General features: G+C 43.6%; 11 protein-coding genes, 3 long non-coding RNA genes and 1 pseudogene across 21 annotated transcripts; 9 read left to right on the top strand and 6 right to left on the bottom strand.

The window, feature by feature from the left end:
* The first annotated feature begins 97,950 nt into the window (after positions 1-97,950).
* Positions 97,951-168,895, top strand: LOC1279983 (zinc finger protein 236). The gene is made up of 8 exons (XM_061658471.1): positions 97,951-98,079; positions 130,666-133,033; positions 133,292-133,761; positions 135,782-136,148; positions 137,069-137,467; positions 155,964-156,167; positions 168,339-168,498; positions 168,578-168,895. Exons 2-8 carry the CDS (start codon positions 130,800-130,802, stop codon positions 168,785-168,787), a joined length of 4,044 nt encoding a protein of 1,347 aa, XP_061514455.1. The 5' UTR covers positions 97,951-98,079; positions 130,666-130,799; the 3' UTR covers positions 168,788-168,895.
* An 831-nt stretch (positions 168,896-169,726) lies between these two features.
* On the bottom strand, positions 169,727-172,791 carry LOC1279981 (RNA polymerase I-specific transcription initiation factor RRN3). The gene is made up of 3 exons (XM_061660664.1): positions 172,184-172,791; positions 171,140-172,092; positions 169,727-170,532 (listed from the first exon to the last, which is right to left on the bottom strand). Exons 1-3 carry the CDS (start codon positions 172,385-172,387, stop codon positions 169,875-169,877), a joined length of 1,815 nt encoding a protein of 604 aa, XP_061516648.1. The 5' UTR covers positions 172,388-172,791; the 3' UTR covers positions 169,727-169,874.
* A 1,347-nt stretch (positions 172,792-174,138) lies between these two features.
* LOC1279980 (probable cytosolic Fe-S cluster assembly factor AGAP009023) lies at positions 174,139-176,224 on the top strand. The gene is made up of 5 exons (XM_319772.4): positions 174,139-174,329; positions 174,386-174,481; positions 174,553-174,820; positions 174,946-175,338; positions 175,410-176,224. The coding sequence occupies exons 1-5, from the start codon at positions 174,267-174,269 to the stop codon at positions 176,024-176,026; spliced, it is 1,437 nt and encodes a 478-aa protein (XP_319772.4). The 5' UTR covers positions 174,139-174,266; the 3' UTR covers positions 176,027-176,224.
* Positions 176,225-178,775: 2,551 nt separating this feature from the next.
* LOC4578142 (probable chitinase 10) lies at positions 178,776-190,261 on the top strand. Its single transcript, XM_001238191.3, has 10 exons — positions 178,776-178,885; positions 181,676-181,735; positions 181,828-182,036; positions 182,116-182,627; positions 183,342-186,286; positions 186,349-186,534; positions 186,596-186,875; positions 186,946-187,946; positions 188,016-188,626; positions 188,702-190,261. Exons 2-10 carry the CDS (start codon positions 181,712-181,714, stop codon positions 190,137-190,139), a joined length of 7,206 nt encoding a protein of 2,401 aa, XP_001238192.3. The 5' UTR covers positions 178,776-178,885; positions 181,676-181,711; the 3' UTR covers positions 190,140-190,261.
* A 1,244-nt stretch (positions 190,262-191,505) lies between these two features.
* On the top strand, positions 191,506-206,740 carry LOC1279978 (transmembrane protein 65). Of its 4 annotated transcripts, XM_061660666.1 has the most exons (7): positions 191,506-191,707; positions 191,852-192,335; positions 194,481-194,609; positions 199,286-199,327; positions 202,921-202,988; positions 203,836-204,039; positions 204,425-206,740. In XM_061660666.1, the coding sequence occupies exons 2-7, from the start codon at positions 191,918-191,920 to the stop codon at positions 204,599-204,601; spliced, it is 1,038 nt and encodes a 345-aa protein (XP_061516650.1). In that variant the 5' UTR covers positions 191,506-191,707; positions 191,852-191,917; the 3' UTR covers positions 204,602-206,740. The 4 variants fall into 4 exon arrangements, with proteins under 4 accessions (XP_061516650.1, XP_061516652.1, XP_319767.5 ...); XM_061660668.1 differs by lacking the exon at positions 194,481-194,609; XM_319767.5 differs by having other exon boundaries at positions 191,506-192,335.
* Positions 198,892-199,665, bottom strand: LOC133393852 (uncharacterized). The gene is made up of 2 exons (XR_009766438.1): positions 199,533-199,665; positions 198,892-199,451 (listed from the first exon to the last, which is right to left on the bottom strand). It is a non-coding gene; the product is annotated as an uncharacterized LOC133393852 (long non-coding RNA).
* A 2,762-nt stretch (positions 206,741-209,502) lies between the features above and the next one.
* Positions 209,503-211,985, bottom strand: LOC1279977 (protein CNPPD1). The gene is made up of 4 exons (XM_319766.5): positions 211,705-211,985; positions 211,275-211,565; positions 210,859-210,981; positions 209,503-210,777 (listed from the first exon to the last, which is right to left on the bottom strand). The coding sequence occupies exons 1-4, from the start codon at positions 211,741-211,743 to the stop codon at positions 209,851-209,853; spliced, it is 1,380 nt and encodes a 459-aa protein (XP_319766.4). The 5' UTR covers positions 211,744-211,985; the 3' UTR covers positions 209,503-209,850.
* A 2,174-nt stretch (positions 211,986-214,159) lies between these two features.
* LOC1279976 (ATP-dependent Clp protease proteolytic subunit, mitochondrial) lies at positions 214,160-215,109 on the top strand. The gene is made up of 2 exons (XM_319765.4): positions 214,160-214,318; positions 214,389-215,109. Exons 1-2 carry the CDS (start codon positions 214,277-214,279, stop codon positions 215,022-215,024), a joined length of 678 nt encoding a protein of 225 aa, XP_319765.3. The 5' UTR covers positions 214,160-214,276; the 3' UTR covers positions 215,025-215,109.
* Positions 215,110-215,252: 143 nt separating this feature from the next.
* On the top strand, positions 215,253-216,314 carry LOC5668196 (uncharacterized). Its single transcript, XM_001689156.2, has 4 exons — positions 215,253-215,523; positions 215,591-215,755; positions 215,844-216,005; positions 216,110-216,314. Exons 1-4 carry the CDS (start codon positions 215,446-215,448, stop codon positions 216,281-216,283), a joined length of 579 nt encoding a protein of 192 aa, XP_001689208.2. The 5' UTR covers positions 215,253-215,445; the 3' UTR covers positions 216,284-216,314.
* Positions 216,315-219,859: 3,545 nt separating this feature from the next.
* On the bottom strand, positions 219,860-221,511 carry LOC133393336 (uncharacterized). Its single transcript, XR_009766106.1, has 3 exons — positions 221,054-221,511; positions 220,819-220,989; positions 219,860-220,732 (listed from the first exon to the last, which is right to left on the bottom strand). It is a non-coding gene; the product is annotated as an uncharacterized LOC133393336 (long non-coding RNA).
* Positions 221,512-222,053: 542 nt separating this feature from the next.
* Positions 222,054-225,728, top strand: LOC133393335 (uncharacterized). The gene is made up of 2 exons (XR_009766105.1): positions 222,054-222,177; positions 225,369-225,728. It is a non-coding gene; the product is annotated as an uncharacterized LOC133393335 (long non-coding RNA).
* Positions 225,729-230,535: 4,807 nt separating this feature from the next.
* On the bottom strand, positions 230,536-234,006 carry LOC133393961 (keratin-associated protein 5-1-like). 2 transcript variants are annotated; one of them, XM_061661496.1, is made up of 2 exons: positions 230,815-234,006; positions 230,536-230,744 (listed from the first exon to the last, which is right to left on the bottom strand). In XM_061661496.1, exon 1 carries the CDS (start codon positions 232,704-232,706, stop codon positions 231,555-231,557), a length of 1,152 nt encoding a protein of 383 aa, XP_061517480.1. In that variant the 5' UTR covers positions 232,707-234,006; the 3' UTR covers positions 230,536-230,744; positions 230,815-231,554. Both variants share the same exon structure in this region, with proteins under 2 accessions (XP_061517480.1, XP_061517481.1).
* A 4,178-nt stretch (positions 234,007-238,184) lies between these two features.
* On the top strand, positions 238,185-240,800 carry LOC133393355 (uncharacterized). 4 transcript variants are annotated; one of them, XM_061658024.1, is made up of 3 exons: positions 238,185-238,342; positions 239,267-239,346; positions 239,435-240,800. In XM_061658024.1, the coding sequence occupies exon 3, from the start codon at positions 239,440-239,442 to the stop codon at positions 240,742-240,744; it is 1,305 nt and encodes a 434-aa protein (XP_061514008.1). In that variant the 5' UTR covers positions 238,185-238,342; positions 239,267-239,346; positions 239,435-239,439; the 3' UTR covers positions 240,745-240,800. The 4 variants fall into 4 exon arrangements, with proteins under 4 accessions (XP_061514008.1, XP_061514007.1, XP_061514005.1 ...); XM_061658023.1 differs by having other exon boundaries at positions 239,267-239,369; XM_061658021.1 differs by having other exon boundaries at positions 238,187-238,342; positions 239,267-239,373.
* A 706-nt stretch (positions 240,801-241,506) lies between these two features.
* On the bottom strand, positions 241,507-245,606 carry LOC133394125 (uncharacterized). The gene is made up of 5 exons (XM_061663151.1): positions 243,061-245,606; positions 242,595-242,989; positions 242,228-242,541; positions 241,833-242,166; positions 241,507-241,513 (listed from the first exon to the last, which is right to left on the bottom strand). The coding sequence occupies exons 1-5, from the start codon at positions 243,193-243,195 to the stop codon at positions 241,507-241,509; spliced, it is 1,185 nt and encodes a 394-aa protein (XP_061519135.1). The 5' UTR covers positions 243,196-245,606.
* Positions 245,607-249,072: 3,466 nt separating this feature from the next.
* LOC133394123 (uncharacterized) lies at positions 249,073-254,558 on the top strand (annotated as a pseudogene).
* The last annotated feature ends 33,800 nt before the right edge of the window (positions 254,559-288,358 follow it).

The raw sequence follows: 288,358 nt of genomic DNA, 5'->3' as shown, positions 1-288,358 counted from the left end.
CTGTAAAAGTCAGCTCGTCAGTGTCAGTGCGTCGACGAATGCAGCCGCACCACTGCAGCTAGCTCATGCAAATGTCATCCCGTCGCATTCGGTGATGTAGCGGATCGCTGCAAATATGCATCAGCGCGTCAACTATCCAACGGGGAGCACAAAAAACCGCTCAGGGGAATCTGGTTGAACTAGTCGGTCAGACAAATTCGTCACTGTCATCGAGATGCTTTGAAGTAAAGGTGTTGAAGATTCGGTAGTGCATCACGCTCAGATAACCTGTTTGTACAAGCGATCTGAAGAAAAGATCAATCCATCAGATTTAAACATTTCGACGGCAGGTTGTATCCAACAGGTCTTCTCACTCACACTTGTTAGGATTTGTTAAAAAAGAGCGATTAGAAGGCGTTGGATTTTGAATGAAGATGCTCAAGCTGGTTCATTGCGGTTGTAAACAACATAATCAACTCTAATGTTGATTACAATTGTAGGTTTGACTGTTGAAGTTAAACATAACAAAGAAAACAAAAACAAAGAAAATAAAGAAAAGTTAGTCTTCAGAATAGATGAAAAATGCGTTAATTACTAAAGCATGGAGATAAATTATATTGTGTCTTTTATTTAAACATTAAGATCAAAGAGTGTTACAATAGTTAGTTTTCTAATTTTGGGAATGAAAAAAGATCATATATAAGATGTATTAAAATTAGTCACTAAATCACAATACAAAACGATTAAAACTTGTTCTATATTCAGAAACGATGGATGGGCATAAAAGGATGTTCCGATAAAGGATATGAGCTCAAGCCGAGAAGGAATGAGTAGAAGCAATGCCATCTACATTCTTCATGCGAAAGACGTAACAGCCGATGAAACACCATGCAGAGGGGTTCCGTTGAACGATGCACTAGAAAGAGATGGAGACTAGATGGAAAATCAATAACGGTGATTTTTATGCTTCAGAACACACCAGATAGGTGGACGATTTTCATCTCACTGCTCGAGGAAAATCGTCCACCACGTGTTGCCCCTGCCTTCCCATCAGTCCATCTTCTTCGCCACTTGCAAGCCAACGTCCAACACGAGATGACGGTTTCGTCCACTCGCACGACATTTGACCGGCATTTGGGGGTAGCGGACGAGCGGTCACCCAAAGAGTGTGAGAGATAATGGGTGAGTGGGCTATGCTTTATTTGTAGCTGGTTTATGTTGGACATCAATTGTTGTCGACATTACCCGCTTGTCAGACTGTCCCGAGAGCAGAGGGAGCCATCCAAATGGTGCTCGCATCCTTTCGTAAACATGCATCGCTCGAAAGTGTCTCCAGATGATCGAGGCCGTTGCAGGATGGACGACAGTCTATACATAACCTTTGCATGGAGTCTACTCACACACACACATGACGGAATGGAACGCAAAGGTGGAAAACAAAATAGCAAAGGATATGAAAATTAACGGTAACGACGATAGCTTAGCCAAAATAAGATGCGACACGTTAGAGAAGGGTCTTGAGAGTAAAGCTGCGACCAAAATGGAAATAAACTAGTTTTTTTTTTTGCTTCACTCTGTATTCGAATTGATGTAGTAGATCAGAATTGATTACATATCTATTCAGAGTATTGTTTGCGGATTATAAATGGTTCATCAAAACCATAAATTTTTGAACCATGAATGAACATGAATTCATCAAAAATATAAAAATATCTCGTGCTACAATCACGCTCTTTAAAACTGATTCCTAATTCTAAAGAAACCATGTTTATGTACTGAAAATTTGTAACGAACAGCTAAAGAATTTCAAACAATTTTGTAATGTGTACATTCAGGCATCATGACCACGGTGTGCTTGAATGCCAGACGCTTCGTGTTTTATCGTGAACAGCGCGATAACGATTAAATATTTGTAATTAAATTATCTTCTCCAAACAAGCCGTGATGAGAAACAGGCGTACCAGTGTTGATGTGTTCGCATTGCCATCAAAGACCGTGATAGGAACGGTGCAGATTTCGTTTGGACCGTGCAAATGGACGCCACGGACACTGTCGCTGTCGATGAGACACGATAACAGTTGATAGCACTTTGTCATCAGATTCGCCGGAGTTTTTAGCTAGCCCTGGACATGGAACGCACTCTGCTTGTCTTCTTATCCATCTGCAGGTGTTGTGAGGCTCATGCTTTCATCTAACATCAGCAGTTTTACGCGTTGTCGCTAACAGGCCAACAGCCATCATGCGACAAATTATCATTCAAAATGACAACGATCGAAGCATGGATTCGCATAAAAAAGCACGATGGACTTGTTCAATTAAATTATCATTAAAAACTGCTTCCGGTCTGTTCCGTCGGTCGTGGGCTGCTTGTCACGTAAGCTTGAGGGTGCAAAATTGACATTACCAAAAATTAATTCTCATTAACGATGTCAAACAATCTGCAGCAAAGTGATGATCTGTTTCCCTTCAACAGGTCAGCGATGGTAAATGGCATGTTATAATCAAGATGAATTCTTTTTTTTCTTTTGCAGACCTCTCAGAACTTCAATCCGGACGCGTGTGGAATCTACTATCAATAGAAAATCTTTATTTTAAGGAAATAAATGCGTTTCTTGTTTGATATTTGAAGTAAATCAGTTTTAACAATATGTTACATGTGTAATTTGCATTTCAATCACTGATTTGTCATAGCTTAACGTCAGGAATTACATAAAATAGTAAAAGGATAAAAATGCGATCCAAACAACAGCCACGACCTTCATACCGGTGAATCAGCAACGATCAAGGTAAGTAAAAACTCGCCTTACCTATTGATCTGAGGTTTTTGTTGTCTTTTTGGGTCACTTGGACCAAAAACATAGAGTTTTTCGTTTCATTCAATATTTAAGTAAGTCACATGTAATCCCGTATCGCTCAAAACACCTCTCGGCTCACAAGTAACACCGTTGACGTTATTATTAATTGATTCGTTAGCATTAATAATTATGGTGTGGCCCCGAGTATGTAGGCGCTATATTTGCTCTACAAGGGTATGATGTTCATAAATAAAATTGCTCCTTAAGCGGCTCATGGAATTACAATGGAACCGATCAACAAAACACTCTCCCGAGCACGTGCGTCCGTCCCGCTCGGTTCGAACATAAGCCGGTCTACCGAACCGAGCTGCACAGGCACGTAAGTTCTACACCGGAAAATATTTAGCGGCTCATAAATGGACATCATTTTGCATCGCGATGGTTTGTGTTGTGTGCTCTAACCGATGCAAATTTACTCGTTCATGAGGCGGCAACTTACAAACGCCTCCAAAGGTCAATGCATACGCGGCGTCCATTGCATCATTGTCACTGGCACAGTATGTGTGTGATATTTCCAGGTAGTCTTACAACGTCTCGCGGTGTCTGGCCGGGGTGTTGGCCAGGTCTGGGTCTGGTGGGATATTAAATTGAAGCACATTTTTCTGCAATCCAACAGCGGCATTTATCAATCGATTATCAGATCCTGAACATGGCATGAACAAACATATTCTGCTGATGCTTTTCGTAATTGTTTCAGCATGAGCCATGATATTGCATTACCTCCGATTTTATCGTAAGCATAATTAGTTATCACCAGAAGACGTATGAATTGCAGGTTTTAAAGTTTTGAATTTTATATGAATTAATTATTTTGCCATGATATAGTAGAAGAAGAGTGTTCAAACAATTATATTACTTTAATGCCATCTATTTATTTTAAATTATGAGTATAAAATAATTAGAACATCTCTCACATTTTGCTTCAAACCTAAAATGTGTTACATGAAAAACGCACCATCGGTTGAATGAAAATATCAGCGTCACCGGGTCGTTCTAATGTAGCGAAACACATCGTCACAACCGTGGGGTGCATCAGCCAGGGTACACATTTTTACGATTTATGTGTTTAATAAAATTAATAAACGCCACGCCGCTCACTGCATCTGCACACGAAACCCGTTGTGATGAGTGAAAAGCCGAAGCAAAGGATGCTCAACGTGGCTTGGCTGCACGGTCTTTATGAACATGTACTTTAACTTTATAACCTTTCTAGGTCGGTTTCTCATTGATCAATCGGTAACACGTCCTGTTGTTTTACCGTACAGACGGTTGGCAAGAGAGAGATGGTGAGAGAGTGAACGAGAATTTCGGTATTTGAAAAGGACTCCTGTCGACTAGCATAGAAAAGGTACGCTGTACTTGAAGTGGAATGAAGTGTCATAATTTTAATTTATAAATTATTGCTTGTGTCTCGAAGTGGTTCATAAATCATTATCCAATGAGTTGTTTCTTTTCAGCTCTCCCCTTTGGAATTGTACGAAAACATGTGAGATAAAATTATGTTTTACTGAGCATTAAATATGATACAAATTTAAAAGTAGCATAGAAGAGATTGTAAACAACGAAGTTTCTATCATTGTTATTCTGCATTTTTATGAGTTTGAGTCAATAGTTCTTCATACTAGCTCCAAATACCAATGATTTTAGAATAAAGGATAAGATTCGGTCAAAATCAAAACCTGTTTATAGTTCCACTTGTCGTTACCATCAGCTTTGAATGAATCTCTCAACATCCGCGTTTGGTATTAAAATTTCAACGGCCAATCTTGAAATTTATTGTTTGCGATAAGATACCAGTTGTTTAGTGTAAAATGGACTCGTGAAACATGCAGCAAGATGCCAACTGGTCTAAGTTGTAGAAGTATGACAACACTTGGCGGATGCGTAACATCCAACATGAAAGATAACCATCCATCCTGCAGCAGAGATGTGCAGATGTTAAAAATAAGCAAATAGTTGGTCTGATGGAATATGTGTACGAGTGTTGAATATATTTATGACACTTTAATTGGCTCAAGACAGAGTGTATTAAGCAATTGAAATAATTATATTCGTTATATACTTGTTATAAAACAAAAAACACGATAACCATACAACATGTTCAAAACATTGCACCACTCATCATCCATTGAATTATTCTGCATGTACATAGATCAGAAACATCACCCAAAAATACCTAAACCTACAGAATGCATTTCTTTTAATTGAATGAAACTTGAGAAATACGTCCAGCGATCGTCCACTTACGATTATCACTGAAGAAACAAAAAAAAGGAAACTTATCAAGCACAGCGAACACATGTCAAACGAACGTGATATGTTTATGATGATCACCATCGACGGGCCGTGTGACACTGCCAACGCGGAATGTGCTTTTTCTGTTATCCCTTTTCTGGCTTGATTTGTCTTGTTCGGTTGGCCGGGGCTGGACGTAATTTATTACTTTCAGATAAAACTTTATTGAAACTCAAGCTGGATCCCTCGTTTGGCGGACAGCGTTCTATCAGAGATACCATTTTCGGACCGAAGCCGTGGTGCAATCGATTTTCGGGACGCCAGAGACATCATGAATCCTTCAAGCACGGTTTGGAGTTGTCATTTGAACAGACTGATCGACAAATTAGGTAAGAACTGAAAAGAGCCATGACAACCGATTTCTGTCCCAAATATGTTTATAAGCTCGAAAGTTACTTATTATTTCAGTTGATTTTTACTATTATTTTAAACATAATACAACCGACTGTGTCAGTTGCACAAGAAAGACGAAACAGTATCAAGTTTTACAGTCACATCGTCCCGTGACGGGCGATCATTGCCAGTGCAACCCTTAACCGGGCGTAATATTCCCTGCACTACACGATACACCGATGATGTTGATTTATGAAGATTCATTTTCCGGAAATCGGCTCGCGCTGCGCTGACCATCAGTTATCCACAGCTACTCACGGCTCACGGTTTCGCCGTTTCTTCACAAGAAGCAGAAGAAGTGAGTCGTTGGAGTGTGGACTGGGGAGAGTCCCTTCCGATCACTCGTCCCTCGCACAGCAAACTCGTTCCAGCCAGCTTTATGTGGGGTTTATGTAAAAGTGTTGAAGAAATGGAACCATCAACGTGAACCGGCGGAGAAAAAAAGAGTTATTAAATGTGCAAAAGGTTGGGCCCATAAATTACTCTTCTTCCGTCTACCATAACGCTTGTGGGGCTCGATCCGGAGACCCGATCCAGACATCCCGTCGCGCATCACTCACCTACGAGGTATACGAGCGGTACAAGGCACGTACACGATTGGCCAAAAAGCGTCTCCCGCAGTTAAGTACGAGGTGCTCCCGCTTCATCTCTCTCCCTCTCCGGCACTCGTCGCTTTCCTCAAGCAGCTCCACGGAAGCTCCTGAGATGGACAGGGTGGCCGGCAATGGTTCGTTTTCACTTGCACCAACAGGAACGACTCCAACGGTTGGTGTGCAGCAGCGGGGTGCGGTGTAATTTTTTAAACGATTTGAACATTTCTTGATTATTCTTCAGTTATTGATTAATTGGAGCTTGCCAGCGCGTTGAAATATGGTGCATCGTTTCGTTGGTTCTCACCCTGTTTCGCTTTGGTGCATGTGCCGGTCAAACGGGCGAGCGATTTTCAAAGAGTGCATTCGGTGCTATCGGTTCATCGTTGCATGCACGGCCCTCGGCACGATGGAATAACGCCTCCATCTCGGTTTTCCATGGCTGCCCACAGCAGCCGTTCCTTCCGTTGACTTCCACCTGGCAGGCGTTCGGAACAACGTTCAAAAAGACCGGTTTCATAAGCCCGATCGGTTTGTCGCCATCACTGACGCCTTGGGTGCATAGACGACTGGACCGTCCGTCCACCACTGGACGGGCGCTCTGTTGGAAATTTTGCGACATTTGTTGAAGTCATGCGAGAGATGGCCTTGTCAGGCATGGTATGGAAAGAAAGGTCACTTTCTTGTAGCTAGGACTGGCAGGAAAATTTCATGGCTGCTTTCTCTCGATACAAATTATACGATCAATCAATGTTCACAGAGTGTGTGACATATTTGTTAAGGACGATATACTTTAGAAAACTGATAACAGAATGAAAATATCATCGAAAAGAAACTTCCACCAAATTTCCATTATTTTTGAGTATGTCTTTTGAAAACTTCTTCAAACAGCCAACGAAACAAATAATCACAAATGGTTGTTTTTAAGTTAACATAGTAACAGTCAATCGTTTTCTTTAGTTGTCGATGTTTTTGTGAGCCAGCTACCCGTCTGATCTTTGTGTAAGGCATATGCCAACGAAACGAACTAAAATGAAGAACAGAAAACACCGATATGAGTTATGTGAATTTAAACAATATAAAGGTACTGATTATTTGATTTATAGCCATACACCACCCTTCGTCTTGTTTCGGAAATGCGCCTGGGGTCAGTTCGGTTGTGGACGGAAGAGAGAAACAAGGAATCGGGAGATGAAGTTCTTAACATCGAGCAACCGCATCAAACCAGGATCCCATATCAACGCACTTAGGGCCACTGTTGGCGGGATATTCAATCGTGCTGTGTGTGGGAATGGCGCAGTACAAGGAGAAAGTGAAGAGACAACATGCATCGAGAGAGGAGCCGTTTCAATGAAGATGGTGAAAAGAGACAACAACGAATTAACAGCGTTGCTTCACTAAAGCCTTTCATATGTTGTTTTTTTTTTCAAATGTTTTCCATCCGCTTTGATACTGTTGCAGATTAAAAACAGTTGATTTGTAGTTTGAATTCTCATCTTGTGTCATCTTACGTTGATTCATGCAATTCTCTGACATTCTCAAGATGGTCTCAATATTGTGTGCGAAAAGTGACCAGTGTGAGATGAGAATAGAAGTATAAGACTTTGCTCATCTTTCTCTGTCGGCCGTACTTCTCTAAGGACTCACCAACATACTGGCTTGTATGAGCAGTACCATCAACAGCACAAAAAGCAGCTCCAGGATGGCTGAATGTGTGCGTATTATTAACTCATATCGCTGGAAATAGACTTTAATTAATAGCGGTAATTTATCTTCTCACCCGTCCAAAGCGGGCCAAAGAGGACAGGAGGAAGATATTGTAAAGGTGTGCTTCATTGTGTATGTTGTTCGTTGCAGTGCGTGTGTACCGAGAAACTCCTACGGATTGAGCCAAGAGCAGAAAATAGGAAAGACACAACCCTCAAGAAGCGTCCCAAGAATCGACAGAAAATCGATTTTTCGTGAACACACACGTAGAAGGAACAGAGGAGATCTTAAAACTGTTTTAAAATCCATCTTGGACTCTTCCTCCGATATGAGTTACGTCCATCTTGTGGCACACAACCACTCCCATACGTTGAAATAGTTTCATACCAGCCGTCAGTCATTATTCAAACCATTGACACGATCATTCGTTACATTCGATGGCCGCCATGATTCGTTCTCTCAATGTGACCTACCCTGAACTGAAGATTCCGAGCTTGTGGCGAGCTGAGGGCGCAGACAGCTTGTGGAAGTAAACCCGTTGATCATGGATGCATTCAAGGCGCACTCTTTTCGCATTTGCACTGGTTGAGGATCGTGTGCGATCGATGGCCGGACTACAAGCGATCGGTCGAAGGCTTTACGATAACACGAGCTATACATTGACAGCAACAAATGGACCGTTTTGTCGGAGAGCATTATTGAAAAATGAATCATTGACTTCGTTAGCCCTTAGGGAATGGTTATACTCTGAAAGGATTGTTGCTTTTAAAATGGAACGGAAAACGGTTGATCATAAAAAAATACGTTGTCTTTTGCCATCTTCAAGCATTGAGCAAGTACGTCAACTGATAAATATTGACTTGTTTTAACAACTTTCAAACATTTGAAATACACAAAAATAATACATCCCGTAATTTGTTTGATGAATAGAAATGTATAAAATCTTACCAAACGGAACGGGCAGTATGAGCAATGCTTACCATTCCACCTGTCATCAGACATTTTTCACTTTTCACTCACATCAATCTCGCAGACAACCATAACCTATCAAATGGGATGCAATCAGTAGGAATCGATTTTTGCCCCTGGACATCTCACCAGCCATGCAGAAAAATAGTACTTCTGAATAGTCCCTTCCCAACGAGCATCCCTTCACTTTCGGTCACTCTTAAAAATCACCTTGTCATCCTTGTGATTTTTCATGTGTTGCTTTTGATTCCTTTCTGTTGAGTTGAGTGTGAGTTGGGGCAGGAGTAAAGTGGACAATGAAAAGGATTGATGAGAGTTCCATCAACTATGGCTGTGTAGGATGTAGCAGAGTTTTAACAAAAAAATATATACAATTTCTTAAATGATAGCACCGAATTTTCACAAATGTCCATTTTACGAAAACTGAGTTTAACCTTGCACAAACCTTAATATCTTGTTGATCCGAGAATAGTTGATCCAAAACATATCATTCTACAAACGTTGTCAACTTGCTTGTGTAATTGGTACCATCCCTCACAGGTAAAATTAAACATCAAGAAAATTAGAGGAACCAGTTTGATTGATTTGCTCGTAGTGTCATATCGAAGAAACGTCCGACGAGATTCCCCTTTTCGCTCCGGTTTGTCTGTGCAATCTTCAATGTGCCCATTCTTCAGAGATCCCCAAAGACTTGCAACCAGAAGTACGAGAACCTTCGATGTTTGATTCCCAAACAACCATCGGGGAGGAAGAGAAAAGGAATCAGCAAATGGGAAAGAGACGTAACGACCTAAACTCCAGCATTCACAGTCAATGATGGACGAACAAAGTTCGCCAGCAAGGGATGGGAATGTCGCATGGGGAGGTGTAACTGGCCCGGGCAGGGGAGCAAAGCAAACGGACAAGCGACGGTGACGAATGGAGAAACCATTCGTATGATGAATGCCACGGTTCGTCTCGTCATCAGCGAGCCAGAGTGTAAACGACGGGAAAATAACTAGACCATAATATTTAATATGACGAAAACATCGCTACCGTGCGTGACTGGAAGATGATGCTGGCGCTGAAGCTGGACGGTGATGGATGCCGGCTGAATGAGTGATTTCGGGGACGAAACGTCGCCTTTGCCTGCTACTACTACCACTACTACTACTAATACCACCTCTACCGCTGTTGCGCTTGCGGGGATTGATGGATGAAAGGGACCAAAAATCCAGGATCCACACATTTTTTTACGCTTTGTCACATTTTATCAATGGAAGCTACTGTCCGTTTGAAACGTTTAAAATTAATTTTACGATTGCTGTCTGTGCTGCAAATGCATTGAATTGGTGTATGTTTACTATTAATAATGAATCGTGAATATTAATAAAATATTTCAATTTACTTATTCCCCGTATTGGTATAAAATGCACGTTTTTCACGTAATGGCCCTTGCTAGAGGCCTTATGTATATGAATGTGGTATTGTTTTGTGAAAAATTTATGAGTTTAATGGTAAAACATACGTTTAATACACATGAAATGCTCTGATATTCATTTTTAAAATTCTTATGCTTTTAGTAGATCATGAGTTCTTGAGAAAGAATGCAGCTCTTCGTTTAGTTCTCGATTCATTTCAATGTTGAGGAGGAAATCGTTTCAAAGCTCTTTTCCCATCTCGAGCAAACAATCACATTCCTACAATATAGTTAATTTGGTGCAACAGACGTTTGAATTGGCTTACCAAAGCATGAACGATTCGATCCAGTATGGATTGAACAACTACATTGATTATTGTCGTGTTCTAATAGGAAAAAACTCATCATGATACAATCGCCAGACGCAAAGTCTGTTATGAAAGTCATTGATGAGCTGCCTGTAGCTATGGTATTAGTAATATTTATTACTAAGGTAGGTATGTTGAACAGATTGTATTCAAAATAAATATTGTACAGTTTTGTTTTATTTTTAGCCTATAAACTTATTCGCAAACTGGCTACAGGACATAGTTAACCGTTATATTCGAATGAAAATAATATTCGTGGCAGAATCGGAAACACGAAACACTTTCAGTGGATTCATGAAGCTCGTAGTCCATGTGGAATTTTACTACGTGCTCTACTTCGCGTACTGCCAAAAACGTAACGAAATAGACCCAATAACAATCAATCCGTTTCTGGAAACTTTTACATTTCATTCGCCAGGCGACTACCATCAGTGATTTCCCAGCTATCAAAAATAACTATTACGGTAGGCAAATGAACGTATCCTGTGTCCATGCTCCACCGTTTGTGGAATCCAGTATAACAACCAAGCAAGTTTCAGGAATTGATATCGATCTTCTAGACACCTTCAGTCGTGTACACGGTATACAATTTAATATGTTAGTTTCATAATTCCCAATGAAAGCATACAATGAATTTGTTAAGAAAGCGTTACAAAGTCGATCGGTGATCTAGTTGAGTCGCTTGGTAATGGTCAAATATTCAAAACCTTTATTTCATGTGCCCCACTTGGTTGCAGTTGTTATTATTGCACCACGAGGAAGTCCTTTGACCATTCCAGAAATATTGTTAAATTATAAGACCACTTTCCTTTCCTTTTGCTGCCAATCTCTGGCATCGAGCGTTACAATCTGAAGGAAACCAGAGCATTGGAAAAGATGTTGTTGGCTTGATGGTGTTTTACTTTCTGATATAAAGTGGATAACAATTAATCATCATTTCGTTAATTTCGGAAGTACTTTTTCACTCGGACCTAGAAACGTTGGACAATCTTAAAGAGAATAATTTACCGGTGACATTTTTCGAGCGCAACATCATTACAAAACGCATTTTAAACAAAAAATGTAACCATAATCCAATATGCTGCATTGATATTTGAATTCCTATCCAGCACGACTGCTGTTGTACAAAACCGACGAGCAGCTGTGGAAGTAAGACATGCGCCAAAATATTATGATTTTACTCACAATCGCAAAAAGTTTGTCGTCCTCAAGGAAACATTATCCTCGCTACCATTCCATTTCACCATTTTACGCAGAACAATATTAAAAACAGAACAGAAGAAATATTTTAAAAGCATATTAAAATTACTTTCGAATCAGGTTTGTTTTTCAACTGGTCCATGCAGCGTCCATTTTGGGCTGTCGATGGCATAGGTTTGACGCTTAGTGTTGGTGTGTTTCTGTTAGAAAGATTTACAAACCTCAATATGCAGCTTAAACTGGTGACTACACACCGAAATAATAATAGCAATGACGGTTGGTGAAAATAAAATATAAACAAAAAAGTAAACCAAACAATACAATAATTTTAACTTCTTCTAAGAATAAAGGTGTTCTTTTAATCAGATCCAGCTATCAAAATTGGATTTGAGTTCTTTTCATAACATTTTGGTCAGTGAATGTTTAAACGTTCAGTAAACTTTTGACAACAATTGATTTCATTTTCGTGTATCCTTCGAGCAATACCATAGCTTATTAATTATTTATTTGTGACCCGAACGTAAATAGTTACTTTTTGCATGCACGATAATGAGCTTACACATAACCCGATTAAGACCAGTTGGGAGCAAACATCTGGCTAATTAGTTGAACATCACAAATTAAATATCCGAAACAACTACAAGCGCTATTTTTTCCAATCACTACAGCTACATTGGTGTAAACCAGGGTAATTAAATAGACGCTGTATATAAACAACATCAATGCTTTGGTTTGATTGCATTGCGTTGGAAGCACAGAGGAGAAGGATCATCGTAAAGCTTTCCACTGGGGAACTGAAACATGGTCCCAATAGCCACAAACGTATCAATGGGAAAAATATTAATAACAATCATCATAAAGTTGGTGGTATTAGGGTGCGTGTGCTAGGAGGATTATATGATTCAGCTAAATATGCTACACTTTCCAGACAAATATTCGCTCGGTCTGATGAATGAGTCAGTTTTGTCTTACTATTAGAATACTTGAAATATTACAAAATCATACTCACGTCGTAATGGTTTATAAGGCCTTAAGCTTTTTGAACATTTGAAAGTACATTTGAAAGTATTCGCGTGCAATATTATTTTTATCATTATGAGTATAGAAATGTTCTGTTAAACATAAAAATGTATAAGTTTTATGAAATAAAGTTACGCTTATCTCGATTATTAGAAATATAACCGTTCAAACCTTATATTTTTATGTCTTTTATATTGTAAAATTATGAATAAAAAAGATTTACTTTTTCGACAACAAAACTCAATGTAGAATTATTAAATTAAACAAAATTAAAGAAAAATATAAAAGTTAAGATCAATTAAATTAGACCATAAATGGTTGAGACCAAACCCGAAATCGAAACGACGATATATAAAGAACCATTTTTGTATTATTGAGTAACCGAGGTGAAACAAGAAAGCAAGAAAAATGGCTGACTGATGAAACGAACGGAACGCGTCCAAACAGTGTGACGCAGTCCAGCGAGGATGGTGACCAGAAACAGCGGAGGCTGAGGAAGGTGGACCTGGAGCCAAAGATTATGAATATACACCGACGACCGACATTTTAATTTACGAGCATCAGCGATCGGACTCCTTCAATTTCCGTCCGTGTGCGTCAGGGCTGCGATCGTGCTGCCTCACTGGTCCTCATGGTCCGATCGGCAACTACGTGGAGCTTTCGGGGTTTGTCATAAATCGACGTCGCGAGAGATATTTCCCGAGCCCGCCGCTCTCCCTTCCATCGATCCCGATGCGAAGGATGGAGCTCTGTCATGTTTGGAGCTTTCGTGATATCCTCCGTCCACCGTCGTGATGATGGTAGCGTTGAACGTCGCCGCCATTAGCAAGCGTCACCACCGTTCGCAGTTGTGTGGTGGCAGTGTGGCCCGAAGCGCTGCTTCCCTCGCACTGTGCGCCTTGGCAGCGATAAGCTGATCGCCATTTGATCATTCACTGCAGGAGAAGAGTGAAGAAGCTGGTCCCCAAGACCAAGCCAGTCCGGGTGTAGTGCAGATGCGACGAAACGAAACACCCTGCTTCCCGCTGGGCGATGAATGGGCATTTGGAAAGCTGATATGGTTATAATTATCTCGCTCGGGTTCAGTGGGCATCCAAACAGAGGATCTGAGGGTAGTGGATTGGCAGAAGGGTTGAGAAATGAGATCGAAAGATCGGCGGTTCGGAGGACGTTGTTTTAAGACGTTGTTCATGCGTTAATAGTTGGCGGTTCAGTGTTGCTTGATTGAGATTTCAACGAGGTGGATCAACTAATGGTTGCGTGCACTCGTTTCATGCCTCCGGAACCAACACTTCATTCGGTTACTTCATTTGACTTGAATGGTATTCAACCAAGTTAATGGTTTAATTTTGAAAGATTTTGTTGCAAAAATGCAAATTCAAGTGAAGGAAGATTGACACAAAATTTGATGTTTTATTTTTTTCTTGCAGAAGTAAAGTTTTTAAAATATCGTTTTTATTATTTGTATTAAATCCCTTAAACTTCAAATTCATTTTACATGCTAAGCAAATTCAAAAGCTATTCGATGCTCCACTCAACACTTGGCGACCATTCTTTGAAGTTCGCATGCATATGAAACGTGTCAAGTGGAATAACATTTTCCACAAAAGACTTACTTCCTGGACGTATGACCAAAGGTGTATGACACCAACAACGAATGAAAACCAGCGTTTTCCAGTAAAATAACGTTGCCTGTATTTTGTATGTCAAAGTATGTGAGTGTAAGTATATTTAAAAAGCGACTTGCCATTAAAGTTACCGTCTGCATCACACCGACAATGTGTCGTTTCATGATCACCTTCACTCAATCATACAACTCCCATCAGAGTTTCCTTGTGTTCGGTGTTGCTTGTGGGACTGGTGAAATGTGGATGTATGTGTGAGTGTGCAACGGAAGCTCAATATTCTTACCATCCCGTCGATGCGATGGTATTAAACATTGACTGACCAACGAGCCAATCTCTGAGGATCTGGCCAGTGAGCTGTCAAGTAACAGTGTGACAACCTGTAACGCTTGAACGTGTTAACGTAGTTATACGAAAGAAAAGATTAAAGCTCTGCTGTTTCAAACGCATTTGACATTTTATACATTGAATGCAAACATATTTAAGGGCCACATTGCAATGAATGTATACAAGTCAAATAAACAAAGTTTATTTGTTTTTGAAAGTCCAAAAACAAATAAGATATTACGATGATGTCAAACCGATAATCAAATAAAACATTGAATTGAAACCATAGTCACCGTATTGCAAATGGTTTCCTCGTAAAAGCACAATCTTGAAATTCAGTTATTAAATTATGTTTGTGTAATTCTTATTGCACTCTTCAAAATCACTCAAAATTGACGGCTCGATCAATTGAGCGCAAATTGAAAACCTTCCCACACTGCCTTTGAAAGCCGAACAGAAGCTTCCAATCATTAGTTATCGCTTCGGAGGGTAAAACATATTTCCTCTCATGAAGAAATGCTCATGACACCGAAACCATCAACCTGTTTGGGCTTTTCTCTCTCGCTCTACCTTCACGTCAATTCTTCCCACCAGTCAATCAAACACGCTGCACCTTGCCCACGGCACACTGCAACTTTGAGCCATGTTACTCGGAGCATATGAACTTTTTCCTTTGCGGTAAGAAAGAAATGCTTGACATCGAAAAAAGTAGAACCATATGTGCGATGGAGCTCCCGTAAACCACAGTGGGCGAGAATGGATGAGAAGTGAGTAAAAGTGTTTGGCTTTCATGATGCAAGCAGTATTATCGGAACGCTCCCAACGCAGTGCGATAGTTGGGATTGAGCGATGGAAAGGTCTCCTGTTCGCTTGCACAATTCCGGGAAAGGATGCCATGGCGCTGTAAGACGAACTTTCGCATTGCCAGTCTCGTGGCAGTGTTGTAATGCCGTGACAGCTAAGTAAGAAAACTTTGACGCGACGGATCTGCCACTGACGTATGGAACTGTCCCAAACAGGGGAGTAGTCGGCCGTCACGTTTGTCAGTCAAATAGGAAGGTGCAGGTTTTTACCATCATGCGCCCAACAGAAGCGAAATGCCACAACGAACATATCATCATCATTCAGAGCTCGTCAGTGCGGCAGGGTTTCGTCCTTTTCGTGGTTGAAACAGTGACAAATAAGTTGAATGCGCGTGCAAGTATCTCGTGAATTCGTCATATGCTCTGCGTGGTGGTTGCAGCTACAGATGCTGTTTGTGCAATTTGGTTTCATTCATGTATGTATTGCTTTGGTATAAGGAAAAAGAATGGAACGATATCATGATGAGCAACGTATCGAATGCAATTTTATCACGAATAAACGAGGTAATCGTGTTTTCTAATTGCTGAGAACCATAACAACAACTATTGACAACGAAACGTTTTGTTTTGAAATTCAACTCAGACTTCGGACTTTTTACAACATCTTTTTTATTAAAACTCCATGAAAAATAATTGTTTTTAAGCATTAAATAATGTTGGACCTATGAAGTAACCCTTACGTTATTGTACAATGTCAACAACTAATTCGGCTTTTACTGTGCTATGAGTGAGATGCTCATTTTTACTGTTTCGCTTGATATTGACCCAAGAACCAAGAGCCACTGCTACTGACCCAAGTGAAAATTGTACCTCTTCTTCCCCTTTCACCACTTCTTCTTGACATACTCTTCGCCACAATTACCGACACCAAACCCACGACCGCTTCAACACTACCCCAAACAAGCGACGGTTGTAGCAGTGCCAGCGAACTTTGACAGAATCATAAAATATCGGGATATACATTTCATGAATTATCATAATTATATTTTAATAACATAATTTATGTCATACACTGTACTGTTGTTCTGTTTTGTTCCAAATTTATTATTTTCCACTTTTTGCTGTTCTCCTGCATAACATGTTCACGTGCTTCCCTCCTCGGCGTCCTCGTGCTCGTCCAGCAACCATCACGTTTAAACGGTACACACAACCAGGGGCTCGCATCAACCCGGTCGTCGGTGTGGTCGACGGAAGGAGTGGCGGTCTGGGATGGGCTGGGCTGTTGGGTTTTATAAGCTCGTGGAAATGATGGTACGTTTTGATACCTTGTCGACTTGTCGGCCTGGGGTGTACCCTGGCAGGTCAGTCGGGCTTGTCGGGCGGTTCATCAACAGCGCCCAGGCTACCTTCCCGCTGTATCCCACGTAAATCCCATCCAGCAACATCAGCTCTGGTGTTGCAAATGTTGAATTGCAGCTGAGCGATATGGACTGGGGCAAATATGTTGATGCAGTAGCTGTGGAGCGGAGGGGCTTCGCTCAATCGTTTTGCACTTCATACTTATTTTTGTTTCATGTCTCGCAACGGAGCATTCATTTGCTTCAAGATTTGTCTTTACACTTTCAACATTATCTGAGCCTTTTTTCTTGTTTCAATTGATAAATTTATTCCTCCTTCTCATGCGAATCATTACGTGTGTGGATGGCTATGTGATGGGATCAGCTACCGTGGTCAACTTTCACGCCAAGTACATTGCAAGCCATGTTTTGTATTGAACCCTTCTGAAGCACGAGCTGTTTGTCGAGTGGCGTGAAGAACCATGAGAGGACAGCGGGACTATCGATTACGATGAGACCGAATGATAAGGAGACAGATGACAACGTCTGGGTGATATCTGGGCTACTTGCCGGAAATCTTGTTTCATCGATTGCCATTTGGGCAGAAGGGGTATGTGTGATGTGAAATTCCAGAAAGAAATAATTTGATATGGGAAACTCTTTTGCAAACGTTTACAGAGAGTAGCAGAAACCAGCATAATGTATTCTGTTTTGGAGGTGATGTGGAATTTAATCTCTTGGACAAGTGTTTTCAGAGTTCTACCCAAATTTGACAGTTAGATTGTCATCCTTTCGAATTGTTGCAATGATTTGTTGTGAGCTTCTACTTCTCTTTGATTGACTGAAAGGATTTCTTAAAGACTTGCTTTCAATGTTTCTTTGCAGATTTCTTGTGGTATTTTTAATAAACTAGTTTCTTTTCTTCTGGATAGCAAAAAAAAAATAAATCTAAGATTAAAACTTATTGTAATGTGATCTTATGTTATAAGAGCTTTATTTCCGTTAACACTTTCCAACCCTTCGTCAGCTACTCTTTTTTATAAACACTTTTTAGTAAGACTGCTACCATTTTGCAGACGAGTTCATCGCACTACACTTAAATCAGGATCTGCTGTTAAAGCTTCACCATTCACGTCCTCACTCAGTCATGGCAGGACAAAGCACAAGAAAGCAATCCAACAAGACTGCTCCACTCAAGGGCACACGACACGATGATTTGCAAGTGGGTAACGGATTCCCGAGGTGAAAATAAACTACAGTCGAGCACGCGACGTGGTGTACAATTTCAATGGGAACGGTACAAATCTGTACCATTGGAAACCGGTTGCAAGATAACAGAGGAAGAGAGAGAGAGAAAGAGAGAAAATATGAGTAACATGGAAACTGTGTGTCGCTTCCTATGGTACGAAAGCTTCTAGACCTTCTAGTTATGCAAGAATCATAACTCTGTCTGTATTTTGTCAAGTATTTTCCAAACATGGTTCAAAATCACTACCACATTGCTGGAGAATCATGTAGTTAAACAATAAATAATAATTTGTGTAAAGGATGAATTTTCCTATTGTGACATTCTTGATGGAATCCCGTCGACACCAACCTGATGGAGAAGGTAATAAAGTGTGGATAATTGCACGCCTGTCTCGTTGAAGAACATATAATTACAAATCTTTTAATTATTTAATATATTATTTTTCTTTAACACACTCCCATCTAACGTTGTATAAAATTATATCATACACAAAAAGACAAAACTTTTCAAATGGATGGAGCCGCATGGTGCTCAAACGAGCGTCGGGAAAACATACAAATAAAACATCTGTACCGACATACAGGAGCCCATACAGGTGTATTTTATTCCAACGAAAATATTAACCTGAAATCAAACTCATTTTGATGCCAATTGCAGGCTAGCTACAAAATGAACGAAACTGGTTTGTCGAACTGACAATGGTTCTGATTTGTACGTTGTAGCATTTCGTTGCTACAAGCAATGATGGAAAAATGTTTGACTGACAAACGTGACGGCCGACTACTCCCCTGTTTGGGACAGTTCCATACGTCAGTGGCAGATCCGTCGCGTCAAAGTTTTCTTACTTAGCTGTCACGGCATTACAACGTTGCCACGAGACTGGCAATGCGAAAGTTCGTCTTACAGCGCTATGGCATCCTTTCCCGGAATTGTGCAAGCGAACAGGAGACCTTTCCATCGCTCAATCCCAACTATTGCACTGTGTTGGGAGCGTTCCGATAATACTGCTAGCATCATGAAAGCCAAACACTTTTACTCACTTCTCACCCATACTCGTCCACTGTGGTTTACGGGAGCTCCATCGCACATATGGTTCTACTTTTTTCGATGTTATGTGAAGCATTTCTTTCTTACCGCAAAGGAAAAAAGTTCATATGATCCGAGTAACATGGCTCAAAGTTGCAGTGTGCCGTGGGCAAGGTGCAGCGTGTTTGATTGACTGGTGGGAAGAATTGACGTGAAGGTAGAGCGAGAGAGAAAAGCCCAAACAGGTTGATGGTTTCGGTGTCATGAGCATTTCTTCATGAGAGGAAATATGTTTTACCCTCCGAAGGGATAACTAATGATTGGAAGCTTCTGTTCGGCTTTCAAAGGCAGTGTGGGAAGATTTTCAATTTGCTCGCTGATTTATGAGACGTTAAATGTTCGAGTTTTTGTGAACATCTCATTTAAATTAAAATAATCAGTTTATCAGAATCATAATAAGATCAGTAATCGCAACTTTGTAGCACTTAGGTTAAGGTAATCGATTTAACCATAATTTAATAACGCGCTGTAGAGCATTCGAGTGAGTTCATTTCAGTTTTATCAGATTTACTTTCAGCTGCATTTACTCGATTGGTATCATTGGTCAACATCTGGTCAACAAATGAAGGCGCTTTATTTGATCGTCGGTTCGCCAGGATATTAGAGAAATAATTGAAAAATGTTTATGTTTTTCAACATTTATTAAAACATTTATATGGACTGTTCATTGCATTTGATATAAACATAAATTATTGTGAATCATGGATTCACTTTCCTCTAAGGTGGTAAGTGTTGCTTAATCATACTGCAGACTGCATGCAGTTATAAACCAATACATTCCCAAAGAACGTCCAAGAAAACTGGTTCGATGTTATGATCAGTAACAGTGCAAAACAGGAATCGAGCAATGAATCAACGAAACGATGCGCTATAATTCACCGCTCTGGCAAACTCCAATTAATCAATGAAGCAAGAATAATCAAGAAATGTTTAGTTCGCTTAAAAATAACCTCACCTCATGGTGCAACCACATGCATCCAGTGCCGTTCGAGATACTCCAAACAATCTAGACCTTCACTGTTGAGGTGGGAAGGACCAACTGGTAATGAAAAATTTAACTCAGCTTCTCGCATTGCACTCCAGCAGCTGCGAGACGATCATTCGTCTTGAATCTTGTCTTGCATGTGCAACTCGTAAATGAGTGATGCTCAACGGGATGTCTACTGCAGTACCGCGTTATGAGAAATTGGAAAATTAAGGTAAGGAAATTGATTCTGCTGATTTATTGGTAAAGCCACATGTAGTTTTTTTTTTTAATCTGTAATCCATTTTTCATTCCTCTTCAAGGTGCCCGATTGTTAAGTATTGGTCATATAATCACAAGGAACCTCGTCATAAATATTCAATAGTACAGGAAAAAATAATTGATTCCAATCGATTGGTTACAAATAATATGTGAAAAATTCAGTTCTTAATATGTTTTAAGTTTATAATTGTTTTCTTATTGTTTAAAAAATTCTAATTTACTAGACTTATGTTAAAATAAAGCATAAATAAAATTCTCAGCATTTTGCATTTGTCATTGAAAGTTTTATATCTCGATCTAAGTTTTGTACAACGCTGGAAATTAAATAAATATTTAAATCATTTACCACCATCGGATGGACGATACTACCAAGAATCTAATCTGTAAATATTATTGTCCTTCTCTTCAACGCCTGTTTTAAGGACGCATTTGATTGGTTCTATCAAAATCAGGCACATTTTCATCACAGTATTAGAAACTCTGCTTTTCATCAAAGTTGCTATGCTTGTGCATTACCGTTATCTCGAAAACATAATTTGATTAGAAACATTAATCGTTAAAGTGCGGCTCACGATATAACAAAAAGCAAGAACAGGAAGCTTTTAAGAGATGTGGCTATTGGAATAAATGAAGAAATTGATATTGACGGCTGCGAACAGAACAAAGCAGATTAATAATAGAATGGAAAGCAATATATAAATTCGTAAACATATTTCTCTACGCATACAAGTAGAGCATAAGGACAAAGTAAAATAGACTGAGATTATTAAAACGTAAATAAGAAAATTACAAATGCAATACCATGGACAGTACAGTATTGTACATTAATCATCTTACAAAGAGGCAATACAATACAGTTCAATGTAACAAAAACCATACAATAATATAACACTCTTAAAACATCACCAAATACATACATCCAAAATATTCACGATTAAATTAATAATTTTTTCAAAACTACTGTAGTTTGCTATCTGAATAGCAATGAAATATCATGTGACTCAAAGCAGAAGCCACAAAAAATGCATCACGAGATAGATCAAGTGATAGATAAAAAAAATAAAGCACTTTTTGCCGTTTCTTGTTTTTGTTTTTGTTTTTTTTTTCTTCTTGAACCCACTCTGGTGTGTCACATCTTATTTGGGCTAAGCCACCATCGTTACCGTTAATTTTCATACCTTCTCCTATTGTCTATCCCACCATTTGCTGTGTCCATGCATGTGTGGATCTTGCACTAGCTCTGGATCATCTGGAGCCACTTTCGAGCGATGCATGTTTACGAAAGGATGCGAGCACCATTTGGATGGCCCCCTCTGCTCCCGGGACAGTCTGACAAGCGGGTAATGTCGACAACAATTGATGTCCAACATAAACCAGCTACAAATAAAGCATAGCCCACTCACCCATTATCTCTCACACTCTTTGGGTGACCGCTCGTCCGCTACCCCCAAATGCCGGTCAAATGTCGTGCGAGTGGACGAAACCGTCATCTCGTGTTGGACGTTGGCTTGCAAGTGGTGAAGAAGATGGACTGATGGGAAGACAGGGGCAACACGTGGTGGACGATTTTCCTCGAGCAGTGAGATGAAAATCGTCCACCTATCTGGTGTGTTCTGAAGCATAAAAATCACCGTTATTGATTTTCCATCTAGTCTCCATCTCTTTCTGGTACATCGTTCAACGGAACCCTTCTGCATGGTGTTTCATCGGCTGTTACGTCTTTCGCATGAAGAATGTAGATGGGATTGCTTCTACTCATTCCTTACTCCTTTTAGATCGCTCCACTTAGATCGCATCCTTTTAACGGCACGTTATTTTATGCGTAAAAAAGTGCCAGCAAGTGTAAGTGTTTCCCAGTGTTTGTTAAAATATCATGCAATGATTCATTTAATGAGTTGATAAAAAATTATAATATTTAATGGACAAACAAAAGCTATCTATAAAAACAGATTATGAACAAAATCATAATGGGTTCAAATATATTAGTTTTCGCTTAATATAATAACTGGCCACATATAACCAAACATTTTAATTAACAAAACAGACAAGAACTGTTGAACCCCCAATTTAGAATAGGGAATAAATCTGAATTCCAACAAACAAACGAACTGCACGAAACATATATAAAAAAAATCCTTTTCCACGATACAAAGCAAAGTATACTCCAGACCTTTCTTCGATCTGATGGATTATGTGCTCCATGTGTTTGCAATAAATCAAATCAAACATTTCATCATCCGTAGCAAACACACATCAAATGGCTTTCCCATTTTTATGCTGTTCTGATGTTTGTTTCTCATTGAGATATTTTTCACGCGCCATCCATCAGCCACATCCCTCGTGTGGTGCGGTGGAATTCCTGTATGTATTGGTTAAAAAAGACATCTAATATTTTGTTACTAAACTCTGTTACACCGAAAATGTTCTCTTGCACGAGTCTTTGTTTGCTTTTTAGTGTTAATCTGTTGCTTGTTCTCGAGGTAAGATAACTTTTTATATGTATTTCCTATCTTAATTCAGTGATGCATTTACGTAAAATCCGCTATGCTGGATAGACAATCTAAAAATACACTGAATGTGAAAGGAAACTCTATTATTTGTTTTTTTTTTCGTATACCATCACACATAAAGCAACCGCTTTTCTTCAAACAAACATCTTTCAACATCATCACATTCACACTCTATAAGACATAATGCCCTGTGAAACAATTCTCAACCTCAATTCAAACCCTTCAAACCTGTCAATCACGAACTCACGTTCGATGCTTACTCCCAAACAATGCACACTCCATCCAAAGCAACATAAATAAATCATCCATGTATTGACAGTCCAATTAATAAAACATTCATTCTTTTGTCTGCCAGTTTGGCAGAAATCGGATGAAGTTGTCTTACCCGACGTTCGTCTTTCACCCGAATCCGCCAACCCATTCTCTAACGGTCGTACTTTCCTTACGAAGAAAGGTACCGAGCGGATGATGTTGAAGTAAGCAATGAGATTAGCATTGATGAATACAATTTAAAAAAAAAACGCTGAAAATTCAACGTGTGGCCGATTTCCAACGTGACTTAGTCATGTTTTTTTTCCATCTCTTTTCTATCACTCAATCCGATCACACAGCTGTCCAGTTCGGTTGATCTTTACCGATTGATGAAAACAATAACAGCATTCGTACTGCTCACGACATCGCTACAGATGACGATGATGATAGTGGTTGAAACGATGATGGATACCACCCACCACTCGGAGCACAACAGACACGCGCCGAAGTCTAAGGCCTTAGGTTAAAATTAAACCGCCTTTGAAACCCCTTCATTCAACCAATTTGATGTTTTGTTGGGGAAGTTTCTTCACCCACCGCTTACCAAAGTCAGATAACTTTCATTCGATGAATAACGGACGGTCTTTTGTAGCGAGCTCCTTATTGTTTTCCCTTCAAACGGATCATCTGGATGGCAGTGCCAAATCCTTATCACTTCGGTCGCAGAACACTTCGTCACGTTTGAAATCGTAGGTCCAGCGCAGCTCGGAGATCAAACATCACTCGCACGACTGTGAGGAAATTTGATGAGCCACGCTAGAAACTATCAAACTTGACAAAACGAATCAATCAATACTGTGGAGCGAATGGACAGACCGTACCGAAACGCGTGTATTGGGCAAACACAAACACGAACGAGAACGAAAAATTGTCTGCCCGTTGTAGCACCGGATGAACCGTTCGGCGATAGATTGATTTGTCAGATGAATGGAGATAGACAGTTCGTATAGCACAATCTCCCTCCGTTTAGCAGGGTATTGGCCGGTGTGATGTTGAAATAACCAATGATGACAAGGCATCTTTGCTGGATTCTTCTGTCTAGGATGGAACTATTTTCTGGTGATATTTGTGCGATATATGAACAACAAAAACATGTGAAAGGTATCAACTTCAAGTTGTTGGTTACGCTTAATCAATATTATCGTAAAAAATAATAGAAAATGAATCTCTTCAATGCCTTGTTATTAAAAACACTCTTTATTAATATTTTATTTTACATTCTCATTATTTACAAAAAATCATAGCAACAAAATAGCATTGCAACAACACAATACGTTGATTTCATCCCAAAGCTTAGCTCTTTGGGAATAAAACTCAGTAATAGAGTACGGCGATTACGGCGTTGGTAAACAAAACGCATCGACAAAATGCAATCAATGAAGTGCAGTAATTTGATTATGTGGTAAAACCCGCCCCCAGACTGATGTTGCAAGCTGCTCCGGCTGCCCAGCACACTGATCGCCATGATTTGCTATTATTTATACGTACATATAATAATGTTCCGTTGCTTGATTGCACTCGCATGCAAAACCATGCAGCAGCACCACGGTGCCCCACCCAGCCCCATGGAGCCTGCTGCTTCAAACCCTTTACTGGCTGCAATCCATTTTACTGGAGCACAGCAATAGAACACTTTACCGCACGCATTTAGATGCATCCTTTCGTCTGTCAATAAATATTGCTTCCCAGGCTACCACGTGAACCCGGTGTGGCTGCCGAGTGTACTGGCTAACGATACATGCACACACACGCGCTGTGACTACGATTGTCCTGGCACCGGCTGATGTGAGTGATTAGGAAAATCTGCATCGACCGGACAATTTCTGGACATAAATTATAATTACTATCATTGTGCCGTTGCACCTGCAGGATGAGCACAGGAGTTAGAGTGAGCTAGTGGTTCAGCTCATTCTGCTGTAGTAGAGCCTACGAAGCGGCAAGAGGGTTTAGTTTGTATCGCTGGGCTCTCTAATTTCACTTTTATTCCAATATTGCTGTTAAAACTGATTTCAACATTTTGTATCTTTAATCGCAACGATATCCTCTCTATCTGCATAACTATTTTAACATTATGCAATGAATAGTTCAATCCATCTGATGTTCCATATTCAATGAGCTTCTCTAGTTGATACTATGCAAACTCATTCCAACTTACCGCAGCACAGCACGACAGTACACACTGTGCTAATGAATGTGCTGTGTACCTTAAGTATCGCGAATCGGTGTGACAGCGATCAAGTCAAGCGCATGCAACAGGCTGAAGGGCAACAGCGAGGGAAAAGCGAGAGAGCAAAAACTAAATCAAGCAAAGATCAACGACGACGAATCAGCTGTCAAGTGTGGTTTAGCGTTTAAGTTGATGAGAGTGGATCGCGTTTCCTGCCTGACCTACCTACCTACTGACCACCGCACAGTCCACACTGATTGATCGAAACCGACAGCTTGTGTGACGCATGCCAATGCAAACGAGGCCATCTAATTGTACGATGCTTCCATTGGGTTCTAAGAACTTCTGTGGCATATTTTAGACGATATTATAAATAGTTTCGATACAATAGATGCAATAAGAATTACAACATTTAATAAATCTCAATCTCAAATCTCAATCTCAATAATATAACATTAAAGGTCCAAAAAATACGTAGAAACTCCATGCATTGCGAAACGCTTTTAAAAATACTGAAGTAACGACTTCACATTGCTAAAAAACTTTAACTCTTTGAGAATGCACCTTGTAAGGAAAAAAACCCAACAACCTAAGCTGCATAATCAAATCATATTTTAAAGCTCAGCAGGGCTAAACAAATCACATTCATCGATAACATCGTTCTTCCACCATGCCAACATGCCGTGATGACAAAAGTATTACTCTTGCACCCCTTCAACACGATTCTTCCAAGCCTGCCCCACACTACCCCCACAACAACTAGACGCACAAATCACCCTCGCGCGGGGTGAACCACCCGGTTCTGGTTAGCGGGGGAGAAGAAAAAAAGAGGCAATTTTTGATACTTATCGAAAGTGAAAACATTCCCACTTGACAAATGATCCGGCGCTAAGTGATTTATTCCCCGGCAACAGCTTACCTACCACCGATTTTGGTAGGTGTTAGCGCGGAAGAAAGCATCAAACACAACCAACCAACCTACCAACCAAACACAACACAAGCAACACGAGCAACACGACCCTTTTTTCTACTTGGATTTGCACAGAAACACACTGAGAGACAGAGGAGGTTGAAGTTTAAAGAGAAAAAATACTAATCGGATATTGCGTACCAACCGTCGAGTCAAATCGAATCTTCTTGCATCAACTTGTACTTCAAACAGAATGGGACAAGAGAAGAACGGCAGGAGGACACAGAGAGGGCGGGATGTGCCGTCGATGTCCCATTTCCGTTCCGCTTTTTGAGGCTATAATCCTCCCTCCCTGGTGATTGGATGTCAGCGTGATTGACGCGTCAGTCCAAAGCAAGCCCGTCACGGAATATGATTGAGATCGATAGCGAGACGCACAGCCGAGACGCGTTCCAGTTTTCTTGCCTCCAGACCGGAACACCGCTATGAAACGTTGGAGCTTTTGCAGCAAGCAGGCAACAAAGATCATTGGACTGAGCAGGGAATGTGTATGGTGGGACGGTTGCAACGGGGGCCGTTTGGCAAGAAGACTGCAATAGTTAACTGCATCGGATGCAAGCGTACCAAAACCGATGGGCCAGCCAGCCAGCCAGCCCAGGGTGCAGCCAGCCGGAAACGTTCGACGAAAGGACGACACAAACACATGGGCTGCACACACTTGGCAAAACAAGATGTCAATCATGATTAAGGTGCTTGTCAATGTCAACATCAATTTTTATCCCCAGCGAGAGCTGCCAGCGCTACGGCAAGCTGATGTGTGTATGTGTGTGTGTGTTCTGATGTGACCGCTGCACGACGAAAACAAGTGGAATCGGGTCAGAAGGAGATTCATTGTCAGGTTGCATTATGTCACGTTGAGATTAATTGTACATTATATAAATTTACAGCAAAAGGCTTCCTCCGGCATCCCCTCTTTAGGCCACGCGTTGATCGATTTTATTGACCCACGAATGCAGCTCGCTCTCGCATCGTCCACAAATAGCCTTTGACACACCGGTTCATTATCTCTTGCAGAATCACTAGAAAATGCCCGCTGATCGCCCGCTCGCTTCATTAGCCATCAAATTTCATACCAATTAGCTCGCATTGGGAAGCGACCGTGTATTGATCCTGTACACGTATGAAACGGGTTGACACGTGTGTCAACTGCAGCAGCAGCAGCATCAGCAAGGCAGCCACACAAAAGGATTCTCGTTATTGACTGTGCTTGTTTGTTTTTTTTTTTTCGTTTACTCTTTACACCCGCACAGGTGCATCAAACTATTGCATCGTGATGAGCTATATTTATTAGCAGATGAGCACGGTTTCTCGACCGTGATGAACGCTCTAATGTTATTGGGGTGAGGTTCATGTCGAAAAAGGGGGCTATTATTCATCTTAATGCGTCGTTGGTGAAAGTTGAATGGAGACTATCTAAAATTACTGGTGTGTACAATTTAGTTAGATGAGTGCACTATCCACTAGAGTGACGTAAGGCATATGTAAAGTGATCTTTACGTAGATCTGGATTTAGCTAGAATAAAGTATTTTATGTACTTTCTCATTCTTCTTTACTTCTGTCGTCAAAATTAGTCCATTACACGATGTCCATAAATTAATATTGAATTCATTCTAAATATAGTAACAGCTTTATCAGCTAGCTAGACACCGAAACACACTCCATTGCAGTGCTTTCTTCCATCAATTGGAAACTCGATACAACTATGAGCTGCTTCGCTGACACGGATTAGAAGGGAGAATAAGAGAATGCGCGAAAATCAACCTGTTGCACCATGAAAACAATCGTCTTCAAGGCTCATCATTCCGTTAGCACCATGTAACTGTGACGTAATAAAACGCAAATTTCGAGCAACAAATCGATTGATTCTCCTTCCATTGCGATGCTGCATCTTTAGATCATTGATTTTGTTCCAGAAGAAAGCCCTTGCTATGTGACATCCACACACTATTTACAAAAGATGAACAAGGTGCTCTACAAGGTTATCTGTGTAACTGTTGTTTGTATGAGTGCGTTAAATCTAACTTTTTGTTAGCCGAAAATGGCCCTTAACCAGTGACAAAAGGTAATGTTGTTCTGGAAATAAATGCAAAAAAAAAGTAATTTCAAGATCAAAGAGTCATTCTCTCAAGAATACAGTAAATCTGTTAGCAATAAAATGAAACTAAAACATATAACATCACACATCATTTCGACCATTAATAAACGCATACTTAGCTATTTAGATCCCAGAACCTAACACTCATTTTCTGATTCGATATGTAACGTAGTCGCGCAAAAAAGCTTAAAAAACTCAAAAAAGGTAAATAATTTATCATAAATTTCGTTTCAATACAATCGTAGCTTTCGTAGCTTTCGTTCGATGGAATTATTCCGATGATACATCAGCTTAAAACCTATCTTTAAAATCAAACGCACTTTAAACACGCTCGCTCGTTTATCGGGCAATCGCGTATGTAGGGCATAAAGTAAAAGAAATTGCTGTATGATTCTCTCTGGCCAGAATTCGCATAAATTAAAATGTATATGGCAGAGAGTGTATATTGTCCCAGGCTCAACATCACATGAATGCATAAGTAGGAATCAAATTATCTGAAATACATTTTAATTGTACAGCTCAATTAAATAATACACTACGGGCGGTGAATAATAATGAAATTTGCTTTATGCCGAAAACCATTAAAAAATTGTGGCCCAGAATATTGAAAATAGTTTTTTTAGTCTAAAGCCCAGTAAACCTTATTAAACATTGTGGCTCAAATTGTAGCAGTTTTGATAAGGAAGTTGAAATAATTACAAAATTGTATTAATTTTTGCGTTTTCAATTAAAAAGTAGGTAAAACTGTACTGGAGTCACACAACCTTTGCAAACACTTTATATGAATCCCAGTTGCCAACGCTGCGTAATGCAATTACAATTACAACAATCTGATCCAGACTCAAAATTGGTCCCGCAAGAATTGAAACCAGTGGCCACTTGTTCGGCTGCACATAATCAATCCACATGCACAAACCCCGGGCCCTTCGTTCCACTGTTACCCGCACCCGCGTTCCGACTCCGCGACACTCCGACACGTCTGCTGGGGACGGATAACCTCTTGAAATAATTCCTGCGAACTGATTAACTCAGACACTTTTACTTCATTATGCAGCCATCATAATTACTGGTCCCCCTTCCGTCCGGGTCGGGGTAGTTAACCTGGTTGCATTACCGGTAAAGAGTGTGAATATGAAATGAGATGTGGAGGACACCAAACAGCCCAGTTGCGCGTAGAAGAAGTAACGGGGGTACAGTAGCAAGGGGCAGAAACAGCGCTACATTCCCTGTCCTTCGTAACACGTGCGACACACACACACACACACAAGGCTGAACAAACTCACGGCCGGACATTTATTTGCGAGGAGCTCTTCTATCTGTCCTCATCAGAATATTCTGGTGGTCATATTTTTCAACACTTTACAGTCCTTCATGGTAAATATGGGAGTGAAAAAACCAACAATCGCTTACTGGCCTCCTCCCCCCCCCCCCCTTCCCCCCCAGGCTAGGTAGGTTGTTCCGCATCCTGATGCAGAAACCCCCGAAAATGGGAAATGTTCGTGATCGGTGCGCATAAAGTGTGTTGATAAATTAATTTTGTTTCTTTCGTTCGGACTATCAGACTATCAGGGAGCATGTGACGTGCGGGGGGGGAGCTGTGAAAGTGGGGAGGGAGCAAAGGACAGCGGGATATAATTACGGGCTCGATGGCCGACCGAGGCAACTGTAAAGATTCACGGAATGTAGCATATACGGAGGGGTGTCCTTTTATAGACAGAAAAATAAACAAATAACAAGTTTCTGGCTTCATTTTATTGAATTAATACACCGTTTTCATTGAAATACGCATCAACACAATGAAAATACCTGTTTGTTGCTGTTGAATATTACACCTTTTTTCATTTACTTACATCTACAAGAATGTCCGCTCCATCATTTCTAGAGTTTGGCAACATAATCCTCAACAGAAAAATAATAATAATTTGACAAATTCTTACCCAAATAAAACAGCAACAAAAAAGCGGGGAAAGAAACAGTATTAGAGCTAATTTACTAACGATCTATGAAGGCCACCCCGGTCACAGGCCGATCCACACAAACCATAAACTCGCCCGCCAGTCACTCACACGGCAGCACGGGCGACACAAATGGAAAAGCATAATTCCTACACCCCCACGTGCATACAGCAGGAACTTCCACATCCCCAAAGGACCGAGATGCAAACGGGACATAAATTTGGAAAATCGGTGTAATAACTTCCCCTTTCCGTTAATCTGCGCTCTCCAGCTGGTACAGCTTGATTTCATTTCCATTCTCGCCTCGTTTGCTGCCGTTTCGCTGTTCGTCAAGTATGTGTGTGTGTAAGTCGTTGTTCAAGGAGGAATTTATGCATTCCACCGACTTACAAGCGACTACTCACGAGCGCTGCTTTACGAGTCCTGTGCACACACACACGGTTGGCGCCTTCCCAACACTTTCACGATTGCCCTTTTAACACGCGCGGGGCTGCGGTTTTCTGGTAGCGGTTTGCGCCAGAACATTCTGCCCATAGGTCGCCCGGAGCCACGAAAGCCTCCCCCATCCCCTCTTCCGCCTCATCATGTCGTCAAGTTTGACCGCAAGAAATATTCATAAATTCATAACCCGGGCTGACGAAACGCTGCTACAAACTGATGGAAATGAGGCACGGATAAATTCGTTAAATCAACGGTACGCTAAATATGGCTTTGCGGAAGGCAAGACATAAACTAGCAACACCACCACCATCACCACCCTGCACCCTGCACCCCAGCTTAAGTTATTTGGTTGTGGCTCAACGGTCGTAAAGTAACATCAAGTAATGTGACCCGTCAATAAGGAACTTTTCGGGAGCGAATGGCACGTTTGACCGATGGACCGATGAATTGTGTTACCCGTTCCGAGCACCTTTCTTTCGTGCTTTCGAGCCTCATTTTCGGGGGGTCACGAAGACACATAGAAGGAAAGAATTTCAACGCTTGACTTTTGTGCTATATTCAAATTAAATGGTGGAAAGAATTTTACATATTTTCTAACTGCCAACATTGCTCATTCGTCAAAGCGTTCGTTCCGTTGCGTTTGTCTCTAGCCAGCACACGTGCTGCCATCTGGCGCTGGAGCGACGAAGCATTTACGCAAACAGTGGTTATCCGTTTTTACCACCAACTGCGATTGTTGCTTCCCATTCTGCAATAGAGTGTTCTTTTAAGCACACATAAAACAACACAAAATAAAACATAAAATGGAAAATTATTTTTTCCCTTTTTCCTATTCATTGAACAATCGACACACTCATACCACGTGGGGGAAACAGGCTAGAATTGTGGACGATAAAAATACACCGTGCGGCGGGAAACCCATACTGAACGACACACACACACAAACACACGGACGAACGACCTCGAAAAACCGTTCAGCTACACCGAAACCTGCGGTACGGTTTTGCAAAGATGAGGAAAAACGACGTAAACATAAATTTACGCGCGTTCGTTTTCCGCTCGTTTTCCCGAGGTGGGGTGGGTTTTCCTTCGAGCAGGGCAGGCCCGCGGTGGAAGGACGAAGGAATGGAGTTTTACGCTACGCACTCTCTCGCCAATAATCCCCATCACAAGGTAGAGTGGGAGTGGGTGGAGGTTGTTGGCCGGTTTACGCACACCAGCTACGTTTAACGGCGTAGAGGTGGAGACGAGGTGAACTGCAACGACCCCTGTCCGCCCTTCACCCTTCATGTCCCTTGTATCTAATCCACTTTTTTGTAGCATTTTACCGGCTCAAATTTCACTCTCTTTCTCTCTCTCTCTCTCGGGTTTCTCTCTTTCTAAACATAGTTGCACTTGTTGGCTGTTGGGTTTGAATTAGAGCGTTTTATGTTTTTATTTCCTTTTATTACGTGTTATTTTTTTTCAAGGTTCTTTTACAATTTACTTTTGCTCAACAAAACGTTTGAAAACAATTATAAAACCAATTAAACATAGAAGAGTAAACTCATGACAAAAGCTAGCAGTAAAAGCGAACGGTCATAAAGTTGTTACGTTTTGTGCCTTTTGCTACTCTCCCTCTCTCTCTCCTTCTATTTTTGTTTTCTCTATTCCAACCCCACACACACACACATACACATACACCCACAAACAAACACATTGTTGCATGATTCTTTGCGCACACCATATGGACGCAGCGGGAAGGGGTTTTTGCCTGGGACAATAAAGTGGCACCATCGACGGCAAAGGGATGGCGGGAACATGTGATTTTATGGGTTCATTTCAGCATGCAAAAAGAAAAAAGAAGTTAGCCGGCAAAGTGCGTCAGCCAAAGCCGGCAAAACGTGATGTTGGTCGCGTGCTATTTTTCTGCTGTTCTGGTGACCTTTTTTGGGATGGTTTGAAAACTGATTAAATCATTCATCGAGCAATGTGTAGCTTACAATGTACCCACAATCGCTTTACTCTCCTCTTTCATTACTTTCTGTTCGCACTTGAGTGTTTTGTGGGGAATGATGAAGTGAAGCGATAAAATAGCTATTAACGATTCCCAAATAAAACCACACACACACAATGCGTCGTGTGGTTTGATGGACTATCGAACTTTCTATCGGATATCCATCAAAACTTCGTGCTGCTGCGGCTGCTGCAAAAAAACCGTAATGTCGTGATGGATCCTTTTCATTTTACTACGCTTCGAAACGGATCGATGAAAACAGACCCCCAGTAACGTTTACACACACACACGCACACACACGGGCAGGCAACACACATGAGCAACACAATCATCACCTCCATTTCCACCCTCGATGGTCGTCGTGCTTGATCAGACGTATGATACGACATAAATCATGTGTTTCGTTTTATGACTCCAACCATCCCCAAACGGCGTGCAACGTTTGTAATCCCCGCATCCCGACCCTTCTGCTGCTTCATTAGCCGGTGTATCGCGCACGGAACAGCTTTCTTCTGTTGCGCTTGGGATGCAGGGTGACCACCCTTCCGCACTCTCTCTCCCCTTTGGCAGTGCAAACCAACCACATCTTCAAGATGGTCAGTTTAATCGGATTGGCAGTATGGACGGAATTTGCTGGTCGTTGGCAAAGAAAGTCCGTGTGGAAGCGTGTGAAGTATGTCTCCTTCCTCCGCACTTGAGTTGCCTGCGAGGAAGGTATATGGAGCAGCAGCAGGGTGTTTGGTGCCGATGAGTTACTGAAGGGTAGCTCACCCCTATTTTGCCGAATGCATCGCACTAACACTAGCTTGAGGAGTATGGCGTTTCCCCTGCAAAACGAACGATCGCATCGTGTTAGGGGAAGTTCGTGTTATTCACCTGACACACAAATACACACCCTTAAAATCCTACCTATACATATAAAAGCCACTTTTCTCCTCCATCACGTGAAGGGGAAAAACGTGTCCAAAAACACATGCCACACAAACCAAAACCGTAAGCTACACCAACACACCACCTACACAGGCCAGGGCAGGCATTCGTGGAGAAGTTCAACATACTGCTGGCATCTCGTTTTCACCACCACCCCCGAAAAAAAATCCCCCACCGAACCGTAAAGGTCGTCAGCGTTGTGACGTGCCCAAAAACTACACTATCAGTCGAACACGAAGCACCATAAAGCTACCGGAATACAGCGCTACTTCCTCTCTTTCGTCTTTTTGGTGAATTGATATGTGACTACTCAAAACAAGCCATTTTACCACAGAGACCTCAGGCGAACATCGCAGCACGCAGGATGAGTGCTCTTGTCACGGTAGTGAAACGTGACACCCCGAAAGCGTACGTCAAAACGGCGCTCGAACGCCGAACGACGCCGAATGTGTGACTCGCCCAGAGACCCCATCGGCGTGTGCCTAAACACCGACGGCAAGCGCGCGCTGCTCTTTCTAGCGTTTATATTATGTATTTATGCACACACTAGCGTTCGCTGGTGCTGCTGCTTCGGTTGTGTACAAAAGGGCAGTGAATGTGGTATTGGTAGGACTGCTTTTGCTCATCACCCAAACAACTAGCCCGTGGGTGTTGTTGTTGTCGTTGGGCTAGTAAGCTTTCGGTAAAAAAGTGGAGCGTGCGCTCTAAGTGATGGTTGTAAAAATGAATGAATTATGGTTCTGCTCCAGCCCCGTACCTGGTGACGCTTCCGGTTTGTGCGTGCCCTTTCTCTCCCTTGTGAAGACGTTAAGCGTCTAGTGGTAGGAATTTTACAACATTTTTGTGTGGGGAAAAGCAGACACGTATCACAAGGCTTGTCTTCAATCAAGAATGAAAAAACCCTAGAATAAAAGCATCAAACGGACGCATTGGTCAAGCATTTGAACATGAATGTTGTTTTAAACATTATCAACATCAACAAAATTGTTTAATTCATGTACAAATGTTCTATTACAATGGAAATACTCAGCAAACAGTGACTTGAAGGCTTAAAAGTGAGCGATAGAAGCAAACACAGCAGTCTCGTTTTGCCGACGGCATTTTGTTTCATCACGTTGCATATAGATATGAAGGAGGTTGTTTTCAAATTTGGATTGCGGTGTGAAAGAAAATTGTGAAAATAATGAATTTTATATTTTTGATTAAGTTCTGATCAGATTAGATAGATTCTAATTATTCTAAAAAGAAGTCCCTGGAATGCTAAGCAATATCATATTTGTTATACAGAAATGATATTTTCTATTGAATAATGTTGGTATTTCCTGAAGGATACAAAAACTATAATGAAAAAGTATGAAACAAAAGTTGAAATGAAATATCTTAAATTATTATTTAATAAAAAAAATCCTTATTTAATTCCAAACTCTTTATCAAATCAATCCAATGTTACAACTTGTTTATCAAACAAAGTTCCTTCGCTTGCCTACATGTCCAACACATGTCTTAGCTGTCTTATTCAATGGGCGTTGCTAGATACATTCATCTACATTCCATCCACCTCGATTGCATCATTAGTCATACCAAAAAGATGCCTTCTACCTGCCTTACACGTATGCTTTGCCACGCTACTTCTTTTTTTATCGTACACACGCTACATTAATCCATCCAAAAACAGTCAACAATTAGGTGTCTTCGCTGCGGTACACTTCACTCCATTTATATTCCGACCGGTCTGTATGCACCAGTCAGCACCAGGCAGCTAAAACCCACCCGAAAGCGTTAATAAATGAGCGGATGAGATGGAGCAAACTAACAGCTACATTATCACAAAGCATTTGTCTTATAAGAATCGGTTAATTAAGCTACAACTCTGATGGGTGAAGATGATTATGATAACCTTTTTTCACTACGCCCAGCAAAACGTGGATGTATGCAAGATGTCAGTTGCAGCTTTACGGAGAAAAAGTCGATTTACACCTGAATGTCTATATTTCATGCATCACTGAAAGCAAATCATTAACGCAAAAAGGGAGATTATTATTAATCTAATTTATTTTAACCTTTTAAAGCAACTTACAACCAAGAAACACCGATCACGTAATTCAAATTTGGTACGCAACAACGCGAAGGAAATTCGTTATGTTGATTGTATATGTAACTATTTCATATCGTTTAAGATGTATTCAACACATACAAATATGGGAAACCGTAAAGAAAATACGCTAAGAAACTGTAGCATGCAGACAAACAAACAGAAGAACATCGAAAGCGAAAACAAACAAAACTGACGGCACCGGGAAATTTTCAGCAATTCCGTTCCAACCAATTATGTTGTTATTTTTATGAGCAATTTGAAGCCATTAGCCGTTTCTATGCTTCCTAGCTCGCGTTTTTCGACCTTCCGGGTTTTTTTGTTTTCAAGCTACCAATCCATCTCAGACCGCAGACTTGCCATGCTCTGGCCACCGGTTTGACGATTGCGCGCCGCGCGCGGTGCAGATTTCATTCGTTTAACAAAGTTGCGCCCATTTTCGCACCACTCATCGAGTCGTCGAGAATTTTGCTACCGTGCCGCGCGTTTGCGGCACACCTTAGCGCCCTTAATCATCGCCTTAAGGTAGGCAGTTGGAGGTCCAGAAACTTCCATAAAATCGTCACACAAAACATACGGATGGCCGCTGGATGAGCGCAGACATCAGCGCTGTGACGGCTGCCGGTTGCAACATTGCCGGTCGGGGAAAATTGGACGTTCGGAACGGGTCCATACATTTTGGGCAGATTTTGGCTAAAAGAGACACACCCTGAATGTGTAAGGTTGTGGCGTTTGTTTTTGTTTTAGTTTTTTTTCGTCCGCAACGTTAACATCATCGGAGGTGCCAGGGCGTTAATAGATGAGCAGACTAGTCGTTTCAAAATTATTAAAAATTATTACACTTCGCTTTAGTCCAATTTTTGCTATCCCCTGGCTTTCGTAGCACGATGGAATTTTGTGCGATTGGAAGTGTGACGATTCGGAATGAGAAAATTCAGCGAATGGCATCAATTGCTAACGTCATAATTAAGTAAGAAAAACGCAAAAAACATTATTTACGCAATTTTGCTATGATTTCCAATCGATCGTTCATTTGATTTACATATATCTTCATAAAATACCCTTCAAAATAAAATAACAGAAATGATTAAATGATGTTTCTATTTCAGTTCAAGTTTTGTTTAAAAAAGCATTTAAATTAGCGTGTAGCATCGATTAAACTGCGCATTTTATACATTTTTGGTGTAAATTGTTATTGATTGAACGATTGTATTTGTCAAATTGTAATCAGTTGAGTAATGACAATCCACTTCAACGTCTTTGAATACAAAATGTTCTACAATCCATCCCCAATTTCGCACCACAATCAATAAATACCAATGACTGAGAGAGAAACTCAATGTTCTATCTTGTACAACAAAGTCTCCTGGCTAGCTCGTTCTCTACATTGATTCTTAACGAAAACAAATCCATTCCGTTCACAATTTATCTCTTCCGCAGAAACTGATTCTGGGCACAACATGCTACCCTACACTCAGACACACACACACACACACACACACACATATATATATACTATTCATTCTCAAAGGTGCACAATTTCACCTGCCCTACCTTGAAACCGTTCACATCCGTCTCCGCAGCGAAATTGGTCCGCGCGTGAAATTTACACCCTCCGCGATTGCCACGACTGTCAATATAGTAAAAATAACACGCGCATTGTACCGAACGGCGTACCGGCCCAGCACTGCATCGGTGCAAGGGGTTTCCAGCCCCCTCCCCATGGGTACAAGTTTGCGTTTGTTTGCCCACTGTCGAATCGATGTATAAATATTTAACCCATCAACTAATTCAATTTTCACTCGTGCGAGCGGACGGGCGTGCTGCATAGCCGACGCCATCGCCACGGACGGTTTGTATGCGTCTGACCTGTGTACGGAGATGCGCCGGGACGCCGGGAGTCGACCACTGTGCCAAACCGTGCACGGTGAGGCGGTGTATGTATACATAAAGATCGTTCTGCAGCCGATTAAGACACCTCGAAATGATACTTATTTCTAACCCATAAATCAAACTCATTCTCACACAGCGTTCAGTGTTCACACACACACACACACACACACACACATTGCCGCCACCACCCACCAACATGGATTGAGATTAGCGCAAGGCACCATCGGGGTGGTTCTCTTCACTTGGCACCTTTCGGCCAGCGTCATCATCATCCCTGCACGGGTGAAATAGAAATGTTCTACCACTCTTGCTTGATTAAACACACTTTGTGAATTGCACTCATTAACACATGCCGGCACTCGCCGTTTCTCCCGCTCGACCGATGCGATACCTTCTCTCATAAACTTTGACGGCGTATCGTTCACACATGGACAGGGCGGCGTGCGCAGCGTTCAATGCGTTCGTCAGGCTTCAGGCTTGGGGGACACGGGGCAAATGCAGGTGAGCACAAGCGTGACTATGGCCAGCAGCTTCACGGCGTGAAACTTCGGTTTGGGGCAAGAAATTGGCACAAGTTTTTCGTACCAGGTTGCCGACATTGAACACAACCAGGAACGTGTAAATAATATTTTAATCAATTGCCATTTGCCATCTGCTTTTTGGTGAAGTTGATGATGCTTCCTCTGGCGTTCTCTGTTGATGGTTTGGGGATGATCTTCATACCACGGATAGTCACAAACAAGCTGCAATGTCCATCATACTCTTCAGTTGAATCGTCAATTTACACAATATTGATCCTAAAGAAATAAAGAAATAAATGCTTAATTCAACGCAAAAAGTACTCATCTATTCCCAAAACATTGTATGATCTGTTGTACGGCTTGTAATTGAAGTCAATTAATTACCTTCGAGCAAAACCATACCAACCGAATGGAATTCGACGGATCGAAAGATAAACTAGTCTTTAAACCGTACAGCCAAACGTCTAAACAACAGTTTAAATCGCTAGAGAACGAAAAAACAACGCTCCAACACAACACAAATTCATCAACTGTTCACCGGGTGGTACCGGGTTGATACATCGTCCACCCAGGGGTATCCACCGGGACATCCATCTTGACAAACCGCCGATTGTTGAACCTACGTGCGTGCCTCCACTCGCTCTCTCTCGGTCATTTTTCACTGTCCAGCTTCCACCGGAAATCACCTTTCAACGGCCCAACCATGTACCAGCACGCGTACCCTGCTCAGCCCCAGCTCTACCGGCGCCACCTCGTTCGTAGCGTCTAATTTGAATTTTATGCATAAACATCTAATTCCGTGCGGCCACACGGCCCGGCGTTTCGAGCTTCAGTGACGTCTTCAGCCCTCTAATTGTTGGCCCCTTGTTCGGACTGTTTTGGACTTCTGAAGGAGCCTGTTTTGTGCTGGCGAATAACGGCTACCCGTAATTCATCGCTCAGGTCGAACCAGCCCGGAACTACCCCATTTCGGAACCGTGCGTGCGTACTGGAACAACCGCCCCAATCGATTGTGAAGGAATTCACAATATGCAACCCGTCACCCGATTTACGACTGCGGGCGTAATAAATTGATTGAATTAGTCTCACTCAACGTGCATATTCTTAATCATTAAAGTTATTAATGCACGATAAAGATGACAAACAGGCGTCCGACCTACGACGGGACATTACCGGCACATTACCGCGTCCCACACTGTGCTGGCAGTGCTGCGTAGCGTTGAAGGGTAAAACGGTTCCTTTGTGATACGCCTCGAGCACATAGGGGAATGGTGTCACAGTGTCGACCAGTGCACACCGAGTCAAGATGAATGAGCGCTGCCAGTTGGTCGTCAGCAGAATGCATCGGTTGCCAATGTGACTAGAGAATGCAATGTGGCTTGGGTGCGACATCCGCATCGTTATCCAATCTTGGAAGAGCAGAATGAATTCCAATAAATCAATCAAACTAATGCGTGTACGATTATTAATCATCTGCAATCGGTGGGGCAAGAGTAAGCATTGATTTAACTGGGTACTGGTTGCAGCGCAGCGATTGAAAGTCTCAATGCCACCCGTTGACGACAATCCATCTTGACAACACGATGGGCTGTAAACAGGTTGGCTGTTCTGAACAAAACGTCAAACTTGGCTTGTGGTATAAGATATAGGTTCTGTCTAAAAACGCAGGAGCAATGCAATGGTCTCTTACAGGTATTAGACAGTTTTTGAGACAAATGTACGTTAAGTAATGCAAAAATTAATTTCAATTGAATTTCAACAATATTTTGCAGTATTGTTACATGAAACAAACAACTTTTCCAGCGGTAAAATTAATGTTTTGGATAAAAACAACCCCGAATAGACGAATGACAATTCCTCCACCCTCTTGTTGCGACAATCAAATGGAAATCTTCTTAAACACTGACAGCCACCGGCAATGTCCATTGCTAGCAAGTGTATTAAGAGGATTTTGACAGAACATTGCCCTGCAGCGTTCTTATCCTCGTCGTAAAAATCCTACAGCAATCATACCTGCTCTCTACCACAGTGGCAGGTACACTCGCATTCCCTCGCAACAAACATGAAGGCCAAAGCCACACATACACACCGCCGACTGATGCTTTCTTTTTGGGGGGTTTTTATTCTGTCACTTTTTGTCCCTCCCACCTTCCCAAGCACAGAGATACCGTCCGTGTGATCTTAAAAGGTTATTTCGCAGACAGAAGCGCTGAACGTCTTGAAAGGCGCTGGCGGGAAAGTTTTTGGTTTTGCCCAAAATGGTTTCCATTTTGCGTTTGATCATCCACAACATCTCTAGAAACATTCCAGCTCACCTGGAGTCGTAAAACGCAAAACCAACTTTTAACTGTGAGTGCGATGACGCAGTGAGAAAATGTTAAACATTCCAATGAAATCATAACTTCTTTCCAGCTTGTGGTACCGTCAGCGGCAGCAGCGATTGTTTTGTGGAGAAAAATCTTTCCAGCGCTCCAGCGTTTGATGTTACAGCACCGGGATAGGTGGAACTTGTGGTTGCGTACGACAGACGCAACACGGTACACGTGCGAGATAAACTAATTAGGCAGAAAGATAAAAGAAGCGAATGTGTTTGACATTGTATAGCTTGCATATTGACGTTCTCGGCGGTAAAAGTAGATTGGAAAAAATATAAATCTATTTCAAGATATTAAAACATTGCTCATTGGTTGCCCTAATAACAACAGACAAATTCAAGCACATACTTTTGTGTTATCAAATTCAAAAACCTCACACTTAGTGAAACTAACAACAGGAATTCATCTTGAGAAGAAATAAAAAATGTTCAAATTCTAATAAAATCATAAAACTGTCAAAATGTTCATATTAGAGTCTATTTCTTCCGGATAAAGCAGACAAGAAAGACTTCAATGTATCTATAAATATTCTTCATCACATAATTGATAAGCAAGCTCACAACTTCCACCCAACCTTTTTGTCGTGAACTAGCAACATTTCTCAATGCTTTTACTCTTCCCGTCTATTGTTTTCCTTCCCTAATGATTGATGTTACCAGATGGCCACTAAATAGTAAGCTGTATGCATAAATATATTACCACCACACAAACACAAATCCATTCGCCCAAAAGCACCGTCACCCGTTGCTCACGGTGGCTCGGTGGACAAGCGGTGGCAAGCGAAGGGAACAGAAATATTGCCACCGAGCACGCTGGCCAGGAAAACTGGTGTGACCATTGTGACACACCAGGCAAAAGCTGATCATGCTTTTTCTTAAATAAACAACATCCCCTCCCACTTTGCGGAATGGCATTCTTCAACGACCAATGGCCAAGGCCATCCTTCAAGCGCATCATTCCTGCACTCCCGTGCAAGAAACAGCAGCTCCTCTGACCCGTGTTGCTAGCTGCAATGGTGGCGTTCTTCCGCCCTATTCCGAGCTTCCATCCGAAAAGAAGAAAGTCCACACCAACACTATTTCGCCCGTAAAATCCATTTGCTACAATTGCGCTGACTAACAGCAGCTCGAAACTGAGGAGCGGGACCAATGTCATAGAGTGGCGAGCGGCGACAGACAGCACACACACACAAAAAATGCACCACACCACTTTCAGCAATGTCAATAAATCGTGGACCGCCGCATCCAATCCTTCTCTTTCTAGTTTTAATCATTGTCTTTCTCTCCGAGTCCGTCCAATGTGCTGTGTGTTTCGCGGCTGGGTAAATTTTCTATTCACAGCTCCCATTCGGCTGGGTTTTGTTTTGTTACCAACACTTACACACACACACACAGGCACACTTCTTCGCTACGAGTGATACCAGTAACTGTCAGAAAATCCAAATATATTGTGTATATAAGAATTTTCCTTTCCCAGCATGTCCGGAAAATGTCCTGACCCGTCGATCCTGCTCTGCTCACTTCGGTGCGCGCTGTTCGTTGGTTCCAGGGGGTTTTTTTTATTCGGTTTCGCGTTGCATCTGCATTGGCCACCGGGCGTCCGGCGCGGGGATGTGGAACGGTATAAGATAGTTTTGCTGAAATTGTACACGTTTCTACCAGTTTGCTACCAGTCGTTTGTGTGTCAGGGAGGGAGAAAGGAAATGCACGAAACCCCCTCCCGCGTTTCGTGCTCCCCGGTGTGGAGCAGCCTCGCGTTTGATGTACATTTTCTCATGCCTTGCTGAGCATTTCCAGTCGTTGGCGGAAAGAAAAACGATCATCAATACAATCTGCCGGCCGGGATGGATGGACAGGATGGTGTTTGAGTGTGTTCGTGACTCCACCCAACTTTGCGAAATTGTATTTCAGAAAGTGATTTCTTTTCTTGGATGGATGATTTTGTTTTATGCACTTTAGACATTGGTATTTTTACTTTAGACATTGGTATTTTTGTAATTGTTTCACTTAAAAATAATATACAATAAAAAAGTGTTCAACTTCTTCCGTTAAACCCCGCAATAATGTTGAAAAAATGCATAACAAGTTCAAAATACGATCAAACTGTATTTCTATTCATTATTTTATTATAAATTCATTGTCATGAAAGTTTCAAATTTTTCTTCATTTTTTAAAACATATCAAGCCTTACAAATATTTAGTTTTTTTTTTAATTCTAATGCATTTTTTAAATGTTTTCATTCTTCTACGATAGAATCGTCCAAAATAACTTACCACTACGATGCGCTGATTACATTGTTCAATTGCTAGAACCAATTGCTTCCGCGAGCATTATGGGCATGCACACCCATTCCCCGAATCGTGTCGGAAAGTTTATTTATGCATCCCAGCACCTCCTCAGCCCCCTATTTCCCATACGCTACTCACCATACTCACCTGTTCGCTGCGTTTGTAATCGTTGCGAATTAAGTATCCCCCGCGGAATACGGAAGAAAACATAAAATATGGTAAAGAACAGCGAACAAACGAAAAAAAAAAAACACATACTTTAAGATTTTATACTTCTTTCCATCTTTCCAACCGGGCGGTGCAGCGACTACAGGCTGGAAAAGTGGGGGAAAAGGGAAGGTCTATAAAATTAGCCCCTTTACAGTGATTAGTTTAAAATGCCAAACGGCAAGCGCTGGTGCACGAGATGCGTTCTACGCTGGTATGTGACAGCCCTTTTTTCTCTCGCCAAAAGAATCTCGGACAGATGGAATGTGTGGCGCTCGGGTGAATGGAAGGTGAGGTGAACTTTTTCCAAGGTCTCCAGTCGACCATTGGAATGAAGATATAAATCTTCAAAGCCAAATTTGCTCCCGCTAGACAACCGGAACTGAGGCGCCATACTTACGCCAGCGAAGCCGGTAAGTAATGCGCGATGTACACACACACATACACACCCCGACGACTAATTAGTGTAAGTAATTTATTCGTCAATTTATGGTTCGCTTTTGAGGTAAATTGCTCGTTTAATTGAGCTTGTTTTTTGAGGGATAATTTTACAAGATGGTGTGAAGAAAGTGTTCGCGGGAAACAACCATCGTTTATCCAAGCAAATGCCCAATAAAGTGGATGCTTAGTAAACGCTCATAAAAACTAAAAATATGAAACAAATATCTGCATCACTGGTGCATCCTGACACACAGCTCGTTTCCTTACGTTTCTCCCAAAGATCGTTCAGCTTCATGCAACCCGCCACCAGCCGCCAGCCCATCAAAACCCGCCCCGCTTTGATTGAGTGATTGCAGTTGAGGGCAGCTATAAAACCCACCATCAAACCGTCGTCTTTCGACATCAACGGGGTACGCTGAGGCGGAAAAACACATGCAAATTTGCATCCGCTACCCCCGCCGCCCCCACACATGCTTCCAGTGCATGCATTTTTAATTAGATTCCTTCCACACCGCCGGACGCAAACCGGGTGGGAATAGGGGCGGAAACGCGCGCCACATGAAACAAGGTCAGCAAATATCTGTCCGTTGCAGAATCGTTGATGGAACCGTTTGCGGTGGCAAAACATTAAAAAAAAAACCTGATGTTTCTTCATCCGAAAGGGAATGTGTGTGTGTGTGTTCAACGCTTGCAAATCACATCCACGTCACGGATCACTTTTAAAACCGTCAACGGGACGGGATTGCAGTTCTCCCTCGTACCCGCTCTCCGATTACCGCACGGCTGGATTGGAGTCCCTTTGGCAGTGCCAGCGCGGCCAGCTTAACTTGTCTATCAAGCCACACGCCGTTCCAGCACACATTCAGCTCATCTTCGCTCTGCAACAGCGCCCAAGATGCACAAGAGGGCCAAGGCAATAAGCCGGTTTCTGTTTCAGTTTTTGACGGAACTGAAAACTGTGCGCCTTCAGGACGGGTGAGTGACAAGAGTTAAAGCTGTTTGAAAATATTTATTAAGAAATCGGGCGCTCGTTTGATATGTTTTCTTGCACCCTGCCTGATGCGCGCCCGTACAGTTGCGTTCATTATTGCTTTTCTCTTCTACTGCGCTGTATTTTTTCAACCAAAACATTCCTTCCTGTTCCTATGTTTTTTTTTACTTCTGCTGCACATTAGAATTGTTGTGCAAAATCACACGAAACTGGACAGGCTCGAACCCTTCGCCGTGACGGGAGATGGGTTGATGATGCCTGCCCATGAGGCCCGCATCCGCAACAACACTTTATGGGCGGTTATGTTTCTATGCGAAAACCCTTGCTCCTCACACACGGTCACGGTCAAGTTATGTTTCCTGTTTCGCAGTGTGTGAAATAGAACACGTTGCTAGAAACCGTACACCCGAACATCCGTCCCAAGACCCAGCGCAGGAATACAAAAATAAAATAAAAGAATCTGATCCACACACAAACACGCTCACCGTACACGCCTCTGCACCTCTGTGGACGTAGTAAATGAAAACGAAACAAAAACTGGATAACTAGTTCACGGTGCCATCACGGTGTGGTTTGCCGTTCCCGGGCTGCTCACCGGGGGAAGGTATCCCTTGGAGGGTGCATCTTATCAGCTTCCCTTTTCTTGGACAGACCAGAGAAGTGACCGAGGTGAGTCGATGTAATTCTTCCTCCTTTGCTTGAACTTAAAAATAGCTGCAGAGAAATATGTTCCACTGGAAGAAACAGCGCATAACTGGATTAGCTCGACTGTTTTGCCATCATATCAAAATCAAATCTGACTTACATCACTTTGCGCCGTACGATGCAACGTGATCGTCAAACATGATCTTGTTTTTTTTCACGTTCCTTTCTTTCGCAGCATGTTTTGTTCTTTCCGTTCTGGTGGCAGGCTTCAGAAAACATGCAAAAACTAAAGGATAATCCTACCCCAACACGTGATGGATTGAGTGACAGCGGTTGTGACGTGATGGCATTCAGCGTAATGGAATGAAGCCGAGGTACTCGGAGGGGGAGCAAAAAAAGCGTAACAAGAGCGTCCCTTTTTGCTCTCTTCTCCCTGTACGATCGTATGCTTCGTTTGCAGTCCGAAGCTCTTTGCTCTCGCTGTTTGCAACGGGTTGACATGCAGATTACTTCATTCAAGGGGGGGGGGGGGGGGGGGAAGAAATCATCAGTTGCATTAAGTGGTTAATTTTCTGTAGAATTTTTTAATTAAAATATTTGAAGCTTTATGGCCGACTGCTCGTTGGCGGTGGATCGGAGCGCGTCGAATGGGTTTTGTTTTCATCCAACAGATCCAACAGAACTACTCATGGCTCAGTCCGTGCTGTATTGAGAGAGAAACGGGCTGCTAGGAAGTTTTGTATTTGACGTGTTACAGTACATGTGTGTGTGTATGTGATTGCAAATGCAGATTGCTACTTGCAGTTGCAGAGCCCCTTCATGGCTCCACCGGGGTCGTCTGGTAATTGTGACCTTATGCTAAGGCAGCACCCAGTACCAGGACATGGATTGCATAAATTTATGCAATACACACTTGCAATTATCCTCGAACGCTCCTCGCCCTCGGAAGGATGTCTGACATTGCTCGGGAGAGTGTGTGTTGGGCACAAGAATGGTAATGGGTCGTACCATGTCGTGTGAATGGGTGAGAAAAAGTAAAGCAAAAAAACAACACAACGATGCACACTCAAACTCTCTTTCTCTCTCTCACACACAAACACTGCCGGTATTGTTCGGAATTTATCGAGCGGAAGTAACAATCGGAAAATGTTGCCTGTAGATTAAAATATAGCGATAAACTTTGGGGGAGCTGTAAATTTTCACCAACGCCAAGTTTGCATCTTAATGATCATTAATGCAGTAGCCAACTTTGTGCCGAGATGTATTGCATGTTTGGCCATTGTTTTTGATGTTTCGTTTGCTTTCGGGGGCTGTGTTGTTGGTGCGGCTTGCCAGGCCGGCTCTCGGGAGGAAAGGAAACCAGCTGTAATTTAAGTTGTGAGAAATGGTAAAAAAAGAAACTCAATTAAAACGTAGTCAAAGCAATAAAACTATACGTACAACAGATGTAGTAAGGTTATAAATAAGTAAAAAACCATTGCAGCATTAGCTTTTTGATAGAGCTCACATAATACAGTGAAACTATCATAACTCTACTACACATTTTAATTCCTCCGTATATTTCTCCCATCACATTCCGTTCAAAGCGATGACATACCTCATCACAACCTATTAACAATCATTAACATCTTTCCCTCCGATCATGCCACCTCAATGTTGCTCAGGATCGGCTCATTTCCTTTGGGGCCAGAGTGGACCATCTTAATACCGAAATTATCTTCACCTCACCAACCTCGAAGAATCTGTTCTCATCAGCGTATATCATGAGATTAAATTTATCATTCACATTTCGTCGATCGTCGTTCGTCGTTTGTCCATTTGTCAGGCTTACAGCAGCAGCACTTGGAACGATCGTCAAAGAAACGGGTTGATCGTTTGATCAGCAACAGCAGCAGCAGCAGCATCACATGAAGCCAAACGGGAAGCTATGCTGCCGTCCATCGCGCTGCCCATCATTAGGCGGACAATAATAATTAAAACTAACGATCAATATTTTTCAACAAATCCCGCTCATGCATGCGGTTTGAGCGTATTCCAATCGCTAACGCTTTTAAAAAAAATGCGTCGAAAAACCATCGTCGTTTTGTGTCATTGCTTTTTTCCATTCGGTTCCGTGAAACAGTGATAGCAATTCATTTCCGTACAGAAAAAAAAGAAATAATGAAACCGGCACCTGTCAGTGGGCTAAATCTATCTTGCATTTGCCTTCCCGGTGGTGTATGCGTGTGAACCTGTGTGTGTGTGTGCATCTCCCACGCTAGGTTCTCGCACTTTGTTCTAAAAAACAAGCAGCAATTATCGTGTCTGCGAAGCGTCGGATCGGAGCGAAGCGCGCTAACGATCCCTGTACGCGCCCTCGTAAATCAATCGCGATCGAAAATTAATTTCTTTATTAAATGCATCGTTTGGCCCAGTGCAACTGCACGGGAACGTCACGGGATGCAGCATGCAAAACCATGCTCGGCGGAAATGTGTGAAAGTGTATGCGCGCGCGTTTGCTGCAACTAGAGCCCCGGACACATGAGTCACTACCGATGTGGCGAGCTTGTGCCACCAAGATGAAGTGTTTATGGGCACGCAATCCAAAAAACGTCATCATTTAACTCGACCGGGAGGGATGATGGCGATGCCGTTTGCAGACTGCAAGTGACTTACAAGCGATGAGTTATTCGAGTTAATAAAACTAAACTTCAAGCGCACTGTACAGGATGAATGTTTACCCAGTCAACCGGTTTAAAAAAACTACAAAGTTGAGCGCACAATGCCTGAACCACTGAGGCCGGCATTGAAGCACATCTTGTTCATCCCATATCGAGTGCATCGTGCATCGTTTTTCGCAGAATTTGAAGCCTCCCTTTTTTCGTGCCGGCAAAAGCAGTTTGGCAAGATTTAATTCTTTCAAAGTGACTTAAACTACCCGGCTGGGATAGCGGGAGGGCGGGAAAAATACGATACATCCTCACCCGTACGGAGGCGAACCCATCACTCGATCGCACAATGCACCACCGGCTGATAAGCATTCGCGATTCATCCGTATTTTGCAGTAACAAGAAAAGCAAACCCTCCCGAAGCCCTTTTTAACTTTACCGATACTTGGCTTTTTTCGGTATTGTTTCATTTTCAATAAATTATCGATTGTTCCAGTCCGGGCCGGAGCCACTCCTGATCGCACATAATGGTAAATCTATGTCCCAAAATGCTGAGAAAGACGTTCGCCGCCGCCTCCGCCGCCGGCTTCGTGTGCACGGTGCATTGCCGCCTTCTCCCATTATGCCTTCGATTCGTTTGATGCTGAAGAAATGCTGCTGCTGCTGCTGGCGTGTCCACCGGCTTCGTTCTTGCATACGGCTGCTTGTCGCGCAAGCTCACCTGTCGTGGCTCTTCACCATAAATCCTGCCCCGGCTTCGGCCTTCGCTTTAAGCAGATCATGCATCCCGGTAGATCGCGCGCGCCCTCGCGGGATCGCCTTCATCCTTTTGTTTCTGCTGCTGCTGCTGGACGAGTTTTGTTTATCGTGAGCGTTGGCAGCGTTGTGCCAACCGTTCGCGATTAATACTATTTACCGATACCGTCACGAACTGAATTTGCTTGGACGTTTTTGCCCGAAATGCCAAGGAATGCCGAAAAACGGGCACCACGGGTCTTCTCGGAGTGTGGGTATGTGTGCCTGTGAGAAAAGTCACATGCAATCGGGTGAGCCGTGAGCCCGGACCGAGAATCCAATCAGGTTGGATTTCGCCTGCCCCCCGACACCCGGCTGCGTACTGCCTCGGTAATCGGCAAGCACGGCTAAGGGACGGCAGAAGGACGATCGAAAATGCACCACCGGTTTAAAACAATAAAGGCAGCGCATAAATCTTGCCGAATTCGTGGACCCGCGATAGCATCAAGAATTTCTGACGTCACGCGTGTGAAACTTTCAATCGGTCTGTTAGTTTGGATCGTTTTTGAGTATTTGAAGCATTTTTGGGAGTGAATTGTATTGTTTCCTATACTCATTTTTATCTTTATTTAACAAACAAAATGTAAACAAACACGTATTCCAACAAAACATCCCTTTTTTTTAACGTTTTCCAGAACTTTTGTGAAATAACATTGAAATCAAAGCCATTTGAATGCTAAACAAAAACATAGTTCGATAAGAGATTTGAAGGATCTGAGATCACATTGTAACATTTACTAACTTCTACCCAAGATGTCCGCTTTACAAGCAAGCAATTGATGTTCCCTCTTGTACTTCAAGCAAAACATACTGTTTAATTTAATAAACATACACTAACAACGTTATAAATACCAGTCCACCCGTTTAATGGACTGCTTGAAAGCTTGCTCTGGCTTCCCCTTGTTCAATGTTGCAGCTTTTTCCTTCCCAAAAATGCTACCGTTTGGCCATGCAGGCTCCATGGAATGTAAAACACCATGCAACATTCATTTACGACAAACATGGCCAAACCTCCAACAGTGAGGTTGCACTGTGAGGTTTTTGCTTCCCGGGGAACGAAGCCAAGAGAGACAGAGAGATATTGTAGAAATAGAAAACGAATGCAATGAATTGTACCGATCGCATCGGGGAGGGTTTCGGAGGTTACACTCGGTACACGCGCAACAAGTGTCTTTCATTTTAAATGCCTTCCTTTCCCAAATGGCATACGGTACAATTTTTCCCTTTCAACGTTAAATCCAAACCGTCCCCCCCAACCGATGTGCCGATGTAGCTTGTTCACATATAGTCCCAACCCAACCATCGACTGGCTGGGGTTTGGTTTGTTTGTCTTCTTTTTTTATATCCCAAAATCACATAAAAAACTGCAAGCGCAACTAACCTTCCAAAGGGCTGGGACAAGAGGCTCTTCTTCAACACCACCCACCAAAAAAACGCTCCTGCTGAAGTGCGTCGGTCCAGAGAGTCATCACATTTGTGGCAAAACAAGTAAACATCCTGCTCTGGTGTCTCCTACGGCTTTTCCTGATGCTTCCTTCAGTACTAGTCTTCTACTTCCTGTCACACGTTCACCATCACAAAAGGGCATCGGAACTGCAAGAACTACATCCAACACTCCAGCACACACACACACACTCTGCATGCTCGGGAGAATAAACGACTTCACTTTCAATAATAGAAACCAATAACAGGCCGGCCAGTAATAGACGTCCTATTAAGGTTTATTATTTTATACCATCCTCTTGTTCCCGTTGCGCAACCGACTCGACTGCTGCATGCTAAACAAACTGTAGTACATCTCGGCCCTCCTCCGGCGAGGCGCTCGTCTGTGTCCAATTCGTCTGTTAAACAACAAAAAACCACATGCAGACGACCGTCCGTTGTCCCTTTGGTACATCGTTTCGGAAGCGATTCATTTCGGGCCCCAGTATGCCCATGAATCTATTACAGTTTGATCCACGCACACCGGGCAACTGCGTTCAAACGCTCAATTGCATCAACGTCCAGTGACGATGGTCAGGCATTCGGTCCCAACACGTCCTAATGCATCCTGCACTACGAACGGTGAGAAACGAATCATTCTTGCGATTTATTTCCCAACAACCGTCCCCACTGGATGGATGAAATCCCACCCGGAGGGGTTTTGCTCCGACAAAAGTGAAGCCGCCGGCTGCATCTTTCTCCCACCCACGTGTTCTCAATTTTCGGCAGTGTCCGAGTGCACTCCGTCACTTGACGGCTCATTCTTTCAGGCGCTCGATGACTTCAAATCTCTGCCAATTTGCAGCCAAACGTTTGCCTTCCCGCACGCTCTACAGGAGGCATGAGGCACGCGCGACAAACCAAAACTACTGACTGACAGCTGGCCTCGGAAAGCATTATTGCATCCTACGAAACTACGTCCTCACCGTTAGGCGGGTAAATCTTCAGCATCATCGTTATCGTTCCGCAAGGCGTCCAATACGCTCGCAGCGAGAGACACTCCACCGAAAAAGGGAGCACTAGCGAGCAACACTGTACGGCTGTAGCCGCGTACTAGGAGTTCTTTCGGGTGCATCGTGAAGGATACGTTGACCACACGTTGGCTGGCTAAAGATAGATGACCGCACCGACAACGGCCGGTCCGGCGTACCGCGATGCATCTGGTCGTACACGCTTCCAATTGAATGACTGTGTTGTTCCCCTGTGTGCACGTGCGGCAAGCAAAGCGAACAGGACAGGGCGTATTGTGCGTTTATGCAAATACATATTTCCCGTTGATGCAGTTTAAATGCCATCCATCGTGTCTCGATGGATGCCAAACCCCGTGCCAGTAGGGAGTAAGGCATCCTGGGCCTGGGAAACGGTTGAGCCTGAACGGTCCGAACGCTTTGCTTTTCTCCAAGGGTTTGTCTTCATTCCGAATGGGAGGAAAGGGTGGTCCCCGGTATACGACGAAGATGTCAACTCGTACATTTGAATGCCTTCCTTTTGCCTAGCTCAGTGCTTGTTTTGATACCGTACTAACCTGCTGGTTAGATGGATCGCATACATGACAACGATTGGGGACCACTTGGAGTGCAGCACAACTGCAGCAAACGCAAACGCAATGTACGACATGATTCGGAAATGTGTTTCCGAAACAGCAGGAACAAGATCGAAAGAAGAAGGATAGGAACGGTAGCAGCAGCAGCAGCCGAAAAAAAACGCACGCATAGAGGAACCGACCGTATCCTAACGGTGGCAACCATATCAAGAGTGTCCGAGGCCGCCTTCGCACTGCAAGCCAATCGTAAAACAATCATACTGAAACAGAAACAATGAAATAATCATTGTGGTTTTAAGGTCCGAAAGATTGAATTGTTTTAGGTTCGGGGGATGGAGACGGACGAGACCGAACCCGTGCCGGGAATGCCCGGAGACGGACGAGCCACTAAACAAGACTGATGAATTTTAGGGCAGATTAGGTACCGGCGTTGCTTACCGGTTTGGACTGTTGGAGACGTGTTGGTAAGGTAAGATTTTATGACTCCGAATCTCCCCCCCCCCCTCTTCCATCCAGAGGCTCCATGTCCTAGCACATGAAGTGGAGAGACGTGCGTTTTACGTTTGGCATGCTGTGAATGTGAAACGAACGCATCATGCCGGCTCTCGGTTGGAAAACGCACGACGACGACGACGATGGTGATGATGATGCGTCTGCATGTCTGCATGCTCAAGTGTCGGGCAAAGAGTGGACACCGGGCACTAATGGAACTAAATAGTTAAAGGGATCAATATTTATGATGCCATTTGATAGAGCTGGTAATAATTTACGGTGATTTATTGGACGAACATAATTGTTTTAAGTATTCGGGGTTTTTTTTTCCTGTTGTTGCTGTTGTGTGTAGTAAAAAGTAAATCATGAGTGCGATAAGGTTAATGGGGATCGTTGGTAATGTTTACCGTAATTTTAAACTGAAAGAGACATGTAAGGAGATGGTTGTGTATTTAAAGCGCTTTGTACACTATTGTAAACTAGAAAACTGTTACTGGGCCCTTTACCCTTTTAAGATCAGAGGCTGAAATTTATGTCTATCAGCTGCTTGCATTGTAAAGCAGTTTTCGAGCAGCTATTAAAGTGGGTATAATATACAGGTGGGTTTATCCCATGGTGTATGTATTTAGAAGGTTAATTTTTATCGAAGTAGAAGCAGAGCTAAATGAAGATTTTAAGAGTGTTTTGTGTATTCGTTAAGTTACCAGAAAGCCTATTGGAACAAAAGTTGAAGCCCGTCCTGTCAAAAAGTGACGTTCAATTTTGGTTATTATTATTATTATTATTATTATTATTGTTATTATTATTATTATTATTATTATTATTATTATTATTATTATTATTATTATTATTATTATTATTATTATTATTATTATTATTATTTACTAATTCTCTGGATAATGTAAATCCCGGTGAGTGATCCTAATACATATTAAAAAATAGGCTATAAGATCACCTGGTCTACATACACTTTGATGCTAGATTCCACCACCTGATTACTTTAAGACACCTTGGGAAGAATAAAAACACGACCTTGTTTGGACATTTTTTCGAGCAGATACTCGAATCTAATTCCAGCTTTGATGCTGAAATAATCTAGGCAAAAAATTGGAAGCTTGTTTTGTGTGTGGTTCTGTATGGCACTTTGACATGATTTCAGCCGGAAACTGTCAAACTCCATATAAAAAAACTGGCAAGTATCGTAAAAGGCCCCACTATTTGTATTTTTTATTTCATTTATTCAACTTATCTAAGTAATTTGACAGAAAAATGAGGACTGAGAAAATTAAAACATAGGGGAAGGTAGGTAAAGACGGACACGTTAAGGGAAATGGTAAAAATCTAGGGATATATAAGTGCAACGACCATGAAAATGTGCATACATTATCTTACAATCATGTTTTATCAGAAAATGTGTTGAAATTTTTAAGTTTCCATCGATTTTTGCGTTTTTTTCATGAATGAAAAACATGTTGTTTTTTTTTTGTGCAGTTTTGAAATGTTCGGGTAAGACGGACACCTGATATGGGAAAGATGGACACCACGAAGGGTAAGATGGACACCTTTAGAAAACGTTGGAAATTGAAAAGTTTTACATTATTTTAACAAATTCTATCGCTTTCCACGTCCTGGTACGTTTATAAACCAATTCTAGGCCAATTGCAACGACGATTCATTCAGTCGTGAATTTAGGAATTGTAAGCATCGCTACTAATAGAACGTAGAATGCAGAATCTAAGACATCTTTTTTAATATCGGGCACTAACGGTGGAGGTTGCACCAGTTTACAGAACAACAATTTAAAACTTCGCTATAGGCAATTATTTCGCGGAAAGTCCGCGACCACAGCATATTTCAGGGACTTGTTAATAGGTCCAGCCATTTCTTACATTGAAGATTGAACTTTTTGATATCTGTAAACCCATAGAATCTCTCATCTATTCCTGAACGTTTTGATATCTGCACTTTAATTTTTTTTTATTAAAGTTTTCCAAGTCGTGAAAAAATATTGGATTTCGTGAAGAACCTTATCAGCGTCGAGCGAGTAATATCATAACGCATGACTGCTATTTTGACCGGTGATTCATTTCTCGCTTGTTTATTACTTTTTCTAGTTGCGTAATGGTTTATATCTTCAAAATACCCTTATTTAAGGTGTTTGAAGAAATATATTTATCACCAATTGATATAAGAAGTAAAATAACTTAACAAATTCGGTGTCCATCTTTCCCTATGACAAAGTGTCCGTCTTTCCCGCTATGGTGTCAGGATTTTTAAACCATCAGAAAACAAGATTTTGTATTGCTTTCATTCTCGTTCTTTCGCCAGTTTTTTGCTTTACCATCATGACAAATCGTTCACCTAATAAAACTTCCGAAAATATAAACAATGCCAGATACAGAGCTTAAGACCCGCAATAATCAAATTAGATCCACAAAGGTGCGCACGATTGAAAATTTGTTTTGTTCGTGAATTTAACCAATTTCGCTTATATTACACGAAAAATGTTCTCAAAAGTGTTGTTTTACCTTCAGTTTGGATTCTACATTGTTGAATTACACGAAAATTACCTTTTTCATGCATTTATGAGAAGTGTTCATCTTACCCGCAGTGTCCGTCTTTACCTATTTTCCCCTAATTCGGATTTTCAAAATCAAATGCTGTAAATGTCTCAAGCAACACATCAAAAACAGAGCACTAAACAAAATATGATACTAAACATAGATGTTAAAGCTCAAGCTTTCATTTCGCATAAGAAAACAATATTTTTAAGGCTTTTTACGTTTTGGTGGTCATTTTGGTCCGAAGAGGTACTAATTAAACACTTTTTCCCCCTTTTTGTGACAACTTCAACATACGGCCATGTCTGTTTTTTTACACATTTTTTTACACACTCCGAATCCACAAGTGCAAATTCCTCGTGGTCTGATTATTTTTATTTCCCGCGCCAAATCGCAACTCCCGCCGCCCGTCGAATCGGTTGCTGTTGCCCGAACCCAATTTTCCCTTCATTCCCGGCAAAAACCTTCACGGAATGAAGCAATGCGAAACGTGAGTACAAAGGTACCATTGCTCCCTTTTATTTTTTGTTTTTGTTTCACTTGTTTTGCTTTTCACTTCCTTGTGTCCGTTGCGTTGCACCATATATTGCACCTTTCCACCGGCCACCGTGCGAAACATGGGACCGTGGGTTCGTGTACGTTGTCCCGGGCGGAAGACAATCGTGTACTTTTAAATTAATTAAATATGTTAAACACAAATCTTGTTAAACGCTATCAATTTGTAGTATCACCCACCCGACTGGGGAATCGTTTGTGTATGTGTATGAGTGTGTGTCTGTGTAACCGCAAGCGCTTTTCCGATACCACTCCCGGGGGCTACCGCACCGAAAACTGGCACGCCGCAACAACACCGCAACGACCGCTCGGTCGCTCTTCGAACGCACGCCCGGTTCGTCGCTTGCTGGTGCCGTTTGGGAAGGACCCACCGAGGTAACGTACATGCAATGCGTACATGCTTTCTTGATTTGAGAGTATTAGAACCGAATGGATTTCACTGGAAGAAAGAAAAAACAGAAGCGAAGCCTAAATGCAGCGTAACTCGACGGCAGACAACACACACACACACACACTTACCCAATGGTTTAAATTGATTCGAGTGAAGGTTTGTCGATACGTTTTCGAACTCCCCCAGACAAGGGTGGTAAAGAATGGAATGAAGCGACAAAAAACTCAACATGTGTGTGTTGTTACAATTTTAACTCCTCGAGCTGACTTTACTTGAATTGTATCAATTCCTACGCATCGCATTCAGTACCCCAAAACCACTGGTTAGCCTTCTGGACACACGGACACCGATACCGAAGATACTGCTCTGCCGGGTTCCCTGAATCGTCCCCGGGACCACACCGAGCCCAAGTGTGGTAACAAAACGGGTGCACCATAAATTTAAATTCTTTTCCTGGCCCACCAAACCGACACTGCTACAAGGGTTGTGCAAAAACGGAGTTAATACTTTGGCTGCGGTGCGTAGTTGCCACCGGATAGCAGCACGTCACACCGTTGTCCCCGAAACGAAATGCATATCGAATCCATGTTTTGCCATTTGTGATTATTTACCCAGAGCAAAACAAGCTCATTTGACTGTCCTTTTTTCATGTGGCAATGCCTACACTACCGAAAACGGAATGTCCCGCCGAGCACGAAACACACACTCGCACGCAAGAGGCAGCCTGTCGTGCCGTTTTTGGGCATCAGTCAAAGCGATCACGGTAGAAAGTTTTGTCAACGTATGTTGTCTTAGACCTGTCAGTTCTGCCGTTTGTGCACGATTTACTGCTCCTCAAGGCACACAGCCTGCTTCCGAAGTGAATCATCCCGCCGCGGTGGGTATGGATTGGACTAGTTTTGCACACTGATTTATGAGCAGGTCGGAAAGCGATGTGTGCAGAAAGCGATTGGGTGATCCTGAGAAGCGTAAAGGAAATTGAAAGAGAAAGTTGTAAAGGTGCCACCATGTTGAGTGATGTTAGGGGACTGTTTTATGGTGGGTCTGTGCTGTGAATGTCGAGCAACAAAAGCAACAAACAACGACAGGCAAAAAAAAAGGCTGCCAATGAACCCAAATCAGGTTTATGGCAAATCTATCAACTCATTTGCATTCTTTTCGCAGCAGGAAATAGGGGCAAAAATAAAGGTCAAATTTTGGGAGTTTTGCTTAGATAACCATATGCGGATTGCATCGGCACAACATTTCATCATAGAATAGCAACGGTCTATTGCAATAATGTCAAGAAAAATGGCACATCACAAACATTTATTCATGACTTCAAGACTCGCTTAACCTCAGTTTCAACAAATGCCGACAAATTGCATTCTGTCAACTCAAAACCAATCGTTCAATCGTTGACCATCGATAAGCAAAAAGCAGCCAGCCTGCCAGCGAGTGATTGAATCATTATGCTGCTCACTTGCGTCACCGTCAAAGTGGAACAAAATAACTCTTCCTGCAGGACTTTCGGCACACGTCGTTTAACCCAGATCGTCCAGCGCTGTCCAGCGCTACACACAACGACGACGACGACGACGACGAGCAAGTAAAACATCACATCAACCTCATCGATTCGAACGGACGAGACAGAAACGATGCAAAGCTAACCAAAAAACAATTGATCTCATCCGTACAACAGTGCAACAAAAAACGACCTGTGAGTTGTTCCGGGACGGTCGGGAACTAGCGACAGAAAAAAACAGCAAACCCTGCTCACTGGATTGCTGCAGTTTTGAGGACATTGAAATGGGGAAGCGTAACAAATTGAGACCCCATCAATGGCAACGACCACAGCACACGGCCGGGGTGGATCTGCCGGACGTCACAGTCAGCACACGCCTTTGTGTCAGCGCAGTGAAAACTGCATCGAAGAAGATGTGCAACGTGTCAGCAAGTGTGGATGGACACTTTGGCACGGTTGTTGTCCCCCCTACCCTGATCCGGGGGTGCGATCGAAGTGATTGACGGGCTGGTACAACCGCAGTCATTATCTGTAGCACTATTTTTCCCTGGCCCTGTGCGTGTCCGCTGCGTGTTTATCGTTCTCCGCCAGTGTTCTCCCCGATGCATTTGCAGCGCGAAAGGTGCGAACGCTGATTGATGAATTACCGTCACCGAAACGGGGGGTTAAAGAAGGAAGAAGAAGAAAAAAATATGTCAAAACCAACATTCGCCAGCATTTCTTGCTTCCTTCCGCAGGCACGGTTTGTTTGTCCCACAGTTTCCTGTTTCTTTGTTCACGCTATCCGTACAATCCTTTCAATCATTCACCACCATCACCCAGATGGAAGGCGAACCGGACAGGCGAGCGAATGTGTCAACCGTTGCTAGTGATGCGATTTATTGCTGCATTAAGATTCATGATAAATTAATGTAATTTTATTTTTTTATCAAATAATGAGGCAAACATTTCGCCGGTGATGCAGAACGGTGTGTTCCAGCCAACGGGTTCGAGGCTCGAGAAAGTAAACAGAAACTGCATTCGGATGGCACACGGTGCAGGCACGGTATACGTCCCGGGGTTCGGTTGGCTGGGGTGCGGTTTTGATTGATTTATGATGGACAGTATAAATCATTGTGAACGGTGTTAGCGCTCGCCCGCTTGCAATCGGACGGATCGCGAAAATGCCGAATGATTGAACGTTGTCACATCGCGAATGGGTCAGCTGTGTCACGCCAGAGATAGCGAAAGACATTCTCATGCGGAAGAGTTTTTTTTGTAGTTGTTTACTGCAACGGTGAATCATTTGTTTGCCATGATGCCTTTCTGTCGGTGTTTGATTCTGAGGAAGGAAAGAAAAAATCTCGTTTTACGGGATTATTCATGATTGAGCCACCCGTTGGAATTTAACGATGAGAGTGCAAAATTCGAAGAATTCAGACATTGCATCATGTCGTAATTTGTACCACTTCAATAGGTTTGGAAGTTGAAACAATTCATTTGAGTACTTTTGGTTTAAAGTTGGCTCATAAAATACACTTTACAGAAAACAACATGCAATTTGAAAGTTAAACAGTATAGTTTACTTACTTATCAGGCATTGAAATCGATTCGTGCGAGTAGTTGCTCCATGTATCCTTCATTGTTCAATCTTCAAACAACACATTTACGCATTGCTCATACTTGTATGGAAACAAACGATTACAGTAGAACGACTTTGAAATCCTTTTTGCTAGACAGACAAAGAGATACACGTATGTACTCCTTTTCTAAAGACATGGTAAGTCCTTAGGGTAATAGTGTAGACCACACAAATACATTTTTAAAGGTCCACCAATTTTGCTGTTAAAGTTTATTTTTCCAGTTGCCATTAAATTACTACATGACTCGAAATTAAGCGGGTTTGGAGTCTAAACTACTTCCACACGAAACTAGTGTACCCTGCCGGATCCTTTCTTTCAGATGTGGGTGCGTTTTCCGTAGCTTCAGAATTTATAATGAAGACTTTGCTTTATCAAAATACCTTTTTTATTTCATTATGTATTCTCTAACCATAATAAGATAGAACACTGTTTTGTCAGGTGTTTATGATCTCTCTTAGCAAATTGCTCATAGCAGTCCTTTCTCCCATATCGTATTTTTTTTTTTCTTTTAAATATTTGTCAAAAATTATCCTGCACAATTGAATGGCGTTTTAAATTTCTTCTTCTTCTTCTTCTTCTTCATCTTCTTCTTCTTCTTCTTCTTCTTCTTCTCTTTCTTCTTCTTTTTCTTCTTCTTCTACTTCTTTAGCACAACAACCGGGTTGTTCATTCGGGTATTGAACCCATGATGGGCATGTTGTTAAGTCGTTCTAGTTGACGACTGTAGCACTTAAATTTCTTAGTTATACTTAAATCCTCAACCATGGCATAAAGCTGACATGCATATTAAACTTTCTACTAACGGCTCGCACGTAATTTGGATATCGTGTTTAACCAGAGGAAGTAAATCAGTCGATCATTTCCTTTGACGATAGCTGTGCCCTAAAGAATGCCGTAGCACTCTTCGCCTACGGTTCAGCATAACGAAAGATCACAGAACACATTATATGCTGAGCTTGCATAAAATGTGTCAACTCTGATGGAGCATCATTCACCAAAATCGACGCGTTAGATTCCAACTAGGGGCAATAAGGGGATTTTCAGCGTTTTAGATCCTAAATTCAGATTTACACTGTATACTATACCCTCAGAGCAATGATGCACAAGATCAACGATTAGACAATCAACAATCAATAATCGAATTCAAACGTAATACACAAGTTTCAAAATAAAACCAACTTCGGTGACTAGTTTTGTCTCGCTTCGCTCCTAAATTACTAAACAATAAAACGTGACATTCGCATGACATATAAACTACGGCAGTTCCACAACACAACGCAGTCACAACAACAATCCCAACCCCCAAATTCGCACCGACAGGCTACAGTCGGCGGAAGCACACTTGACGCCGTAATAATATATTAATAGCGCTTGCAGTTCGGTGCAGTTAGTTACATCGCCCCGGCACTGATGTAAATCAACTCCCTCAGGAGATTATAATCGCTTTTCCTGAACTACTTGCAGGTGCAGGACGGTGTATAACGCGGAGGCTGGGGAAATTTTATTAGCACAAACTCGCCGAACATAAAAATCCTGGATCCTATCCTGATCGCATTGGCCCCCCCAAAACAAACGCATATCATCATATCCGCTGTACAGGTGTGTATGTGTAGACCTATGACTGTGTGTGCGCGGATACCTGCAAAACTGTTCGAGCTGAAATCAAAAACTAAACGAATTATCAAAACATTTCGATGACGATTGTTCTGGTTACGGTTGAGTTACAATCGTTGGAAAATTGCAAATCGTAAGCACCTGCGCCCTTCGCCTGGCACTGACCCTCACCGGCACTAAAATTTCAATACTCTGTGTGTGTTTTTTTTTTGCGTGTGCTTGCGATGCCAACCAGCGCTAGTTTTGGAATTGATTGCACTTTTACGCAATCCCTCCCAGGTTCCGCGCCACAATCGCTGTTTTCCCGCAGCACAACAACCTCTCGAACACATCCGTTTTCACCGCTATTGATATTTATGAGCGGCAGCGGTTTAGTCACACAAAAACCCAAACCCAACCCAAACCCTCCCCAACCGTGGGGGTTAAAAATCGTGTCCTCCGTGTCGCCGGACATCGATGGAGGATTTACTTCCAAATGCACATCGACAGCGCTATCTGCTCCGGCTCTGCATTCCACCTTCCCTTCGTGTCGCATGCGGCATTAGCACACGGGAATGATTAGTGCAGTGCCCGCGTGCGTCGTATTTCAAATGTTGCAGTACAAATGTGGCCCACCTTTCCCATCCACCTGCCACCCAACCGAACCGCGGACGGGCCTGGAAAATCACGGACACCGGCACTAGCCGGTCGAAATCGCGAAGCACACCATAAATCATCAAAATTTCATTTCTATTCACGCAATTTCGGTATTTATTGCAAACTAAATAATATTATTATAATATTGATAAATTATTGAATGTACGATTTTAATCATCATTTATGTGGACAGTTTTCTATTGTAACATCGAAAGCGGTGCTGCTGCTGCTGGGTCGGTTCCGAAATCGTCACGGTTCGTTGCATTCGCAATTGCAACCCGAGAGCTCGGGGGTAGTCTTGCGATTAGTCGAGAAATAATTTATGTCCAGTTGCGCCAAGCGCCAAGGCCTCACTTTCCTCCCCAATAGCCCTTACCCCCACTTAGCTATGTTGACACATACGCGACCTCGGCAGGATCTGGATGCGGCCATTGCTTTATTTGCCGTGCGAAGACAATTGCTGCAACCTTGTGTTTGGTGAGGTGTTAAATAGCGCAGCGCTGTGGTTTTTGCACAATTTAAATCAGCAGCAAAAATTGTGAACCCAAGTTTCATATTTTCAAGTGCGCAAGGACTACGTCTCCACCGCTAAAGACTGTGGCACTGTGTGTTGCCCATAATAATATTCCTGTTTGCGGCATTACCGCAGCCATAGAATAACAGTACACGATGGCAGCCCATTATCTGTCAGAGTTATTTTTCAACTCATTTACCTTTGATTCACGGCACGGTCGCCAGCCCACGGTCCGTGGGGCCTGGAATGGAATGCGTGCACCAGAAACGATCACTGCGCCGCAACCATCGCAGAGACCCGCTTTTCGGGGGTCGTCTCTTGTTTGAAATAAAGCCTTTCAGCCCGTATGCAAAAAGGATCCCCGTTGACACATTGATTAAAGTTATTGATGCAATTTTTCAGCTAATTTTATGACACCCGGCGTGCCCTGGTCGGGCGCAAAACGCGAATGCACCAATAAACGTCAACAAAATACGGCCAGATACAATACGGCAAGAGAAAAAAAACAGCATAAAGATATACATACAGCTGCATTTCGGGCGTTGGACTTGAGTGAGAGTGCCCGACTTTGTCTTAATTTTGACACCGACAAAAGCTGATTGCAGCACAGCGGTTGTTATGGTTTTATTTTATACAGGTCCTGGAATACCATTGCACTGTGCTGAATGGTGTGCCTTTTTTTTGGAAAGTAGTTCTCCCTTAATGCACAGAATTCTGGTTCCGATTCTGGTACATAATTAAGAATTTATATGATGAAAGGTGATTATGATTTTTCATCATTGAAATCAAATTCTTGAAATTAAATTTCAGATTAAATTGTATTTTTTTTTTTTGTTGTATCAAAGCAGTAAGTAACAACTGCGCACGAGATACACGGCAACACAAGGAAAGAGTGAGCAATCATTGGCAGTTTTTGTAATTCCGCATTTTATCATTCGCACCACTTTTGCACTAAACATTGCCATTTATCAACACGCACAATATTAACAGATAAAATTGTAAATTTTACCATGAGTCAAGATAATTACTTCATTAGCTAAAATACCCCTTGAATGTCATCGAACTACTTTATATTTTAAAAAAATATCCATTTCTTCAAAGACGCAGAATGCATCCCGGGATAACTTCTTAATAACCGCCGCCTAAGCGAGTGCGAAACCCAATGCGACCAGATCGCGGAACAGCACCCAAAGGGTGCATCTCCAGAACCTGAAAGCGGTCATCATTTGTCGTACTTTACGACCCGCACGATTCGATAAAAGCAAAGCCGTCAAGTCTTCAACTTTCGACGTCGATGCAATCCAATGGTATCCGCATCCCATCCCGTTTTGGCGACCGAATTGCATTTGCGGGGACAAAGTGACAAACCGATAGTTTGTGCCGCGTGAAAAGCCGCGTGTTTTGATCGTACTATAGCCCCCCGCCTTGTTCCAGCTTGTGCCAATTGTGAGGTCTTTGAACTTGTGGGGCGAGTGCCGGTGTGCTTGGTGCCGAGCAACGTCTCTTAAGGCTCTCTACGGCTAAAGCTCACTCGCATCGGCGGCCAGCCTTGACAGAGTGCCGTGTGGTGCGGTGCGACACCTTGCGCCTGACCGTGATTAAAGCCACACCGCAATCGGCCTGTTGCTATAAATCAATACCTTTATGTGTGTTAATCGAAAATGATCTAAGCACCGGCACCGTGAGGGAGCCGTAGGAAAAGCTTGGCAACTCCAGCTCCAACCGGCAGCCGTTGCATACATGAAAAGCCTTATATTTATGCTCAATCAAGCTTGAAGGCTTTATGGTGCAACCATCAATCGGGCTTCGCAGGCGCGCGCGCTCGCGTTTGTGGCTGTGTCCAGTGAACTTTGTTGGCCATTTAGCTAATGCAACCTCCGCATTAAGCTGGTTGACCCAAGAAGTGGGGATGTTTACAATGTTTGAGCTGAAATAATATCCAACATGATCGAACAGGCCGATGATTTTAATATTACTGATGTTTACTGAAAGTTGATAGTGTTATTTATTTGTTTGTGCATTTAGTTATGCATTTTTATTAATAATTGCAAGCCTTAGACACAATTTTCCCTTCACTATGTCATTTTTTGTAGATTAACGTTTTATATTTTTAATTTTGCTACCTGATCATACCCGTATTGTATTCAAAGTATTAAATTACAGCTTTAATTAAATATTCTTAACTATTTTACCTGTAACTTAATGAAATAATTTACTAAAATTATCTCTCTGTAGGAGATGAATCAACCCAAAACATCCCCAATTTGCTATCATTCACATTCTCTCTTAATTGTGCCACACGGACACACACTCAGGCTCACGTTTTCCCCCCTAAAAAACAGGTCCATCACTAAATCATCACCAGTGGGATCGTAATGGGTGAATTATGGGTTATTTGTCAAACCACGGGACAATTTTTCGATGCCCGTTTCATTCCGCACTGCTAATTGACATCGGCCAATGTCTGAAAGTTTGCTGAAACCGCTTTGGCTTCGCTGCCACGCTGCTCTCGCTGTAGATCAACCGGTCACCATTTCCGATATGGCGTCTAATTTATTGTAAAATATTATTGTTGTTTTCGTGCGAGCACATCAAATATTTCATTGTCTGCCTGCCTTCCTCGACCAAATAATACCATGCTGCGGTGGTGTTTTTGTTTTTACATTCGGTGAGGGAAAAAATTTAAGGAAAAGGACCGGTAGGTGAGGCAGACTAAGACGGCCTGACAACGACGTCAGAAAATTAACACTAATGAGCAGAGTGCAGATTGATGACTGCAGAGTACTAAATTATTTAATGCTTTGTGTCATTGCTTGCCTTATTTGGGAAGTGAATAAAAGAAGTTGCCTAGTAAATAAGAGCATACCTGAGAGAAGATGATGTGTAAAATGAACAAAAACTGTATTGCTCAGTAAATAATTAAATTGTTCAACAGTCAATGTATGCAAAACATGTAAATTGTGCCCAGAACACTTGTGTTTCTTCAAAACCATTGTTCGTTAATTTAATAGCAATACTACGTAATAATTTCCTATATTTTCCCCCATCAGATCTCCATCAGATACCAGATGGAACAACTGGCAAGAGGTTTGTCCAATGCACAGCTGCATAGCCGTACTTGCACTCCACGCAATAGCTGTCCACCGCCACGCGAAAGTGTCAAGATATCCCGCCAAAAACAACGACGTGTCAGTCCCGCGCAAGGCCCGTACATTCATTTATTTAACAGTTGATGGTGACAGCCCGAAAGCTCATTTGCCCCACCGGGGGAACGCTCTGGGAAGGGCCAAATTGTGCCAAAAATATAAGCGCCACTTCAACGCATCCCCGACCCCATCGTTCTCCTCCTCCTAAACACGGACATGCAGAATGCAATCCCACTCATCATCGTGGTTATGCCACTGACATACGGACCAACTCCTCGCTCGCGCTTAACCGTGTCCAGCTTGAACGCAGTCTCCACACGTGCCACCACGGAATGGGTAGCAAACTCACTCACACACACACTCGCACACACCACAACTGATCTTTTAAATCACAATTCGGACAGCTGAAGCAGCTTTTGATATGAAATATAATGCGGCGCTCTCGAGCAGCAGCAGCAGCAGCGAAAGCCATTGTATCCGTGGGCTGCACCACCATCAAAATAATGCTGCCAACGAGCAATTTTATAATGTCCTGTCTTCCTTACCCTTAGCTTCACGCGCCCCCGGGACATCACACACCCACAACCATTGATTCATTCATTCATTCATTCGGTCGTCCATTATAAAATAACACCGCGGTTGGTCGACCGAAAAACATTATAATAGCATATCACCCCGCCCCGGCCACCGGTCAGGCGCCCTTGATCCCCTAGGCGCCTGTTTAGCTGACCCGGGTGCCTTCCGAAATGTGAACATTTAGCCCCACACAACTCGCCTCCCCTCACAACGACCTCACCCCGGATTGTGATGCCCAAGCGGATGCAACTAGCCTCCTTTACCACACTGCAATCGCGATGTGTTAGTGTGCTTGTGTACGTGTGTTTGCCAAATCAGCATAAACAGATAGCTGTTTCGGTAGCGATGAAAGATGGCAGCAGGATGGCCGGCATCCAGCCAGGAGGAAATGTATCTCGGCCCCGGAGGGTAGCGCCGGGCTGGGCTGCAGGGTTTTAGCGGGACGCGAATTATCCCTTTTTCGGGTATTATTCGGTGGATTTCCTACCCACCCGCACCTAGTTAGTGCAGGAGGAGGATGTGAGGGATGGGTAAAGAACTGTGGGATATGTTCCGAAACCCCCGCTGTACGGGGTGTGAAAATCTAGGCGTATCTAATTTTATTCCCACTGTCTCGCTGAAAAGGATAGCCGTTTTTCCGTGACCCAAACTGACCCATCCGGTCCCCATATCTCCCGCACGTAGCCTCTATAGCCCCCTGCCCCTGCTCCTACCACGATTGAATCGCGTCCTGATTGTATGTCATGTCCATATAGATGTCGTTTTAATAATAATTAACTGTCATTGTCACATATAAACGCATATAAATAAAACTTATCGGGTTCTCCGGAGCTGTGAGCAAGCCGGACTTTGGCACTACTACGACCAAGAGGGCCAAGTAGGCGGGTGGTTTTTGTGCTGCGGTAGCATCGGTTACGGGTAAACATCTCTCATCCACACAGACACATCCACACACACACACACATGAGTACGCCCGCATTTGCTCGGAAAGGATGTGAAACATGCGGCACACAATCGCGGTGGACGAGAGCCTGGAAAAAGGCTCTCTCGAGCTGTTGGCCCCGGCTGGCTCGTTGGTGTACTCATGCCACACACGGGCAAGCCCCACGAAACGGTCGAACAAGCCGTCGGAAGGATATGATGCATTTCATTTCGTCGCAAATGGGAACCTGCACTCGAAGGCGTGCACGTGTACCGTGGTGGGTGGTGTTGTTGATGTTCATTCGCTTGCATTTGCATTCGATTGACACGTAGCCGCGGTCTCCGGTTTCCGGCCCACCGGTTCCCACGACCTGTCCCCCTCCCAACCACTCGAAATGGAATCGGGTTGGTGGAACGGTCGCTTCAGCAACGGACAAGCTATCGGAAGCCGTAAATTATTTATGCAAAACACACGCGGACGCAAGCAAAAACCTAATGGACCAATCTAATTGCAGGTGATTATGGGGTGCAAATGTATTCTTTATTGTAGTGTAATAGTAATAAGTTTTCGTTTGCAGCGCAGCAATGTGCCGGTATTTACCACCGGGGTCTAAACTAACGGCCGGTGGGGCAGTTTTCGGGTGGAGGTGGGCGATGTGTGGGGATAATTAGTAGGGGAAGCATTTTTTACATTGATTTTCCAGTGGCCAATGCGTTTATGGGAGTTACATTGTTGTTTAGATTTTAATGATTCTGACAATCATTTTTACAATTAGCTGGATTATTGGACTAAGGGAAACAATTCCTATGCACCTTTAAAGTCAGAGAATCATTACATAAAGAGCGCTTAAACCCATGGTGATTCTGGAAAAATTCCTATGACTATTTCGGTCCAGGAATTGAGTCTGAACCCATACCAGTACAGGAATACTTGATACTGATCTTAAGTCCACATCAGTCTTAGAACTGATCCTGAACCTACACCGGTCTTGGAGCTGATACAGCAGTCATGCCAATTCTGGAATAGAACATCAACTTACACCAACCCATGAATTATCACTGATTCCATAACGATATTGCATGCAGTCCCGAGCCCATACCGATCATGTAACTGCTGATTAACTCATACAACTAATGGAATTGATCATGAACCACTTTCTGGATTCAGAATTGTAGCGACATCTAAACTGATTCGGAAACAGAAACTGAAGGAATACCGACTCTGGAATTGATCACGATCTTATACCAATATTTAAAACAATCTAGAACCCCTCTCTGGTATTGGAATTATTTGTCTAACATCTACACCAAGTCTGGAACCTAAACTGATCTTGGAATTGATCCTGAACCCATATGAAACTTGAATTGAACCAGCCTTCTTAACTATCGAGGAATTGAATTTGGATACATACAGGACTGATCTTGGATCTGATTCTGAATCCATTGCGCTCTCAATTGATCGTGGAACTTATTCTCAAACTTTTTCAAAAATGGAACAGATCCTAAGCCCGTATCGACCCTTCAACTAATCGCAAATCAATACAGATTCTGGAACCAATCCTGAACCCATATCTGTCCTCAAAATGGGATAGAATCCTTGTGTGTACTACTCTTTCAACTTTTATACATGCCGCATACTATCGACTATCGATCTACGAGGCCCCTATATCGACGAGGCTCCAGGCGACCGCTTAGTTCACCTACCGTTAGATCCGCCGCTGGCCATATGAAATGATTCTTAACCCTTACAAGTTACAATCTCATACTAGTCCTGAGATTTATTGCAGATCAATTGGTAATGTAACTGATCCTGAAATCAGTCTCAGAAGCTTTCTTTGACTCACGACAATTATGGAACGAATTACAAAGTAGTTGGTTGATCATCAATGGTTTCAGAATGTTTTCAAATAGGTGAAAGAAATTCTACTTAAACTTAACTCTACTTCTACTTAATAAATTGTTTACACTTTAATAAATTGAGGATAAATAAATTTCAGGTGCCATGAAAAATTCAAAAAACTTGAATTCATATTTTAGCTAAAAGAACAGACCGACATTAAAATATGAGCTCCATTGTGTCAGCATTAGGCTGAGCTCATTAAGCAACAATCAGCTCGAAAACCTTTCCGCCACCCTTATATATCAAACAAAAAATCATTAACACCGACACAACTTCCTTTTCAAACATGGAGATTTATTATTTGTTCGTTTTATCGACGTTTGAGCACCTCTCCCACCACCCCTTCCAGGCACTGTAAATGGCACCGTTCAACAATCATTCTATTATTAATAGCCCCGCTCGGGGCCGTACACGGTGCACGCAAATGCAAAACCATACCACACCTCACCAAGTGGAGATGGGTGGTTGTTCTCCCTACGATGGACATACCCCGGGTGGACCAGCAGCCCCAGCAGCAGCACGAGCAGCCTGGTGGAAAAGGCTAAATAATACCTTTCATCGAAACGATCAATTTGTGTCAAATTTGCACCAACGCAGTCAGCCAACACTGCACAGCGGCCAAACGCCTAGCATCGAACTGCATCGAATTGCAGCAATCTTTCATTGCTCAGGTTCGTAACACATTGCTTAGGGAATGCACTACAACTACCCGACCCTCTCTTGCCCTTCACTCAAGACACCGGATCGAAAAGAGGGTCATTTGATGGCATTGAAATTTATGACCATTGATACATCACAAGCCAAACGATTTATACCACAACCGTTTTCTTACACCGTCGCACCGTCAAGCCCTGGACGAGAAAGATTTTCTCGAAATGAGAAAGCCCAAACCAAGCTGCGGAAGTCCCTCCCCTCTTCCGCTCCCTAACACCCTGTGAGTGCTTTCTGATGCGAAAATCATTCGGAAAGTAACGCCTTTTCCGAAGCGTATGGCGGCCGTCCCCCGTCTCCCTTGGAACAATGTGGTGCAACATTTCTGCGGCAGAAGGTTTGAAGAATGCGTTCACGGCATCGTTTCAAGAAGCCATAACAGCAGCAGCACCGTGTACCGTGTGTATACGTAGCGGTGCACACATGCATCATAATAATTTACTGGATGCCTTTGCCTTTGGATGCTTATAATATAGTCATGCATGTGCCGTGATAATGTACACCGCTCACGGCAATTTGTTCGAGTCGGCGTGCTTGTGGGTGCCCGCGCGTGCTTTTCGGCCTCGGTCAGGCTCCTTGTGGGGATCGTTATGGGTACCGGAGTGTGGCAGAAGCTCTTCTGGCGATGGGTGGTTTTGCAGTTTTGGAAAATCGTTTGCCGAAGCTACCATTAGCCGGGGAGGGCTCGTAACGATGGTAACGATACTGCCTGTGTTCCCTTTGTCGAATCGGTGTGCCATACTAGCATTGCACTAATTGAACCCATTTGAGGCAGAATGGAAGGTCCGGGCTGGGGGGCAAGTGGACAGTAACCCATCATCATAAATATTAGCCTAATGGAATGGTCTTTATTGTGCCGTGGTAAGAGTATCGTGTTTGTTTTGTTTGCGTTTGCTCTGCTTACTGTTAACTCAATATTACAACCCGGAATTGAAGATGGCGTGGTGTGATCTAGTTTTTCCATAGAAATAACTACATTTTATCCATATTCTCGAGAGAAATTATGATTAACCTACCACAGTTTTCCAACTCCTTTTCCCTATAATTACCTACCCTGTTCCATAAATCACAACTCCAGGCAACATCGCCAATCAAGCTACTTTTAATCGCCCACATAAATCCTTCATAACCATTTCGTCCTTGATGGATTAAAAATAATCCTTCGCACCACGCGCCTCGGTGGCTCAAAAACTGCCCTCCATCGGTGCATGCCATCAATCATGGCCAAGCAGCAGCCAGGGGCCCTAACGGCCTCGCATCGCTCGCTACAGAAGGGCCCCACGGTTGCATCCTTGTAACGCGGTGGCCACACCAGGTCCACTGCGAATGAATCACACCCCGTGGCCCCGTTGATTTATCGACACTAGCAGGGTGCTAAAAGCTTGTCACTTCCGTAGAAGGCAAAGGCCGTGAGCGTTTGCTTGACTTTGGTGCGTTCACCTCATACAATGTGTGTGTGTGTGCTTGTGTGCTGCAACCGCGTTATTTATTGTGCCGATGGATAGAATAATTCACATTCGCTTGCACAAAAACTATGAAGCCCGGGCGTTCGGTGTAGTAGCATCAGGCGTAATGCACCCCTCTTCCCCATTGAGGCACCATTAGTGCACCCGGGTGGTCAGCAATTTAAGCGAACCGAGGGGGTGCAATCGCGTACTAAGAATAGTTCACACATACACACTGCCACGAGCTGGCCATACGGTGGCAAGTAAATTTTTAATCGCCAATACTTTGAAACTTGTCCTGCAAGGCGTCGTTCTACCGCAGCGCGCTCGCGGGAGCTTTCCCTATGCGTCTGGGGTGACTTTCTTTGCTTTCTTTGTGCCGGCGCCGGCAAGCGTGAAAAGGCGCTACACCTTGCCTTCCCATTGGGCCCGGGCGAAGCCCCGGGAGAGCCCGGGAGTGATTAGAAGGGTTAAATTTACGGTCAGTATAAATCATCGATTGTCAGTAATTAGTTTGTGGCTGTGACGTTTATGTTTTGCAACCCTCGCAGCCCGGGCACACGGGTGCGGGGATAGGATAGGGGTGGCTTTTAATTTACGAGCCCACTCGCCGGGGATCGCCGTACTCCGTGCCCATCGCATTTTCGACGGCATGGTCAAACCGTGCCGGCCGTAGCGCCCCAGGAAACCGGAACTGAAATGAGTCACGTGGCGGACAAGATGGCCCAGCAGCAGCACCCGAACGGATCTTATAAAATTGTCAATTAAAATGATTGATAGACTGACACGTACTTACGGTACTTAAGCAGCTTGCCCATCTGCGCGTGGTCGCGTGGTGATCCTGGATCTCGACGAGCGCCACAAAAATCTAGCGCACGGTGTGGAAGCGCACCCAGAAGTGGGTGAAAACAAACGGTAAAATATGACGATTCGAACCCGGCACTCGACGCAGGAACATGCAAAAGCGGGCGCGCAGTGAGCGAATCTGTGCGGTCCCCAGAAGTGGCAGAACTCGTTTGGCAACACGCGCGAGTAGGACGCCAGCGCACCAGCGCCATCGAAACCATTGCGAGACCGGCCACGAGTGTGACCCAATAATATATCGCTTTCCCAAGCGCTCCCCCGGACACCGGAAGGTCAGCGTTACGCGCGCGGACACCGTTTGGCAAGCGAAAAGGCAAGTTGTCTCTGCTGCTCCGGTGATTACGCTCCGGTGATAATTAAGAGCAGCCGTAGCAGGCGTATCTTGCAGCCAGTGCCCGAAGCTCAATAATGCTCGATATCATCACCTAATAGGGTACTAATTGGTGCCCATTAGGCATCGGGCGCAGTGACCGTACGGTCGTTTGCATATCACGTACACGACATTTGGGATGAAATGCATTCTTATATCCGGTTGTTTTTTTGGATTTGTTTTGGCAAAGCTGACCTAATAAGGAAGTGTCACTGCTGTATTGATCGTGTCTTGTCGTTTGCGCTTGATCGTACGAATGACAGCTCATTTCTTTATGGCATTTTATTATTAAACCAATAATTTGTAGGATAAATCATCAGCTTCACAAGGTCAAATTTCAAAACATTAGCAAATGATTTACAACTCCCCAGAAATCGGAAGGTTTTTTTGAAACAGTTTCTTTAATTGATGACACAGAGCGTCAACAAACGCGCGTTTCTACCCAATCCCAGACTTGGTCCCTATGCCCCCTCGGCAAGAGCACATTCAGTGTTGCGGACATGTCTGTTGCCTAATTTATGCCACCAGCAAGCGTCCGAAAAAATGCGTAGGACGCACACACACACACACCAGCACCACCGGACAAAAACAACTGTCCAAGTGCTGTCCGTATATCCGCAAATGTCGCCCCAATCTTCTGCGTAATGCGGCGGTGTGCGGTAAAGAAGACACAAATCACTCTTTATTCGTCGTAATCGATTCGTTCTTCGTCAGCTCAGCCGCCTTCCCACTCACCAGCACCAACCTGACACACACACGCACACACACACGTTCGGGAACGGCGGCACAAAAGGGGAGCGGGCTGTCGAACTCGCTGGAAAATGCCAAGGGCAATCTACTTGACGGAGTTTAATATTAGCCGGCCCCGTTGATTTATGATCGAGCGCCATAAATCTGTCCGATATATCCCCTCTTTCCCCCCCTCTCTCGATGAGCTCACTCTCGCTTCAATATCTACGAAAATCAAGTCAATCTTTCGCACCACCCCTGTTACCGGCCCGTTGCCGTGCGCTTGAGCTGTCACGGAATGATCACAGGGCGCATTTCGGTACCGCCGGCCTGCTACGGCAAATCATTTCCCTCACACTAAACAAACTAATTATGTGATAATAAAACTTCGCCCCGCACACACACACGCGGGGTGACACGCGCGTAGAATTTGATCGATAACGAATAGTGCGCGCATCTGTACCGGTGCCGTAAATCATTGCCCTCCCGCAGGGGTACATTCCACCCTGCGGGACACTCCACCCGGAAAACCCGTTCCTTGGGAAGGACGACGAAGGCGCAAGGCGCATGGCGCAATCGATGCATTCCAGAACCATTTTAGCAAGCAGTGCTCAAGGAAAGTGATAGCTGTTTGACCTATCCACGGCATAAGCGAGGGGAAAGTGCATGATAGCGAAACCTGGGCGGGGGGGGAGACGATGGAATGTATGTCAAGAGGCATCGAAGGCACATAAAAAAATCGGATCATAAAATGATCCGTTTTTAGCCGTTGGAAGGAGGCGCATTTTGTGTCTTTTTCGTTTTTTTTTTCGCTCTCCGTCCGATCTTGCGAATGACGAATTGGCCTATTCGAATGTGTTCATCTCCTGCCGGTTCGATCCGAGCCGAGGCTTTGGTGCTATTTGATGGTGCGATTTTTTCATTCTATTTTGACTGCGCTTCAAAAAGCGAAATGGGCATTAACGGGTGAAAGATTTATAGAGTGGCACGGCTCGTAACGGCCTGTGTTGCCGCGCGGCTGCGACTGGACTGCGTTTTATGGACACTCGACACGATAAGCTTGTTTTTATTCGATAACGTTTTCCCTACCCCTCTTTTTTCATGCAGAAAATCGACATGAAGGTAGTGTGCATGGGAAAAGAGTTGTAAATCAAAATTTATTCAGTCGTCCACTTGGGGAAAAGATGCTTTCACATGGTTTTGAGGAGAACATAATGATTTTTAAACGACATTACAGGCTTCTCTTTCAACTAAATGCTGCGATAATTTTGTAAAATGGCTTTATTTTATTTTTGCGATTAAAAAGAACCTTCAATAGTCGCTTACAAAAAAATAAATTAAATCACAACTGGACAACTGTTGATTTAGATACCGCTACGAACCGCGTAACTTACAACTCCGATCTTACCAATACTTTTTAACAGCGTGCCATTTTGCACTGCGCTAATGTCATCCGGCCAAGATGTAAATCATGTGCAACGAGGCCTATTGCCATGCCTCACAACAACAACAGCAGCAGCAGCACAGACATAAATCGTTAACAGCAACCACGTGGACGTAGGAGAACGCGTGGTTCCCACCGATCGCGCCGGCAAAGGTAAAGCACCGGGGAGGTTAAGAGGAAGGTAAGCTACCTGTCACAGCATAAGCCACGAACCGCGCGCAAAAAGCGTCCTGTTTATGACCGCAGCGAGCCACCGGCAGCCCCATTACTTCCAACTCCATGCCGTAGTCGCCGCTGTCTGACGCCATAAACAAACAGATCGTTCAGGAGGCCCGCGAGGGCTCAACAAACGACACCAACGTGTCACTCGGAGGCGTAGACGCGAAGCGTAATCAAAAATGAAAAACACACAGAACACAGAGACGACGACGACGACGACGACAAAAAAAGCGCTCAACCGCGCGCGGCTTTCATTATTTACTCGATTCGGTAGGGCGGAATGGGGGCCTGGGAATCGAGCAAATGAAACTAACAGCTGACACGGTGTGAAACATTACGTGCCGTCGAGAACGTGCAAGGGAAAAGGGAACCAGTATCGCCACCTCTTACGTCACTCCTCCACCGAACCTGAGGCGTGCATTGTAAAGATTGTGTCGCGGCAGTGTGAGGAAAGCACAAGTGAACTGCTGTGAACGCCACACACGCACACACACACACGCGCGAATGACACACATAGATCCTTGACGGGGCCTATAACTGTCGCTTGGCAGGTTGTCCATGTCACAACTCAACGCCACACGCCGCCCAGTACCGTACGACGGGGCCCTCCTTCAGCCTGGGACATTGTTACTCGAGTGTGTTTGGTCTTTGTGTTTTCCCTTTGCTTCCCTGCTAGCACCTTTTGCTCTGTTCCTGTTGCTTTTCCCACCACGCAGCTCACCATATCAAAAACGCCACTTCCTGTGGCTTCCGTGCAGTGGCCGGAAGCCTCCGATCTGTGCCAATACGCTGCGCTACTAGCGAAATGTGCGCTTAACTGATGGCAGCGCCTACCATGCTTGTCCACCTAAAAGGCATGACTGTATCGGAATGTATGAAGAAGCGACAAAAAAACACAATCATCCCTTCCAACCTGCACCGCAAAAGCGGCGCAAAAACGGTCCGAAACGCGCTTTACATTTCCACTCTTTTCTCGTGCACTTGTTTCTTCGACGGGAGACGCGTGCCCAGTGATGACCAAAAAAAAACAAGACCAACCACTTGCCATGCTGCTAAACGCCATCAAGTGCAGCGGCAGGCAAAAAAGAACAGGCGTTGCCCCACATGACAACGTTGACGAAATGTGAGGAAACAGCACCCTTCACTCGGAACTGGGATCCTCGTGGGATCCCCATGTACCATTGTAACCGACGGGGGGAAAGAAAAGGTGAAACAAAACTGCAACCACATTTTGAATGCTGCCCGGTGTCGGTTGATCATTGGCGAGGCGAACGCGCACCGGCATAACAGGAACAGATGGACATCCGAAAATGTCTAAGCAATTCATCTTTCTAAATGGATTGTAAACAACTGCTGGAATCCGTTGGTGAGTCTTTTTTGGGGATGCTTTTTGTGCCTTTTTTTTTCTCCACCACATAAAGTGTGGACTGTAAATCTTTCCTGTAAGCGTAAACCATAAACCAGCCGACGCATTAGTTCATCAAACCGACGATCCGGACCGGACGGACCCGTCTTGATGGATGCGGGCCTGGCGTCAGTGCAGGCAAATGACAAACAATGGTGGCTTCTGTTCACGCAGTACTTTATTTACATTCAATTTAGGGCGCAGGTTTTGCCGTTTTTTTTTGTTTTGTTTTCGTTTGGCTTAAGGAGAATATGTGATAATTCCTGGACAGCTGTTAACGGGATTGCCGTTTGGCGTGCTCGAAATGTACGAAAAAGGAAAACAACCAAAATTGATTCCTCCTTTAATTGTTTTATTTTTTCTTCTTAGTTTTATGTGTTTATTTTTTCGTTTACTTCTTTACATTTAACAAATAATTTCGTTGACATGTTATGTATCTTTAGTTCTATTTAATATTCTTCTGTTACATACTCTAATTTAATCGTTTTTCTTATCCTGGTTGTGTGTGTTTTCACCGTTTATTTGTTAATTATAGATCTTTACAGTTGCCTATTCTTTGTTATTTATTTATTATCTTAACTTTTCCAGAGTTCTCTTTTTTACCTAACTTGAAATATCATCTCGTTTAAGCTAGAAGTATCATATCCTTCAATATTAAAATTTATTTATTCAATTATTTATTTTTTTATTCATTTTTGAGAATTTAAGGGACTGGTATTATTTAGACTATGGTATTACCCTTGCCACTAAATTCTATGGGTTAAAACTAATCTTGCCTATTTTTGAGTGCGTATGAATCTAAAATCCTAGTTTTGAAGCTCTGGGTAGTCACATGAATGTCCAATGATTCAAAAAGAGGATTGATTTGTCTAAACATTGTCAATAGAGGGTCATTGTATGAGGCTGAAGTTCTTCTATACTCATTGTGCTCTAATGTACATTGTTTATAAGTTCTAGCTGGTGATTATGATGGCAATAAATTATATTTATTGTTGTTAGGTCAAAATCATACAGTTTTCTAGTATATTTTAGTTATTTTAAAATTAGATATACAATTTAACATGTGCAAGCATCTACAGTCTACACCTCAAAAATAAAGAACACATTTTCATTAATTTAAAAAATTTGAAATGATGGAAATAATGAAAAATATTTACAATTGTAGATGAACTGAAAGTACCGTATTTAAATACGTGAAACTTAAGCGTGTATTACGACACTCCGTGTATAACAATCCTCCTGATGGATTATCCAATATTGTATTTAAAAAACTGTTTCACCTTTAAACATTCAAAACCCAATTTTGTCCACGTTACTCAGACCATGTTAATTTAGAATAAATTTCTTTTTTTTTTCTTCTTTGAGTGCTTCTTGTATCAGCGAATGGAAGGCCTCAGTTTACCATTGGATTAATTTGATATTTTTGGAGCTTTATTTTTGGAGCTTATGCTTGAGTGGCTCCTTTTTATGAACTTGAATAATCATTTAAAGAACCAGTGAGATCAGTTACCCTTATTATACAATCCTCACTTTTTTTCTTTTTCTAGAACTATCTTTTATCATACGCATGCACCAGACTATCTTCCTTAGTAGTCAAATGTAATCTCAAGTGTCAAAATTCTAGGAATTGGTGCTTAACTTCTCTTCTATTGTGTGATTTGCTTAAGATAGAGATACAAAACAAAGGAAAAAGGATAACTTTCTAAGCGAAAAGCATGAGTATCATTATTAATATATACATTGATTCAATGTTTTGAATTTAAATGAAAAAAAAACATTAACTTTGGTCACCATATGCAATGGACAGCTTACTTTCCCAAGAATATTATACAAATACAAAAAAAAATCAGCTACATCTGCCATTTTTATTACTCCTCATCTTCACCACAGCTCTATCACGCTTCCGACAGCTTGATACCGGCTTACCGGATTATTCTTTGGCACTCGCTCACGACACGAAACAAGACACACACACATCCGCTGCACTCGTAAACAAATATTGCTTTCTTCGTTTGCCACAAATCATAACCGTCCCGTAGTAGGAATTATGGACGCCAGAGCATAAAATTCGTTCCAAATATCATTGTGTCACACAGCCGTTCCGGTTGCAATGTTTCTTCTAATATAAATCATAAACCCATCGTCCAGCAGCACACACACACACACAAGGACACGGGCAAGGTCCCGAACCGGAGCATAGTTGGAAGCCGGGGAATGAAATAGGATAATCGAACGCAACATAAAAATATACGACAACATCCCATACCGCATACACATACTTTCTGAAACGAATCCCAGCGCAGCATAAATCCATCATCCCGGGAAAAATGAAATAGAGCGAACTACAGCTGGCCGGGATGTGCACACACATAAAATCCCTCCGCACACACACACACACAACGACCACCGCAATCGATCAATGGGTGTAGAGACACTCTTGGGAAGAAATAAAATGGGGGTTTCATAACATCAACACAAACACACACACACACACACACACACACACACACACACACAATCAAACACAACCGTGAGCAAGTCATCCTAAGTTTGGGTAAACTAAAAAAAAAGAAATAATAATAATAATAAAACTAACCGAATCCCACAAATTTTGCATCGAAATAGAGGCTATAAATTAAGATTTCTGTCGGATTTTCCCGGCCACTTTCCAAAAAAGCAATCGTTGACGAGCGAGAGAGAGAGAGAGAGAGACCCGGCTACGAATCTGAATCACGAGGCGCACGAACGCTCCTTTTGTCGGAAGTGGCCCAACAGCAGCACACACACACACACACATTCCAGACGGCCGGTCTGATGGCTCGCCTGTTCGGTCATGCTTCTCACGGAGGATGTGTCATCTCGTCCTGGTTTCCGGTGCCGGTGCAATGCAGAATGCATTCCATCTTTCTGCCATCGTGCCGGGTGCACCACCGACAAGCAAGAGAAGGGCAGACGCGGCTGTGCCGGCTTTCTCCAAACGTTTCCGATCGGTTCTTTATGATCGGTGTGTCACTTTTTGCACATTATTTCTATTCTCTCTTCAATCAGCGTTTCAGATGCTCCGTTCTGCAGTGTCGGTAGAAATGAAAGAAGAAAAAAAACAACATGCCGGCTAAACCCACTCTGTCTGAGCGTTCTGTGTGCACCAGCCCGATTCTGTTCTGTACCACTGCGAGACAGTGAGGTGCCATTAAAGTACATAAATAACCGATCTTCTGAAGGCAATATTTTATGGAATGGTATAATTTTAAAGGCCAGACCCGGCTAGACGTCTCGTCGTTGCAATGTTTAAATGTGAACCGTTGCACACTGTTTTATGGAAATTATATTTTTTACTATTTCAAGAAATTATAAAAGATATGTCATACTTACGAATAATAAATGCAAAATACATGTTTCACTCATTTGATATGATAAATTAACAAAACTAAAAAAAAACTATATTTAAATGAAAATTGCATAATAAATATTGATTGAGTAAAGTGATTGACAAACGACTGAAAACGCTTACAATTTTCACGTTTTCGTCATAAATCCTATCATTTTTTCCCCCTTTTAACGATGCAGTCCACTGCTAGCGAACTGCATTCGCAACAAACATCCTATCGTGAGACTCATCCCCCTCTCACTGCCAAGAACTGCAAACAACAACAAGCCAAACAACACCAAACTGCCATCGATTCTGCGATGCGACCGACCGGGCTTACGCACTTGTCACACGTGGAAACGTTTCTGTATGACATGACCCCCCCTCTGCACACAGCACAACTGGAACGCGTGTCCCATTAAAAACGACGAGCAAGGGCATGATTTAAGCGCGAGTCGTAAAAATAATTGTTAAAACAATACTATGAAAGCGCATAAAAATGCATTCACTGTCGCCATATATCATATCTTCGATGCATTGTCATCTGGATGTCGTTCGATGCCGAGGCTGGACGTGCATTTCATCTCCGTGCACGCGCAACCGGATGTCTGGATCGAAGTGGGCCTGCATCGAGGCCGCAAGGCACACCGTCGGCCAGAGCTGCTGCTGGGAACAATTTTCTATGCCAATTGTCACTCTCCACTACTGCTGCTGCCGCTGCTCCTCTACCGGGGGAATGGTTGTCTTTCCGGTGCATCAATAAATCGAATGCAACGCGTGGGCAAGCCGGGTACCGCAAGCCTCCCCCCACCGCACGGTAGTATGCAATTTCACAATGTGGGGCTCCATCTCGGTACTCGTTTACATTTGAAGTATGTGTTCATATCACACAAATCATTCGACTTCACTTCTCTGTTTTCTATTTTTTGCAACCCCCGCCCAGGGTTGCCTGCCGAAAAGTTCCATCCTGTTTTTTTTTTTTTTATTTGGGTTACGCTTCATACTCTCGCTCGAACACTCGTCTGTGGTCACAGGTTCGGGCACAGGAGTAAGGGCGCGCGCGCGCGCGCGCATGAATCAAACCAATCCATCGCGAAATGGTGCATCCGCGCGGCCCAGCCCAACGGTACCACGATGCAAAATGCTGCTCAGGATATTTGAATTGCCACGTGAGTAATAAATAATTTACAATTATCATGTCAAGGTTGGGTACGGTTCTTTTTTTGTGTGCCGGGCGGTTCACTTCCCGCAGTCATCTCGCGGTTGTCCCGAACGGCGCGAGCAATCGAAAGATGGCCAGTGCTGGCAGGACGCGATGCAATTGTGTTTTTTGTGTGTGAGTGTGTCCCTCTTGCTGCCTCGCTCTTTGCCTCCATCCATCCAGCACGGTGTGCCCGAGCTGAGGGTTATGAATGACCGAATTTGGCGCGTTCGCCTGCAAGCCAACCGCCAAACTAGCCATTTCGCACGAGGATGGATGGATGTAACTGGCCATTTGTGGAGTGTTTTTGTTTCATTTTTCATTTCTTTTTTTGCCCGTGAGAGGCCAATTCTTTGCTGCTCTGTTACTCTCGGTCACTCGGTACATCGAAGACATGCTCTCGATGGCATGCTCCCGACGCAACGCAAAAAAGACATACACACCTTCCCGCAGCTCGCCGCCCCCCTCCCAACTGGTCCACTGAACGAACACAGATGAGATGAGGGATCGTTAGTTTTGGCCTGCTTCTCGTTCCTGGTGGTCGGCCGAAAGCCGAACCTCGGGAAGCTATATTTTTGCGGTTGTTTGCCTGCGGATCCATATTTCACCGTGACGAATGATCACTGCTCAAAAAAGTATCCAGAAGCGTGCGATGATTTATTGCGGGCATGCCGGATCTGGCAAACGATGCGCGCCAAACTAAGGCCTTTTGTTTTGGAGAGGAGAGCGGGGGGGACACGGGGAGGCAAGGACGGGGAAAGTTATGGTTTCTGGCCGTGGAGTTCGGTGTCGGCCCGTAACAGCGACAGCTTACGGCGAAGGACGAAGCAGATGAATATTAAAACTATTTCTACTAGTGCTGTGGCGCGAGAAAAGGTTCCATTCTTTCGGGACCCGGAGCACCGGCAGATCCGGAGATTGATTTAGCTGCATGGAAGGGTTTTTTTGTCTGTTGTTGTTATGGTTGAGAAGAATAAAAGTGATAGTTTTAAGTCCCTGGGACACCACAACGGAATGCACCGTGTGACCCAGAGAGATGTGGAAAAGTGTCTCCTGCAGGTACTAAAGTGGCCAATGAAACCAGAAACTCGTTTGAAGGCACATAAAATGTTCACTTTAGTTGCACTAAAACGCACATCGCACACATTGCCTAACGAGCACACGCTTACAGTCAACCAATCCACCAACCGTTACAATGTTGACAAATTGTTTATAAAGTGATCCTCAAAACATTACCCTCCTTTCGCTCGGTGTGGGGTTTGATCCAAACAAAAGCCCCATTTCCCAGCGTCGCCTACTCTACATTGGCAACAAGACCGTTGCGGAAAGGTCCGGCACCGATTGCACCCTTCTTCCCTTCCATTCGATTTCCTCCTGCTTCTCTCCCAACCGTGTCACCCTGTGTTCACACAATTGTGCCTGACGAGGTGGGGCATCACGAAAATGACGTGGTCTTTAATTTACGACGTCTCACATGCTGCAGCAGAGCAGCAGCAGCAGCAGCAGCGTTCACTTCATCACCAGTCGTCAAGTGAAGGGCGAACGCCGAACGCGCCACTGTGAACAAATCACGAGCTCGAACCCTGAAGGGGACCCTCTGGAGGGTTTTGCATGCCAGTCCCACACACACAACCAGACACAGAGACACATGTGATCGAGCGATCGAGTGGACGGGAGAGGGCGACGCGCGCGTCGAGACATCGTATGTCATTCATCTCGCACCATGCTTTATAGGCAAATTACATAAACACATAAATACAATTCGCATCTTCAACCGCCTTGTCCTGCCCACTGTCCGCTGTCCGCTCCACTTCGCTCCCTAACAGAGACATCCGAGCGAGCCCCAAGAGCCAAGAGAGAGGGAAACACGGGGAGAGGGGAAAAAAGATACACAAGCGCCACAACGCACATGAACCCGAGCCGGAGGAGCCAAGCCACATATCCCCCATTCGGTGCCTGACAGCTGTAAATCATTCAATCTTATATCAGAACGTTAATGTCACCTCGGGGTCCGCTGCGGGAATGCACCCGGCCGGCCAGTCCAGGGCCGTTTTTGCCCTGGGAATGTGACTGACTGCGTGTGTGTGTGTTTGTGAGAGTGGTTCGTTGCTGATGGGACACTGACAGTGCGACAGTGTCTCGGAGATTGGGTGAAATCCACATCCAGCACGACCTGATTCTTAACACAACCACCAGTCGGCTAGTAAGCGAGAGAAAGAGAGAGAGTGCGAGCCGTTGAGTGTGGGCAGAAATGAATGTCTCTTCTTGTCTTGTCCATTTTCGTTTATCACCACCCCCGGGCGCCCTGCTTCACTGCTCCACTCAAGATCTTGAGCACCCAGACACTCTTCGGAAAGCTGTAAACGAGTGAATCGCTGCAAATATCATTATTAGCAAAGCATCTTTTCCCCCAAAACGCGTCGGCTGAAGGTGCTGTCGTACGCTCTCGTACATCAGTGCCATCGTTTCGAGAATTTTCCAATGACTGACACTCGCGGTGGTTGCCTGCGTCCCGCGCCCGTTCCTTTTGATGGCGATTGCTTGAAGAAGTGGGTATGGCGTGTATGGCGGCCGTCGCATCAGCGCACGGTCATAAATTTTTCTTGCAGGCAATAAATAAGAGAAAAAATCATAACATGAGTTCCCCCCCCCCCACTCCCCCCTTCCGCCCCTTGCACGAAGCAAGTCGGCTTGTCGGGGGGGAACTGCATCGCTTGAGAGTGAACCTGACGCGATCGAAGAAACTGGTGTGCCGATTGCTGGTTTGCTCCGTTTTTTTTTTTTCACTCTGAATGATGTCATTTCATGCACGGAAAACATTTCATATATTGGGAGAGACTCGCTTAGTCTGATGATCGACTACCTTCGTCTTCGAGACGAAAAACCAATAAACGCGCTGCTTTTGAAATGTATATTATCGCGAGGGCGAGGTTGTCTAATTGTCTCAGTTCCTTTTGCGGACATGCTAACAATCTTTTGGAGGGGGGAAAACCCTCTTCCATAATCCTTCCCACACTCCGCTAACCTCAATCAGTGACTGTACGATCACCCCAAGCGCAAGCAGTACATTCATTTCCACCCGGTTCCACCGGGGCTCGTCCCGGTCCGATTGAAGGAATGTAAATAAAATAAATTAACACGTCAAACGCGTTTATTATTGATTTATTGTCTTGTTTTTGAGTTTTATGTGCGCACATTAAATTATATGCATGTATCTTCTACCATCTACCGTACCGTCACTCCCCGCCGGTGGGGGCACCGCTCGTGTCGCTCATGGTATGATGGAGCGTTGATTAACATCGCGACAGGTCCGCTGTATGCGTCCGCTTTCTTGTGACGGTGGTTTATTCCGCTCCTTCCTACATTCAACTTGATCGCTGTACACGCACGCGTTGACACCGGTTGCTGATCGTCACCGGTTGCTTACCCCAGCGAAATGGGAGGAAGGCCTTTTTTGAGCGCCTCTGATCGTCCACTGATGGACAAGCGGCCGGCGCGAAACTGGCCCATTTAAAGCAATCGAGATGTTTGCGACCGAGAGAGGAAGATGCGGGATGCGTTTTGCCGCGGGGAGCTACGCAAGAAAAGATTTATGTGTTTTTTATTATTTTTTGCCCTTTCCTGTCTTTCCAGCGGACTGGCCCCGAGAGTGGAGAGCATTTTTATGTGTTTTCCTGTTGAAATATTCTTTATTTCGTCGATATTTTGTTCATTGATTTATTGATATGAACGGGCAGGGGGGTTTTACATTTCCTGAAGTGGTGCTTTTTATTGACTTGCGTTATCGGCATAATTAACTGAGTGGTTTGATTCTTCACAAGAAGCCACAGTATCCGTTTCCTTTTGTTCACAGTATCCGTGTGTTTTTCACATTCGAGAGGAATTTTCGCTTATTTCTGAGGGTTTTTTCTTCTCAACCCAACATGAAGATTCGTTTAGGGATATTACGATATTAAACACTTATTCGTTAAAAGATACATTTGTTCTCATCTTTCCATTCATTCATCAGTCCCTCATTCAATATTCAACCGTTAATAAACAAAAACAAATTCTTCAATTGATACTTGCAGCGCCATCTAGTGTTCGGTGGCAAAAAGACACTGCCAACACTGCAGCAAACGCGAAACTAGCCCTGTCTCGCGCTGTGCCCCCGTTTTTGGGATTTGCCCTTTGCGTGATGAAGCGCACCGCTCTCCCCAACGGCACCCCATCACCGGACCGGTAGCCGGCAGCAGTCCGAAGCAGTCGCTTCACACACACACACACACGCCCGCCCAACACTCCCCTGTGGTTCGCCAAAATCCTGTTTTAATCTCGGCCAATCGTCAGCGCTGCCCGCTCGCCACAGCACGCGATGCACGAACGCCATCCATCTGCACACTGTCCCCGCGAAAAGGGAACGCCACGATGGAATGCACCCGCCCCGCGAGGTGACGAGCGAAACCCGGGCACAAACATTTTCTCAGCGCGCTCGAAAATGCTCCGTGTGTCAAAAGGCACAAGGCATCGCGCGAGAGAGATGCATCCTGCAAAACAATTAATAACAATCAAGCAGCTGCCACCATCATCATCTCGGCACTGCACTGCGACGCCTCAGATCGGGCAGCTGTACTTTGGGCGTGCATGGCGTGGATCTAGCGCGCACACACGGCGAGTAAACAGTGAGCGCCCGCGCGCCACCAATCAACGGACATCATCAGCTTCATCTCTACACCACCGTATTGTAGTCGCTGTTGCACGCTTTGCGGGGCGATAGGCAAATCTCGTCGTTTCCATCCCAGCACGGAAACCGGACCCAGCCACGCAGCCCTGCTCCAAGTGGGGAAGGAAGAGGGAACCTGTTTCCCGCTGTCCCGCAGGAACACTGTCGCATGATCCCTTCGTTCGTGCGGGCAAGGCATCGCCCCGGGGGGGGGGGGACGGATGCAGAAAATGGCAAAGCCGAAGCATAAATTAACAGGCTACCAGTTTTAAAATTAACGACATCCACCCAACCTGCCCAAACGGGAAGCAAATAGGATTCTTTTTGCTTGCCGGAGAGGATTGGCATCGAACTGGCACACCGAAGAAGATTTATGTTGACGTTAGACGCGTAGCTTATTGGTATTGCTAGATTGCAGGTCATTAGGGTTTTTCTTTCTTTAGATACCCTTTAAAATCATTAATTAAATAATTTAATCGTCATTTTTTCTCTCAAAAAAGTATTACTTTAATAAAAACATGCTCCAACCACCGCTGGAGCGCTACATTTGATCGATGTAGATGTTAGAACACATTCATTTATCCTTTCCCACAACACAACAGGTGTCAGCTGATGGATGCCGGCTCACCGCACACAAAAAACTCCAAAAACGCTTCGGCTGTACCAAAAAAGCAGTGTGCACACCCACCCCGGAAAAACAAAACAAAAACACAATTCCCGTTCACACGTTGCCGTTAACGATTTGCGGGCTGGAAAAAAACAACATACGCTGCAGTCCATGCGGCACATCACGGAAGGGGAGGGTCAGGAACGGCCGCCGAGCCTCCCATGAGGATGGCAAACGTTTAGTGCTGTTGTGCTTTATGCCGGCCGCTCTTCGATGAGCGGATAAAAAAGGATTTGAAGAGGCTTCCGTTTTAACCGCTGCTAACCACACACACACACATACACTCTCACGCCATCACACCCCCCCCCTCCCCTCTCTCCAGCTCTTATAGCGGTTGGCAACATAATATGTACGTGTGAGAGAGCCCTTTTTTGATTTTGTTATTGCTGTCAACCCTCGGAAGTGGTTCGCACTTTCGCTTCAAACGGAACAACACCAAACAAACAAAAAGAAAAGGCAAAACAAAAATGAGTGCAACCTTTGCTAGATAAATGGGAAGCATAGAGCACAAAGCGGAAGCTTTGCCGAACGACAAAAAATGCCCCTTTTGCTGCAAGCAGGCAACGGCAGCATGAAACGATTTTGTCAAATTGCCGATTTCAATTTAATATAACACATACACGAGATACACCCGGCGCATCGCCCACAACCACACACACACACACACAACACCCTAAACGATATCAATCTGGCCCACATACAGATGCACACACACACACACATACGCTGACAAACACTTGAGTCGCGAAAACTAGCGCCACACTGTTGCTGATGGAAGTAAAAAACGGGGATTCGCACCAACAAACCAAAATAACGAAAGCAAAAAAAGAATAGAGCTCAATACAATAAAACAAAACCAACCACAACAATGCAGGGCGGCGGGAGGAGGTGGTAGGTTGTTTTTTGCCTTCCCACTTTCTGCGTGAGTGTAAACTATGCTGCTTCTCTGATAGTCAATTTTAACCACCAGCAGCGCCACGGTACAGTTCCTTCCCTATGCTTTTGTTGCGTGCCTTGCTCCTTGCTTTGCTTGTTTTGCGCGTTTGCCTCGTCGCGCAAAGCCACGCGGGCACCCCCGAGCCAGCCTACTCCGTTTGCTAATTGAGGAAATCATTGCCGACACGGGGGCGGCGGAGTGTGCACACACAAGGGCGCGCAAGAGAAAATGGAGAAACACCAGCAACACTTTCATATTCAGTAGCTCAAAATGTGCAACAATTCGAAGGTTTTTTTTTGGTTTTTGTACTATTTTTTGCCAGTTTTTTTATATTAATTATTTAAGCTACTTTTTTGCCACTCTTGCCCGGCGCTGCGTCAGCGGGTGTTTTACTGAGTAGCCAACCTCCCAAAAAATCAGGCTCCCTTTTCCCGCAGCAGTAGGCTGCCAGATGAACTGAGGCAGAAAATTGGTAAGCTACTGGTTGGTGAATATTTTATGCGGCCTTGCCTTGTTTTGGGGGTGTAAGGTGAGCAACGCAAGGATTGATTTTTTCTGCTTTAACACAACTTATGGTTTGTTTAAGCAGTGTTTAAATGTTGTTTTAAAGTATGCTTCATAGTATTTTAGTTTTTTACATTTGTTAGTGTTTTTTTTTTAGATTTTTAATACAGCACAAGGTTTCGCTGAACATATATTTAACTTTGTCGATGATTTATTGACAGTTTTCAAACCAATTGTCCCCACAAAATAGTAAGAAAATAGTCAACTATCTGAGAAAGGCGAAATAAATCCTCCAAAAATGATTATGAAGTAACTTTTAAGTATCTTGCATTTATTAATTTAACCTTTCAAACCCGTAATTTCTCAAGTAGAAGTTTAATTCTCAAACAATTAATTTTTTTTTTCGTCCATTCCGGAATACGAGATGAATACACTACTTGCAAACTGCTCAATATCATCCGCAAAAAAATCGCCATACATAAAGGAATATATTAATACGGACAGTTTAATAAACAAAAGCATCAAACCAGCGTACTCCTCGCTGCTCCGGCGTTGCTTTCATTTCACTTCGGAAGCGGAAAATCGCGAACCTTCTCGCGGAAAACTACCCACCCAAAAAGGTGAGTAATTTGCACCGAAAGCAGCGCGGCCTCATCATCATCGGCGGCGACGGCGGATGGGCGAGTTAAAATTACTGTAGAATTTCAATTCATTTTCACGCATCAATAATTGATTAATGTTATAATTATTGAAATAAAGATAATTGAATGAAAAACAGCCCTCCCCCGCACAGTTGCTCGCTTGAAACCCCCGCCTGCATACAGTGAACGACGAAATTTCGGTGCATCATGATGACTTCTTTGATCTTTTTCCACGCACCAAACCACGCGGGGCTGAGGCACGTGTTCGTGTTTTCCCCCCTTCTACTCGCGGCGTGTTAAATCGACTATATTTTAGCTCAACAAAACAAGCCACTACAAAAAAATTGGCTGTTTTTGAAGCATTTCAAGGTGAAAGGGGCAAACATTGTACAGCGAGCATATTAATCGCTATCCGTTTGAGCGTCAGCCGAGATCGTGATTTGATCGATCAGTTGCAACCAGAAGCCTGGAAGGTTCAAAGGGGATTTTTGCATGATGTTTCACGATAAACATGCTTAATTGACGGGCCCACATTCCATGCTGTTGTTAAAGCGTGCAATGGATTGTGAAAAATGATTTTAATTTAAAACGCAAAAGTCGCGTTGTGAGGGGAAAGGACGCTCTTTCAATTAACTGCTCCATCATTCCACATCAAAGTTAATGCAAAATTGTTTTAAATACTTTAAACATTCCCAATTCAATGCTGCATTACTCTTCCTTTGTTCAAGCAATGGCGCCCGTAACAAAAATCCGCCCCCATCCAAAAGGATAAGCGCTAGCTCACGGAATGTATCATTCCTGAAAGCCATCACAAGCGTCTTCGCCCGCTACTACTGCTCAGCCATCGATAATGGCGCTGCTGATGGTCACATCACGATGGCCGACCAAACCATCCCTACCACCGCCCTCCCTCCCCAGAAACATCGCACAATTACGCCCAGTCGACTGGCACAAGAACCATTTACAAACACCAGCAAAGCTCGGGCCCAGCACACACAAACACTGCCACAAAACTCCGGGAAAGCAGGGAGTGAATAATCAAACCGAAGCTGAACGCCGCTGGTAATCAATCATTGTCATCTCTCATTACAAATAGAGTTTGTTCGGGGTGCGCCTCTCTGCGCAGCGTCGCTTCAGCTCGTGGACCGGTTCAGGCGGTACACCGGATTCGTCGTATTAGGAGACTGTTTCCCTGGCCAAATTCGTTCTTTCGCTCGCACCCGTGGACATGGTGGATGATTGCGCTGCCCCGCTAAACGGGGAAAGGGATAACCGGGTTTTGTCCAGCCCCGGCGTTTCCATTGCCCTTTTGCCGTTGGTCTTGGTCTAGCGGGGACGGGAGTCGTTCGCAACGTCAAACCATGCTCGATGAAAGATGGGTCTAGCAGTTGAGTGAGTACACGAGGTTGGTTTTTTCTCTTGCCGTTCCCGTCCACTCGCTCCTTTCAAACCCGGTTCAACCAGCCAGCAGAAAGCAGGCAAGCACATTATATACAAATCAAGCAGAAGGCATCGAATTGACCCATCGGAACAGTTGATGAAAGCGACCAGCGAGGAAGAGAGAGAGAGAGAGGAAGATAGCTCGGTAGAAAACGGAGGGAAACATTAGGGAATCTTCTCTTCTGATTGGGCCACGCTAAGGAAACCAATCAATTTTTATGCTTTACATACGGCTCGTTCCTCAATGTCAATTTATCAACGTCAGCGGCGTACTGCGCGCCATGCAATGGGGTTGATTCAATTGTTTTTTATGGCTCGACAAACTGCCACAACGACGAGTGACTCATGGCAAGCTGGCGGCAACTGTTGTGCTAATAGAACGATAATATTACGTTTTATTTTTCGTTATTAGAATTAGGATTCAATTATTTTTAATTATTTAAAACTGTTTCTATTATTCACACTTCTGTGTGCCGTTCTCTCCGAGAAGTACAGCCCAGTTGGCAATAATCTCTGCTTTTCTCGTGCAAAACCACCCTCCCTCGCCAAATTCAAATCATTGCATCATTTTGTTTTGCACCGCCAATCGTATATTCTCGCGCTTTTACGCATCGAACAGCCATGGTACGGCGGAGCGAAAGCAACGAACTGAACAAAAAAACCGGCAATTATTTATCATCCATTGCTGTTCGACTGTTCGACCCTCCTCTGTTTTCCGTTTGCCTCTCTGCCCGTCGTCCGGACTTGGGGTTTGATTAATTACCTATTATGGGCAGAGGAATCGAGTGTTCGCCATTTGCTTTGCGCTTCGCTTAAATTATCTGCCCAGACATCCATCCCGCCAGACGCACAGATTCACACCGCTCTACAGCCACGATGGCTGTACAGCGTGCAACACAAAGGAGCTACAATCAAGGATCTGACATATTTCAAATGCACGAGCAGGATGGGAGGGTGACCACTGTAGCAAAAAAAAGTGGTTGATTGGTCGGAGAGGAATTGATTACATTTTAGACTCATTCCTCATCGGCCCAAAGAAACCCCGTGTTTGGGATTTTTTCGCTTCTTTTGCTCGCTGTGTTTTTAATGTTTTATCGGCAACACCCATTCGTACAGAAGTATCGTTCACGTGGAGCGAGCAAAAAAAAAACGTTCCCGTTTTAAGCCACCGCGCCCCCCATGTATTTGCGCTGCGCTGTCAAGCGCTGTGTTACTTTCGTGCGAGAGCCGCGGTTCAGGTTCGACAGTCGATCGAGAAACACTCTGCCAGCGTCTAATTGCGGAAACGAAGCGATGATGAACTTTGTGTGTGTGATATCGCCATGTAAGGTTGCCGCGAAACCGCGAACGACGCGTTGCGTGCAGATACGTCACTCGGCCCGCGGTGCCGTTGAACTCGTACAGCCTTTGCGCGGGTTCAGGCTTCGCGTCTTAAATCGCGTTCGACTGCAAATGATGCAGTGCGTATTGGTTGGTTGGGGGTATGGAATGTAACAGCAATTTATCAAGCATAAGTCTCAGAAATCTGCCATGATTCTAGCAGGGGAGGAAACGAGTAGGGTGCGAGAAAATGGAATCCATCGGTGGTGACGTTGACAAAGGAGCGATTTAATCAGATCCTCTCCATCCTTTGCGCACCGAGCAGTTCAGTGTACATGGCATTGTACTCATGGACATGAAGCAGTACAATAAATACGCAATATTTTTTATTAGTTTAATGCGTACATACATTCGACGCTTTGGTAAAGGATTTCTTATTTCTTTTTACACAATTATGTATGATAGATGACTGATGATAGACTGTATGATATATATTTCTATTCAAATGTTAAACGGGAAGGAAGCAATTATTTCCGAGGATATTCCATGTACTTTTGTGCGCTCTAACATTCAAAGAAGGATTACTCAATATTTTGGAAATATTTAAATCATATTATAGTTCCTAAAATGCATTTTTAACCCTTAATATTATGAATTCCTTATCTTTACATGTAGTAATTAACTCCGGATACGATGACAGGCTCTAAGGCATGAAGTTTTAACAGTGTGCATCAATTTTCAACTCTATCGTGTCTATTTTGTCTGTAGGTCATCAATTCATGACTTTTGAAGGAATCATGATATATTTATAAGATATTTGAGAAAATTTATGACAAATGTAATTTTACTTTACAAAAACACTCCAAAAACAGTGAAATTTGACTGTAAACAATGGATTTTTTCGGCTGACCATAAGAAAACAACCTAAGAGAGATATTTTCTTATATCCTTACTAGCTGGCCCGAGAAACTGAGTTATTACGAAAAAAACTAAAATATTCCATTATTGCTTTTTTACTTGGGATATTTATATCGTGCCCGTATCCCCTCAGGATCCGATCATCGAGTGTAAACCGCCAGGCACTATATACCAAGTGTCAAAGTGCTGTAACAACAACAATCCTGCTCTTAGTATGGGAGTTAGAAAATCATTATTAAATTAAGTTTAGTGTAACATCTGAACGATTTTTAAGTCTTAAAACCTATTCTCATACCACCATAAGGTGTGTGCAAAGTTTCGTTGAAAATGATCCAGCCGTTTCGGAGTTTGCTCGCAACAAACACCGTGACACGAGATTTATATATATATATAGATATATGCTTATTTATATCATATATATAGATATATCCTTTGAAAGGTAAAAAATTAAGTTCGCAAAAATAAATCTACGATCTTGCAAGCTGCCTTTCGTCAGTTATCCGGAATTTTTGCCATGACGGACGAAGACATGCGTGCAGGCGTGTTTTTAAGACCTACCTCGATTTTTTCCACAGTTTTCGAGTCAAAAATTGTTGGATTAGAGTTTTTCATCATATTCATCTTCTTCTTCTTCTTCTTCTTTGACACAACAACCGTTGTCGGTCAAGGCCTATCTTTATCATTAAGTGCGCTTGGCTTTCAATGACTTACTGATTACATATAGTAGGATATCAGGAATGTAGCCAAGTGTCGGAAATCATTTTCGGAAATCTTCTCGGAAATCATCTTCAGCTTTCTTTGGAATCACAAGTCGCTCTGAATCGTCGGCTGTTTGAAACCGGACATTCTTTCGATGCTCTGATTGTTGCCTAACTGTACCAAGATGCTATAGATGCCGGAACAGGCTTATACGACACGCTTCTTCAAGAAGTTGCTTTAGTTTTTTGGCCATCACGGTTATAGTTCGACTAATAGAAGTATCAGATTTTGTCGCATGACTCATGGAATTCTGTTATTGGAAATGCAATTAGACGTTAGTGTGGGTTAAGATAACATCATAAAAATCGACAATTCTTGTCCATTTGTTACGTAAACGTTGGATGAAAAGTTAGGTGAGATTGAGTTAAAACTTAGCGGCAACGACTGTAAATCAAAACTGGCGTCAGGTTGTTTGCATTTTAAAGGACATCATGCCCTATACCTGGGTCTATATTGGAACTATATTGGGTCTATATTGGGCCAGTGGAACGCAGGAACAACTATTCTGATCCGTGTGAATCTACTAGTCACAGATAATACGACTTCGTCTATATGTTTTGCTCCAGCTAAGAAACAGAGCTAGTTGAAAAATGAGTTTACTCGATCAGAGTAGTTTTAAAGCATGCTGTAGTTTGTTGGACTTCACCACAATACCTAATACGATGCTTAAAACATTTACAAAATCAAACCATTCACCCAAGAACCAGTTGTCGTTCCAAAGATTTATGTTTTCAAAATCGCCTGTCAATAAAACGAAACAAGGAAACGTCCGGACCGAAACACCGGTGGCAGCAACATTTCGAAAAACCACATCTGATAAGTCCCAAAAAAACAGTCGTTGAGCTGCGTGTGTCGTTTCTCGTTTGTGCAGCCCACTGTTGGAGTGTTAATCAATCCCCACGTTTCGCTCAAATGAATATTCAGCCTGACAGTGGTCAACTTTGCACAAACACCACCACCGATCTCCTTGTCTGTCTGTCTGTCTCGGGCTGGTACAGCGACCGGGTTAAATTAACTCATTTCACCACACCGAAATCGATCACCGAACGAGGCCTGAACCGATTGCATACCATTATTTGCGCGACTGCAGATCGAGCGCTTCAGATATTGGGCGATATTTGGCGACCGCATACACCGCGCTGTTCTGCCACCGTAACAGCAAACAAACGGGCGAAGGCTAATGGGTTCGATGGGCGAGCGATCGTGAGCCGGAAAATTTATCATCAGCAGCAAAACAATAATTTATTCGCATTCCTTCATCGCTTCGCGCAAAAGCGGGGAAGCGCAAAACCGGATCGCTTCGTCGCATCTTAAATTGCATTTCAACACGGGCGGACACTATCGACGAGTGTCGGTTGCGCATCGACCCCCGGGACGTCTGCGAGCTGAGTGCGCCGAGCGGTTCGATCAAATTGATCGTGTCCGATCAGCCGTCAAGCACTCTTATCCGGTGATGCCGACGACGACGACGACATTTAAAGAGACTTCGACGAAGTCTCTTGCCAACTGACACGTCCGCCCGCGGTTTCAACCTTTCCGGCTATCAATTACCAGTCCCACTGCGCGCGGCCATGTTGCCGGGCCGATCGTCATGCTGCACATCGCCGTGCTCATGGGCTCAGTGTTCAGGCCCATTGCACGACTTAAGCTCACTCTGTTCGGCTAGCTGACACTGTTCGGTAAAGATGGAGTAGTAGGACGGGGGAGAAAATCACACATAAGAACTCCCTTTTATTGACTGCTCCCATTTTAAACCTGTTCACTACTACTACTACTACTACCACTACTTCGCCTCCACACGCGCGGTCAGTCACTATCCAAAACCTGCCCATGATTACGCTTGCGCTCGATAGCCGCGGGCTATTGCTCATGTCCGCCGGGCGCTCGCTGCGCTTCGAAGATAAATCTGCGGCAGTTTTGACATTTTTCATTGCTAGCGCACATCGAAAGTGACTTAAATGTGCCGTTCGCCGGTGAGGAACGGCGAGGTTCGAACGGGGTTGTCTGATAGTACAAATACAGCGGGGAGAAAACTCGGCACAAATGGCTGCAGCAAACCTGTATATGGATGATTGTTGGCTTGGTTGCCCAGGCTCGATGTATCACAATCTCCACCTGCGGTGTGGATAATTGGGTTCTATTTTTGCACCACATCCACCAGATTAGCCCTCTTCACACAAATAGGGTCCGCGTAGCTTTCGCTCGATCACGAGGTATCAGCCGATAGGCAAATAAGCGTTATCTATGAGTTCGAAGTACGGTAGCTGCTGTTGGAAAAGAAACTACGTGAAATCGCTTTATGTGTATCGTATCAGTTTGCTAATGCATTTTCGTGATATTTCACTCTATTGTTTGGTTTGGTTGAATTTTTACAGGCGGTCAAACACATTTTTTTAAATAATTGATCACTTTTAAACCGCCTCTATCTCGAACAGTATAGGGCCTAACATTCAGCCCCGTGAATCAATTTTCATCCGAAATCCATTTATTATCATTTTCAACCCCTTCCGGCAATGACGTATCGCGCAAAGGGGATAGCTGCAAATGCAAGCAAAAATGTGATTCGAACCACAAATCAAACGAATCTACTCCTCAATCGCTGAAACAGCAAACACCTGTCACACTCGTAAACTGTCCCTCCGCTCCCACCGGTCCCCAGCGGGGCGAACGATCATCAACAATGGCACGGAACGAAATTGCACTTCAACGCTCCCTTCAAGAAATGTGGCTCGCCTCGGCCGATGTTCGATGAGGACCAGGTCGACGTGACCACAAATCACCTACGGCTACGGAAAAGCTTGCAAGAGCACCTCCACCCCCCCCCCCCCCCTTGTTCGGCCCAACACATGCATGCCATGGCACTAGCCATAGCCTCCGGGGGCCTCGAACCCGGGCTCGGAACACATTTTTTCGCAGGTGTTGCAAAAGGTGTAGCCCCCAGTAGCCCCCGTTGTGCTGGCACTTTGTGCTGGGAGCACTACCACAAAGGCAGCAATGGGAGAACCCCCCCGAGTTGGAATGGGTAACTTTTCCTAACATATGTTTCGATCGATCGACATTCAGGCGTACGGTGCCTCTCATGTTGCAAGTCAGGCGTTCTGCACTCTGGAGCTGGAGGTGGAAATGGATAGGCAAAGGAATTTCACTACACGATACACAACCGATACACGCACACACACTCACGAGATCCCAGGCATATACGACAGACAGACAATCCGTGTCCACATATATACACAAACGCGGATGCTCGGTGCATCCACACCACTAGAGCGCGTCCACTAGTGTGTCGGTTGAATACGGTTACATACGCCCTCGTTCGTCTGCTGCTGCTGCACCAAAAAAGGGGTGCATCAAGGTGCGATGAAAGAAAGGAAATTCTTTTCCCCTCCAGGGACGTCATGCGAGCGGGTCGGTATGTTCCTGGCGTTCTTTTTTTTTCTTCCACCCCTTGTCTTCGTGCACTCGTTTCTTGAAAGGCAAATCGACGGGCCAAATTCCTCACCCTGCGGGTGTATGTGCATGGCGGGTGGTGGGTGAGCAACTGTTCGATTGCGACAACCGGTCATGCGATAAGCAGCAGCAGGCAAGGGTAAATCGTAACCAGCCGCTCAGCGCCCAAAGACAACGGGCCCAAAATGCGGCACCACGAATCTGGTGAAAACTGAACATAAAACAAACAAAAAAGATGTATGCCAAAAGCTCGTCCGGCCTGGAATGTGTAGCGCTGTCCACGCTGGATTGCTACGAGAATGTACCTAAAATGATTCAAATACCTGTACAAACTGTGACATGTAGCTTTTTTGTTGTTGTTGTTGTTAAAGGTAGAAAGATTTACGCTACGATGTCATGTAATTGGAGGAAACGTTTCGAAAGAATTCTTCTGTTTGGAGTAACAGACTCCGCGGTCGTATGAATCCTTAAACAGGCTTTATCCATCAAACAGAACAAACTAAACCGACCTTGCTAAGACAGAGATAGTAAAGATGCACTTAAAATGAACAAGCCACTCTTAACATTCTTCATCACCTCAAAATAATGCTCAAAATATGTTCACTAGTCTATGGACTAATTTTGAGAAATTTCCATTCAATTGATAGTAAATGAATGATGTAATTTTGCAATATAACTTTGATTAACACCCAACTTCATATTTGAAAACGTTAAATATTTAACCGTCATACATCAATTGCAGCAAATAAATTCAATTATCACTCGTTTATGCCCAAAACGCAAACTCAAAATGGTGCAGCGCTGCTTGCTGTAAATGGTGCAAATCGATCACAAAACTGACGCTGGCTAATTATCATACACCCTTTTTCCTCCCCTCTTTATGTGCTCCTTCAAAAGCCACGCTGTAGCCCTAAACGCACCGAAATGCTTATGCCCATAAACACCTTTGTCGGGGTGCGTTGTCGGCAAGCAACAATCAGCGATCGGTTTAATCGCTTACTAAAGACCAGATAGTGCACATAAATAATGCCCCGAGCGAGCAGGCAACTTGCACCGACGCCGGCCGCGCACTCGATACCGCAAACGTGTTTCGGAGCCATTTTTCGCTGTTGCTTTCTTTATGTTTGGTTTATGTTCTTGTTGTTGTGCTTTAATGCAGCTGGTGCGTTACTTTTGAAGTGTTTCGTACTTAATGTGTCTGCTGCCGTCTGTGCTTCCATAGCGAATTTGTTGCACAATTATAAGTAATGAAACCTACCTTGTTTTTTGTGGATAATTTATTGTTGAAATAATAGCATCAATGATGAAATTTAATGATAATAACTGATGATAACTGATAATCAATTATTGTACTAATTTTCATATCGAAAATGCTATTGATATTTATATGTCGCTACATTTTTACAAATTTCCTTCCACTACAATCTTTCGTGCTGTCTTATGGAACGAAAATGGAATAAAGTGGTTTTGAAAAATCAATGTTTTTATCTGTAATGTTGCTCTTATATCCGCCGCCTTTACCGAAGCTTTCGTCATCGCTGAAGACATCTTGGACGAAAATGTGAAGAAAATTGAAAAATTGAAAACGATAAACGCTGTGCCAAGCATGCGCAATGCCACCAAATTCAATCTTCCGAGACAACATTGACGAGATGTTCGGCTGTGGGTTGACTTGAAATGATTTTCATTCGTCACTCTTGGGTTTCGAAATGGTAGATGGTAGATTGATCCCATATCGTGCTTTATGATGAATTAAAATGTACGATTTAGTTTAGATAAAATTCGTATAATCTCTATTCATATTTTATATTATTTTTTATTGTTATTATTGTATTTTATCTCATAGATTGACTTCAAACATTAGAATTATATTAGCTGTTGATCCTATCTGTAGGTCCGAATTAAAACTCCATCTAACAGAGAATTAAGGCAGTACAAAACCACTACTAGAATCTATCCATAGACTGCCGAGCGCAAGATTGCGATGCATTGCTTCAGTTGTGTGATTCACTACCAGCAGAGCGGCCAGTACAGCTATGTGCTTGACAACCTTATTCACACCACAGAAAAAAAGAGTAGAAACTGCCCTTATGTATGTGTGGCAGAGCTCGTGTAAAGCAACAAAAAAATACAAACTTGTACCAGATTCGTCTCAGAACGTCGACCGAAAGTGCTGTCACCCGAAGACGTTCCAACGGCCAACGATTATTTTTTGCATTTCTTGATTGACGCGTTCAATTGTAGTTGTACAGTTTCTAGCTCTTATTTTCTCCCTTCTCCAAAAAACTAAAAACCATATTTATGCTGTAGACAGATTTGATTTTAGCGTACCATACAACAGCCTCTTGCAGCGATGATTCAAATAAAACAACCTAATCGCATCGAATGGAGGCATATTAAGTTAATACTTTTCTCCATGTTATTCCCCTTGAAAATATACAAAAACAACAAATAAAAGATGATATAAAATAAAGCAAAATTTCTTCTAATGGTTAATATACTTCCGCTAACCACTGCCGTCAAACAAATACTGCACCATTTTTAGGGCAATCAGCTGAGATGCTTCCCCTCGCCATCGTGCAACTCACGATGGCACTCACACCGTACGCAAGCTCGCACAACCACACACACACACGGACACGCGCTGCTCAGCCAGTGCGCACTCATTTTTGACAGTTCCTATTCCGGCGTCGTGTTTGTGCGGTGCAAGCTCCGTACGTTACGGGTGAAAAAGTGAAGTGTAGCATGGTTACAGTGCTTTTCGTTTGTTAAATTGTGCATCTACTCGTTGAAGAACAACAGCGTAAGGTAAGGAAACCATTCGACAAACAATAGAACACAGCGAAACCGCGCTCCGGGTGGTTTGTTTTGGCCCCAGTGTGGCAACTGTATGGGCAATGTTTTTGCATACATTTTACACACAAAACGAGGTTCTTTGTGTTGTACTCCATTTCTCCCGTGCGTAGTACTGTTTGGTGAACACATTGAAATGTGAGAAACATTGTAAATCAATTGAATTTGTTTAGGAAAAGCATATTCCTGCTGGCTGGCGGTAGCTGCACCAGAATCAAAACAATGGGAGCCGTCGGTCGGAAGACGGGTGTGTGTGTGTGTTTGTGCTGTCATGCAACGTACGCGCCGGCTAGATTGATGTAGTTGTGAGTGATACGTGCACAGCAGTGACACTCACGCTTGATTGTACCGCCCTTTTTAAAGGTGTGGCCTGGGCCAATCGCACCTCTGCGCTCGCTCTGTCCTGCCAAAACCGGCATGTTTGTGGCGGGGGAAATGATTGATGACGGACGTCTTTGACGTGTGTTTTCTTAGCAGCGCTTTTACCGGCCTTTTACTACCGTCTCTTTGCCTATATTTGGTTTATTACTTTAATTTGTATCTTCTCCAAGCGTCGTTCCACCTGCAATGCGATACCTATTAGCAGCAAATTAAACCCACAGTGCATGGTTCAAATATGGCCATATGTGTGCCTCCAAAGTGGCTCGTTTGCTTCTCTCTCTCTCCCCCCTCGAAACTTTATTACCCTGACCTTCAAGCGCGCACACTCTTAAAGCGAAGTAGCATCGTTAGCACAAGGGGCGAAGGCATAAAACTTTAAGCTTGCCGCCGCCGTTTTCACGCAACCCGGGCACGAACCGGACGAAAAGGCCAGACAGCGAGTCAAAACCTGCCGCACGAACTTGCACGCACCGCCGTAATGGCCATAAAATCTCCGCTCCCGCTTAACGCAAAGCAAGCGCTGGAAAATCCTCTGCCCGCACCGCGTCACCGAAGGCAACATGGGTTGGCGGGATACCGCAAGGGCAAAGGGGACGGCATCCCAGGGCTTTGTGGGCATGGGGAATGAAAAAATCATTACGCGTGCAATAAAACATTCTAATGTTGTTCGGCCGACAAACGGTGGAGGCCAAAAGGCTACGCCCGGTGTGTGTGTATCCGTGCGTGTGTGTATGGATTTTCCTTCCTTTCATTTTCTTCCCCCCCCCCCCCCTCCCACCACGAAACAAGGCTCGTCTGGGGAGGCGGCGTGGAAAATAGCGTCGACGGTTGTGGTGTCGGCCTGTTGCCGAAAATTTCCAATCTTCCCCGGGGCGGGAAGGGGAGGATGTGTGGATAGGATGTTTGGTTGCATGCCACGGGGAAGGTCAACCACTCTTTTTGCGTGTATGTGTGTGTGTGTGTGAGTTTCAGTTGTTGCGTCTTTGGGAAGGAAACCGAGGAAGTAGATACAAAGGAAAGAAATAAGCCCATAAAAACATAACTGCGCCGTTGGCCTTGAAATATCGATTGACACCAGGACCGGCCGGCCCGTCGTTCTTCTTTTTTACGACCCTACCCAAGCCCCGGGTTACGTCACAATAACGTGTGTTTGGCTCAAGCGTCGCACACAAGCGTCTAATGCTCGGGAGAGAGAGAGAGAGAGAGGGCGCGCGCCTTGCACACAAACAATCGTTTCTTGTTTCCCAAACGCTGAGCGCTGCTTTAAAGATGCTTTAAAGACCTTAAGAATGGCCTTGGAAGAGAAAGCGACCGAATGTAGGTGAGGCAAACGGCATTGCGGAATAGCAAAAAAGTGTGTGTGTGTGCACAAGATGCAACAATGCACAAATAGGCACATAAAAGAATTGAACCGTTTATTTACAGTTTACAGTGTCTAGTTTTGTTAAGGTGAAACTGTTTCGTTTAAATCATTTTATGATTGTTTTTGAATAATGAGGTACGCATAAAGCAACATTTTATGGTTTCATGTCGTGACATGTATCCTTTTTCATGACTTTTCCATTAAATTTTACTTATATTTGTTTTTATCTATGAGACAGATCGTTTAAGAGCAGTAAACGGAAAACGAGTGACAAAGAACATGACGAGAATGTTTACCCATGCTCAAACTGATTCACAAGCACTTCGTATTCTTGGACGTGTCTGGCGATTGCAGCCAGAGCGATCACATCTCATAAATCATTCAAATGTAGAGTAGACTTCGGTTGCCTCGGTGAAGATGCTTCCGTTCCGCATGCATTTACATGATGGAAAATCCATTAAGCATTAAGGGAACAAATCGATTGGTATCAAATCGATTGCCAGATACCCGTTTGAATGTGCAAGACTGAAGTGGAGACTTGTGGAAGATTTGTGTGTGTGTTTTAAAGGCGAAACTATGATTTGGATTTATTGCGGTGGTTGAATTATTAGGTGGCTTGTGATTTAAAGCCTTGTTGACACATTGAAGCGATGGTTAAGAGTAATTTTAATGGCTAATATAATAAACAGCAGAATGTAACGATAAAAAGGCTAAATTCTCTAATAAGTCTGGTGGTTAAAAAGGCATTAAATTGTACGTTCAATTCATGTTCGTTGTTTGATTCTTTTTCAAAGTTTTAATTCATTGATTTGGCTTTGAATTTTACAATCAAAAAACCAACTAAAACTATATTTAGAATACTTGATTGTACCCCCGATCATGCTAGCAGTCAGTGGAAATTTTCTCATTTATAATTAAGATTAATGTTTGGTCCATCATCACAACATTTCCTTCGGTTCGAACGAACTCCAATGCGAATCCGGTCGGCGAATTCGCTAATGGGAGAGTGAAATCATTTTAATTCATTGACGAACAACTTCTACATTCTCCCTGGGAGATATCGGCCTGGCCAAGACTACAGCTCCACCTCAACTCGAGTAGCTTGTTTTTCAAACCGTTCGGGGGTTTCGCATAGACACATACACAATTAATCACCATAGCATCAGCAGGAAATCGAATATTTGCATAATGACACAAAAGTGAGACGTGTTTGTATCGAATTGGGAGGCATAAATATTGACCATAATTTACGATCGCTATCGCTAAATAGCAAAATAGCGGTCATGCTCGAAAGGGGAACGTTTTTGAGGAGTCTACTACTACTTTAATTAATGGGACGACTGCTAAAAATGTATTTAAAAAGTCTAAAATCATAAAAAAGAAAAGTCGCCGTTTAACGAGCAAAGAAGTCTATCATTTTATATGAAATAAAAGACAATTTTAATATTAAAGACTACCAATGACCCGCTTAAAATAGTCGTGCAGGTAAAATATACACATTCAAGCGAACGGAACCTCCAACACCTGCCATCCAACCACACTGATTTGAAACACGCATCAATACCGTCGTAAAACATGTGCCACTCTGTCAGCATAATTTTGCACCGTTGCCAACACAAAAAAACTAACTCCAATCCTCCCGGTAGCCCGACCGACCGACCGACCGCTTCCTTCCTAAACTTGATTGCTTTTTGAATCTTTTCCTTTTCGCACCCTCCCCCTTCCGGACACCCCCAAACACGCACCAAATTACGATTGCCTTCCGTCAACCCCACGGTCACGGCTATGAACAGCGTGTGTCGTGGATGTGGATTTTAGGTTTGTATCTACTCTTTCCCCGATATCTCTCCCCGCCCAGCGTGTCTGTTCCCGTTTTTATTCCTCATCTCTTTTCCTTGACACGACTTTGAGTGTTTTTCTGGCATCTTTTAAACCGAAATCGAAGCGCAAAATTCAAAAACTAACGCTCCCGGGCCGCTTGCAGGATGGAGGGGGACAAAATATCAATAACACAATGAAAGAAAAACCATAAATTATGAAGATTTATACTTAACTCAATCTATTCATTCCATTTCATTTTCTTAATGAATGATTTATATGCAACGAAACAAAACAGGCACACACTCACGGTGGTAGGAGCAAAGGGAAACTGAGAAGGGAAAGGCAGAGAGAGAAAGGAGAGAGAGAGAGAGAAAGAAGCATAGCAAACAGCACCCTCCAGTACCAAAGACACCGACCGGCATCCGCATGAAAGGGCGACGCAGCCGGCCGATTTTGCTTTATGTGGCCATGCCCAGCATCCAAGACGGGCATTGCTGGAAACGATCAACAGCTATGACGGCCATCGATGACGGCTTCGAAGATGGGTTTGTCGATGAGGGCCTTATGTCCCTTAACGATCAAAAAAACCGGATCGTGGGAGGCTTTGGTCGGTCGTGAAATGCACCAACGGAATAGAGCAAATGCGGGTTCACAGCTTCCACAAAGAAGCGGCGGCTTCCGCCATTGAGCGTGCATTAGATTGGTGCAAGATTTATACGCTTCGCTTTGGACGATCTCACCCACTCAACTCGGAGGGAAGGGAAAGAAGCTCTGATTGAAAGGCACTGCACAAGTGGTTCACTTGAGCGGGGAAGCCATTCATCAAATCGCAGACATATTTGGTAAACTCCTCCTCAACTATTAAGCTGGTATCTGGCATTTTGTTTCGACCGGATTGAAGGGATTTGTTAATGTTTTTTTATAGAGAAAGTTGTAAATTTCTTAAGCATGTTTCATTTTTTATACTTTTGAATGGGGTATAATTAATTTGAATAACAAATGTCTCGAGTAGTGCTTTGTTTAGTTGTAATATAGCCACTATAAGTCTTCGAATTGCTCTCTTTCATTGTTTGATGTCATTTAATGAAGAATAATGTTACTTTTAAATTTACAGATTTTTGCAGATATTTCTTGTGTGAAATTTAATTAAAAAACAACATCTAATTCTCAAAAAGCTATTAATATTGGCTTTCTTATTAACATCACCACATTTGCCAGCAATCACAGCGCTCACAGGGTGATAATTTATTAACCTCCTCCGAATGGTGTAATCTGTCTTGGGAAATAGCGTCCGATACCTTACCAGTAACCAGTATCCAACATATGTGTGGAATGTTGAATAATTACATTCTCCCCTCACCAAAAAGCGCCCGCGATCGACCGATTGAAGCCTCGCGGATCGTGATGATCGCTGTGTGGAACACATTCGCTGCAATCGCACAATCGCGCACCACAAACGAGCTGTCGGCCGGTGTATGATTTGTGTCTGTCGACCACAAACAACAACCAAAAACCCAAACCCAAAACATACCAAACATCCAAATCAAAAACCATATTTTTGTCGATCGGGGGCCCTCGGCGAGTGAGAAGCATTTTTTTTTTTACTCCACAAAAATCCACTTCTCCAAAATAAATGAGATTCAAAGCAAAATGTAACACACACGCACACAGAAAGAGAGGTAGAGATGTGATGCGGGATGCGATAAACAAATGCTCTCGAAGGCTTCATAAACCATAAAATTGGGGAGTTTGCTTATAATGAAAATGCGTAACCTGATCGGAAATTAGTCAAACAACGCTGCCACGATTTTTATCGAACGAGCGCGAAGAAGGCAGGCCGGAAAAGACACATTCCGCGTCCGCATCTTTGCGCTCGTTTGGGCCTGTTCAATCTAAAGGCCCGGGCGCCAATACCTGTTCCCCGTTGGTGGATCGATCATTGAACGCTTCGTATCATTCTTACCCTGTGATCGAACCTTTAGGAGGTTTTATATTTATCGGCAGTTCTTTTAATTCGTTTCTCCCCCCCCCCCCCCCCCGCTTCGCCTTCTTTTTCCCCCCGTTCCAAAGATCAACTCTCGGCGGCAGCGCATGAATATGGGATTCTTCATTCCAATTTGATGGTTTTTAATCCAATAACACTAAAATATCAAGCTCAGGAATCCCGATGCCATAACTCACTGTCATAAATTGTTATGAATGTGGCACACCTTCGCCCTCCCCCCTGCGCACCTGTCCACGCCGGTTTGTCGTTAGCGTCTTTCCACGCCACAGGACCAGTTCACCTAAAATGGATCAATCCCGCCATCGCCACCGAGGGACACATACAGTTTGCCGCGGTAATGCAGTGTGTCTCTGTGTGTTTGTGGGTCTGTGTGTGTGTGCTAGCACTGGTGTTTGAGAATATTATCGTCGGAAATTAAAAGCTCGTAAAACTTTTACGATGCTTAATTTTCCCTCCGCGTATCGCCTGTCGCTTCCTTTTGGTGCCTTTCGGTGCGTTCGGAATGGTCCGGGCGGTTCTGCGGTTCTGGCCACGGTGCTGTACCAAACGGTTCTTCCACGGTTCGGTCGCTTCCGCTTTTTCATCAACGATCGTCCCGTCATCGAAAGGGACGGGGACGGGGGGGGGACGTCCAATCGCGCACTCATAAAGGTTTCCATTCCATTCCGACGGTCGTTATCTGGCGGTCGTCCGGTAATGTGACAATCCCATTTTCAGCGACAGGACAGGTTAGCGCATCCTGACGTCGATGGGAGCCACCTGAAGGCCTGGTGGCCTGGACGCTTAACGAACCGCACCGAAAGCTGGGTAGCACGTTTGATGAAGAAACAATTTTAAAAAACGCAAAGGTGGTACGCATACAGCAGCAAATACTGATGCAGGTATCGGACAGGGCGGGCTTATTACAATGTCGGGAAAAATGATGCTTTAAAAGTGCAAAGGAATAGCTAGGTGACATCTGCATTACAAGCGTTACAATCATTTCTGATAAATAATATGTAAGTGAAAGCTTAAAGAAGTAATAGAAGTTAAATAAGGAACCTCTCAAAAAGTATTTCGTAAAAAGTACTCCTACTGAATAACTTGACTTGTTGGACGATTTTCATTAAATGTATCGTTAACAGAGAAACTATATGGTGACTGGTGCCGATGAATGGACTAGCGCCGAATACTTTATTATTCATAGCAAGGTGAGGATAACGAAATGCTATAGACATAGAAACACTTCTCAAAGATTGTGAATTGACATGGAATGGATTGATTGAGAACCAATTCAATATTTCTTTTGCTATCAACTATTGTGAAGGTTATTGCTAATATTTGTTAATGATCATTTCACAAGCTCGGTACACTGGATGTTCCACTGTGTACTGTAGAATTACATAATCCCTTCAATTTACAGGATTCCTTTGTAATAGAATGTCGAATAGTAACAATTTCCTGTCAGAAAAATTAAAGACCTCGTATGGTTAAGCTCGAGAAACTGCTTCGTAATATGAAGAGTAGAATCACATAAATATATACAGTGTAGTGCCGTTTGTCCGGGTACCTTTTATCCGGCCATCCGTTTATTCGTGCTGTTACGAAATGACACTTTAATACAAAGGTGACATTGCGTTCTGAGGAGGATATTTAAAAAATCGGTTATCAAAGCACATGGACATAAAAAAAAACAATATAATTCATAGCAATTTTCAAATATTCTCATTGGAAAAACATGTAGTTAATAAAAACTGGGTATTTTTTGTCAAAACCGGGCGAGGTCAAGTCCCGATGAACCCGGATAATCGGCGCTCCACTGTATATGTACATATAAATTCATTTTAGCATGAGCTACTATAAGTCTGTCCTTAAAACATGCAATCCTTTTAATTTGACGTTTCATTGAGCGATATTGTGAAATAATTGGAAAAACATGGAAAACTCATGGAAATTAAGATCTGAAAAAAATATTTCATACACCTTTTTAAAAGCTGGAAGCAAAAATAGGGAGAAGTAGATTTTTAAAAGCTATTTATTCAAACATTTTTAGTGGCTTTTTTCATCTTTGTTCATTGGACATTGCACTTCTACCTTCTTAAAAACTACGATATAACACATAAAACCAAAATCTTCATAAATGGTAAATTGATTCATATAGAGCAATTAGTTCTAGCAGCCTTTTACACAATCTTGCTCCTTGTACCTTAAATCGAGTGTCCATTTTTCACCTCTTACAAATGCTTCCCCACACCTCCTGCTGTTTCACCTCAAACACTAAGCGGTACAGATTCTTTTCCCTTTTACTGCAAGATGTAAATGCAGCTCGTTTTGCTCCACTTTGCAACCGGCCATTGTGTGCACCAACGTGTGCACCCTGTCCAAGACGCACATAAAAACGGTCCGCCCCAGTAAACAATTTACCCAACAACCCAACCCCGAACTGGCCCGAAGATGTCGAATTAAGATAGGACCTAATGTTGGTATTTATTAAAACGTTTATTAACAATTTATTTCGCTAAATTATGATATCATTTAAGTGTTAAATCATTTTATTGCATCCAATTATGCATCCGCACCGGTAGCGTACCCAATACGGCGTCTCCCGATCCCACCCCCCTTATTCACCTTTCATCCAGAGCAAAACACTGTCGTCCAGGCAGGCGTGCTATTGAGAATTGGCAAACGGCATTACCACGGTGGTGCCAGAAAACCGAATAGGTGGTGAATGCTTCAGGGCACCACCACGGCCCGAGCTGGCAAACAGTGTGTGTGTGTGTGTGTGTGAGTGTGCTGCAAACTGCTTTCGTTCTGTGGGATTGGGATTTGCGGCACGGATTAATTCTCCTTCCGAAGGTGCAACACCAACAACGGATTGCTTAAGCATTATTTTTACCGTCGATTCAGCCGCGACACCCGCGTGTCTCCTGATAATGTTACCGGGCACGTTCCGGCAGGCACTCTTCACCGTGCCGCACAAAAGGCACCAACAAACCCCGAAAACATAATGGTTCCTCGCTGCTTCTGTGTACCTCGGCCCGGCAAGGTAGAGAAAGAGCAGTTAAGCTTGCGCTTTTTCCAACAACAAAAAAGCATACAAAGCCAACCGAAAAGGAGCGCCGAGACTTGGGGCCGCTAATGTTTGCGGCCAGTGCCGGTGCTGAGGTCGTGGATGCAAAAGGAGCGAATATTTTTGCGAATTATTGATAACACGGACCATAACGGAACCAGAAACCTGATACACTTGAATTAAAAACGAGCTCATAACCCCACAAGCACGCTGTGAGGTGTAAGAGATTCGGTGCAATGATAAAATTTCATTCTCCGCTCAGTTGTTGCGTTGGTTGGCCGATTCCCGAGGTGTAATTAGTTGCGAACGGGCCGGGGCAAGGGATGTATGCATTCCAGGGCAGCGGACGGTATAAGACGGTTTTGTCTAATATGTTTTCGATTCGGTCACGTTGACCGGAACGCTCGAGGGAAGGCGATCGAGAGTAGTTTTTCGATAGCGAAACAGTTTACATGCCGTTTTAGTGCAGGCAATCTAATACAATCGATCTCTCGCTCGAAATGGTCAAGCAGGAAATGCAATACGCTTTCTCCCTTTCTGTCCCTCCGTTTGGGGGGAGGGTCTTGCGTAGGGTGAGAGTTATAAAAAATACAACAAAGTTAAGCCGTATGAACATTGACCACGATCCAGCACCGAACAGCTTAGGGCCAGGGACACGGTAAAAGTATTTAACATGTTTTAGAAGATAGGTATCTATAGAATGAGAATAAAATATTACCATCAAATACCCGTGCACCGTGCCGTTCGTTCGTGCTGACCCATGGCAAACGTTCGCGCAGGATTAAAAACCCACCGAAACATGGGAGAAAGGTAAAAATTCTCCCTAAAAAAAAAGGTGGAAAGAAAGTTCCAGCACACACCTAAAGCCTGTACATCTCAATAGACAAAAAAACGGGCGACCTCTGTGATGATTTATACCATTTTAAACGTAATCATCCATTCCAGCTTTCGACGTCAGGCTCGATTGGCTTGAGCGCAGTAATAATTACATGACTTCGGGCTTTGAGCTGGGCAATGGGAATGGGAAACACAGGATGTAGCGCTTCGTGTGTAAGAAGAAAGAACGAGCGATGATGTCCCGCATGCCACGCACTAAACAGCATCACAGTCTTTCATCATGCATCATGACGCCACACCGCGCTGGTACACGATGATTTACAACCAGCAGAAAGGCAGACCAAAAGTAGGAAAGAAAGAAACTTTCTAGCTTAGAATGAAGATGTTGCATGTTCTGTAGGGAAAAAATGAGGATATATGTGTGTTAAGGATGTTGGAATTTGAAGAATGATTGCTTTCTTGATAGTGCCTCCCTCCGCAACAGGACGCACGAAAGGTGTTTTTTATCCAGTTTCCTGTTCCTTTTTATGTTGTTAAGCTGAAAGAAACACACATGCTAGTAGGTACGTCAAAAAGAGAGCTGAACTATTTCGTGTATTTTGTGCCATGAAATGCATTCGATTGGTTCACATATTTGTAAAACACTCTTCTTCCGCGTTTTGGTAAAGTTGCCCTCCTGTCATTCTTCACAATATGATCCGATCTTTCGTTCAACGTCATCGCCGACCGATGCAGGCCATAAACATGGCCGGTGCGATAGATATACCATTTCTTCATTTTCAATCTTAATGGTCTCGGGGCTTGATTTACGTTCCAATTATTGCCGATGTCATTCATTCCCGTCCAGTTTCTGGTGTGATTTGTTTTGCTCCATCGGCTCAAAGCTGATAGCATTCCATCTGCTTCGCCTCTTTCGACCTTCAAAGATGAGAAGAATGTGTCTGTATGTTTTTTGTTGTTTAAGTTTGATGGTCTCCACTCGCGACAAAACAAAATCATTCACCCATACGTGGCCAAGTTATGAAAGCAGCATCGCGCGTCACCCGATCAGGGTGTCTATAAATCAATCCTGGGGGTAGGCAGATTTTGATTGGTTTTATGGGACCGCACCGGGCCCCGCGGGAAGTGACCTTTCGGATCGATCAAATCCATAGTTTATAGCTTCATATTTGGACCTGTTTATTATCGAGCACGGCTTGTATCGTTCCGGCATGGAGACGGACGAAGATATGTGTGTGTGTGTCTTTGTTGTATTTCCTTGACACAAAGTATTAAAATTATAGTGACAAGTGTGTGTGCTTGCAAAAGATTACACTTATTGGGCCAACATGTGAGAAAGCGATCATTAAAGTTGGTTCTGATGACGATAACACAAAAAAACCCTCTTTGTTTTAAAACTTTCATAACTTTAATACTTTCAACTAAAAGACATTTTTTGTCTCTCTTTCATTTCTCCTTTTGCGTTACAATTCAAGCAGTGTTAAACACAAGTCACACGCGCCAGCTCATGAATGGTGAAAGATAAACATCATAAAACATTTTATTGCTTGTACTGTTTTATGGCTATGGTTTGATGCATTTTTTGCTCTTTGTTTCTCATACCTTTTCTCCCCCTGAGGGGCGAGAGAGAGAGAGAGAGAGAGACAGAGAGAGAGAGAGTTCCAATAATGCTCCTTATACGACGCACCAAAATACGGCCTCCCTCCTCGTGCAACCATTAAAACTGTATCCTCGAAAAAGAAACACACACTTGTATGATGATTTTACGGTAAGCGTTCCGTAAGCAGAACCTCCCGAAGCAGGAATAAAATTCTCTCCCCCTCCTCCCCCCCCCCCCCCCTCCACCCAAAGACGGGAAAGAGCAAGAAGGGATTCCCAGTTTTATGACTTTCGATCAAAAACACCTTTCCTGGTCGGCTGGTCGCCTAATTTATTCATCCTTGGCTCTTTGTGTGATTTCAAAAGTGCCAACTTTTGTTTTCCCACTTCCACCGGCCGCCCTCACCATCGTGACAACTGTTCCATAAATTTTCTTTATCGATCCGATACGTCTTTAAGTAGCATTTTTTCGTAGGTCATCAATCGATCGATGGACCTTTTTATCAAGTGTGAAGCAGTTTTTAAGCGCTTGCCACGGTCGCGTCGTAAAACGGCTAAAAGGACGCCATACTACCAAACAACAAACGATATAAAAACACACACCTGCTAGCGTTGTATACACGATACAGGAGCAACGCTTAGTATGGCTTCAAATATTAACAAGAAAAATATGGTTTATACACTGAATTTGCTAGCGAAGAAATGTACACCGAATTCGTGCGCCTTGTACGAGCAGGCAAACAACAAAGGATCGTAAAATTTAATTGCTAAAATAAATGCTTCTAATTTTATTATCGTCACGTACGTCTCGTTAACCGTATCGCAGAGTAAAAGGCAGAGCAGGAACTGCGCTTCATGTGTGATTCGTGTGTGTATTTTACAAAATTCATTAAATTTTATTATTATTAAGAGTTTGAATGAATTTCCATTTAAATCACAACCTTTGTCTGTAATTCGGTCTGTTTGATTGATAAGTTCAGTGCGCTCGCCTTGAACTCACCAGCCGTTTTGGTACGCTAATCTCAAGCAAGGATATTACTATGCATGTGCCCATCTATCAACCGATTCAAGCGAGACGACAACAATCGCTAAGACATCTACTGTGCTTCGCCCTCGGCGCCGATCTCATCATGCCGCCGGGTTAACTTGCGAGCCATTAATACATTATAGCTAATTTTCTTACAAAAACAAAGACACCGCCAAGATTAAGTTCCCGGCGCAATTTCCCGCCCATGACGCCCCATTGAAATGATGCCAATGAAGTGAAGGGTCCTTGCACCCCCAATGCTACTTGTGTGACATGACCTGGTTTGGGTGTAGCAATGATGCTGAAACCGTATCACAGCAAAATGGGTAGATGCGAGAGCGAGAGAGAGAGAGTAGTAGTAGTAGATCACTTCCATCGAGACTACAGATATGATACTTTTATGTAAATACGAAGCACAGTCCCTACTTTACCCCTTCTGCGAACGTTCGATGACATTGCTTTATTTAACGCTGGCGAGTAACGCCGAAACGACTGACTCGTAGCGCTCGGAAATGTGCTCGGAATGATAATGGTGGAATCAGGAAAATTTAATTTACTGAATGAAAATCAATACCTCTCTGCTACGATTCCCCCGGACGTCTGTTGACGTGGGACTGTGGGTGTTGGGGTAGAAATTATGTACCTTTGTATTCTTGTTGGAGCAAGAATACAAAACAAAAAAACAACAGCTCGCTAGCAACTAAATTTGACCAAAGAGACACAAAGAAAAGGGTGATTTAACTTAAACTCGATGGAAATCGCTTTTCTTTACGGTCTATTAAGCTCTTCGGTTCCTTTTTTTATTTGCGCTGCGATGGCATTTTCATTACTTACGTTATGTTTTAATATATAAAATGGGATAATAATGCTTAGTGTTGATTTCTTCATGGAGTTTTTGTTAAATTCTCAACAATGTTTGATAGTATTATAGTAATTCAAATCTAAAGCTACTGTAAACATAGTGGAAAACCTTCTATTTCCTTCGAAATTTGGTTGTTATTGCTTAAATTTCATACAATGTTTCCGTAATTAAACTCTCACTGCCACTCAATCATTGATAAACATCATATTAATACGCACATATCTTGACTTATCAATCGTTTTTCGCTACATTCCTCTCTCTCTCTCTTTCTCTTTCACAAAAAACACCCAAACCGTACAGCGTCATTTAATTTTTCATCTTTCATGCCCCTATCATTCCCCGGAAGCAATTCCCTAAACCGCCCGGGTTGTTCAGTTTCGTCAGCCATCCCCCGTCGTCAGGCCAGCATTTCGTCATTTCCATCGCAGACACACACACCAATACCACGGCAAAAGGACGGTCACGGCTTGGGACGGCTTGCAAGGACCAAACCACCATGGCCGTAACAACACATCTACCATCGCAGTGCTGTGTGTCGTGCGCCAAACAAGGACGGGTTGCTGGGACTTCCTTTTCACGGGGAAAACACGCATCACACAAACAGTCTCAATCGCAATCGTCATCCTTCGCTCATCATGTACAAGGCGTTTTTTTGCTCTCCTCCTCCTTCTCTTCTTATTTTGTGTGCTGTGTATATTGTACAAATCCCTCTTTTTTTTTTATTTGCCTTTGCTTGCACGCTTTCTTCTCGTGTGGTGCGCGGCTTCATCTTGCTTTCCCGCTTCATAGATAGCAGCTCTCTGTAGCTATCTTGTTTCGTCCTTCGCTGCGAACGATCTCTTTTCAAATTTAAAGAAGAAAAACACACACACAGTCACAGAGAGACAAACGAAGCTGTCTAGAATTGATGCTGTTTCGCTAGGCCAGTGCCATTTCGTCCTTGCTGGCAGATCCCTTCCATCATTCTTGCTCCCGGGGAAAGTTCTTGCGCTCGCAACTGCGACGGTTCGGTCCGTCACTCCACAACAGCTCACCGCCATCGTGGTGAGTGGTGTACAGCATCATCATCCCTTTCTCTAATCTCTCTGTCTCTCGCTCTCTCTCTCTCTCTCTCTCTCTCTCTCGAGCTTGTTCTCTTTCATTTACCCCGATAAAACGACGCGTCCCGGGCGCATATCAACATATCAACGTGACGAATGCCAGAAACGCTTCCATCTGGCGCTGCTGCTAGCCATTTTCCTTTTCTTTTTTTTTGCTTCCCTGTTTTTCTCACCCGCTCTCATCCTCTTTCATCCCCTATTTCGTTCACTCACTCGCGCTCGCCTCCCCTAAATCTTGCCAAAGGAATCTCTTCATCCCTCGGTGGGAATAAACGGTAAAGGTGATTTCAGTACAGCCTTCCCCGTTTGTCAACTTGGCAATGCGCGCTCATGTGTTTGTGCGAAAAGGCAACAAAAAAACAAGGCGGTACGAAGAAAGAAGACAGCAAAAGCCCCACACGGACGTGAAAAACGATGCCCTGTCACGATGGGTGGGCGAGAAAAGAGGGGGGGGGGGGGGGGGGGGGGGGGGGTTAGAAAAGTTTGGAGCGTAAACTAAAGCCCTGAACTGTTCCGTTTCCCCAGTGTTTTTTTCTTCTTCTTCTGTCACGTGCCTTCGGTCTCGAGTGGCACTTTCGAGCACAGTTTCGCCACAGTAGAGCGAATGGCGACAAATCCTGTCGGAACTTTGGAAACGCCGGAAGGCAGGCAGGCAGGGAACGTTTTATCCTTCTCGCTCTGATTTGTGCTTCCGGTGCGTTGAGCCACGGGACGGGCGAGTCGAGTTGGTGGATACCCGCATCAGCTTGCACTTGCCAAGATGGATTTGATGAGTAGCGCGTTTCGGTAACTTCTTTTGTCACACAAGAAAACCGACCGCTTTTTTTGGGATTTTGTGGGAACGAAGGGATGTGTGTGAAGAGCATCTCGCACGAACGGTTCGAACGGAGCAACTGCGCCATCCAGGACATTGCACTGCGGAGTGATGAACCAAACGCTTGGTGATGCCAAACCGACGAGGACGATGTCCTGACAATCTCTCGAAGGAGGTTTTTGTTGTGTGTCTGTCTGTGTGTGTGTGTATGTGTGTCGAAATTGGGATGGGTTTCGCAACGTCGTGCCACAAAAGCGAAACGTATTTGGGAAATAGGGAGGAAAAACTTTGCACTCACACATTCACCAGCAGCACACAGACACTCATACTTATGTCGTGGAGGCAAACATCGACCCATCAGATGAAATCTTTGCATTGCTGACGATGATAATGGTGATCATCGGGGTGTCTGCAGAGTGTAGCAAGGAAAAACTGCCATTAAGCTAGCTGTATACTACACGATGCCGGGTTTTTGGGTGGCAAAAAATGGGGACGGTTCATCCCAAAGCAGCACCGTCCAATCAGGTTTTTGCTGAGAAATGTTTGTGCAGAATGTCTGCAAAATTTTGGAGACATTTGCTCTCACAAATATCACAGAAACATTGTTTCGCTTTCAATATCTGATGTATCGCATTCTATTGAAGAGCCTGTTTTTGTTGGTTTGATTGAAATTCCGGAGCTCAATTGATAAACTCCATGACATTTTGTGAGCTGTCTATATCCCGAATACAGAAAGTTCATCCCAAAACAGTAAATCCTCTCCCAACAAAAAAAAAAGAAAGGACAAACAAATCTCGATTTAAAACAGTACACGGGAACATTATCATTTGCAAAATGTGATGCCCTAACCTTACCGAATGAAAATCGATCCACTCCTTCAAATCCCAGCGACCCGGGTGGATGGGAAGGTTGGGCCGGAGATTGAGACGCGAGCAGAGCAAATCCCAAAAACGTTGCAGAAGAAACAGCAGTCTTACCGACGGCAAATGGCAAACGAAAAACGGGAAGGACAGTGCCGGAGAGTGACGACAGGCAGGCAGGCAAGTAAGTTCCTCAAATGCGGAGTTTAAGCGGAGCTAGGAACGTGGCAAAGAAACCCGACCCGACACTTTGAGGGGTAAATAGTACATTTCGTCTATTTTCCGACATAATTCAAACTCCGAGACAGGCCGAACGTAATAAATCTGTCAGAAAATGGTCCCTTTCCGCACTCCGGCACCCCACCCCCCCCCCCCCCCCCCCCCCGTCCGAGTGGGTTCCGAGTGGTTCTTTCACATCGACCATCATTCACAGGGCTTCCTGTGGCCTTTGCTGTCAGGAAGAGAGAGAAAGAGAGAAAGAGTCCTCTCCGCCGACTCCTGCCGAGGACCTGCCCGGCTGGAACGATTTCCAGCATGGAGCCAAATGGCTGCCTACGTCAATACCATTCCATTTTTTTCCCGCCCAGCACTCGTTTTCCTCTCTTATCAACCGGAGGAACCCGTCAGTCCTGGGTACTTTCCTTCCCGTCCTCTCCTCCACCATCCACCGTGTGCATCCATCAGACCTAGCAATCCAGCATTGGCCAGGAGAGTTCTTTTCTCCCTGCTTCCTTTCCTGCTGCTTCTTTGCCGTCCTCCCCGTGGAGCACTTTTAAAGACGCTGTGTCTTTCAAAGTCGCGGAAAAGCTCACTTTCCGGCAGCCGTCCTCGCAGCAGCAGCAGCAGCCGGAATTGCATCACAGTTCACTGAACGCTTTTGTTATTAGACACATCAGTAAATTCTGTGCCACGCCGTGCCGCACTTGGCCACCGTGCGGTTTGATGCGAAATGTGTTTCAAATGTGTGTGTGTGTGTACGGTAACTTTGGTAAAAGGGAGTTGAAATGTACCACCATTCCAGGTTTTTCTTTCGGCTAAGACGCATAACCGATAGACGAGAAGAAGGTGGAGTGGGAAATAAAATTCTACCGTCCATCGGGATCTGCGGGGAGTTGCCCTTGCAATCGGGAGTTGAAATGGCATTGATAATGGCCCCCTCCTGGTCTGGAGGTTTAAGCAGCGAACGGAGCACCGTTGTTCGATTCTGGATTGGTTTGGTCGCATTCGTCCGCTCGAGGTTTCAAGGAGTGTGCTGATCCGGTTGATCGATTTATGCCGCTGCACTGGAGGAGGAAAACTTTCCATTCTTTTTCTCCGTCGAATGTCCCGAAAGATTGAACCCGTGCGAGAGTAATTAAGGGGAGAAAGAGCGATGCGCAAGGAGAGCACAAAGCGGTGACATAAATTTTAAAACCGACGGGCTACCTATCGGTTGGTGCACTGGAAAGAGGTCTCTTTGTAGTATTTTCTCAAGGTGAAATGGTGCTGCAAATTTCCAAGACTTTGAATGCATTCATTGATCGAATTTGCACTCGAATTTCGAAGAATTAATGCTGTGAAACTAAGATTTGTTTTAGCTATATTTACAAATTAATTCATATATGTCCCATATATGAATTAATTTGTAAATATTATACAATTATTGTAAATATTCATACAAATTAAGTCATATATACATATTTTTGCTTTCCATGAAGTGTCACGCACTGGCTTGCAAGACATCCTCTTGACATGCAAAATAAACCAATGTCCCCAAGACACATTTGCGTTTCGCCCAAAATGTTGCACAAATTTGTGACAACAATGACCAAACATATTGTGTCTAAATTATCTTCGTAAGGCTGCCGGCCCCAACGTTCCCGTGACACTGCAGAAAGTTTACAGACAAAAATTATTTGAATTGTTGCTGTCCTCGTCCTTTGCTGTCGCCTCCCAGGGTCTCAGCTCCAGCGTTTGGGTGTGGAAATTTATTTGTACCATATTTTGTTCGTCCTTTCATAGTTTTTGCCAAACGACCCGGACCCAGCTTCCTCGCCCCAAAATGCACGGTTCCCATTCCTCATAGCACACCCATGAAAATAATCGGGCACAATCTCACACAACCGAACACGCACAACTTATTCAAAAACACTCACGGTGCCTGAAATCTTCATCGAGCGCAAACCCGTATCAACCCGTGTTCCGGGCTGGCGGTCCGGGCTGCTTCCTGGCCAAAATGGCAACCCATCGCACTGTAACGGCATCCAATCAAACGGAACTCGTTATCGTAGATAACATAGTCGTAACATAAATATGAAAGGAAAGGATACCGCCCCAAAGAACCCGTTGCCGCTGCGCGCCCCCCACGAATGGCACACATTTTCCATCTATTTTCCATCACTCTCTCTGGGGCTGCTATCTCGCCGGTGCCGGGTACACACACACACTCGACTCGACAGTTGAAGGAAAAACGTTTTCTCCATCAGTGTCGACTCCGGTTCTTCATTTCAGGGCTGTTACGGTTTCTTCTTCCTCTTTTTTTGTGCTGGGCTGGTTCGACTGTTCCAATCCTTTCCAGCGCTTCCAACCCCTCCCGGTTGGTCCACCAAAAACAGGTCCTGTTTTTCTGTCCCGTCACATTTCAAACAGTGGTGGAATATTTCCCATCCAATCGACCCCGGCAACAATCATTCCGGCCGGGGCAGCAATGCAGCTGTGTATGTGTGAATGTATATGTGTGTGCATACATACAGTCACATACAAACACACACACACTCATACACACAAATGGGACGCAAACACTGTGCGATGTACAGTCGTGCATATGGACAGTCATAGTCGTAACATAGCTCGATCGTGATCGGAAGACGCTCCGACGGGCGCTCTCGCTTTGTTTTGCAGCATCTCCGAGGCGGCAATAACACGTACAAGACTTATGAGGGTTATCTTAAGTTATTGTTTATATTTACTAGCATCTCATTTCTTCTCCGACGACCGATATTGGACGGCGCGCAAATGTGCTGCTTGTTAAAGGCGTTCTCCTTTGCCGGAGCCGGGCGCCCCATGCCGAAATGAAACGCCACGCGGTGGAGCCATTTTGCAGAACGGGTGTATAGAGAGCAGTGTCTGTAGACGGGCGAGGGGCTTTTGTGTCGATGAATGTTTTTGTGGCAAGTGTGATGTGAGAGATTTTAACATAACAAGCATGAAATCAAGACAGTTTATTCATTCATTTACACAATCTGTATTTATTTCATTTGCTCTATCAATACTTTATTATCTTACTTCATGTTACTTTATCTTATTGAGATGAACTCTGAAACTGCTTTTTTGCATCATTTTCTTTCTTATTACATTAGCAATAATCAATAAAAAGTATTTGAAAAGAGAGTTTTTTCTTATCTTTGTTAGTTTCAGATTTTCTTATTTACTTCACTTTACTTCATTAGAATCAAACATTTATTCTTCTTCTACGACATTGCAGTCCTTACAGGCATTTTTATTTTATTATATTCATCGTTTCAATGATTGTTTTTGAAATTATAATATAAATGAACTATTGATTCAAATTTATTTATTTATATCTTTTTTTAGCTTTTTATACCATAAGCATCTCTAGGCTTTTGTTATTTCGTGATATTTTTATTAAAATCTCACCTACGTTGCTTCCTGTATGAAACTAGCGTACCTAATACTTATTTTCTTTTGCACAATTCTGTATGATTTCATTTGTTTATTTATATTATCTTTTCTTTCTACTTCTTATACCGTCTTTCTGTCTAAATATTACATGACTTCATCATATTAAGCCCCAAGAGCTTCATTTACGACTCAAAAGTCCTTCAACTTTTGTAGCACTCATCATATCACATCAAATCTCACCTTCATACATTTACCCTTCCTGCTACGAATCGAAAGGTGAATCGAATCATTCTCGCTATATTTTCACCCAACCACAGACACACATCACATTCCCTGTTCTTCGTATGATCGGAACCTTTTAGCAGGTTAGATCCATATCCCCACACTCTTCACATCATTCTGACATGTTTTCGCTCCAATATTTTCTTCACGCCCTGATAGGCAGTGCGAATGCCCGAGCTGCGTCCAATTTGTCGTTACGCGATCCTGGCAAACAGGGACCCTGGTAAAGGTGTTGAGGGGAAACATCCTATCCAACCACAATCATTCCATTTTCCCGTGCTCCATCGACGAAAAATCAAAAGCATAGACACATCAGGGTCGACAAAATACGGTTACGATTATGGAAATAGATGAATCGAAGACAGACACCGTGTCACGCCGCGCGCAAAATGGCAAAATCGTGTCGGCAAAGACATTGAGCGCCACAGAAACGGGGGCCGTGGGAGAGCATCGTTCGTGCCGATATTGCGGAGCCTTGAAGCATTGAACAACGTTTTCCTATATTTTTGATCAGCTTTTCCATCAAAACCAAATCGAACGGCAATTCGACGCTGGCTCTGAGGAAGCGGTGGGCTTTTTTTCATTTATTTTTACGTTCATACTTACGCGCGCGAAGAGGAATCGATAGCGAGGGAAGGAAGATTTCCACCGTCGAGCATGTTCGTTCGAACTGCGGTGGACCGATTTATAGTGACGACTCTTCGGAGGAGGACGTAACAAAGAGATGTCAGGCTTTTCGTGGTGCTAATTTTGTTTGCCTTGATTTGATGGCGATTGCGGATATTTCAATGAATTTAGCACGAACGCTCCGCCGAACACACGGGAGAGTTGGTTTGTTGTGGCTGTAATTTGTTTTCGGGGCGACACATTTTTTGCTCATTACGGGTTAGTGGCGGATGGAATTCGATTTCGGCCTAGCTCATCATCATTTTCTGAGCCTAATAAATATAGGCATCTACCAATCGGACAGAAGACGAGAGAAAGGTAGGTGCCTGTCTTCATCATCAGTGCTGGACATGCTTCATCACCATTTGCGCCCTAGTGTTGGAAGAACAATCCAAACAAACTGCTCAGTACCCTGGGAAAACTTCGTTTTCAATCAAGCAAATGGTCCCAATTCCACGTGCCACAAATCCATCCCGATTGGTACGACTGAGGGTAATCATCGCACAATCGTATCATCGTCCCATCGTCCTGTCGCAATATTCATCACGCTGTACGTACGTGTGTGGGATGCCCATTTTTCGCGAGTGCAATTTTTCTTCATTATCGCACACACAGTTGCTGCTGCTGCTGCTTCTTCTTCTCCTCGGAGGGCTTGTCCTTCATCTTTCGTCCTCAATTTGAAAGATTCCAGCATCCAACCACCCCCGATTATGGCGTCGTGGTGTCATCTTTGCAGCACCAACGACACTAATATGTGTTCCAGAACGGTTATTTGCGTTCCATCCAATCAACACAATGTGTACGATGTGTGTAACGTTTCTGTTTACCGTGGTCGTCCGCCATGCCGGTGTACCCGCACGTGCATCCGTCAGGCGTCAGATGGCGGACAATGCTTGGGTATGACAAGGTAATGTGCCATGTGTTGTATGTGTGTTAGTTGCAGCATGGCGAAGATGTGAGAAACACGATACGAGCACTGCTTGAAGTTATGTTTTTATATAAAATATGAAACATTACTTTCAATTATGCTGGAATTTGCGCTGTTTTTTGGTGAAAACGAAACTGAAATATGTGATAACATAAGTAATGTAAACGTTCTGGAAGATGATATTTTGGAATTTCAGTAACATTATACTTAAAAAAAGAAGCATTTAATCTTTTTTTTTGTACATACCATTTTAAATCTCTTTTCCTGTACTTCAAATCTTCTCAAGCCACGATGTTACGATTTCCTGCCCTTTCCAAGCAAACTCTAAATAGACTGTTCGCAACACTGGCGTCATCTAGCGGTGGGTGTCAAAAGCTGAGCCACCATCTTCAAGCTCATAAATCTTTCCCAAACACCGAAACCCGTACAGGCGTACTATCCCTTCATCCCTTCATAATCCTCCACCAATGGAAAGTATTCGTTTTCCTCTTCTGTTTCTGTTTTTTTTGTGTTGCCTTTCATTTGCTTCACATTACTCACGCTCATGTCCTCGCGCCGGAGCTGGCTCAGCTCGACGAACCTGTTACGACCCCGTCAAAACCCGTACCGTGCTTGATCAATCCGAGCATCATCCTACGAGAGAGAGAAGAGAAAAAAAAACACGACACCGCACCATGCGAAAATCCTGGCGAAGCTACATGTTACACGTATCAAAAAGTCAAAGCATCCCTATCGAAGCGCTTGGGAGGGGATTTTCATTCGCTTGCCGCGCATCTGAGTTATGCGTTTTATGTGCGTTTCATTTGCCGGGGACGCCGGGGTGTGTGGGTTCGCCCCGTGTCCCCGGGAACTTCAAGATAGTGGTAAAGTGAAACGAAAACACGCAGCCAGCAGCCGCAGCCGAAATAATGGTCTCGGATGGAAAGTAACACGGACCATTAAAAATATGACATACGGTGAATGGCGTCATAAAAACGCCCAAACGATGGGTCGTGCGGTGTTGGCGGCGGCAGCGGTGGCGGTGCTGCTGCTGCTGCTGATGTACGCTGGCGAGAGATAACAAAAATCTAATGAGGATCATTTCTTATTTATTTCGTCCTGCCAAAGTTTGAATTTTACAGCGCTGTAGGGTGTAGGAGGGTGTGCCTTCAAATTGTAGGATTTATTGCCATTTTGTTGGCTAGCACGTTGTGTTGTGTATTTGGGGAGGCGGAATGAAGCGCCCGAATCGACAAGTTGACAGTGGAAATGGTTTGAGTGATGCCATTTTTCTGTCATGAAATCGAAATGAAACATTCCTGTTTTACTCACGCGTAATTTAATATTGTAAAGAAAAACCTGTGCTGCTAAAAGACAAACGTGTACACACCGTTGAAATTGTATGCGTGCAGGAGGTTTGCTCCGTCCTTCGCACGCGAGGCAAACATGGGAAATTCCCCGGAGGAAAATCATTTACACAAATCCCGTGATGGCAGGGCGCAGGGCAGGGAGGGCAAAGCATCACACAAATGAAAGCAAATCGCAACCAAACGTACGGTTTGTGCTTCGTGCGGAATGAAATGGAAAAATCCCCTCCGCGCAACCGGCGAGAAAGAGCCGGCCTCTGAGCCGGGACCCGATGATGCTGGTGTTGGTGTCCTACGGTATGCCCGAGCCCGATCGGCTGGACAGGCAGGCAGGCGATGGTGGCGATGGCTGGAGGCTTTGTTGCTTCTGCCGGCGCATGCCATCGCTTTGACGAGCAACGGACAGAATCGAAGACGGAGCCGAACGAAACCGGCCCAAAAAAAAGCGGTATGTACGTTTCCTGCGCACCAGGCGGCACACCATCCAAAACCACCGTGGAGCCACGTGGAGAAATCGTTCGAATCACACGAAGGGTTGTGTAGATAGGAAAATTTTCGTGCAAGCGAGAGCGAAAATGAGCAGCCACACGCCAGCCTGACGGAGCGAAACGGAGAGAGATCCGCTGCCGTAAAGGTGCGTAATGACGTTCGCCGTCAGCTCGACGGAGCGCATCCCTGACATCGATTAGACATAAACGTGTCACTGCTGAAGGCTGGCACGGACGCCTTTTTTGACGTGCCGCAGGGCTTCCGGCGCACCCGCATGCTTCGCGCGGCGCGGGGAGGTTCGAAATTAACCCCCGCGCACACGGACACACTGAAACTGCTTGGAATACACCACTACAGAGATGTAGCGAACGTGTAGCAGCAGCAGGACCAACCGTGTAGCGATTCGTCCCATCGATACAAGACGGTGACGACGACGACGACAAGGGATGGCGATACACACTGACGCTTATGTACTGCGCGTCTCGCGTGGAGGGGTGTTTTTTGATAAGATGCCAAACAGTGAAGTGAGCTGGGCGGGTGTGTTTGCAGAGGAAGGACGAAGAGGAGGGAAAAGTTTGGAACACTGCCTTGGACGCACACACACACACAAACACAGCTACACAGTCACACATTGTACCTTTTCTCGAGCACGAAATGAATTTTCCTTAATTTTCCTATTTTTTTAGAGTTTTATCAAAATTCTTGACTGGTTTTTGTCGCTGCTGTTGTTTTTTTATGATGTAGATTTTTGGCATTCATTTCCCTTCCCTTCTGCCTGTTCATACCTATGTGTATATATATATATATTATTCAACAAACTCCATTAGTTGAAGAACGGTAAAAAGTAACATAACGGGATGCCAAACTGAAGTGATGTCGAATTTTCACGCAAGACGCTAAAATGGATTGTTTCGATGGTTTTTGGTTTGATTGAAAGTTTTGTGCGCTGGATGAAAGGCTGCCATGCGAAAGGCGGTTACCGTTACTGAAGGCAAATCTCTACCAATTTTCGTTCGAGCTCGCAAGTCATTCGCTTTTCGCGCGGAGGTTTTTATTCACTTTTCATAGCAGTTGGAATTTTGTTACTGCACGTCATCATCATTTAGCATAAATTCGGCAAATGGTTTCGGGTACAGTTCAAGCGCCATTTCGTTGTTTTGTATTTGTTGTTAGTTTAATGTTTGAAGAGTGGGTGAAGCGTTGGTTGAGACTTTATATTTACATTGCTTTTGATGCTTTGAAGGTAAAAGATGAAGCATTATGGGATTTGGTGCTGTAAATGTCGTTTTGCATCGTCTTGATTGCTTTAAGGAGACCTAATCCTCTTACCTAGCCGTAAAAGAATGGCAACCTTGTTCCAAACTTTATGATACAATGAGATAGTTTTATAGCTTGTTTTGTATCATTTCTGTTTATAAGATAATGAGATAGTTTTATGGCTTGTTTTGTAACAATTTTAGACATCAGGTTAGGACTATTCAAACAAACATTCTCGTTGAAGAAGGCCATAGTCAAATCTATACAAATCAAAGAGATACAGTATAACAAGTTATTCAAAAAAAGTGACTGACCGCGTTGAGCTATTTCATGCTTGATTATTGTTCTTACATTGTTGGTAAAAGAAACTCAAGAACTGATGTATATCTCTGTACACTATATCTCTATTATTAGATGCCCTTATAAAATTCAATACTTTTGGACGCTTAAATTCTTCAACTATATGCTAAGATTCTATAGTCGGATGATGAGAGTTATTTTTGTGTTTTTCTATACTGAATTGGTTGTCATCAGATCTATTGGCGAAAGTATTTTCATTTTATTGGACTTCCTTAATTTATCAAGGTCCTCTAACATAACTTTGATTCATGTAATTTTATCAGTTAATGATTCAGAAATGCAAATATGACATAAACGACTCACTGTTACTGAAATACAGTAACAAAAACGTTGATTAAATAGACCAAAGGATGTACTTTAAAACATATTTTTAACTCTTTTTAGTATAAGAATTATATAATTATTTTATAAGAATAAGCATATTCTTCAACCTCTCTAGTAGGCCGCTAATGAGTTAAAAAGGAAAAGAAATTAAATCAATTTTTTCCCTAATTTCTTTCGCATAAAAACATTTATCATATTATTTTTTTCCCTAATTATTTTCCCCCAAACCAACAACCATTGCCAAAGCTGACGTAAAGCTAACGCTCTTACTTCATATTAGGCACGTGGAAACATTTCGCACGATTGATGTATCCCACGGGAGTCGAAATTATTCATTACTCCCGATATTATATCGTCAATTTGTCAGTGCCGGAGCGTTCCCGGTACAGCAAACGCACTTGTGCGTGTGTGTGTGTGTGTTTGTGTGAATTCATCGTACAGTACACTCAGCACGAAACCCGAAATCTCTTCTCCGTACGGAGCCCATCTCTTTAGCAAAACGCATCCGACGAAAGTGTACGCAACGCCGCAAGTACCAAGTACGACAGAAGCAACTCTTAATGCAAAACGCAGGATCCCCCTGCTGTTGGGCAGGATGCAAACACAGCTACACAGGAAATAGGCAGTTCTCCGGTGTTTTGATTTAAATCTACCGTTAAATGGCGTAAATTGGACTGGTTCATACCAGTGCGCGCGGGGGAAGGTGCAACTACTTTGTGCCCATGGGTCTGCGCCTTGCGCAAAGTGTTGAAGGGAAGTGAAGTGAGCTCTGCTTCCAAGGGGAGAACCGTACGTTTGAACGACGATGACGATGAGTGTTCTGCTGCTTCTGAGATTTGGTTACTCTTCCTGGACAAATTTAAGCATGCTGTATGCACAGTGTGTACTTGAAAATGGACAAAATTGAGCTTTTTATTAAGAAGTATTGTGAGAGTATTTTGTTATTTTGAAGGCTTTTAAATTCTCTTAAGAACCAGATACACTTCAAACTAAAAGAATATTATGAAATTTCTGTACAAAATTCAGCACATTTTATTCGTATTTTAGCGAACCTATTCAAAAAGTATTTAACATTCATTGGAATTTATATTTTTATGAAACTTTAGAGGGCTCTGGCCTACATGTTTCTACGTGCCAAACGATCACTTCCTTCGCCTCCTTCATTTCATAACATTCTGGGCTGTCTAAAACCAACCTGAACCATAGTCCCAAACCCCCCGGCGGTTGTGTGTTAAATGTTCGCTTGTAGTTCATATTTTGTCCAACGCATCTTGTTGCTTAAAAGCCCGTACAGCCTTCCAGTAATGTTCTACTTAACACTTGCCCACGTGCTTCGCGCACCGTTTCGGCACTGTCCCGCTGCCCGCAAAATAATGCACCAAGTGTAGCCGGACGCATAAACAATCAGCTCGCCGCTCCGTACGCAAATATCTTTCAAACTAACACGGCAGGGGCCTTACTTTACGTACGCCGGACCGGCCACTATCATCCATAGCAAAAGTGAAGCCTTCTCGCAGCTCGCAGAAGTCAATCTAAAACATACGTGTGTGTGCGTTTATACGAACCGGTAACCGGAGCTAGGAGCAATATGCAATTGCCACTACCGCCTACCGTTATGCGGCGATGCCACCGATAGATCGTAGTCTACTTTCTACTTTGACCACGTCCGTCGTGCCTCGGGTCCAAAGCTCCAGTGAGACCACGCTCCGCAACGAGCATGCGAGGAAGCATTTATCTTCAGCTAAACACGCTAATACGACGACAAAACATACATGTCCTTCCGGCCTTCGGGAAACCCGTAGACCGGAGCCGGCAGACGCGATGGTAGTATCCTTGCTTCATCGTCGTCATCGTCGTCGTCGAGTGGCACATTCTACTCCGCACGGTGTGCGAACGCTACCTGACGTGTTGGATTTCGGTGGAGAAGCATAACCCAACCCAACACGTGTGTGCCTCCACGTGCAAAGCCTCCACCGACCTCGGCCGTTTGGCTTCGGTCAGTAATTTTTGGGGTAAAACGAGCGTAGTCATTTTTGGCGCTCCGTAAGCAGAACCGTTCACCATGTACTGTACAGGGATCGCGCATTCCGTCGCGCCACGGGCATTACGGGCGCGCGGCTCGCACACGTTACGGCTTGCGGTATTTGTGGCTAATAACCGCAGGAATTTGAAGCGCGAAACATTAAATCAGAGCGAGTTATGAGAGTGCTTTAAATAGCAATTGTTAGATCCGGTGTTTATTGGTGGCTTTAACGGGCTCCCGAGGGCTTGCAAGGGTACGTGTTTCTTGGTGTGAGTTTTTACTGGAGTGGTTTTTTTATTCGTACGCTAATCAATTCAGCAGATGATGTGTTAGGTACGTTAAATAAGTATATTGGACACAAGTTTTAACATGCAGTTTTAGGAAGGATTCTTTTTATTAATTGACATTGAAGAAACAAATGTGAAAAAGGGAACAGTTATTGGTAACAAAAACTAATTTCGATGCTGTAGGGCCACCTGCGAACTAGTCACTCTCAATTTTCCTCTCCTTTAGCACACTATCAAGGCATTGGACCTTTACTATCGGCAAGAAACACTCCATGGTTGGGACAGACCTCGGTGTACTGACGACTTTGTCCCTTGGGTCAATTAGGTCGCTCCTGCGCACGGCACAAGTCCGCAACCGATTCTGCATCCACAACTGACCGGGTTTCGTGGTTATCAAGACAAGCCCTTGGTCGTAAGTAGCGTGTTCGGACTGTAACTGTATCACTGTTGACCGTTTGCGCTATCCTTGACGCAAGGTCCGGTGTCGTCAAGTTAGTTCCGACCGACTACGATATCAGTGCCATCCTAACCTCACACGGTACCGTTCTCTCCCACACGCGTCCCACTGTTGCAAAATCGGACAGTGGAACGTGGAACCGATTGTCAACCGTGTGGCCGGACACTGGATGGAAAATATGCGAAGAACAGCGTCCGGACAGCGTTCGCCCGAGCGCATGTTGGCGCAAAGTTTTACTACCGCTGTCCCGGTCGGAAAGACGTCCCCGGGACGAAATTTAAGAGACCTCAGGGACAATTTTATTGTTTTCAATATCCTGCAAATCAGAACCCGCATCCGGTATGTGTGTACTCTTGTGTCTAACGGTTCAGTTCCGTACCAATTTGTGAGCAGAGATGCGTTTAGAGTTAGGAGGTTAGAGTTAATAGATAGCAACATTTTTTTACTTGTATAGTTAATTATTTGCCTTGAAATATGAAATGGACCAATGCATTCCTTTTAACTGTTATAATTGTATAGTTTTGATAAGATCTTATATTTAAATGTATTTTTGATTTAATTTAAGGATCACTTATAGGTGATCGTTAGGACTAACAAGTATATTACAGGCTTTTTTCTATAATCTTACAACAGACTCAGAAAATAAAGAAAAAGTTCATACAGTTACTAACACTTTTCATAAAATACTACGACGAGTTTTTCATGTTGAATAGTAATATTTTTAGTAATAACATACTTCAGCCCATGTGCCAAATGCGATTTGCAAGGACCTATCTAACGACCATCACAGGCCGTTTAAAATTACTCAATATTGAACAAATACTGCGATCTTATCAATGGATATTGATCCAATGATTTTGATATTAATATTGAAAAATCATTGGAGGTTTGAAACAATGCAATCCATACTCTGCTATGATTGAGTACTTCAAGCCTAGAGGCCTAACGAACTAAGACTATAATTCTTCATGTATATACTTTATAAGACTGAATTGAATAAAATTCCATCTAAATCGTCTCTCTATAACATCGACTGACACAGGCCAGTATGATTGCGTCGTGAAAAAGGAACACTTTTTACATTTCTCGATCGTTGCAGGAAAGCTTCAAATTTCCCGGATTATCAAACTACATATCGTAAATAATAATACCATACTTCATACCATACAGTCGACTGGAATCTTCCTAGCCCCTTTTCGTGGAGTTTGACACTCTGTTGTATTTGCCCTAATATGTAATTGGATTTCACCCATTGCAAGTTCCTCCTCTAGGAACAATAGTAACCAATTTTACCATAAAGCACATGACCAAACAAATGGCTCTCTTCATTCACTTTACAAGTTGTTCCCAAAAACCAAGAAATACAGTCATTTTGGTAGCTTCCAGCCAGTGATACAATGCTCATTCAAAATGACTGATTCTCCTCGCTAATCCATACAAAGTACCTGATTATCAAAATTTGTCTAATGTTTAAGCGACATTAAGAGTCGTCATTTTTCTGCGCACATCTTGAACGGAATATTCACTCGTACATGTGTGTAAACAAGCGTCCCAGGCCGCTTGCACTAGAAACCACAATCGTAAAACATAGAGCATAATCTTTTTCGGCTCAAACTTTGCCTGCTACTGTTCGGGTGTAAAATTGCACTCGTACTTCCGCTCCTACACGACTTAATCATGAGTTATTAACAGCTTAGAAAATTTACGATCTTTTACAATCTTTTACTCCCCCCTTTCTCTGGGACCATTAACACACACCCACATCCTTGTGCTGGTGCTCTATGTTCTTCCATTTTGCAACTAACCCGTACCACCATTCCGACACACTCAGTCGCTACTATTTGCATGATGAATTTTCACTCACAAAAACCATTCGCCACTCGGTACGGGTGCTGCGTTTCTGTATCATCCGTTGTTTTGTGATACAATGCAGCCACAGCAACGGAGAGGGAGCTGTTGGATTAAGCACCATCATGTTACTAGAAGCACCAAGCTTCACCACTGCAAACGCAAAAGATCATCAACGAGCCGGCCGAACCTGCCGATCGCACGTGCTCGTTCATTTTCGCAGGGCCTCCAAATGGACTCTCCAAACAGTTGTTTGATCGAGTGCGCACACACCACGCAACCGATGTGTCTGCCGGGTACCATCACCCGAAACCTTTGCAAACGTAATTAGATATATTTATTAATGTTTCTACAGGACCGTACCATTCATGGCTGCCCCAGGGGCCCCGGGAACCGGTAAATGAAAGTTACACGCCCCGATTGGAGCTATCCTTGCCCCTCCGAACCTCAATGACGCTAAACTCTGGACCACTGGTGCTGCTGCTGGACCTCGGAGACTTCGACCGGTCCGAGTGTTGCGCCCGCGTGCAAGAAAACTTCCCTTTTTGCATGATGTCGTTCACTGATGAGGGATGGCCTGTTTCTCTCGCCGGGCCGGCCTTTCCCGGCCCGTGGCCGTGGAGGACGATGGGCGATGCTGACCTTATTCAAAGACAGCCCGAACGAAATGAAAACGTGCAAAAGTAGCAAAAGGTTTCTGGTTGCTGGCTGGTCCCGAAAAGAGTTACTACCGATGTTTCAATATAACCTGTTTGATAACGGCGTACAGTGGTGGGCTTGATAATAGTAATGATTTTAATTTTGTTACGATTTGAACTGTAAGAAATTTGAAACCAAGCTGTTAGCTGGTGATAAGAATGTTATGTCATTTATGTTCGACGTATTTTTTCAATTAAACAGTTCAATCTTATGGAAATAAACTTTTTAGTCCAAAAGAATAAATATTCTAAAAACAGTTCAATCTTATGGAAATAAACCTTTGAGTCCAAAAGAATAATTATTCTGAAGGATTTCCCCCTTAGATCAATTTGGATTATTATTTTGACAAATATTTGAAGAATTATCTTCAAATGCTAATTGTTCTAATGAGCTGATTGTTGGGACAATTTCAATCGCTAACTCCTTAACAGTTATTTTTCTTCTCAAATCAGTTTCCCTACATTTCTCGTCTCCTAATTAACTGATTGGACACGCTCTGCTAAAAGGATGCCCATCACTGTTCACACGTTCACGGCACCAGGGGTAGTAAGTTTTCCATCCGGTAGCTTCGGGTTTTGGGAGTGGGGTGGGGCTAGAGAACCATGTCTATGTGTACATAAATTTGTGTAATAACCATGTGATATATCAAACAGAATTTATTCCAACAATTAGACAACAACTTTGCCCATTCATCAAAATAAGGATTTCAGTTTTATGACCGTAACAAGCTCTAGATGGCAGTATAATCATCCTCCTCAGGGATCATAACATTCAGCAATGCTGCCCGAGCGCCACGGTAACCGCTCGACGGCCACGGACAATGCGGGAGTTGCTGGTCAGTCCCTGTAGGTGGAGTGCTCTTCCCCTACCCTACCAAACCCACGAGGAATGTGTTACAGAGAGAGGTGGGTTGCAGCCGATATGGCAGTATGTTAAAAGATATCGCTTGTACAGGGCACTGTCCCTTCCAGCGGGTGTGTGTGTGTGTCGGATGGAAGTCACACGCCACACCGTGTATGCTTCGGCCGGTGCTAAGTGAACAATGTTTCAACCGTGTAACCGGTGGCTTCTTTGTGTCAGGTTCGGGCTGTACTTTGTGTGCCCCGTACCTCCGCCAGGTCGCCTTTCTCCCCCGGCTGCAATGCCAGTAATGTATGTTAGCCCTTTTGTTGCTGCACAACTAGCAACCGAGCTTTATCATCATCGTCAGAGGGCTGGCCCGCTTGCCGCGTACCGGCAAAAGTGTCGGAATTTGTGTGCTCCGGAGCCTCCGAGAGACTGAAGCGTTCCTTGTCTTGCCGTGTCTAAATTTTCCTCCCGGAACACGGGTCAACTCCCGGGGCCCAGTTAATGGAGACTCGTGTTCTCCTTCTCCTCCTCCTCCGTACGTTTTGGCAGCCTCGGGGAAGTTCCCCAGCAGTCCCCTTAATTCTTCTCGCTTGAAAGTTGTCCTGCCCTCTCCTGTGCTCCATGCTTCCGGGAAGTCTCCAAAACCCTACGAAGCCATCCGGTTTACCATCGCTTCCAAACTTCCTTTCCTCATCATCTTCTAACCATCGTCATCGTCGTCATGATGTTTTCTCAAACCACTGGGAGAGACTGATATTTTATCTCCGTAAAACAACGAACCGAACTTGTCCCGAAAAGCAGGTGACGTTGGACCGAGGTGGGACACGGCCAACGGCAAGAGCATCAGCATTGTGTAGCACCGAACGCCTGGTTCAATGTTGCTCCCTCAAGAAAACCTCCACCAGGGTGAGGAAAGGCGTAAAGGGAGACAATAAATGTTTTCACATGATATATTTATCAGAAAGTTCTTTATCACCTTCTCGAACATATCCACACACACACACAGCTCATGTGCACACACGTTAGACACGATGCAGAACTGATTCGGCCCTCACGAGGGATCCCCCGGGTTTGTGCACTCTTACACACAAGCCCACGGATGCACCTCGTTCGTTTCCTCATCATAATGAAGCTTCCTACCTTCATGCCCATTAGCTATGCAAAACGAGCGCTCTCAAGGCACCACGGTTCGATCCGCTGGCCGTCGCCGTCGTCGTAGCCGTTGTTGTCATCGTTCGGCTGTCACCGTACTCTAGCTCCAAACCGGATCCACACGAGAGGCTCTCTCGGGGGCTTCTCTTCATGGTGGGAAGGGGGGGGAGGAGGGATCCGCTTCTTAAATGCTTCGCTTATGTCTAAAGTTTGATTTACTTCCTGTTTTCGCCAGACCGTTCGACCGTTGCGCTCAACGGTGCCGCTCGTGTGTCAAAGGCGCGACCGCAAACTTCATCCACACGGCCCACGGTCCCGTTCGATTGCGGCACGCATCCACACTCGCAGCGCTAATCTACTGCGGCAGAAATGCTCGCCGAAGAGGAGGACACCGAGCTGGACGACACCCATCTCTGCATCAAGTGTGGCAGCACCGTGGAGGGAATTGAAAATTACATCAAGCACCGTAAGGCGAACTGCACGCAGCAGCAGCAGCAGCAGCAACCGGCCGGCAAATCTTCAGGTGATGGTACCGGTGGTCTTCCGCCCAGTTCGGCTGCGGCTGATGGGGACGGCGATGATCAGCCGACCGTAGCCACACCGGCGGAACCGGCGCCCTATGGGACGTTTGACTTTGGCAAAACAATCAAGGAGCAGGAGCAGCATAAGAAAGTGCCGAGCTATGACTACCATAACTACGAGCTGGAGCCTCATCATCATCATCATCACCATGAGCATCATGAGCACCACGCTGACCCGGTGCATCACCGGTCGGACGGGTCGAAAGCCGCCGGTGCCGACTACAAGAACGAGGTGAACTTTGAGTACGAGCTGGGAGCGGATCTGTTCTTTTACTCGCTTGAGCTGCAGAGCAGCAGCAAGCAGAAGCAGCAAGCAGCCACCCAGCCGGGTCCGAGTGCCGGCGGTGTTACTGGAGCCGGTTGCATCCCGGTTGCGGCAAAGCTAGCCATGGCGCAGTCTAGACCGAAAACCCGCACCCGTAACGTCATTCTCGCCAGCCTACAGCTCGAAGCAGATCAGCAGCAGCAGCAACAGCAACAGCAACAACAGCAGCAGCAACATCATCAACTGCCGGACGACTGGCTGGCGACACCGAACGAGTCCGATAAGCTTATGAAAGCTGTCAGCGCTATCAGTGGCCACAAAAAGGTGGAGCTGTACCCGATATTCCACCAGGAGTCGCCGGAACCGTCGGACGACGACAGCGAGGACGAGGAGTGCGACTACAATGCGCCGCCCCGCACGCACACCGGCGGCAAGTGGAAGCCGGAAAACCGTCCATCACCGAACGCACTGCGCAGCACGTCGCAGTGGCGCCACTGGCCGCCCGGCTCGCCGCTGGACAAGTGCGCCACCGGCGAGCCGGACGAGGAGGACACTGATTGCTTCAAGAGTTTCCCACCGCCGCCCGGGCACACGCGCGGCAAGTGGGTGCCCGGGTCGAAGATTACGCGGCTGGAGTACAAGCGGAGCGAGGCGCCGGTCAGAGGCTACGAGGACAATTACTGGTGCAGCATTTGCAACCGGCGGCTCGCCTCGCGCCACGTGTACGAGCGACATCTTCAATCAAATCTGCACCTGAAGCGGGCCCAGGAGGAATGCGAGCTGGAGCGTGCGATTAAGCCGACGCTGTACGCGAACGAGCTGTCGAAGCGGCTAGTGGAGCCGGCCACGACGAGTGGTGTTAGTAGTAGCACCGTCGTAAAGCCGTTGGAAGAAACGGACACCACCGCCGCCCGGGACGAGGGAAAGCGAAAGCGCAAATGCTACTACACCAAGTGCGCCGTCTGTAAGACGCGGCTGCCGACACACCTGCTCGGCAAGCATCTGATCTCGCGCTACCACTACCGGCGGATGCTGAACCACCCGCGGCACAGCTTTGACGTGGTGCTGAAAAACATGCACCGCATCGTGCTGCAGGCTCCGTTCCAGTGTCAGCCGTGCCGGTTCTACGCGAACAGCGAGCACTACTTCATGGAGCATTGGCGGTCGGGCGAGCATGAGGCGCGTGTGGCCGGCAGTGGGGGCAAGTTTTGGTGCAGCTTCTGTAAGTTTGAGTGTGAGGGTAACTTCCAGATGACGGCACACTTGATGGGTGCGAACCATCGGGAGGTGATTGCCGTTATCAATCGGTCGGTGCCGATCATTATAAGGAAGATTACGCGCATCCGGTGCAGCTGCTGCGAGCAGGAGTTTCGCTACAATGCTGAGCTGCGGCAGCATCAACGGCACTGTGGCGCGGTTAGTGAGCAGGTGATTGACGAGGTGCGGGTGCAGGTGCAGAACACGTTCGCGTGTGAGCTGTGTCCGGCTAGCTTTCCCGATCGGACGCGGTTGCTGCAGCACGGGCAGAAGCTGCACCGGCTGGGGAACTATTACTGTTCCATTTGTGAGTGTTTGTTCGAGACGGCTCGGGAGTCGGTGCAGCATCGGAGGACTTCGAAACATAAAATTATGTCGGCGAGAAAGCGTCGGAAGGGAAGCCTGGTGCCTAAGACGTGCTCGGTGTGTAAGGAAACGCTGGGCGACGTTTTGGAGCTGAAGGAGCATATTGCGAGCCGTCATCCGGAGGTGAAATACAGGTAAGTGTTGATTGATTAGTTTCTGCATTGGTTGAGGTTAGTTCCGTCTCTCTTCAAAGTTCAAGGATTTTTAAAAAATTGTCTTATTGGAATTGCATCGAAATGATTCACTTCAACTTCAATGATGACCAATTTCTCGGCTCATTTCCTAAACTCTCGGTCCCAAGCCCTGGGCACAGTTTTTCATCCTTCTGTCCCTTCTTCATAGCACTCACTCATCTATTAATTTTCTGTTCTCTCGCACGGCCCGCGCTCCAGCTGTCCTCAGTGTGGCGAATGTTTCGTCCTGGCGCAAGAACTCGGCAGACACGTACGTGACAAAAATTGTACATTTTTCAATTCCTCCACCGAGACATCGTCCGCGGGCCCGGCACCGTACGCCCCGACGGAAGTGCTTTCGATTCCGGCACCATCCACGCCGACGACGACGACACATCAGCTCACCGGCGGTGCAGTGCCGGCGATAGTCCCACAGGCGGAAACTTCACCGTCATCATCAGCAACCCGGCCGCATCTTTCGGGCACAAATTCAATTATCTCAAATGATTCAATTAAAGTAAATATGAATGATCGTAAACTAGGCAGCAAGGAGACACATCTGTATTCCTCCACGGTAGCGGTGGCGGTAGTGCCTCCGTTCCTAGAATCGCCCGATGCCGAACCAGAACCAGCCACGACGACCGTCGACGAGCAGGCCGGGCAGGGCTCAGCTGATGAGCGCTCGAAAGGTTAGTGTACATATTTCACCGGTTTTTATTTTCCCAAACCCACCTCTCATCCGCCCCGTTTGTGGACGATTTTGCAGGCGCCCTTGGAATGGAAATCAGTTTTCCAGACCAGAGGGGGGAGACATGGGTAAAGAATAACTTTTACTGGTTAAATTCTACGCGCCAGGCTGCGCTCCGTCCTGCGATGCGCTAACCCGTTTTCGTGCTTTTGGGATACACGATTTTGGGCCAGATGACTAATCCGTTGCATCTGGCCACCAGTAAAGAACGGTGATGGGCAGCTAAATAATTGTACTGTCAGAAAGTTTTTGGAGCACGCCTGGACGTGCCGGGATTGGGTTTGTGTTGTGGGTCAAGGGTGTATATGCTGTAGCTAAGAGTGTAGCACAAATTTTTCAGATACAAATGAAAGTAAATTAGATCATCTTGAACAATGTTATTATTATTTGACATAATAAAATATTCTGAAGGACTCGTACAGCTTAAGGCATGTAGTATTGCGTATTAAAACATGGGGCAAAATGCCGTCCATAAGGTTAAAACAATTCATTTAATGTGATTTTAATAAGTGTCAAGATTTACCTTTAATATCGTTTCATTGATGGTTTTCAGTGTCGTTCAATAAACATTTGGAATCTTTTTGGAACTATGTAGGTATCACATACGACTACTTTTGAGAGGTAGATTTTAAAGCATGAGAACAATTTTCGTTCTCCAGTCTAATGGAACAGTCATCTAGTCGTAAGCCTCATCAACAGGTCCGGCAGTGGTTCAAGCTGCGTATAGATCAAAACTTCATATTCGTCGTATCTCGTCCAATATGCACTGTAACTGATGTACAAGCCCATTAGGAGGCCTAGGCAGGACTAGACGAATTACGACTGTTTGTAAAGATTTTGCAAAAATGTATGTGTTTTAAACATTTCATCACAAAAAATGCACCATACACAAAAATGTATACAGGTGAGCTTATTCCAAGGCGTATGACTTTTGGAGACTGATTTTTATCGCTTCTGAAGATTTTGAAGACTTTATGAAGATTTTATGAGTGTTTTGTGTATTCGTCAAGCCTCCCGAAAGTTTGTTTGAGCAAAAACTTTCACCCGTCCTGTCAAAAAGTGATGTTTAAAATTGGTTGTAAAAAAATGCTATGAGACCATCTGGATATATTTCACCTTGATTCTAGATTTCACCATCTGATCTCTTTAATGCATCTTGGGATAAATAAATAAATAAATTGATAAATAAATAAATAAATAAATAAATACATAAATAAATAAATATTATTGTAGCTTTGAGGCTAGAATAATCTAGACTAAAAATTGCAGGCTAGTTTTATGTGTAGTTTTGTATGGAGTGTTTACATGATTTCAGCATCCAACTGTCAAACTCCACACAAAAAGCTGACTAGAATCGTGAAGAGCCCTAATAATAGCTATTTATGACAATCTACTCCTCTCCGAACAATAACGTCCTTTATTTAGACTTTATATTTTAAAACTATTATAATAAATCTAGATTACTTTGATGCACAAATTTAATCAAAAAGAGAAGGATTTTGTAATTATGATAATTTTGTCAGGTTATGATTTCAAACCAAACATTGGATTTTATACAAGCCTATTTTGAGCTCAAAATCATCGAGGCATTAAAAACAATGCCAACACGGTAGTGATAAGAATTTCATTATTAATCAGATAAAAATTGTTCACCCAAAATATTAATTTTCTCTACACAACATGTCCTGTACTTCGTAGTGCTTTCGGAAAAACAAATTTCCACCTTATGTTAACTCCCCGTCAATGCCAACCCACTTACCGATACAAATCACGTCCTTTGATAGGCTTCGCATACCATCAGCGCAGCAAAAACACGCACCAAGCCACTAATACCTGTCCACCGTTTCCTCCCCTCTCTCCACCGATTTCTTTTCATGCCCGGATGCCTTCGCGGACGGGGGAGTCAAAAATCTCATCAAATCACGTCACAAAACCGCTACGGCCGCGCGCTGTACAAACAGTTGATATGATGGAAAATTATTCACCCACCACCGGGCCACCGGGCCAACGCTCCTCCGCATCGACGCCGCTCGGGATTAAATTGGAATCGCTCCGGCCGACCGTCCGACAGCCTTCGCCCACTGTCCAACGCCCGGCAGCCACCACCAGCGCCGCCGCCGCCGCCACCTCAGCCCCATCGACAGTGGTATCAAATTCGGATTGCGATAATATTGTTGCCGGCCGGAGCCCGCAAGCGTCAGCAGAAATCTTTTTCACCATGGCTAATAATGCGTCCGAAAATAATACTGTTTACGTTGATGAAATTGTTGGCACCATCGGCGAGGACGGTTCGGCCGTTTGCTGGCAGTGTAAAATATGCCCATTCAGGTATTTGTTAGCCCCAAATTGGGAGCGTGGGGAGCACTGGAGGGCTGTGAAAAACCTTCCCCCCTCCCCCCTAAACCGTCCCTCATCGAACCTTCCGACGTACCTTCCCGGACCCGCTGGATCGTTAAGGGCCCTCCCCCCTCTCGAAACCGGTCGGACATACGATCGGTGCCTCGGAAAATGTGTATTCCGAGGCACGCTGCCTTCTGGCAAAAGCACCGTCTCCTCCACCACCGTTCCATAGCTTAGGGCTCTGCGCTCTCACTCTCTCTTTTTGCTTCTTTTTTCTTTGCTGTTGTTGTTCACTTACCTTCCCTCTGGTGAGCCATCGAACCACCACGGCGATTGTCCTTTCGGGCCTGGCTGCTGTACCAAATGAGCCAGGATGAGTATCCGGAGTGTGTTTACCTGTTTGCTTATTTGTTGCTGTCCTTGCTAATTTTCCATTTTCCCGCTCCCTCTCTCCCCCCTGTGCGAGTGTGCCGTCTGTGCGTGTTTTAGTGTGCGAACATTTCCATTTCCAGTACCCTTGCCAGTGCCGGGTATGCGTATCGGTCTGGTAGGTTTCGTAGGAAACTTAAAATACATTCGCACGCCCGTCACTGACCAGCTCCGCTCGGGGATAATTCAATGGGGATACAAAGAGAGAGAGAGAGAGAGATAGAGAGAGAAAGAGAGAAAGAAAGAGAAAAAGAGAGCAGCACTCAAAACATGGCCCCTCGGGCAGTAAGCGACGAACGGAGGGCTCGGAATGGTTCGGAATATAGGGACGAGTAAATGACGCTTTTTCAACCTTCATTAAAATTTTCTCATTTCATTTATTTTATCCCCTCCACTCTCCCACCCACCGTCGTGTTCTTTTGTGTCCTCCCCAACACCAAACAACAATGAAAAAAAAACACACCCTCCACACCCCACAGAACCTCATCGCAGGCCGAATTTCTGTTTCACGAAATTTTGCACTCATCAAAGTTGGATGACAAAGCAAAGCCGTCCCATCCCCCGTCGGGACCGAATCGGGCCGGGGGAAAAAGGCCCGCCCCGCCCGCCAAAATCACCTGCCCGCTGTGCGGGAAAGCATTCTCCAAGGCGTCCCTGCGCTGCCACCTGCGCCAGCACACGGACGAGCGGCTGTACCGCTGCCCGCACTGTCCGATGGCGTTCACGCGCAAGGCCAATCGCAAAAATCACATTGATAACATACACCACGAGCAGAGGCCGGTGGGGACTGCCGGTGCACCGGGCGACGAACCGAACGAGGACGCCGGCCCATCCCGCCGGGCGATCTGTACTAGCTGCGGCAAATCGTTCGCCAATCGGTGAGTATAATAGTTTCGGTTTGTTCTCTTGCTGCCCCTTTTTTCCCCGATGTAATTGTTGTATCTACCTGCACCCGCTGTTGGGCTATTGTCCCACAGTTCTACATTCTCCTGCCAACCCACCCTATCTGGTCCACACAAAACCGGACGCATTTGCAGCTAATTTATGACCCGCTGGGAAATATCGGAATAGTTAAATATTTAGCAATCGCTTTCTTCGCGCAATGTTACGTTAGCCATCGGTGGGCTCTTGGGTCCGTTGGAATGTTGGGTTTGTGTGGGAAAGCGCAACCCAACCGGCTCGTGTTTGTGCTAATGTGTTTCCGCTGCGGGTTGCGCTGTCTTGAGAGATAGTGGAATTTATAGAAAACCATCGCTTCCCGTTTCAACCGGGCGCTCGCCTTCTGTAAGGACATGTATGAAATTAATACACCATCCATTAGAGCCGGCGTTACTGGCCTTTAAAAATGTTTTGCCACAATTGCCCAACAACAAATGCAATGTGCTCTCCGTTGTTAACCCCAGCCCCCAAAAAGGAGACGCAAAAAAGGGAAAATCTTTCCCCAAACTTAATGACCCTCGGCCTTGCCCGCTTTACGGGGTATTATTTTGGAGAAATATGATAACACCTCCCGTTGTAAATTGCATAAACATATATTTCGTCCGGAAAATGATGCTTGCGACGGAAAGGATGAATAACCAGCTGGAGAGAGCGAGAGAGACACTAACACAAACCAGGAATGGGCTGCAATTAAGCGCTGGTGAACGGGCGAAATGCGAAAATGACACTCTGGGTGTAAGGAAAAACCCTCACCAGGTCCACCACCGGCGACATGAGTTTTCAGTTTGACAAATGTTTACATAAGCGTGTGTGTGTGTGTGCGCGCGATGGTGGCACCTTCTTGCCGCAGTAATTAGGGCTAGGGAGAGCGAGGCATGGAAGTGTCAGGACGATAAAACTGATAACTTTATGTGACCCAGCTCAGCTCCAGCTGAAGATGCAGGACCTGCTGACATGAGCAGGGCAGCCTCATCACCCAGACACACAGGGCTCAAGATAACGAGTTTCGCATACGGGTGTGCGCCTTCCGTGTCAGTCAACCGAACCGGCCAGGCCCAGCACATGCGACTGTGACTGGTGGTCACAAATTTCCACGCCCGCCGGTAGATGCGGAGCCCGGAAGCCCCGAACAAGTTTGGGTCATGTAAATTCTTCGGCCCAAACAGTGAAGGGAATCCACTCAGCATGTAAACACATCACACGCCTTCGACGTAAATAATTAAATATTTTTACCTCCTTTACACTCGCCGTACTTTATGAGTGTTTAGATAAGGCGCCGTTTGAGCCTGGAGCTGTTTTATGTTGCTTGCTTCGGCCCTCTCCACAACCCTCACTAGGAAAGACAATACACGACACACACACACACACACACACACACACACACACACACACACACACACACACACACACACACATGTCATGTCAGTGATTGTCCCACACAGGCCGGCAGAAAATGGCCATCAGAGTGCTAATGCCTATGCCTTTGAAAGACACCGGTGTCGTCTGTCGGTCTTGCGAGCTTGCCAGTTGTGGTCGCCGGTCCTGTACCGTACCGGGGAGCTGGTAGAAGGAAGAACGTCCAGCAGCGCCCGGAGCAAAGATTCCGATGGTCACCGCTTATGGGGTTTGTGTGCTGCTTTTCCTCACGTGAATGTCAACGAGATAATTCAGCAATTATCCTTGCGCCCTACCGAAAGTGGAAAAGCGAGAAGGAGAGAAATAAAGCACATGAGATGGTGACCTTTTTCCCGCCTTCCTTTTAGGTGCTACGATTACCAAGGTAGGTCTAGATGGAACCGGGTGAACTAATTCATGGATCCGCACATCAAGATCACTTAACCGTGTGGGTTTTTTTGTGTTCTCTCTATTCTTCACCTGCCACATCTCACACACGCCCAATACGGGTGCCCGTGCTCCAGGATTGGCCGTAACGGTCTGCTGCCTCCCGGCAGGAACAAAATCGGTAAAAGATTCATTGTAAATGGTTTTTGTACGTTCGGGTCGGCCACTGTCCACTGTGCTCGGGCTTTGTCCCAAAGATACCCAGGCAGCATAAAGATTCGCCCCGGGGGCTAATCCGTTGTGTCGCATTGCACTGGAAAGACAAAACGCGCAAGAACGATTCGCAACAACAAGACGGCACCGCGATGCTGTATGCCGTCTGTATCGGCGCAATGAGGCACAAATGGAGCACAAAAACACGCCATGGGTGGCTCCAGCTGCCTGGCTAGAAGCGCATCCTCATCGCCGCGGCCCCATTATTGCACAGCCGCCACATTAGCGTAGTGGTGGGGGTCGCGATTAGTGTGACCGGTCGTGATTGGTAACTCGGGCCCGCGCAAATGGGCATATCGGACATGCGGATGGGGGTGAAGCTAGTCAAATGAACCAGAAAAGTCCTTCACATCCCTTTAGTGTGCAGCCACCCTTACACACATACCCACACGTGGGTAGAGTGTAGCGATAAAATGCAAAGTTAATTACAGAAATCCTAACGTAATTTGTGAAAATAGCTACTTGAGTTGATAGATTTATAGAAAGAAACACACAAAAAAACAACCACCGCTACACACACACACACACACATACTGTTTACTTTTGTTGCTTTCGGGGCTGCCTTTGGTTCCATCTTTGCTATTAACAATTGTATGGGATTGTGGCCGTTCCCGTTCCGCACGGGGCAAGTGCTTCACGGCGGCAGCGTTTACGAATATAGTACCAATTAATGTCACGTGTAATCTAAAGACGAAACAAACAAATAAGGTACACTCCCGTAACCTGCCGATCGCGTAATTGGTGGTGTACATTTCGGTATCGTTTTGTTTGCCGGAACAGTTTAGCACGAATCGAGGTTTTGTAATGGCATTGGGTGGGGTGTAAGGGTTGTTTTTTTTTACTCGTACATGACTCTTTGATGTATTTAAGCAAATTAGTGATTTCATTATCTTTGTACCACGATTTGTTCCATCGTTTGACCTTTTTTTGTTAATCATTGTAATAATGCTTGTATTTTTCCTTTGTTATTCTTATCTTACAAAAGTTACACTTTGCCACTTACTGTTTACATTTCTCAAATATAATTAAGTTTTGACTTATAAAAGTTCGCCTAACCTATCCGAACATAACCCAATCCCTACCTCCAAACTATAAAAAAGAAAAAACCAATCTCGTCAAAGACGTATTTTCTACGCGGCATATAACGGATAAAAAGGATAGTCAGATCGTCTCTCGATCCAATGTTAACGTCACAAAGCTGCCACTACAATTAGGCGTATTATTATTATACCAGCACAAAGGTTGGTAATGGTTATTTCTCATAATTATATATCTTATCTAATTGGCTAGAGAGCCTTATTCAATGCTTGAGAGATGTTTTTCACCAGTTGTCAAACATTTTTAACAGCAGTATTGTTAATAATTCACTTCAATAATGCTTTCAAAGTGAAAAATGAACAGTACTTACTCAAAAGAAACGTTTAAATTCTAATATATTTGAATATTTCTTTTTGTTTAGAAGCAAGATACAGCGTTTCCAAGTCATTTTCGAATTGAAACATTGCTTTTCATCGCGTGCAAGAATTAATGACTCTGTTAATTCATGTTCATCATAATAATTTTTAATTTCTTCAGCATGATGTTCAACACTTGACCTGTCAACGGGTGATGAGATTCGGCTTCAAACCCCGGTGAAAAAAACGATGGCGATTTCAAGAGATGTCAAATGTTGTATTTGCTTAACTATATTTTTTTAGTTCTTTAACATGATTTTCAATTTAAGCAATACGGCCGAAGCCGTTCTTTCTGAATAAAAAAAAAAACATGATTTTCAACACGCCTTAAACTGGATTGAATTTGACTGTGATTTGTGATGTGTAAGAACTAAAAATGTATTCTGATGCCTATACAATGTGTGACAGCTGTTCAACCACATCTTGAAGGCGGTAAGGTCGTGACTTGGAAACCCCTGTAAAATATTTGTTCTTACTCTTGAATTTCAACACACCACAACGAACTTTAAAACTCAATCCAGCTTCACGCTCGTTGAAAATCATCTGGAATAACTGATACATTATTGTGAAACAAATATTATTATTGTGGGCACTGTTAACGGAAACGATTTTCATTTGTTCAAGCTTTTAATTAAATGAGCCTTAGTTTCCTTATTTCAGTACAACAGAAATTTTCATTCATTGTTGCTTAGTTTTATGAGTTTTCTTTATCTTCATTTACTTAATATAACTAATTCATTTAAATCACATATAAGCATACTCTACGTAGCCTAAACGCTATAAACCACTGCTAAAAACACATCACCGCTTAACGAGCCCGTGTGCGTAACTGGTACCGGCTTAGCTGTAGATAAATTTCCAACAACTACCACCATCACCCGACTACCCAACTGGCACTCACAGCTTCCATTGGGTCGTTCGAGGTCGTCCGCTTGGAAGTTGAACACCGCCCAACACTCACACCTACCGTACAGCGAGCGGTTGGGCAAGGGCAAATGGGTAGCACAACTATGCGCGAATGTCCTGTCATTTTGTGACACTGGCTCCGCAAACGCTGACGACCGTACGCCAAGCCGTATAGCACGAAGTTCATCACACGGTCCTCTTCTTAATTGGTGCGATGTTACGGAGCTGGGACAAATAACTCCCTCTCCGTGCTACGGACACAATGGTGGCCCAGTTGGCGCATAAACATAGCCACCACCATGCCGTTAAACTGGCCACCATCACCGGTCTGGCATTTGCCCGCGACGCGCTCCAGGACGAAACTTCGTGGACGGATCATTTTTGTGCAGAGCAGCACAGTCGGGGTACGCACCTCGACGACATAAACTTGCCACCCGCCCGTTTCTGTGTGTGTGTGGATGGGGGGATTGGAACGAGCGCACCGTAACCATAACATCGTAACAGATGCGATACTCCGGGTCGTCCCCGTGCTGTGTCGGTCACGTTGCCCACAGTCGGCAGTGGATGTGGTACGGTATTAATATGACAAGCCCCCGGTAATATACACGGTCCCAACACATATATTTAGAAGTCCTTGTACCGTTGTCAATATGGTTAGTTTTAAGATTTACTGGGCCCTTCGCCCATCGCGCCCAGCGGGCTAATCCTGCCTGTTCGTTAATTCAGTCGGCGGCTAGGCGTCGGCCCAGCGTTGGAAGCCCGGGGTCCATCAAAATGTGCCATAATTGTATTTTAGCCAGCCCCCAGCGTACGTGCGGGTGGGCGGCGGACTCGTCGTGCCGAGCGATCGTGGGAAATGCATTGCATCTTCCCATACACGTTGTGCTAATATGCTATTAGTTTAAGAGAGAAAATGGCACCAATACATTGTTAAGGTGGCTTTATGTTTTAGTCCTTCAATTGGCATGTAATGTACGTGAAATTACTTTTAGAAAGTTTAACCTTAATCTAAAAAAATATTGTATGTAGATTATGTTTTCTCTGAGGACATATTTATTAACTTTTCTAATATGCTGAATGTTTCTTGTTCGATTTTCAACCTTTTAAAAACATGGTGTATTGTTATGGTACAAGGTTTTGACAGCTTTTACAGGCAAAATTGAATAAGGCAATGATGTCCAGTATTGAATTTTGGCGTTAAGCCTCGAAGAATAATTAGAAATTTTCATTTATTAATTTAAAAAAGCAACTAAAGAACGCCGTTTTTTCACAAAATATGCTAATAATTAGAAAACATGTTAATTTATACCTATAAAAGGGACTGAAAGAAATGCTTGACAAGATATTGAAAACCACAAAAAAGAATACAACTGAATGATTTAAATAATATGTAAAAAAAATAAAAAATTTAATACTTTAATGTTGCACTGTGCTCTCTTCATTTGTGCTTCTGAGTACATTTTGCTATAAAAAGATAGTAATTGGAACTACTATTTTCCTCATTTTCACAACTTAAATTGAACTTTAAGATTTTTGTGTACAACCGATAGAGCCTGACAGTTTTGTCACATCTTTTTAGTATTTAAAGCAGTTAACTTATGACCACTTCTCCCCAAATCCTACCACACTGACAACGCAAACCTGGTATGCATAAATTTCTGGCAACATATGGAACGCTAGATGATATTCACCCTTCACGCAACCCTCGCAGTAACCCCGCAAGCCAATTTACAACCTCGGCACCGGTGCCGGCTCAATAACGATCGGAAGATTTAATTACATATTCATACACCACACGCTTTTGCCCGGGGTCCAAAAAAGAAATATATAACACCGTTTGTTTCCTCCTGTGCTGGGCTACATTGTCGAAGTGTAATCTCGCCACGGCCTAGGCCACGTTACCGAAAAGGGATAATTCGATTGAGTTTTGATGATTTCTGCTCTGCTAACCTGCGCCCAAACTTTGGAAACCCCGTTTGGCCTTCCGTTACAGGGCAGCCAACAACGACAACAAAAAACGGGACAACACCAAATAATGGTAGGAAATGAGCTTAAGTCCCTGGAAACATTTCGTGTAATTTATGAGTAAAACACCACCGTCCGGAAGCGTCGCCGGGTAATGCAGGCGCACTACCCGAAAACATTCACCTATGCGATCCGAAACGCGTGGACACCGTGGCCTAGCCGTGTGAGGAAAATGCCCCCGGCTGCTCCTCTGTACCGGCAGCGCGAAGACATGGCAAAGGAGCCCGGTCGGGGTTTTTGCAAACGGAACAACCAAACCCAACCGAAGGGACAGATCCGCAGAAACCGCTACAATGCCAATTCATCTAAATACCGATGCTCGTTTACATTACGACCGGGCGAAATACTACAAATATACTTTTGTCCCGTAATGGGCACTTCACACACACACACACACCTGCCCACGTACCAGGTTGCACTGTCCGGCATCTCGGATTCCGGTCGCAACATCCGGGAGCACATGTAGGGAAAGATTAAAATTATTTCCACAGCACAGCCCCGGAATAATGGAGAGTTCTTAGCTCTCGACCAAACGGTAGCCCCTTTGGCCCGGCCGTCCGTGCTCAGTTGACCACGGGCATCAGCAGCACTTCCCCGATGCTTTCTTTCTGCAAAGGTCTTTACCGCGAGTGCATGTGTACGTGTGTGTGTGCTAACAGCTTTCCGTTTGTATTTCCGTATGTATCAGACCTTCCGGTCCGGTGCCGAAACAATCCACGGCCGTTCGGTGTTGACCCGCGCCGACTACCCCATTAAGCATAAGTATAAATCTAAATAGCAAATAAATTATGAAGATTTTCATTTTATTTGTTTGCGGGAAAATTGTAGACTCTCGTTTGGGCAGGGGCAGAAAAGAAACAACGACCAGGAACAAAGCAACAACAACAAAAAATACAAACCCGGGAAGTGCAACGACAATAGGAGCTTTTCGTAATGAGAGGAGCAAATGTGTGGAAAACGGTTTTGTATGTCGTTCGCGGGCGCATTACCTTTCCGAGTTACGGGTACTCGAAAACACGAGTAGAACGTTCGAACACGGGTGGCAAATCATGCAGAAAATAGTGGCATAAAAATGGTAGATAATAATGGTACTATTCATTATTGTTTTTTTTTTCGATTTGAATTGAATGTTCAGTACAGTGATAACTGTTTTATTCGATCGATTATTATTTGTTGCTCGATCTGTTTTGAATTGTGTTTTGTATCTTTTGATGTTTAAAGTTCTTTTCATCTTTTCGTTGTTATTCTTAACAGTAGTTAAGTATATTCTGAGTGTTTACTATTTATAGTTACTATTCATCTCCTTTTAAACATATTTTATACTTCTTTTAAATATTCATTCGTATGTACCTATTTTGTATGTTATTTTTACTACATATATTATTACTTTTATGCAGTATTATACATTTTCGCGTTTACATTCAGTTATTTAATCAGTCAAAAGCAATTTGTAGCTATTAGAAGAAAAAAATATTATAATATTTGATTTGATTGTAAGATTTCAATTGAATTATTTAGTTTGAATGAATCTATTTGAAATGCACGTTGCTAACGTTTATATTTGTTTTTATTTTATGGGTTATTGCTCGATTTTTTGTTTTTTTTTAATGTTTATGTCTTTTTGCAGTTTTTATTGTAATATTGACAGTTTAGATTATTTTTGTTAAATATATTATTACTGTTTATTTTTTATATATTATATTCTTTTTTGGAAACCACGTTTCTGGCTTATTTTTAAAAATATATCTGTTTAGCTATTTTTTTCTGTTTTTTACTACTTATATAATTATTTATTCTAGTATTTGATATTTTATGGTTTTTTTTATTGTATTTAGTCAGTTAAGCGATGAAAATATAAATTTATTGTTTTTGTTATTTGTAAAATGTAATATTTTCTAACTCTATTTTAGTTATCGCATAAAAAAAGAGATGTAGTACACAACATCTAAAAATCGTAAATAAATTGAAAGTGTTGTAATACATGATGCTACAACGATTATCTACCACTAGCAACAGGAAATGAAACTACAGGACTTCCTAGCCTTTGTTTGCTTTTTTACTTTTTTTCCACCCCGACGTGTAATGTTTGTCGTCTCATTGTTTTTACATACACTTTTTTCAACACGCCATACTGTTCTCTCTAGTTTCAGGAAATTCTTTTCTATATAATTACAGGCCGTGGCAATAAACAAGTTGTAGGCATGCTATTTGCTTCCGGGCTCGCAATGGACATCTATGCGGAAAATAAAACACTTTACTATCGCTCTAGTACCGCTGTGTCTCCTAACCTCAGACAAACCAACGACCTCTACAGTCAGAAATTTTCCCGCCATGTACCGAGATTCAGTAACATCTTTCCGCCAGCAACCGGGCCCAACAAATGATCATCCCATCCACAAAAATGACCAGGAAAAACTTTTTTCCCACCATTCAGGGGGAAAATGTGCCTTTGCAACGCATTTGCAAACTGTTGTTTCGTAGCACGGAGGTTTTGGTCAAACCCTTTGGCCGCTTTCTATTGTCAAATGTGTCCTACCGCCGTCGTAGTCGTAACCGAAACTCGGTACTTTGTTTTATTTTCCCGACTACAGGGGGGTCCATTTGCCATATAATCCCATTGACGCCGAACATCTCCTGTCACCTTTTTATCCCGGCACGGTAAACCGCCAGAAACGGACCAAAAATGATTCCAAGACCCATTATCCAGGTGAACGGGCTTACCGGGGTTTGGTCAGCCATACGTGGCCGTCGGTTTCGTAAATCGTTTCCGTGCGTCTTTCTGTTGCCTTCCGTCCTGCCAGGAGCCGGAGTCGGAGCTGGCGAGAAAAGTCATCCACGGAATGCAAGAATCCATCCGTGATCGGACACATCGGATTCAACTGCATACTTTTTGGGGTATTTTTGCCCGTTTGGTCGTGGTTTTTTTATATTATTATCCTTACGCTTTCCGCTGCACGGCGCTAAGGTGTTTCGGTAAGTGGGGTTGGCAAACGTTTCGGTCAACCGAGCACCCAGGCAGCTTCCCTTCAATCCAAATGGATTAAATAGCAAAATGACCGCGTCTGCCAAGGATTCGCCGACCACATTCTCGGCTATAAACTCTCATTTGCCGTGTGCAAGTGGGAATCCGTGCCGATTTTTGGCTCCTTTCGCATCACCATGTTTATTTTTTCATTTTGAACTTTTCATCCAGAAATGGTTAGAAAACGGATCTGAATGGTATGCAACCTGCGCACTTCTTTCTAGCCGTGGAATATGTTTGTCGTGTAAATAAAAATCTATCTAGAAAATGGTTATGGTAGCAACATTCCTTCCAACACATCACACCGCTTGATTGGTCATTTGATGACTACCCGAGTTCCGAGTGCAACCTGATAATGGGTAAAATTCGGACAAAAATAAAGTACCAAGCTTACCAAATACAGTCGAATCATTGCCATAACCATTACTTTTAATTTCTTCCATCCCGACGCACGCATTCCAGTATTGCCGTGTTTATTTTTTGCCCCGGTTTTCTAATTTCTTTTTTTTTTGGATCATGCATTCAAAACTCATGAAAAAATAAAACTTCACAACTTGTGTCTTTGGAGATGCACGAGACTCTTTCCGAATTGCCTTTTGCATCGAACACTTACGGTCGGCTTGTTTTATAGCGCACTCTAACTTCATTTGAGCTCTCAAGTTACTTTATCTACCTTTTGGAGCCACGTTGAATTCTTGTAGACAACGGGATGGTTTTGCGAAAGTACTTCAGCACTAGCTATAAGGCCGCAATGGCATGAAAACGGCACTCCAGCTGGTACGGTTTGCTGTCGTACCGTTTTGATAGGCGAAAAAATATTCCTTATTTCGGTTGACCAGCACATAAATGTCTATAAATATTTCGCCCTCCAAATCCACCTCTTTTTGGGGCGCGAGAGGTCATCAGGAGGGTTGTCTTGGCCGTTTGCCTGGTCCTTTCTTCCGCAGGTGATAATAATATATTTTCTTTCCTGAACATGAGCATTCGCTTTTTAGTCGTATCTTTTGCTCTTGCAAACAAACAAACAGCGTACACACACACACACAAAAAAAACTACACTAAACCGGACACTTTTACGCTTCTACAAGCTGTAAAGTCAAAAGGATCGCACACTAAGACTCGTACGAATTTCCTACGAAAAATGCGAACGAGAAATCCAAACCTAGCTTTGGTATTCTAGCTTCACCCCAGACTTCCCCCCATTGCACCTGGTGCACTGCTTGCGTACAGGGGACAATCGCTATTTTATTAACCGCCCGGTGCCCGGTGGCCAAGACTGCATTTTGTAGTTTATGGCGCACTTTGTCGGCGGCCTCGGGAACGATTGAATACTTTTATCTGCCCGTGCAACGTCCAACCGTTTACATGATTTACGGTCCTGGGCGCGTCGAAACATCCTGCCAGTTCGGTGCGGTGGTCAAGGATTCAGTCCGGCTTTAGGCCTGGCTTTCCGGGCGGAATGGATTTCTTCACTCCGCGCCCCGGCAGAAGGGTGTGAAAAATGTGACCGCAGTCAGGTCGAAACTCCCGCCCTGCAGAAAAAAAACGTCATCCAGGGGGGGATCGGAAGTGCACAAGTATTTTAACGTGCATTCCATGACCATGTCCGAAATCGTTTGACGTTTCCTTGGACGCTTGAAGCGGTGAGATGTGGTGTTCCTTCGGTGTAAAGTCCCAGCCGAACAGAGTAAGGGGGGAAAAAACGGACCGGCTCGTTTCCACCTTTTCTGACGATATGTGCTGGCTGAAGGTCTGATGTGCGATGAGACCATAAATTCCACTTCACATATCATCCCGCACCGCTTTCCCACACAGGAGAGTTTGAGCTTTATCGAAAAACGATTTATAAACGACAATCCACTGTGGATCGTTGTTGGGACCAGCGGTGGAAGGTGTAGGGGCGACTTGCTGAATGACGATCCCATCTCAAACCGTGCCGATCACACTGTAAAAGGCGAAGTGTTTCGCTCCCATCATCGCACACAAACTGCCTTTATAAATCTTCCCGATATGCTGGCAACCGTAGCGAGAGCCCCCAAACTACCACCGAAAACGCATCGCATCCCAAAACATTGCTGCACCGTCTGTCAGACCCGTGCACACACATATCCTTGACTTTGTCTCCACGCTCAAACTGCTGTCGACGGCTACGGTAAAACGGCAACGATCCGGAAACACACCATCCAGCCCAGGCCTCACTTGATGGTCCCGAGTCCCCCATTTCCCACGCCGGATGTGGTAATGAAGTGTGCACGGAAGTATTTACCACGCTCGGAAGGTGAGTGAGTTGAGTGGTGAGCGGGCTCGATATCTTGCGGCTGTGGTGCGCATTTCCGAGTGATTGGCGCTTGGTTAGATGATCCATGGAAAAGTGTGTGTGTGTGTGTGTGTGTGTGTGTGTGTGTGTGTGTTCCATTCAGTGGGAAACAAATCATTCTTATCGATACCTTGCCAAAGAAATGGCATCACATTGTGAGCGCAACACCTCACTGTTCTTGGTCGTACGGCTGTGGATGGTTGTGGGTTTTATGTTGGTGGATTTTATGGTGAAACGATCGCTATTGATGTCTGAGTTTGACAACGTGAGGTTGATTTAAGACACACCCCCAGCATGATGGTTTGCTCCACTGTTGTTTCCTAGTGCTGAGATAACGTTTGATTAAGCGCACAGTAAGTGTTGTGAAACGTTTCATTGTTGCTGGCGTTGCTTTTGCTTCTACTGATTGTATACAATGACAACGGCTGCAGACATCAGTAAATGCGGTGTTCAGTTTGAATGTTATCTTTGCCTATGGTTAGGTTTGTTTTTAACAGTGCAAGTGATTTTGACATGAAGATGTCTCATTTTTTGTTGTTAGTCAATGACTTCCTATCAAAGGAAATCTTCTGTTCTGTTCTGAATCTGTTCTTTGTGAATGATTTTTGTAAGAACTCAAAATATATGTTCGTGTTTTATTACAAATGATTCATATTATCGTAAATTAAATTTGCTTTTCATTGCCAATTCGAATTCTTAATCAAGGAATCTTAAGGAATAAAATAATTTCCTAATCTTCTTGATGAATAAATGTAACAATTTGTTTGCAATTCAGATTAAACTTTTCAAATGAAAGGAGCCATAGCAAATGGAATCGAAATCTAACCAATTTTATTATTTTAGTCATTATTTTGCTACAAAATAATCTACATCAAAGTCGTAAATCTACATCAGAGTTTCTTCTCTAAATGCTAAATACTAAAGTGTTGTTTACGTTTAATGATACAAAATGATTGTTTAAGTGCTGTGCTGTTGTCAGTATAACTTTATTTATCATTTTTATTGTAATTACTGAAGCCTTTCAAAGTGTTTAGTTTATAGCTTAGTTATGTCATAAGATGAGATAATTTTTCTTTGTTTGTATTATCTCCTCTTATGTTCTGGACAAGTAGTAAAATAAATGTTCGATTGATTCGGACAGGCCTAATAGAAATACCTCAAATTCGAACATCAACGTCTCTCCTAACGTTTCTAACAAATCATCTGATAATGTCTACAACATTTTTGAAAGATTTTGAATTAATAATATAAACAATAAATTTGGTTTTTTATCAATATTTATGGTTGAGATTCATCTATCAGTTGTTTTAACACAAAATTTTATATTTTTAGAGATATTGTGAAAATGTCTTCTTAACAAATGAAAACAGAATCTTCAATGAAGTATGCAGTCTTAGATTCAAACGATTTACTTTTCTTTTATTCCATCAGAGCATATGAAATAAAGGCGTTCATGTTATCCGCTTGGCGAGTCATGTGTCTTCGGAGTACCATGGCTCATAACATTTTCATATTTTTAACCAAACCCCCCGCTGCCACACAAGCCTACCATATATGCTACCGGGAATAATGAAACACCTTGCCGGTACATGGATTTATAATGCGCTTGTTACCCGTATTTGCCCCGTTTCGTGAGAATGTTGGCGAACATTCGGTGCTTTCTCGGGAGCATGGGCATCCTCTTTCCCGCCCGTTTTGACTGGGAAGAAATGTTATATTTGCATACTACACCTTTTGTTTGGTGGAGGTGTAAAATATTTGTCCCAAAATCGTTCTATCATAATTTTTACAGATAAAGGTTAATTTCATAAGACACAAACTTACGCCGTCTCTTAGTCATTCACGCCGCCAGCCAGTTTACTCAGCGGATTCATTTCGTATTTCAAGCGTGCCTCTCCGTTTCTCTGCCTCTCTCTTCCCTTCTTGTTTTGTAAGAGCTAAGGTAAGGAAAAATTAAGTTTCATAAGCATCGCAGCTCCGAGACGTTTAGCTGCGTGTGGATGTGGATATCCTGCAAGGATGTGGAAGATGCGCAAACCACACGAAGTGCCATAAATATGAAAAACAAACACACGTGGAAGCGGCAGCTCGCAAGGATTAATGGAAATGAAAATCGTAAAATGCCACCGCCACACCGCCTTCGCCAGCACAAGTTGAGATGAGTTAATGGGCGCCCCGCCCCGTGCTCCTAGCCGGTAGAAGAAGTGTTACTTTTGTTTGTTGTGTGCTCAGCCACACTACAAATGTGCTCAGGTTACGGGAGTTCATATCGGCGGTACTTCTTCACGTACGATTTTCTTACGACTTTTCATCCTTCTTAGTGGCACAGCGGCAGTTTCCCCTTTTGCCGGGCCCCGGTTAATTACGGGTGTCTTCTATTGTCTTTTGAATTTTAAAACGTTCCATTTCCGCTGTGCACCATCTTTCACGCCAACTTTTGCCTCCCGTGCGCATATGAAGACACATTTTGGTTGGTGCTGCCGGGAGGAGCGACAAGGCGGCAAAAACTCACACCTTTCCGTGGGCGCTGAATTTCACATTCAGCGCGAAGATACGAACCATATCTTATGGTTTTTTGGCCCTGCGAGTCTTTACACCGTTGGCGGGCATCGCTTTCGCAAAACCTCACGATGAATACCTAATGCAAGCTGCTCGCTTGTGAGCTTGGCAATTTGCTAAGTGTTTTGCTCAAGACGGCCGGTACCGTACGGTCAAACTAAGCTAGCCGGCACACACACACACACACACACACACACACACACACACACACACACACACACACACACACACACACACACACACACACACACACACACACAAATAGCCCAGCAAATTAGCGTAGCAGCGCCACACACACACACACTTGCGCGTAATTGATTGTGGACAAACTCTTCGTTTGTGTGGTGCATGGTGCATGGGAAGTGTTGCATTTTGTGCCTTAAATGGAATGAGCAGCCATTTGCTGCTACGAAGTGAAAATTATGCATTTTGATCGCGCCCGATGCATCTCGAATTACAATTTGTGCACGCTTTTTTTTGCGTTACAACGGCAGCTACTTGCTATTGGTAAAATGTTTCCTCCATTCAAAGTAATCGCTTGCCATTAACCGTCACTCGATGGACACCGAGTGCCAAATAGTCCATCGTCGTAAAGTATTGTGAGCGTGTGAGTGGCAAAAAAAGGAACCTTCCATGCAAAAAGGCGATATCGTCACTAGTAGAGGACACTATCCACTAGCTTCCTACTTCAACGGCAATGCATGCACACGGCAGTGCAGCACAGTTAGTAGCAGAGAAGGAAGCAAAGAAAGGAAAAAAACACACTCTCCACTCCGAATCCGTTTTCCGCTGAGACGAAAACACTTCTGCTCAAAGTTCTACTGCAGTTGATGAGTTTTGCCATCGAAATAACACCACGCAAGAAGAAAACGAAAACAAAAGCGCAAAGAAAAACCTCCCTCAAAGCTCTCTGCTTCAGGGAGAAGCCGTTCCGAAACTTTTGCCCTAAAATTGCATCCGCATTCTTTTGCGCAAGTTTCGATATCTGCTCCTTCTTTGCTGATGCAGCAGCTGATGCCCCCCGATGTGGATGTGGAGATTGGTGAGGGGAAGTAAAAAACTGTGCAAGGATCATTTCACGCGAGAGATCCTGCACCCGAAGACGCAGACCACGGTGACGAAACGCTTCCTCTGCTGAAGCGGGTCCGAGCTCCGATTCCGATGCATCAGCCAATCAGCAGTCCAAGGGAATGGCTGGCTCGTTCCGCACCACAAGGACAGATCCCGGCAAAAGCTCATCAAGCATGGACGGAGCAGCCCGGATGACAGCAAGGGTTGAGGGAGATGACCAAAAAAAACGTTCACTTCACCACAGCACTCTTCACAGCGCGTCAAGATGTGCCCGTACAGGGGGAAACGGAATGCAAATTGGCCATCGAACACTTGACACACAGGCGCTCGAGCTCACACACACACACACACACACACACACACTGCACATTCAGTGCGGGTCCCAGCGACGGCGGAAATGCACCGCACGGCGCCATAAGAAAAACTACACTTGATTATAATAATAAACATAAAAATTTATCGCATCATCCATTTTGAGTAAGAGCAAAAAAAAAGCGGCTGCAGGGAGAAAAGCAACGACAACAAAGGAAATGAAACCTAACAGAGATGTGCCGTCCCTGGGGGAGGGAGGGCGACGGACATTCTGCATGTCCTTGAGGAGGAGTCCGAAGGAAGTGCTCTCGAAGTGGAGCGGTTGGATGGGTACAAAAAAATATGTATATATATCTATCTCGCAAACGCAACTCAAACGAACGAAGCCGAACGGATCTCCGAGATGTCATTTGCATTTCGAACGTAAAATGTCACATCATGCAAAGCAAGGAAGCGATCGTCTACTGCTACTACTACTGCTGCTGCTGCGATAGTCTATTTGATGATTCGCGATGGGAAGGGCGAAGGGCTCCCGCTGAGGCAACGGGGGGTAGGGTTCCGTCCGTACGTCCGTTTCGTGTGCCTTTAGCTGCCAGCCAATGCCGGCTTATAGATATATATGATAATTGCATTCCGCTTTTGGGATGAATGGTTTTTAGTGCACGATAGTCGTAAGTTTGAGTTTTGCATGCGAGAGGAAATCAGCTCGACGCTGACCGCTTTCTTTGTTCGGGGTAGTATTACCGGAGAGAGCGAGAGTGAGAGGGACAGAGAGAAAGGGGACGCAAATCTGCACTGCAAAATATTGCAGTCGATGGTGGAAACGGAAGCAACTTGCTTCTTGTGAAATATAAAAATCACTTGCAGCAGGGTAAAATAAAGTTCCTTTCCACATTCGTAGTTAGGATTTGGCTTTGAAGTGAATGAAGGACGTTGAAGGGAAGTGGGAGTATGGATTTACTTTCTAGATTTTTGTCTAGATTTAATAGTATTGTACTACAATCTAATGCACTTTGGGAGATGCAGTACAGTACAAACATTACTAAACGACGAAAAGACTAACCAACCGATATGATTACAAACTTGTCGGAAATATTGAGATGCTTATGGTCTTATTTAATTCATGTAGTTCAATTTAAGCAATTAACTACCCTAAATTTTTCCATATTTTTTCCTCATAGAATTGCGTTTAACTTTGAACTGCGGTTCGAGAAATTAGGGTAGCTTCTAAACGTTAAATTTGTATTTTCGATTGGTAGAGACATTAGCTCGGAATCGTTCCTAACAAAGGAATTGCTTATTTATTATAATGTTAGTTAGGACAATCACGATATATTCCGCCAAAACCAACAAAAGAACGTTAAATTTTAGATTTTTGCAGCAAATTTGACAGCTTGGAAGGCTTCAGTATAACAGCTTTTTGAAAGTCCGCTCCGATGCCCTCTGATCGATTGAAATGGCGTTCGTGAAGTTTAATTAGGATATTATAGAAAAGCAGGAATTGCAGAAAAGTAATCGACAAACTTCTTTCCATTAAATCAACATATTACTGAACTCATTTTTATATGCATTTGTCTGTTTAGGAGGTAATTGAAAGATTATTCTGCTAAAAGATTGAATTCTAAAAGAACCTCAATGGCAACTGCTTCGTTCTTGCGTACAATCTTTCAAGAGCTCCACAATATTCGTATCCACTCGACCTCACATTATAATTTATATGCATTTTTCGCAAAACCTGGCTAATAAGTCCAATTGTTCAGTTCGGTCCTTTGTTTATTCGCTTTAACAGACAATTTTCACTACTTTTTGATGAACTATACTATACGAAACTGTTGTACAAGGGTCAATCATTCATATGTATTAGCTAAACGAACTGACTAGTTCTCGTTCATTCGTCCCACCTCTAGTTCAAAGGTCCTTAAAATCTTACCTGAAACTAGAAAACAGCTTTATCCCTTGCTTTATGCGACAGTCGCTATACTTCTGGCGACAGGACAATCAAGATTAAAAGTAACTGCAACATCTGGTCACTTATACGACACTGTCAACTAAATCATTTGTAACTGCTTGTAATTGGCCATTCATTTCTAGTCCTGAAAAGAGCAATATTTCGTTTTATAAAGAGATGTTTTTGTATTGATGTAAAAGTGAAGGGGAGCGAGAGAGATGTATAACCACAGGTGGACGGCGAATAATATTGGACTACACAACCGTATGACGACGACCAAAACTGACTGAGGGGGTAGGGAAGATGGACCGAATGAGAGAGACCGTTGACACCAGATTTCTTCTGTTCCAAAACGTTGTTCCTTTATTGCGATCTGATCAACGACTGGCGATCAATCCATGTCCTTCCCTTTTATAACAATTCACTTGCCTTCATCAGGCAGTACTATCCTGCCACAATTCTTAAATGAATATCTGAAGAAGCTAATTAATAAAATTGCTATCAATTGAGCGTTTTTATGTGACGTATTGTGGGCACAATCCTGCTTGATGTTCCTGTCACATGTAATCGCGACACATAAAAATCATCCACAGCCTTTTCGTTTCTTAAATTAATCCCACACACTTGTACTGGCAGCGGATTTGCTTGCAAACGGTTCAACTCCCGCCAAAATCCATCATGATTGATTGAACCCAGCTAACTAATCATCAAACTAATCTAATGTAATATGTTCCTTCGTTTTCCCCTCATCACATCTCCTTTCCAGCCACATAATGCTGCAGCACAGCCGGGTCCATCACGACCAGCGATCCGTCAGGGAGTTTGCCTGCCAGCACGAAGGCTGCCACTATCTCGCCCGTTCCGCGACCGATGCCCGCCGCCATCTGGTGTCCCACACGAGCGAGCGGAACTTTGCCTGCAGCGAGCCCGGCTGCGACTACCGGGGGAAATCACTCGCCCAGTTGCGTAGGTAAGTTTTGCGGCCGAATTTTTGTCCATCTTTCTTTCGATAATTAAACGCTAATTTAGCCCAAAACATCCAGCGGTACCGGCACATACACGCCGGACGATGACGGATGGTTGTTGTTTATGATTGTGAGGTGTTTTTCTATTTCTTATACTTTTTGATTAATAAATTACCACATTCGCAAGGGAATTTTGCCCACAGTACCAGTAGGCATCAATTAATTTGTGTGCAGCACACTTCTGGATCGAACCGGTACGAGAACTATCCCACAGAGCAGCGGGTTGGATTATCTCATCAATATCTTCAAACAAGGCTACCTTGGCGGATGGACGGGCAGATGGGATTTAAATACATTAGCATTATCAGCTGGTACATTCTTTGCTGTTTTTCCCCCAGTTTTCCTTTTCCCGCGCTATGAATCATGTGTATTAGCATTGAATTCAATGTATTGTGTGCTAACGCGTGCCACTAACTGTTTGCCACAAGTTGGGGAAGCTGTTGGGGAGAGCTGCCTTCACTCGCTGGCTGCCATATAAGGCAAATCACGCCTAGGCACCTTAAGGCCTCCAAACAGGATAGATTACACTGTACCATTTGCTATTGTGTATCGCTGTGCGCTCTTACGCTTCTTGCGTTCTAAGGAAGAATTTCACGTGTACCTGTCGGTACAGCTCAAGCAACCGGGACGCACTCCACACCAAGCGACGGATGCGCAGCACATAACATAATGCGACAACAAAGAAAACATTTCAACATAAATGCAAACCATGTTTTCCGTCCCTTCCATCCCTACTGCTGTCTGTGCTCTATCGCGAATGGGCAGATAATTTATCATTGAGCGCGGGGTATTGGGTGAGCTGTTTTTAGTATGTACGCTGCTCACCAGAGCACTTCACGTCATCGTCCGGGGACGGCGCGCGTAACGAGCGTTCGATAACCGATCTGGCGTGAATCTTTTACGCATGAAGGATTTCAACCCAACCTTCTGCGTTTGGGGCTTTGTCCTCGGTGCAGGAGCGATCGATCGGTCCTGCGATGTTTTGCACATTTTCTGCACTTCTGCAAAGACTGCTGCAACACGAGGAACAGCGAGTTCCAGAAATAACTACAGCGCGCTAGCATACACACTAGCGCGCACAAAAAAACAGAGGCTCTCCTTGCTATCAAACAGACAGATACACACACACAAGCACACACGAGTATACCCAAAACAACTACAAGGCAATGGAGAATAATTAAATTAAATTAATACCGCATTCCTTTGATATCGAAGCACTTTTTTATTGTTTTTAATTTTCAATCTTACACACATATTCACTACCGTTCGCTGCGATTACTGCTGCTGTTGCTGCTGTTGCTGCTTTTGCTACACATTGACTTGCCACTCGCCACTCGGAACCACCTTTTCGTCATATTAAGATCGGTGGTTTACGCAACGAGTTTTTCTCCCTTACCTTCAATGCCCGCTGCTATCAGCTGCCCTGTTTGTGGGGTTTAGTGCATGCACATAAATAAGCAAAGGAAGCGAAGGTAGCTGAGTGAGAATGACGTTCCTGCCACGGTTTACGCGAGCAGCCGCCAAGGATACGCGAAATAATTGGACACGAGCATGCCCGCGTGAAAGGCTTCAAGAGAAAGAGAGATAGAGAGTGGCAAAGATTGTGGGATATTGGGACTGCGAAATTGATGGGCTCCTGGAACGGAACGGGTTACCATGGGAAATACGCAAAATTCTATAGCCACATCCCTGATCGGTTCGGGGATCGGGTTTTTTTTTTTCAATTTTATTTCAATGCTTTTTTAGGTCGGTGTTTGTTGTTTAGTTTTCTGGCTTCTGTTTCTCCTCAACCGTTTGAATCATTGTTTACTTGTTTAATGTAAGATGTTGCTCAAGAAATTAGTTGCTTGTTTCAGTTTATTGCTTATAATTGCTTCGAGGTTTTAACTTGATGTTGAACATTTCAATGATTTATTTTGAATTTTGCAGCTAAAATCCTTTCAAAAATCGCATCAAAACGTACACTCCCTAAAAACGCCATTTTTCTTGCAGTCTCCTCGATCAAGAACCTGTTAACCAAGGGAAAAAAAGGCTGCGAAAGCGATCGAGAATGCATATTTTGGGCAGTGCTGCAATCGGTACTGCAAGGTTCTTCAATCGGTAGAGCAAGCCACCAACCACAGGGTGGCATTGGAAGCAAAGAAACAAACAACAAAGAGCATATTTCAAATGGAAACACATTTTACGGGAATCCACAAAGCGGACCAAAGTTTCGTTTGTATCAGAAAAAAGGAGGCAAGATCAAATCAAGCAGCACTCCATGGTTTTGTGATAGCGATGAGCAAAAAGACACAGAGGAAAAGTTGTTAAAAAAGTGATCCCATTTAAGGTCCCCAAACAATCGAACCGAGAATGACGGAGGGGCGCTACAATGCCAACGAAGCGTTTGATGGTACGAAATGAATGTGGCAAACAACAGCAATAACAACAATTCAAGTCTTTCTGTGCTCTGCTTTTAACTCCTTCAAGAATGCACGAGGATCGTGGTTTTCGTTGATCGACGAATAACAAAAACTAGTGGTGCCCTGTCAGGGGCGTAATATTGTCAAAATGTAGATCAAAGTGAGATATCAACTACGGGACGGAGTTGGAGGATTTTTGGGGATTTTGGGAATTTTTGGGGATTTTTGGAGGATCATAGTTTTTGGTTTCTGTACAAGCGAAAAAAATCATTTAATACTCGTTTTTAAGAGCGATTGAAAGCAGTTCAACAACACGCAGCTGTGTTTCGAAGAATGTACTTCTTGTATCATGAAACATCAAGAATTTCGGTTTGTTTTGGACACTCAACGGAATCGGTCACATCGTCTCAAGTACAGTTGAAGACTGTCTGTAGTAAATTAGAAAAATAAAATTCAATTTTGGCAATATTTGCACTCCAATTGGATTGTTCGTGTGTATTCTGGAGCTCTCTATTGCCTATTCAAATTGGTCAGCTTATTGCGATACACGTCAAGCCTACTTGGTACGCCTTATGTCTACTTCCTTGGCAGTACCATGACACTATCGATCTTCCTTCGTAAGCTGCGCCGTGTCTTCTTCTAGGCCTTTATTCTCTTTCTGTCAGAAGACGTAAAACACAGCATTTTCATAGCCCGCTTGCTTAATGCTACTGTATCGCATCGACATTTACAACCCTATCTCGACCACTTAAGGTCTAGGATGACTCTGTCCATAGTTTAGCCCAGCACCATTGCTCCGTAATGTAGGTTAAATTTAACACTTCTTCTTCTTCTTTGGCACAACAACCGCTGTCGATCAAGGCCTGTCTGTACCCACTAGTGAAGTGAGCTTGGCTTTCAGTGACTTATTGTTACCATAGCAAGATAGTCAGTCCTACGTATGGGAGCACGGTCTATTTGGGACTTGAACACCCATGACGGGCATGTTGTTACGTCGTACGAGTTGACAACTGTACCATCAGACCGGCCATTACTACATATTGAAAAACGCCCTAAAGTCTCTTGAATAGCTTTTCTCCGTAAGAGTATGTTGCTGAGCGAGCCGAGCATTCACATTGTTAGCTGTTGCAAAATGGTTTAATAATGCGATACTTACTATCTCTCGATGTATCTGTAGGTCTAAAGTCATACATACTGAAATTTAACACTATCTCGGTTTATTTCAACTTTGGTATTTCAACTCAGTGCCTCAAAGAAAGACCTTCTGTCGTAGTCGTAGGGAATTGAGGGATTAAGGTTAGATTTGGTCCGAACATTATCTAACACTCACTGTATCTTGTCTCAAATAGGTTGATCATGGCCGGTAGAAGAACATTAAAATATTTAATTTCATTTTACAGTGAAATTTGTATTAATTTTGGCGCAATAATTGTAGATGATCCTGATCCTCCTTTTAATGTTTCAAATGATGAGCTGAGCAATCTTTAGAGTAAGACTTCTTCAGTTAACAAAGATTCAAATTTTAACCCAATTGAATTGAAAAACCAATTGAATTTTTCAAATTATTAAAGCTTTTGTGTAGAAATCTTTTAGAATCCATTTTTACACATCTTATTTGTCTTATAAAATGCTGTAATCATCTTTAAAGCATCTGCAGAACTATTAATTTCAGCATAACCTTCAACTCTTTTTCTCACAGTCCAACAATTACATCGAACAATCCTTAGCCTGTGTCACATTACCGCTTGCCCGGGTAGACACGATCATCAAACTGCGGACACATTGTATGAAAACATGGATCGCTTTCTACACCTTCCAAGCTGCATCATTTCCTACATCTTTCTCTCCTGTTGTTGCATGCATAATGCATAAAATTATTGCACCGTCCACGAGATAGCGTCATCATAAATTAAGGCAAAAACCCCCAACCCGTCCAACAATGGGATGTGGGAAGGGCGGCTAGCTTTCCCTCGAACGCCATCGCCCCATAAAGCAACGATCCTACTAGACCATCCCTTTCGCATGCGCCTCATCAAGATCAACTGGCCGAATCGGTCACGAACTTATCACCCAGTTCGATACAAAATTCCTGCTTACTTTTCACCCCCTGTTAAGCTGCACACTGTACGGTTAATATTCCACCCCGAGCGCGCTCCATTTTCCATTGTTTGCACCAGTTTGTGTGTGTGTTTGGTGTTTAGCAAACCGACCGACCCCGGGACGGCTCACGTCTGTTAATCGGTTGCATATGCATATTTTCCTCCTCTATCTGCCGGTACATCATCATCTTTTGCGTATGGCTGCTACTGTGCCGCTCCGTTCCTCTGCTGCGGCCCTCCAAAAAGCTCCCAGTTAGTTACTTTTATTAAAAGTAAATGGTCAAACACACCAACCAGGCTGCCGACTGGTACGTACTGTTAGCACTGTTCTTTGCACAATCTGCACACTCCACAAACAGGCAATGCCATTTTTCCAAATGCACTCCTTTTTTCCACGGACGGTTTTATTTCTTGTGCTTTTTCCCTCCTTCCGTCCAAAGAAGAACGCCCAAGCAGCAAAGAAAGGGAGAAAAAAATACTCCACCAGTCCATGGACAAAACTGAGACGGCAAAAAACACGGCCACTTTTCCCTACGCTCAGATAATTCTTTATGTTATTATTTCATTTTATTATCATTTGCATTATTATGCATTCCTCAGGCAACGCGAATGGGGGGGGGGGGGCAAATGCATAATAGCTGCATAAATAGGGGCAGGGCCGGGGTGGACACAGCCGCTTGCGCCTACATTACCGTGGATGACGATGTTAATGACGCTTGTGTTGTGGATGTGTCATCAATATCTTGGACGAGGAGGCACAACCGCAGCACTGCCGGCCGGTGTAGAGCATGGGGTAAACAGATTTTACAGCTTAAGACACACCGTCCAAGGCCCCTGCAAGGCTTCGGCGTATGGCCAATACCAGCAGCGGCAGTAGTAACGCCGCCCGCAATGCAGACGCTCAACGGCACCCGAGCCCCGTGCGGAGTGCAGTCTTAATCAAAACAGACAATCCTCACGATACGCACATTAAGAAGCTGATGCTGCTCCTTTTGTGAGTGGGGAGAACGCCATGGTCCGTGGCCATTTTTATGAAGCGCGCGGGTTGGGATGTATTGTGGGGAATGAAATTCCGCACCCTGATCTGGCAAGCGATGGCCCCCGCCACAAGCAATGGCTGAAAATGGGTGCAAACGAACAAAGACAATAGTTGCGAATGGGGGAAACAAAATGAAGAACCATCCTCTGTCCTCTCCAGCATAGCACCATCCTCCCGTAAACGATGTGTTTACTTCCGCAACCGTCCCGGTACAGACACACTGCAATGGATTAGCTGTGCGCTAACCGTACCGGGAAAAGCGCTCTGTGATGCTCCTCCTTGCCATGCATTGCCATGATGCCATGTTATGGTTATGACGAACGCGCGTCGGAACGCTCCCAGCTGCACAAATGGGTTTATTAGACCACCATCGCACACACAACACCGGAGCATCCGAATCCGATCCAATCCTATTGCAGTGTGTGTGTGTGTGTCTCGGACTGTAAATAGGGAAGCAATACACTGGGACGGCATTGGCGGCATGATCTGTCCGCGCCTGTCGATGAGGCGAACCTTTCTCTGACCTTTCTTCGCACACAGCTTTCGCGCGTGAGATTGTGTTAGCGCTCTCGCTCTCAATGGAAGCTCGCATCGCTTATTGCGCATAAAAATGTCTTCATATTTTTCGTGGTTATGCCTGACTTTACACTACACACTGCTGGCTAGCTAGCATTCTTCAGCACAGCATTAGCGCAGTGCAAACATTGAGCAAAACGGTGGTTCATTTCAAACAGCTCAATTGACGGGGCTAGCCGAAAGCTGTTTATGTAAAAGAAGCTCGAGCAAAAGCTTGCAAACAGGGAAAATTGGCTGAATGCAACGGTTAGTCGTTAAGAATTTATTTTATTGTACGATGAGTTTCTGCACCTCGAGTTTTGATTGTATTTTTTTCTGATAATTAATACATTATCATTAATAACGTTAATAATTTTAACACAAGTTTTCAAAATAAAGAGCAGTTTTTTTGCAAGGATGCTACTTTCTCTTGGAAAAACATGAAGGATATCCTTAAAAATCCAAACTTGTTAAATGAAAAGGACTTATTGGATGCTCCTAGAGCTTTGTAGGAAGTGGATTGTAAGCTACATTCAATCATATTCTTCATTTCTCCCTGTCAAGACATCGGACTGGACAGGATCTGGTATGGACGAACAGTGATTTGATCGGTTCACAGAAATACATACGTTTGAATGTTGTTAAGAGATTATAAAAGTGTTTTTATTCTTGATAATGCATACGTTAGTAAAATTAAAATATTGGTTAATTGATTGATTGAGGCTGTTAAGGACTAAAATGCTTGTTGAAATCGTCTCCGATAGACTGCGAGACGCACCCTGATCACTCAATATTACCAAGTGAGTGATTATGGTCACCTACTAAATCCTTCCACGTCTTGCTCTAGATCAAGGGCCTCCAAACTTTTCAGCTCGCGGGCCGCATTGCTTCAAAAATATCTATGTTGAGGGCCATTTGACGCTACCTTTAACTGATGAGTGAACGTTTAAATCTCGTTTTTATAATAAAATACCAACGATACTTGTACAGTTTCGTGTTACTAAAGCTTGATTTTTGTCTAAGAAAAGTAAAAAATACATTTTAATTTAAAAAATTCCTAATAACGTAATATTTATATTAACCCTGGCAAAGTCATCGTGAGCCGCATTATAAGCTCTTGAGGGCCGCATGCGGCCCGCGGGCCGTAGTTTGGAGACCCCTGCTCTAGAACCTTGGTCATTAAGAGAAATTCCACGGTCAAATTTCACTCTAACTCTCTCTTATTGTTCGTATCTCTTGAAGTCCAAAAGACTGGAATAAGTCATGGACTTGTTGTACATTGATATTCATCAGTGTACCTTCTTCTTCTTCTTTGGCTCAATAACCGATGTTAGTCAAGGCCTGCCTGTACCCACTTGTGGGCTTGGCTTTCAGTGACTAATTGATTCCCTCCCATAGCAGGATAGTCAGTCCTACGTATGGCGGCGCGGTCTATTTGGGGATTGAACCCATGACGGGCATGTTGTTAAGTCGTACGAGTTGACGACTGTACTACGAGACCGGCTAATCAGTGTACCATAATCTTTAATAAAACGGTTGATCCATTCACTGGAAAACCTCAGCTCGAATTCTGTTATGCTAGATTTCAGAACAGCGTGAACGTCGTTCTTACTGTTCCGAACACTCAGTGCAGTAGAACGGAGTTGCAAATACTCGTCAAAGCCGTGGACGAACTACAACCACGAGAAACACAAATGTGGTCAGTGTTTATGTTGAAAACTTGGGGTATAAATTTGAAAAAATAGGCTTAATTCAGATAATTTCTGCGAAAGCCCTTAAATATGTAAGATTTAAGTAACGTTCCTACTATTAAAGTAAAAGCCAAACACTACTGACCAAAGACGAATATTGATACATTGTCATCTTCATCAGCAAGGCGCTTCCATGATTAAGAAGTATGCTAGAAGATACTGAATGCAGTAGAGGATGCTAGAGTGATCTTGAACATCTCAGACTGATGATGAAAAAAGTTGTATCAAGAAGGATTGTGGTTTGAAAGCCTCCTTAGCGTGTCTGTAACAATCTTCTGATGAATTAAGTTAACGTAACTAACTGGTATATCCATAAGATTTTCATCTTCATTTATACATTAACAACTTAGATTGGCTTGTTTTGTTGTGATTCTGCTATAGAAAAGTCCTGCAATGTAAGCATTACTCAATATTAATAACTAGAGTTCTCCAGAACATCAAAATACATTATTATACAATTACCTCAACTTCCACGCATCGGCGTGGTCTCTCCACATTGGATATCAGTATTCTGCGATTTATCTTCAGCCTGATGCGATACCATTCCCATCCCCAGCCGACGACACGACAGTAAAAAGGCTGCTGACAGTTGAGAACCCAGCAACCCGAATCGCACAACTACGCGTTAAGTAAACTGCGGTAACATACAAATATTCCACAAAATGTCCGCCACCATTCCCTCCATTGCCTTCAATTTCTGCCGATTGGCTTTCCCGATCGCACCGATCGCACCGAATCGGGTGGCTCCACATTCTGAAACATAATACATAAAATGCGAGCAAAATCCAAACCCCCCTCCTGCCCTTTCCCTAGCCAAGTGGGGACGGTCAAATTCAACAAGAAAGGAGATGGGGAAAACACCACCATTTCAACAGCACGGCTTCCGAGTCCGAATGTCGCCTTCACTCGCCGAATGCCGATTGTCGCATAGTGATCGCAATTTACATAAAACGCGCGGTGGAAGCGCTGCAAAAAATGCAGACGAGAGACGGTGAGAAACAGAAATGTAACCTCGTCCACACAAACTTCAGGACGAAGAACGCGATCGATACACGCCATCGTCGTAACCCGCCACCGCGATCACTGCAAACATGCGCTTCTTCTCACCTTAGGTTGCTTCTCACTGTCGCTAAAAGAAGACGACGCAATGAGCCCTTTGCCGTTTGGGTTGCATATTTATGCCCTCGATCGTCTCCCCGTCTCGATGCTCCATCGGACCTTACCTCAAAAGCGATACACTTTCTTCCCCCCCCCCCCCCCCCCCTTACTTCAGGCAAATATTTCACCGCAGAACGCAGCGCTGAGGACTGTGGTGATATTCGATCAAGATGTGTCTGCGGTCCACCCCTTACACCAGGGACAGGCACTGGCAACACGACTCCAAGCTCCGCAACGAACGAATGAAGGAAGCGATGCAAAACAAAATTCGATCGCGGTGCTTTGTTTCCTTGCGCGGATCCTTGTACACCGCGCGACTGTCCGCGATTCCGCTTGGCGGGCTCGGGTGTTCCAGCGCGGGTTGCTATTGTAATATGATCGTGGCAGGCGTGTATACCGGCTTGGTGTGTAAGTGGAGTGAAATTGTTACAGTTTAAATCTCTTGTTTGTCGCCAGGCCGTACTTTGGCCGTATAAGGGCCCCGCTGATCGGGGCTGGCTGATCGAGCAAGCAGTAGCACCCCCGTTTTGCAGGGGCAGCGTAATGAAACGTAACATTAATCGCAAGATGTCCATCGTGTTCGGGAGTCGAAACGTTGCGCGTGGGGGAAAGGATGGTGTGGAGGAAGGAATGTGACCAATGAATAAGTCACATGGGGACACTTAGAGGACGTGTATGGTTTGAGAAAGAGGCGAAGCCTGAAAGTAACTACAATTATTAAATTTCTCCCATCCGAATTTATAGTATTGCTATCAAATCAAGTGTACATGGTACATCAAATCCAGTCTTAATTGTTCCCCCGACTGTATTGTTCAGAATCCGCTAACGCATTCTGTGTGTCAAAACAAACTAGAGTAATAAAAATGATAGATCGTGTGCCACGCTTGAACCTCTTTGTGACCTCTTCAATTCAAGCTTATGTTCTCGTGGAAACAGGCTTTACGTTACAAGTTGTCTTGGTGTCAATGACGAATGACATGATCAGTGGAGCCTAGCGGGCTTGATCGTCGTACATATCATACAGATTGTAGCGGCTCCTTCATCAGACTGTCCATGCAACCATGAGAAGCTCGACATCCCTCGAAGCATCATTCTCCAAAAATGACTGTCGTCAGATCAGGACTATTTAGTGAGTCCTCAGGCTATGGCAAGACTCAGACTTGTTCCTTCATGCTGGTATCTACTCAGAAGATACCTAATCATTATTGGCTAATCAAGATATAATTGTTAAGGTCGTATCCAAGTTGACCAAATCCAAACACCTTCAAATCCGTCAGAATAGCAGATAATGACAAGATTATTACACTTCCTCTATGTGATTTAGTCCTAATATTTAGTTTTTCTATGTTAAAAAAATGACCTACGTTTCAAAATAGATATTCCACCCAGACATTGAAAAGAATGTCCAAGATATAGGTCACTGTAAATAACTTAAAGATCAATTTTATGTTAAAAAGCCTTCAAAATTAACGTAAAATTTATATAAAAACCAACGAGATTGGATCGAAATTGAGATTTTAAGACTGTTTTGAGATCAAATTCCAGAGGTACAGGATGGATATAGATTTAAGAGCTTTGGAATTGTTATTTTTTTACTAACTTTATCTTAAATGCTATTCGACTCTTTACGCCATTTGACTGTTCATTTGTCTCTGGTAATACTGTTAATTGTTATTATCTAATGCATTCTTCTTTAAAAAGTGTTTCCTCGCTTTAATGAGACCTGCAATTGGCACAAAAATTGCATATAGCCTAGAGTTCATAGACACCATAACTGAGTTTCGTAACTGGGAACTATTTGAGTAATAAGCGATCCTTAAGCAGTTTTGTGGCTAGTATCCTTTTCTTCACCTTTAAACATATTCATAAACTGTCTAGACTGTTGAGGTTAATTTCATGACGTATGAAATGTCCATTTTCCTTCAGTCCATTGGTAATGAATCTTAAACTACACTAAAGCACCAAGAGCTTCATGGCTTCTTCCTTATTCCCTACGCGTGCACTCCGCCACAGCAGCTCCATTTAGCTTGACGTGATGAACGAGGAAGATCATGTTCCCATGGTAACCCCCGGGGGAAAGCCAGCTCAGCCAATATCCATCCGAGCAGCCTACTAAGAACCTCGTGGTACGGTACCTCTTTCGCCCGGCCGCACCCCGTACAGTAATCGTAGCCATTTTGGCGAAGTGAAAAACCTTAATACATATTATTATCGACACGATAGCATCAACGTGTAGTATAATTTATATGATCACAACCGCAACCGTCTCTTTATTGTTGTTTCTGCAATGCTTCTGCTGCTGCTGCTGCTGCTGCTCGCAATGGTTAAACTGCTCTTGTTCCTTTTTTCTGTTGCTGTTGCTCCACCGATGACCTCCTCTCTCCGAAGACGCGTGCGCCCTCGATCATACTGTGCCTCGGGACTTCCTCCCCGCAGGGAATCCGCACTCCCATTGCTTTTATCGCTATAGCAGCAACAGCAGCAGCAGCAGGCCTTTAATAAGTCACGATTTCTTCATTTTACGGCAGTCCAATTTGGTGCGCGACCGATCACATCGAACGATTCTGGACAGTGCTGTGTCCACCCCACCCGGGAACCTCGGCCTGGACCGTCCTCACCCGTGTACACGGTCGATCATTATGCTTATGCTGCGTGCCGAATCGATGCGGAAAAAGAATGTGCAATGAAGGAAGAAAAAAAATGCATTCCCCGCAAGCCGATGCCCGATCGATGGACAATTAAAGTGCACCAGATTTTACCTTCCGTTGTACGTGCACACATACACGCGCACGCGCGTCTTGGGTCGGGACTTATCAAGTGAATTTATTGTTCAACTCGTACTGCGGCTGCCCAGGCAACACATGACATGCAGGGGACAAGGGACAGCGCATTACCATTTAATGTGTCAACTCTACCCATATTTGAAGTGGTAGACGACGAACCTCATTCCCCTAAATTGATCTTCGATCTTGACTCGATCCTCTCTTGGTGTGATAAATAAATGTTTTTTTTTATTCTCTCTCTCTCTCTCTCTCTCTCTCTCTCTCTCTCTCTCTCTCTCTCTCTCTCTCTCTCTCTCTCTCTCTCTCTCTCTCTCTCTCCACACTAACAGACATGCACTTTTTCGGCACGAGGAGCTGGAGAAAAAGTACAAATGTGATCAGTGTGACTTTGCGACGCACATTCCCGGACACCTGCGCCGGCATCTGCTGGTGCACTCCGGCTGCAAACCATTCTCCTGTCCACACTGCGACTATTCCTGCAACAACATTGTAAGTGTGGGCTATAATAGCTGACGAATGATTTTACCTTCAACTCTTTATCTCATTCTTTGTTTCCTCTTGTTTGTAGGAAAATTTACGCAAGCACGTTATTTCTACCGCGAAGCATAAGGGGAAATTTTTGTACGAGTGTAAATTTTGCCCCAGTGGCGCGGCGAATGAAGCAAGCAGCACGCCACCGTACGGTACCAACTTTCAGAAAGAGTTTAAGGACCATCTACAGCACAGCCACAAGCTTACGCCGGAGGAAGTGAAAATGTTTACTGCCACTTTACTGTAACGGAATTTTGAGAAGAATGTACGGATTATTACGACGTGGAAATAAATCTGAAAACAACATAAAAGACAGCTGAGTATCATGGCTAATAAAATTGCGCAATTTAGAAAACTAATTAGGTCTCAAAAATAGCAAACGAATGAAATGTGCATCAAAAAAACAAAACAAAAGGTGTGGAAAATTCAAAATATATTTGAAAAAGCGCCACTCTGCATACGGTGGTGAGTTGTTGAACTAATAGAGGTTACATTTTTCCTATAAATGTAATGGTTTGTATCTTTACTAAACTCGTTTGCATGCGATGTAACTGTCATAGGATACATGTAACGCTTCGTAACGCTGGTGTGTCCTTTTTTGCATTTGAGCTTTGAACGGTTCCGACGATTCCAATGGACTTCGACAGTCGACTAGTGACTTTGAACGTCTGAGGATAGTTCTTTCTGGATGGTTCCGATCTTGAAGTGTTGTACTCATCTACCAGAATCTAAATACGAATGCAATATCTATCTGTGATTTAGAGAAATATCCACCTTGGACCAAGTGTTCTGCATGGCTTAAATGGTAATTGACCATAAGTGATTCTTTCGTTTAACTTTCATAGCTTCAAATAACCGCCTCTCATTCGATGAATGGGAATAATTTGACCAGTTTGACTTGATAACTCAAAACATTATATTTATTTCCGCAACTTTTCGCAAAAATTAATAGAACGAAAATTCAAATAATAACCGATAGAATTCCGTTTATAAAGTTTGAAGTATGTTTCGTAATGATAATGAGTAAAACGTGCAAAGAGAAGATAAGACAAGAGTACATTTTAGCGAATCTAATTCAAAACACACAAATCAAGTTACCAAGAAAACTGATAACGAAAATGACTCATCTAATGTTTCTTTCCTAACACACGCGCCAACCTGTTAACGCAAATGCTCCGCATTAGTGTACTGTGTATATTAAATGTTGGATAGATAGTGTATTTTTCATCAGTTGTGTAGTGTAAAAGCATTACAGAGACACGGGAAGATTGCACGCCCACCACTCAAGACCATACCACTGGGACCATAGCGTGGTACGCGGTCTCCCACCCACCTCAGCTATGAAATCCCGGCGACACACCGTACGAGAACGTAAACTCGCCGCTTACATCCACCCCGTGGTGCTTGTGGCGCTTGCTCTCCGGGATGAAATCGTCCACATCTTCCGACACCGATTCGTACCGCTTGCGACCCCTACCCCTACCACTCGTCTCGCCACCGCCGCTCTCCTCGTCCAGCTCGTGCGCCTGATATTGCAGGTAGAACGGTTCGATGCGCTTGCCCGACTTCTTCAGCATGTACGGATCGAACGGGAAGAACGTGTCGAGACAGTCCTCCGGCAGCTGCGTGTTGTTCTTGTACACGGTGGCCAACTTGCGGCGTGCATTCCGCTCCAGAATGGTGTGACAGTAGGCCAGCTGGTAGGCTCGCGTAATCCCCGCGAAAGCCGTCGCCACCGTCGGCAGGCAGACGCGCAGCGGGTTCAGCTGACAGGTGACGATCGACGACAGCTGCAGCGACTGCAGGAACGTGAGGTTCTTCGCGCTCGAGGTGAGATGGTTGGCGCGGAACGCGACCACGTAGAAGATCGCCTGACACACCGAGTAAAACACGAGATGCGCCTTCAGCGATTGATTGTAGTGCATCGAGTCGCACCGCTGTATGTAGTTGTGCACCCAGTGCGACATTTCCAGCAGCATGGACTTTAGATAGCTGCAAGTAGAAGAGAGTAACACAAAGTTTAGCAAAACGGGAGCGGACTAGTGGGTTTACAAGTAAATTTAAATTCTTTGCGGTTATTAATACGTAGCATCATTGGACCCAAACGCCTATTCTTTTAAAGATTGCTGAAACTGACTTCGATTTTGATTCCGGAGCCAATTCCAATTCCGGAGCCGATTTCGATTCCGGACCCGCTTCCGATTTCAAAACTGGTTCTGATTTCGGAGCCGATTCCGGAACGAATTCCGAACTTGAAGCCGATTCCGATTCCGAAATCGATTCTAAAATCAGTTCCGGATCCGATTCCGTAACCAGTTCCGGATCCGATTCCAAAACCAGTTCCAGATCCGATTCCAAAACCAGTTCCGGAACCGGTTCCGAAACCAGTTCTGGAGACGATTCCCAAGTTGATTCCCAAGTTGATTCCCAAGCCGATTCTGGAATCGATTCTGGAATCTGATTCCGGACTTTCTATTATTCGGAATCGATTCCAGAAAACTTCGGAGCTAGCCGGAATCGATTCCAGCACGAAAACTTCATTTTTCCCATTACTAGAACGGACAACGAATCCGTTTTCCTCCTGCTGCCCCATACTTACTTTAACGGGACATATTTGGCCCGGGCCAGCATGCTGGCGATGTAGCCGACCGACGTCTGCCGCACGTTCGGCGATTTGTTCAGATTGTTCACGTTCTTCCACAGCGAGCTGATGAAGTGCTCCGCGTACGACAGCTTGAAGCTGCAGATGTAAAACATAATAAACTGCGCGTGGTCGGTGTTGTGTGCCGGCAGGATGTGAGCGTCGAACTGGTTCAGCACGATCTTGAACAACCGATCGCCCTGCCCGTCCACCTTCACCGTCTGCTCGATGTAGTTGAAAATGATTTCCATAAACCAATCGAGCGTTTCCGCGACGGGATGCTTCATCGTGTCGCTTTCCTCGCCGCTTTCCCCGTCCTCACCCTCACCGGTGTCCGTCATCTCGAACATCATTTCCTCGTCCGGATACTCCGTCTCCTCGATGACGCTCCTGGGCATGTTGACGTCGAGCTGCAGCAGATGGTAGAACACAATATCCAGCAGCTCGTCGCAGTAGATCGACGCGTACTCCGTCATGCGCAGCACGTTGTAGAGGTAGCCGGCCACCTCGCCGGACGGCCGCTTGTAGTACGGGAAGTTCTTCCGCAGCTGCGTCAGCACCACGTCGAAGATCATCGGTATCACATTTTTCAGTCTTATTATCAGATCGTGCAACGATCCCATCTGCTGCTGCTGCTCCTCGCTCGGGATGCAGCCAACCGTGGACGACGACGGCGACTGTAGCGCCCGGTCCGGGATGAACTGTTTCACCAGCTTGGCCACGGTCATGGTGCAGTAGTTTTTCTGCACAATCGACAGCTCCACCACGAACTGTTTGTACGCTTCCTGCGCCTCCTCGGAGCGGTTCAGCCAGCGGGAGGACAGCAGAAACTCGACCAGCTTGCCGAAGTAGGGCTTCATCAAAGGAACGGCTTGCTTAGCTTCGGCGAATATTTCTACGAATTTCATGTCCTGTGCATAAAGAAGAAGAAGAAAAACACAAACAAGCACCGGATTAATATGGAGCACCAGTCAACCGGTAGTACTACGCCCTTTCACTTACCTGCGGATCTTCATCTTTCAGCTTTTCTAAAAGTTCATCGTACCCCGTTAACCGGTTGTTATCCAACACGTCCCGCAGGGCCAACTCGATCGACAGCTCGGCGAAGCGCACCTTGTTCCGGGTCGGTGTACCGCTACCGTCCGGCACAGACTGTGATGGCTTGAGGATGGACGAGACGCGACGTTTCTCGGTGAGTGTGGACATTTTGGCATTCTGGTTCTCACTGGGGGTGGAATGGTTTTTGCTTGCAAAGGCTGGCACACACAGGAAACGCCACGATTCCACGCTCTTTCAAGGTTGCCTATTACGCAGTACCGCACCGACGGTGTCGCTCCCGGCGAACCAAAACACTGCAGCCGGATGATTCCTGCACCCGGGACTAGCCGAAGGACACTGCGCAACAACACTACGGAGGGGAATTAATTCACAATTTCACCGAATTCGTGGCACTATTTCACAATTCACCCCACGAGCACCTTTTTGCAGCCGGGTGGCGAGCACGTTTTAACACGATTCGATGACGTACGGATAATCGGAGCGGAGGTTTTTTCCCCGCTGGGCAAAGCGACGGAAGAAATCATTACCTTTCGCTCATTTTCTCAGGCCCTTTCCCTCCGCCCTACGGCGAATTTGTAAAGCAACTAGTCAGCTGAGTGCGCTGTCGAAAGTTTAGTTGTGTAAGTGCGCCAGACGGCCAACCGCTGTTAGAAGTCGTCTGTGGGTTTCCTTTCATAGCGCTATCTCTTTCTCGCGTGTGGCAAATGTGGTAACAAACTCGGATTAACAGGTTCATTTCGGCTCTAATTACCGTTCCGCCGGGTTCTAGAACGCAGGCAGTTGATTGTGACACCGGCATACTGGAAAGTTAACTGGTAGGCCCTGTTAAGCATCAAGGCCGTGTCTGTGCTTCGTCGCATGCGATTTTATTGCACGTACTGTCAAACGCTTTTTCGATATTGCGATTATTTGGATGATTTGAATAGTTTAACGGTCATGAAAAATTAAGTTTAGGTTGTTCCTACAAAACACCACAAAATTAATTTGACTGATAAACTCGGATGCGGGGTCTGACGAAATTTAAAAAAAAAATTGATTCCGTCGTACAAGAAAATCAAACCTCCGACCTTATCTGTCAAATCCTATATTAAATTTTGACAGGCTTTCCGATTAAATCGCATCTGATGTAGCACAGACACGGCAGTAAAGCACAACTTTCTTACGCTAAGCTTTTGCATTCGTATGGTGTATTTGGTCTCGTGGTACAGTCATCAACTCGTACGACTCAACAACATGCCCATCATGGGTTCAAGCCCCAAATCTACCATGCCGCCATACGTAGGACTGACTATCTTGCTATGGGTAATCCATAAGTCACTGACAGCCAATCCCAAAAATGATACAGGCAGGCCTTGACCGACAACGGTTATTGAGCCAATATAAAAAAAAATGTCAGTGAATTTTCCAGTATGCCGGTTTCACTCAACTGCCTGCGTTCTAGATGCCGGTGGAACGGAAAGTTGATGAAAATAAGCGCCGGGTTGAACGTGTTAATGCGAATTAGGGTTTTGCGCGTTGCACAGCAAACCCGCCAGCGTGAGCTAGCGATTCCGTGGTCATTTTTACACTGCAACGTTTGAACTCATTGCGCTTTTTTGGTTTGATTTGTGAAAATTCAACTCCATCGCCGCAATGTTTGTTACCACCTTTACCACACGCGAGAAAGAGATAGCGCTATGGGGGAAAAAGCACAGACGACTTCTGACAGCGATTGGCCGTCTGGCGCACTAACACATCTAAACCTGTGACAGCGCGCTCAGGCGAAAGGGAAGGAAGAAGAAGAACAAGGGACAGGTAGCTCGACGAGCTGCTTAACAAATTCACTGTAGGACGAAAGGAGAAGGCATAAAAAAATGAGCGAAAGGCAATGATTTCATTCGTCGCTTTGCCCAGCGGGACGCGCGCTCCAACGTTCGAGCAGTGCAGTTGCTCGATTTTCAGCGCAGCTGTCAAAATCAGATGTGTTTTATTTACCAAAAATTGTTGCGTTTCCAAAACATCGTAATCCATTTTTCTGGTTGTTGCAATGTCGCGTTTTAGCAGCGCTCTTCAGCTTACCGATTTGGATGATTTCATTACACCGTCGCAGGTAAGCATAAGTGCAATCATAAAAGTCCAACAATGCAATAAAACTCTCCCACACAGGAATGTATCAAACCTGTAAAAATCGAGACGAGCAAGAGCAAAACGGGAGCAAAGATAACAATCCAGGAGGATGGGTCCTACGTGCAAGAATCCTCGGTAAAATCAACCACCATACCCAACAAATAGTGGAGCAAATGTTTATAAGTTTACACGTCTTTTCCCCACAGAGCGGAATCCAGAAGCTGGAAAAGGTGGAAATAACGCTCGCTGACTGTTTGGTCTGTTCGGGCTGCATTACCTCGGCCGAGGGCGTGCTGATCTCGCAACAAAGCCAAGAGGAGCTGCTGCGTGTCATGAACGTGAACAATCTGGCCAAGCTGAACAATCAACGCGACGAGATCAAGTTTGTTGTGTTCACTGTCTCGCAGCAACCGATTCTGTCGCTGGCACGAAAGTACAATCTCACACCGGAAGACACGTTCGAGCATATCGCTGGTAAGATAAGATTCCCTGTTGTCGATTAAATCGCATACAAGCTACTAACAAATGCAAAAACTCACACACACACACACACACACACACACACACACACACACACACACACACACACACACTTCCAGGTTACTTTAAGAAGCTTGGTGCGGATATGGTCGTCGACACAAAGATAGCCGACGATCTAGCGCTGATCGAGTGCCGCAACGAGTTCATCGAACGGTACAACACCAACCGCAAACTTCTACCGATGCTTGCCTCCTCCTGTCCGGGATGGGTGTGCTATGCTGAGAAAACGCACGGCAACTTTATCCTCCCGTACATTGCGACCACCCGCTCGCCGCAGCAGATAATGGGCGTACTGGTAAAGCAATATTTGGCCAAGCAGCTGCAAACGACCGGCGACCGGATCTATCACGTCACGGTAATGCCCTGCTACGACAAAAAGCTGGAAGCATCGCGGGAAGACTTCTTCAGCGAGGTGGAAAACAGCCGCGATGTGGATTGTGTGATCACGTCCAGTAAGTATCTCTGCAACTGTATTACGGATTTCATAGCAATTACCAAAACCCTTTCCGTCGCCCTTCTGCAGTCGAAATCGAACAGATGCTCAACAGCCTCGACCTCCCATCGCTCCAGCTGGTAGAAAGGTGCGCCATCGATTGGCCCTGGCCAACGGTGCGGCCGCCCGCTTTCGTCTGGGGCCACGAATCGTCCGGCTCGGGCGGATACGCCGAGTACATCTTCAAGTACGCAGCCCGCAAACTGTTCAACGTCCAGCTGGACACGGTCGCGTTCAAACCACTGCGCAACAACGATATGCGCGAAGCGGTGCTGGAGCAGAACGGTCAGGTGCTGATGCGCTTTGCCATCGCGAACGGATTCCGTAACATCCAGAACATGGTGCAGAAGCTAAAGCGGGGCAAAAGTACGTACGATTACGTGGAGATCATGGCCTGCCCGTCCGGCTGTCTGAACGGCGGTGCCCAGATACGGCCCGAGGAAGGTAGGGCCGCACGCGAGCTAACGGCCGAGCTGGAGTGTATGTACCGTTCGCTGCCCCAGTCGACCCCGGAGAACGATTGCGTCCAAACCATGTACGCCACGTTCTTCGACAGCGAAGGGGATCTGAACAAGCGGCAGAGCTTGCTGCACACCAGCTATCATCAGATCGAAAAAATTAACTCAGCCCTCAACATTAAGTGGTAAAGCGGGGGAAGCAAGGCTGGAAGTTTGCCGGGTATAAGGGACAGGGAAGGATGCATTAGTAAACATTCACAGGGCTGCAGAAAGCAAGCAGCATCGCGCAAAGAAAGAGTGGGGAGATAAAACGGACCGATTGTACGAGATAAATAAACAAAACGGGCTATCAGTGCTCGGGTAGCTAGGCTACGAAGAAAGTCAAAACAAGCATTAACCGGTTTCACTCTGGCAAGCGCAATGGCTGCACGCACGCGATCCGAACACACACACCCCGCCAACGATGCGTGTTGCGAAACGGGTTTCCACCTGGAGGGGGTGGCGACATCCCATCCTAACCCAGCCATGGGCTGCAATAGCGCTCGATCTTGACATTCAATCTTGACGCGGTAAAACTAAAACACACACCCATCACCACCAGCACTTTGTACGCGAGCGGAGGTGTCTGTGCGTCCCATATCTTCGGTGTCGTTTAATGTACACGCACCAAGATGGGACACAGCCTCATTGACAAACCAGTGCGAAGTACCATCCTCGGTACACTCGGTACAATGGATAAGCATTATAAATATTAATTGCCACCCTCTTCCCTCCGGCGGCCAGTGTGCCAACACCAAAAGGTAGCGAGTCAATGTGAGAATGTAACGATAAAATAGCAAACGCACCGCGGCTGAAAGGTCTATGACATTTGCTGTCTGCAACGTACAAGCCACCGGATTGTTTTGTACTTCCCATCGATTTCGCTGCCCGAAATGATCGAATTTTGGTGGCATTTATTATTAGTGCGGTCTTATTTGTCCGGATTCTGCTGTGTTATTGATTTTTGCTGCTGGCCGGCCGTTGCCGTCGCCGTCCGTTCAAAACGGGTTTCATGGGTTTACCGAACCGGGGCCCGGGCAAATAAGCGGAGCGTTTGACATTTTGAGGTTTGCGTTCTGTAACCAGTTGTTCGAGTTGAGGTTTTAAAGAACACACAAAAAAAGCATTAATAAATACATTAATCTTATTTTTTTTCTTTGCATATTGCAGACCAATTGAAACAAAAACGTTCATCGGGACCGTTTTGCGTTTGAATATTTACTGGGCGTCTCCATAAGCGACCGATTGCGACGCACCGTGTGAGAGTGGGCCCAGTCAATGACCCCCCAATGGCAAAACATGGCTGCTATGTAACATGATCGTGCTTGTTAATTTTTACGGGTTTAAATTTCCATCTCTCTTCAAAAGATAAAAAAGAGGAAAGAATCCACTCTCCCAAAGCCAAAGGGGACAGATGACGATGTCACCCAACAACGTTTGTTTGTACCGCCTCACTGCATTCGCACATCCTCCCAAAGCTCCTCCTCACAACCCCCAAAAAAGGGGATGAAATAATCGAAACGAAATTCTAATTTGCATAAGACAGATTAAGCAGCTTTTCGAACCGCGGCAAGGCTGGGTACGGCACAGGCTTAAGTTTTCGCGTGCGAGACACCAACCATCCCGTTGGAAAAGCAACGGTACATCCCGAAGAATGTATTTTACCCCAATTTGCGTAACGTTATTCAGAATTTTGGTCGATTCTGTTTATTTTTTTCGGAACGAATGGGGATGCTGCGTATGCGTGTACCGGTCGGGAATTCGGGAAGCTGCGAAGCCGCGCACCTACGCGCATACCGTACGCGAAACCAGTTTGAAACAGTCGCAGTCGGGGGATCGCGCGGTAGGTCTGGCCTGGGATGATCTTTGCGGTTTACTAAGGAGATATGTATGTATCGTGACAAGTGGTAGGCAGCATCTGGCAGCCGCGAAATCGTGCCCAAAGGATTCGCCAATCAACACACCGCCTCGACGCCTCCCTTGCGCGCGCGCTCCTGTGGCGTAATATGTTGTGGTGCGTGCTGCGCTGAAGATCAAGGGCGACCAACAGCCTTTTCCGGTGTTTCGTGGGCAAGGCGTAGGGAATGGGAATACCGGTTCGATCGGTTCGATGACAATTGCATGCCCCGACCAAACGACCAAGCCGGCCGGCTGGACACAGCGCCTGGAAGCGCATGGGATGAACTGGAGCACTTGAGTGCTGCGATTTGTTGCGCGATACGCGCCCAGTACGCACACGCACTGCAGTTAGAGGTGCCTCTGTCCCTGTCGATCGGTTTTATCTTTCGCACGTGTTGCTTTGGTCGAGAAGAGCTACCGCAATCTTCCGGGGTGCCTCAAGGGCTTGAGCTGACAGCGCGATGCGCAAAGACTTCCAATCGTGGGGTTGCAGCCGGTCCGAGATGCTTGCTCACTGCTTCCTAGAGCACGCGGGTATCTAATGTGTATCGTAGCGCGCTGCCGTTAATATTCTACACGACGCCACGCCACGAATACTAGATGGCACTAGATAGCGTGCAAGGGGTTCCTTCATAGATTAGTATCTGAAGCTTCCGTTGCAAATTAACCCGTTTGCAATGCAAGGATGCCGCTCTGCGGTTAATGCCCCGTAAAGAAAGCCATCGTTATTGCATCCTCTTTTTTCTGATAAACAATATTAACAAGTAATAAAAATAAATAAAAATGGAATAAACTGTCTACCGCCCTCCATGGTGGATTTATTTTCACCTGAAACGCAGGAACGGAAGAATCACCGACCAAGAACGAAATGTCGCAGAACAAGTTTTTGGCGTCTTCGGCGTGTCGTCTTGAGCTTCCCTGCGGAGCCCGTGTCCAGCACCGGAAAGGTATAAAAGCGGGAGTCGCGGATGAATAAGAATTAGTCGGATCGGTGGTGTCTTTGACGGCGGTACGGTGTACTATCGACTGTGATCGAGTGTGATCGTGTTCAAGTGCTTGTGAAACCGAGTGCCGAGAAGAAGTGCAGAATTTGTGCCAATTAAACAAAGTGTAAGTGAAGAAGGAGTGGATCAGAGGGAGAAGGAGAGAGAGAGAGCGTTTAAAAAGTGAATTAATAAGAAACCTCAAAAAAGGTGGTTAAAGCCTGGTCAAAAGGCTTTAGAAGGCTACAATTGTTTCCAATTACTGTGCGAGTGCAACGATGAAGCATGTGCAGGTGTAATGGTGCACTGTCTGAGGCCGGTATGGGTCGGTGGGAAATTAAAATGCATACAACATAATGCAAATCGGTTGCTTCTGCTGAAGATCAATGGGAAGGAAAAAAAGCAGACAACAGACAACAAAGAATAGTAATACAAGACCCAGTCGGTTAGGTAGTTGTGTGTGGATCAACAGCATTATCAACTGTTCGATTTTGCCGACCCCCAACGGAAGAAGCCGAGTGTGATTTTGTTTTAAATAAAAATTGTAATCGCAAAAACATCATACCGAGGGACTGTTTACGTACCCTGGAGATTCTGGCTGTGAAGCTCGGACCCAGTGTGAAAGCATGAACGTGTCCCGGGGCCCGTGAGCTGTGCAACAAAATTGCGCGGACCGATGGACGGGGCGTGGAACGAAACCGTTACACCGCTGTCCAAGTGACCCCGATTGCTGGTGAAGAATAGAAATTGAATTGATTTCTTGGCGTGGCGTGTTGAGGATCATGTGTGCGATTGTATTTGTGAACGGTGTGCTAGAAAGGCACGTTTGTTTGTGGGGAAAACGTCTGATAAGTGGCTGCAGTACTGGCCAAATTAAAAAAAGAGACTTTTTCAGCGTTGCAGTGTGTTATTTCTACATTAGTACTTATATTTCATCAAATATCCGATCGATCAGGATCGCTAAAAGTTGCAGATCTTTAATCAGCGCATAATTAGTTTTGATTTAGATAATCGTTCATAAAGGACAGCTATTTCTGGGACTCAGCTATTAGACAATCGTGCCTTTGATTCGAACCCAGCAAAGCATTCCAAAAGGATCTTCTCTCAGGCAAGAACACACTGGGGCCTGAGTGACAAATAAGGCCCGTGAACCTGTTGCAAGAGCTCCGTAGAGTGTATTCTCCTTGGAGAACAAATTCAGCAAAGCTTTTGCTCATTTTTTCTGGCAATCGTTTCCACTAACATCAGGCAAATCCACCAAATGACCTAAAAATTAGTAAAGAACATGATGAACATAATCAATTGATTTGATGCAATATATCTATTGAATCAATCAGAATACAACATGAGTTTGCGTAGAGTATTCAATCCCAAAGCATCATAAAATGACAACATCTTTCCGCCTTTATTAATTAAGAATACAACAAGAAAGTAGCACATGAGGCAAGATATCCACATTGAAGCTTAGGCAGACGTCAGATTAAACCGTAGTTTTGCAGGCGCGCAACACCAGGGAATATAAATACACAAGTTTGTCGATCTGTCCTATATCTATTTGTATCTATCTTGTCTATAGATGAAAAATACTAACCCTATGATAGAATAATAATGACTTCTAATTCATCCGCCTTCGTAGTGCAATCGTCAATTGTACGTCCTAACAACGTGCCCGTCTTAAGTTCATATCCCGTGTAGACTCGAGAACTTTCCAGTATATCGGAGAGTGTACATAAAGCTTGTCGGGGTGTGAACCAATGAGCCACTAATACCAAATGATCTTTTAAGGCTTAAACAGACCTGGATACAAGTCATTGAACCAACAAAAATAAAAATAACAAGGAAATCGTGATGTTTGTCTTTACGTGGTAGATTACGGTGATGTCTTCTCGGAAACGCATTAATCGCCTAACTTAGTTGAACACGACTGTCAAATACCTGATCGTGATGTCATACCCCCGATCCCAATGCCAGAGTTTGGGCATACTGCTAAAAATCGAGTTGCTCTCATATTCCTGGCACTACACTCACTCACCCAGAATATATTGTTTTGAATTTTGCCAGCACACACGCCCATTTGTTTTAAACTCGAAGGCCTTAATACACTGGAACCATAATTTTTCGCATCAACCCTGACCATTTGCCCAAAATATCAACTACCGCCATGGTCAGTATGAGCAACAAGCGAACGATACGAGCACAGAATCACTAATTATCGCACTGGCCGACCTATTACCTGCGTGGCATTGCACCTGCACCAGTTGCCTTGAAGATTCTCATGGCTCTCATAAGCTTATCGATCGTGTTCCACCCGTAAGCTCAAAGCTCGCTCAACACCTAGCAGATATGTTTATGCAAACCGATGAATGATCATAGTAAGCGGATGGATCGAGCTCTACTGATCATTCTTTCTGCTCTCTGCTCTCTACCGCTCATTCGTTTCATCTCCTTCATCTTTCTGCCACTGCTTCGGTATGTCGCACTGTCGGAGGTCGAGACACTCACCGCCGCCACCGCCGCCTCGACCGTATGCTAGCGGTACCGTGCGTAGCCGTGGACTTGAATCATAGCTTTCGTAGTATTTTCTTATGCTCGTCAGTTCTTTGCTCTCGCGAGATGTCTTGAATGGGCACGTGTGCACGGGAACAGGTTTCTGCCGCTGACGCTCTGAACCTGGGCACTGGTGACATAGACCTTGAAATAATTTTGCTGTTTCGCTGCAATAAACAATGTAGTTCGTTGGAGGGGGAGGTCGGGCCAGGAAAGGGTGACCCATTTTCGGGGGCTTGGGCTTTCGTTGTTTGACTGAATGAGGATAGCACTAATTGCTTTGTTTTAAGTACGATTGCCATGGTAATTTTAACAGTCCGGGATTTCCCTCCTTCTTTTGTTGTCGCCGTTTTTTTCTTCCTCCTCACAGTCAGCTCCAATGCTTCGTTGAGGTGAAAGCATCAGAATGAGTCTTCTGCCATATAAGCGGGTTAGTATGCGCTACGTGCAGCGAAAGTACAATCACCGCTGTGCATTGTTGCAGTTTTGATTCACGACAACCATGCATCTCATTCTTTCCAGCTGACCATTGTCGGTGTCTGGCTGGTGCTGGCAGCGACCGCTGCGATCCGAATCGAACGTCAGCCCGAACCGGTCAGCTTTGTGCGTAGCAGCGTGGAACGGATACCGCCGCACGGGTTCGAAAAGCAGGTGGCGGACGCAGCAAGCCATGACTTTGGCAGTGAATCATTACCGCTGCGCAGTGCCGTCGAGAGTGTTCCAGCGAACCTGTAAGTACGCGTATGGCTTGGTGGGAAATGCAATGGAAATGCAATAACCCCAGCGCACCACCTACTGCATTGTTTCCAGCGTCGATGAGCGGCTCCCGCTACGTGATGCCGTCGAGTTTCGCATCCTGGACATGGATCAGGAAATTGAAGACACCGTCAGCAGGGTGAAAGGGGTAGTGAACAAGCAGAAGATCAAGCTGGTCCCCGTTGACACGTCGGAGGTGGAGAGCTTCCGTGTGTTTCCGTTCCAGGATCGGTATGCGGCGTACGTAATTCCTTCCAAGCCCGCCAATCAACCCATGCCATATCGGGCTGGGTCACCGTATCAGCAGCTGCTAAGCAGCAAGGATGTGGCAATGGTTCAAAGTGCACAGAATAGTAAGCTGTTGGCTGCACAGAAAGCGGCACCGAGCGAGTACAAGGTGCTGTGCCACATGACCAACTGGGGCTTCTATCGGAAGGGTGAGGCACAGTTTGTGCCGGAAAATCTGGACCCGGGGCTGTGTACGCACATAGTCTATTCGTTCGCCACGCTAGATCCGGCAACGCTGACGATGAAAGAGTTTGACAGTTGGGCGGACATTGATAACAGTGAGTATATTGGTGTATAAGAGGTGGATCATTCAGAAATGGGGCATCCGGTACATCTTGTATCTTTTAATAATTTCGGGGACATATGTACTATAAATCCTTTGTACAGGCAGTGTTTTTTTTTTCTATTAAACCAAATTCTCTCCTGCTCCTGCACATCAAGATAGAAGGATTCTGAAGCATTACTAGAAATCAAACTGAACTTTATCATTCCTCGAACTGATCCTGAACTCATACTTGCCTTAGAACTGATCTTGAACGAATTGAACAGTTAGTTTCAGTATTGGTTCTGAATCCATACAAGTCTTAGAACTCTCTCATACTCAACATGTGCACAGTTTCTTCAGTCACCGTTTTGATGAATAAATTCCACCAATTCTACATTTGTGCAATATCCTTGGCTGCTCCGTATCCCTTTTCTTTATTTCGTTTTTTTTTATTTCAATATCTGTTTATTGGACGGAACTGATGGTTATTTGGCAATTTCTGAGAATTTTGGATCAACTTGACTCCATGATGGTACACTTGTACAATAGCACGTTTTTTCCTATAGTGGCAGCTAATTAAATCAGGCAATAACATGACTGGGTTCCTTTTAGGCCACTGGGAGCACTACTAGGACTCCTACTTTCACAAAGAGCCCCATTTCTAAACGAACCATGTCCTATTTGTTATTCCACTCTGATTTAATTTAATTAACGTAATCTTCCACAGATATGTACCAACGTACCGTGACAGCCGCTGGTGATGTCCCAGTGCTGCTTGGCCTAGGCGGCTGGACCGATTCAGTGGGCAACAAGTACTCCGAGATGGTTGGATCCGCCGCCAATCGGCAGAACTTTATCACCAATGCGATAGTGTTCCTCAAAAGGCATCACTTCGCTGGTCTGCACATGGACTGGAACTATCCCGTCTGCTGGCAGAGTGATTGTTCCAAGGGCTCGGATAGCGACAAGACTAACTTCAGCAAGCTGATCCAAGAGCTGCGAAAGGCTTTTGCTGCAGAAGGACTTTTGATAAGTACGAGCATCTCCGGCTACAAGGAAGTGCTGATGGTGGCGTACGATGTGGCCGAGCTTACGAAGTACGTCGATTTTATGGCCGTCATGACGTACGACTATCATGGCTCTTGGGAGGAACAGACTGGGCATGTAAGCCCGCTTTATGGTAATTCTTACGACAAGTATCCACAGTACAACACCGACTACACGATGCAGCTGCTAGTTAAGATGGGTGCAGATCGAAGCAAGTTAATCGTTGGCGTTCCTTTCTATGGGCAAACGTTCACGCTGGCACAAACTACGCGAGCTACACCGGGCGAGGGTAGTCCAAGTATTGGCCCGGGAACAGCCGGCGATGACACGAGACAGCCAGGTATGTTGGCGTATTATGAAATTTGTCAACGCGTTCGCAAGCAGAAATGGAAAGTTGGGAGAGATAATTCAATGAAGTCGGGTCCGTACGCAACGAATGGTGATCAGTGGGTCGGTTACGATGATCCCGTGTCGGTCACGGCAAAGGCACGCTATGTGATGAAGTCTGGCTTTGGTGGAATTGCCGCGTGGACGATCGATTTGGATGATTATCAAAATCGATGCTGTGAGGAACGGTTCCCTGTGCTGCGTGCGATCAATAGAGCACTTGGGCGGCTTGATACACCCGCTCCGGCCGGGATGGATTGTTCGCGTCCTACGCAACCGGCTACTCCGAAACCGGCCGAAATGACATTTAGCCCGGATAGTGGAATTCCGAGTACAACGTCAACACCGGCACACTCACACACCACGTGGCCATCGTGGACGCCGGAAACAACGTCTACAACTAGGAGAACTACGACTGCACAGCCCTCAACTACTACTTCTAGAGCAACGACTACCACCACAACAACTACAACTACCACAACCACTCCAAGAACGACCAGAAGAACGACTCCTTCGACAACGACCTACAGCCCAACGACAACTACCGGTACGACCATCCCCGTACCCGGACTGGTAATGCCCGAGCTCAGCAATGCGGAAAGCTGCGAAGGCAATCAGTACAAGGCCCATCCGACCAACTGTAACTCGTACTACCGTTGCGTGCTGTCCGAGTTCAAGCAGCAGTTCTGTGCCGGTGGACTTCACTGGAATGATGCGGCAAAGCTATGCGATTGGCCTGCATCAGCCAGGTGTGAAATGGACGAGGGAACACAGGGACCAGATACCACAACCACCACCACAACAACTCCAAAACCAACGAGAACCTCTTCCAGACGTACAACTACGTCCAGAACGACCACTCCGACCACCACTACCACCATCACCACCCCAGAACCGATGACATCCCGTCCCACTCGCAGGAAGACGACGCTCGCTTCGAACACTCCCACCCAGAGACCCACCAAAAAGCCAGCCACAACGACGAAAAAACCTGTCAGTCGTCCCGCAGAACCCTGCACCAATGGCGAGTACTATCCGCACAAGTCCTGTGACAGTTTCTACATCTGCGTGAACGAAAAGAAGGTAGCGCAACAGTGTGGTCCGGGCTTGTACTGGAGCCAAACGGACAAGAGCTGCGATTGGGAGGAAAACGTGAATTGTGTAAGCAATGAGCAGTACTTCCGCCTTCTCACGACAACATTCGGCGCGCTGAAGGCACTGTCGGAGGATGATCCGTGTGATGGGAACTCGCACGTCCCTTATCCGGGCGATTGCAGCCAGTACCTGGTGTGCAACTGGGGCCGTCTGGAGGCGGCCAGCTGTGCCGATGGGTTGCACTGGAATCAGCAGCTGAAGATCTGCGACTGGCCAGCAAGTGCCAAGTGCTCGCAGGGTGGCATCCCCGAGAGTACGGAAAACATTTCCGACGAGAACAACGCCTGGCAGGGTTCGGACATTGATGGACCGCAGCACGTGATGTCTACGACGGAGAGGAGGACTACAACCACTACAATGCGCACTACGGTCGCACCGTCGACACCACCACCTGTGCTAGAACCCCTGTCGGGGCACTACAAAATGGTGTGCTACTTCACCAACTGGGCCTGGTACAGGAAGGGTTACGGCAAGTACACCCCGGACCACATACGGACCGATCTTTGCACGCACATCGTGTACGGGTTTGCGGTGCTGGACTACTCAACGCTCACGATCAAAACGCACGACTCGTGGGCGGACATTGATAACAAATTCTACGCACGTGTGGTGGCCGCCAAAGAGAAGGGCGTGAAGGTAACGCTTGCGATCGGTGGGTGGAACGATTCGGCGGGCGATAAGTACAGTCGGTTGGTGAGGAGTGCGGCGGCACGATCGAAGTTTGTCCAGCATGTGGTGGGCTTTTTGGAGAAGTATGGATTCGAGGGGCTGGATTTGGACTGGGAGTATCCCGTGTGCTGGCAGGTTGATTGTAAGAAGGGATATGCGGATGAGAAGGAAGGATTTACCGAGCTTGTGCGGGAACTTTCGGAAGCGTTCCGTCCTCGGGACTGGTTGCTTTCGGCGGCTGTATCTCCGAGCAAAACGGTCATCGATGCTGGCTACGATGTTGCTGCCTTGGCGCAGTATTTCGACTGGATCGCAGTCATGACGTACGATTTCCATGGCCAGTGGGACAAGCAGACGGGACACGTTGCACCGCTGTACTACCATCCGGACGATGAGATTGATTTCTTCAATGCGGTATGTGGTGATGTGACGATCGGGGGCGTGTTTTTGTTTGCTAATTCAGCTTTATTTCTCAGAACTACTCGATCAATTACTGGATCGAGAAGGGAGCACCACCACGCAAGCTGGTCATGGGTATGCCACTGTATGGGCAGTCGTTCCAGCTGGCTGACACGAAGAAGAATGGACTCAACGCGAAGGCTCCCGGGCCGGGTCAGGCTGGGGAATTTACCCGAGCGGCAGGATTTTTAGCTTACTACGAGGTAAGGATCGCGATCGTGGAAAGAGATTTCATTCAATAATACAAATTGAATTTCCAATTAGATCTGCGATCGCATACAAAACAAAGGATGGACGGTGGTACAGGACGATCTCCAGAGAATGGGCCCGTACGCTTACAAGGGCAATCAATGGGTGTCGTTCGATGATAAGGAATCGTTGCTGCGAAAGGTACAGTTCATCCGTGCGATGGACCTTGGTGGAGGTATGATTTGGGCCCTCGATCTGGACGACTTCAAGGATCGATGTGGACAGGGCAGTCACCCGTTGTTGACTGCCATCCGAGAAGGACTGCGAGAGCCGTACAATTCGAATGATGTTCTTCGTAAGTATTATAGGACATCTTTGTCAATGAATCAAGGTAATAGATAATTTTATTGATCATTTCTTCGCAGCTACGATCGTAAAAGAACCAATGGCAAATGAAAATCTCGCCTTGAGTACGGAGTCCCCCAGCACCAACAGTAATTCTTCTCCAGAAAAGCAGCAACCTGCATCCAACGAAAGCACCGAAGTGGATGAAAACTCTGTCGATTCCGATGAGTACAAAGTGGTCTGTTATTTCACCAACTGGGCCTGGTACAGGCAGGGTAATGGCAAATATCTCCCAGAAGATATCGATCCCGATCTGTGTACGCACATCGTGTACGGGTTTGCGGTGCTCGATCGCGAAGGGCTAACGATCAAACCGCACGACTCGTGGGCTGACATCGACAATCGCTTCTACGAGCGTGTGGTGGAGCTAAAGAAGAAGGGCAAGAAAGTGACGGTCGCGATTGGCGGATGGAATGATTCGGCGGGCGACAAGTACAGCCGGCTGGTGAGGAGCGCTCAGGCAAGGAAGCGTTTCATCGACAATGTGATGCAGTTTATCGAAAAGTATGGTTTCGATGGGCTCGATCTGGATTGGGAGTATCCGGTGTGCTGGCAGGTGGACTGTAAGAAGGGTTATGCGGATGAAAAGGAAGGCTTTGCAAGCTTGGTGGTGGAGTTGGCGACGGCTTTTAAACCGTACGGGTATCTGCTATCGTCGGCGGTGTCCCCGAGTAAGAAGGTTATCGATGCCGGGTATGATGTGCGGACGTTGTCTGACTACATGGACTGGATCGCGGTGATGACGTACGATTATCATGGCCAGTGGGATAAGCAAACGGGGCATGTTGCACCAATGTACGAACATCCGGACGATGTTGATACAACGTTCAATGCGAACTTTACCATTCACTACTGGATCGAGCAAGGGGCGGACCCAAGAAAACTGGTCATGGGTATGCCAATGTACGGGCAGTCGTTCTCACTGGCGAACGTGAATGCGAATGGGTTGAACGAGAAAACGTATGGAGGTGGAGAGGCGGGCGATCAGACGCGTGCCAGAGGGTTCTTGTCGTACTATGAGGTGAGTAAGGATTTTAGGTATTTAACTGAAATATGATCAGATTAAATCATAAGGATGTTATATTTACAGATCTGTTCTAACATCAACAAGAAGAACTGGAACGTGGTACGTGATCGCAAGGGACGTATGGGCCCGTACGCCTACAAAGGTGATCAGTGGGTTTCGTTTGACGATCAGTACATGATACGCCACAAGAGTGAGTACGTGAAGGCAATGGGTCTGGGTGGAGCTATGATTTGGGCACTGGATTTGGATGACTTCCGAAACATCTGTGGATGTGAAGAGTACCCGCTATTGCGTACAATCAACCGAGTGTTGCGAAACTATCCTGGACCTGGACCAAAGTGTATACTAGGCTCAACTAAACCGTCGCCAGATCGTCCCACTACAGCTATGACTACTACTACCACCAGAAGTACTACAAGAAGACCTACAACAACGGTTAGAACTACAACTACTGCCACCACTTCTACCACACCCAGAGCAGTATCGACAACAAGGCAAACGACGCGTCGAACTACTACTAGATTTAGTACTACTAGCAGACCGACAACGCCATCAATTGATGATCTTGACTCTAATCAATCGAGCAGCAAATGCGATGGACGGTTGTTCATTCCGCATGAGTCTGATTGTTCAAAGTACTACATCTGTCAGCATGGCAAACGCTACGAGCAAAGGTAAGTCGGAGGGAGTCTTTGTTAGTACATGGATCATTGTACTAAAAAGATATGTTTTTTCTTTCTTGTTTGTAGATGCCCCACCAACACAGCCTGGAACAATGGATATTGCGATTGGGAGGAGAATACTAATTGTAAAAATAAACAAGGTCCTGTAACATCGGCCCCTTCAACTACAGAGGACGGCAGCTGGATGACTTCCACTAGTCGACCCACTACTACAACAACGCCGCGACGAACCACTACTTCAACCACTCAGCGTACTACAACGTCTACTACGAGGCGTCCAACCGCTAGACCTTCGACGACCAGTCCCACAACGATGAAACCGTTACCACCGCCCGCTGAAATCCCCCCAGGTGGCAGCAGTGACTACAAGGTGGTGTGCTACTTCACCAACTGGGCCTGGTACCGGCAGGGTGATGGCAAGTACACGCCCGACGATATCGATAGCACGCTGTGCACCCACATTGTGTACGGATTTGCGGTGCTCGATCGTGAAACACTTACGATCAAGACGCACGATTCGTGGGCTGATATAGACAACAGGTTCTACGAGCGGGTGGTCGAGCAAAAGCGCAATGGTGCGAAGGTAACGCTTGCGCTGGGCGGTTGGAACGATTCCCTCGGCGATAAGTACAGCAAGCTGGTGCGTGATGCTGCCGCTCGTGCTAGGTTTGTGAAGCATGCGGTTGAGTTTATCGAGAAGTACGACTTTGATGGGCTGGATTTGGACTGGGAGTATCCGGTGTGCTGGCAGGTCGACTGTCAGAAGGGATACCCGGACGAGAAGGAAGGCTTTGCGAAGCTGGTCCAGGAGCTTGCGGTCGCGTTCCGGCCCAGAAGTTGGTTGCTTTCGGCGGCCGTCTCACCAAGCAAGATGGTGATCGATGCCGGGTACGATGTGCCAGTATTGGCGGAATATTTCGACTGGATTGCGGTCATGACGTACGATTTCCACGGTAACTGGAACAAACAAACGGGTCACGTTGCACCGCTGTACTACTACCCAGGCGATACGTACGACTACTTTAACGCGAACTTCTCCATCAACTATTGGATCGAAAAGGGAGCACCGTCGCGAAAGTTGGTCATGGGCATGCCACTGTACGGGCAATCGTTTTCGCTGGCCGATACGAAGCGAAATGGGTTGAACGAGAAGTCGTACGGACCGGGTGAGGCGGGTGAGTTTACCCGGGCAGGTGGCTTCCTGTCGTTCTACGAGATATGCGACAAGGTGAACCGTCAGGGCTGGACTGTACGGCGGGATCCGGAGGGAAGGATTGGCCCTTACGCGTACAGCGGAAGCCAGTGGGTGTCGTACGACGATGTTGATGAGATTCGGCGAAAGTCACAGTTTGTCAAGCGGATGAATCTGGGCGGTGGTATGGTTTGGGCGTTGGATTTGGACGACTTTAGGGGCCGATGTGGCTGCGGTACTCATCCACTGTTGCGCACCATGAACTTGGAGCTGGGACGGATCAGCACACAGGCGCCGGAGAATTGTACGTAGAGTGTAGGAGGGGAGTGTAGAGTTTAATAATAATGAGTGTAACGATGTGAAACTAAGTTTTGTGTACTAAAATTGATTAATTGAATAAAATTCAGTAGAATCAATTCTGCTTAATCCAAGTACTTGAGTGTATCGTTGTGCCGCAATGTAGCGTCCTTACGTTTCACAAAACAAATGTACAAATAAGTATGTAATATATCGGGGTAATTATGTAATGTCCACCTGGTTGCTTAATTACACAACATAATTTCTACATATCTTTTAACTCTGAGGTGTGTGCCATAAGAAATGAGTCATAAAATTATCCCATATCGGTCTTTTAATTAATCCTGAATCCATACTGGAACTGTTCCTGAACTCATACCAGCCCTTCAGCGGATCTTCAATCCCATTAGGTCATGGAGTTGACTCTGATGCTATATCGATCTCGGAAATAATCAGAACCCCATTCCTTCCTAGAACTGATCCCAAACCCATATTACTGAATGAATTGAACGAAAAAGGTACAATCCAACCTTAATAATTAATAACGAACTTAGATTTTAAATTTGAAATCGTTCCAACTGCTATTCGAATATTTCGAACTCGAAACTGGAAGTAGCCTTTCTCTTTCTAAAATCGGTTTGTCTCTCTCTATATTTGCTAACACACTATGGGAAAATGTTGTCTTTGGTATAGTCATAGTTCACATTGCAACTTAAAAACGGTCAAAATATGCTTATTTATTCTCAAATTGAAGTCCATCGAGGTTGGTGCATGCCATTTTGTGTGACACGCACTCTCACGAAAGGTCTTGATAGTTTTGAGCAAAATGGATTACGCCAATGGTTACAATATATATGTTTTTAGTGCTATACGAATTTTCATAGAATGTTAACAATTCATTTAGCAACACACGTCGCCTTTGGCAACTGCCATTAAACCTGGTTTTGAGCTTTTTTCAAAAGCCTTTATAAAAAAATGTTCTTCATGACGTAACCTTCTTCATACCCATTTTGGTTTTGAGCAACTTTAGAGTTTAGCATCTATTTATGAACATCCAATAAAATTTACCTTTTTCAATTTTATTTGTTGTTAATTCATAATGAGAAACACTCATTTAGTTTATTGTAGCTCACTGAAAAGTACTTATCAAGAAGATTATCATTATGAATTAGTCATACATTTTGTGGTTTATACGTTTTGGTAAAGTGAACAAAAAAAACATTAAAAAGTTGACCAATCTCTCAAAGCTCAATTCTGCAATGATCTCAAATGTCAGTTCTTGCACTGTAGTCGCCCAACTGTCACTTGTCTTCTGACAACGAAAATGTACCAACCGTCGCGATCGGCCCACTTGGCTTTATTTATTTTTTTCTTCTCCCCATTGTGTCATTTGTTGTTGTTCTAGAGCGCACGCACGCCAGTTCCGCTGCAGTTTTCGGGGGGTGATAAGCGTGATTACGGGAGTCAGAAGTGCGAATCAATCGTTTCCCCACGCGAAACAGTGCCACTGCTGCAGGGATATCGAAATACCTGGCTCGTGCTAGAGTGAAGCGAAAAAGAAGCGAAAGTGATACGAAACCGAAGTGAGTGTGAATTTATTCACGAAAAAAGCGAAACGTCGAAATCAAAAGCAGCGCACACACGCACTCGGGCCCGCACTGATAAGCGTGTGCGGTGAATCTTTGGCAGAGTGTAACAAATTTACCTTCCCCCGCGGTGCGCACCAGCTTCCGTGTCTGATTGTTTCCGCCAGGTGAAGAAGCAAAAAAGCAGCAGCAGCAACCGCAAACGCAATGTGTGCGAACGTGTCGTGTGTTGTGCGCGCTGCCAGCATGATGTCACAGTGTGCTACGCTGTGCAGTGCCCCACGGATGCCACCGCGGCTTAGTCACCGGATAGGTGGGATGGCTGGTGCTTCCATATCCTTCCACAGCACGGCCCAGCAGCAGCAGCACCGGGTCACCCAACACCAGCCAGCGCGAGTCGCCGCCCGAACTGGATACAACCACCACCTCCAACGGCAGCCCGTGATGGCGCGGGTGTACTTCTTTCCGGGAGGTGGCCCGGTGCGGTCCTACACCCAGGCCGCCTCGACCCTCACCCGGGAGCAGCTGCACGATCTGGTGTACAGGTTAAACGAAGATGAAAGAGAATTGCTCATGAACACGCTCAAGCAATTCGAATCCAACAAAGTGAAGGCAAAGTTTGAAGGTGAAATTTAACACTCGGAGCCACTCAAGAGGGGGCGCGCTCCCGTAGATGTACTTGATCCTTTTGATTTTCCCGAATTCTCGATGTTTCATCCCTCTCTGTCTCACTCGCTCTATCTCTCTCTCTATCTTTCATTTCCCCATCCCTTTCCCCGGAAGCGGAGCAGAAACGTGCGCGGCGCCAAATGGGAAGCGTGCAAATTGAGAATTGAGCTCTGGCAGTGGCGCTCGGTGGGGCACGACACAGGCAGCAAAAATAGAAAATGCCACAAATTTTACGCCTCACCGCTGGGTGTTTGCACGCGAAATGTAAACAAAGACTCGCTCGCAGTTCAAAATGTGCGTTCTGTGCGCGTCCCACAAACGGCGCGCGCGAATGCCATCATCATCGTCCCACAATGCCAAGCAACAAGTTCTCAATTTTCTTCCCATCCGGGCACGTTTTGCTACTTTTCTCCCTCCCTTTCCCCTCATACTTACCGATTACCGACCCTGCGTACCCTGCGTAGGACAGTGAAGAATGGATGATGATGAACTGAAGATGCCGAGTAGAGCGAAGAAAGGCTCTAAATCGATGCGAATTCGATATAGCTTGCGTGGATTGAAAAGGAAAAGCAAAATTGAGAAGAAAATACTAAATCAACCAAAACGACCATTCTTCATCTGTGTACGTACCGTGGGTACCGGTGGCTCCGGTAATGATGTAATCAATCTTGAACAAGATAGTACCCATGTTTCCCACAGCCCACTCGAACACACTTCACCCTGCACAAGCTACAATGCGATACCAAATGGAATCCCGAACCAACAAAAAAAAAAACAAACAGAACAGAACACCTCATCCAAGTAGCCCGAGTACTTCTTCTCCTTCTTCACACGTTTTTATACTCCCCGCACACTCCTTCACTCTACTGTCTTATCAAACAGCATTCAGTACCTGCTATCCGGGTAACCTACGAGTAATTGTCTTACTGCGGCAGGTTTGTTGCACGTTGCCGCCGCCGCCGCAGTTGTCGGCTGTAATCAGGGCTTCTCTCTGTATGTTATCTTCTGCTCCTAGTAGGATCTGTCTACATAATGTCTCTATATCAGCACACCTACACACACTCTATCGCCTCTTCTTTCAAACTCTAGCTGCTCTTCTCACCTCTTCTACTGTACCACTACAACTGTATTTATCTATCTGCGCGATTGATGTGATTTTAATTTAGATGTATTTTTTCTTGTGATAAGTGGTAATCGTGCGTACTTCTTTTTTTTAATTTCTTTTTTAGTTTTCGTGTGCTTTCGATTAGCTCTGTACAGTTTACGTGACACTGCAAAGGGGTTTGCTTTATTTGCACTGTTACAGCAAGATTATTACAGCAATAAGGATGGTTTATGATAAGAAACATACTCCCACGGGTTGGTTGCGTAAGATTTGGGAAGAAAAACTGCAACTGCGAAAGCTTATTTAAGTTCAACATAAATATTTGAGACTTTTTTAAATCATTTTCTGCTTCCCTAGTGATCGTATTATTCGAGTAAAGGTAAAGTTTACCGTAGATAGCATTACGTATTCCTTTTGTAAATGTATTATAAGACCCCTCGAAGAAGGGTAACGTTGGCAAAACATGACCCAATGCTTATGCTGCTTTTGTTAGTTTGACCCCCGTTGAACGTGCGCTTGGAAAAGCGATCCTTCGAGTGGGAAGGTGCCTACAAATGGCAAACTTTCCCTCTCTCTCTCCAACTATACCCCAGTCTAATGATTGTTCATTCATAGCTTTATAATACCCTTGACAATTGAGTGGTCTAGGCGGTCCAATCCCGGGAACGAGCCCTGACCGTTTGCAATAGCAGGTGTAATGGCGTGATCTCACACGCTCGGCCGTGTAGCTCTCCTTTTGGCCAGGTGCCCTTTTAGCAGGATGGGTTGTGGGTGTATGTGTGTCTGTGTAGACCGTCCCCCGACCGTCATTAGTTGCGCCGTCCCCCTCCGTCCGTCCCCCGTCCAACCCTCGTGTCCAATCCCCGAGAACTAATAAAGCAATGCCTTCCCTTGATCCCCCACGGTAGTAAACGACGATAGTCGAGGAAATGTCGCGCTGCTTACTATATTATTATATATTCAAAACCCTCCTCCCTCCTCCTGCATCACACATAGGGCAGTTGGCAGCAACCGTTTGGCGAAGTAGATTCGGCCGTCCAGCAAAGCTAAAGCCGGTCCTGGGTGATGTAGATCCGACCGGTTCCTACTGCGCGGTGCCGGAAGATTGGCTGCAAAAGAAGTTCGGTATGCTTTGTGTATGTTTACGTTTACTTTTATTGGTTCTGTGGTTTGGCCTGTGTTTTTTTTTGTTTTGTTTGTTTAGTTTTTGTTTACATTATATTTAGATTGCTCTGCCATAAGTGCATAAGGTTTACATTTTACGTTTTTCCCCCGCTTCATTTATTCATTGCGTTACTGGAGATGACCGGCGCGTAGCAGGGAGATTAGTCGAGTGCTTCATTTGTATAACGTTTTGGGTTGCCCCCCTTTTCGTTCGCTTACTACTAACCCCTTTTGTAATCCATCATTTTAGCGTATGGTTAACCTGGGCGGGATGGAGGGAATAGGTTGACAAAATAACCTTTAGAATAAGTAGTGTAAGGCGGGGTAATTGTATTATATTAATTTTATCTTAGTTTATTATAGCAACTAACTTGGGCAATTTGCTTTCCTTTTGCTCAGTATCGTATGAATCGAACCGAACGACTTTAAGCGAGTTTTTAAAGTATATTTTTTAATTACTATTTAATATTTCCTAAAAAGTTTTTTCAATTTTTCAAGCTTTGCTGAGCTATTTTTTTTAAATGAAAATCGTACACTATTACAGGGTTTTCCAAGTCAGTTTCGAACCATTGTAACCATTGTTATTCACCGCGTGCAAAATTTTATTCCACATCACTCTGATATTTCACTTCTGTCATAATATTTTTTTAATTTCTTCAGTATGATTTTCAACAGTTCTTTGGGTTGCTGCCATTGTTTTTTCACCGGGGTTTGAAGCTGGATCTCATCACTCGATGACATCTGAAGTGTTGAAAATCATGCTGAAGAAATAAAAACAATATTACAGGGTTTTTACGTCCCTTTTGAATGTGCACATCGTTACAGGGGTTTACAAGTCAGTTCCGAATGTAAACATTGCTATTAACCGCATCCAAGATGTTTGTCAGCAACTTTCAAATGGTTTATTTGTTTCAAAATGAAATTTCAGTTCAACACATGATTTTCAACACATCAAAGAACTGTCAAACTCAATCCACCTTAAGTCGTGTTGAAATTAATGCTGAAGAAATTAAAAATTATTATGATGGAAATGAAATATCAGATTGACGTGGATTAACACCTTGCACGCGGTGAAATAACAATGTTTCGAAAGTGACTTGGAAACCCCTGTATTCACCATCTGCAGCATGTTTTGTCAGCAGCTGTCAAATATTGCATTTACAAAACAATAATTTATCAGTTCCTACGTATGATTTTCAACACATCACACAATAACTGTCAAACTCAATCCAGCTTGGGGCGGGTTGAAAATCATGTGGAAGAACTGACAAATTATTGTGATGCCAATACAACATTTGACAACTGTTGAAAAACAACTTGCAAGCAAGGAAATATATTGTTGACATTGGAAATTGCAACGTGTATGAAGAGCAGGAGGTCTCGTCCCATACAAATTGACAACTAATTTCGGAATCAAAAAAAAATCCTTTTGGCAGAATGGGTGAAATGAATTTCTATTTCCATAGGAACCGTTCGCTTTGTTCTTAGCAACACATACGTAGTACACATTGGTGTCCTCATCGACGGCATTATGTTGATCCAAAAATGGATTTTAATTAGTTCAGATTTGGTTTAGCTTACAATAAGAAATATTTTGAGTGCTTTTTAAGGTATTTCAGTGCAAATAACGAAGATTCTAAGATTGTTTGTGTATTAGGCAAGTCTTCAGAAAGCTTGTTTGGGGAAATGTTTTCACCCATGCTGTCAAAAAGTGACGTTCAACTTTTGCTATAAAAAACAGGCTATGAGACCACCTGATCTTCATACACTTTGGGAAATTGACTCGGAAAACCCTTGTGTATGATGAAAAGGAAATATCAGAGTGATGTGGAATAACTTCTAGCACGCGGTGAAAAACAATGTTGACATTCGAAAGTGACTTGGAAAATCCTGTATGTGTTTTAATAACATGGTGACCCTAATCGTATTACTACCAATTTGACATTAAACTATTAAATTATATTACAACTATTATAGTGCAATTATATTTAAAAAAATATGAATATTCAAAACAAAATTTTAAAATGTTGAAAAATGATATTTATAGAAAAAAATTATTTGTGTAAATAATATTAAATTGTGAACTGTTTTATACTAGTTTACACAAATCTTTCTCAGATTGGGAAAAAACACATCAAACTTGAACGAGTTAAACTTGGTTTATGTTAAAGAAAATTCATAAAAGAAGAATTATGATACAAAACTCAAAAAAAGAGAAAAAACTAATATAACTACACTTCCCCTATCACTTTTTCTATACAAAAAAATAAAAACGACCCAAAACTTGTGTGAAAACTAATCAAAAGTTATAAACTTTAAGTAAAAATAAGTAAAAATGATCCTGTTTTTTGTTGTGTGTTTTCTATCGTCAAACCAGTACATAAACCGTTTAAATCAAAATTACAATCCTATTGCACAACTTACCCCAACCTGTAATACGATTAGGGGGGAAAACACCCCTTTTTATCACCCTTACCTGCCGAAGAATTTAGAACGCTTACACACCCAACTATACCTTACGTACTATGTAGCAAGGATTTGGTTTCTCTTCTCTTTTTCTGTGCGCTTCGTCAACTCCTTCTTCTGCTACTACACACCCATATATGCCTAGGCGCAAAATTAAGTCAGTTGGTGTGGGGGCAAACAGGGCACATAAATATGCGATTTCGGTAGGTTCCTGGCGCTGTCTTACGTGAATGTGTACTGCGAAATAGGTGTGTGTGTGTCGATGTTGTATGTGGTGTATGTTGGCAAAGCGGTAGTATGTTTATGTATCGGGGTAGGTCGGTATAGAAGGATACCGTTGGCAAAAATTGAACGATCCCCATAGCATTCACCCATAGACCGGCACCCAATCCAGCACCCGGGAGCTAATTTCATGTTGCAAAACCACCTCCCGCCCCCTTGTATGATTCGTGTGCTCGCTGTGTAAATATTGATTTTGCATTATATTGACTGTTTGCGTTGCGCCAGATGATACAACGCGCTCCCCGAAAAGCCAGTGTTTGCCAGCACTTTGAGGTGCTAGAACGATTGCATTACATTTAGTGCTGCAAATAAAGGTGAAAGTATGTAGTATTGAAAAACAAATTCAAAGGCAGATTAAGTAGAAATTGTAAGATTTGAGGGCCAACACCGAAAAAGAGCGGTCGAGAGACGCTCAATCAGTGTAAGGATTAAGCTTTCATTACAAAATTAGCATGCTGCTGCTGCTGCCGCCAAGTAAGCAGTGAGAGCTGAGAAAGGGCAAAGCCAGGGAATTAATTCCGTATTCGGCAAAGCTTCATGCTTTTAGGGGTTTTTGCGTATACAATTAATCTTGTTTGTGGGTGGTTGGTGCTTCTTACATCAAGCGCTGCTGCTGCTGCCGTGGCTGCGCTAAATTATGTTCGCCCCGCCATGTGACGCGCTATTTATCTTGAGACAAGGATCAGCCAACCTTCATTACGGCTCTAATCAACCCGACCGTTGCATTAATCATCGACAGGAGTGGCGCGTGGCTGGACGTGAGCGGCATGTGTATGGAAAAATTAGATGTACTTTCTGCGACTGCGACTACCGTAATGAAACATTGATTGGCGGCGGGTAGCACAAACCGCGTTGCGTTGCGTGCTGACCCAACGATGGAACGATCTATTTGCTGCACACACACGCGCGCTCTCTGTCTGAGCGGATTGGCTTTGCTGGTGTGGCTAATGATTGCATGACTTCCTTGTATTGATGGGTTTTAGATTGGTTTTAGCATTTTCCGCCCTTCCAGTTTTTTGTATCTCTTGCTTTACCTTCGCTTCGTTAAGCTGACACCGACAAGACAAAGCATGTTCTCGTGAGAGAATGTAATATTACAAAACCCGGACAAGGGCAGCATCGGGGGGAGGGGGCAAATTGCTTCATAAATTCGCATGCCACACGTGCTGTTGTTGCTTGTTCTATTTTTACACGGCGTACGGGGATGACCACGATGTCTGCTACCTATAAAACGCGTGAAATTGTGTCCATAAAATAAAGTGTGTATGAGCTCTCGTGCGTATTACATTAACGCCTAATGTGTGTGCATGCAACGCAAAATACTCCAAACAAAACACTCAAAACGATAAGGCTGAAACGCGCTGAAATACGAACTAAGCACTGGAGAGTTGCCCTCGAGCCCCATTGTACAAAACATGGCATTGAACAACCCCGAATGTCTGGTTGCGAATGATTTAATTTAATGTTTTATTATATTTTCTTTCTTTTTCTGGTGTTGTTACGCTTTCCTCCTCCATGCTCCTATCGAGCAGCGAGTGGACTGGCTTTTGATGTTAAATTATGCATGAAACGAATTTAATTCTGGTCTTCTGGCTTCCCTTCTCATCTTTGCATGCTCTTGTTACCCCACTTTCATCTTTGCTTGTGTTGTGTTTCCTATATACGAAGTAAAACATGCGCCAATCGTCTTGTAAATCCGTAGAAGCATTAGGAGAGCTATGTTTTAGTGCCGAAAAAAAACCCTGAAAAGACACTGTTATTGTGGTGATGGTGGCGGTAGAGATAGGTGGTGATGGGTGGCCACACTTTTGGTGCAATTATTATTGTTGTAATTTTTTGCTTTCCTCTATACTAATCGATCCTTTTTGTTTGCCTACTCCACATGCCAGCCGAAACAGTGCCAGTACCACCGACTTCGGACCTCATGAAACGTAAGTAACCGAATTTGTTGAACACCGTTTTCTCTCTCCACACACACACTAATGGAGACGCATGGTACTTTTCAGCTTGAAGCATGCATTTTTCACGGAAACCATTTCTTATTACAGCGGAAGTCTCGAAAAGAAGAAGGGGAAGAATTTAATGTGAAAACTTAAACACTTTAACACAACAGCAACCAAAAAAAAAAATCGTTACCTGCTGTTCAAGTGACGAAACGCAAAACCGACGAAACCAGTTGGCAAATTGCTTTAGTAGAGGAGCGACAGGAAGATAGATCGTGCTCCGGTGCTGCTGCTTTTTCACAATCTGTCACCTTTTTGGGCCCCCGTTGCATTGCTTGACGAAAGAATGGAGCAATAATTGTTATTCAGCTTCAGCTTTTATTGAAACCATCGGGGAGAGAAACTCGTTATTGTGTGTGTGTGTGTGCGGAGAAGAAACTGTCCCTGGCATCTGCTGCCGGTGCTTGACAGCTAAAAGGAAGAGACGCGCCACAAAAGCATTGTGATTTCATTGCCATGCCAGTGTGGGGGACGAGTTGTTCGAGCTGTAGCTGTTATCTGAAGCCGGTGTAGGTTAGATAGACGCTTGGTTTTTATTAGTTTTGTAGCTCTTTTTTGTACAAGTTTGCGCTCTGTGCGCTTCAATTTTTGTGATAAGCACCGGGTTTTAAACTCATTTTGGCTAACAAAACATAGACAAAGAGAGTTTGAGTTATAGAATATTCCTATTTTACCGACAATTACTGTAAATGAACCAAGTTTCAAGTATTATTAGTCCACTGAATGTTTGTTTTAATTGCAGCGCACGAAATGTAAACGAAACGAACGGAGCAATCCGACTGAAACTTTAATTGAAACCAACAACACGAACCAACGCTGGAATGAATGGAATGGTAGCATTAAACCCGTTTGAAATAACACTTCTGCAATTGCTAGTAGTGGTAGCTTGCACACACACACACACTCAAGCATTCGCAAAGGATTATCCCTTTATTCAACTGATAGCGAAACGCGCTCGCGTCCAATTCCCGCCCCGGCTGTTCTGTCGTGCCGTATCAGTTCTTTTCCGAACTGCTCCATGTCGTTACTGCGTGTAGTAAGGTGCACCATTTGTCGACTGTGTGCATGCGGCCCTTTCACTTACACCTGTGCTGGGAACACGTCGGTTCTGGCGTGGTGGCGTTTGATAAATCTTTTCCACTTACATCCACTTGCACGGCGCGCGTTTGCTACGCGGCTCTGCGTTTTGGCGTACTCGTCGTCTGAAAAGGGCTCGCTTTCCTCCACTCGAGAGGGCAAGTGGGTGGAAATAAGCAGGAGAAAAAAAAGTCAGCTTTGCTATGGTTCTAGTAGTGGTGCAAGTAGTCGACAGACAGGGAAAAGAATTGTTGATTCAGTGAAAGGAGTGAGCTAACTTGCACCGTGTGTGTTTGTGAGTATGGCAGTGGCAGCTACTTGATGAGCTTAGCGAAGAAGGACAGCATTTGAAGTAGAGCATATCATTCGTTAAGGACTGCTCGGCCGGCACAGAACGGATATGGAAAACGGGGTGCAATCCCGTTGATTGAGAGCAGTAAATGAATCATCCACTAATTGAAGGCCCGTGATTGAGCGGGCACATATCTAAACACAGCTAAAACACAGCGTCCCCCTTCGCTCTGTGTTGCCTCTTTCCATCTCGGTGCGGATTTTCGTATCGATTTTTCTGGAAGCGAGACGACGACAGCCGCCTTCCGTTATTATTCAAACCAAATTGACTGTGGCTACAGGTTACAGGCGGCACGAAGCAACAGTTGCCAAACCGTTAACGCTTTTCGAATTGATTTAGGGCGTGCGGGCGGGCGGTCGAGCGAGTTTGTGGTTCACTGCATTGTAGTATACCCTTTTTTTGTGTGCGCTATCCTCGGGATATAGAAAACCGGAAGCGCGTATTCCGGGAGTTGGAAGGTTGCGGAAAGGTTAAAGTAACTTTTGTTTGGTCCCGGTAGCCTGACCGCCTCCCCCGCAGCATTGTAACATAATACGGTAGGCAAGAGAAGAAGAAGAAGGAAAAAGGCCATAAACTCACACATACACAGGCACACAGAACAGTATCAAAGGGCAGATAGAGATAGAAATTTAACGTTTTGTTGAGGTGGGCGTTTGTTAACTTTTAACCGCCTGAGAACTCTTGGGGCGTTTCCGAATACAGCTGCATTATCCCGGAAATCAGTGGAGCACCCTCCCTCTGTAAGGGCAAAGGGAAGGCCGAGGCTGAAGGGATCTATCATCATGATTCTGCGGTTTCTGCGGGGCCATTTTGCCGTCGGGGAGGGCAATTTCCGGACAAAGCGTAATATTTAACAGCTTTGTGGTGGCATAAATGCACCTTTTCTTTCTACATTTACGCCAAAACCCCACAAAACTTAGGTGCGGTCAACATCTCGTAGATTGCTCCCCCCCTCCCAAAAAAAGAAGGAAGTTCAAGTAAGGTTCGCTTTAAGTTATTTCATCATTTGAAAAGATAACAAAACCCCAAAACCATTCCCACCGCCGGGGAGGTTTATGAAATTATGCACAATCTCTTTACTTCTCAAGATTGGAGTTTAACGTGCTGGAGACAAACATCAATAGCGCACAGCAAAAGCAGTAACAGTAAGCAAAAAAAAAAACATGCATAAACTTTCAAAGGAAAAGGTTTTTGTTTTGCACAAAAAGAAAAAAAAAGGAAAGCTCTCGTTCGAAAGAATGGAGCCGTTTTCGTTGTCCTTCGCTAATGAGATACTGCTGCCCGGGGAGATCCGCCACGGAGCAACGTTCCACGTTGGCGAATGGGGTGCAAAATGTCGCCCAGCGACCCCACCCATCACCACTCCTTCACCAAACAACGGTGCAAACTGGTTAAGTTTGGAAAAGTGTTTAAAGTTTTAATGACGTGCATTATACCACCGTGCCTTCGTCGTCGTTGTCGGTTGGGTTGTGATTTGTGTGATCAAAAGGTGGAAAGGCGGGTTCTTCGGAATACGTTTGACATGTTGGGACACGCCAATTAGTTACTCATTAATTGATTTAGTACATACCCCGTACTTTGCATATTTTATGTCATGCTTTAACGGATCGGGTGTTTGATCGGAGGACCTTTGCAAATGCGCCATGTCGTAAAAGGTTAAGTTGGAATTAATAGACAGTTCTTGTCAGCAAAAAAAAACATTACAGGGTTTTCTAAGTCAGCCTCGAATCAACATTGTTATTCATCGCATGCAAAATGTTGTTCCGCATCGATCTGACATTTCATTTCCATCATAATAATTTTTAAAATCTACAGCATGATTCAACACGACTCAAGCTGGCTTGAGTGTGACAGTTCTTCATGTGTTGAAACTGAAATTTCATTTGGAATCGAATAAATCAGCTGTTGAAAAACATCTAGGAGGCGGTGAATAACAAAGTTTATATTCGAAACTGATTTTGAAAACCCTGTTAGCATATATTTAAATTACAAAACAAAGTTAATCCTTCAAATAATTGCCTGACAATGTTTTAGAAGAATTAATTCCTTAACTCACTTTGTTTATGTTATTTTTTTTGTTTTTAAATTACAGTTGGATTGGTGAACGCCCTCCCATTCATTGGATTTGGTTTCCTTGACAACTTTACCATGATCATTGCGGTAAGTACTAGTGTTGGAAGCTCGGAATCGGACCTACCCGATGTCGTGTTCGGAATTAATTCCGGATCCGATTCCGCTGCTGGAATCGATTCCGATTCTGGAGTCGATTCCGGAGCCGATTCTCCAGTCGATTTCGGAGCCGATTTCGGGAGTTGACTCCGGAGCCGATTCTGGAGTCGGTTCCGGAATCGCTTCCACGATTCGAATCGGCACCGGAATCGGAATCGATCTAAGTACCGCAATTTGGCCCGATAACGGAATCAGGATTGTCTCCAGCAAAGGAATTAGCTCCGGAATAAGAATCAGCTTTTGAATTGAAAAAAGGAATTTCAGAAGCGGAATCAGTCTGGGAATATCCATGAGAATGGATCATTCAAAAGTAAAGTTTGATTGTTTGCGGCTATTAATGCGGACGGACCATCACGAACTATAAGGATCATCATTGGACCCAAATGCCTATGCTTATGAAGATGCCGAAACCGACTCCGCTTCGAAGCCGATTATAATTTCGGAGCCAATCCCGATTTTGATTCCAGAGCCAATTCTGATTCCGGAACCGTTTTCGTTTCCAGAGCCGATTCCGTTTCCAGAGCCGATTCCGAAATCGATACCGGACCTACTATCCGGAATCGATTCCAGAAAACTTCGGAGCCAGCCGGAATCGATTCCAACAAAAACATTTTCCCATCACTAGTAAGCACATCACCAGACCCTTTTTCCCATCGAGTATCAGTCGTTTACGGACTTGCTCGTTTCTGTGGCTTGCCATTTTGTTGCACAACTCTCGGCCTCCAAAAGGTGTATCCGTATACATTTAATTTCCCCTTTCGTTTCATGCCATTTCCAGGGCGACTACATCGAGCACACGCTCGGGCTGTTCATGTGCATATCGACGATGGCGGCGGCAGCACTGGGGAACACCATCAGCGACGTAATCGGCATCGGGTCCGCCTTCTACGTGGAGAAGCTGGCCGAAATGAGTGGCGTGAAGCCGCCGAAGATGTCGCCGATCCAGCTGGAGATGAAAGCCAGCCGAAGGGCGGCCAATTTGGTAAGCTTTGGTGCTGGAATGAGCGGAGAACTTTTTTTTTTCTGTGTGTGTTACGGCTGAAAGCACTCGAGCGTCGAAATGGCTACGGGGCTCGCTCGGCGAGTACGTCAATGGAATAATTTATGGGCATGAAATATTTTCACACCTCACTGTCCCGTCCCGAATAGCATTGGTATTTTAATTTCAAAATACATTGCGCCATACATACCTTTCTGTTGGTGCGTTTCGTGTCCCAAACCAGCACCATTTTTCCATTTCTCAAGCGGAGACGAATTCATTTTAACATTTCTTTCTTTTTTGTTATTCTTTCCAACACGCACATACACACACCCGGCGCCTACTGCGTGTAAAACCCCGCACACAAATACACAATGTTGTGCTCTAGGGACGAGTGCTGGGTATTACCATCGGATGTCTGCTGGGAATGTGCCCTCTATTATTCATGAAGGAGGATAAGGAGAAGGAAAAGGACAAGGATAAGAACAAGCCGTCGGAAGCAAGTGCGACTGATGCTGCTGCTGCTGCTGCGGATGGTGTTGCTAACATTGTTGCCGTGAAATAAGCCTCCGTCAGTGTGTAAAAGGTACTGAATTTGAGCTGCGCTGCTGTTGCTGTGTGTTGTTGTCAGGGAGGCAGACATTATGTGGTTTACGGTCAATTTACGGTGGCGCTTCACACGCGTGTGTGGAGCAACGCAATCGGAAATTTAAATTAGCAAACCTTCCAGCTCGTTCCGACCCATCTCCCTCCCTAGCGTGGTTCATATTTTACGTTGATTGATCGATAACGACCGCGTTTGTTTGAAATTTCGAAATCGCTTCGGGCATTTTACCGACCAACGAAACGAACGATGATAGAGCATCGAGCTCGATGAGAGAGGATAGATTGGCGGTGACACCCTCCCCCAGGGAGCTGGGTGGTGTAGGAATATGTAAATATTATCAGTTGATCGAATCCAGTACTACCCGAGACACACGACACGCTTCCCCGAAACGACGTGCGATGTGATGCGTATCGCGGATCAGTGGTACAGGATTTATCGTTCCATCGTTCCACTCTGGGAGATAATTGGCACAAGGATAGAGGAGTTATTCGATTAGCCCACTGCACACGATTGGTGCTACTGTGTTATTACTATTGCTATATTTATTAACCATTACTCTCAACGCAATAGCCCACAAACGCTTTCCTGTGTACTGTGTTTGTGGCGAGCGAAAACAATACGACTTAGTGCAACGTGCTTGTGTTTCGGTTAGTGTGTTACGATTGTGTTTCAGATTAGTATCGTTAAGAGAATGGGAAGGAGCAGCAAACTTTGTTAATGATTAATGTTCTAGGCCAACCTGTTACCTACTAGTAGCGGAATGACTAGTCAAACTAGTCCCTATCTATATAATGTGTTACTGTCGACGCAATAGAGGAAAAAACACGCAACAAACGATATTACTCCTCGGCTCGGGATGAGCGTAGTACGTACACGTCCTGCTCGGGTGAACTATACTAATAGACGAATTAAGAATTCGATGACACAACACCAACCAGCCAGCCGTGACCCACTCTAGTAGCATCAGGCTTAGTTTAAGCGCTATTCGAACAGGAGAACGAGTTTTGTTGCTTGCGATTGATTGCGATTTAAAGAGTAAAACTATCCACTTCCTTCCCAACTTTCGGCGACGAATTTCAAAGGAGAGATGGCGGTTTATTAACGAGGTTGAGAAATTACTTCGAAAACAAAACAAAAAATGCTATTAAACAAATTATTAATGTCACTTAGGAGTATGTAGGCGAGAGTGCAGTGTAGTGTAATTGGGTCCATTTAAGAACAAAACAAGAAAAAAAGATGCAGGAATACTTTTTATTAGCGATTAGAGATATTTAAACACATTGGTATTAGCTTTCCGCTAAATCCGTGACCAATTTCTCAAGTATGTACTAGCAGTAGTAATAGTAGTAATAGTAGTAGTAGTGTTAGTAGTAGTAGCATAGTAAAAGCAGATATAATCATCGTGTTCGTTGGTGTGAATGAAAGCTTACCAAAACTCTTCTCTTTGCGCCATTTTGCGGTAAGCAATAGATTACAATATACCTCATTAATTTCGCATACAAGTATTTACTTACCACACATGCTGTGCCGCCGCCGCCGCCGCCCTCCTGTGTGGCACGCTAAGGTGAAACGCTTTCGCGGAAAAACTTTCACTGAAACCCGTAAGAATGAGTTGGCACATTGGCAAACGTTTCGCTTTGCAATGTTTTTTTTTGTGTTTTGTGCCACGCAGTAATAAGCAGCATGGTTTAAGCATGTACCAAGTGGCCGAGATTCCATTCACACCTTTTTTTTTTGCCTGCGCGGAGTAAAAACAATAGAAGCAAGTTTCTCGTTCCATTTCATTTTTTGCCTTGTTTGCCTTTGCCTTATTGCCAACAAAAAAACACCTTACGAAACAAAACGATTCGGAACCAAGTTCTTCCACACACATACACATTCCTTATTCAGCGCGCGGATATTTTTGACTAAGCAAAAGAAGGAGCTGTCGAAAAAGGCGGCGCGCCCCCCAAATGCTCCATATAAATCCCTCCATGTTAAGCACAATAATATTCTAAACATGATATTTCTACTACCCCAAAACCTACACCTCGGCCTTACACCTTTACCTATCTACTAATTATTCGAAGAAGAAGAAGAGGAAGAAGAAAACAAAAACTCTAGTATATCGTTGAATTGCTTAAGAAAATGAAACTATTTTTCTATCATCCTTCCTCCTTCTGGCTGGCCTTTCGTCGGCAAGCAAGCAAGCAAGCAGACAAAAAAATGGGCAGCTACCACTAACTAACTAACTACTAAAGGAAGGGGGTTGGGCAAGTGCAGCCACCTTCACAGTACCTAAGCATAATGGGTCAATTTTCTAGCCACACAGCGCCACATGGATACTGTTGTCCCTACGTCGTCTTTCAACCTACTACTACGTACTGTCGATTAACTTATATAGCGTATGAAGGGGGTTACATCCTGCCACAAACAAATTAAGGGGGACTTAACCTAATAAACCACACCATGATGCACAGTGCATTTGCAGCATACATAACGTAACACGCAGACACACACACACGCTGTATTCTAGCTATTATAGCAAGCAAAACAAATTGACAATTTTTGAATTATGCTGTAAACTGCGCCAGGAACCGGACTCGCGGAGCCTAGTGAGTTGAATGATAACAAGTATAGTCTAGAAAATAATCCCGTTCTAATACCGTATTTCCATCTCCAAGAGAGCGATTGCTTGTGAAATATGTAATGCTTTCAGCTAGATCTTCCAGTTAGCAGAGTTCAGCGAGGGGGAACGATGGTCAAGCCGATGCTCAAATCAAAACAAAACAATGAGATCACAACACAGTCTCGCATACACGCACACCGAATAATATATGGATATATAGTAGGATATTATAGTATTAAAAATACTACTACTAATACACACTCTCTCTGTATCGCTCTCTGGTGTCCTCGACACTCGATTGCATACGCATACACGAACACGACAAATGCGATAAAACAATACAACAATCGACGAACAGCAATAGAGAAACTAGCAAATATTGAAAACCGAAATGTGTACCAAAATAAACAGTAAATTCATTATCATATTCAACCTTACGATTTGGCGATTCTGTCCTTTCTGTGATATTTGGTTTTATGGACAATTGTTGTTGTTGTTTTTTTTTTTGACGATTATCGCTATACAAATTCTTCTGCTAAATTTCGTACGAATTGTATCGGATACATACCCGAATCCGGTCCAAATATCATTCCGAATCCGAATCCGGAACAGTTCCAGATACCAATCTTGGAAATAACTGATGTTGGGAGCTATACTCGCACGACTTAACAAACATGCCCGTCATGGGTTCAAGCCCATAAATAGTAGTGATGTGCTTTCCGAGTCCGATTCCTACTCGGGCAAAATGGAACCACTAGTTCCGCCCGGAGTCGGAATCGTCCTGAGTCGTCCGGGGCCGGCCGGAGTCGATCGGGATCGGAGTCATTCGGCGTCGTCTAGAATAGTGTTGGGTCAATTTGATTCAGATGCATGAATCTGAATGAATGTTTGGAATGATTCAATGAATCAGAATCTCGACCGGAAAGATTCATGTATCTCAAAAGATTTTCATATCTCGAAAGATTAATAAATCTCAAGGATAAAGAATTCATTAAGATGCATAAATCCCTGGAGATATATGAATTTGAATGGATTTATGAATCTTTTAGATTCAAGAATCTTTGAAGATTTGTGAATCTTTGAAGATTCAATCTGAGATTCGAATCACTCATCACTGAAGATTCGTATGAATGAATCTCAACGAAAGATTCATGAAACCCAACACTAGTCCAGAGTCGATCGAAGTCGAGTAGTGTGGTTTACAGGGTTTCCCACGATGTATTGGTCAGTTCCCATGATTTTTTGGTGCGTTCCCACGATTTTTTGGTCGTATCCCATAGATTTTTGGTTCGTTCCCATAATTTTTTGGTATTTTCCGATTGGATATCAATACAATTGGACCAAACAATTCTGGCAAACGACCAAAAAATCGTGGGAACGCACGAATAAAATATGGGAATCCACCAAAAATTGATGGGTACCAACCAATAAATCGTGGGAAACCCTGTAATGTACTTGTGATCAGTCATTTCGTTTCGTTGTGTCTTTCCCGTTGCGCGTGCACCCCGTATACAGGCCTTTGTTTTGAAGACCGACTCCGAACGACTCCGGACGACTCCGAATAATGCAGGGCGAACCTACCTTCCCGAGTCGATTCTGAATTTATTGGAGTCGACTCCGGATTTTTGCCAACTTTACCCATCACTACCGGATAGACTATATCCCCATACGTACAGGACTGACTATCCTGCTGTGGAGCGAAGCTCACTTCACTAGTGGGTACAGGTGTAGGCCTTGACTGACAGCTGTTGTTATGCAAAAAAAAAAGATAAAATAAGTTCATATTAGGTTCCAGGACCGGTATGGAGTCATGATAGGCTCTACGACCAGTAAGTGTTCATGATAGGTTCCTGGGCAGATATGGGTACATGAACAGTTCGAGGACCGGTATGATCAGTATCGCTTCCTGGGTTCGGTTTGGGACTCAGTGTCGAGCCCTGGACTTGCATAGGTTCATAGGTGCCAGTCCTGAAGGCATTAGGTCATGTGCAGTTCTCGAACTAGAAAAGGTAATGTATTGGTGTCAGGACCAGTATGGGTTTAGTGTTGGTTTTAGGTCGCTTAAGGGCTTGTCATAAGTAACTCATTTTAATTGACTTTCGATACCATTGTTTTCGGCTTTCTCTTTACAGTAAAGGGGATCGTTGAAAATTACGCGATTCGCGAAAATTGCGTAGCCCTGTAACCTCTTCCGATTTTCGTTCTTTTTTTCGGACCTTTTAGATGTATATTTCACACACACACGCGCGCCTTTCTGTATGTATTGTGGTCCAATAATAAAATTTATTGCAAAAGCATTAAACGGATTTTTAAATTAAAACAAATGGAGAAATGTCACAATTTACAGTACACATATTCAATGTAAATAACATACATCATTAGTCCTGCTTTTGAAATAATGTTAGCTTTAAAACTCGAGGAATGGAACGCATGAAAAAGGTACACTTTTTTGTTGGGGTTTTTTGGGGTTTGCAATTGCACAATTCATTGATTTCATGATTTTATGTTCCTTTAAACGAAACGAATGCCATGTTGTGTTATTAGTCGTCTATCCTACTGCGGTCAGTGTTTGACGCCGGGGGCGGGAAGGGGGTATACGTTAGAGAAACTTCAGCAGCGAACTGAACATGTCGTACGTTTTCTTGTAATGTTTGTAGATACCGTCATAGTTGTCGTGCTGCTGCTCAGCGCTGCCCTCCGCACACCATCGCCCACTGACGCCCATCAGTGGAATGAAGCAATCGTACGAACAATTTAGAGATCCAGCGTGACGAAGTTCCAGCGAGCGATCGTTGTTCGATCCGCCGTCGCTCGGTGCCCGGTCCGACTCGTTCCCTTCCTGCTCGGAGCGAAGGAAATCAATCTGCTGCACGAAATTGTTACCACCGGCAGGATCGAAAATGAAGCGTATGTTGCGATAGCGGTAGGGTAGTGAGAAAACGGTCGCTTCGTGACGTTCGTTTGTAGTACTATGCCAACTAGGATTGTGCAGCTGCTGTTGTTGGTGGTGATGGTGGTGGTGGTGGTGATGTTGGTGCAGCTGCTGCTGCTGCTGCTCATGTCCGGCAGCAAAAGCAACCTCGCAGTCTTTCAGTGCTGTTTTTATCTGCGATGCGGCAAGCGTGCCATTCGAGATGCAGTCTTCGAGTGTGTTTGTGTCATCGACCGTCGCATGATCGAGCCGACTGTCGACCCCCGTTGGCTGTGGTGACGACAGCGGGCTGCTGCTGCTGCTGCTGCCCTCGAGACTGGTCGATGAACCGCGGTACAGTAGGTTGCCCGGGAGATGAAGATTGCTAGCTAACAGGAAGGCTCCGGCAATGGTCATCACGCTGGCGGTGTAGCTCAGCGCGAGCACGGTGCTGTAGTGGATCAGCTGCTTCGCCATCGCAAAGGAGGGTAGAAAGTTGATAAGCTCGGTGTACGTTAGCCAGCCGCGTGTGAGGCCCTGCCGTTTCGCCAGCACCTTTTCGACCGCTTTCAGCTTCTCGAAGAAATCGTGCTTGGAAACGTAGGCATTCCAATTCTACGGACCGAAACCGAAGATGTATAAGTAAGCAGCTGGGGGGGTGTGGTACGAACTGACAAAAAAAAACAAATGATTTACCATTGCGTCCAAGAATTCCAATTCCAACGCTTTCATCTGATCCGGCGTCATGTTTCCATACTCTGCCCAGGCACTTAGATAGATGTCTTCGTCGTAACCGCAGTAAAATTTAGTGGAGACCATCTGTTAAAAAGAAGGGGAAGAAAAGAGCGATGACGCCAAAGCATGAGTAAAGCACATCGAACGAGAAAGTTGTAGCTGTGCGAAAGGAAAAGCGGGCGAGCTGCTGCTGCTGCTGCTGGAGAGAAAATTAGCAAGCTTTCTTGTGCGTGCTTAGTGAGCCGTGAAATGCACGTCTCTTCTACCCCCCCCTGTTCGAGAAGCTGCGTGCCATTCGATTCCAACCAGAGCGAAGCGCGCTCGCTTTATCAGCTTTACCGACAGCAAAACTGCCAATTCTACTTAGCGCTACTTACCATCGACACTATAAATAATTCCGACGGCGTTACGCGACGTACAAAGGTCGGATCGGTGGCGTTCAACCGATCGAGATAGATCATCGCCAGGATGAGCGAGCATGGCGTCACGGACAGGTTGCCCACAGTCGCAAAGTTCAGTCGACTGAGGGAATGGCCGCGGTGGGTTTCGGAAAACACGTCCGCCGCGTAGTCGGCCAGCGGGCGGCTAATCTTGGTGCACCGTACCTTGGACGAGCCGTAGTAGAGCGTTTTCTTGATGCGATCGAGAAACTCTTCATGATCTATCACCTGCAAAGAGGAAACGCGAACACGGCCCAAAACATGACCATAATTAGACCGATTGGCAGTATGTAACGGGGGGGGGGGGGAGGGATGTTCGCCGTCAAATGGAATGTAGTATCGCCTGCGGAAGTGCTCGTCTCATTACCACGGTGTCGGTGATGTTCGGCTGCTCACATTCAATCATTGCGCACACTTTACACTAAGCAAACACCATCGATTGAAAAAGGGGGGGAGGGCGGGGTAACTTCTGTTCCAGGTACGCTGTAACTTCTGCACTGCACAAAGCGCAATATAGTGTTGCTTGTAATAAACTTGCGACGAAGAAAAGAAAAACACGCGCTGCCCCGCTGCTTCCGATGGTGGGTCGCAGAGTGACTGCAGCTGTACGAGCGCGAGGTACTGTCGTGCTGTCCCGTTTGACTGCTGCGTTTGACGTTCATCGACCCGGTGCAGAAGTGTGACCAGATTATTTTGGCGGTTTTCGGTAATAGCACCAAAATTTTATCGGTAGCTTTCGGTTGGTTTTAAAATTTGATTCTCAGTTAAAAAGAAGTGTTGAGCGCGAGAAAAGGGCGGGGGGACTTATCTGCAAAACGAATGTTCCAGGGAAAACGAATCCTTCATCTATTTCGAGGAGATGGATTAGATTTGGTTCAGCGGCCACATGAATGAAGGCCTTTCTGAATCCAAGTGCCTTAAATCCACTAAACGACTCAAGCTCTCTACCTGAACGAAATATAGAATGATTTTCCAAGTGCCACAAATCCACTAAACGACCACTAAACGGCTTCTAAACGACTCAAGTTCTCTACCTAAACGGAATATAGAAAGACTTCGTTTAGCAGACGGCAAACGACTCATGCATTCTAAAAATAGCAAAAAAGCTGGTGGCGCTCTCTGTTGGTGGGATACCCCAACCAGTTGAGCTTCCTCGCTTGGAGGAGAGCTTTCTCATTTCCTCTGTACTGTTGTATGGTTTCGCATTGAAGTTATGCATCGCTAGAACTAGAACGACGATACGGTTGTTTAAATACTAAACTCTAATGGACTCTGCAAGTGAAGTAAGTGAGATTTGATTAATGGCCGTTGGTGTTGATACCCACGTATCTGACCACACGACCATTCCTATAGAGTTTTGCTCGGAAAGTTAGAAGGCTATATAGGTCATGATTAGATGAAACTTGTCGAAAAATATTGCAAGAAAAGGACAGCAATATAAAGGCCAGGCTACATTGATCGTACTCTCTGGTGTAATTTTGATTTTCACTAGCGCATCTGGCGGCGGCTGACCGACGCATTTTTCCAAACAATTTGAAGCCGCTCCAGAAAATATGTAATTTTTCCATGTTTTCAACTTAATTTGGACGAAAAAAGTTTTGTAAAAGGTAGATGCACATGTCTTGCACCCATTGCATCCATTTTCATGGCAAAAAACGGTAGAAAAACTACTTAATTTTGAGATCCGGCATGACCATTCCCTCGATGACCAAAAAAAGCTTCCACCAGCCGCCGCCAGATGCGCTAGTGAAAATCAAAATTACACTAGCTAGTACGGTCAATGTCTCCCGGCCTTAATGATGAGTTATAATACGCCATCTATTGAGCAAACCAATGAAGCTATGGAGCATTCGTTTTATTTCTATGGATGTTTGATTTTCCTGTCATTTTTGCTTGATCTGTGGCTCTTGGGTTTTATCTTCAAGGTTGACTAGATTTTGCTAAGAAACGAATTGCCAAATCGTGTGTCGATTAGTGATGGGAAAAATGAAGATTTCGTCGCAATCGATTCCGGCTTGCTTCGAAATTTTCTGGAATCTATTCCGGATAGTAGGTCCGGAATCAGTTTCCGGAATCGATTCCGGAATCGGATCCGGAATTGGTTCCAGAATTAGTTCCAGCATCGGCTCCGGAATCGGAATTAGCTCCGGAATTGAAATCGGCTTCGGAATCAGAATTAGCTCCGGAATCGGAATTGGTGTCGGAATTGGCTCCGGAATCAAAATCGGCTCCGACATTCAAAACTAATTATCATTCAATTCAAAAACTAAATCTCATTCCGGAGCTAACTCCATTTCTGGAGTCAAAACTGATTCCGTTACCGGAGCAAATTGCGATTCCCAGGTCGGTTCCGGAAACGATTCTGTTTCCGGAGCCGATTCCGATCCTGGAATCGATTCCAGAGCCGATCGGTGAATCGATTCCGGAGCCGATCCCGGAATCGGCTTCGGAATTAACCCCGGAATCGGCTCCGGAACCAACTCCGGAATCAGCTACGGATTCAATTCCGGAATCAGTTCCGGAACCAACTCCGGAATCGGCTCCAGAATCGACTGCGGAATCGGAAACGATTCCAGCATCGGAATTGGCACCGGACTTGATTCCGAACACGGAATCGAAATCGATTAGGTCCGATTCCGAGCTCTCACCACTAGTGTCGTTAGATTAGTGAGGAAGAAAACCATAAGCCTACCTGATATATACACTCACTTTGGCCTCGCCTTATAAATTGAACAGGGAAATGATTTGATGACATCTGACCAGTATTTAAAAAATCTGTGTTTTCGCTGGAAAAAATAAAAAAAATATAGGAATACAGATAAATCTGGTCACTCTGTGTCAGCCGGCTGCTGCTGGTGGATTGGACATGATTACGAAATGTTGTTTACATCTTGCATTCGTGTCTGCCGCCAGTGTTTATCATCCTAATCGCATCCACAATGAATAGAATAAAGTCATTTTTACCGCATTTAGCTTCCGTGGTAAGTAGCTGGAGAGCGTCCCGTATGCTTTTCTGAACGCTGACCCGTGTTGCTTTGTTTTTGTTTCTAGCGCAAACTGCATGCGACCAACAAATCATTCCTGAACCTGGTCCCGATCGTGGTGGAGCAAACGGGTCGGGGAGAGCGGGCGTACGACATATTTTCCCGGTTGCTGAAGGAACGAATCATCTGCCTGATGGGCCCAATCCATGACGACCTGAGCTCGCTGATCGTGGCCCAGCTGCTGTTCCTACAGTCGGAAAATGGCACGAAACCGATCCACATGTACATCAACTCACCGGGCGGAAGTGTCACGGCCGGGCTGGCCATCTACGATACGATGCAGTACGTGAAGCCCCCGGTTGCTACGTGGTGCGTGGGGCAGGCGTGCTCGATGGGCTCGCTGCTGCTTGCGGCGGGTGCGCCGGGAATGCGCCACTCGCTGCCGAACGCACGCATCATGATCCACCAGCCGTCCGGCGGTGCCCAGGGACAGGCGACCGACATTCAGATACAGGCGGAAGAGATACTGAAGCTGAAGAAGCAGCTAACGGAGATTTATGGCAAGCACACGAAGACGTCGCTGGACGTGCTGTACTCGAAGATGGAGCGCGATACGTTCTTGAGCCCCGAGGAGGCCCAAACGCTGGGCATTATAGACACGGTACTGGAGCATCCTCCCTCGTCGACGGAAGCCGCGTCGTAAAAATGGTGGGGCGGTACGTGGCGCAACATTTCGTTTGGTGTTACTGAACTGGGAAGGAAATAAAAAAGGGATGATATATAGCAAATTGTTTAATTGCGTATGCCTTTCCTATCGTTTGTGCAGGAAATGAGAATTAATTAAATGATCGAGGCTTAAAAATCAATTTTTTATGAAATTTTCTCTCGAAAGGCAAACTGAGGCTATGTTTGGAATAACACAAATTGTTATAATTAATTTTTAATTATTTTTCATTTTCATATCTTTTGCCCATCTTTTGTCGCACCGGATTCAAATGGTAATGATGCGTAAAATTAAATTAACCTATCTCTACGCTTCGCCGATTGCGATGAATTAAAACAAATAACTAGTAAAGATTTACTACCGTTTGGGTTAGTTTTAGCCAAACTTTAGTACCCACGACATGCCTTCCACTGTTTGGTGCTACCTTTTCGCCGTTGCTGCATTGGTTTTCGTTCCCACCACCAACGCACTGGGAAGGGTGAGCATTACCGTTGGGCGTGTTCCGTTAAGTTGCTTCGTAATTTAAATTCTCTTCGGGTTTGCAGCGAAATAAAGAGCTAGTGATTGATAAAGCGAAAACATGCCAAACGAATAAAACCGAATCATTTTTGATCAAGTTCATCATTCCGGCAAACTTCACGTCCAGCAACAATGTGGTGCGCTTTTACGGGAACTTTTCCGTCGTACAGCAGATTCGACCGCCGCTGGAGGTATGCCACTTATTGGAATACAATAAGAATATGCGCAATTGTCGTGTCTTTTTTTTTCCAACGGTTTCCACTTCCAATTTCAAAACAGCTCACACTAGTGGCGTATCGCTGCACGCTCGATTTGCAAAACTGCCAACGGTACAATGCGGTGCAGGTGCCGAAAATTTGCTCCTTTTTGGCCGACACCAACTCGTTCTGGTCACCGTTTGTGCGCAGCATCGAGCCGACAGTGAAGTGCCCCCTGCAACCGGTGAATAGCTAAATCTGTTCATTGTTAGCCCCATTAGCACCGTTTTATTAATTTACTTCTTTTTTTCTTCTTCTTTTTCTTCTGCTACTTCTTACCCTCGACAGGCAACGTACGTGTTTAAGGATTCCGCGTTTGATTTGAGCTTTTTTACCAGCTTTCCACTGGACGGGTACACCTGGCAAGTGACGATGAAGCTGTACAGCACGGCCGTCACGCCGAAGAAGGAAGTGTTTTGCTTCGCTGCGCAAGCTACGCTGAAAACAGTCCGCCGACCTTAGCCATCGTGTAGTTAAGGGAGTGTAAAGTCTGGTGCAAGGGGGTGAGCTCAGTGTCAACTTTTAAATAAAACTAAATTATCAGCAAATTTTACTACACCAATGAGTAGGAGGTAGAGGATGTACTCTGCCAAAACCGGACTTTACAGAGTACAGTAGCCACCTCAATTAGGGTCTACCACGCCTCCTCTGTCGTTATGAACGGCCTAAAAAACTTTACGGAATTTATGTTCGTTCGTTTCGATGCGTATAACATGGCCATCCATGGGGCGGTCCCGTGGTACAGTCGTCAACTCGAACAACTCAATAACATGATTCATTTAACCGACAATGTGTACTAGTGATGTGCTGTATGGAGCGCACCCACGGCTCCGATCCGACTCCGACTATTGTTAGTTCGATTCCGACTCCGGCTAAATGGAACCACTAGATCCGCCCGCAGTCGCAGTCGTTCGGAGTCGTCCGGAGTCGACCGGAGTCGTCCGGAGTCGACGACTCCGAACGACTCCGAAAGACTCCGAACGACTCCGAACGACTCCGACTCCGAACGACTCCGAACGACTCCGAACGACTCCGACGACTCCGAACGACTCCGAACGACTCCGGACGACTCCGACTCCGGGCGACTCCGGACGACTCCGGATGACTCCGAACGACTCCGAACGACTCCGAACAACTCCGGATGACTCCGGATGACTCCGACTCCGGGCGACTCCGGATATTGCAGCGCGGACCTACCTTCCGGAGTCGATTCCGAATTTATCGGAGTCGGATCGGAGTCGACTCCGGATTTTTGCCAACTTTACCCATCACTAATGTGTACAATAGTGTTGGGTAAAGTTGGCAAAAATTCGGAGTCGACTCCGATCCGACTCAGATAAATTCGGAATCGACTTCGGATGGTAGGTTCGCGCTGCAATACCCCGAGTCGTTCGGAATCGTACGAAAAGGCCCGGAGCCGTCCGGAGTCGTCCGGAATCGCCCGGAGTCGGAGTCGTCTGAAGTCGCCCGGAGTCGCCCAGAGTCGTCCGGTGTCGCCCGGAGTCGCCCGGAGTCGGAGTCGTCAGGAGTCGTCCGGAGTCTCCCGGAGTCAGAGTCGTCCTGAGTCGTTCGACTTCAGACGACTCTTGATGACTCCGACTCCGGGCGACTCCGGGCGACACCGGACGACTCTGGGCGACTCCGAACGATTCCAATTCCGGGCAGATCCAGTGGTTCCATTTTGCCGGAGTCGGAATCGAACTAACAATAGTCGGAGTCGGATCAGAGTCGTGGGTGTTCCGAATTGGCTCCATACAGCACATCACTAGTGTACAACCACCGACAAACCGACGTGACACTTCGAACAAAATGAGCTTCAACAGTTGTCTCCTTATTTCAAATGAAAATACGTTAAACACTAGCGCCATCTCTATAATGATTCGCTTACTACACTGACACAGAGAAGAAACTGCTAAACCCCCTTTTTGTTTTTCTTCGCAAATTCCAATGCGTATTGTTTTATGTACTTCTCACATCTTTTGCATTGATTTGAAAACTTACAAAATGATTTTCCTGTGTGTTTTGTCCAATTATTCTCACAAAATCTTGCCTTCCTTCGCCATTTGTTTAGAAAAGTTGTTTACATCGAAGCAGCAGTGAACAGAGCTTACTTTGACAGAAGTGTTCGCCTCACTGGTAAATGACAGTACAGTAGAACGTCGATTATCCCGGTCGGATTAACCGGCGGGCGGCTTAACCGTGCGCAAAAATCTGACAGCTGTTCATACGTACGGCGAAAGTTTGCAGCAATAATCAATTGGGTAACCAGTTTCTTGTGCAGCTCGGTAGTGTCTAGGGGTATTTTCGAAATTCATTTTTGTTCATGAACAGTTGTTAAATCTACAGTTTTTGATTAAAATAATATTGTACTAACGATTAATCGATTGATTTTCGGTGAATTAATAATAAAACTAGTGAATTTCATATGTTTTATATGCGTTTGACATTTCTTGGACCATTATCCGTGCAAATCGATTAACCGGCAACCGTCCGGTCCCGAGCTGCCCGGATAATCGACGCTCTACTGTACTTTAGTGTGGGACTCTTTTGTAACGCCAGTGTCACGTCGGTTTGTCGGTGGTACAACCGCCTACACGTGTAAGTTTCGCATCTTTAGGGCGGTGGCAACGCTTATCGGATGCGATTTTCTCGAACGAGATTTATATGGGATTTGACAGATAACGTCGGACGTGCGATTTCGTCGTCCGACGTTATCTGTCAAATCCCATATAAAAATTTGACAGGTCGTCCGATAAAATCGCATGCGAAAAAGCGTTGCCACCGCCCTTATTCCAAAATAACTTTGGATTAAAAAAAATCGTGTCGACTTCAAATTTTAAAAATGCCTCATAAAAGATGTTTTCTACCCATGTGCAAAAAATAAAAAATAAATAAATATTTTTTTAAATTATTTAAGTTTGTATACCCTTCACATGTACAACCGCCCCTACCAGCATTAAACGGCTTTGAAGGCATTCAGAAGGCATTTAAGGCGATAGTCGCCTTAGAAGGCGAATAAAGATTTCAACCGAAACTTTCACGGCTGTAACGGGTTCTCTTCGAAATCTTTCAACTTTTTGATTCAACGAGAACAGATAGCTTGCCACCATCTTAGCTTGTTTATATACTGGTTTTGCACCCTCACTGATGTAACTGCCAAATAGAGCAGTGACAACGCTTTTGATTCTGAATCGAGAAAGCGTGTGATCAAATCCTGATTTTTATAATCTTTTTGTGTTTATTTCTTTTTAGATTAATATTTTCTTGCTATGATTAATACAAACAAAATTTTTGTGAAGCAAAATTAAAACAATACCTTTTGAAAACACATAATAATTACACTATGTTCACCTTTCATTATTAGGATGGGAGAAATATGTATCTCATTTCTCCTTATCTAATAAAAGTTATCAAAATGAGTTTGATATATTAACACCTTTCAACGGGTTGGTCTTTAACAACCGAATAATGCAGACCATCTTTAATAAAGTGAAATAGCTCAGAGCTTAACGCAAGAGAACATAACACGTAAATCGTGCTATCGAATCTCACGCACATATCTGGGAACACTACAACAGCGCAGTGCTGAAGACGCTTGTAAGGTTTTCTTTTGACAGTTGCAATTTCAAATTTCAAATTAAAAGCGAAATTTTTCATTGACATATTTCAAAGGCATTTAATTACTGCTAAATGCACTGCTGATCGCCTTCAATTCGCCGGCGATTACAAGGCGATTAGGAGGCATTTAACGGAAATTTGCGGGTCCTACCCTGAAATCACGTCTTTTAAAATGATACCTACCACTACAAGCAAACATACAACAGCAAACACTACAAGCAACAAGTTCATACTTTTGTCATAGTGTTACTGCTGAATAGGGATGGGTGTTTTGGACCGCACCAATGGCTACGAAGCCGGCTCCGGAGCAGCTGAAGCGGAATCATCTTCGGAGCCGTCGGTCTGGAGCCGGTTCCGTTGGATTGGAGTGGAGGAGGTTCCCAAATTGTCTCGAGACGGTCGGAGCCGGTTTTCAATAAAACACGATGAGCATATTTTATAGATCGTCAACATATATTTTTATACAACAAGCAAAACAATTGAAAAAAGTATATAACTTTTGAAACAAACGTAAGTAAAACTTGGAAAAAGACTAATCATTCACTTAAAAAATTAAAAAAAAATTAGGAACAATTTAGTTAAGGGGGAAAATAACAATTGGAATTGAAACCCCCTTTATTACTTCCTGTAATTATTCTTCTTTCCAATATGTACAATTGTAAATAACAGCTGAGCTATATGGTTTATTAAAAGCCGTTTTTACCTACAACAGTTGTCATTGTATAAAATGATTCTGATAACACTTCCGTAGCATAATGCGCCTAACTATCTGATCGTCCTGTGTTAAAAACTAACTCTTTCTTACAACACATTTTAGTTTGCCTAAATCATCTCGTCGTTTTTCTTTACATATCTTTATATTGCTAATTGTATCTTCTACTTGGTCTAATGTCTTACGCGGACGTGCCGGCCTATATAGGCTTCCGAGGCTTATACAGCACCACGATGCCGAATTGTTAGTCCTAACACTAAGGGAGACTACTAAGGGAAGACGGTATATTCTAGTCTAGACCTTTTGGCCTTTGGAGCTGTCTTGAGTTGTCCGGAGCCGCTACTAGACAGCCAGAGCCGGCTCTTGAAGGCTCCGACTATTTCGACCATTCTGGTGCTTCCGACGGCTCGAAGGACAAGGAACGGCTTCGGACGTTTCCGACGGCATCGACGATTTCGACAACTTTGAACGGTTCGGACTTTTAAATGTGCACCTTTTGTCCGGAACTGCTTCCGATTTTTGTGAAGCTCCGACTCTATTGTCCATAATCGATGCTTCCAGTCTAGTAGCATTCGTTATTCCTAAATGAAATAGTAAATTTAATACACTCTGGCCCGGGAGGAAATAGTAGCTAACAGCTTCATTTTTTAAACTAAAGCAATCTTACCTTTGATAAACGCACGGAGTGGCGTGTGTGTGCTACAAAAACTTCTAGGCGGATGTCGATTATCGCTCCCTTGATATTAGTTTCATGAACCAGTATTTGGTTTATATCATCCAGTAAAGGCAGGCTACCGCGATGTAAGCTCCAATCAATCTTACGAGCGACGGCACATATCTAGAACGATACAGTAAGCCAAAAACTACCTCATATTCATTGCCAATATCTATATTATTCTTACCGCTAAAATTGTTGAAGAGAGCTTTGCATTCCTTGGTACTAATGCTGCCCTTCTCCCACGGCCGTAAATAGTCTCTCCTCCCGTTTCGGAGTCGTCAGTAGCGTCTTTGGACACCTAGGAAGAGAAATGTTTGGACACCTAGAAGAGAAAGGGTTGGGGGAGACACAACATCCGCTTTCGAAATTCTATTAAAATAATATCTTCTTAAGCAGAACATTCCCTAATTGGAAGAAATTATGAACTGTTGACTGAAAATTCAAAGTATTCGATATTGAAGTTATTTAATGGATTTAATTACGATTTTGTGCACGTTATTTGTTTACATTGCACATCAGCAGGTTGCTGTGATTCTTTATCTGTCACCGCAGGACTCCACACAGCATAACACGGAGCGCAACATAACAACTGACAGCTGCCAAACGCTTCAGAAAACGCTTCTTTGATGGTAACAAGTTTTGAATATCCTTAGTAGGCCGCTCTATGCTCGTAGAAAAGCTACCAACCTACTGCGATGACCGACAGGAATTAAACGTTTTGCCTCCTTTCCCAAGCGTTTTCTGAAGCGTTTGGTAGCTGTCAGTTGTTATGTTACGCTCCGTGTTATGCTGTGTGGAGTTCTGCGTGTAGAGAATAGAATAAGAAATAATAAAAATATAGAAGATCGATGTATAGGCAAGTGTCAAAATGATAAGCAACCTAGGACGAGAGACGGAGCCAGAGAAAGGAAGCACAAAGTGCAGAGAAACGAGAGCGGCAGAGAAACGAGAGCGGGAGAGAAACGAATTGGAGCGATGACCACGAGAGACGAACGAAAATCGGAGAGAGCTTTGGGGACGACGGAGAGAGAGAACGACACAGCGATCAGTTTTTGGACGAATGTTGACGAGAGCGGTCATGAAGCACCAAGCATCCTAAGCATCTGAAGCACGAGACTGCAGTAAAAAAAAGAGATAATAAAAAAAAGAAGTAAAATGAAAAAGGCGAATGTTGTAATTGGCGAGGAAAGTGGCGGATATCACGACAATGGCGCAAACCACGCTCCCAGATCGTAAATATAAAACGTTTTTTGGATTGAGAGCAGTGCATTGCGGGAATGGGCTGAAAATGTTGATAAATGAAGTGAAGTACGTCATGTCGGTTGCAAAAGACATTCAGTAAATGTGCTTTATTGTGTATAAACGAGCGATGCATGTTGAGGATGAACAGAAGCGATATTGAACACGTATTGGTGTTTCTAACCGAAGACAGAGGATTTGTAAAGAAAAATATATACCGACAAGTGTGCGTGCATTGTGTGGAGAACGGGCCTATTCACGCGGAAACAATGCTTACCACAGTTGTATGACCGTTTCCCGGGAATTTGCATTCTTGTTGGAGCACGATACCAGAGGTGTGCGAGTGTGTGTTCATGTGTGTTTGTGCGTGTATGACAACCACAAATCACGCGAAATCTTAGAATTTTTGCCCGGTGGTATTGCGTTCTTATTGTTAACATAACACAAAAGATCGTTAGGGCGCCACGACTTTAAGTGTATGCGTACGTATTCTGGAGCAGGTGTGTCAAACACTTTTCATCAGTGTGTTACATTTATGCTTTAAATTTTAACCCGCGAGCCGAAAAGAATAGTTCTTAAATTAAAAAAAAAAAAGAGTCAGTGTACTATTGTAAAAAAGAAAGATAAATATCAATAATTATAATTATTTTCTTAGACTAAGCAAATCCACTGTGTAATAAAATCTAAGAATTTTCTACCGAAAAGGAGGTTTGGCATACCTGATCTAGAAGGCACACATGCTCGAAGGAGTGTATGTCCGCCAGAATTGTGTGTGTGCGCAGGTTTGTGCACTACGTCTAGAGAACCCGCGTTTTCACTCAGGATCAAAATGGCGTTTTCTTTTTTACAAAGAAGCGAAATATTCCATAGGCTATGACTTCAAATGTATGCGTGGATTGTTTCGAAAGTCAGTGTTCACGCTAGAGTACGGTGCTTAGCATGAAGCGTGATCTTCCAGATATGTTTTACGGTTCGGTACGAATGTGAAATTTTTTATCAATTTTAGTCAAACTAATTCAAATTGTAGTTGGTAAATTGAGGCAGTTCTCTGGAATTATAGAACGTTGATACACATATAAAATACGCCTCTGGGATGGCTATGTGTAAAGGAGAAAAATCCCCAGGAGGGCTACTCAGAAAATGAACACCTCTGGGAGGGCTGCAAAACAAAAAAGAAGAATAAGACAAAAATATATATACTAATAATTAAAAAAAAGAATAAGGTACGCCTCTGGGAGGGCTACTTGTCACACGAAGACGCCTAGGGAGGGCTACTCGAAAATGTACGCCTCTGGGAGGGCTACAATAATAATAATAATAATGAACGCCTCTGAGAGGGCCGAGCGTAAAAAGAGAACGCCTCTGGGAGGGCTACTCGATGAATGAACGCCTCTGAGAGGGCTGCAAAAAAAAGAAGAATAAGACAAATATATATAATAAAAAAAAAAACAAAAGAATAAGGTACGCCTCTGGGAGGGCTACTAGTAACACGAGGACGCCACCGGGAGGGCTACTCGAAAATGTACGCCTCTGGGAGGGCTACAAAAATAATAATAATAATAATGAACGCCTCTGAGAGGGCCGAGTGTACAAAGAGGACGCCTCTGGGAGGGCTACTCGAAAAATGTACGCCTCTGGGAGGGCTGCAAAAAATTAAGAAATCAAATATATATATGTAATAATGATACTAATAAAACAAAAGAATAAGGTACGCCTCTGGGAGGGCTACTTGTAATATGAGGACGCCTCTGGGAGGGCTACTCAAAAATGTACGCCTCTGGGAGGGCTACAAAAATAATAATAACGAACGCCTCTGAGAGGGTCGAGTGTAAAAAGAGGACGCCTCTGGGAGGGCTACTCGAAAAATGTACGCCTCTGGGAGGGCTGCAAAAAATTAAGAAATCAAATATATATATGTAATAATGATACTAATAAAACAAAAGAATAAGGTACGCCTCTGGGAGGGCTACTTGTAATATGAGGACGCCTCTGGGAGGGCTACTCAAAAATGTACGCCTCTGGGAGGGCTACAAAAATAATAATAACGAACGCCTCTGAGAGGGTCGAGTGTAAAAAGAGGACGCCTCTGGGAGGGCTACTCGAAAAACGTATGCCTTTGGGAGGGCTGCAAAAAAATTAAGAAATCAAATATATATATGTAATAATGATACTAATAAAACAAAAGAATAAGGTACGCCTCTGGGAGGGCTACTAGTAACACGAGGACGCCACCGGGAGGGCTACTCGAAAATGTACGCCTCTGGGAGGGCTACAAAAATAATAATAATAATAATGAACGCCTCTGAGAGGGCCGAGTGTACAAAGAGGACGCCTCTGGGAGGGCTACTCGAAAAATGTACGCCTCTGGGAGGGCTGCAAAAAAATGAAGAAATCAAATATATATATGTAATAATGATACTAATAAAACAAAAGAATAAGGTACGCCTCTGGGAGGGCTACTTGTAATATGAGGACGCCTCTGGGAGGGCTACTCAAAAATGTACGCCTCTGGGAGGGCTACAAAAATAATAATAACGAACGCCTCTGAGAGGGTCGAGTGTAAAAAGAGGACGCCTCTGGGAGGGCTACTCGAAAAATGTACGCCTCTGGGAGGGCTGCAAAAAATTAAGAAATCAAATATATATATGTAATAATGATACTAATAAAACAAAAGAATAAGGTACGCCTCTGGGAGGGCTACTTGTAATATGAGGACGCCTCTGGGAGGGCTACTCAAAAATGTACGCCTCTGGGAGGGCTACAAAAATAATAATAACGAACGCCTCTGAGAGGGTCGAGTGTAAAAAGAGGACGCCTCTGGGAGGGCTACTCGAAAAATGTATGCCTCTGGGAGGGCTGCAAAAAAATTAAGAAATCAAATATATATATGTAATAATGATACTAATAAAACAAAAGAATAAGGTACGCCTCTGGGAGGGCTACTTGTAACATGAGGACGCCTCTGGGAGGGCTACTCTAAAATGTACGCCTCTGGGAGGGCTACAAAAATAATATTAATAACGAACACCTCTGAGAGGGCAGAGTGTAAAAAGAGGACGCCTCTGGGAGGGCTACTCGAAAAATGTACGCCTCTGGGAGGGCTACAAAAAATAATAATAATAACGAACGCCTCTGAGAGGGCCGAGTGTAAAAAGAGGACGCCTCTGGGAGGGCTACTCGAAAAATGTACGCCTCTGGGAGGGCTGCAAAAATATATATAACACATTGAACGGACAAAATTTTAATCTTATTTTTTTTAGGAAGACCAATAAAGGAAACAAGTTACGGAAGACGCTAAAGTTGGAGAGAAAAAGAAATATGCTACTAGTCGCTAAACTCCAGAAGATGAAGTTTAAGAACAATCGACTGCAGAGGGCTATGCCGTTTGAGGAAAGCATTGACATGGAACCACGACACTCGACCGCAATTGACATAGCGATCAATGGCATTTCTGAATTGAGGTATATTACATGGAAACACAGATCTGATAATTTTGATGATTATTTCAGGTTGTCGAACAGATGGCAGTAACTATAAATGGTGGTCACGAAACGATAATACCTAGTGGATACATCGTCGGTCGTATAGCAAATTCTACGTCGGTGGTTTTTCTGATCGATTCAAGAGCAGAGGTCAACACCGTTAACGAAAGTACCTTTGATAAGCTTTATAATGATGAAACTTCCAAGAAACATATATATTGTGTATCAGAAGGTACCGATAAACCGCTTCGCGCGTACGCCAGCCCGGGCAAGATAAACGTTGTAGGAACTTTCGTTACGGAGCTTTTTATTTCCGAGGAAAGGCCGTGTTTTTTCGAAAAAATTTATGTTATCAAAGGCGGAAAGCGTTTACTTGGAAGGGATACAGCCTTCGGTACAGTGTGCTGCAGTTAGGACCCAACGTCGTAGTCGATCGTGGGTACGATTACCAAGGTAGTGTTGTTAGATTTCCAGGTGAAATTTTAGCAGTAGCGACAAAGAAAGAATTCCCAAAATTCAATGTTCCCCCGGTAATTTTGTCGTATGACATTACCAAGCCACCATCTCGCTAAATATTTACGAACATTCCATTGCCATTTCGAGAGGAGACCGAACGTAGACTACAGGACCTTTTAGATACAGGGATTATAGAGCTCGTTACAGATTCAACGGATAGGTCATTCTTCTCTTCTTTACTAGTCGTCCCAAAAGGTAAAGACGATATACGGCTAGTAGTGGATCTAAGGGGCCCCAATAAATGTATTATAAGCACGCCTTTTAGAATGCCAAATTTGGAGGAAATCCTGGCCGACCTTCATGGTGCCAAATATTTTTCTACTATCGACCTTACAAGTGCGTTCTTCCATGTAGAAATCGCAAAACAATCGCGGCATCTAGCAATTTTTTTTTGCCGGAAATGCTACTTACCGGTTCAAACGTCTACCATTTGGTTTGTTCAACGCCCCTGACATCTTTCAGGAAATATTACAAACAAAAATATTGTTGGGCTGTAGTGGACAAAAATGTTACTTGGATGATATTTTGATACACGGAAAAACGAAAGAAGAACATGATAAAAACATGAAAGCAGTTCTGGATCGACTAAAAAATCATAATGTACGTATTAACAACGACAAATGCGTCTTCGAAAAAACCAAGTTAAGTTTGTAGGATTTTTTATGTCAGACAAGGGAATGCGTGTCGAAGACGAAAAACTAAAAGCAGTTAGGAACTTCCGTCGACCGGAGACTGTGCTCGAAGTGAAAAGTTTCTTAGGATTTATGAATTTTTCAGAGCGTTTCATTTACATGCGAGCAGACAAGACAAAACATTTACGCGAGCTAGCAAAGTCGGAATCATTTTACTGGACAGAATCAGAGGAGGATGAATTTGTTTACCTCAAGCACGAAGCGTTGAAGTCAATTTCTAGATTAGGATACTTTAGCTACAAAGATGAGACTGAGCTCTACGTAGACGCTTCTCGGGTGGGCTTAAGAGCGGCCCTGGTGCAATTCGATACTGATAGTCAGTCACGAATAATTGCATGCGCATCAAAAGCTTTAACTAGAACCGAACAAAAGTATCCTCAGAGACAGAGAGAGGCATTGGCGATAGTTTGGGGAGTAGAGCGATTCTCATTCTATTTAACAAGCAAAACGTTTACCATTCGACGAAGATGACGAAAAACATGTTCTGTATACTTTAGGGGGAGGTCTTATTAGCGTTTCTTGGAGGGAAATCGAGGAGGCGTCAGAAAGGGACTTGGAACTTGACGCAGTAAGAATAGCTATTAGATCTGGAAGTTGGCCTGACAATTTTCGAAGGTACGAAGCAGAAAGGAAATCCATTTGTTCTCTGGGATCATTGATCTTCAAGGACGATAAGGTAATACCACCAACTGAATTAAGATCAGAAATAATGCAAATTGCTCATAAAGGTCATATAGGTATCTCGGCTATGAATTGCATTTTGAGAGAATATTTTTGGTGGCCTAACATGAACCCACCGGTACCTCTTACGAATCGTACATTACCTGACGGCCCTTGGCAAGTCCTCCAAATCGATTTTTTATCAATTCCTGGTTATGGAACAGGCGAGTTTTTAGTAGTTGTCGATACTTACTCAAGATATATAGCCGTAAATGAGATGAATAACATAGACGCTAAGAGTACCATTATGGCCTTAAACAAAATATTTACTATCTGGGGTTTACCTCTAACTATTCTGAGCGATAATGGACCACCGTTTCAAAGTAGTGAATTTACTCTTTACTAGGAAGAGAAAGGCGTAAAATTTTACAAATCTATACTCCTTAATCCACAATCTAACGGAGCCGTCGAAAGACAAAATCAGAGAATGACCAAGGCGCTTGCAGCAGCCAAACATGAAGGAGGCAGTTGGAAGGAAGCCCTAAACTCTTACGTACATGTACATAATAACATGAAACCACACGCCCGTCTAGGTATAACACCTTTCGAGTTATTAGTAGGATGGCGATAAAAAATGGGGATTCTTCCCGAGCCTTTGGGAATCCAAATTAGATAACCACGTGGATAGATGTGACGTACGTGAGCAGGATAAATTCTCTAAAATGATTAGTAAAAATATGCAGACTCTCATCGAGGGGCAAAAGACTCTAATATTTCCGTGGGGGATACGGTTTTTATTTCAATTTCCAAGAACAATAAGACGGATGCTACATTTTCCTTAGAAGAATTTACAGTTTTGGCTCGACAGGGTGCGAAGGTAGTGCTACAGAACGGTCGAGGCGTACAATACACCAGGAACGTGGCAGATTGTAAGAAGGCAATAAGACAACCATTACCTAAGACAAATCCAACGGTCATACTCTCGAAAAGAAATAACTCCGGAGAAGGGCAAGTACAGATATCGGATGATAGTCCAGAATTTGCTTCACAAAAAAGACCAAGAAGGGATATTAGGATGCCGAATAAGCTGAGGGATATGGTTTTGTATCAAATTGATCAATAGAGTAGGAGTAGAGGCGAATGTAGAGAATAGAATAAGAAATAATAAAAATATAGAAGATCGATGTATAGGCAAGTGTCAAAATGATAAGCAACCTAGGACGAGAGACGGAGCCAGAGAAAGGAAGCACAAAGTGCAGAGAAACGAGAGCGGGAGAGAAACGAATTGGAGCGATGACCACGAGAGACGAACGAAAATCGGAGAGAGCTTTGGGGACGACGGAGAGAGAGAACGACACAGCGATCAGTTTTTGGACGAATGTTGACGAGAGCGGTCATGAAGCACCAAGCATCCTAAGCATCTGAAGCACGAGACTGCAGTAAAAAAAAGAGATAATAAAAAAAAGAAGTAAAATGAAAAAGGCGAATGTTGTAATTGGCGAGGAAAGTGGCGGATATCACGACACTGCGGTCAGATATTTCGCCTGTCAAATAGTTCATTTCGCTGTTTATTTCCCCGCATGTGAAAAGTGAATTTCATGTGTGGCGTTTAAAATAAAGAGAATAAGTTTTAAACAATACAACGCGCTACCATTGGATTTCTAAAACGTAGAGCATAGTAAACTGTTTGTTTACGTTTGAAAGCTGTTTCTTTCTTCACCGACGTCATTTCGTTTGTGAAATACTAATAAAGTGAATAATTACCTTTTATTAGAATTTTACAAACGAATTGCCATCAGCGAAAAAGGAAGCAGTTTGCAAACATAAACAAACAGTTTACTATGCTCTATCTTTCAGAAATTCAATGGTAGCGGCACACGATTCGACCGTAGTGGAACGCGATTCAACCATGGTTGCACGCATTCGATGGTAGTGGCATGCGATTCGAAGTAGCTGGAAACAGGTGTAATTTTTGTTTGGGAAATTTTCTATTCAGGATATTTTTATAGCAAGAAAAGAATATAATATATTTTTATAAATAATATTACTAAAAGTTTATTTTATTAATCCTTCATAAATAACATTTTAAGCCGTTCTCATGGTTTTTGAGCCAAAAGAAGAACAAGACTGCCCAGCAATCATTATGATTCTTACCTTTTCAATTTCACCAAAACAAACAGCGATGCAAACAAATCCAGAACATCAAAATCAAACACGATTTTTGGAGCAAACCGACACGCCCCCCCCCCCCCCCCCGCCCTTCAATTGTTTGCCACAGACTGACGAGTGTGCGAGCAGCAATGTTCTTGCAGAGGTGAGCAACGGTAAGCATAAACAAGAAGACGACTATACGAGGTAGCGAATTACGCCGCCGCACACACAGCGTGCGTCATAATTACAGCAGCACGATGATCTTAACATTTAAATTAGTCATGACAAATTGTATCAACGTTTTCATACTCTGACGAATTTTAGCGAAAGATATGCAAAAACTTAATGTAGTGCAATATCATTAGCAGTACATAGTACATTGATATTTGTTTGTAAATTCAGATCCTAGAAACTGATACTTTTTAGAAAATAAGAGTAGAAACACAATTTTTTTTTCTAGTCACAAACAGGGAACAGGGAAGATGTTGTAGCCTAAGTGTGGTGGTTTGTGTGGGTATGCGGTGAACGTTGCCGCGATAAGCGTGCTTTCGGATTCAACGCGGGTAGGAGGTGGCTAAAATCGCTTGGCTCACGGAAAATACAGGCAAAGTCCCCGGTACCAACATCCATGCGATTTCGGTCTCATCGGGCTCTATCTGGGCGTCCATTAAAATAATCCCTTACCCAAACGAAATTATCGCGCGACATTTTACAATTTAGTACGAGAAAAAAAGGGCTCAAAACGTTTTCAAATCGTGCTCATTAGCAGCACTAAAGAGCACGTTTCTGCAACTGTGCGACAGCGTATATCATACATGTAGTTTCTGCATGCTACATTATTGTTCAATTTCTTTCATTCTCTCCTTTCTCCCAAAACAAACTCAGACTCTCTCTCATTTATCCATTCCACACATACGCTTTTTATTTTTATCTCTTTACTCGCACATGCACTTTTCAATACTCACACAAATCACTCTGCTGAAAACCGGTGCGGGATACACACGTACCCTCCCTGTGTCAGGCGCTAGCACGTTGGTGGATCGTTCCTGCCTTCCTGCTGCTTCTCCTTCGTCCGGCTCTAGCGCGTTGAATGATCGTTCCTGCCTTCTTTCCTCTCCTGTTGTTGTCGACTCTCCTAGGGATAGAGGGAAACATTAACTATTATGCCAACAGCTATTCCATTTAACGCGAAGCACAATACTTACCAACCAATTGAATCTTGTTTCTATCGTGGTTCGTGCTCACTTCGACGGTGCTCACAAACGGTACTCCGAAATCGACGATAATCGAACGCAGACATAACAGACACAGACACAGATACACAGATACACAGACACACAGACACACAGACACACATACACACAGACACACAGCCACACAGACACACAGACACACAGACACATAGACACAAATACAGACAGACACATAGACACAATGGCACACAGACATACATACACACAGACACACAGACACACAGACACACAGACACAAACACACAAACACACAGACACACAGACACACAGACACACAGACACACAGACACACAGACACAAATACAGACAGACACACAGACACAATGACACACAGACATACATACACACAGACACACTGACACAAAGCCACAAAGACACAAACACACAAACACACAGACACACAGACACACATACACACAGACACACAGCCACACAGACACACAGACACACAGACACATAGACACAAATACAGACAGACACATAGACACAATGGCACACAGACATACATACACACAGACACACAGACACACAGACACACAGACACACAGACACACAGACACAAACACACAAACACACAAACACACAGCCACACAGACACACAGACACACAGACACACAGACACACAGACACACAGACACACAGGCACACAGACACACAGACACACAGACACACAGACACACAGACACACAGACTCATAGACACAATGAAAAACAGACACACAGACACACAGACACACAGACACTCAGACACACAGACACACAGACACACAGACACACAGACACACAGACACACAGACACACAGACACACAGACACAAACACACAAACACACAGACACACAGACACACAGACACACAGACACAAATACAGACAGACACACAGACACAATGACACACAGACATACATACACACAGACACACTGACACAAAGCCACAAAGACACAAACACACAAACACACAGACACACAGACACAAAGACACAAAGACACAAACACACAGACACACAGACACACAGACACAAACACACAAACACACAAACACACAGCCACACAGACACACAGACACACAGACACACAGACACACAGACACACAGACACACAGACACACAGGCACACAGACACACAGACACACAGACACACAGACACACAGACACACAGACACACAGACTCATAGACACAATGAAAAACAGACACACAGACACACAGACACACAGACACACAGACACTCAGACACACAGACACACAGACACACAGACACACAGACACACAGACACACAGACACAAACACACAAACACACAGACACACAGACACACAGACACACAGACACAAATACAGACAGACACACAGACACAATGACACACAGATATACATACACACAGACACACTGACACAAAGCCACAAAGACACAAACACACAAACACACAGACACACAGACACAAAGACACAAAGACACAAACACACAGACACACAGACACACAAACACACAGCCACACAGACACACAGACACACAGACACACAGACACACAGACACACAGACACACAGACACACAGACACAAACACACAAACACACAGACACACAGGCACACAGACACACAGACACACAGACACACAGACACACAGACACACAGACACACAGACTCATAGACACAATGAAAAACAGACACACAGACACACAGACACACAGACACTCAGACACACAGACACACAGACACACAGACACACAGACACACAGACACACAGACACACAGACACACAGACACAAACACACAAACACACAGACACACAGACACACAGACACACAGACACAAATACAGACAGACACACAGACACAATGACACACAGACATACATACACACAGACACACTGACACAAAGCCACAAAGACACAAACACACAAACACACAGACACACAGACACAAAGACACAAAGACACAAACACACAGACACACAGACACACAGACACACAGACACACAGACACACAGACACACAGACACACACACACACAGACTCATAGACACAATGAAAAACAGACACACAGACACACAGACACACAGACACACAGACATACAGACACACAGACACACAGACACACAGACACACTGGCACACAGACACACAGACACAATGACACACAGACACACAGACTCATAGACACAATGAAAAACAGACACACAGACACACAGACACACAGACACACAGACATACATACACACAGACACACAGACACTCAGACACACAGACACACAGACACACAGACATACAGACACACAGACACAAATACAGACAGACACACAGACACACAGACACAAATACAGACAGACACACAGACACAATGACACACAGACATACATACACACAGACACACTGACACAAAGCAACAAAGACACAAACGCACAAACACACAGACACACAGACACAAAGACACAAACACACAAACACACAGACACACAGACACACAGACACACAGACACACAGACACACAGTCCTGCTACAACGGCACCCAAAATTAAAGAGAGCCGATCTCCCTCGCTTTGCCGCCGCGCGAAGTACCGACGAACCCTTCGGTTGCGTCGGATGCTGTCGGTTCCCAGACTACGCCGAGTACCTGTGGCTGTGTACTGCGCCCAGCGTGAAGCCGAGCTTGCGCAACAAAACTCAATGTTGGTGGATACGTGAGCTGGCGGAATTGGTTGGCGAACGTTCATAGCTCTACCTCCTAGTGGTACTGCTTGGGCTGTTGCTATGCTGCGGGCAACCATCGCTGGCTGAGCTTGGGCCATGTTGCCTCTCATCTGATTGTATCGATTCACATCAAAAAGCTTGCATTTAGGCATCACAGCTGGCGTCTGGCAACGAGGGCATATGAACGAATGCATAGATGCTTCTGCTGCTTCTGCAGTGTGTGCGTGACACACTGTCGTCCAATGGACACTGACCAGTGGTAGCACAACTACTACGGCAAGTCCAGGAGTCAGCACGGCTGCCCACAACATGCTGCTTCTGCTGCTTCTGCTGCGTCTGCAGCTTTTGCTGTTCCAACAGATGCTTCTGCTGCTTCTGCTGTTCCAACACGAGCAGCTGCAGCCCGCACTGCCTGCCGGGTTGTAACACGACCATTTCTTACAATCGCTGCCTGTTAGGATTCACCACCACCTCCAACCATCGCTGCCTGTTGATTTGATAATTAATAAGGCAGTTTATCAGCCTATCTTTTTTTTTGTTTGGTTAAGAACACAGAAAAAATTTCTGACGAACGACACAGGAAGGCACAAAAAACGAAAAAACAAAATTCTTACTTATATCCGGTGTTATTAATTGCTTCCAGCTCACGTATCCTGATCTCGCGGTACTTGTACCGGAGCTGGTGCCACACCTTCTGGCAACTAGCCACAGTCGTGGCCAGTCGATGGGCTATTCCCCCCACATACTACGGAAGTCTCTCTTCTATTGTTATATAGTTCAAGAGTCCTCTGCCAGAGCATGGGGTGCTCCGATACAAGTTGGATCAATGTTACCTTTCCCGTTTTTGATGATATTGCGCACGACCACACAACAGTACTTTCTGCCAGTTGATCCAGCGCTACATGATTTTGACTTCTGTTGACTGAACGATGTAGCAGTGGCTATTAATATGCGAATGCAAATTTCGCAAGTGCTCGAATCGGCAAGTTTCACCTTGAACAAGTGGACATCTGACATCTCCAAAGTGCTCGAGGGAGTTCCAAGCGACGATCTAGCGACCCAGCCACTTCTAGACTGGAAGGAAAATCAAACGATTTCGACGTAGGATTTGGTTTGGGAACTGTCTAACGACATGTTACGGTTTAGAGTCGACCACCACAAGCTCAAGAGCTTATGCAAAGTGTGGCGCTTTCGCGGCCAGAATCTGCTATCCCCTGGGCTTACTAGGGCCAACGGTACCAGACCTTGCCAATCCTGGTCAAATTGTTTCTATGTTTCTGGGGGTTGAAGCAAGCTGGTTAAACGCTTGACTGGTTTGGAGCTCCCAACTGACCTGTAGGAAGAATGAAGGAAGCTGCACAACACGTTGTATTCGCTACGCGAATTACGAGTGCCTTGGTTTGTTTCGCAATCGGCCGAATTGGTTGTTCTACGGACAGAAGGAGTGGCCCCGTGATAAACCAGCGATGAAGGAGAACTATACATACTGCGGCAGAAGTTTTGGTTGTTTCGAGGCCGACATATGGTTAAGCGAGTGTTTCACCAGTGCCACACTTGGTGTAACAAGCTGTAGCGGATTTGCCTGAATGACGGGTAACACCAATGAGACCGTTTGTGCTGAGTGGGGTGGATATTTGTTGGTCGTTTCTCTTGAAATCGACCATTCGCAATCGCAATCTCACCAAGGCATGTATAGCTATCTTCACGGAGTGTTATACCTGGAGGGAGGGAGTGGTGGAGGCTGAATTGCATTCGGACAATGCATCAACCCTCAAGGAAGCAGCGCATGAGTTGCATCGCATTTATAAGATGCTGAAAATCGATGAGGCCGATAAGAGAGGTATTTTTGATTGGTGCTGTGTGGAAATTCATTCCTCTGTGTGTACCTCATTTCAGAGGTCTATTGGAAACGGCAGTAAAATGGGCCAAAAAGCACTTTCTAAAACCAATAGCAACTAGCAGTATCACTCAGGAGCATATGCTTACCATTTTAGCTCAAGTTGAACAAAGTTTAAATTCACGCCCGTTGATACCGTTGTCCCACGAACCAACCGATTTGGAAGCATTAACCGTCTTGTGTACGACCAAAAAACTCTACGTAATCGTACAACCGCCTACCCAGGAAGGTCATTTTTTTATGGAAGAATGATGTTTTTCGTGGCTAAAAGCGTAAATTTTTTGAATTACTTGTTAGATTTGAAATAAAACTGCCTTATAGGTTCATAATAATGTTTATAACATATCGTAGTAAATATGAATTTTAAAAATCTTTTCAATTTTTTTTTTTCACTACTACAAGTGTTGTAACTCCAACACCCCAACCGGCCTTGCAGCTGTTATGTTCTTTTCAGCTATCAGAGTGAAATACGTTGTGTTTGGTTGGAGCCTGGATGCTGAATCATGCGCAGCGTAAGCTGCGTATTCCTTTTTTTGAATCTGACCGTTCAAATTAGGCATGTGTAAAATGAACGAGAATCGCACCGTTCGAACAGTTCGGTAAAGTACACGAACGAGATTCTTAAAAAAAAAAAAGAACGACCAGGACCTTTGGAAGAAATTGACTACACCGTACGCGTTCGAACGTTCCGTTCAGTGTTCGACGGCACACATACAGGGTTTTCCAATTGAGTTTAGACTAGCCGCATACTTTTTTTGAATAGTCGCAATAGATTCTTGACTAGCATCCTCTATTTTTGATTACGAGCAATGGATTATTGACTAGGAGCAATTGATTTCAGCAGACCGGTTGCTGGCGCGGAGTGACCAGATTGTTTTTAGAGGTTATCGGTAGGAAATCTAAAGCAAATTCGGTAATTTTCAGTAAAAACAACATTGTATTCACTCATAAATTTTATTAAATTCCAATTTTATGGTTAAACGATCAATACTTAGAAAAATATTTGATTTTTGGTTAGAAAAACTGAGTTTAAGTGTGCTCAATTGTAAACCGATATTTGATCGAAAATCGATAGAACTATAAATGGTCACTCTGAAAAACTTGCTTAATCTAGCTTTTGGTTAGGTTATGCCTGTGGGTTCACTACTGCATATTTCAATTCAGCCGTTAAGTGCTTTTGTGTTGTATTGTGCATTCATAAAATCAAAACAATAGCACCAAAAACCTATCAGATAAAATATATCTTATTTTGTGGATGATATATAGCAGTAAAACAAACGCTTTAAACTAATGAGCGGATGAAATTAGATTTTATCCACAGATTATTATTCAAGCCGATCTGTCACACCGGGTGCTATAAACGCGACGCTCTTAGGCTGTCATGCAGGGACCTGCTGAAATCAATTGCTCCTAGTCAATAATCCATTGCTCGTAATCAAAAATAGAGGATGCTAGTCAAGAATCTATTGCGACTATTCAAAAAAAGTATGCGGCTAGTCTAAACTCAATTGGAAAACCCTGTAAATGTGGCAATGAAACGTTCAAAGTCGTATTGCTTTCTCGCTCTTTCTCGCACCGTGCGAACGGGTCGTCAGAAATCAAAATGTACTCTGTTGGTGTTGAAATCGCACCCATACAACTCAATTCCTCGAACGCCGTCGAATTTGTCCAGCAGTGTTCGATACGTGTACTGTTGGTGTGGAAATCGTATCTATACGACTGAATTCGTCGAACGCGTTCGAACTGGTCCATTAGTGTTCGATCTGTGTTCTATTGGTGTGTTAATCGTACCTACACAACTCAATTCATCGAACGCGTTCGATCTGATCCGTTAGTGTTCGTCATGTGTTCTGTTGGTGTGTAAATCGTACCTACACAACTGAATTCATCGAACGCGTTAGAACTGGCTCATTTGTGTTCGATCTGTGCTCTGTTGGTGTGTAAATTATACCTATGCAATTCAATAGATCGAGCCCGTTCAAACGGATTCGTCATTGTTCGTGAATGAACTGAACTGAATGGATTGTGCTCATCATGTTCCATATATAAGTAGTTTTTTTTTATATCCTTTTTATATATCAAGAATCCTTGAGTGTGTACAAGGCATAGGGTACAATAAATGCTGGATACATGTTTGCTCGTATTACCCAAGTGCCACAAATCCACTAAACGACCACCAAACGGCTTCTAAACGACTCAAGCTCTCAGCCTAAACGGAATATAAAAAGACATCGTTTAGCAGACGGCAAACGACTCAAAAAAATTGGTGGTGGCCACCTGTTGGGAACCTGCGATATTACAAGAAACTTACAAAGTTCAAAGCTTCAAGCAATTAAAGTTTTCAACGTTCAAAGCTTTCGAAGCTTAAAGCTTACAAGGTTTGAAACATTCAACGGTTAAAGTTTTCACTACCACATATTCGCTTTTCTTTTCTCTTATTCCAGTATCAGTGGTTGTACGAATTGCTGCTTGAACATAAAAAACATGTGTTGGTGAGTGATCGTACTTTGCTGCTCTGATATTCAAGTGTATGTGCTACTGTCCCGTTTGCTTCCTCCTTGTCACTTGTCCACTCGCTGTAGGCAATCCATTGATTGCTCTTTCGCAGGAATCGAGGCGGCGATAAGCGCTTTTGTTTATCCCACCAAGCCAGGTATGCTATCCGCTACAACTGTTCTCCCCCCACCCCCTACCCGTCACCAGGCACTAGTGTTTCTCGGCTGAAGCTTGCCGGTGATGTACGCGTTGAAGAGCTACGTAGTTTGCTGTTGAATCTGAAAGTGGATGGAAGAGAAATTGTTGAGTGATAACAAATCTTATAGTTATTTTGTGGTTTTGATCCAAGTGATACTGTTCACCAACCTGCGCCTTAACAACCTACTTTGTGGGGCTGATTGAAACCCGGTATGCTATGAGTACACAAAATAGTGCGATACAAACCGTTTAAGTGTTTCCATATATTTAATATTGTGCGTAAAAGAAATAGATGCATGTTCCAGATCTTGATTCAATGACCGTGTTCTTTTCATAATCGTGCAAAAGTTGTTACATGTATGTGTGTTTATTCAGAAACAATGTTAGTTGTATTTATATTGGCTTTGCTTTGTGTTGTGTTTTTACCATTATATCGGTGAGAAAGAACCAACTTAACGTGTGAAACATATGTTATTTTCGTGTTAAAAATTTAGAAAACTTTTTCATCTCTCCAACAACAACGGTGCACAAACAACAATAAGGCCAAAGCCGTTCCTTCCGAAAAAAAACAAAAAAAACGGTGCACAAAGATTATTTTGTTGTGTCGGGAAATAGGCAGTCACAATTTGTTTTTTTCTTCTTCTTCTTCTTTTGGCTCAACAACCGATTTCGGTCAAGGCCTGCCTGTACCCACTTGTGGGCTTGGCTTTCAGTGACTAATTGATTCCCCCCCATAGCAGGATAATCAGTCCTACGTATGGCGGCGCGGTCTATTTGGGGATTGAACCCATGACGGGAATGTTGTTAAGTCGTACGAATTGACGACTGTACCACGAGACCGGCTTGTTTTTTTATAATCGTTTAAAAGTGATTACATCTAACTGCATTTAAAAGCTCAATGCTATTGCTGTATTTATATCGGCTTTGCTTTGTGTTGTGATTAATTATCTTCATGTGATGGACATGTAAACTTTATCATTATATCGGTGTGAATGAACCAACCTAACGTGTAAAAATTTTATTATTTCCGTATTGAGCATTTTAAAATATATTTTCACCTGTTTTGTTTTCAATAGAAACGTCGTAAAATTGATAACTAAGTTATTTTTTTTTAATTTTTTTTTGTATTTTCAGACTTCAACATTGCGTGCTTCAACAGCGTTCAATATAGCTTTTTATATTTTGATGATCCAGCTTTGTCAGCATAGTGTTTTGTAAGGGGTTACCTGAATCATTGGAAGGTATTTTTATCATCAAATTCAAAGAAACCAAATGAAATTAAACTTTTTTCTGTTGTTGCAGATATTATGCCTTTTTCGATTATAACGACGCATGGCCCAAAAGGCTTTTCTGAACTTACACTAGTGCCAGATGGTTGGATCCAGAGTACCAGTGCTGGGAAAAGTTATGTGTATTGGCCCAAAGGAGACATAGCTAAGCTGATCAAAGTTGAAACAAGTACTCCTTCATCTGGATGGACGAGACAAGCGTGTGTAATTCAAAAATCAAATATTTTATCTTTACAACAAGGTATAGCTATACTTAGCGATATGTCAGGAGAATCGAGTGATGATTCTTGTATCATACAATCCGTAAAAACTATGTATAGGCAGCGATTTGGCCAGAGAGCATTAGAAAATGCTAACAAAGTTAACGCCTTGTCTGAAAATTGTATACAGTTAGAAACAGGCACTTTAGCTACAGGTTGCTCACAATTCAAGACAGACACTTTAGCTAAAGGTGGTTCACAGTTAGAGAGAGACATTTTACCGTATGGTTGTGCACAATTAGATACAAATACTTCACCCAAAGGTTGTTCACAGTTAGAAACAGACACTACGAATGAATTCATGGAATCAGCACAGCCGAGTGTTGCACCAGAAACGACTAGAAAGGATTTTCCTTCAGTTCCTTCTCAATTAGAGCAAAATAATAGCTTTTCTCCTACAAATCACATGGAAAATGCAATCACAAGTTTGATCGCTGTTGTAGGTGGTTTAATTCAACAAATCAGCGACATAAATTCCAACAAACTGATAGGATTAGATAAAATTGATAATTTAACAAAAGTACTAGAGCAGCAGATCGTACCAACGTTAGGTGGTCTTGTAGAGGAATTTAAAGAGTTAAAAAAAAAAGTTAATTTAAATACGGTACAAATGGATCTGTTCATTAACAGTTTGGAGCAAGAAAACAGAAAAAGAAAAAAACCATCATTTTCAATGGATCCGATCGATAACCATAAAGATTTAAAGGATTTTGACAAAAGTCTTGAGGAAAACGATTTTAAAACATCTGTTATTGATTGGCTTACCCATAACATATGTGAAACAAACAGTAATAATAGAATGTTAGATGCTTTGGATATGTTACTGAATCGTTCATTTTGTACGCAAATTAGTTGGTCAGGACAAGGCAAAGAAAACTCGAAAATACCGATAAAAATGTTTCCTAATTTCTTAGAAGTTTTTAGAGAGATAGGTACAACCCATTTGACTTTGGTAACAGATCAATGCTTGAAAGATTTTTTCATAAAAAAATTAAAGCATAGCCAGGAAAGATGCATGATTCAAGGGTTACGAAAACCTACTTCTCACAACAAAAGATGTTGATGTTAAGAAGTTTTTGAATACATTTATTAATTAATAATAAAAAGATTAAAAACTTGGTCGCATTATGTTTCTACAGAATGTGTTTAAAAATAACAGAAACGTGAATTGCCATAAAAAATGAATTCTCGTAAAACCATTTAACTAAGGCTTACTATACGCTCTATATATTAGTTAAATTTGATTCAATTTGACATGTTTGTTTAGTTGTTAACTACATAACTAATTTCTATTCTATAAAAGTGTGTAGTAGCGGAATGAAAAAAAAATTGGATCCATCAGGTTCGACACTATTAATTGCTACCAGCTTACATTTTACATCTTCACATCTGTATTCGGACGCTGAACGAGTAATTTTCTTTATATCACCTTCAAACGCATGCAATATTTGTGAAGAAAATGGACTATCAAATGCATCATAACAATCAAGTAATTTGAAACCCTGAATAACAATTGATCCGTGTTCTTTAGTAGCAGAATGGTACTTCACAATACAATTATCAGTTGTCAAAAACCAAGAATCAGGAAAATAATTTCTCAGTAGACAACCACTTCGTAAATGTAACTGCATGCTACCATTTTTTTGAATTTTAAGGAAAGGAAATTGTACTTTAGTCATATTTATAGGTTTAAAATTCATTAATTCAATTTTTCTATTAGCTATCTGTTGCAAATTTTTGTATCCTGATCTGAGCATATTTTTCATGGAGTGTAAGTCGTTTTCAAATTTAAAGGTTGAAAGGGTAGGCAATTTTCCAAATTTATCTACGTCCTTGTAAATATGTTGTAAATTGTGAACATTGCTGGTCATATACTTTACACCATAAATCTTCTCGAAGTCTAGAACATATTGCTCAAGCATTTCGGCAGCAAGTTTCCAATTTGATTTGTAAATGTTTGACGACAATAATGTAATTGAACAAAATAGAAGCATAAAATGTTCATATGCGTCTTCTGGTAAATAGTGCTTTAGGATAACAAAGCTTAAATAATGAAAAAAACTACTATATTCTGTGCCTTTCCAATGTCGCAAACAATATAGATCTCGTGTTTTACGATGAATTTCATAAGGTAATTTAACATTTTTTAACCACTTAGAAATTTGTTCAATCGTACTGGAAGCCCACTTTGTGTATTTACCTAAGGTACCATCTCTCCACCCAAACAGTAATCTTCGCATAATACCCAAGTATATCAAATGCAGTACGTCTGCGATAATAACATTCTGTATCATGTCGAAATTATCCAGTAGCAGTAGAGGTGTCAAGATTTTATGATGTGCGGTCTGGGATGCTTCTCTAAATTCCTTGTCAGTTCGGAGAGGAGCGTTAATGCCTCTAAACACAACTGTATTCGAATCGTGGTTAAATTCTCCAACACATTTACACTTCAAACACCCATTCTTCGCGTTGAAATAAGCAACACCTAAAGACGTGAATAGTTAATTAGTAACTTTTGACACAATTAAAACAATTTACAATTTTACCTTTTATAAATGCTCTGGCTGGTGAGTCTGCTATTATTGCTCGTATTTTTACTCCTATCTTTCTGGTCTTTACAAAAACTCCATTGGCCATTAATGAATTTAGTTCAGTGATTAAGGGTCCTAAAAATTCATCCAGATTTCCTGGCTTTTTGGGGCCACAGAAAATCGCTACAGTCATGACAGGAAAGTCAGGAAGTTCATGTATATTTGCGAGTATTGGCCAAAATTGCGTGGACGAACTCTTATGTAAGGGTAAGCCATCGATAGAAATATTAATAGAAATAGTTTCCACATCAATTTCGTCGTCCCTGAAACTGAAAATTCAATGAGTTGAAAACACCATCAAGACATTTTTTCTGATTCTCACCTGAAATTATTGATGATACACTTCTGCAAACCGTTGTACCAATATTGTCCTCCTTCAATATTTGTAATATTTGTTGCTGTTCTTGGTGTTTTCAAGAGCGTCCTTGGGTCCTTGGGAAATTTTTGCGCAGTCTTTTCCCTAAGAATTTCAAGCATCATTTCTACAGAATGGTGTGTCTGATTTGTAGCTAAAGCCCAATATTTAACACATTCAACGAATGCCATCTGTTGAAATATTGAACTACTATTTTCTTCATTACAATCTTCAGTATCAGCAGCATTGATAATATCGCACTCGTCACTGAAGCAAACGCTAGAGCAATCGTGACTTTCATTGAGGAATCCCCCACCATCTGAAAGCGCTGCAGCATCTTCCGAATGTGTATTTTCGGGTACCTAAAACACAAAACATGTTCCAATTTATGAACATTTTTATAAAAGTTAAGCATGCAAACATAAGCACTTACAAATTCGCCAAGGCAGTCATTAGATGATGTCGATGAACTAACCACAACATTCGCCAAGTTTCCATTTGTTTTTTGTAATTTATCCCTATGCCTGTATAGCATACCACTTTTTCTAATCCGTTTAGTAAACTCCATTGTATTATATTTAAAAAAAAATGTTAATAATGTTCAATATGATAATAAACAAATGATGAATTCACCTCACAAAAAGAAACACAAGTCTGATTTTATCAAGAATACATCCACTAATAAATGTCCATACGTGTATGTCACTTGTATATATATGCATACGCAGCTTATCATAAATGATCACGATCTTTGAGCTTTACGTAAGCGAAAAAAAGACGCCATCTAGTGATCAAACAACTAAAGCTCTGAAACTTGAATTTTTTTAATATGAAAATGTTGTCATGGAAAAAGTGAAATAACGCCATCTAGTGCATCAACTAATGAAGCTATAGAATTTCATTTTTTTTATATGAACATTTTTTCGCTTGGATTGAGCAAATACGCCATCTAGTGAAATAAACATGGAAGCTCTGAAGCTTGCATTTTTTTTGTATGGACATTCAATTTTCCAGTCGTTTAAGCTTAATCTGTGGCGCTTGGGTAGTTTTACAATACACAGTAGGATAGACTAACACAACATGGCATGCGTAACTCGTATTCGTTTCGTTTAAAGGAACCTAAAATAATGAATCAATGAATTGTGACCAGAGGCGGATTAATCCATCTCGGGGCCCTAACCGGGGGATAGAATTGGGGCCCCTGGTTTCCTTAAAAGTCCAGAAAATTATATTGCATTTTTTTTAATATCTTGTTGCGAATACCAAATATGTCATCCTGATTTCGTGAGGGATTAATTTTCTTCTGTCGTTTTTTATGGCAGTTAGTTAATTATTTTAATAGCATCTATCTTTTTCTTCATTGGCATAACAACCGTTGTTGATCAAGGCCTGCCACTAGTGAAGTGGGCTTGGCTTTCAATGACTTTTTGTTACCGTAGCAAGATAGTCAGTCCTACGTTTGGGGGCACAGTCTATTTGGGACATGAACCCGTGGCGGGCATGTAGTTACGTCGTACGAGTTAACGGATGTACCACCAGACCGGCCCAAAAAGGATCTATAGTCTTCGTGTAATCAAGCTAACATATTTTGCATATTATTAAGATGTGCATCATCGTTGATTCCGGTAGTGCAAAAATCAAAACTATATTCAAATACTACACAGCAAATTTTCTCATCTGGCTTCAGTAAATTTTTTTAGTGAAACGGTTCAGTAATAGAATATTTTACTGGTTTTCAGCATGAATGTCATATTTTTACGAACTTTCAGCAAAACAATTTGCTTAATGCATTTCAGTAATACGCATTGTACTGAAAATCATTAAAATAAGTGTCAAAGTAGTCGTTTTACTGAATATCTGTAAAACAAATTACTGAATATGCAGCAATTGATTTTGTCAGATCGACCTGTCAGTCAGGACATCAAAACAAAACAATGCGGTACCCACTTGCTCGTGATGTGCAAAAAGTTGATTTGGTAGGTGCTTACAGACACCCTGGTGAAATTTCAGGTGAGATTTCGACTTACGAGATTGATTTCAAATAATTGGCAGCCGTGCTGGTGTGTAAAATGTTTGCTACAATCCACTGTGCTCACTGAAATTGCGTGGTGACTGTGAGCGTTTACTGAACCATATACACTTGCGGCGGCAAAATACAGTATAAAAACTGTATAAAAGACCACAAAACATGTATGAACATGAATTGAGGAACTGGCAATCTCCAAGCATAACTGGGATTTCAGTAAACGAGCTGTCATTTTGGTGAGCACCGGACATTACTGAATGATTCAGTAAACATTATTTTTACTGAAAGGATTACTGAACCTTTAGTTTAAAAAATTTCAGTAAAATTTTGCTGAAGTGTTACTAGTGTTTGGTGTAAAGCAGCATTTCATTCTCTGTAGTAGTTTTTCAACACAAGTGCGCATTAGGTCGTTTTTCTAAGCTAAGAGTCTTGTATATTGAAATAAATCAATGAATGAAAATCAATGAAATAATAAACTGTAGTTAGTAAAACTCCAGACTTTCCGAATTTCAGTAGAGATCTAGGCATATCTAGATAAAGGCATATCTGGAAAACCTGACAAAAGGATCTGAATTTTACTCATTTATACTTTTGTATTTTTAGAACAGAGTTTGCAATACATTTGTTTGCTCATTCATCTACATGAGCAGTGAAAGCCACTATACAAAGCTTGTGTGATTTCCTGCTTCACAGATACATAAAAAGTGCCTGAAATCCAAGCGTCCAACAATGATTATCCTGCACTTGCGTATTTGTAGTCTTTTCGTCCTTGCAATCGAGACCGTTTAGGAAGTTCTTAAAAAATATAAATTAATCATCAGGAGCATCTTTATGACTTATTATCAGGAGAGGATTTATTGTTTTTAATATGGAAGAGTGCAAAAGTATGTAAAATTTGTTTTGGCCTTCAAAAATTATCTCCAAAGTTCATATCAACTTTTAATTGCTATAAACGTTATCAACACATTCCACACACTTACTTGTTAGAATGAACTACTTTGAGAATGATTTAGTTTTCCGTTCATTTGTGCAATAAAAACAAAAAATCAATCGCTTATAAAAGTGATTTAACATGTGGAGGTTTAGCTCGGGGCCCTCTTTAGGCCGGGGCCCCCCGCGGCCGCTCAGTCCGCTTATAGGAAAATCCGCCACTGATTGTGACTATGGAGCCCCGCAATAAGCAATTTCAAACCCCAAAAGCCCAACAAAAAAGTGTACCTTTTTCATGCGTTCCATTCCTCGAGTTTTACAACTAACATTATTTCAAAAGCAGGAGTAATGATATATTTTATATACATTGAATATGTGTACTGCAAATTGTTACATTTCTCCATTTGTTTTAATTTAAAAATCCATTTAATGCTTTTGCAATAGATTTTAATATTGGATCTCTGTACATACAGAAAGGCGCGCGTGTGTGTGAAATATACATCATAAGTGTCCGAAAAAAGGACGAAAATAGAAAGAGGCTACAGGGCTACGCAAACAATTTTCAACGATCCCCCTTTGTTGTGACAACGTCGTTTGTTTACGTTGGCGGAACCACACAATTTCTCGTCATGATACGACTTTGTAGGGTTCCGCGGCAAAGGTCAACGTAGGGCTACAGTGCCCTCCATTCCTAACGGAAAGGGCGATGGCGGGAGAAAACGAAGCGGTATAAATAGAGCCGAAGGAAACGCCTTCGGTCTCTTATTTGCGCCACATATTAAGAAGGAGGACTAAATATAAACTAAATTTGTGATTTTTCAACACCGAAATATCTACATTTTTCACCTTCTTTTAATAGTTTCGCAACATTTCATAAATTTAGTATTATACAGTCGGTTACACTTCACAAAGCAATTCGTTCACCACACTGTTAAATCGTATTTAAATCTTCTAGGGAAGTGATATGCAGAATCGCGAGTATCTTGTAAATCTCTCCGTCGAGAGTTTAGTGAACAACGCCCGATACCTGGCTCACCGATAGTTACCCATCTTCTCTATTGTTTGACAGCCACCGCTATAATACCTTCCGATTGGATCGCTCTGCCATAAATAGTGATAAATGTATTGGTGGAGGAGTTCTCATTGCCACGAATATCAAACATGCGGCTTCGCTGTGCACTACTAATACATCATCAATTGAGTGTATTTGGGTGCGTGTAAAAGTTTTGGATGTTTCCCTAGTCATCGGCTCATTCTACCTCCCTCTTGACCAAGCTGCCAACCCCGATGTTATAAATACTTTCTGTACTACGCTACATGAAACTAGGGAAAAATAAAAAGACGATCATTTGATTATTCTCGGAGATTTCAATCAACCCTATCTTAAATGGATTACTCAGAACGATTTTCCTTCGCTTGACTTCAGCAACTCCCGAATACATCCTACCTGCCAAATTCTCCTCGATGAAATTAATTTGGCCGGCCTTCAGCAAGTTAATTCAATCACCAACTGTAACAATACTATACATGATTTAATTTTTGCGGATGACCAGACCGTTGAACGATTGAGCCCATTAGAACTGAGATTAGAATCCATAGTTGAACCTGATCCACATCACCCTGCTCTACTTACCAGCTTCGTGGTTCCGCAACAGAATTTGTCGTCTTCTGAGTCCCCAGAACGGAGAGATTTGAACTTTAGACGTACGAAATTTGATGAATTAACAATAGCGCTAACTCAAACCAATTGGGAATTATTAAAGTCTAACCACGATATCAACGATAGCGTGTTAAGCTTCACAAATCATCTAAATGGTTTATTCGAACAGTTTGTTCCCTGCTTTAATCCTCCATCGAAACCACCGTGGGCTAGTAATGCACTACGCGTCGCCAAACGCCGGAGATCTAATGCCCAACAAAAACTGCGCAGTCTTCAAAACAGCACCAACCAAGCAAACTTTGCTCGCGCTGCTCGGATTTACAAACAGTTAAACCGTTTTGCGTATGCTGACTACGTTAGAAAGATCGAATTCAGATTCAAAAAGGATCTACTAGCATTCTGGAAATTCATACGAAATAATAAATCCTGCGACCGTCTTCCAGCTGTAATGAACTTCAAGAGAAACATCATTTCGGGTGAAGATGACCTCTGCAAAGGTTTTGCAGAACATTTCGCTTCCGTGTCGTCTTCCGGCGAAAATTGTGTTATTGAACTGGACAGAGTAGCTTACACCATCTGACGTGTGAGCAAGTGGTAGACAGCGGTGTCTATTCAAAACGACTATTGTTATAAACAAGTGGACAGTTGTTTATTATGCTGGTAAACCCTGTAAGAGGGGTTTTCAAATTAGAGAGGTTGAAAGTGAATGAAAGGTCCATACAAACAAGAAAGAGACAAAACATTTAGTATGCAGCCTTAACTGTTGCTATAGGAAACTGTGAATACGATTGCCAATTTGAGCATACATCATTCAATAACCATGGCAACACCACAACAAATAAGTGGGACACAGATTTCAGAGGTTTTCCAAATTAGACGAACAAAAATGTACTGGAAATCAAGGGACTGTGCAAAATGTTCAAATAAGAGAGGTTTTTCAAATTGGAGAGGTGTCAAATACAGGGTTTTCCATTCCAATTAACAACTGTCCACAGTCTACTAGCAATCTTCGATTTGAAAAACACAATTGTCTACCACTTACACACAAGTCAAGCCGTTTTTGGTACACTGTCCATTTCAATTTCACAATTGTCGTCTTCGAAAACACACGACAGATGCGGCACGGTTTTGGCTGGAACGTGTATCACTTGTCTGTAAAAATTAAACCATGTTGTAAACAGGTCTTGATTGAATATCAGAATATGGGAAAGCTGAGCAATTTGGACATTTTAAGCAGTTTTATCATTTGGTTTTAGTTATTCTTGGATCGTTACAGTTTTTAGGTTATTTTGGGACGTTGTAATTTTTTTATCATTGGCTGCCAGTAAAAGCATTGATAAATGTAATAATTCCTGCATTGTATTGAAAGATTAAAGTATACATAAAATGCCTAATATGTCCATGTTGCCCAGCTGTCCTAACTACAAGTGATACATGTTCCAGCCAAACCCAAAACAAACCGTGCCGCATCTGACGTGTGTTTTTGAAGACGACAATTGTGAAATTGAAATGGACAGTGTACCAAAAACGGCTTGACTTGTTTGTAAGTGTAAGACAATTGTGTTTTTCAAATCGAGGATTGCTAGTAGACTGTGGACAGTTGTTAATTGGAATGGAAAACCCTGTAAGAGAGGGTTCACTGTATTTAAAACCGTTTGTTTACCTACTGATGAAAATGATGCAAGTTGCAGTCCAAAGGGAGGGTACATTGATCGTACTCTCTGGTGTAATTTTAATTTTCACTAGCGCACCTGGCGGCGGCTGACCGAATCATTTTTCCAAACAATTTGGAGCCGCTTTAGAAAATATGTAATTTTTCCATGTTTTAACCTAATTTGGACAAGACAAGTTTTGTAAAAGGTAGATGCACATGTCCTATAAGCAAATCATCCATTTTCATGGCAAAAAACGATGGAAAAACAACTTAAATTTGAGATCCGGCATGACCATTCCCTCGACGACCAAAAAAAGCATCCACCAGCCGCCGCCTGATGCGCTAGTGAAAATCGAAATTACACTTGGGAGTACGATCAATGTAGCCCGGCCTAGGGGTACGAAAGTGACAGCTCTACAGTATAACCGAACACGTCAACGCTTACTTCCGAACAATTCTATATCTCGCTGAAAGAGTCTATTATATGCCTGAACGAATCTACAACTCGCTGAACATGTCTATATAATCCTCGAAAACCCTATATTTCGGATGAAACAGAAATGTCGTTGGGCCTTGCTGTAATGCCATCCGCATCGCTTGATGATCAAGCCAGCGTATCTGGAAATCTGTTGGTTCCACTATCGCCATGGAAACAAGGCAGAGAAGTGTGAGAAGGAGCACTCTAACGATACAAACACTAAGTGTATTTTTTTCGACGAGCATCTGCCAGTTTACTCCCGAAAAAAGTAGTGCGTTTCTCTCTACACTCTCACACTCATCCTGGCCGAAACACTCTCATCAACCCAGCCGAGACCGTGAGCACCAGCTACAACGCATCCTCACCGCAGCAGCGCAGCAGCAACAGCTTACCACTACAAGCAAGCCCCACGCTAAACACCACCAGCACCAGCATCAAGCTGAACCCCGGTAAGGCCGAAGTAATCGAGCGCATCTATGTGAACGACAGCAGAACCAACAACAGATTCCTGATCGACACTGGCGCTGAGATTTCCGTCATACCACCATCCGCCAAGGACAGAATGAACCCGATGCCAGCCAGAAAACTCTTCGCTGCAAACGGCAGCTCAATCGGTACGTACGGCACAAAAAACCTAACACTAGACATCGGTCTTAACCAATCATTTACATGGCCATTTACAATAGCTGATGTAGACTCGCATATTATCGGAGCTGATTTTTTAAAACACTTCGATCTGCTCGTAGATATCAAACGCAACAAGCTAATTAAAAACAAAACACACATCACTAATACACTACCAGCACAAGTATTCGCATGTAGTTCAAACGATAGCTTCTCACATCTCTTAAACGAATACAAAGATATCACGATACTCGATAACACACGCAAAGCAGTCAATACAAACGTAACACATCAAATCATTACCACCGATCCACCCGTCTTTTGCCGTCCACGTCGTTTGGACCCAGAAAGGTTACGTGAAGCAAAAGCTGAATTTGACTTCCTCATAAAAAACGGCATTTGCAAACCATCTAAAAGCTGTTGGGCAAGCCCTTTACATCTCGTAAAGAAACCAGATGAAAAATGGTTACCCTGTGGGGACTATAGGAGCTTGAATGCTATTACCGTTCCTGACCGGTATCCCGTGCCCCACATTCAACATTTTTCAAATATTTTGTATAACAGAAAAATATTTTCATGCATCGACTTGCAACGTGCATATCATCAAATACCTGTGGCTCCTGAAGACATACCCAAAACAGCCATTTCAACACCATTCGGGTTATTTGAATTTAATTTTATGACATTTGGCCTTCGAAACGCAGGACAAACGTTACAACGGCACTTGCATTCCATCCTTGGCGATTTAGATTTTGTTTTTCCGTATGTTGACGATTTATGCGTCGCCTCCGAGAACGAAGAACAGCACCACCAGCATTTGCGCATATTGTTCGAACGTTTGAGGCAGAACGGACTAACAATTAATCCAACAAAAAGTCAAATCGCGCAAACAAAAGTAGAATTTCTCGGTCATCTTGTAACCGCAGATGGCATTAAATCAAAACCCAGCAAGGTACAAGCTATTTTTGACTTTCCAAAACCAACCATAGCCAGACAAATGAAACGCTTCCTTGGCACGATTAATTTTTACCGGCGTTTTATACCGCATGCAGCAGAACGCCAACAAATTTTGCACGGTATGATGAATGGCAATATAAAAAATGACTCCACTATACTTAACTGGGATGAAAACAGCACGCAAGCATTTGAACAATGCAAACACGATCTGGCAAACGCAGCTTTATTAGCTCACCCTTCACCAAATGCAAAGCTCGCCTTAGATGTTGACGCTTCAAGTCATGCTATAGGAGCTGCATTAAAACAGTTGACTGCCAAGGGTATCGAACCTCTCGCTTTCTTTTCTAAGAAATTGTCACCTACACTTAAGAAAGCCAGCACTTATGATCGCGAACTTTATGATATATACGAATCGATAAAGCATTTTAAAGACCTTTTGGAAGCACGTGAATTTATCGTGTACACGGATCACAAACCGTTAACCACTGCATTTGACCAAAACCTCGAAAGAGCCAATCCCACCCAACAAAGAAGACTGCTTTTCATCAGCGAGTACACCACCGATATACGACACGTGGCCGGCAAACACAACCTAGTAGCAGATATGTTAAGCCGTATAGATAGCATAAGCACGCTCATCGATTATAACCAATTAGCAGGTGTACAACAAACCGATAGCGAACTACAGCATTTTTTAAACAACCCACCGAAAACATCATCACTGATATTAACATCACTGGCTATACCGAACTCTACCAAATCTATTTTCTGCGATATTTCCACTCAATACATCCGACCTTTCGTTTCCAAAGCGCACAGAAAACTGATCATCTCCAAACTGCACAGCTTATCGCATCCTGGTATTAGAGGAACAACACACCTGGTATCGCAACGCTTTGTATGGCGATCAGTTAGAAAGGAATGCAAAGCGTTCGTAGAGACGTGTATTGAGTGCCAAAAAAACAAAATAATACGTCATAACAAGACACCTACAGCCGCTATAGCCACACCGAACTAGTGTTGGCCGTTCCGGTCCGAACCTAGTAAAAAAGTTCCGTTCTTAATGCAGGCCGTTCCGTTCCGATCCTTTATACAAAATCGTTCCGATCCTTTATACAAAATCGTTCCGTTCCGTTCATTCCGTTCCGTTCCGTTCATTCCGTTCATTCTGTTCATTCCGTTCCGTTCATTCCGTTCCGTTCATTTCGTTCGTTCCGTTCATTCCGTTCCGTTCAATTCGTTCTTTCCGTTCACTCCGTTCCGTTCCGGTCTTTGCCGCTTCAATATTGTTAGCAAGGTGTTCGTGCATTCCGTTCTTTAAAAAAAACCGGCTTTGTCCGGCTGTTGCTTGCTGCATGCAAGATAACTGTTCACTCTTTCTCGCACACAGTATGTGTTGCTTGTGCACACTCCCATGCTCACAGGAATATTCATCGCACTTCGTCGCGTATCGTTTATAAAAATCGGTGATAAGCGAAACCAAAAATGAAATTGCATTTGGCATTATGGTGCAATTTGTAACATCTATTATACTTTTTGTTATAATTTAGCTTGTCTTAACTAGACAAATAACCATTATAAAATTTTAATCTGTACTCATATGGCAGAACGGGTTGGAAAAGATGTATTATAATATGCGAGTATGAACAACGAAAACTAAAATGTATTTATTTTTTATGCCACGAAATGCACTTGATCTTGGCACTCGGCATGATTCCAATATTTGGCCATTCGATTCGAAGCATTCTGTTCCATTCGACAACCGTTTGAGTGCCGTGATCTTGTAAACGATTTGTGTGGAAAACTATTTGTTTTAAATAGTAAGTGAAATTGAAATAATTAGTCAATCTCGTGATAGAATCGTCAACTCGTAGCACTCAATAACATCGGCATGGGTAAAAGCCTCGAATGGATCGTGCCCCCATACGCTGGAATGATTATCCTGCTATGGGCATTTAATAAGTTACTGATAGCCAAGCGTATTAGTGGTACAGGAAGACTTTGACCGAAAATGGTCGTCGCATCTAAAAAGTTAAAAAAATGCTAGATAATAAATGCATGTTTTATATTAGCACAGCTGGTACAGCTTACTAGGCATAGGTTGAACCCATCTAGATTTGGTGTGAGATATGATTTCAGATTGAAGAAACGCCTTTTCATATCCTGGATAATAAGTAACACCACCCCCCCCCCCCCCCCTCGGATGACAGTTTGGCTTCTAAGCTTTGGGTCGGTTCTTTTGCACCCCAGGTTCACGTTCCGTTCTTTTAGAAAAATGAACTAGTTCCGTTCCGTTCCTTTTTTTTACCGAAATTCCCAACACTACACCGACGCACGCTTCACACACGTACACATAGATTTAATCGGGCCACTACCACCATCAGAAGGAAACGCGTACTGCTTAACAATGATCGACAAATTTACGCGTTGGCCTGAAGTAATACCGATCCCCAACATCACCGCCGAAACTGTTGCACGTTCCTTCATTACAGGATGGATTTCGAGATTTGGTGTTCCCTCTAAAATAACCACCGATCTCGGGAGGCAGTTTGAATCGGAAATGTTTCGTTCATTGTCCGCAACGCTCGGAATCGATCACCTTCGAACAACACCTTACCACCCCCAATCAAACGGCCAGATTGAAAGGATGCATCGACAGCTAAAAACCGATATCCTTTGCCACAAAAACGCTCGTTGGACGGAAGCACTCCCAATAGTGTTGCTTGGTATGCGCTCCAGCATAAAAGAAGACATCGGTGCAACCAGTGCAGAACTCATCTATGGTACAACACTTCGATTACCTGGTGAATTTTTTGACGAGCTATCGAAGTCACCTAACATCACGCTTGACTACATAGCAAATCTAAAAACATCCGATGTGGGGGACGGCTTCAACGATGACATTATATTTTTTAGATTTGCTATGTAGTCAAGCGTGATGTTAGGTGACTTCGATGGTTCGTCAAAAAATTCACCAGGTAATCGAAGTGTTGTACCATAGATGAGTTCTGCACTGGTTGCACCGATGTCTTCTTTTATGCTGGAGCGCATACCAAGCAACACTATTGGGAGTGCTTCCGTCCAACGAGCGTTTTTGTGGCAAAGGATATTGGTTTTTAGCTGTCGATGCATCCTTTCAATCTGGCCGTTTGATTGGGGGTGGTAAGGTGTTGTTCGAAGGTGATCGATTCCGAGCGTTGCGGACAATGAACGAAACATTTCCGATTCAAACTGCCTCCCGAGATCGGTGGTTATTTTAGAGGGAACACCAAATCTCGAAATCCATCCTGTAATGAAGGAACGTGCAACAGTTTCGGCGGTGATGTTGGGGATCGGTATTACTTCAGACCAACGCGTAAATTTGTCGATCATTGTTAAGCAGTACGCGTTTCCTTCTGATGGTGGTAGTGGCCCGATTAAATTTATGTGTACGTGTGTGAAGCGTGCGTTCGGTGTGGCTATACGCCGGGTATGACAAGCATGCACTGAAGGGATCATTGGACCGATTGGTGTCCCTGCTGGAGATCCTGAAGGCGTGGTTTATACATTTCTACGTCTTTGCTGCCCTCTGGTCGGTGGCCGGATTTGCCGTCATGATGTAGCCAGCGCGGGACTACGTAATCGCCTTCCTCGATACGTTGGCAACCAACAAGCGTATGGTGCGCACCACGCCTACCGAGACGATGGTTGCCATGACGCTGATCACGCTGCAGTGTTTGCACCTGTTCTACGAGACCTGGTTCCTGCAGGTGTTCTCGAGCAAGCTGAAAATCACCCACCAGTGGTACGTGGAAAACTTTCACAACTATCCGAAGCAAAGGAAAGCACTCGTCCCGTTCGTACTGTGAGATCGACGGTGAGGGTGCGGATAATATCGTTCCGGTTGTTGGGCTTTTTTTTAGGATCGAAAAAATGGTATGGTTGGTGTCCGGCTTTTTTTAGGTTGCTGGTTCCCGGCTGATGGGATTCAGCTGGTTATCCTGGATCGTCTGTGAATGCCTTGTTCCACGGACCGGTCGTCGATGCACTCGAGGTGCACCGCATTGACGAGCGGCAGTAACAGGATGCAATCGGCGCGGCCGAGCTGGCAGCGAAGCCGTTTCTCGGTGAGCCATTCACGCCGAATGAGGGCGGTCAAGAGCCGGCTGTATACGTTCGATTCAAACTGTGTAACGATGCCGAGTGAGTCCGGCCATCGCGACTAGAAGCATAGCGGAAGTTAAGTTGCGTCGTCTATTGTGGTGCGATGCGCTGTATGTTCCGGGTGTGCGATTGAGTTTCATGTTTGTTTCTTTCTTGTTCACAGACACCTTTTCATCAACAACTGGCATGACTATCGGCGCACGGCCGGTGGCTCTAGCGAAGGGGAGGGTGCGTTCCAATCGGCTGGCAGGACACAGATCGGATCGGTTAGGACAGCGATCGGCATAGTACGGCTCGCGACCCGCATGTGGCTATTTGTTGACTAAGTGGAGGCTCTTTATCGTTCACACATTTTAAATAATTTTCATACATGTTCTCTTTTGGTTGGTCTAGTTGCCTCTTCAAGTGCAAATCTACGAACATGTTTAGAAGATTTGTCTCTTTCGGTCGCAACGTTTGCCGAGTCGCTGGGGATATTGGATTGTAAGGAATGAATATACAGTCCGCAGGAACCAGATGATGACATCACCAAGGAGCTAATGCGCTAAAGCTTATCAGGAGGAGGCGAGAATGGTTTGATGTTTTTGGCACAGCTCCCACGTATCATCCATACCACACCAAATCATTATGGCGCAGCCGTGAATATGTACAAAGTCATCCTGCTCGGGTTGGATGGTGACGGTATCCCGCTCGGTATATCTTGACGGCAGTATAACGCAAGGCAAGTATACATATAATTTCAGTACGTTTAATAAGTATAAAGAATGCTAATATCTTTGTTTCTTATTCAAATTTTCAGATTCAAATGAACAATATACAAGGTGTTTTAAACATACACTGGACTCTGTTTGGAACGGGTCTAGTAAAAGTATTTGTTAGTGGTGCGTGCATATTATTATGTGCACCTATTTTATTTTTCCTATCTTGTTACCGATCGAACCGACCAAACCCAGTAGAATAAAAAATATGATTGTATTACATATCCCAAATGTGGCTACTACACCCCAATGCCAAACGAAAGAAAAACAACTAGGCTATCAATTGGTGAGTAATGCGATATATTTATACAATTTCAGTTAAAAAATGAGTAGTATATTTGATGCATTAATTATATATGTGTTTGCATAATGAATAATTTTAACATGTAAATAACGTTATAGTGCAATATACACTTGCGATAGTGTCACGATTGTGTGCATGATTGTGTACACATTTCCAAATCAGCTTCATTATCTGTTCCATTAGATAATTTGTTAACTGATTCAAATTTCAATAACAGTTTATGTTCGCCAGAAAAAGATCCCCTATTCTTTTTGACTACAAAATAGCTGACAGTTCAGTTCCGCGGACCAACAGCGTTCGCGATTTAGGTGTTCAGCTTGATAGCAGGTTAACGTTTGACGATCATTTTGAGTTGTGTTTAGCTAAAGCAAATCGTTTGTTAAGTTTTGTGTTACGTGTCGCTAAAGATTTAAAAGACCCCTTTACCCTAAAATCACTGTATTGTGCTAATGTGAGACCGATTCTAGAATTAGCTAGCATTTTATGGAAACCAACTCAGCAGTACAAAATCGATAGACTAGAAGCAGTTCAAAGAAAACTTTTACGCACTCTTTACTACCGTTTACCATGGTCTCGAGAATCTGTGTATACTTCGTATCTTGCTAGGTGTCTGCTATTCGGACTAGTCTCACTACAACATAGACGAATGACGGCACAGTGTACTTTTATACATAGAAGTTTATCAGCGGTTACATTGACGCACCGTTTATTCTAGAACAAATTAATTTTCAGGGACCTAGTAGGAATCTAAGGCAATGTAACCTATTTAGCACTGATTTTAGGTCTACGGTATTTGGTTCTAATGATCCACTTTTGAGAATGATTAGCTCGTATAGCTCTGTTAACTGCATTGTCGATCCTAGCGTAAGCGTAAATGTACTAAAACAAACTTTGCGAAGCCTTTACTGACGAGCGAAATTCTTATTATTTTTATCAATTTATTTTTGTGGTCAGCTTTTATTTATTTGCTTATGAGTTCAGTGTTTATATTGGTTAGGAAACTAGCATTAAGTTCTGGAGGCCAGCATGGCTAGATAACTTTGTTAAAATAAATAAATAAATAAATAAATATTTTTTTTGCTAGACGCGCTGAAAATGTATGTAATAAAGCACATTACAAGCACTCTCTTTCTCCTATTTTATTTAACTATACTCTCTCTAGCGCTTCCCTCTCTCGTGTTATGTCCATCCGTGACCTTGGTATTATACTTGACTGTCGTCTTAACTGTAAACTGCAGCTTGATGAGGTGCTAATAAAAGCAAATCGAACCCTTGGGTTTATCTTACGTTTTACCTCTATTTTTAGAGATCAAAGCATCCTAAGAATCCTTTATTGTGCTTTGGTAAGGCCTATTCTTGAATATGCTAGTATCATCTGGAATCCTCCCACTATTGATGGCTGTTCGAGAATTGAAAGCATTCAGCGCCTCTTTACCAGGATTGCCTTTCGTCGTTTTTTCGGTGCTGCCTCACTACCTCGCTATGAAACGCGATTGCAGTTATTCAATCTTCACTCCTTAAGCTTCCGCCGCCAAGTGTTTCAGGCTTGTTTTATTGGTGGCTTATTACTTTCTGATACTGATGCTCCTGATTTACTCTCGTCCATCTCGTTGTATGTTCCCTCTCGTTCCCTTCGTCCTCGTGATCCTCTGTCAATTGAAACACGTCATACTCTTTATACTTTCAATGACCCTCTTCTGTCCTGTTTCAGGTTGTTTAACCACTTTTACTATCTCTTTGATTTCGACTCCTCTCTTAACTCTTTCCGTAACCGTATTTTTTCTTCTAATTCCCTTTAATTATTCTCCTTAGTTTTCTATTACTCTCTTTTTTTTTTGTTTTTGTTAAGTTTATGATAGTCTCTACGCTCTACTCTTGTTTTTTTTCTTTTCTTTTTTGCTAGGTCAAGACTAGGTTAGTTAGGCTTAGTTTTTCATGAATTATTTTGTTTATTTGTTAGTATTAAATTAGTTTTAAGTTTATTATATTTAGCCTTGATGGCGGATATTGTATTAAATAAATGAAATGAAATGAAATGAAATTAAATTGTGCTTATATTTATTGATTATAATTTCAGATCCCGTTGCGCCTCCTAAGTGGCACTGTTACAGGCCAATGAGTTTTCTGCGGGAATATGTAGATGAGTCGCTGAGAGCGAATGGGTTGGTATGTAGATAAAACAGTTTGATTTCTGTAAAAACGCAAATAACTCATTATTTCCTTTTTACTTTTCTATAGATAGAACGCTCTGAAGAAAATGTGATGGGGCCTTCAATTGCATCTTCTACACGGTGGCCCGCTGCGGAATAGCAGAGCGCCGCAGCGGAGGAAGGGAAAAGAGTGCAGTTGGAGGCGCCCATTACGAACGACGGGTCTACTGAGCGAGGCCATGGAATGCACAAATCTCTATTATAAAACTCTAGTAAAGGCTGATCAGCGTTACTTTCCAGCAGATGCTTGGATGATTTTTATTTAGTTTATATGTGTTAGTTAGTTAGTTAGTAGTGAATGTTTTTAGATACATTTTATGGATTTTTATCAATTCGCAAAAACATACGGTCTATACACAAAACAAATTAATGATTTTCCTGTTTTGCAAGCTTTCCTCTAAAAATGAAAAACGGAAACTTATTCAACTTGTATCGGGCACTCCATGCTCTAGCAGACCAATAACAACTATTACAATAATAGAAAACAGACTGCCGGAGCTTGGGGCGAAATAGCCAGGCATCTAGCGACCACCGTGGCCAGATGCCAGAAAGTTTGGCACCAGCTCCGGTACAAGTACCGAGCGATCAGGGTACGTGAGCTGGCAGCGATAAAAGAAACAGGATGCAAGTAAGAGTTTTCTTGACGCGCTGTAAATTTATCTAATAAAAAACATTAAATCTTGCTTATATTTATTGATTATAATATTAAAGAGATCGACTTCAAACATTTAGAGAGAGATCGACTGTCAAACCGAGTGGTTGTGCCTTCCTTGTGCTCCTGATTTTTGATGCTGTTTTGCCGTGTTACTGCCTGATTTTCAACATTTGCAACATTGGTGCTGCTGAGTTGCTTGTACTGGCTAGTGCGTGCCTTCGATTGTTATCAAGTTGCACTTGAGTTCTTGCACCTAGTCTCCTGTTATTTCGTCAGTTTTGCCGAGATATTGTTTGGCTTCGTTCCTGCTCCTGTCACTCGTCAGTTTGTGCTGTGTCATTCGTTATGCAGTGCTCAACCTGCAATGCACCCACCGATAGTGCAAATTCGGTGTCCTGCGCCGGTGTGTGTGGTTCCAAGCATCATACCCATTGCACGGGTTTGTCCCGTGATTCTACTCGTGAGCTTGGGCGGAATAATCAATTGTTGTGGTTGTGCAAAAATTGTAACGAGTTTCGCAATGGCACAAACTCACTTCTCACAAGTGAGATAGCAGCCCTACTCGAGTTGGTGAAAGCAGATATTCTCACCACGATTGACTCATCTCTCTCTTCTCTTAGATCGGCTATCAAGAGCGATTTGCTTGCTGAGATCCTCGCTCTCGCTGATAAGCTAACACCCATATTAGCTAAGCCGTCTGTTTCTCACGCATCGCGAACGCACACGTCCACTAATGCATCGTCACTCAACGCCACTAATACCAGAACGACTAAAACAGCATCCACTCGCCGTACATTTACCAACTCAATGGAGCTCACTGCAGATATCCAACAAGCAGCGAACGATACCAACACTGTGGAAGCTTCTGATAGCTGCAACCACTACACTCATCGTACTAAGGTGACTAGTGATATTAGTGCTGGGCACTGCCGAACAAATACAAAATCATCTTCTGATCCTGTTTTGAACCATGATACCACGAACACTGGCATAGCAGAAAAAGTATGGTTATACTTCACGAACGTCAAATCGCATGTCTCCGCTGATGATATGCGTGTGTGGCTTAAAGCTGTGCTGCCAACCGACAACATAGATGTTTACCGTCTCACGAAAAAGGGTGCAAACCTTGATTTGGTGTCCTTTATATCGTTTAAAGTGAGTATTCCTAAATCACTTAAGGATCTGGCGCTTCAATCTACTATTTGGCCAGTTTCACTTACTGTTCGTGAGTTTGTTGATCGTGGCCTACCAAAGCAACGTATACATGAAAGGGCCCGATTTGTCCCTTCTGCGCTTACTTCGCATCGTTCAAGCAGTGCAAATTGCTCTTCAGCTGCGCCACAAAGCACCGCTCATCCGGATCATTTTTTGGATCATCGATCGCCATCCCCACAGCGCGGGAATCAATCACTATCCCAGATGACCGAGATCCTAGAGGCTATCCAACCGGAGTTTCCTCCCACACCCCCTCAGTTATCACCGGGGGTGGGGCTTCAATCACAGAACAATCTCAGCAACACGAATCGCTCACCACAGATCAGCCCGTTTGCCAAACGGATAGCTCACAATTAATAGACCCCTTCGTGATCTATTACCAAAATGTTCGAGGCCTTCGCACCAAATATAATGAATTGCGCCTTTCTGCGATTGAATCAGGGTTTGAAATGCTTGCCCTTACTGAAACCTGGTTAAATGAATCGATTCCATCCAATATGGTCCTGGATAGTGATTCTTACAATATATACCGTTGCGATCGCAGCAGGTTAAACAATGAACGATCGCGTGGGGGTGGTGTGCTGCTTGCATGTTCCAGTCGTTATCCGTCTGTGGCACTTAACATGAATCAACCTACGCTTGAAGCTTTATGTATTCGTGTTTCTTTTCCTAAGTTTCGTCTTTATGTGGGGATTGTTTATGTGCCACCGTATTTGAGCAGCGACCGCAACTATTTCGAATCCCTTTCTGCTTTCATCAGCGATGCATACATGCATATGAAACCAAATGATCATCTTATCTTTCTTGGCGACTTCAATCAACCGGCGTTAGGGTGGTCGCCTGCAGCCGCAGTAAGGTCAGATTCATCTTTACCTATGAGACATTATGTGCCTCATATCTCTTTGAATTCATCCAGTTCCTGCTTTTTGGATGTGTTAAATTTGCATGAACTCTATCAGCTGAACGGGGTGCATAACCATTCAAATCATTATCTGGACCTGGTGCTCTCTAACTCTGCTGCTGCTGCTTGTTCTTCTGTGTATCCTGCTTCGTCACTGCTCCTGCCCCAGGATGCCCATCATCCTGCTCTGGAAATTGCGTTACCGTCTTCTTTATTTAGGGCTAGTAGGGTTAGGAATGAATTGCCTTCTGCTCCTAATTCATTGAGTGTTCGTTATAATTTTCGTCTTACAGACTATCGTAAACTCAATTCTATTCTATCTCGTGCCGACTGGTCTTTTTTTTATCAATGTACATCGGTCGACGAGGCTGTCCAATCGTTTAATGCTTTGTTAACCTCTGCACTCCTTTCATGTACACCTATTTTTCGTTCCCCTCCTAATCCTCCCTGGTCCAATCGTACTCTTCGCAACCTGAAAAAGGATAGAATGAAATATCTTAGGAGGTATCGTCTGAACCGATCTGCTTTCAACTTTCGTTTATTTAAGTACGCTGCCTCTGCGCATCGACTATACAACAGGGCTCGTTTTGAGGCCTATTCGAGTAGACTGCAATCGCATTTCCGTTCTGATCCAGCATCCTTCTGGCAATTTGTTAGGATTCGAAGAGGGTGCAATACGTTACCTAATGAAATGGTACTTGATTCTCGAACTGCCTCTACGCCTGTTGAGATCTGTGAGCTATTCTCTGCACATTTTTCCCAAATGTTTGAGCCACCGGTTAGTGACCCTAACCTTATTGAGGGTGGGCTACTCTACACGCCAGAGAACTTAATTAATCTCTCCGATATTTCGGTTAGCTCTGAAACAGTTGTACAGGTGTTATTTGGGTTGAAACGTTCTTTTACTCCTGGTCCAGATGGCATTCCTGCCTCAGTTTTAATAAACTGTAAGGACGTGCTTGCTCCACACCTTGCTAAAATTTTCAACCTTTCACTTTCTCTCGGGGTCTTTCCTGCTCTTTGGAAATCCTGTTGGCTTTTTCCGGTACACAAAAAGGGATGCCGTAGCATTGTCTCTAATTATCGTGGGATAACTCAAACATGTGCCACAGCCAAAACTTTTGAGCTATGTATCTTTCCAACCATACTTCATAGTTGTAGTTCCGCTATTAGCCCTAAACAGCATGGGTTTATGCCTGGTAGGTCTACTTCTACTAATCTCATGTCTTTTGTTACCAATATTTTCAGATCTTTTGAGGCAGGTACCCAACTTGATGCAATATACACTGACTTTCATGCTGCATTTGATAGTTTGCCCCACTCTTTACTATTAGCTAAACTATCTAAACTTGGTTTTGGTGATGGCATTATTAGCTGGCTGTCCTCATACTTAAGTAATCGATCTTGCAGGGTTAAAACCGGGTCGTACTTATCTGAGGAGTTTTTTTGTACGTCAGGTGTCCCTCAGGGTTGTGTGCTAAGTCCACTTCTGTTTTCTTTGTTCATCAATGATGTCTGTAATGTTTTACCTCCTGATGGTCATCTCCTTTATGCGGATGATATCAAAATCTTTTTACCTGTGCCCTCTTCTTCTGATTGTATGAGTCTTCAGCATTACCTTAATGCATTTGTTCATTGGTGTTCATCCAACTTACTTCGCTTGTGCCCTGATAAATGTTCTGTTATTTCTTTCTCTCACTCTCTTTCTCCTATTTCATTTAACTATACTCTCTCTAACTCGTCTCTCTCTCGTGTTTTGTCCATCCGTGACCTTGGTATTATACTCGACAGTCGTCTTAACTTTAAACTGCAGCTTGATGAGGTTCTACTAAAAGCTAATCGAACTCTTGGGTTTATTTTACGTTTTACCTCTATTTTTAGAGATCAAAGCTTCTTAAGAAACCTTTATTGTGCTCTGGTAAGGCCTCTTCTTGAATATGCTAGCATCATCTGGAATCCTCCTACTATTGATGGCTGTTCGAGAATTGAAAGCATTCAGCGCCTTTTACCAGGGTTGCTTTTCGTCGTTTGTTCGGTGCTGCCTCACTACCTCCCTATGAAACGCGATTGCAGTTATTCAATCTTCACTCTTTAAGCTTCCGCCGCCAAGTGTCTCAGGCATGTTTTATTGGTGGCTTATTACTTTCTGATACTGATGCTCCTGATTTACTCTCGTCCATCTCGTTGTATGTTCCCTCTCGTTCCCTTCGTCCTCGTGATCCTCTGTCAATTGAAACACGTCATACTCTTTATACTTTCAATGATCCTATTCTATCCTGTTTCAGGTTGTTTAACCACTTTTACTATCTCTTTGATTTCGACTCCTCTCTCAACTCTTTCCGTAACCGTATTTTTTCTTCTAATTCTCTTTAATTATTCTTCTAAGTTTCATTAAGTTTTGATAGTCTCTACGCTCTACCTATATTTTTTTTTTCTTTAATTTTTTTTGCTAGGTCTAGACTAGTTTAGTTAGGCTTAGTTTTTCATGAATTATTTTGTTTATTTGTTAGGGTTTATTTAGTTTTAAGTCTGCCTTATTTAGCCTTGATGGCGGATATTGTATTAATAAATGAAATGAAATGAAATGAAATGAAATGAAATGAAATGAAATAATTTCAGATCCCCCTACGCCTCCTACGTGGCATTGCCATAGGCCAATGAGCTTTCTGCGAGAAACAGTTGTTGAGTCGCTGAGAGCGAATGGTGTGGTATGTAGATAAAACAGTTTGTGTTGCGACGATCGTAAACAAACAGAGCAGAACTGTCACCGCAGCTGACAGCCAAACATTCAGCGCTTGCGATCGCGAGAGATTCCACACTCTCACCTATAGAGGGCACTGTAACGGGTTCGGGTACAGGAAAGGCGAATGACCTCAAGATCAGGCATCGGGTTCCTCGCCATCGCGATTGCACCGAGTAACATTCGACAGCGGGAATAGAGCGACCAAATTTTTAAGCTTTGTTAGCAGCTCGAAGAAAGTCGCGTGGAATATTCGTACTTTTTCACAGGGCTGCAATTTAAGCATATTTTTCAAAATGCAATAAAGTTCAATCCTGTGAAAAAGTACGAATATTCCACGCGACTTTCTTCGAGCTGCTAACAGTTTGATTTCTGTAAAAACGCAAATAACTCATTATTTCCTTTTTACTTTATTTGTAGATAGAACGCTCAGAAGAAAATGTGATGGGGCCTCCAATTGCCTCTTCTACGCGGTGGCCCGCAGCAGAGGGAAGGGAATTCGCAAAAACAAGACGGTCTATACACATAACAAATTAATGATTTTCCTGTTTTGCAAGCTTTCCTCTAAAAATGAAAAACGGAAAATTATTCAACTTGTATCGGGGCACCTCATGCTCTGGTAGACCAATGACAACTTCTATAATAATAGAAAACAGACTGCCGGAGCATGGGGGGAAATAGCCAGGCATCTGGCGACCACCGTGGCCAGATGCCAGAAAGTTTGGCACCAGCTCCGGTACAAGTACCGAGCAATAAGGATACGTGAGCTGGCATCGAATAAAGAAACAATATGTAAGTAAGAGTTTTCTAGACGCGCTGTAAATTTATCTAATAAAACACATTAAATCGTGCTTATATTTATTGATTATAATTTCAGATCCCCCTACGCCTCCTAAGTGGCACTGCTATAGGCCAATGAGCTTTCTGCGGGGAACAGTTGATGAGTCGCTGAGAGCGAATGGTGTGGTATGTAGATAAAACAGTTTAATTTCTGTAAAAACGCAAATAACTCATTATTTCCTTTTTACTTTTTTTGTAGATAGAACGCTCAGAAGAAAATGTGATGGGGCCTCCAATTGCCTCTTCTACGCGGTGGCCCGCAGCAGAGGGAAGGGAATTCGCAAAAACAAGACGGTCTATACACAAAACAAATTAATGATTTTCCTTTTTTGCAAGCTTTCCTCCAAACAGGAGAAAAAGGATTTGATCCGACTTGTATCGGAGCACCCCATGCTCTGGCGGACCAATGGCCCATTCTATAATAATAGAAGAAAGACTACCGGAGAATGTGGGGAAATAGCCAGGCATCTGGCGATCACCGTGGTCAGATGCCAGAAAGATTGGCACCAGCTCCGGTACAAGTACCGAGCGATAAGGGTACGTGAGCTGGCAGCGATAAAAGAAACAGGATGTAAGTAAGAGTTTTCTAGACGCGCTGTAAATTTATCTAATAAAACACATTAAATCTTGCTTATATTTATTGATTATAATTTCAGATCCCAATCCCCTACGTGGCACTGCTATAGGCCTCTGAATTTTCTGAGGGAAATAGTTGATCAGTCGCTGGGAGAAACTGGTGTGATATGTAGATAAAACAGTTTAATTTCTGTAAAAACGCAAATAACTCATTATTTCCTTTTTACTTTATTTGTAGATAGAACGCTCAGAAGCAAATGTAAGCTTTCCTCTAAAAAGGAAAAACTTAAACTTGTTCTACTTGTATCGGGGCACCCCATGCTCTGGCGGACTAATGATCCGTTTTATAATAATAGAAGACAGATTGCCGGAGCATGGAGGGAAATAGCCAGGCATCGGCGACCACCGTGGCCAGATGCCAGAAAGTTTGGCACCAGCTCCGGTACAAGTACCGAGCGATCAGGGTACGTGAGCTGGCAGCGATAAAAGAAACTGGATGTAAGTAAGAGTTTTCTAGACGCGCTGTAAATTTATCTAATAAAACACATTAAATCTTGCTTATATTTATTTGATTATAATTTCAGATCCCAATCCCCTACGTGGCACTGCTATAGGCCTCTGAATTTTCTGAGGGAAATAGTTGATCAGTCGCTGGGAGAAACTGGTGTGGTATGTAGATAAAACAGTTTAATTTCTGTAAAAACGCAAATAACTCATTATTTCCTTTTTACTTTATTTGTAGATAGAACGCTCAGAAGAAAATGTGATGGGGCCTTCAATTGCCTCTTCTACGCGGTGGCCCGCAGCAGAGGGAAGGAAATTCGCAAAAACAAGACGGTCTATACACAAAACAAATTAATGATTTTCCTTTTTTGCAAGCTTTCCTCCAAACAGGAGACAAAGGTTTTGATCCGACTTGTATCGGAGCACCCCATGCTCTGGCGGACCAATGACCCATTCTATAATAATAGAAGAAAGATTGCCGAAGCATGGAGGGAAATAGCCAGGCATCTGGCGATCACCGTGGTCAGATGCCAGAAAGATTGGCACCAGCTCCGGTACAAGTACCGAGCGATCAGGGTACGTGAGCTGGCAGCGATAAAAGAAACTGGATGTAAGTAAGAGTTTTCTAGACGCGCTGTAAATTTATCTAATAAAACACATTAAATCTTGCTTATATTTATTGATTATAATTTCAGATCCCAATCCCCTACGTGGCACTGCTATAGGCCTCTGAATTTTCTGAGGGAAATAGTTGATCAGTCGCTGGGAGAAACTGGTGTGGTATGTAGATAAAACAGTTTAATTTCTGTAAAAACGCAAATAACTCATTATTTCCTTTTTACTTTATTTGTAGATAGAACGCTCAGAAGAAAATGTGATGGGGCCTTCAATTGCCTCTTCTACGCGGTGGCCCGCAGCAGAGGGAAGGGAATTCGCAAAAACAAGACGGTCTATACACATAACAAATTAATGATTTTCCTTTTTTGCAAGCTTTCCTCCAAACAGGAGAAAAAGGATTTGATCCGACTTGTATTGGAGCACCCCATGCTCTGGCGGACCAATGACCCATTCTATAATAATAGAAGAAAGATTGCCGAAGCATGGAGGGAAATAGCCAGGCATCTGGCGATCACCGTGGTCAGATGCCAGAAAGATTGGCACCAGCTCCGGTACAAGTACCGAGCGATCAGGGTACGTGAGCTGGCAGCGATAAAAGAAACTGGATGTAAGTAAGAGTTTTCTAGACGCGCTGTAAATTTATCTAATAAAACACATTAAATCTTGCTTATATTTATTTGATTATAATTTCAGATCCCAATCCCCTACGTGGCTCTGCTATAGGACTCTGAATTTTCTGAGGGAAATAGTTGATCAGTCGCTGGGAGAAACTGGTGTGGTATGTAGATAAAACAGTTTAATTTCTGTAAAAACGCAAATAACTCATTATTTCCTTTTTACTTTATTTGTAGATAGAACGCTCAGAAGAAAATGTGATGGGGCCTCCAATTGCCTCTTCTACGCGGTGGCCCGCAGCAGAGGGAAGGGAATTCGCAAAAACAAGACGGTCTATACACATAACAAATTAATGATTTTCCTTTTTTGCAAGCTTTCCTCCAAACAGGAGAAAAAGGATTTGATCCGACTTGTATCGGAGCACCCCATGCTCTGGCGGACCAATGACCCATTCTATAATAATAGAAGAAAGATTGCCGAAGCATGGAGGGAAATAGCCAGGCATCTGGCGATCACCGTGGTCAGATGCCAGAAAGATTGGCACCAGCTCCGGTACAAGTACCGAGCGATCAGGGTACGTGAGCTGGCAGCGATAAAAGAAACTGGATGTAAGTAAGAGTTTTCTAGACGCGCTGTAAATTTATCTAATAAAACACATTAAATCTTGCTTATATTTATTTGATTATAATTTCAGATCCCAATCCCCTACGTGGCTCTGCTATAGGACTCTGAATTTTCTGAGGGAAATAGTTGATCAGTCGCTGGGAGAAACTGGTGTGGTATGTAGATAAAACAGTTTAATTTCTGTAAAAACGCAAATAACTCATTATTTCCTTTTTACTTTATTTGTAGATAGAACGCTCAGAAGAAAATGTGATGGGGCCTCCAATTGCCTCTTCTACGCGGTGGCCCGCAGCAGAGGGAAGGGAATTCGCAAAAACAAGACGGTCTATACACATAACAAATTAATGATTTTCCTTTTTTGCAAGCTTTCCTCCAAACAGGAGAAAAAGGATTTGATCCGACTTGTATCGGAGCACCCCATGCTCTGGCGGACCAATGACCCATTCTATAATAATAGAAGAAAGATTGCCGAAGCATGGAGGGAAATAGCCAGGCATCTGGCGATCACCGTGGTCAGATGCCAGAAAGATTGGCACCAGCTCCGGTACAAGTACCGAGCGATCAGGGTACGTGAGCTGGCAGCGATAAAAGAAACTGGATGTAAGTAAGAGTTTTCTAGACGCGCTGTAAATTTATCTAATAAAACACATTAAATCTTGCTTATATTTATTTGATTATAATTTCAGATCCCAATCCCCTACGTGGCTCTGCTATAGGACTCTGAATTTTCTGAGGGAAATAGTTGATCAGTCGCTGGGAGAAACTGGTGTGGTATGTAGATAAAACAGTTTAATTTCTGTAAAAACGCAAATAACTCATTATTTCCTTTTTACTTTATTTGTAGATAGAACGCTCAGAAGAAAATGTGATGGGGCCTTCAATTGCCTCTTCTACGCGGTGGCCCGCAGCAGAGGGAAGGGAATTCGCAAAAACAAGACGGTCTATACACAAAACAAATTAATGATTTTCCTTTTTTGCAAGCTTTCCTCCAAACAGGAGACAAAGGTTTTGATCCGACTTGTATCGGAGCACCCCATGCTCTGGCGGACCAATGACCCATTCTATAATAATAGAAGAAAGATTGCCGAAGCATGGAGGGAAATAGCCAGGCATCTGGCGATCACCGTGGTCAGATGCCAGAAAGATTGGCACCAGCTCCGGTACAAGTACCGAGCGATCAGGGTACGTGAGCTGGCAGCGATAAAAGAAACTGGATGTAAGTAAGAGTTTTCTAGACGCGCTGTAAATTTATCTAATAAAACACATTAAATCTTGCTTATATTTATTGATTATAATTTCAGATCCCAATCCCCTACGTGGCACTGCTATAGGCCTCTGAATTTTCTGAGGGAAATAGTTGATCAGTCGCTGGGAGAAACTGGTGTGGTATGTAGATAAAACAGTTTAATTTCTGTAAAAACGCAAATAACTCATTATTTCCTTTTTACTTTATTTGTAGATAGAACGCTCAGAAGAAAATGTGATGGGGCCTTCAATTGCCTCTTCTACGCGGTGGCCCGCAGCAGAGGGAAGGGAATTCGCAAAAACAAGACGGTCTATACACATAACAAATTAATGATTTTCCTTTTTTGCAAGCTTTCCTCCAAACAGGAGAAAAAGGATTTGATCCGACTTGTATTGGAGCACCCCATGCTCTGGCGGACCAATGACCCATTCTATAATAATAGAAGAAAGATTGCCGAAGCATGGAGGGAAATAGCCAGGCATCTGGCGATCACCGTGGTCAGATGCCAGAAAGATTGGCACCAGCTCCGGTACAAGTACCGAGCGATCAGGGTACGTGAGCTGGCAGCGATAAAAGAAACTGGATGTAAGTAAGAGTTTTCTAGACGCGCTGTAAATTTATCTAATAAAACACATTAAATCTTGCTTATATTTATTTGATTATAATTTCAGATCCCAATCCCCTACGTGGCTCTGCTATAGGACTCTGAATTTTCTGAGGGAAATAGTTGATCAGTCGCTGGGAGAAACTGGTGTGGTATGTAGATAAAACAGTTTAATTTCTGTAAAAACGCAAATAACTCATTATTTCCTTTTTACTTTATTTGTAGATAGAACGCTCAGAAGAAAATGTGATGGGGCCTCCAATTGCCTCTTCTACGCGGTGGCCCGCAGCAGAGGGAAGGGAATTCGCAAAAACAAGACGGTCTATACACATAACAAATTAATGATTTTCCTTTTTTGCAAGCTTTCCTCCAAACAGGAGAAAAAGGATTTGATCCGACTTGTATCGGAGCACCCCATGCTCTGGCGGACCAATGACCCATTCTATAATAATAGAAGAAAGATTGCCGAAGCATGGAGGGAAATAGCCAGGCATCTGGCGATCACCGTGGTCAGATGCCAGAAAGATTGGCACCAGCTCCGGTACAAGTACCGAGCGATCAGGGTACGTGAGCTGGCAGCGATAAAAGAAACTGGATGTAAGTAAGAGTTTTCTAGACGCGCTGTAAATTTATCTAATAAAACACATTAAATCTTGCTTATATTTATTTGATTATAATTTCAGATCCCAATCCCCTACGTGGCTCTGCTATAGGACTCTGAATTTTCTGAGGGAAATAGTTGATCAGTCGCTGGGAGAAACTGGTGTGGTATGTAGATAAAACAGTTTAATTTCTGTAAAAACGCAAATAACTCATTATTTCCTTTTTACTTTATTTGTAGATAGAACGCTCAGAAGAAAATGTGATGGGGCCTTCAATTGCCTCTTCTACGCGGTGGCCCGCAGCAGAGGGAAGGGAATTCGCAAAAACAAGACGGTCTATACACAAAACAAATTAATGATTTTCCTTTTTTGCAAGCTTTCCTCCAAACAGGAGAAAAAGGATTTGATCCGACTTGTATTGGAGCACCCCATGCTCTGGCGGACCAATGACCCATTCTATAATAATAGAAGAAAGATTGCCGAAGCATGGAGGGAAATAGCCAGGCATCTGGCGATCACCGTGGTCAGATGCCAGAAAGATTGGCACCAGCTCCGGTACAAGTACCGAGCGATCAGGGTACGTGAGCTGGCAGCGATAAAAGAAACTGGATGTAAGTAAGAGTTTTCTAGACGCGCTGTAAATTTATCTAATAAAACACATTAAATCTTGCTTATATTTATTTGATTATAATTTCAGATCCCAATCCCCTACGTGGCTCTGCTATAGGACTCTGAATTTTCTGAGGGAAATAGTTGATCAGTCGCTGGGAGAAACTGGTGTGGTATGTAGATAAAACAGTTTAATTTCTGTAAAAACGCAAATAACTCATTATTTCCTTTTTACTTTATTTGTAGATAGAACGCTCAGAAGAAAATGTGATGGGGCCTCCAATTGCCTCTTCTACGCGGTGGCCCGCAGCAGAGGGAAGGGAATTCGCAAAAACAAGACGGTCTATACACATAACAAATTAATGATTTTCCTTTTTTGCAAGCTTTCCTCCAAACAGGAGAAAAAGGATTTGATCCGACTTGTATCGGAGCACCCCATGCTCTGGCGGACCAATGACCCATTCTATAATAATAGAAGAAAGATTGCCGAAGCATGGAGGGAAATAGCCAGGCATCTGGCGATCACCGTGGTCAGATGCCAGAAAGATTGGCACCAGCTCCGGTACAAGTACCGAGCGATCAGGGTACGTGAGCTGGCAGCGATAAAAGAAACTGGATGTAAGTAAGAGTTTTCTAGACGCGCTGTAAATTTATCTAATAAAACACATTAAATCTTGCTTATATTTATTTGATTATAATTTCAGATCCCAATCCCCTACGTGGCTCTGCTATAGGCCTCTGAATTTTCTGAGGGAAATAGTTGATCAGTCGCTGGGAGAAACTGGTGTGGTATGTAGATAAAACAGTTTAATTTCTGTAAAAACGCAAATAACTCATTATTTCCTTTTTACTTTATTTGTAGATAGAACGCTCAGAAGAAAATGTGATGGGGCCTTCAATTGCCTCTTCTACGCGGTGGCCCGCAGCAGAGGGAAGGGAATTCGCAAAAACAAGACGGTCTATACACAAAACAAATTAATGATTTTCCTTTTTTGCAAGCTTTCCTCCAAACAGGAGACAAAGGTTTTGATCCGACTTGTATCGGAGCACCCCATGCTCTGGCGGACCAATGACCCATTCTATAATAATAGAAGAAAGATTGCCGAAGCATGGAGGGAAATAGCCAGGCATCTGGCGATCACCGTGGTCAGATGCCAGAAAGATTGGCACCAGCTCCGGTACAAGTACCGAGCGATCAGGGTACGTGAGCTGGCAGCGATAAAAGAAACTGGATGTAAGTAAGAGTTTTCTAGACGCGCTGTAAATTTATCTAATAAAACACATTAAATCTTGCTTATATTTATTGATTATAATTTCAGATCCCAATCCCCTACGTGGCACTGCTATAGGCCTCTGAATTTTCTGAGGGAAATAGTTGATCAGTCGCTGGGAGAAACTGGTGTGGTATGTAGATAAAACAGTTTAATTTCTGTAAAAACGCAAATAACTCATTATTTCCTTTTTACTTTATTTGTAGATAGAACGCTCAGAAGAAAATGTGATGGGGCCTTCAATTGCCTCTTCTACGCGGTGGCCCGCAGCAGAGGGAAGGGAATTCGCAAAAACAAGACGGTCTATACACATAACAAATTAATGATTTTCCTTTTTTGCAAGCTTTCCTCCAAACAGGAGAAAAAGGATTTGATCCGACTTGTATTGGAGCACCCCATGCTCTGGCGGACCAATGACCCATTCTATAATAATAGAAGAAAGATTGCCGAAGCATGGAGGGAAATAGCCAGGCATCTGGCGATCACCGTGGTCAGATGCCAGAAAGATTGGCACCAGCTCCGGTACAAGTACCGAGCGATCAGGGTACGTGAGCTGGCAGCGATAAAAGAAACTGGATGTAAGTAAGAGTTTTCTAGACGCGCTGTAAATTTATCTAATAAAACACATTAAATCTTGCTTATATTTATTTGATTATAATTTCAGATCCCAATCCCCTACGTGGCTCTGCTATAGGACTCTGAATTTTCTGAGGGAAATAGTTGATCAGTCGCTGGGAGAAACTGGTGTGGTATGTAGATAAAACAGTTTAATTTCTGTAAAAACGCAAATAACTCATTATTTCCTTTTTACTTTATTTGTAGATAGAACGCTCAGAAGAAAATGTGATGGGGCCTCCAATTGCCTCTTCTACGCGGTGGCCCGCAGCAGAGGGAAGGGAATTCGCAAAAACAAGACGGTCTATACACATAACAAATTAATGATTTTCCTTTTTTGCAAGCTTTCCTCCAAACAGGAGAAAAAGGATTTGATCCGACTTGTATCGGAGCACCCCATGCTCTGGCGGACCAATGACCCATTCTATAATAATAGAAGAAAGATTGCCGAAGCATGGAGGGAAATAGCCAGGCATCTGGCGATCACCGTGGTCAGATGCCAGAAAGATTGGCACCAGCTCCGGTACAAGTACCGAGCGATCAGGGTACGTGAGCTGGCAGCGATAAAAGAAACTGGATGTAAGTAAGAGTTTTCTAGACGCGCTGTAAATTTATCTAATAAAACACATTAAATCTTGCTTATATTTATTTGATTATAATTTCAGATCCCAATCCCCTACGTGGCTCTGCTATAGGACTCTGAATTTTCTGAGGGAAATAGTTGATCAGTCGCTGGGAGAAACTGGTGTGGTATGTAGATAAAACAGTTTAATTTCTGTAAAAACGCAAATAACTCATTATTTCCTTTTTACTTTATTTGTAGATAGAACGCTCAGAAGAAAATGTGATGGGGCCTTCAATTGCCTCTTCTACGCGGTGGCCCGCAGCAGAGGGAAGGGAATTCGCAAAAACAAGACGGTCTATACACAAAACAAATTAATGATTTTCCTTTTTTGCAAGCTTTCCTCCAAACAGGAGAAAAAGGATTTGATCCGACTTGTATCGGAGCACCCCATGCTCTGGCGGACCAATGGCCCATTCTATAATAATAGAAGAAAGATTGCCGAAGCATGGAGGGAAATAGCCAGGCATCTGGCGATCACCGTGGTCAGATGCCAGAAAGATTGGCACCAGCTCCGGTACAAGTACCGAGCGATCAGGGTACGTGAGCTGGCAGCGATAAAAGAAACTGGATGTAAGTAAGAGTTTTCTAGACGCGCTGTAAATTTATCTAATAAAACACATTAAATCTTGCTTTTATTTATTGATTATAATTTCAGATCCCAATCCCCTACGTGGCACTGCTATAGGCCTCTGAATTTTCTGAGGGAAATAGTTGATCAGTCGCTGGGAGAAACTGGTGTGATATGTAGATAAAACAGTTTAATTTCTGTAAAAACGCAAATAACTCATTATTTCCTTTTTACTTTATTTGTAGATAGAACGCTCAGAAGAAAATGTGATGAGGCCTCCAATTGCCTCTCCTACGCGGTGGCCCGCAGCAGAGGGAAGGAAATTCGCAAAAACAAGACGGTCTATACACATAACAAATTAATGATTTTCCTGTTTTTCAAGCTTTCCTCTAAAAATGAAAAACGGAAACTTATTCAACTTGTATCGGGGCACCTCATGCTCTGGTAGACCAATCACAACTTCTATAATAATAGAAAACAGACTGCCGGAACATGGGGGGTAATAGCCAGGCATCTGGCGACCACCGTGGCCAGATGCCAGAAAGTTTGGCACCAGCTCCGGTACAAGTACCGAGCGATCAGGGTACGTGAGCTGGCAGCGATAAAAGAAACAGGATGTAAGTAAGAGTTTTCTAGACGCGCTGTAAATTTATCTAATAAAAAACATTAAATCTTGCTTATATTTATTGATTATAATTTCAGATCCCCCCCAAAATGTGATGGGGACTCCAATTGCCTCTTCCACGCTGCGACCCGCTGCGGAATAGGAGAGCGTCGCATCGGAGGGAAGGGAAAAGAGTGCAGTTGGAGGCGCCCATTACGAACGACGGGTCTACTGAGTGAGGCTATGGAATGCACAAATCTCTATTATAAAACTCTAGTAAAGGCTGATCAGTGTTACTTTACAGCAGATTCTTGGATGATTTTATTTAGTTTATTTGTGTTAGTTAGTTAGTTAGTAGTTAATGTTTTTAGATACATATTATGGATTTTTATTAACTCGCAAAAACAAGACGGTCTATACACAAAACAAATTAATGATTTTCCTATTTTGCAAGCATTCGTCTAAAAACGAAAAACAGAAATTGATCCGGCTTGTATCGGAGCACCCTATGCTCTGGCAGAGCGATCATATCTTCTATAACAAGAGTGTAAAATGGGGGTACCAGGATAGTAATACACAACGCTTTAGTTATCGTAGTTCGAGAAAAAAGAAGGGCCTTTATTATCTAAGCAATTGGCTTATTTGCAATTGGCAATTGGCCACTCACGGTAACTCATGTCTTACTCGGAAATGATCGTATCCGATTTATTGTGGTCCAACCTGACTACGCAGTTCTGTCCACCGGGCCGTATACACCGCAGCAGTCGACGGCTGTCGTATAATGTGTGCGTGACAGGATGTGCGTGAGTTCCCGGGTCGCTGACCAGAGGAGCAGAAGGGAGAATAAGGGAGCGAAGAGAGAGAGGGAGTATACACATTCGTTCGGTAGGGCTAGATTAGGGAAAACGGGCCCGTTTTAGTATTAGGAATAGGGAATAAAGATTTTATAGTAATTTGTGTGTCGATCCATATAAGTCTTGGTTGTTGTTTTAATTGTTTTAATCCCCGTGCATCCGACACAAAACGAATCCTAACGAATAGTTGACTCGGAAATGATCGTATCCGAATCCTAACGAATAGTGTGTTGCACACTATCGCAATAGAAGACAGACTGTCGGGGTATGGGGGGAATAGCCTATCGACTGACCACGACAGTGGCTAGTTGCCAGAAGGTATGGCACCAGCTTCGGTACAAGTATCCGCTAAGTTAGACAGAGATCCGATAAGTTTGAAACTGACTTGGAAACTGAGTTGGTGAAATAATTCGGCACCCGAAGTAATCCGAAGCCGAAGCGAATCCGAGCGAAGGTCTTCACGAACCTTCGCTTTGTCTCTGCGTAGACCTTCATCAGCAGCAATAACCTGGGATATTGCTTCTGCGGTGAAGACTGAGGTATGGTCTTGTAGCCGGATGGCGCTATAGTCGATGCTGGAGCACATTCCACAACCAGTAGAACCGCTAAACCCTCAGGTATTTCTGAAGGTGGAATGATGGTGTTTTCTGTTTTCAGAAATATTGGTGCAGATTTGTGGTTGTTACCGGATAAAATTGCTACCTTCTGGAATATTACTTTGATGGTTGTCTTAGGGTTAATTTTAAAAACAAATTTGCTCCAAGATAGATTTTTCGTAAATGTAACGACTTCTCTTGATTCCCGACTGGCTTCTCGGCATTGATCGGCCAAGAACGGAGAACAAATATTGTCTGTTTTTCTTGAACGTTGAAGACTCTCTAGTGCTTTACGTCGGGTCTTAATGGCAAGGGCCACTTTTTTATTCCACAAAGGCACGGACCTTCTTCCAACTGTACCCTGTTTAAGAGCGATACTAGTTAAGGCTGCATTTGTTATTATCCCTGTAAAATGAGTAAGGGAGAGAGGATCATTTAAGGATAATGTGTATGTCATTTCCATTTTGTATTTTTCCCAGTCAGCCGTCTCATATTTCCACCTGGGACGTTTTTGAGGGCTGTGGGTTAGTTGATGGCTTTGGACAAAAAGTGGGTAGTGATCATTGTCATGGGTTAGTTAGATAGTTAGACCGACCCGCTAGAAACCAGACTGCAAGCTAGCATTCCACACCGGCTACGAGCAGACGAAGATGTAACGCTACACCGGCCACGAGCGGACAACGGCGACATGCGCAAGTAATGCGACACGCAGACCGATCGTGAGAACGGACCAATGCAGCCAGAAACCAGCGGCCTAGTTAGAAGATTAGCTCGTTAGGTTTAGTCAGTCGAAGTCGAAGTCTAGAATCAGCCAGATATAGTTAATAGTTTAGCTTTAGTCAGGAGTAATCCTGTTTGTGTAAAATAAAAATCTTTTTTTTTTATGGCCAACCGGTCTAGATAAAGATTAACTGTATTGTTATGGATGTAAACAGAAAAAACTAGAAGCTATAGAAAAGAAAATAGCACAAAAATCGAAAATAGTACCATGCCCACTAATAGGACAGGTATTTGTGGCTGTGTTTAAAAATTTAACATGTCGCCCTCTGTCAGCAATTACACTTTTTATACGAATCGGTCGTTAATAATTATTAACACATCCCATTAATCAAAACAGATCATCAATAAAACTTTGAAATCTATACGACTACTAGCTGGCCCGACAAACTTAGTTATTCAAAAAAAATAAAATAAAAAATATTCCATTATTGATTTGTTACTTGGGATAGTTGTATCGTGCACGTATCCCCTCAGGATCCGATCATCGAGTGTAAACCGCCAGGCACATCACACCAAGTGTCAAAGTGTCGTATACAACACAACAATCCTGCTCTTTGTATGGGAGTTAGAAAATCATTATTAAATTAAGTTTAGTGTAACATCTGAACGATGTTTAAGTCTTAAAACCTTTTCTCATACCACCATAAGGTGTGTGCAAAGTTTCGTTGAAAATGATCCAGCCGTTTCGGAGGTTGCTCGCAACAAACACCGTGACATGAAATTTTTATATATATAGACTAGCTGATTTACCCGGTTTCACGCGGGATAAAATTAATGTCCCGTTTTTATTAAAAATAGAAAAATTTGCAATCCAAGGAGTATAAAACAACGATTACAATGATAACTATGGTTTTATCCCAAAGCTTCGATTCTTCTTATCGGTCGTAATAACAGTAGATAATTAAGATCTACTATCATCCGCTTGGGTACTACTGAGTTTTAGGTTTACCACGGAGTTTGAAAAAATTGAAATTTTGTGCTATTTTAAATGGTTTTTTAAATTTGCCGTAAAGAGAATTTCTTTTGAGTTTGGCATTTGATGTGTCAAATTAGTATAAGAACTGTCAAATTAAGAAAATCTAAAGAAAATTAAATTAAGATAAGCTAAAAAGCGCGATTGCAAGGACTCGTGCGAGCTCGCAAACTGCTCGAAGTTGCTTGCGGGGTTTTAACACCAGTGTAAACTGCACTTAACACCGAGTGTCAAAGCGCTGTATACAACGACAACAATACTGCTCTTGGCATGGGATTAGGAAATTGGTTATAAAATAAGTTTAGTGCAACTTCTGAAAATGATGTGAGTCTTAAAACCTATTCTCATATCACCATAAGGTGTGTGCAAAGTTTCGTTGAAAATAATCCAGCCGTTTCGGAGCTTGCTCGCAACAAACACCGTGACACGAGATTTTTATAGATATAGATAGATTAGAACCGAGGAGAAATGCTTTTCAGTCGTGAAAGATCAAACTTTCATACAAAATGGATGACCTGCCCATGAATGAAACATTTGCTCAAACATTATTAATCATTTCGTTCTATTACAGGTGAGAACAGAATTAGACGCAGCACAAACAGCAAAAGCTGCAGATGCAGCAGAAGCTGCTGAAGCTGCAGAAGCGGCAAACGCATTAGCAGCAGCAAAAGCAGCAGCAGCAGAAAAAGCAGCAGAAGCTATAGCAGCAGCAGCAGCAGCAGTGTTGTGGGCAGCCGTGCCGACCCCTGGACTTGCCGTGGCAGTTGCGCTGCCACCGGTCAACGTCCAGGAGGAGGACAGTGTGTCACACACACTGTCGCACACACTAAGCAGCGCAAGGCTTAGTGTGTGCCGAGCGCACAGTTAGAGTGTGTTTGCGAGCCGATCGAGCAGGAGCTCTCGGCAGGGGCGCTCGGTGCGGCTGGTGTGCGGCCACCGTACTATTATATTTTAAAGTGTATTGTTTGTTTTCGTTTATGTTTTATTTATTATGTACTTTGTATAAAGTGTCTAAATAAATACAAAAGAGCAGTTCATAACAGTGGCGACGAGGATGGGATCCTCCTGCGTAAGGGGGATCCAACAAGAACCCGCGGACGCCATCGCGATCGGGCCCATCTCGTTTTTGCTGCATCATCGCAGCGGCCATCGTGTTGGCACCGGTCCCCGTGCTTGCGGGACACCGCGAACGGTTTGGGTCGCCACCGCCGCCAACACCGAGGCCCCCGGCTGCCGTCCCATCATTGGCGACCACATGGGCAGCCGAGCACACACTCTCGGCGACAAGGAAGGTCGTCGGGCTGCAGCCCCAGCAACGCCAGCAGCATCAGAGGTGAGGCACCTTTCCGCCTTGCTGCTGGAACATCGGATGGGCGTCACATCCGCCCATGCTGCAGCCCCAGCTTCATCGGGCGAGGACGCATTCCGCCCAGCTGCAGCAGCAGCAGTGCAAGCATCCATCGGCGACGAGCAATACCGCCCCGGCTCGAGCTCAGCACATCATCGGCGAGGCAGCAATTCCGCCGCGGCTCGAGCCCTGCCTCTCACCACGGCGACGTACCATTCCGCCTCGGCAGCACAACAGGATCGGCAACGCACAAGTTGCATCGGCTGCAACACAGCAGCACACATCGGCGCGAACGCTTTCGCCCTGGCTGTAGTTGAACAGGCGTCGCCAATTGCGCCTCGGCTACAGCCACAGTGTCCAGAGGGGACGAGGTAGCATGCCGTCCCGGCTGCAGTCGAACGGGCGTCACCAAATTGCGCTGCGACTGCAGCCACAGCATAAAAGAAGGGCGATGAGCCAACGCATCGTAGGAGGGCGAGGAACAATGCCGCCCGAGTATTTTCATCTCTGCCGCCCGTCATCAGAAAAAAATACATCGCTGCTGCCCTGGGGCGAGGATCATCATCATCATCGTCATCATCATCGCGGCATCATCATCATCGCGGCACCTTCATCATCGCGGCACCTTCATCATCGCGGCATCATCATCATCATAGTTATCATCATCGTCATCATCATCGCCGTCACACCATCGCCGCCGTCCCAGGGAGCGGCACAGCAGCAGCATCACCGCCGCGTCATCGCCATCGCGGTGTGGCCCGAGAGCAGCAGCAAGCGCTGCTCAGCGCACCAACATCGGGGTCCCCACATCTTGGCAGCATCGGCCGGAAGGGTTCACCACACCGGTATTCCCTTAGTGGAATACCCCCGCGTCGGTTCGAGCCCTTCGGTATTAAAAGGGGGAGATGTTGTGGGCAGCCGTGCCGACCCCTGGACTTGCCGTGGCAGTTGCGCTGCCACCGGTCAACGTCCAGGAGGACGACAGTGTGTCACACATACTGTCGCACACACTAAGCAGCAGCAGTAGCTGCAGAAGCAGCAGTAGCTGCAGAAGCAGCAGTAGCTGCAGAAGCAGCAGTAGCTGCAGAAGCAGCAGTAGCTGCAGAAGCAGCAGTAGCTGCAGAAGCAGCAGTAGCAACAGTAGCAGCAGTAGCAGCAGCAGCAGCAGCATCAGTAAGTATTGTTTTTTTTCCTTTTATTAATATAGACTTTGAGCCAATTGGTCTCATTTGCCTCTTTCAATCTATAGATTAATTCTAAGCTTAAAATTTAACATTCTACTTTGCAAGTAATTTGCTTACTTGAAACTATTATCTATTGATTAAATAAAAAAAATGTAAGTTCCATATGTGGGTTTGGTTAGAGTTCCTCATAAAGATTAGGAGTACGAAGGAATGTAAAAAGTTTACGCTGGCAATCGCTGTCTGGTAGGAGGATGAGGTCGATGCTGTGTCTGTGTGTGTGTCTGTGTGTGTGTGTGTGTTTTCGTTTCTGCTGCAGATTGCGGTTGAGCCGACGTTTTCCAGAACTACATTTGGGCATCAGTTTCTACCACTGCCTCTCCTCTCCGTCCGTTTACTCCCCCTTTCGACAGCCCAGGCATTAAAATCACCGGCAATCACCAAAGGACTGCATCCCTCTAGCGTTGCACATAGATTGTTTAGTTGTTGTTGTGTATTTTTGGTTCCCAGCTAGGAGGTGCGTAGCAGCTGGCAAAGAATACTCCGTTAACTTCGGCTATGCAAAAGCCCTCGAACGTATTTGAAACAACCCGCTGAATGGGATATCTTCGTATCGCCCAAATTGCTGCTGCGCCAGTTTTATCAGCCACCCAATTCGTAGATAGGATTGGAGCCCTGTAAGGCTCTGATGTAATAGCAATATCTGCCTCCTCTTCAAAAAATACTTGGCTCAGGAGGTCCTGGGCTGTTTCACAGTGGTTCAGATTTATCTGGACTACTTCCATAATGTTGTTTTTTTCGTCAGTGGGCAGAATGCTCCACTCGAACGATGCACGTTGAATCCAGCTGGACAGAATACACATCGAGGGGTTTTTTGGCACGCAGAAGCGAAGTGACCTTCATCTCCGCAACGCAGGCAGCATTTACTCCTGTCTGAACCCCTGCAGTCTTGCGAGATGTGGCCCGTTTGCCAGCAGCGGTAGCATTTTCTACTCGGAGTGCTGACCCGCACTGGGCAGACTGACCAGCCTATTTGTATTTTTCCTGCTACTGTCATAGCCGGGACTAGCTTTGCTGGAAGTTTCACGATAGCAGTCTGCATACCTGAGAGAGAAGATTTCATTCTTAATTCCAATTTACAGCCTTCAGTGCAGGTAAATTGATTTCGCACTTCTCGTTCGACAACAGCTGCCTCTGTCTCTTCATCGATATAACGAATTTCGACAGTCTCCATTTGCCCAAGGAGTTTTACTTTACCAGATTCTCCGATGGACTTTTGGTTTTTCTCGGAATAATCTTCACTGTAGGTACCATCGTTCTTCTTTAGCTTCTTTAGCTTAGAGTAAACCTCCATTTTTGGTACTCCTAACTCGTGTGACTTGTTTGCCAAACGGCTCTAGCTCGGGATCAGTCTTCAGTTTTCGAAGTATGTCCTTGTGTGTGGACACTTCGTTTGTCTCGACTAGAATCGCCTTCGTTTTCGGTCGCCATGAGGTCAGTTTAGTTGGACCATTGGATGCACCAGGTCTACCTTGTCTAACATCTTTGGCCGAATCTATTGTAGCCTTACGTTTGGCCTTTTTGCTGACCACCGTGCTCCGTAACTCGCTACTCTCTGGTTTCTCCTGCTCTTCACTAGGTTCAGAGGCTGGCCATTATACCTCCTCTGCTTCCTCTGGTGTTCTCACCTTCCTGTTTCTCTTCCCCGAGATCGGTGTAGTTGTAAGGCCTGCCTTGGGTTTCATAGACGCCTTTTTGATCCTTTCCACCCTCATCTTCATGGTAAGCAGTTCCCGTTCAATACAGGTTAGCGACGACAGGATGCTCACCGACATCTTTTTGGTCGGAGCATGTACATTGTTCCGATCCTTGGTGAACTCATGCAACTCTCTTGCAACCGCCAGAGCTTCTTGCAGTTTACTGATGCTGGGAGCAAGCTCCTGTTCCTTGGAGGAGGGGGAACTAAATACGGGAGTTCCAGAACTCTGTGCGTTTTCATCCGGGGGTGACCTTGGTGTCTTGCCACTTCTTCTTCTTCTTTGGCTCAACAACCGTTGTCGGTCAAGGCCTGCCTGTACCACTTATGGGCTTGGCTTTCAGTGACTAATTGATTTCCCCCCATAGCAGGATAGTCAGTCCTACGTATGGCGGCACGGTCTATTTGGGGATTGAACCCATGACGGGCATGTTGTTAAGTCGTACGAGTTGACGACTGTACTACGAGACCGGCTCAACCGGTGTCTTGCCACTACGACCGAAAAAAGCACTTATGTCCTTAAGGGCGGACCCTAAAGGACGCGGATGAAGGGAATCGCTTCCGCTCATTCCGCTATGCGAGTCAACGAAAATATGCAGCTCATTTAATTCGCCAAGTGCATGCGCACCGTAAGACACAAAGCGCGCACGGCACGTGTAAGCCATAGCGATATCCATCATCCTTTGAAAGCTGTTTGGGCTGATGTTGAGTCCAAATGGCATTCGTGTAAACTGATAGTGGCCTGTAGGTGTGGAAAAAGCTGTATATTTTCTCGAATTTTTATCAAGCTTGATTTGATGAAACCCTGACATCAGATCTAATGTGCTGAAATATTTGGCTCTTTCTAACTGATCTAGTATCGTGTCTATGCAGGGTAAAGGGAATTTGTCTAGTAAAATTTTCTTGTTTAACTGCCGAAAATCCACTACTAAACGCCATTTCTTCTTGTCTTCAACTGATTTCTTCGGTACTAATAGTATCGGTAAATTATATGACGAAACAGAATGTTCAATAATATTTTTTAACACCTGCGATAGCATTTCCTCAGTTTGTGAATGTATTTGCTTGTAATTTGGTATATAAGAAGGTATTTTGTGATAAGATTTTATAACTCTTCTCTTGCTATCTATGGAATATTTACTACATGAATTTTGTTATGAATTTTCTGTATTCGTTCCCTAGATGTGTTTGATTTTCTCTGTAGCTGCTCATAATCTGTTAAAGGTTCGATTTCTGGTTTATAAGATTTTATCTCAAAAGAAACATCTTTATCTGTGGTATTAATAAATTTGATATACTGATCACGTTTGGAGGCTATTGTGTTTCCGCAAAATACTCATGGTTGGATTTCCTGTGATAAGATGATTGAATCTGCTGTCAAGTTTGGTATGGTTATTTTTCGTACTACTTCACTTCGTTTTGGTAAAATATAATTTCCATTTACATTGTCTTCTATTGGATGTGAAATCAATCCGTTATCAGAAGAGAAGTATATCATCCAATTAACATAATCAACAATACATCTGTGCTTTATGAGTCTTTTCCTAACAGTCCATCAGAAAAAATTGATTCTACGTCTTCTATTATATGAAATTCGTGTATAATGGAATAATCGCCAAAGTGAATTGTTGTCATAGCAGTTCCTAAAGTCTCTGATTCATGGTCACTAGAGCTTATCAATGTTAATTTTTTAGATGTATTGATCTTGCAACCTGTTTTTAATTTACTAGTTTTAAGTACGGATACGGTTGCTCCTGTATCTATGATGAGTGTGCTATAGATTTCCTTTGCAATTTCTATTTTAATTTTAACAAAATTATCTGCATCAGTGTTTATGGTTAATATAGGGTATTTTCTGCTGTTACTGTGTTATGAATATGCGCTAGAGTATTTTGCCTGTGACTTGAATGTACGTACTGATTTCTATTGGAAATATTTTGTCGATTCGGCTGCTGATTTCTGTTGTTGTTAGTATTGTTATTGTTGTTATATCTGAAGTTATTATTAATTCTGTTGTTGTTCTGTCCGTATCTTACGGGTGGGAACCTGGGTGGGTTTTATGTTTGAAACCTATTATTATTTGGGAATTAGTTGAAATTGGTCCTTCCCTAGTTGTTGTTTCCATATCCTCTATTGTTCCTGGTAGCATTTGAATATAGGATCTTTGTCTGATCATTCCTTCCCTTTTTCGTTTTGTCTTCTAGTTCCAACTTTACTGCTTGCTCTATTGCTTCATGCAAGGTTTCAAATTTACTCGATCTCATTATAATTTTGGTCTCGTCATCTTTAAGTCCATAACTCAATGTACTGATTCCTGATTTAGTTGCCTTTTTTCTGGCTACTTCTGACGCTATCTCTTCAGCAATGTATGCTTCTTCTAGTTGTTGTGTTAATTTTTCAATAACGCTTCCAAAATCTTCTTTTTATAGAAGGGGTTTCTGTTTAGTATTGTCTATTTTCGATACTACGATCTCTGGTGTTACCTTTATGCTGCACCTATCTTGTAATTTGCTCACTATATCTTCGATTGAGGTTGGGGTTTCCCATACGACAATTCGCGCTTTTCCTGTAAGACGTCCTAATACTAGTTCCATTATTGTTTCTTTATTTTCTGGTTTTACTATTCACTTTAGCACGTTTAAGTTTGGTACCACACCTTTCAAATCTCTCTCATTACCATCATACTTTGATGCAGCTTTAGTATAGCTAATATGACCTGAACTAAGACTTTAAATGATAATCTAGTGGTTGTTAAAAGTTTTAAATTGATATTTTTCTCCTCTGAGCTATTTGTAGAAAATTCAGATAACTTGTTACGCGAGTCGTCGTTGATTTTTGATGTGCTCATAGCAATTATATTTTGTATTAATGCGTTAGAAGTTTTACTAAATTCTAATAGCTTATTAAAAGTATATTTGTATCTATTTTTTCGATGTCATTTTGAATAACTTTTAATGTTTCTTCAGCTTTAATTCTTACTTGTGTTCTTGTACAAGTTCTTTGATTAGGATGTATTTTTTTAAATATATGTTTTAAAATTTCGATTTTATCGCTTTAAATTTTTTTTTTATCGCTCTGAAATCTGTGTCCCTCTTATTTGAGTATGGTGTTGCCATGGTTATTGAAAGATGTATGCTCAAATTAACGATTCTGTTCGCAGTTTCCTATAGCAACAGTTAAGGCTGCATACTAAATGTTCTGTCTCTTTCTTGTCTTGTATGGACCTTTCATTCACTTTCAACCTCTGTAATTTGAAAACCCCTCTTATTCGACAGTCCTATCGCCTCTCAAATAAGAGAGGGTTCACTGTACGAAGTTCACATCACTTACTTGCGTATTTTCCAAAACAAAATAAGCAAAATAACACACCATTGATTTTGCTGAATATTCATTTACAACTTTATCGGAACACTGCAATGCGTATGTAGACACACAAAACCAAATTTCTTGTATGATATATCACCACCTTCAATATAATAATCCAATAGCTTGAGAGAAAATAATAATGTGTGAGCCACTACTCTCTATATGCGTCAGGCTGTCTCTTTTCTTCAATGCCTACTTTGTTTGTAATTCACATTGAAGAGACTGTAAAAACTGCCAGCAAAATGACCAAAATGGGCTACATTAAATTATTGCTTAAAGTGCTTTTCATCACCAATCTCAGGAAAGAGAGAGTGTAAAACTGTTGTAAACATTTTTGTACCTAATTGCATTGGTTCAAATATTTTCTAATCCGTATTCGCGCTGGCAAAAATAATAGCACAGCCTACCAGAAAAAGGAACAACCTGCCGAAATTAGGAACAAAAACAGTGTTTGCTTTTTCATGAATATCTCTAAAAAATATATTTAAACCGGCAAATAAAAAATAGTACAACATAACACGATAGTTTATCGTTCAAAATAATGCCATTTTAATGAAAAATGATAAAAATGTAAATTTACGAGCAGTTTTTGGGAAACTCTTGCACTAACCTGCCCAATACCGGTACATTTACCCTTGTTTATACATAAGAATTAGGATCTGCGGATGAGACGATTTATTCGCACGAAATATTCGAAATAGCCATGCAATAATTAGAGTGCCATAATTTGGCGGCCATCAACGCGTTGGTTGGTGTGCGTGAGAGGGCAACAGGCGAAAGGTGATCGCCCGAACTGCGGGAGCCAGATCTTCCACGCCGCCTAGTTTAAGTTAATTTAAGATTGCGCCAGGCGCAATCCGCCTAGTTTAAGTTATTCGTCAGAAAAAAAAAATATATGAAGAAAAATACCAAAGCGTCCAGCCCTTGACGGATCAACCCTAAATGAAATGGGGGAATGTATGAGTGGTGCTATACTATTTCACATCTTTGTATATTTTTTTCAATTTTTTAAAAACATTTTTACACGACTATTTACAAAAAACCAAAATTATTGAAATACAAACTTATAACATATTCTAGAAAGGTTTTGAAGAAATATATTTTTCCTACTAAGGATATAGATCCTACTAAGGACCATACGCGGAGATCACCATGGCAGTTCCACCATCGCTCAGGATGGGCACGCTTGGACTAGCGCGAAACCTCGGAACGGATCCTCACTCCGCTGCAATACTATTCTGGCCAAGTTGAGGGGACCCCTTGGACCGGCGACACACGGCATCACCGCCGCCCGCTGCAGCGTCATCATCGGACACATACTGGAGCAGCATCGACGTCGCGGCATTACGGCCGCCCCTCTGCACCCGCATAATCGCGGAGCCCGGTAAGACACAATGCTGAGGCGTACAGGCTGTCCCCTGTCCGGGTGCACAGTCGTCCTGCGCGACATCACGGTCGTCCCCTGTGCACCCCCATCGTCATCATCATCACCATCATTCGGCGCGCCCTGCACAGCCACAAGGATAGCGACATCACGGTCCCCTCTGTGCAGCGGTACCGGCCCAACGTCAGCAGCATCCAGGAGAGCTGCGCCAACAACATCGGCGTCAGGTGCAACAGCCATCTACAGCGGCAGAATTGTCCGCATCTGTTGCACCATCAATCCCGATCGAGCGTTAGCCACGGAAGCCGGTCAGCACTCTCCCCCGTTTATACAGCGCCATTTCAGCCGTACGCTTGCCAGGCCGGTTTTATTCGCAATAAAACCGCTGCGTCGTATTAAGCCTTACCAGCTTAATTATCTTCCTCTATTCTATTCCTATTTACTGTGTATTCGTAAAGCATACCAAGGAATAGTTCAATGCACTTTCTGTTTGTGCCGTACGCCGTCTGCTGTCTCATTTTGTGCGGACACAACATTATGATAATATTTTTTTTAATATGAAAAAAAATAAAACATTTTACTGGCTGTGATGATTTGTTTTTAAAATGCAAACCGAAGTATGTAAAAATATTATCGAAAGTTATTTTTAAATTGCCATCAGAACCTTACCATTGTTGTGAACAACGGTTCAAAACTGATCCGATCAAACAAAAGCACCACAAACACCTCAACAATAATGTTTTTTTTAGCAGAATCTTAATATTTGCTGCTGTTTTTAACGTAGTTAAGGAAAGTAATCCTAATCTGATACTTTTTTTCCTCCCACCACCCACTTCACCATCGATTTTCTCGTAGACAGCTACGAAGGCGCCCGTAAATGTTTTGGAGGAAGTGCAGACGAATACGATATTCAACTTACCATCATTCTCTTCTCACATATCCTTACTGGCATTAGAAATACTTTTCTAATAATGTGAGTATCATACTACTAATTCTTCTTCTTCTTTTGGCACAACAACCGTTGTCGGTCAAGGCCTACCTGTACCCACCAGTGAAGTGAGCTTCATGGCTGTCAGTGACGTATTGATTACGTATGGGGGCACGGTCTATTCGAGGTTTGAGCCCATGACGGGCATGTTGTTAACTCGTACGAGTTGATGACTATACCACCACACCGGCCAAACATTACTAATTCAGCCAGTCCTTATATAGGCTCATGAACTTCCTATTTTTTTTCTTTTTGGTCAACGACCGTGGTCGGTCAAGTCCTGCCTTGTACCGCTACTTGTGGGTTTGGCTTTCAGTGACTTTTTGAGTTCCCCCATAGCAGGATAGTCAGTCCTACGTCCACAGTCCATGACGGGCATGTTGTTAAGTCGTACGAGTTGACGACTGTACTACGAGATCGGCTCATAAACTTCCTTACGGCTTCCATAAACATACGACCAAACTTTACAAGTAGCGGTCTAAGTGAACATCGATGGTGAAGTGGGTGGTGGGAGGAACAAAATATCAGGCTAGGATTACATTCCTTTACTATGTTAAAAACAGCAGCAAACATAAGGATTCTGATAAAAAAAAATCATTGGTGAGATTTTTGTGCCGCTTCTGTTGGATTGGATCAGTTTTGAACCGTTGTTCACAAAATTGATAAGGTTCTCATGGAAATTAAAAAAATAAGTTTGAAATCTTTTTACCTACAATGATTCGATTTTCA

This window comes from Anopheles gambiae, chromosome 3 (assembly GCF_943734735.2).
Source record: "Anopheles gambiae chromosome 3, idAnoGambNW_F1_1, whole genome shotgun sequence".
Taxonomy (NCBI): Eukaryota; Metazoa; Arthropoda; class Insecta; order Diptera; family Culicidae; genus Anopheles; species Anopheles gambiae.
This window is presented reverse-complemented; position numbering and strand designations above follow the sequence as displayed.

What these genes read in the sequence shown, in the direction of transcription:
- LOC1279983 (XM_061658471.1), top strand. Translation starts at nt 130,800, where the DNA reads ATGCTCGCCGAAGAGGAGGACACCGAGCTGGACGACACCCATCTCTGC. An exon ending in AGCTGATGAGCGCTCGAAAG is followed by an intron (nt 133,762 to 135,781) that starts GTTAGTGTACAT and finishes CTGTACAAACAG; the next exon opens with TTGATATGATGGAAAATTAT. An exon ending in TCACTCGCCCAGTTGCGTAG is followed by an intron (nt 156,168 to 168,338) that starts GTAAGTTTTGCG and finishes CCACACTAACAG; the next exon opens with ACATGCACTTTTTCGGCACG.
- LOC1279981 (XM_061660664.1), bottom strand. Translation starts at nt 172,387, where the DNA reads ATGTCCACACTCACCGAGAAACGTCGCGTCTCGTCCATCCTCAAGCCA. An exon ending in TGAAAGATGAAGATCCGCAG is followed by an intron (nt 172,093 to 172,183) that starts GTAAGTGAAAGG and finishes CTTTATGCACAG; the next exon opens with GACATGAAATTCGTAGAAAT. An exon ending in GCCAAATATGTCCCGTTAAA is followed by an intron (nt 170,533 to 171,139) that starts GTAAGTATGGGG and finishes TTCTACTTGCAG; the next exon opens with CTATCTAAAGTCCATGCTGC.
- LOC1279980 (XM_319772.4), top strand. Translation starts at nt 174,267, where the DNA reads ATGTCGCGTTTTAGCAGCGCTCTTCAGCTTACCGATTTGGATGATTTC. An exon ending in CCTACGTGCAAGAATCCTCG is followed by an intron (nt 174,482 to 174,552) that starts GTAAAATCAACC and finishes TTTTCCCCACAG; the next exon opens with AGCGGAATCCAGAAGCTGGA. An exon ending in CACGTTCGAGCATATCGCTG is followed by an intron (nt 174,821 to 174,945) that starts GTAAGATAAGAT and finishes ACACACTTCCAG; the next exon opens with GTTACTTTAAGAAGCTTGGT.
- LOC4578142 (XM_001238191.3), top strand. Translation starts at nt 181,712, where the DNA reads ATGAGTCTTCTGCCATATAAGCGG. An exon ending in TTGGGCGGACATTGATAACA is followed by an intron (nt 182,628 to 183,341) that starts GTGAGTATATTG and finishes AATCTTCCACAG; the next exon opens with ATATGTACCAACGTACCGTG. An exon ending in CAATTCGAATGATGTTCTTC is followed by an intron (nt 186,876 to 186,945) that starts GTAAGTATTATA and finishes ATTTCTTCGCAG; the next exon opens with CTACGATCGTAAAAGAACCA.
- LOC1279978 (XM_061660666.1), top strand. Translation starts at nt 191,918, where the DNA reads ATGTGTGCGAACGTGTCGTGTGTTGTGCGCGCTGCCAGCATGATGTCA. An exon ending in GACTTCGGACCTCATGAAAC is followed by an intron (nt 199,328 to 202,920) that starts GTAAGTAACCGA and finishes TTTAAATTACAG; the next exon opens with TTGGATTGGTGAACGCCCTC. An exon ending in GCCGAAGGGCGGCCAATTTG is followed by an intron (nt 204,040 to 204,424) that starts GTAAGCTTTGGT and finishes GTTGTGCTCTAG; the next exon opens with GGACGAGTGCTGGGTATTAC.
- LOC1279977 (XM_319766.5), bottom strand. Translation starts at nt 211,743, where the DNA reads ATGATTGAATGTGAGCAGCCGAACATCACCGACACCGTG. An exon ending in CGAACATCACCGACACCGTG is followed by an intron (nt 211,566 to 211,704) that starts GTAATGAGACGA and finishes TCCTCTTTGCAG; the next exon opens with GTGATAGATCATGAAGAGTT. An exon ending in TGGAATTCTTGGACGCAATG is followed by an intron (nt 210,778 to 210,858) that starts GTAAATCATTTG and finishes TTCGGTCCGTAG; the next exon opens with AATTGGAATGCCTACGTTTC.
- LOC1279976 (XM_319765.4), top strand. Translation starts at nt 214,277, where the DNA reads ATGAATAGAATAAAGTCATTTTTACCGCATTTAGCTTCCGTG. An exon ending in TACCGCATTTAGCTTCCGTG is followed by an intron (nt 214,319 to 214,388) that starts GTAAGTAGCTGG and finishes TTTTGTTTCTAG; the next exon opens with CGCAAACTGCATGCGACCAA.
- LOC5668196 (XM_001689156.2), top strand. Translation starts at nt 215,446, where the DNA reads ATGCCTTCCACTGTTTGGTGCTACCTTTTCGCCGTTGCTGCATTGGTT. An exon ending in CCACCAACGCACTGGGAAGG is followed by an intron (nt 215,524 to 215,590) that starts GTGAGCATTACC and finishes TCGGGTTTGCAG; the next exon opens with CGAAATAAAGAGCTAGTGAT. An exon ending in AGATTCGACCGCCGCTGGAG is followed by an intron (nt 215,756 to 215,843) that starts GTATGCCACTTA and finishes ATTTCAAAACAG; the next exon opens with CTCACACTAGTGGCGTATCG.
- LOC133393961 (XM_061661496.1), bottom strand. Translation starts at nt 232,706, where the DNA reads ATGTCTGTGTGTCATTGTGTCTGTGTGTCTGTCTGTATTTGTGTCTGT.
- LOC133393355 (XM_061658024.1), top strand. Translation starts at nt 239,440, where the DNA reads ATGCCTTTTTCGATTATAACGACGCATGGCCCAAAAGGCTTTTCTGAA.
- LOC133394125 (XM_061663151.1), bottom strand. Translation starts at nt 243,195, where the DNA reads ATGGAGTTTACTAAACGGATTAGAAAAAGTGGTATGCTATACAGGCAT. An exon ending in ATGACTGCCTTGGCGAATTT is followed by an intron (nt 242,990 to 243,060) that starts GTAAGTGCTTAT and finishes TTTGTGTTTTAG; the next exon opens with GTACCCGAAAATACACATTC. An exon ending in AGCCAGAGCATTTATAAAAG is followed by an intron (nt 242,167 to 242,227) that starts GTAAAATTGTAA and finishes TCACGTCTTTAG; the next exon opens with GTGTTGCTTATTTCAACGCG.